The sequence below is a fragment of the Cololabis saira genome, chromosome 8 (genome assembly GCF_033807715.1).
Source record: "Cololabis saira isolate AMF1-May2022 chromosome 8, fColSai1.1, whole genome shotgun sequence".
Classification (NCBI taxonomy): Eukaryota; Metazoa; Chordata; class Actinopteri; order Beloniformes; family Belonidae; genus Cololabis; species Cololabis saira.
Genome location: NC_084594.1, coordinates 34896794 through 35185151, shown reverse-complemented (window position 1 = coordinate 35185151; position 288358 = coordinate 34896794). Strand labels below are relative to the sequence as shown.

Below are 288358 nucleotides of genomic sequence, written 5' to 3'. Positions count from 1 at the left end.
AATATGATAAATAAAATCCTCGGGGCACCACCCTGTTCCTTAAGCAGGGAAATTATAACTTTTACAGCAGAATATCAGTCTCAGAAATTAAGGTTTTTGCCTAGTATACAGTAATTGAAGGCATGCAGTTCGAGCTCTGAGCTCTGTCAAACAAATCAATTGTGACCAAAATGCATGAAATAACAAAAACCACTCATTAAAAATCAATCAGAATTTATTTACATACGGGTATCAAAGAAGATGTAAATAAATACCCAAATAAATCCTGATGGCACACTACGTTATTATAAAACCATTAATTAACTAGAAAAACATCAATAGAAATGAAATGAAAGTTAAATGCACGGAATGAAAAATAAATCAAAGCAATAATAATAAAGATGATAAAGAACACAATAATGATAACGTACAGTAATACGCATACAGTAATCTCATTAAACATAAGTTCAGCTTTACACCGTTCTAACTGACTGATCGCCCAAACACGACCTCACGTCTCCTCTGGATTCTGGATCTGAACTGCGGGTTCTGTCGGGGGTTCCAGTCCGATGCAGCCTCGTTTCTCTCGGCTTTCAGTCCAAGCAGTCTCTCTCTCTTCTCCTTCGACTCTGAAATAAAAAAGACAGGGGTGCAGCGTGCAGCAGCCGGGCGATCCCGCCCTGGTCAACGGAGCCTATCACGGCGTCTCGGTGCGCGCGGGGTCCGGTCCACTCGTCGGACGAGCGGGCTCCCGTCCGGGCTGATGAGCGCGTGGGCCTCACGGACACAGGTGGCTGGGTGCTCCTCGCTGAGCTGGCCGGCTGACCGGAGGATCAGGCCCTCCTTGGGAGAGAACTTAGAGCGGAGAGAGAAATTAGAAAGGAGAGAAAGTCGGGAGTGCGCTCCGTGGTAACGGGTCTTACGCTCCGCCGGACACTCCAGGCTCGAAGCAGCTCCCCCCCCCCGTCTTGTTGCAGCGCTCAGGAATAAATGGGTAGATGCGGCCGCGGCTGCCTCGGTCGGCAGGCACGTCTTGTCCGGTCCGCTGGCTGAGGGAGAGAGACCGAGCGCTGGGCAGGAAGGGGAGTTTGAGTTCCGCGGGCTGCGTGACGTCACCAGCCCCTGGCCAGCGATTGGGTGCTCCCCGCTTTTGGGCTTGGGGGCGGTTTTACTGTGAGGGACAGTCCCCCCCTTCAGGACTCGCCGGACTGGTTTCCTGGGGGCTCCACTGCGTCTGAACCCCCCTGGTGTCGTAACCCCAGGGAGTCTGTTCTCTGGTCCCTTTGCGTTGGCTTTTCCTTTGTTCCCCCTCTCAAGTCTGGCAGGAACCCTGCTGGGTTTGTGGGGGCTATACTGCGTCTGACCCCCCTCCCAGGTGTCGTAAACCCCAGGGAGTCTGTTATCTGGTCTGGAGTCATGCTGCATAAACTTTGGCTTGGCTTCGGCCCTTTGCTGGCCCAAGACAAATGTTCACCCACTCACATATGTCATGAATTCATAATCATATGGACGGTAGTCCAACAGGAGCATGGTAGGAACCCTGCCACACTAAAAAACTACAAATCTTTACGGCTTTGACTACTTTACGGCATACGTCACGTCCCCCTCCTTCCAGATTCGCAGTCGAGACGAAAATGGGCAGGGCGTGGAGCGCAGCTCCGCAGAAGCTGGTAACCCGTTGCTGCGTTGTAGCTGCAGCAGCTCCACACACAACAGACGTGGGGAAAAGATCGCTAATGGTTTAACTTTTCACCGGTTTCCTGCTCGGAGGCAGAACCACGCAGGCCAAGTATCTGATATAACAGAGTAAAAGAGTGAAAGAGTCGTCGGCTCGCTTGGATCGCGGCTGTAATGACCAAACCTTCCACACAGTAAAGCCTGAATTATGGTTCTGCGTTAAATCGGCGTAGGGTACGTGGCGACGCGCAACGTACGGTGCGTGTCGCCGCGTACCATACGCCGTAGGCTCTGTGTCGATTTAACGCAGAACCATAAATCAGCCTTAAACCACAGACACTCACACAGACCGGGTCGGATCAAAACACGGGTTTTATTCCCCACTTCGCCAGCTAAACGCAGTTGCTGGCCAGCTATCTGCGGTGCAATTAACCCCAATCTTCAGATGAAACTAGTTTGTTGAGGAAAAAATATTAACTCTTATTTGTAGCTGCAGAGGAAAAAAATAATCTCACGAGGAAAACAAAAATATTGCTCACGCCTCGGAGCCTCTTCAACATAATATAGCAGTCAAAAAAAAGAAAAGAGAAGTAAGAGGGATACAAAACATGTACTGTATGTTGTACTATTATACAAATTTATTGAAACACATGGCGAGTCAAACATTTACCAAATCAGCTGCCAAACACTCCTAAACAAGGTAGCCGGAGACCGTGGTTCTGCAGAACTGCGGCAGTAAATCCTTTCTAAAGAGTGCAGCTCCGACGAGGTGCTCCATTCTTCAGTAGGGATTTCATATGGATCCAGACCGTTAATAATCATTATTTTCTCCATATACCGCTCCCTGGCTGGTATCCCGGTAAATTCCAGTTCCTTTCCAGCAGTTTAACATCTTTTTTTTTGCGTTCCGTCTGTTCACTTGGTGAAACAGAAAAGCGTCCCGTCTTCTCTCAAAACAAATGCACGCGACGGGACAGGAGTTTTCCGGCAGTACGCGCTGGTGCTCATGGGAAACGTAGTGTTCTTTCTGGTAAAGCACTACTGCTTTTGTCCAAAAGATGCCGCCAAACTCAGAAAAGCTGAAAGTTACGTTGTGCTGTTTTAAATTCATTACATTATTGTGGCAGATCAAAAGATTGATATATAGCCTACAAACAAAAAAAGTGTTATAAAGTCATTTATTTATTGTTTTAACAGATGCAGTCCTAGCCATTTACATCCACTTGGCAAGATCATTCACTAGCCTCTCGGTCACAGATGTGCGCATGCGCTGGCTGCTCTCCTCGAGTCTAGTTTGTGGAAAACCGTTGCTGTGGTCTGATACATTGCTAACATCGTTGCTGTTAACGTTAGCTGTGGCTGCACTTGCAAGCAGGTGCTTTGCCTTTATGTGGTAGGCTTAACTTGAGCTGCTTCGGTGGTGAGCAAATGCTTTTCCATAAAGACATATGACTCTACCTTTATCAATGGTGCATGGGCTTGTTTTAGAAATGTAAATTCCCCATTCACTGGACCGACAACTTTCACATGCTCCTCCATTTTCACTTCACTGCTACTCACCATTCCTCCCCATGCCTGTCCAGCTACAATAGGAGCCTACCCAAAACAGTGACAGCCAATCAATGTCCACAGAAAAAGTAAAGTTAGAGATTAAACAATAGATTAAGCGATTAAAAAACATAAACTAAATATGCCTGTAATTAATTAATCGCAATTAACGCGCTAATTTGAACAAATGATGTAACGCAGGTTAGTTGAATCCCCAGGTTGTTACTGTCCTTTTAATTCTGGTGGCAGTATTTATGTGTTGTTTCAGTGAGATAAAAACTGATGCGAGTGACCATCTCCACTTTTACATACCACTCTTTGTATGTCCTCCACTGACACAGCGCGGTGTGTGCAGATGCGCAAAGAAAAAATAAGAAATTTGGTTGATAAATGAAAGAGACACCGTAAAAAAAAAACAACCTTAAAGGAGCATGAGGCAGGATTTATGAAAAAAAATCGTATACGTTTTAAGTTTTCTAGTAATAATGTCAGATGAAGCGTTCCAAACCAAAAAGAATGAGCCCTTTAGCGTATCTCTCCGTTGCCTTGAACAGGCTGTGTGCAAAATGTGCTGCAATTCCGGACCGGAATTTCCTGCGCTGTCCTGCGGATGTGGCATCAAATGACGCTGCATGCGCGTTCTCGACGGTGCACGAGTAAACATTGGATACGCGTTTGAGTCATGGAGGCAGCTTCAACTTGAATTGGGACTGAAAACAGATGCTGACATGGCTCATTTCCTACTGACCAGGTAAGATAACATTGTAAGTCATATTTAGAGCTTGATTTGAAAATCACATGAGATTACAGACGCGCTCCCGCCGGCTTCGCTGTGGGCTGCAGTAACCCCGACGGTCGTCGTGGAGCTAATGAGTCTCATTTCTTAATCTTGCCTCATGCTCCTTTAAATAGAGTTGAACACAAGTAGTTGAAGGGACTAAGGCCCAAGCTTCAAGCTCCGTGGAAGGGACCCTTGATTGTCTCAGGATGCCGAGGTCCTGTCCTCTATGAGATTCAGGGGTTGAAACGCAGCAAGCTAATGCATCATTATCAGCTTAAACCATTCGATGGAGAGGTGGTTCCTGCCTGGGTTAAGCGTAGAAGAAACCAAGTCATGCAACGCTACCAAGACCCAGCCTTACAGCTGGGAGATGATGTAACATTGGTGCCAGAGCTGCCACTACCAGGAGAAAAGAACCAAGTTCCAACTGAGGAAGGGGTTTCTCGAGAGCCATGGAGCCCAGAGGAAACACCTCGACCCACCACTCAACAGGACAACAGAGGAGCCGTCAAGGACATGCCAGAAAAGACTGTTAAAACCTCCAGTGGAGGCATTGTTAATAAGCCAGAGAGATTCTAGTTAGGATCTAGTTAGGCTATGGATGGAGGGAAACTGTTTAGTTAAACTCTAGATTTGTTTATTCATTTCGTTTTAAGAGTTACTGTATGTTAAAGTATTTTTCGACTTAAGAGAAGTTAGTCCCTAGACATGGTTAGTTGTATACTGAAGGGATTCAGTACTCCTGGAGGGGGGTAGTGTAAGACAGTCGCAATAGAGAAGTTTGTTCCTCCTCTATCCCCTTACATGAGAGGTTACTTGTTGTCGAATGCAGGTTTTGATTGGTTCAGGAACCGGACATGAGCGCGCAAGGAAAACGAGACTTGATGAGAGTGTTAGTTTTTGGTTTGGACTAGGTTGAATGGTGCTCACGGCTCATGGCATGGACAGTGCAAACTGCTGTTCTGTGCCCGAGCTTTTCTCTTCTGTACATGTTTGCAGGCCAGAACTTCAGGAGCTGCGTGCTGACCTGCAGTTCCACCCTCTGATCATCCCATTGCTTGCTCCCACCTGTCTGTATGGATGTCTGGTAGATGCCTGCTGACATCCTGATCTGCAGCCCCACCCTCGGGCAGGAGGGTCCCCCCTTATGAGCCAGGTACTGCTCAAGGGTTCTTCCCTCCTAAATGGGAGTTTTTCCTTGCCACTGTTGGGCTTAAGGTTTCTCTCCCACTAGGGGAGTTATTTTACCTGCCATTGTTTATGTTATGTTTATGTAATAATTGCTCGAGGGTCATGTTTTGGGTCAGAGACAACTTATAAATATATAATATATACGCTATATAAATAAAATTGAATTGAATTGAAATTGAATTATGCAAACTCCTGTTCCTGCTTTATTGTAGTAGTTTTCTTGCTTGAAGATTCATTATATTTACTTTAAATTAACACCATTTTGAGCATGAACAAACCAAGAAAAGTGGGTGGCTTCTTCCAGACAAGAGACATGTGTTTATTTGGCATCAGTGGGTGGGTTACATCATCTAGCTGTCCGCCTTATGGCCATGCTCTCCTTTATGCTGACACAAAGGCAACTTGCTTAGACCATCATCAGTGGAAATTAGCTCAGTAGTGATGAAAGCACTCGCTTCTCACAATAGCCAGTGGCCATGCTAAATCATTAGCCTGTCACTTTGTTGGGGTTGAGTCCAATTATTCTCTCAATCCGCCTCCAAACCAAATTGCATTATTACAATTATATCCATTGCATGACATATTGTCACACTGAGGGTTTATAAGATGGGTAAATAGTCGAAGGGATGAAAGAAATCAAAGGAAATGAAAGTGGGGGGAGTTATTTGGTGGCAGTATCAAGGTTTAATGAATGTCTCAATGTTTTCTACCTGGTTTCTTTCTTTTCTCTGGAAAACTGATTATGTTTTTGTATTTCATTGAATGTTTGTGTTTTCCACACAGCATCTTCTCCAAACACCCTGTCCCTCATTGATTAAGCGGTTTCCATATGGACTTCATTATGAAAACTGTCCTTTTCACCTGTTACACTTTTCCAACCTCTGCTTCCCTCTCACTGAATGTCTTCACACCTTGCCCCTGTCTTCTCTTTCACACATGTCTCCACAACTCTTTTGCTGTCACAGCACTCATCAGGCTGTTCGTGCTAATCAGGGCATGCTGTTTCTTATCATTGTGCATCAGAAAATTACCAAGAAGTGCCTGGTGAAGTCTGAGGTGTATTTTGGTGCAGTCCTGTCACACCCTCCACCAGTAGTGTTGGCATCACCTGCCTGAACTGTTGATCATCAGTGCAGGTATGAACACATTGCGTAAGCCCATCTGTTCCCTCATAGTCCTGTTGTAATCATGTGACATATATTTATTTACATTTATTTCAAAACTAAAGTTAGGAATATGATTAAAATATATTATTTTAGAAAAAGTGTGAAAAGGTATACTATAAAGACTGTTTGAATATTTACACTTTCAAAGTAGTGTTAAGGTCCTTTACTGTCTCTGTCCCAGTTTCATGCACTGGACTCTTTGTGTATGTGTTTGTTAGTTTGCCCTTGTAATGTGAGTGCCTATGCCTGATGCAGTGAGACCTCCAACTCAGATGTAATTAGACTTGGTAATGACATGGCATTTTACAGCTTAAGTCCTCTGCGAATAATAAAATACATTTGACATACATAGTCCACACTGCACTTAAAATAAACAGTATGGGACAGGCTCCTCTTTGGTTCTCCAGCCATCAGTGGTAGATTATTATTTTTTGTCATACAATCCATGCACATGAGACTCGTATCCTTGGGAATAATTGGACTGAACCAAGTTAGGACAGTCTAAAAAAATGCTATTATTTGCTTGATTGTCTCCAGAGCATCTTTTGCACAGTCTGCAGTTGGGGTCTTGAATGGTGTGATAGATTTTAGCTTCTATCACTCCTCTGCTCAAGGCCTGATATTCTGCTGCTATCATTAAAGCCTTCATCATGTCTTTTAAACCAGCCTTTTCCAGCCACTGGTAGGACTTATCATTGTACAACCTCTCTTCAATCCATTGATGGTACATGTCATGCTTTGGCTTTTATTTTCATTATGGCTCCTCTCTTGTCTCGTCCTCACTGGATTTCTGTTGCTCGATTCACTTTGTTGTTCATCATTACTGGACATCTTTTGGATGGCTTTGATGCTCACTGATACTACCCTCACTCCTTTCACTTTGTGTAGGGTATTGTGAGTACTGAACTGGGGAAGAAATCCTCCATGCATTGAGGACTTTCCCTATCTTACAAAGTGTCATCCATGTCTTCCAATGGCCATGCTACTTTATCAGTGGAAGTAACCTGATCACTGGTAGGGCATATGTGTTGATGGTCTGGACTTTTTTCTTCCTCCGGTTTTAGTCCTGTAAATTCTGTTGAGTTAGAGTCCCTCAGGTTTGAGTACTGTAAATTATATTGTTTTTTTATTGCTTTCTTATTGCTTTCTTCATTAAATCATGACAAATCATATCTCCTTGATATATGTCACACTTGATGATGACTTGTGCAATTGGGTTTGAGTGTGCCTTTGAGATATATAACTTGAATTTTATTTTAAAGTAATGGATGCAAAAATGTCAGTTTAAATTCCAAACAATATTAAGTTGGTGTAATAAGCAACATTAGTATGTCAACACAACTCATGAAAATAATCTTTGCAACCTAAAAGCTTTACCTAAATCAATAAACTACATTATTTATCTTGCAATCGTGGATTTAATTAAGTCGTGGTAAAAGGTCCCCTGAATTACTTTTTTTGTGTATGATGGTGACTAATTGTTGTTGGAATATTGCTGTGGCCAGCTGGGGCATTGGTGTTATGAATTGCATCTTTCTCCCATGGTTTTCTAGTATTGTTCAGTCTCAGCCTTGGGTGGATCGATTCTATTACCCTGTGAGAGCACACTTTGGATAGTAGTGGAAAACATACTGTTGATTCCTCTAACGTCCGCTTCTGTTGTGTATCTTCTCAGTCGGTAGCCAAGGCTGAGAGTTGTTAGGTAGATTTCCGTGCCTCAGGTTGTCACGATTCGGACAATATGTGATGGTTCCTCCTTTCTGCCATAACTTTTGAATTGTTTGACATAGAGAGTCGTGGGTGGTGTCATCCGCTAAATGTCCAGGCCTGAAGACATCTACCGTATTTTCACCACCATTCGGCGCACCGTGTGAAAAGGCGCACCCTCAGTTTTGTGTGTAATTTTATGGTTTTAAAACACACATACGGCGCACCGACCCAAAAGGCGCAGTCTACACAGACGGAGCTGCACACACGTGCGCCGCAAAACACACACGCGCTGCAGAACACACACAAGTGTGCTTATTTAAAAATAGAGGGGGAGCAAAACTTCGTTTGATATTTTATTTCACTTTTCACATCCATCAAACCCTTCAAAGTCTTCATCTTCTGTGTCCGCATTAAAGAATTAAAAAAAAACACCGGGTCGCCGCACATAAACCTGCCTCAGCCACTCGATCATCTCTTCATCCATCCAGAGCTTTTCATTTGCCTTTATAATGACTCTGGCTGGAAAAGTCTCTTTAGGCAACGTTTTTCTTTTAAAAATCACAATCGGCGGCAGTTTCTGTCCATCAGCGTGGCAGGCAAGCACAACAGTAAATAAACTTCTCATACCCCGTTCTGCGGCTCCCCCGCGCTGGACCCGGTCCGCTCCCCGTCCGCTCCCTCGCGCTGGACCCGGTCGGCTCCCCGTCCGCTCCCCCGCGCTGGACCCGGTCGGCTCCCCGTCCGCTCCCCCGCGCTGGACCCGGTCGGCTCTCCCGCGCTGGACCCGGCGCACCGTTTCATATGGCGCGCGGCACATTTTAGAAAAAAAAAATGTATGTGCGCCTTATGGTCACGAAAATACGGTACATGCAAGTCATACAAGCGCTTCCACTGCAGCACGCCTGAGCGTGCACAAGGGTGTGAGGGCCCATTCATCGCTGCTTGCAGCTTTAATTTTGCGTTGTTTTCTTTACCTGCCTCCCACCTGATTTCAGTGCTTTTGATTTCACAAGTGCTCTGTTCTGACTACACACCAATATGTTATTTGTCATCAGCCCTGGTTCTCTTTAAACTTAGCCAGCAGATTGTACCATTAAGCTATACGCAGGTTGGTGAGTTGCATTGAGTCTAAAACCAGATGTTCCACTGTCATGAAGGTAGCTTTCTTTTAACCTACTTAGATAATTGTGGTAACAAACACTGAACTCACAATTTGCTGTGCAGAAGGTAATGTTCAGGGTTTCATATTAAATGTTCTTGAAATCCTTCACACATCCTTTTCGCCATCATGTCTCAGACCAAATTATTTTGAAATAGCAGATATAAGATATAATCAGACATAACCAAACCGAAAGTGCTTTATCAATGATTAAATAATATTGCATTATCAAATGACAGACAGAAATTGAATAATTCAGCCGTCATCTTAAAAGTCAGACAGTAAATTTAACATGCTGATTTGATTTGCCAAATTTAATCAGAATACAATGTTGATTTAGTCTTTTCAGCACTGACTCTATTAGCCTAGATATTTGGCCATGCATGTATTTGAACCCAAACCAAAAACAAGCCATTTGCATCAGAAATCAATGTGAACAACTCTTAATATATAAATTGATGAACAAAAGATAACTTACAGGTAAAGTTACATATAATTAATACAGGTAATAGCTATATATTGTGTTACAGTGGCAACAATTAAGATAGAATAGGACACACTTTTATACTTTATCTCAGTCTGCAGACAAGTATGTTCTAAACTGAGAATATTCAATGAATAAATCATATCATACAGATTAGGAAGCAAGTTAGTATATCGAGAACATTCATTCATTCTTTCATTTTTCATACCTGCTTTAATCCCATTTGGGGCCATCGGAGTGCTGGAGCCTATTAGCATCTACCCAGGTAAGAGGCAGGGCACATCCTGTACAGTTCTCCAGTCCCTTACATTATCAGTCAATATTTGACGAAATTCAAATGATCAATTATTTTAGGAGGCAATTTCGGAATGTATTTTAAAAATTCATTTTTAAGACCTCTGAACCACCCCCATAATCAAAAAGAAAATTTATACAATCTATAAACTTATACAAAATGTAAAACTATATACAAAATACATAAATGTACCTAATGTATTCATAGGAAAAAATTGTTTAAAAATTGTTAAATACAAAACTGCAAGTGTTTTTCATTTCAATTATCAACACTTCACATAATGTGCTCCCTGTGCCTGGCAGGGAGTTATTTTTATGCTCCTGCAACACATACATTAAAGCACTTTCATTTCATTATTTTACACTCAATAGACTGTAGAAACATTCTACTTTGCACAACTAATGTTTTTATGTTTTATTTTTCTTCTACTGTTTGAATTACAGCATATTTTCATATATTCTTTACAGCATACGCTATATCATATTTTCTGTTATTATATGCCTAGTTTACACTTTCCTGTCCACACACCCTGGTTTTCTAATGAGATCTATGAATTTTGTGTGGAAGAAACAGCACAAAGAAATGTGGGCCTTAGTAATTCAGTTGATTATCACCACTGTATTCTCAATGATCTCTTATTGCACCTTTTGTATTAGCTCACCCAAAGATAGACTGGTTGCTCGGTTTGTGGAATGTCCACCACATCTAAAATTTAATTCCTGGGTCTCAGTTTAGTGTTTCACTTGCCGGTATTGGTTTTGGATTTTTGTATGGACTCTTGTTGTCCAGCACATCTTTATATTTGTTTTTGTCAGTTTCTGTCTGGTTGGCCCAGCCAGGTAGCCTACTCTGGGGCCAGCCCAAGTACCTGGCCCGGGTTTGAAGGTGTGTGTCGGCCCACACTGGGCCCTTGTTCTGGGAGGTTCCTGGTGTTGGGAGTATGGCTAGTGGCCTGGCTCCTGTGGCTACTGTGGGCTTGCTATACAGAAATGCTCGCTAACCCTGACTCACCTTTTAAAGCACCCAAGACACACATAAACGTACTTAAAATGAACATGCGGGGGCATAAAAAGATTAAGCAAAATGGAAAGAAGGAAAGGGAGAAAAAAAAACTGGGTTGGTGGGGGGTAAGCAGGGTGGGTCGTGGGACACTTCTCCTGGAGGGGGTTGGTGTGGTGACTAGTCGCTAACTAGGCGTGGCCATGATGTGTTGGTGGGTTTCGTGTGCCTGGCCCTGTGACGCCTCCGGGAGTTGGCTTACCCTTCCCCTGTGCCGCTCCTGGGTGGGTCCTTCTGGGGTTGGCCGCGTCGCTCCGGTTTCTCCATCCTCCTTCTCTCCTTCTTGGACCACCTTCTCCTCTTTCTGCCCGATTAACGGTGGATCAGCGACGGGAGTTCAGTGTTGTTGTTGCTCAAAAATCTGTCATAATGTTTTTGTGTGTCTTTGGTAAGCGATGAAGCCACTCTGCTTGATTGATTGTTGGACCATTCCCAGCTGACACAGGGACACTGTATTGAAGTCGGTCCATGGTTGGATATGGGTTGCAACGTCAGAAAATGTTAAATAATTAATTATGTTGTGCTGGCAAGAAACCATCATCCAACATCTAGTCAATGTTACCTTAATATAGTTAAACATCAAGCCAATCTTAGGTTTTTTGAGTAAAACCAATTTTCAAATCTATTTTATAATCCAATTATAATCCAACCCCACACTAACTTCAGGTGTCTGCTATCGCTGGTAACAATGAACCAATCAGAGAAAAGGACGTAGAAGAGGTCTATTTCTTTCTTTTTTAAAGATTTTTTTGGGCTCTAGTGGCCTTTTATTCAAGGAAGGGGGTAGAGAGAGAGAATGGGGATGACCTGCAGGAAAGGTGCGCAGGCCCTGGATTTGAACTTGCGACCACTGCAGGAGGACTGCAACCTCAGTAAATGAGCCGCTTGCTTTATTCATGTTAATTATAATTGTCAAGTTTATTTCACGCACAAGCAAAAATATTGGTGTCATTGTGATGAATATAACGCACATTTTTATCATAAAATGCTTAGTCAATATACTTCACATTTACCTGTGGCAGAAAGCCTGAGGCTTTACGTTATGAAAGAGAGATACTGTGCTTTCTAGACCTCTACCACCTGCTCACTTTTGTCACTTGCCATACCGCTAAAGGGTCACAGTGGAGACACTCAGCATATCTCCATTTTAACTTCACAGAATTTTACTAAAATAGATGACCCCACCTTATTAATCTACTCAGCATGTGTGTGGCTGGCATTATGTCCATCTATACATGTGTAGTCATACGTGTGTCCTTGCACGTGTGTAATTACACTTTTTCTGCCCCCCCAGAGAGTGAAATGGTGGGATGATTGGAGCTATGTGTGGGACGATTGGACAGCATGGGGGCAGGGCAGAGCCAGTCACTGCAGCTCCATCTGTGGCCCTTCTGCTGCTTCACTACCTGACCTTTGACTGTCTTTAGGTGTTACATGACAAGGATATTTTACCCATGGCCCTTTAGGGCTGCTGTTGCTGCTTACTTAGTATACATAGCAGTTAGCTAAACAGAAACACACATTAAATAACTCCAGGAAAAACTCACACCTCCAATCAAAGGTCAAATGAGTATTGACTGAAAATGTGTGTGCATGTTCCAGAAGAAGGCTGCAGTTCACACTTGTAATTGTACTAAAGAGAGAGAAACCAACACTTCACGGTAGAAATTGGTGGTAGTCAATCCACTGAGGAGAGTAGAGAAAGAAAATTAAGCATCTGCTTCATATCCCTGATTACCCACAGCCAGACACATTATGAAGAATTACAGTATTCTCTTTCAGGGAAGTGCCCTGAAACCAGAGTCTTCATAGAAACATGCAAACTGCCAGTTAGAGAAAGCAGAGTGTGTAGAAGACTATGAAGTCTGTTAAACAGCTCACCTCCATTTTGTCACAGAATCTAAATGAGAATCTTTCAGGAAAGTCCAGATTAGTGACACCAAAGACCAACACAGAGGAAACTTTCAAATATATAATATATATATATATATCAGATGGACTGCTGCTCCGGACACTGCTGCTTTGTGTTTCCAATGAATATGAACATCCCTCATCAACCTCCAAGGTTTTTATTGTGTGCTCCAAGCTTGTTTTAAACAAGACTGCCAATCATGCTTTTGCTGCCTTGCAAGATTTCTGGGTCACTGAATGTGAGAGCTGAGCTCACAACAAAATGGAACCTACTGTCACAGAACAGATGGGGTGCAGAGACTGTTTGTGGCGCTGGGAATTGAATAATTTCCAGCTAAAAAGGTTACTGAGAGTCAGAAGAATCAATTAGGTTTGAATGGGACAAAGTTCTTAAAATTCATTATTGATATTCAAATTGCAGAGGAACAATAGACTGATAATTACATATGCAATACTTAATACAATTACTGTAACAAAAGGAGTGTTGAGAACAAAATCATCAGCAAATAGCGTATCACTGAGTTGATACAATCAGCAATTTTGTAATGACAAACGACAGAGCCGGGAAAAGCTGAATGGACAGAAACAATAGTCTTTTGTTGCAGTATTACATGTATTTCAAGAGTGTGACAGAGCCTGAGACACATAGCTCTCTGAAGCAATGCCATTTAATTAATTAACTCTTCATACATATGACCTAATCTAAAATTTAAACCTATTTAAATGCTTGTTGTATGCTTGACATTTTGTAAACAGAATTTTGTTTACCAGTGGGAGCATAACTGCTCATTTGAAAGTAATATGGACACCCAATCATGTCCTGAGAAAGAAAATCCAAAACATCACCTCATTACTGGTTTTTCACACCGTAGCTTTTGTGAAATGGTGCTGTCCAGAGAACTATAGATGCAGGGAAAGCCCAAGAGATTAGACTGTCTACTCTGCTCCGAGGTGTCTTGACAGATGTCCACATGCAAACAGTTGTCCTTGTGTAAACCTCCAGTGAGTTGTGTAATTTGTCTCAGTGTATGATGTAAGCTGTAGGAAAGATAAAGTCCTTGAGAGAGTGTGCAGCTTCATTTGAAAAATATGGTGTGTTTCCATGTCATCACTAATTCTAGAGAGGTTTTGAGGAGGAAAATATATAAGTAGAGTGTTTTTATAGTCACAACACATGTTTTTTTAAATATTCTTTTATCTTGCACATATTGAATAGGTTATAGTATTACCTGCAATATTGCAGAAATGGGTAATAGTTTGGATGAATAAATCGGGTCTTGTAAATCCATGCAGGTTGACCATAGGCTAAGGGACAGTTTTTGCCATAGTTCTGGCCAATATCATCTATGTCGCAGGGGAACATCTTGTATGGGAATTATTTTGGACAACTGGTAGTTATCTGCCTTGGTCAGATGGTTGATGGTTAGCCCTCATTTCTGATGCTGGAGGAGAAAGCCAAGTTTTTCAAGGAAATACATTTAGATTCTTACTAGCACTTATATGTAGGTAGAGGGGGAAAAGGGAATAACAATAGGGATTTTAGTGTGAGGAGGAGTTAAATTGCACAGTACGTATTTTGGAACTACAGCTTTGGTCTGACAACCACATGTATCTCTTAAGTAATTATGTATTGTGGATTTCTCAGTTCTTAAAAATATAGACTTGTATGCTTACAAGTACAGTACACCATATTCAAATGTATATTTAAAATAAAGCATTGTTATTTTTGTTTGTTTTTTGCAATGGAAAAATCATTGACATGTATTAATTTCTGCTTGCTTACTATGTTATTTACTGCTGGTCAGGTAATCAACTTTTGATTTCATGTCTTTTTCTTTTTTCTTTTCAAATTAAATACAAAACCAGACAATACTTTTCATACAGAAAGTGTGACACTGCTATATAAGTAAATGAGTGTTACCAACCCGGCGTCGGATAGACACAGCTACGATCTGCAACTTTTAACACTGAAGACAATATCCAACAATTCTTCCATGTCACCCTTCAGGTTGATCAGAACAACTCCAAGGATTTTTTCAGGAGGAAAACAAGATTTGAGTCCATGTTGAATTGATCGTTTAGCAGATGTTCAGTTTGAAAAGCTTTTTGTTCTTAAAGCTTTCTGGTGTCCTGATTCCTTCAATATAGTTCAATTTAATATAAATTCACTTTATGAATCCCTGAGGTGAAAGTAATCAAAATTACTGATATTCTTGGAATTTTGTTTCCTTTTTTTGAATAAAATTACTTTTTTTTTTTTTTTTTTTTTACAATGTCTCACACGCACAACCTTTCCTCCACACGAAGTAGAGGCACTCACTGTCAGCTTACAGTTTTTCTTGATTGCCTAAGCATGATTTTCAAAACAGGGCCCGTGGTTTCAAAACACTACACACAATTAGCACAACAACACACCAAATTAGCAAAACACTACAGATCCTTTGCAAAATTAAACACGCTTGTAAAAACTATGCACTTCTTTTTAAAAACCACACTTTGTTACCATATGAAACAAACACGTTTCACATTACTATACTCTGTTTGCACAAGTTACACTCTGCTGTGATAAACCTAAAACACTTTTAGCACTTCTACGTCCCTATGATAAGAGTAGGCTACTATCAACAAAGTACAAATATACAGTTTTTCTTGATCGTTTTGGCCCATTTTTCCATTCACAGTTTACTTTTTCAAAACAGCTCACACAAAGCCCTTAACAGAAGCTGAAATAACCAAAACACTTTATGATGTTTGCAGAATGACACGTCTTTCTCAAAACTTGTCACACATCCATCAAAACCAAACTCTTCCATCAAAACCTAGAATTTTTTCTCAATTGAACATGTGTCATTTCTCATTTATTTACTGTAACGATGGATAACAAAATTGAAACCACAGCTATCAATATCAACTTTTGTTCAACACCCTCATAGTATTGACTATTTTACAACTGACAACATACTACAATTTGGGTTTTGTATTGAGCACTCTAACTTAGTTATATAACTTAGAAATATACTGTCACAGAGTATTTACAGTAATATCAGAAAATGTGTATACAGTAAAATATTGTATCTGTTTTTGTATTGCTGAAGTTCCTGTCAACACCATTGATTTACATTTGTTCTACTGTGTACAAAATGTCAAGATTCTGACAGAAAAATATTTATTGCAGTACTTGTCATATGCACATACTGTAAGCAATCAAAATGACAGGGTTCAATATGCAGTACAATAAAGGTCAATTCTCAAAGAAAGTACTGTAAATTAAACACAATGAGTTATGTTTTGTGTCTCTTTGTGAGAAGTGTGTTAACTGTTTTGAAAAGTGTATTACAGTAAAAGTCAAAGAAAATTGTGTGAAAGCAATGAGAAATAGTTAACCGATTCGCCAGAGAGGACTCTTGCTGTGCAAAGAAGGTGTGAGCATTAGATAAAGTTGACCCATGATGTGCAAAATGTGTCAAAGCAATCGAGAAAGACTGTAGTCTTTCTCTGACTCTTGTGCTTGGAGACCAATGAGCTCACCTGCTGCTTTCTATAGTGTAGATACACCTGATTGGTGTGTCTACATTTAAGCAAACAAGTGTTTGCACACCTGATGACTGTGTTGAACCAACTGGTTGGACGGTGTGCTAATTTGACAATCAGTGCTTTGGTATTGCAAAGAAGTGACTTTATGATAGATTTTTGTGTCTAATGTACGTTTAGTGTGTTTAGTGTTTTGAAAATCACTGTGTGTAGAGTTTTGCAACAAGTGTGAGGTTGACAATGTGCTTATAGTTGTGCAAATATGGGCTGATGTTTTGCTTCTTGAGTGTAAGGTTTTGCTAATAGTGTACTACTTTTAATTTTAGTGTGTAAGCAATCGAAAAAAACTGTAAGAGCAATCTCAGCATAAGACGCACAGGCTCTGTCAGATTCAGCCCACATAAAGCTGAGAATCAATAAAGAATCAATAAAGCTGATTCTGATTCTGATAACACTGATACCAACACATTGCAATGTATGCAAAAGTTTTACACTCAGGCTACCATTTGGAGGGAAATTATATTACAGTTTTTCTCTATTGCCAAAACACAAAACCCAGTACTCTAAACCAAATGACCAGTTGCCTAAACACATTTAGTAAAACTACCCCCCTTTTGCCACAACCACAAACACAATTCACCTGTAGACACTTTTCACAAAACCCATCCCCTTTTTCTCAAAACTCTAAACACATTTTGCCGTGCTAAAACACATTTTGCATATAACTCTGCTCCAATATCCATTGTGAAGCTCATGTGATGCAAAATGCTACCCACAATCAGCAAAACTTGAACACAATGAACATACCTGGTGTCAATCAGTAAACACAACTACTCATAATTGAAAACACCTATTGCAAATGATGTGACCACACCTATATAAGTCAGTGCAGTTTGCTGAAGCCTCAAAAACAAAAATAGATGATCAAGACAGGAGAAGAGGAGTTCGTGTCAGATGTGTTTGGCATTTGAGAAGGAAATACCATTTAGTGAAGAGTTAACACTGTTTTGAGGGTAGAGTGTGCTTTTGCAAGAGAAGTGTAGGATTTTGCATTTTGTGTGTGAGTTTTGTAATTTGTGTTTAGAGTTTTGAGAAAGTGAGGTAGTCTATCAGGAAATGTGTTTAAACAATTGTGAAAAACTGTAACATCAATCAGCAATTCATTAGTGTATGTCTGCCACCCTACTCTCCGTTCCTAAACCCAATAGAGGAGTTCTTCTCATCATGGCGGTGGAAGGTCTATGACCGCCAACCTTACACCAGAGAGAACCTTCTCAGGGCTATGGACCTGGCCTGTGATGATGTGGCTGTGGAGGCGTTCCAAGGCTGGGTGTGGCATGCCAGGGCATTCTTCCCACGTTGTTTGGCTATGGACAATATTGCCTGTGACGTTGATGAGGTCCTGTGGCCCGACCCAGCCCGACGTGATGACGCCCCATGATTTCGGTGTCAACATACAACATACTGTGTCAATTTTCAAACGTACTGTAATAAAAGAAATACCACCCTGAACATTGTGTTCTCAATTGTTACTGTACTGTATCTATTGTGTGTAATGGATCCTCTATGGAGTTTACGGTACTAATTTTTGCATTGAGTTGTGATATTACTGCATTTTCTGCATTATGTAACTATTCCCATGAAATGCACAAATCTATAGTAAATGCCCAAAACATATTTGAGAATAAATAAGGGTTGCTCAAATGCATCCTGGCAGTTGTGAAACTGTAAAAAGAACAGTCTCACACTGTGAACATTGTGTTTTACATTTTTTTGGTAATGTGGTTAATGATGCTCAGTAGTGTTTACATTTTCACAGGCCTTGAGTGGTATTTTGGTGTCAGAGTTTGCTTTTGAGCATATGAGCAACTGTTTTGGTGTGATGGGTTGGTTTTTGTGCATATGAGCAACTGTTTTGGTGTGATGGGTTGGTTTTTGAGCATATGAGCATCTGTTTTGGTGTGATGGGTTGGTTTTGAAAAGAAACTGTGAGGTTTAGTGTACGTAGCTTTAGAAAAGTGTTTTGTGTTTAGAGTTTTGTGAAAAGTGAGGGCAGTATCGTGAAATGTGTTTAAGCAATAGTGAAAAACTGTATTTTATCCACACAACACACAATCCATTTTTTTTTATCACGTTCACAAAGTCAAAGAACCATCCAAAGGTGCTTCAGTAATTTTAACATGCCCCATCTCTTCCTCTGCAAATCACAAACACTGTGCTAATCAAACAACTCTGGAACTACCCCAGCCAACTGCTGGGTCGCAGCAGGAAGGAAGCTCAAACAAGTGTTAAAATAATGCACAAACAAAATTTTCAACACAAAATGAAATGAAAAGACCCACAATATTCAACACAAAGATTGCACAAAAATGCTTAGCTCTTTCCACAGCTATTTGTAACAGCAACAACGTAAGCACTAAATTCTCAAATCTCAATTTAAAGAGCTCCATAGCCTCCTCACTGGACTCTTTATACAGTCAAATCAGTCAAAATAACATGAACAGTAGGCCTTTATCAGACATTAATTCTACTCAACCTTCTGTCCATCCTCTCAATCATGAAACAATTTAAACTTAAATAAATGAAACTGTCTCACCCAGAAATGACCAGCTTCTTCAGGACATTGGCAGTGCATCCCTACGCCCAGAGCGGAACATCAGGTCCACATCCCTGAAAGCCTACGGGGTTGACAGATAGTCTGCCAAGGATTTCCGCTCCGTGCTGGTCTGGTCGCACAGATGATTGTTTCTTCATGGTCGCCAAAATGTTGTGGAAAAACCTATTTAATGCTCTTTAACATGTTCTTTCCAACTAGGTGAATATCCGGAGTGAAACTGAGTGTATCTTATTTACCAAAAATAAGACTTGAGAGATGAGCCAGATTTTAGTAGATTTAATTAAGCAGTTGCATGCGAAAGGGTCAGAACATACTGTACATCAGATGACCCGATGCAGAATGAAAATGACACAAAGGAAGCATCATGATTTTAAAGCATAAATGATGATTCATTCATATGATTCAGATAAACAGAGCTAATTTTTGACGGACAAAGTATCGGTGTGCAAACTCTGTACAAGGCTAAATTTGCTCCTCACAGTAGTTTTGGTTTAATTCAAGTGGCCATGGCTAAATTTTCCAATCACGATTTAGGAGTAAACATTACAAAATGCTTGTCTAAAGGCAAAAACAAAGACTATTAACGCAGCACTAAAACTCATAAAATACAAGTGGCTATTCATAACTTATGTAAACACATGTACTGTAAAACTATATCCCTACAACCCCAAACATTCCTGACAGCTATACTAAATAATGTTGGCACTGCATGTGGGAATGGTAAAAAATCCAGTAATTTTAGAAAGATTTATCCTACATGATTTCACACGTGACTAATATGGTGGTTCCACTTGAAGCGAAGCTCTGTATATTAGGTATTTACCCTGATCACTTTGCACCTGGCTGCAAAAATGTGCCCATTGGATCCTGGAAAGCTCAGTGGGTTGAACGGGTGCCATTTACAGAAGCTATTGCCCTTGTGCAGGAAGCGCAGGTTCGATTCTTACCTGCGTGTCTTCCCTCTCTCTCTCTCTGTACCCATTTCCTGTCCACCTACTTTAAATAAAGGCCGCTAGTGCCAAAGGAATCTTTAAAAATGAACCCATGGGAGGCACGGTGGCGCAGCTGGTAGTGCAGCTGTCTCACAGCAAGAAGGTCCTGGGTTCAATTCCTGCCTGGGACGCTGTGGGTGTGTTAAGTTCCCTCATGACTTCTGCGCCCACACCCTGGGTGGGGTTGGCGAAAGGGCCTTTCTGTGTGGAGTTTGCATGTTCTCACCGTGTTCCCTTGGGTAGCTAATTTGAGCTTTCCTCAGAAAAACATGCAGCAGTCCTGGGCTGTACATGCCCCCTGGCCAGCCGGGGCAGGTGGTGCTTGTGAAAGCTGGCATGTTTCTTATAAAATAAAGAGGAAAACTATTGATTTGGTTTTTATTTATTTTAATTTCCATTCTCTGTGTTTATTTATACATTTATTCCTTGAATGTTTATGCTGTTGAGGGTGGATGGGATGAGGATGTTCATACTGTAACTCTCTGTGAGTGTATATTTTCTATGTGCAAAACAGAAAATATATTGTTTAAAAAAAAACCCAAGAATATACTGTATACCATTTTAGCTGTTTTAAGTGACATTATGTCTCCTTGTCCTTGTCCGTCTTTATAATGGTATCAGTGTGTAGCTGAACCTATCTAAAGAACATCACAATGGGCCTTAGCTCACACTTGTGGATGATTTGTGAACTTTTGAAACATAGTGCAGGCTCTGCATGTGTCTGGGGGTCGTTATTCCCAACCGCCATTTTTCATAAGTGCCCTGCCTTCATCTTTTACTCGTTTACTGCTTAAATCTCTTACATTCATATCCCCAGCTTTAAAAAAAACAAACACATTATCTCTGTAATGTAGTTTCATTTTAGCTCACCTCTTCCTCCGTAAAATAACTCTGGTCATAGTCGTTTTCATTAGCATTAAAGTTAAACTATTTAGAGATAACGATAACAAAACATCAGAGGGACTTAGTGACAAAGCCATCTATCCAAAGTTGTTTTAAATTGTATTGCTTCATGTGGATCACGAGTAGATATACAGTATGTTACTCTCTAAGCTCCCGCAGTTCACGCTGTCGACTCGGGGCTCTCCTTACCAAGTCTTACTAAGTCTTTCCTTTCCTTGTCACAAATCAGATTAGCCCAGGGTGTGATTAATTATTAGGGAGAGTACCCAGTGAAAGGGTGCTGATGCCTTATTAATTTCCTTAATTACATCTTGCATGAGGTTTCAGAATTGTCCCGTCTAATTATGCTCTCTTTGACTCCCAAGTCTACACAAATAATTTTTGTGGCCAAGGATATTTAAACAGATTTAATTTAATATGGACATGTGCTTAATGCAACATAGTTAATAGCTTTGGTTCAAATAGTAGTTTTTCTGTTCTTTCATTTGCTACGCAGCACTCATGTGGGCTTTCCAGCTGGGTCACACGTCATTGTGAAATTTCTGGTTAAATTTAATAACTCACCTTAGTTTTTATTTTAACTTACTTTTCCTGCACAGCAGGATACCTCTCTGGACATGGAAAACATTGCTATGTCATGTCATCCCATTTCTAGTCAGATTATTTTACGTTAGGTTAAGTTAGGTTATTTTGTGCTAACTGTAAGCAAACATGATTTTAAAAGGCCTGACATGTATGAAACATAATTTGGGAAATGCCATCATATAATTTTTTATAATGCAGTAAATAGAATCTCTAACTGCTGCAGAACTGTGGTTTTGGGTAGTGAATATTAGGAATTTGCTAAATAATCAACACATTTCATTTAGACTCACATATTTACTCATACAGCTTTGCTGTTACAGTCATTACTTGTGTTTAAAAAGCAATTTTGGCGGTGTTGAAATGAAAAATTATGGAATCCACACAACTTGGCCGAATCAAAGGACTATTCTGTTTAATTAATGGCATTTACTAGGTTGTCTCAAATGTGGAATGAGTTAAAATGCTTATACCCTGAGAACTCCAGGAATATCTAGTTATACATGAAATAAGAGCAGTGAAAGGGACATTCCTGCAGCATACTGAGACAGTAGTTGACAGTTTAAACTTGACTATGAAGAAAAAGACTTCATGTAAAGAACATTTACATTAGCTTTATGTATATCGAGTCAGCAAGGCATATGTATATATATACAGTATATATATATATATATATATATATATATATATATATATATATATATATATATATATATATATATATATATATATATATATATATGTACTGTATACACACAACATGTGTGTATGTGTATATTCTGCCCTTACTAGGATGTAGACATGATTCCTAGCTAACAGGTTCTTTAATAATCATCCAGGAGACAGCAGGTAAGTTCAGGATGTTTACTGTCAGAAGCACTGTGAAACTGCAATACAGAAAAGTAAGAAAAATTAAAGCTGCAAGCAGCGATGAACGGGCCCTCACACCCTTGTGCACGTTCAGGCGTGCTGCAGTGGAAGCACTTTACATTTAGGGGATGACCCACGACTATCTATATCAAACCATTCAAAAGTTATGGCAGAAAATAGGGACTCTCAAATGTCGACCAATCAGAAGAAGGGGCGGGGGTAATTTGCACCAATTATGTTCAAGGACTCAAAACCGAGTCCGATGACACCACCCACAAGTCTTTATGTCAAACCATTCAAAAGTTATGGCAGATATATATATATATATATGTATATATATTAAATATAGTAATAATGCACATATATATACTTTTGGTTTCTACCGTCATGGTATCAATCATTAATATGTGTGCAGACAAGGGAAAAAAAAAAAAAAAAAAAAGTTATGGCAGAAAATAGGAACTATCAAATATGGACCAATTAGATGAAGGGGGGGCGTCGCCACGGTAACGCTTTTGACTGAGAAAAAGTAATTTGCGTGGTCGAGGATGGAGACGCACATTTTGATGTATAACACACCTGGATGCACGTTATGGTTCGGGCCGTATTAACTGCCGAAGGAATGGCATAAATTGCGGCAAAATTACATGATTAATTCAAAATGGCCAACTTCCTGTTTGGTTTCGGCCATGGCGCCAAGAGACTTTTCTTTAAGTTGTGACATGATACAGGTGTGTAGCGATTTTCGTGCATGTACGTCAAACCGTATTGTGGGGCTTGAGGCACAAAGTTTTCTAGGTGGCGCTGTTGAGCCATTTTGCCATGCCCATTAATGCAAACCATTAAAGGAGCTTGAGGCCGGATTGTGGCAAGATTTATGAAAAAAATCCGTATACATTTTACGTTTTCTAGTAATAATGTCAGATGAAGCGTTCCAAACCCAAAAGAATGAGCCCTCGAGTCTAGCGTATCTCTCCGTTGCCTTGAACAGGCTGTGCGCTGCAAAATGTGCTGCAATTCGGTCCCGAATTTCCCGCGCTAGGCTGCGGATGTGACGTCACATGACGCTGCATGCACGTTCTCCCCGTTCTCCCGTGCCGGCTTCACTGTTGGCTGCAGTACCCCCAACGGCCGTCGTGGTGAAGGGTGTCTGTGCGCGCGTCCCAGACACAGCTCCGTGTACAGCTGGAGTTCGCTACTGTTAGTTTACTGATAGTTATTTGAAACATGTCTGAATATTTGTCAAATTCTGAGGTTGTGGACGACGACTTTGAATATGATGGACGTCCTTACCGTTTTGAGCCGGAGTATACGGCTGAAGAGCTCATGGAACGGAGGACAGAGTGCGCGCACTCGCGATGACGTCATGAGTTCAGAGGTCTTGTTTACAAACGGATTTATTTATTTTATTTATTACACAGACAGCGCCACAATGTTACAACAGGTCCTGGAAGCACATCTAGTGATTCATAAAAGAAATGAAGAGTTTCGCGGCAATCATGTGTTATTTAGACGCTGCATGTCTGTGTCCCTCTGTGCCCCAGGCGCTACCGTTATAAGGAGAAGCGGCTCGCAAAAAACTCCTAATATCTTCCGAAGGACTCCAAATGACACCAAACACCTCTGGGTGAGTATACAACCATAAAAAATGCCAGAAATAAGGTCCAGGTTGTAAAAAACCGAACTTTCCCTTTAAGCCAGTACATGTCCAGGCCCATCTGAAGTTTGCTAAAGAGCATTTGGATGACGCAGAAGAGGATTGAGAGAATGTTACATGGTCAAATGAAACCAAAATAAAACTTTTTGGTAGAAACACAACTTCATGTCGTGTTTGGAGGAGAAAAAAAGCTGAGTTGCATCCAGAACACCATACCTACTATGAAGCATGGGGGTGGAAACATCATGCTTTGGGGATGGTTTTCTGGGACCAGAATGACTGATCTGTGTAAGGGAGAGAATGAATGGGGCCATTTATCATGAGATTTTGAGTGAAAACCTTTCCATCAGCAAGGGCTGGGTCTTTCAGAACGACAATGATCCCAAACAAATCGCCCGGGCAACAAAGGAGTGGCTTCGTAAGAAACATTTCAAGGTCCTGGAGTGGCCTAGCCAGTCTCCAGATCTCAACCCCATAAAAAATCTTTGGAAGGAGGTGAAAGTCCGTGTTGCCCAGCGACAGCCCCAAAACATCACTGCTCTACAGGAGATCTGCATGGAGGAATGGGCCAGAATACCAGCAACAATGTGTGAAAACCTTGTGAAGACTTACAAAAAATGCTTGACCTAAGTCATTGCCAACAAAGGGTATATAACAAACTATTGAGATTTACTTTTGTTATTGACCAAATACTTATTTTCCACTATAATTTTCGAATACATTCTTTAAAAATCAGACAATGTGATTTCATTTTTTCTCTGAGTTGAGAAATACCTGTGATGAAAATTACAGGCCTCTCTTACCTATTTAAGTGGGAGAACTTGCGCAACTGGTGTCTAACTACAGTAAATACTTTTTTGCCCCACTGTATGTATATATATATATATATATATATATATATATATATATATATATATATATATATGTATATATATTATTATGGCAAACGAAATCTTGTCGCGGCTCTTGTAAACCGTGAAGACGTCATTAACCCCCAAGCGGATGCATGTAGGCTACGGGCCAGAATAATACTGGCATTCGTACTCAATCGTTGCAATCGTTCAATTAGCTTTTTCGCCGCGGAAGACCAAGCCGTCACCCACCCGTTATATACAGTGTATGGCTATCATTTGTACTTTTCCGGTGAACGCCGTTGAACACGTTTCAAAAACTACTTCCGGTTTTCAAAATGGAATCTCTTAAGATTTAAGCCCTAGGGATTAAATCAGAACAGGCCTATCCAAATTAAATCAACAATATCTCCACAATTATAAGGACAATATGCATAATCTTGGTCTCAATGGGTAGCTAAAACCTCACAGCATACATTGCCAGTGTCCGAAAAATTGTGAATGTTTACATGCCTGAGCAAATTGTGATAAACCAAAGAAGAAAAATTCATTTTTATTCTCGTCTAAATTTTTTTGTTTGCACAGTGGGAAACACCATGATAGCAATGCATATGATTATAAAGACACCACTGCCTGGATTCAGCAACTCATTGACTACAACTGTACCAAGTTACATGATAATAGCTTAAAGCACATGGATTTTATAAAGGTTTTAGTGTGGTTATTACCAGGCGGACTCTCTATTCGGGCACTTGGATACCTATACTGTACCAAAATGTGCCAAACCTGTTTTTTATCTCTTTGAAGGGAATAAGGCTATAAAATACTTTAATGATTTGATGATACATGATTTTGGTAAATGTAAAATCTCAATCCAAAAATCACTGCGCTGTGTTCGGGTCTCTCAGTGGGTGTCGCTCTGTGCGCTGTGCAGCTGTGCGTCACTGATCCAAGACGGCTGCCGCACTCCAGCGTTTACACTCAACGGTAAAGGCGTGATGGATGAAGTCTCGTTCAAATGTAATATCTCGTTTGAAAGCTCACGACATTTAAAATGTCAATAAAGTTAACAAAAGCCACGAGGAGTCAACAAAATGGCCGTGACCGGCAGGATATGAAATGATGGCGGATGAAGCAGTTTCTATGAAGGATTAAGCCATGAATGTTGGTCAAAGAATGGTGTGGATAGACTGAAAATGACAATGAAATGGTAAGGAAATAAAATATACTGCTTTTGGTGGTAATATCTTTGGGATTTGCTGACGTAGTGTCAGAGCCGCCTTAACCTAATAATAGGCCCTGGGGCTAAGAGGTTTTGTAGGCCCCCCAGCCCCTCGACTTACATAGTCTTATTATAAAAAAAATCATATTTTGATTAACGTATCACTTGAGTATAAACACAAAATACACTTTTTATAACAACCACACACAGCAAACCAAGATGTGTGAAAGTTTACATATAATATAATTAACACACAGTAAAGCTGTATTTTTGGGATCACTTCCACTTTTTATCAGAACTGTAAAATACAGACTGCTGCTGAACTGACAGCTGGACTGGACACAGAAATAATGTTGAACTAAACCTGCATTGTAAGGTCTGTGATGCAAATAAAGTTCCATGTTCAAGTTTAACCATAGACTGTAAAGAAACATATAACATATATATATATAACAACATATATATTAACATATAACAGCCCCGCCCCCCCTCTCTGGCCTCGGCGGGCCTTGTGAACCAATCACATGCACCTGCACATACACACGCACATTCCGTTCAGCACCATGGATAGCAGCATGGCTTAATGCCAGCCAGGTATCTAAGCAAATACGGTATGCATTTCACTGCACAACCACAACAATTTAAAACCTGCACCAGCTAGCAATTAATACAGCACTTTCCTACCTTTTTAGAAGTGCTTCCGCCTGGTTGAAGAAAAGGCCTTGATAATGTCCTTAAAATACAAATCACGCAGGATGTCATGCTCAATCAGTGTGAGATGACTGACTTGAGTCTATTTTTCACCAAGCCCAGTTTGGAGAAGTTACTGAGTTTGCGTTTGAAATGAGAAAAATCTTCTCTGCTGCTTATATTGGCGTTCCGATGCTGATTTGTCCGCATCTTTATTTTGACAGGACTGCAGTCCCATTTTCACCCAGTAGGCGCGCACATTCACGTTAACGCTGTTTCCCCAGCGGCCCGGGTCGCTGTTATAAGGGTCATCTTACTCGGGCCGTGGCTGGTCAGCAGCCTGATCCTCTCTGGGGTTCGTGTGACCCGGGACCCCCCTCCTCCTCCTCCTCCCCTCCACTGCGGGCGGGAGACCGCTCCTCTCCCGCTACATCCATCGGTGCGGCCGGCGCCTTCTCCGCTTCCTCCGGTGCGGGTTGAGTTTCCCCCGCTTTGTCCATCACCAGCAACAGGTTTAAAAAAATCCTGTTAGCTTCGGAATGCTTTTAAGCAACTCTTTTTCACGAATCTCTTTTTCTACAGTCTTTTTTATTATCTGGGCTCCGCTTTTACACTTCTTCCCCGACAATTTGCAACTGTCAATCAATCATAGCGGGAAGCACCCCAACACACTCTGATTGGTCACCCATGGCCTAAGGCCCGCCCACAGGCTGCAGGGCCCACGTGGGTCACTCGTAATTTGGATCAATCAGCAGCCCGTAACGTGCGTATAGAGTGATTGACAGGAAACCTGACAAGTTACAAAACAATATGACTTTTTCAGCTCATCATGACTCCAAAATGATAGGCCCCTGAAGTTGGCGGGCCCCTGGGCTTCAGCCCAGGTAAGCCCGTGCATTAAGGCGGCCTTGCGTAGTGTGCGATGAACACCCAATCTGATGTGCTGGCTGTGAAATGTGAGTTTTGGCTATCAGTTTGTTTTGAGATTGGCATGAAGTGGTTGGCCCAGAAAAGATTATGTTCGGTATCATCTGAAAGTGTAGCTTTTTTAGTTTCATATGATACCCAATACGTTGGGGTGGAGAAAATGGATCTTGCATTCTGTTGCGTTTTGTTGCGGGTGTTGCTCGTGTTGAGGGCACCATCTTTGTTCCATATGTATTTTGAAGTTGTCTTAAATCAAATACTTTGTTGACAAAACGTACTTGGAGTTTGAGGGGAAAGGGTTTATAAACTTTACCTTTGTCTTATTATTAGGGCCCGAGCACCTTCAGTGCGAAGGCCCTATTGTATCTGTAGGAATTTTTTTTCTTTCTTTCTTTTTCTGACGAAAGGAGGGCCTTTTTGCCCCCCTAAACGTGCCCAAAAAGTCACCAAATTTTGCATGCAAGTCAGGCCTGGCGAAAAATTGATATTTAATGGTTTGCATTAATGGGCGTGGCAAAATGGCTCAACAGCGCCCCCTTGAAAACTTTGTGCCTCAAGCCCCAGAATGCGGTATGTCGTACACGCACGAAAATCGGTACACACCTGTATCATGGCGCAACTGAAAGAAAAGTCTCTTGGCGTCATGCCCGAAACCGAACAGGAAGTCGGCCATTTTGAATTAGTTGTGTCATTTTGGCGAAATTTATGCCATTCCTTCGAAAGTTAATTCAGCCCGAACCGTAACGTGCACCCAAGTGTGTTATACATCAAAATGTGCATCTCCATCCTGCGACTACACGCATTACTTTTCTCTTTCAAAAGCGTTACCGTGGCGACGCTAGACGCCAAAAAGCGCGGCCACCCTTCATGTGATTGGTCCATATTTGATAGTTCTCCAAAAGTCACCAAATTTTGCATGCAAGCCAGACTTGGCGATAAATTTGATATTTCATGGTTTGCATTAATGGGCGTGGCCTAACGGCTCAACAGCGCCCCCTAGAATACTTTTATCTGCCATAACTTTTGAATGGTTTGACATAGGAAGTCGTGGGTGGTGTCATGGGACTCTGTAATGAGTCCTTAAGCTTCGTTGGCCTTAATTAGCCACGCCCCTTCTTCTGATTGGTTGTCCCGATTTCCTGCTATAACATTGGAATGGTTTGACATAGAGAGTCGTGGGTGGTGTCATCAGATTCTTTATGGAGTCCTTGACCTTCATTGGCCAGAATTAGCCCCGCCTCTTCTTCTGATTGGTTGTCCCTTTTTTCTGCTATAACTTTTTAATGGTTTGACATAGGAAGTCGTGGGTGGTGTCATGGGACTTTGTACTGAGTTCTTAAGCTTCGTTGGCCTTAATTAGCCCCGCCCCTTCTTCTGATTGGTTGTCCCGATTTTCTGCTATAACTTTGGAATGGTTTAACATAGAGTCGTGGGTGGTGTCATGGGATTCTGTAATGAGTCCTTAAGCTTAGTTGGCTTTAATTAGCCCCGCCCCTTCTTCTGATTGGTTGTCCCGATTTTCTGCTATAACTTTGGAATGGTTTGACATAGGGAGTCGTGGGTGGTGTCATCAGATTCTGTATGGAGTCCTTGACCTTCATTGGCCTGAATTAGCCCCGCCCCTTCTTCTGATTGGTTGTCCCTTTTTTCTGCTATAACTTTTGAATGGTTTGACATAGGAAGTCGTGGGTGGTGTCATGGGACTCTGTAATGAGTCTTAAGCTTCGTTGGCCTTAATTAGCCCCGCCCCTTCTTCTGATTGGTTGTCCCGATTTTCTGCTATAACTTTGGAATGGTTTGACATAGAGAGTCGTGGGTGGTGTCATCAGATTCTGTATGGAGTCCTTGACCTTCATTGGCCTGAATTAGCCCCGCCCCTTCTTCTGATGGGTTGTCCCTTTTTTCTGCTATAACTTTTGAATGGTTTGACATAGGAAGTTGTGGGTGGTGTCTTTTCTGATATGCTTATGGGGGGCGGTGGCCGTGAGTGCGAGGGCCCGTTCATCGCTGCTTGCAGCTTTAATTTTGTCTTAAAATCTTATTTTTAAAATCGGAAGTTCTATTTGAACAGTGCAGGCTTGGACTGGCCATAGGGAGAACCGGGAGTATTTCCGATGCGCCGGTGTAGGATTGACCTGCTGGCCTGCCGCCTTCGTCTCTCTCTCTCTTTCTTTCTTTCTCTCTCTCTTTTTTTTTACAGGCTGCTGGTGCGCCAGCTATCTGACTTTTTCAGAGTAAACTTTAAGTTAGAGAGTCAGGCCAGGCCAAACAGAGGCCACTCAGGCCAGTAGCATGTGAGGAGGGCAAGATGATTGGTTTGTTTCGATTAACACCCGTCCCAACAGTCCGTATTAACCAAACAGACAGCGTGTGGAGGAAGGTGTGTGTGTGTGTGTGTGTGTGTGTGTGTGTGTGTGTGTGTGTGTGTGTGTGTGTGTGTGTGTGTGCGTGCGTGTGTGTGTGTGTGTGCGTGCGTGTGTGCGTGTGTGTGTTTGTGTGTGGCGAGGGGACCGGGAGAGGAAACGAGTCCAGACGAGACACATAATGGACACCCAACCGGGTAAAAAAAAGAGAAAATGTGGCGCCGAGAGGAAGAGAGAGAAAAAAAAAGGCGCTGGAGGATGACGCGGCCAAATGCCAAAAATTGATTGATTTATTCAGCCCCCCCCCAGCAAAGATGCGTCTGCAAGTAAGTTGCCGTACACTTTCAGGCTACACAGTGTAAATATGTAGCCTATAAGCCATGCCTTGAAATTAAAATAAGGATTGAGATTTTAAAATTACTGATTTACAAGACACTTTATTATAATCATTATTTACTGATTTTGAAATTATTTATTTGTGCAACAAATGGGATATAATATTGCCATAATTATGTATATGAATACAAGGCCAAATCAAGTGAGACATAGGCTACACTACTTCCTGTATGAACTAATAGTGTATGAAAAGACACAAAGGTGGTGATGGTGATGACACCAGTCCTGCTGCTGCTTCAGGAGAAGTCAGTGCAGAGCAATTGGCAGAAGGTACAGAAGCATTTTTACAGTAGAGCAAAAGTTGCAGACATATGAACATCACCAGACACGGCCTTTTGACATAAATGGCTATCATTTGTAATAATTACAGCATTACAGCATTATTCTATTAAAGGGGACATATTATGGCATTTAATGTATATTTTAAACAGGCCTTGAATGTCTTAAAAACAATCTAAAGCTTGTTTTTTCTACATAAATCAGAAATCCAGCCTGTGGGCCCTGTCACTAGTTTTACCGCTTCTAACCCCTTTTTCTGTGCTTCATTTTAGGGGAGGGGAGGCTATGATAATGAGGCTCTAAGCTGATTGGCTGCTTGAATGACGTGTAGCAGGGGAGGAGACAAAGCGTCGCTCCGGGCAGAAGAGCAGCGGCTGCGTAGCAAAGCGTGTCCACGGTTCTGCGTTAAATCGACACGTACCATACGCCGTAGGCTCTGCGTTGGTGTAACGCGGAACCATAAATCAGCCTTTAGTCACCTCGTCTTCACACAGGAAGAATTCTCATCATTTCTTATGTTACAGGACAGATGAATCATGTTAACTGTAAATAAATCACAACACTGAATTTTCACAAATGGCAACTTTATTGTTAAAAAAATAAAATATGAGTTGTATATAAATAACATTTATGCACTATTTCAGCCGGATCTGCCCGGCGGATGCTGCGCGCTGGCCCCCCAACCCCACGGCGGGCGCCCGGCGCATGGCTCCGGGGCGCATCGCCCGTTACCGGTGATCAAACCGACAGATTTCACTGAAAATCTCGGAGGGTGAAGCTGATCCAGCCTGGGACGTACCCCAGAAATCCCTGCTCCCAAAGCGGCCGGGAACCTGGAGAATTTAGTCGGACGGACCCCGCTTTGGGAACCAGGAAGTCGGGAGGAGCAGCGCGCATCACCGCGGCTTCAACCGGGGAATCTGACCGTTTCCGACCGGCCGGGACCGGAGGAACCCACCTGGACTGGTAGCAGGGGCTCCCGGGGACCGACCAGCCGGATTTCAGCCGGATTTGGCTGAAAATCTCGGAGGGTGAAGCTGATCCGACCTGGGACGGACCCCCGAGGACCCAGCTCCCAAACCACCCGGGAACCTGGATGATTTAACCCGGATCCGCTCCGCCACGGCGCCGCGTCCGACTGGCTCAAGGAAGGACCGGTCCAGCTGGCGGAGAGAGCTGGTTGTGGGCGTGGTTTCAGCAGCGGAGGCCGAACCTCTGCGCCTCGGGTGACGTCACCCTAGGCACAGATTTTAATCGGCTCAAAAAAAATCACGTGACACTGGGGGATTCTGTAAGGCGGGGGTCACAGACCTTGCAGAAATTAATGGGATTGTGTCTCCCCTCTGCTGGCAGGGTGAGGGGAGACCACTTTATATATGTTAAAACAAGAAAAAACGTGTTTTTCATAATATGTCCCCTTTAAACGATTGTGTTGTTGAATTTTCTGTGTTGCTGACTTGCTGTTATGTATCCCAGCACAAACATGAAACCTTGGATTTACTGTAGGTTGGGGTTCATTAGTATGTGGATGTGCCACTGAGGTAGTTGATATTCTACATGACATGGCTATTTATGTATAGCTTTAACCTTGACACTACTTATTATATAAAACCTTTATTCTCTTCTATTAAAGTAGTACCATCACAAATACAGCAGTAAAGTTACTCTATATTCCAACCTTAGAAATCACAGTAGGTCTCATATGTGGACTTCTATTTGGAATGCAGTACGCGTGTGTGTGTGTGTGTGTGTATGTGTGTGTGTGTGTGTGTGTGTGTGTGTGTGTGTGTGTGTGTGTGTGTGTGTGTGTGTGTGTGTGTGTCCGCGCGCCCACCCATATGTGCTACTTTGCATGTGTTGTGTGCATATGTGCCACTGCCATGTGTAATAAGGCTGTCCCTCTGTAGATTAATTGGTAGGTTTGGCCCTAGTTGGTTTTGCTAGTTGAAGAGTAATTTGTTATGCTTTCTTCCATGAACATTCTTGTAAACTTTGCGACTGGTCATTGCAAAGGTCCAAATCTTTTTAATCTGTACATGCTGCCCCTTGGGGACGTCATCAAGAGACACGGCATCAGCTTCCATAGTTACGCTGACGATACGCAACTGTACATCGCCGTGTCTCCTGATGACACTGGGCCAATTGATGCCCTTTTTAACTGTATTTTAGACATCAAGTCATGGATGGTAGCGAATTTCCTACAGCTCAACCAGGGCAAAACGGAGGTCTTACTCATCGGTCATGAAGGCCAGAGAGAAAAACTTTTACCAAAGTTACAGGATTTCAAACCCTCAAAATCAGTTAAAAATCTGGGCATGATTTTTGACTCTGAGCTCACTTTTATTCCACATATTAAAAACATAACAAAGATAGGTTTTTACCATCTTAAGAACATAGCCAGAGTCCGCCCATTTCTCTCTCAGGCTAGTACGGTGGTGCTAATGCATGCTTTTATCTCATGTCGTTTAGATTATTGTAACGCCCTGCTCTCTGGTCTTGCCAAAAAGAACATGTATAACCTCCAACTATTACAGAACTCAGCCGCACGCGTGCTGACGAGGACCAGAGGGCGGGAGCACATTACACCTGTTTTAAAATCGCTGCATTGGCTCCCTGTGCGCTTCAGGATCGATTTTAATGTTCTTTTACTAGTTTTTAAGTGTCTTAATGGTCTTGGGCCTTCTTATTTGTCTGCACTACTTTTACCCTATCGACCCTCGCGGACCCTGAGGTCCTCCGGTGCTGGCCTTTTAACCATACCAAGAGTCAGAACCAGGACACATGGGGGAGGCGGCATTCAGTTTTTATGGTCCCCGATTGTGGAACAGCCTCCCGGAGAACCTCAGGGCTGCAGAGACTGTTGATGTTTTAAAAAAGAGGCTCAAGACCCATCTCTTTAATCAGGCTTTTAACTGACTCATTTAACTCTTTTAAATGTTTTATGCCCTATTTTTATTGGTTTATAATCTCTGTTTTATATTAATCTTTAGTTTATCCTGTTTTATCATATTTTATTTTCACTGTTTTATCTCAATGTTAAAACAGTGTCTTAATGTTTTAGTCGTTATTCATGGTCTATTTTATACATTCTATTGTCTCATTTTTTTATTTTTAATGTCTTGCTTTCTAGAAACACTTTTAGGATTTTGTGTTAGGTTATGTTATACTTTTTAAACTCTTTTAGTTTATCTTATCCTGCTTTCTTGTAGTTTTTAGCTCCAGTGTTTCCTCATGGGGAGCCTCCATGCTGGGAGTGGACTCTGGCCTGCAGGGGGTCGTCCTTGAGGTCGTCCTGGGGTCGTCCTGGGGGTCGTTCTGGCCTGGATGGTTGTGGAGCTCTGCACCACGGCTTTACCGCTGTGGTGTGGACTCCTCTATCCGTCCGTGCCGGGATGGTCTCTGTGGGGGCCCCCCATGTAGCTGCGGGCTATGAGACCTCCTGGCGTGGACGGCTCCCCGTTACCATTTCCTCACCTGGATCCTCTGTGCTCAGCCATGTCTACACCATATATCTGTGTGTGTAACTTGGTCGAATTATGTTGTGCTTGCGTCTGTCTGTGTGCGTGCGGGGAGGGGGGCAGGGCATTAATACGTTTTATGTTTATTTGTTTTATGTAAAGCACTTTGTGTTGCATTTTATGTATGAAAGGTGCTTTATAAATAAAGTTTGATTTGATTTGAAAATAAATATTAAAATAAAAAAGCCTCAGCTCGCCCTCACTCTGGAGATTTTACCACCCACAACAAAATCCCAAGAGAACCATTCACAAAGTTTTACACACTAAGGATGGGGTACATAGACAATGGCTAACTTACTGTGAGGCTTCTCATTCACTGTATTGTTCATTGTGTCTTATGTTTGCTAGGCCTTCTGATAACCCTTTTGTGAAAGGAGGCATGCATGGAAGCATTGAGGAATATGAAAAAAGCAAGTTGCACAGAGAGAGTGCCGAGGTGTATTTCCTGAGGGCTAACAAGGCTGATATCTGTAGCCTAGCGAGTGAGAAGCGGATGTCAGTACACCGCGAGCAAGTGAGGAAAAAAAAGCAAGTCATGGAACAGGTGGTCAATATAGTTAAAGTGCTTGGGAAGCGTGACCTCAGCTACAGAGGGGATAAACATGAAGCTGCTTACAGCCTGGAAAACATGGCCTTGGACCATGGGAATTCCTTAGAGATGATATTGCTGCTGAGCAGATATGATGTTTGCTTATAAGAGCATGTGAATGACTGCATTAAGCAGAGCAAGACGGTTGCCGGTGGCCTGGGTTCCGGGCTCTTCCGTGTCGGCCTCTGGTCTCGCGGGTGGCGGGGTTGCTCCCCCCCCTCCCCCACTATAGATACACTTCAGGTAGAGCTTTGTTTGGTTTATTACACACACACACACACACACACACACACACACACACACACACACACACACACACACACACACACACACACACACACACACACACACACACACACATACACATTGGCTCGTTCACCTGCATGCTGGCTCTCTAGTTTTTGGGGTTAGGTAGCGGTAGCGGTAGCTTAGCTCAGACTGCGATCAGATCTCAAGATTTAGGTCGATTGCTGTTGTTGTTTTGGTTGGCTCCGTGCCGGTTTCGTGTTTTGTTTGTGTTTTTTTGTTGCAGATTTCCAGTGCTTGACGTGTGTTTCCGTGTGTTCCTGCTTCCTGGATTGGCAGTGGATGTCGTCACCCCCCCCCCCAAAAAAAAAAAAAATCACTGGGTTCGTATGTGTATATTTATGTATGTGTACGCATATGTATGCGTATATATATGTATATATATTAAATATAGTAATAATGCACATATATACTATACTATATACTATATATACTTTTGGTTTCTACCGTCATGGTATCAATCATTAATATGTGTGCAGACAAGGGAAAAAAAAAAAAAAAAAAAAAAGCAGAGCAAGACGGCATGTGAGACTGGAGGGGGTAAAGGAAGGGTGTCCCTTGAAACTCTGCTCTCAAAGCAAACAGTTAACAAAGTCATTGATACTGTCAGTCATCCAATCCAGCACACTGTTGCTGATGAGGTAAGGGAGGCAAAGATGTTTTCAGTCCAACTGGATACAACCCAAGACCTTACCTCCAAAGACCAGTGTGCTATAGTCGTGAGATACGTCACTGATGTTATCCATGAGAGGCTACTAGTCATTGATTGTGAGGCATCAACTGGGGCATACTTTGCAGAGATAGTGAGAAAAACCCTCGATAAAGTAGGCATTGACATAAAAAACTGTGTTGGTAACTCAACTGATGGAGCTGCTAACATGCAAGGGCAGTACAGGGGTTTTTCTGCATTGCTTACTGGAGAGTCTCCCAAGCAAGTCCACATATGGTGTTATGCACACGTGTTTAACCTTGTGTTGACAGACACTACAGGAGTTGTTGTGGAAAGTGCATCACTGTTCTCATTGTTAAATGATGTAGCAGTTTTCATCTACAAACGAATGCACCTGTGGGAGAGAGTCAGTGAAGACAGGAGAAACAGACGGCTTGCTCCAATAGGTGAAACTCGGTGGTTGGCGAAAGATCAAGCCTCTAGCAAAGTTTTTGGCTCATTTGGAAAGCCTGAACATGCACTTTTCATTGACCTGGTGATCACAATGAAAAGGATTGAAGAAGACGACACGATGAAGCCTACTGTACGGGTCAAGGCCAGAGGATATGTGGAGTCACTTGTGAGATATGAAACCACGCTCACAGCACAGATATTCCTCGGGATATTTGAAGTGACATCCCCTGTCTCCAAATATCTTCAGACCAGTGGCATGGATATACTTACTACCCAGCACTTAATAACGGGAACAGAAGACAGCTTGAGAAAGTGTTCCAGGGACTTTGATGGTATCAAAGAAGCAGCAGATGTGTTTGTGCATTGGGCAAACAGCACTCTCCAGGAGCAAGATGACTTTGATGTTGAAGTCCAAACTACCCTCCCAGACAAACGCACACGGAAAAAGAAAACCATGCCAGGTGAACAGGCACTAGATGAACCTGTTTTGGATGTTGAGAGGAAGTACAGCATCAAAGTGCATAATGTAATCCTCAACACCATCACAGACAGCATCCACTGCTGTTATGCAGCTAGTGCAGTGCTCGGCTCGGACTTTGCCTGCATGGACCCAAGAAACTTTCCTGAAATCAGGAATAAAGGTCTCCCCAAAACAACTCTGGGAGAGCTAAGCAAATGCCTGGCCAAATTTGATGAGCGTGCCACAATTCCAACCTTGCAGGCAGAACTGGCTAGCCTTGCTAATCGGTGGCAGAAACTGAAGATGGCATCTTTATCTGGCTATAAATTCAGGACAGTCACTGAACTATCAGAAGAGGGTGTGCACACTGAGGATCATGAGGAGGGCCTGGAGTTGGAGAACAGTCACTGCTCCTCTTGTAAGAACTGTCCCATATGCTGCTACCACATCCTGTCTCATTTCAACTTGCTCACAGATGCCTACCATGTCATTGGTCTAGGATACAAGTTCTTGCTGACCTTATCTATAACACAGGTGGCCTGTGAAAGGACCTTCTCCATACTGAAATTTGTGAAGAACAGACTTCGGACCTCCATGAGCCAGGACCGCCTAGAGGCATTTCTGTTGATGTCAGCAGAGAAGGAAATACTGATGGAACTTGACGATGGCATTATTGATAAGGTGGCAGAATCCAGTGCTTTGATGTGCTGCATGCTGACCTTCTAAGGCAGAATTTACAAACTGTGGGGTCCAGACCTATAAGTGGGTCACAGCAGGGGGCTAGGTCATATATTTACAGCACTTTATTTTGACTATTATAATTTGCATGTAGAAAGAAGTTGAAGTTGTGTGTAAAGATGTTTCAATCTCACTAAATATATATTATTTATTATTTTATATTTTATATATATTATTTTATTTTATCTTCAGCATGTTTGAAAACTGAAAACAAAAATATACTGTATTGACCTGTGTTTCGGTTAATAATAAACCTGTTTTTTTACATTGTAATGACAGTCTATTTCATATTTTGATTTAAAATATTTGGTGGGTCAACACCTCCACAGTTGAGTCCTGGCCTGAAAATGTCCATGTGACATTAGGGTGAGTGTTTTAGTGGCTATTATTCTTATATTGGAGTGCATTTTGTTTTAAATCAGCCAAAAACATACTATTGTGTGCGCGCGTGTGGCCAAGGCGGCCTGGTTACTTGACTGACTCCTGGCCTGAAAAAGTTTCCCAGTCCAGCCCTGGAACAGTGTTAAACAAGTACGAATAACAGCCATAGGCTGCATATAACGGATGGGTGATGGCTAGGTATACTGCAGTCGACTGCCAGTATTATTCTGGCTTGTACATGCATCCGACAGGTTGTTAATGAAGCCAGGGTCTTAATGATGCCAGGGTGTTAATGACGTCTTCACTGTTTAGGAGTGCTACAACAAGGTTTCGTGCTGACTCTCTCATATGTATTTCTTGCATGAAAGTTTGATTATATGGAATGAAAGTTTGAATAAACGGAATGAAAGTCTGAGTATATTGCACCGTGGAAGACCAAGTGCGCTCAACCTTGCCCACATATAGCAAGGCTTATCAGAGACTACCTCCAGAATTTGGGAGTGGAAAGGATGGAATGGTCTCCCAGCAATCCCGACCTCAACCCCATAGAACACCTGTGGGATCAGTTATGGCGTGCTGTTTGTTCCAGAGTGACTAACACAGACACGTTGGCTGACTTGTGACAAATGTTGGTTGAAGAATGGGATGCCATGCTGCATAAGGAGGGGGTGCCAGGCTGTTGTACCTGTGTATGATTCCTCCACACGCTACTGAGGCTCCTGTTTGTTAAATGGATAATTTGTTAAATTGCCAATATGTGTTGTTCCTTCAAACTTCAATCATCCAATCCATCAAACACCAAACAAGAGTCAATGGCAAAATAAGTGTTTGGCATTAGCAGAGAAGATTTTCTCAAATTTTTCATGGGCACAACCCACATACTGTGACCCACAGTTCTGATTCTCATGCCACAAATGGAGGTTCCTTGCAAATGTGTTACCATTTAAACAAGAAATAAACAGGCTTTCCAACTGTATAAGATCTATTGTCAAGAAGCATTGTTAAAAGAAAGAAATAATCTGCCAAACAAAAATTGTTTACTATTTGTGCTGAGTATATATATATTCCCTGCTCATCTGAGTATAATTTATGGCCAAAGGACTACCAACAGACTTTCACAGACATCTTGGTAACAAAAACAAGAAGGGCACATTTCATAAGTCCCCCTATATGTTCATATTTATTTATTTATTTATTTACACAGGGGAAGTTTGGACATTTGAAAATACAGAATATGTACCGGTATGCCTCTAAATATTTTATATTAGACAGAGAGCTAAAACTACTATTGCTCAAGTTAATTATTTCTGATTAGTTTTTATCATACCAGCTAATATAAACTTAAATTTTACACCTAATGAAATATTTTAAATTAAGTAACATTTGGGGCCAAATCCACAAAGAATAGATTGCGCCGCATTTGCGCCCGCAATTTGCCCCACTTTAAGGTCCTATTCACAAAAGATTTTGCTCTAATGATATGCCGGCGCAAACACGCCCATAAAGTTTTGCGGCTGAGTGCAATTTTCCCTTGTCTGAGTAAGTGAGCGGAGCTGTTTCCAGCAGGCCCGGTTCTACGAGGGTTCATAAGCATGCATTGCACCCTCAGTTTATGTGTTTGCATGCTCAGTTGAAAAGACGAAAAGAAAACTGACAAATGCGCGCTTGTTAAGCCTGATTTCTGGTTCCACGTTAAATTGATGGCGTAGTCTACGGCGTAGGGTACGCGCAACGCGCACCGTACGTTCGCGTCCCCGCGTATCCTACGCCGTAAGCTCTGCGTTGGTGCAACGCGGAACCATAAATCAGCCAGTGTCCGTCACTCATGCTTCCAGCAGTTTCCTGCACCAGCAAGACGCTGCTCTCTGCTGCTCCGTTAACACAAAGTAACGATGGATATTCCGAAGTGGTTCAAGCACAACCACGCCAGCAAGTTTACAGGACTGTCTCAGAAAATTAGAATATTGTGATAAAGTCCTTTATTTTCTGTAATGCAATTAAAAAAAAAAAAAAAAAAATGTCATACATTCTGGATTCATTACAAATCAACTGAAATATTGCAAGCCTTTTAATATTTTAATATTGCTGATTATGGCTTACAGTTTAAGATTAAGATTCCCAGAATATTCTAATTTTTTGAGATAGGATATTTGAGTTTTCTTAAGCTACGAATTGTTTGTAATAAAGCAGCCCCTTACTGTATGGATGAATCCTGAGCTCCGTCCTGTTATTTTTATTTTTAAATCCGAGATAAGTCCACAACCCCACTTGATCTGACTGTCTACACAGTCATGTCTGACTGTAGATTTCACCCTTAATATCATTCAGTATCACACAGGCTTGAATGATATTGAAGAGAGAGAGAAACAGAGACAGAGGGGGAGTTAGGAGTGAGTTTGCGCGCAGTTAATATACGCTTCGAAAAGACGGTATTTGCTCCACTATTTTTGCGTGTGGCAAATATCGCTGGCCTTTGTGAATTAGACGGTTTTTGCAATGAGGCTTATTTGCATAGAAAGGGGGCAATTTTGCTCCAAATTTATGAATATTACCTAATTTACATGCATGAAAATGCCACAGGCGCACCATGACACTATTTGCTTGGCAGCGCAGTTTGTGGTGCAATTCGCCCTTTGCGGGTGCTTTGTGAATTAGACGCTCTCTTTTTGTCTCATTTGCACCGGTTTAGCAGGCGCAAAAGCCGCGCAATCCTTTTGTGGATTTGGCCCTTGGTGTACTAGCTGCTGGACTATATGTTACAGCGCAATGTTTTGTACAGTCTGTGTGGTGTCATTTTTCAATGGGGCTTGACAAATAAAATACATTGTGCTGATAGCTCTGGCTCTAGTATCTCACTTCCAATGGGGATCGATGGTCATCGCCTTGAGACACAGACACCATTCTATTTGGCTTGATAGCTTAGGGGAAAAACAAAGTGGTGAAGGTAAAACCAAATAGAAAATACTTTGGACTGTCGTACCCAGGGACTGTTGTGTGGAAATAACATCTAAATTGATTCCTGCACCATGCTCATGTTAACATTCCAAGCTAGCAACAAGGTTTGCTATGCATTCTGTCCTTATGTTTGATTGTGAGTTTATGGTTGTTGGGGAGGTTATGGTGATTTGTGTATTTTGTGAAATATACTGTTGTCAGTTATTTACTTTTAGGGGTTTGACAACACTTTAACATAATTCACATACAATTCTGTTTTTATTTCATTAACAATAACTGTAAAGTAACTGTAGGTCACATACAATTGTCCCTCCAGGGATTTCATTCTTGTGTTTTTGACACTGTGTAGACTACCAGCATGGCACCTACATGTGCCTGAGAGAAATTATTGTGTTGAATCTAAATTAGGCATGCTTGTCCCTCCAGGGTGCTTTTGTCTCTTCCTAGTCTAAAGACCATGTCCTTTTGTTTGCCCTTGTGCCCATCATTTGCATACGAGTGAAAGAAGTCGCCCATTGGCTAAAAGGGGGATTCTGAAAACCAGGTAAACCTTGTACTCTTTAGACAAGCATCTTTAGAGTTTAGCCAGAATTAAGTTAATTAAAGGTTTTCTCTTCACCCATGCAAACTATATTTGACAAGGGAGGTAAAAACAAAACAAAACAAAAAACATTACATACGTTTAAATTTGCATTGCTGAATTTCACTGCTGAGTGCTGTTTTGACCATGCAAAATTGGACAAACAAAATAAAGCTTCCTGACGTCTGTTCAAGAAACCAATATATCAAGCCCCATGTTATTAGAATGAATGTTTTTTTGTTACACCTTACCTCTTCACTTGAAAATTTGCATGTATACCAATATTTTTGATAAGTAAGGTTTAGTAAGCTGATATTTTATATTTATTCTGAAAAAAATATCTGACTCATAGATAGATGCTGATGAAAAAATGTTTATGGAAATAAATGATGATGGAATCAACATTGGAATTGGATTTTGTTATACGAAATGTTATTGTATTCAGTTTATATATGCCCCATAAGTACCCCTTTTACTTTTTCAATATGACAACTCCAGACTATTTGCAAGAACTGACAAAAACATGTACAGTATGTGCATACCATGTGTCTCCACAAAAATTGCCCATTTTCTATAGATCTCTTTAATCTACATCTGTGTACAATTTTAGATGAAAATACACAGGATTCATACTCTCCAGCTTGTATGAGTGCAATATATCCTTTCTTCTATCTTACTTGACACTAAATTCTTTTCTCTTATATTCAACCTTAAGTCATTTACTCTGAAGTTGTAATATAAATGTATAAATAAGAAACTTTGACTCCACAGTCATACTAGTTTTGGAGATTGCTTTGAAAAGTGCCCTCTGTTTAAGTGAAAAAGTGTGAAACTAAGAAATCTTCTAGGGAGGCTGCTCTGTGACAACATCAGAGCCCCTGCTGGGACACGACATGTCATGCCCAACACTTGGTCATTCATGTAGAACATGATGGATTTCCATATGCGTTGTTTGAGGTTGAAGGGGTTGGGGGTGGGGGTGGGGGGTGAAGAACTGTAAAGCAGCAGACATAAATTATCAGTATGGCAGCTGCTGACAATCATACACTGGCAACTAATTTGGCTGACAAGTGTATTGGTGGTTGGCGGCTATGGCATACTGTCATGGGACTAGGACAGTGATTTATTACATGCACATCAGAGAATGAGCTCATTTGTTACAGACAATGGCTGTGGAGTTGGATACTTTTGTGTTTCAATTCATGTTGTGTTCACAGTTTTGACTTCTACAAACCACAAGTATAGCACAACTGTAATTGCAGGGCACATTGTGACAACTTGAGGTTTTCTCATTATAACGTTTTGTGAATTATTACCTTTTCCTTATTAATGTGTTAGTTATGACTTTTCTGGGGGGGGTTCTGTGCCTGTGCCTTGTGGCAGATGACCACATCCAGAGAGAGTTCGATGGGGCAACGCATTTCGGGTCACTTTGCCATGAAGGCAAGGATGGAAAACGACTGAGAACGAGCTGAGGCGAGTTGACTCAACAACTGTATAATGGAAAAGGGGCTGAGGTTTAGTCCAACTAGGGTGGATGTTCTTTGTAAAGCTGATATTCATGGTGACTTGTGACCATAGTAAATACACTCACTGGCCGCTTTATTAGGTACACCTTTCTAGTACCGGTTGGACCGCCTTTTGCCTTCAGAACTCTCTTAATCCATTGTGGCATAGATACAACAAGGTACTGGAAACATTCCTCAGGGAGTTTGGTCCATATTGACATTATAGCATCACGCAGTTGCTATAGATTTGTCGGCTGCACATCCATGATGAGAATATCCCGTTTCACCACATCCCCAAGGTGCTCTATTGGATTGAGATCTGGTGACTGTGGAGGCCATTTGAGTAGTGAAGTCATTGTCATGTTCAAGAAACCATACTGAGATGATTCGGGCTTTTTGACATGGCATGTTATCCTGCTGGAAGTAGCCATCAGAAGAGGGGTACACTGTGGTCATAAAGGGATGGACATGGTCAGCAACAATACTCGGTTGGTACTAATGGGCTCAAAGTGTGCCAGGAAAATATCCCCCACACTATTACACCACCACCACCAGCCATGCCTTCATGTTGTTGACGCCAAATTCTGACCCTACCATCTGAATGTCGCAGCAGAAATCAAGACTCATCAGACCAGGAAACGTTTTTACAATCTTCTGTTGTCCAAAAATCCCAGTAGATCAATAGTTTCTGAAATACTAAGAGCAGCCCATCTGGCACCAACAACCATGCCACTTTCAAAGTAACTTAAATCATCTTTCTTTCCAATTCTAATGCTCGGTTTAAACTGGAGCAGATCGTCTTTACCATGTCTACATGACTAAATGCATTGAGTTGCTGCCATGTAATTGGCTGTTTCGAAATTTGCGTTAATGAGCGATTGGATCTAATAAGGTGGCAGGTGAGTGTATAATGTAATAGTGTGCAATGCCCACTATATGGAGTATGCCATTTTCACAAATTATAGGGTTCTATTCAAAATTATGAAAGTATATAAAAGTAATATCAAAAAGCATTGTAGGCTTTAAGCTCCATATACTCAGAACAAAACTTTGGGGTTTACCTGAGAAATCCTTGGAAATTTTAAATGCTAAAAGTTTTATACACAACACGCTCCAGATTTTTGGTACAAGAATTGACTATATGAAAAGGCTTGTCCTAGTTGTCGTTTGGTGATTTGCCATCCATCGAGATGTGGATATGCTGTCTACCTGTGTCTGTAGTAGGTTGGCTGGACTTGATGGATGTCTCACTTTTCAGGTTGCATAGTGCTGCACAGAGAGAAGTGCTGGTCCTCGTTATCTATTCATGCTGTGTTCTTTTTTGCACAAAAATAGAGCAGAACCTCCCTCCTCTGCATGAGTTGATCAGTTCATGACAAAGCTAAGAAGTTCATAAAAGAGAATAAGAAAACACACCTTTTCCATTTCTGATACCAGAGTGCCTTTGAAGCAAAAAAACCAAAAACAAAACTCTAACAACGTGTATAACTAAGGAGGGGGAGATTACTTAATTTCCCACAGAAACACTGATTTGGAGGATAATTGATGCTGTATAACTTGGGTGGATGTGTTTGGGTACCATCAAATGCATGATTAATTGATGAATTCAAACATGCACACACAAATTAATTCATAGCAAGAAAAGACAGACACAGTTATGCACACCCCAGCTAATTCACTGATTAATTTTCTTTGGCACAAACTCAATACATGGACAGGAAACCCTAATTGATATGAAAAAAACAATGAAGGAAACAGCCCACTGGGTGGGAGAAAATACTGTCCCTCTCTCTCTCTCTTTCTCTCTCTCTCTCTCTCTGCATATTCCTTTACATTTCTGGTAAGAGCACTGGGAGATCGATGTCTTGTGTTTTTCATACCTTCAGTGACTACTCAGAGGGGCACCAGGCTCCATGAAACTAGCTGTATTCTTAAATGATGAATGTGTACAACTGTGTCCATTGGGACAAGGGACAAATTTAATATCAGCTGGGAGAGGTGCTTGATATTGAAAATCATCTGGAATTTTGCCTGCCCTGATATTGGAAAACGTTATACTAATTGCATGAATGAATTGAATGTTCTGTTTTGATAAATCCTCTCTGCCACCAAGGGAATGGTATGAATGAAGCATACCATTCCCTTGTTTGTGTGCCCCTAAGTCATTTTTATAGTCTTGTGTTGTTCTTGACTTTACTTCAGTAAAAACCTTGTTCACACCTTTAACATATAAAATAAATTATATTATGACATATCACATACTCATAAGAGTCAAAATATCAGTCACACTAAGGAGGAACGGGAGACATTATATCAGTATATAAAACCATTTATTATTTCTCATAAGGCTGTCCTGTAATGTAATCATATCTACTTGGGGATAACTATATTTCTCCATTGTGACTAATACTTCCTCAGTGTCATTTTGAATAAGTCACCTCTCTCTGGTGTGTGAGAAAAATAATCTACATGACAAACTTTAGCGGATGATCTCTTCCCATGGTCATGGTTACACTTCTTCTACAGTCACTGTAAATCTCTACAGTGTCTGAGTAGAAAGGTCAAGGATTGTTGTTGGAGCTGCCTTCATACATGAGGTCCTTCTATACATTGTTTTTTTTAATCTTTACAGAAATTCCGAATATGTCATTCAACCTACAAAATTGCAGAATAAAAAGCAAGCAGAACTTGTTTTAGTTATTCACTTGTAGCTTTCTTGTATGCAAGCATCCCCTGTAGATCAGTCCTCTACACACTAGGCTCTGATATTCCACCATGATCTCATAATACAGTATATTTTTTCAGCCCCTTGGATCTGTCATTTAGCAGTGTATGTAATGCATTTATATATGCGTTTATATATACATAAGTGATCTTACATAAAAAGAAAAGTAGTGCTCATGAATTTACATTGGGCATGCCCACTATAAAACTCAAGGTGTACCTTGTGGAGGATAAGGGTGAGGCCATGAGCCTTCCACAAAGTCTTTATCATCTTATTATGGGCTGCGAGTAGTCACAGTTATTGAAAGTTCTGTGTTTTTCAGCTAAATGTCCTCCCTGTTTTCACTGCAAACAATCCATCACCAGTTGCAAGTAACAAACAAGTCCTTCTGGGATTTGAGAGTAACTTCACTCTGCTGTGCCCCTTGATGTTTTTTCAATCCCACGTCCAGTTCAATGTAAGCTCCTCACACAGTTCACATATGGCCACACTGAGGAGATTGTCTTCAAATCTTTAAACAGCTTTTAAATAACCACAGTCTTTTTTCTTCTGTTTTTGAATAGAAGACAGAGCAAGGGAAACAAAGAGCATGGTCAGAAGCTGGCCCCAGCTGTGTTGAAGAGGAGAGCCACCAGCATGTAACAGGGAGATTAGTTTATTCAAATCCTTGGTGCCACATGAGCAAAGCTGTTTTATCTTGGTGGATATCCTCTGCGTGGTCCCAGGTAAGCCAGCCAGTAGTTGTAAAAGTAATAGAATTAGTCATTTCAATGAGAAGAGAGAGGGTTCATAAGGGAAGACCCTGGCGCTCAGCCTTGCAATTGGAGCTCTCTGTTAGGTCCTGGGATGAATCTGCAACACAAAAGAGAAAAAGGAGAGGAGAAAAACACATATACGCTTAGACAGAACAAAGGCATACAAGTGTGCAAGAATTATACCCTGAGGACTTGTTTCATTGTGTTTTTAAAAAAAAGGCAACTCATTTGAACTGTGGAGGCTTTGTACAACCCCATCTCACCTCCTTATTCACAGGAACATCAAGATATATCGACAACAGTCTTTCTGTAAAAATATCCTAGTGTGTTTTCATTCTGTGTATATTTGTTTCATAAACTGATATTTTATCATATTTTGGTCTTTATCTTGCCTTGTGAAGCAACTCCTGACTTGCCCTGCAACCACTTTCATTTGGATTTTCATGTTTAATACCCAATCAAGACTATAAATTGTTCCAACCTGAAAAAATTACTTTGGTTTTGTAAAATCAGGTCCACACACCATGGAGTCTGAGTTTTCTCTCCATGACTCTCTTTCAATGACTTTTAATTCAGCTCCAGCTATAGACATCAGATTTCAATTGTACTTTTTTTTAGCCTTGAGACTGGTTTTGAATGTCCTGCTTTTCAGCATCTTGTTCAGTATGAAACTTAATAAAATGTCTGAACTATGTCTGTAACTGCTTAAATTCTGAAGCACATCTTTTTAAACTACTTTTGAAATAGACTGAGGTATATAAATGTTTGAAAAGCTTTATATTAAGGCTTTACAGTGAAGAAGTCTGAATAAAAAACAAATTAGAAGTCCTACATTCCTGTTCAAGGAAGCAATGCAGTCATGATATTTCCAGCAGGCTTGGCAGGTGGTAGCCAGGTGTGCACATTTGATTGTAGAAAGCCATGCATGGTGCCCAAGTATGTCTAACAAGGTCCTATAAATCTAAATTATTCTATTCACTATGTTTTCTGTGAGTGACTTGTTGTGCATCTATATTCCCGTCGTGTGTTATTTTATTTTATTGCTTCAGAGACTGATGTGAGATGCAAAAACTATTGACATTGTGGTAATATAGTGTTGCAGTAACAATGAGTATATCTGACAATGATTACAAATGTGGTTTTATCATAAAATGTGAGTGCTGATGCCCTGCCGATCTCAAAATTTGAGTGAATATTTATAAAACATTTAACTACTTCCTTGCAATACCCTGGGTTAAGACTCACTGGTTGGGGCCGAGCACAGAGGGTGCGAGGACTCTATTGAAATTGCGCTGTTTATTATTAATATTATTAGGGCCCGAGCACTTACAGTGCGAAGGCCCTATTGTATTGTATCTGTAGGAAATGTTGTTTTTGTTTTTCTCGTTTTTCTTCCGACGAAATGAGGGCCTTTTTGCCCCCCTAAATGTGCCCCAAAAGTCACCAAATTTTGCACACAAGCGAGGCCTGGCGAAATATTTTATATTTAATGGTTTGCATTAATGGGCGTGGCCTAATGGCTCAACAGCGCCCCCTAGAAAACTTTGTGCCTCAAGCCCCACAATACGGTTTGACGTACATGCACGGAAATCGGTACACACCTGTATCATGTCGCAACTTAAAGAAAAGTATCTTGGCGCCATGGCTGAAACCGAACAGGAATTCTGCCATTTTCAATTAATCGTGTAATTTTAGCACAATTTATGCCATTTCTTTGGCCATTTCTTCGCCCGAACTGTAACGTGCACCCAGGTGTATTATCCATCAAAATGTGCATCTCGATCCTGCGACGATGCGCATTACTTTTCTCAGTCAAAAGCGTTACCGTGGCGACGATAGTCGCCAAAAAGTGCGCCCTCCCTTTATCTGATTGGTCCATATTTGATAGTTCCTATTTTCTGCTATAACTTTTGAATGGTTTGACATAAAGAGTCGTGGGTGGTGTCATTGGACTCAGTTGTGAGTCCTTGAACATAATTGGTGCAAATAAGCCCCACCCCTTCTTCTGATTGGTCGATATCTGATATATCCTATTTTCTGCCATAACTTTTGAATGGTATGATATACAGAGTTGTGGGTGGTGTCATCAGACTCGGTTTTGACTCCTTCACCTTAATTGGTGCAAATTAGCCCGGCCCCTTATTTTGATTGGTCGATATGTGATAGTTCCTATTTTTTGCAATAACTTTTGAATGGTTTGACAAAGAGTCATGGGTGGTGTCATCGGAATTAGTTTTGAGTCCTTGACCTTTATTGGTGAAAATTCCACTCGCGAGGGCCGTTCATCGCTGCTTGCAGCTTTAATTATTATTATTATCCTTGTTATTATCATTTTATTTTATTTTTCCACAATGACACTGCCGTTTTTGGGGAGCTTTGCCATACTCCAAAACTCATCACATTTTGTATACCAATGAAGTCTGGTGAAAAATGGCCTATTTCTAGGGTGCCTCAAAATGGGCATGCAAAAATGGCTCAATAAAAATGAAGCCCTTGCATGAGTTTTGTTCACATGCACAAAAAATTGGTAGGTTAATGTAGTTTGGCGACCTGCACAGAAAAGTCTCAAAAACATAAATGTACAGGAAGTGAATTGAATTGAATTTGTGATTTTGGGCTGTTTTTGTAATTTTAAGGCCTCATCTGAATGAACTGGGGTGTGTTTCATCTAAGGCCTTTGAGTACGGTAAGGTGAAATATAGAACTTAATTCAAAATTGTACCCAAGACTCCAGAATGTTAATGCATCGATGAGCTCTACCTCTTGACCAATGATCACAGACATGAAACCTTTAAAGAAAATACAAAAAAGTTTGATGTGTCACAAAAATAATGAGCAGACACCGAGGGGTGTGGCTGTGACGGCATGGCTAATTGACAACAAGAATGGATTTCCTGCGCCAACATATTTTCTTCTCTTGTCGGGGCTATAAAGAAGATGTAATGATTTACTCCTTGATGACGTATGTGGTGGCACTATTGCAGTATTTTTATGATTTGCCATGGCAATTCTGAACAAGACTGAATGATTGTGTGTCTGACCAGGTGGTCAGCAGCAAAGGACCACCACAGGTAACTGTACTCCCACCATTTCTCTTCACGCTGTACACCTTAGACTTCTAGGATAAGTAGGAGTCCCGTCATTTGGAGAAATATTTAGATGCCTCTGCAGTCATGGGCTGTACCAGTAACGGTTGCTTGGTTGTACTTTTACACTCAGAAGGATTAGAGGAATGTCAGATATTGTAGGAACTTATTTAAAGGGGACCTATTATGAAAAACACGTTTTTTCTTGTTTTAACATATATAAAGTGGTCTCCCCTCACCCTGCCAGCACAGAGAAGGAAGAAAGCAACCGAATTCTGCAGGGTCTGTTCACCCCGCCCTCAGGATCCTTCCAGTGTCATGTGACTTTCACGAGCCGTTCAGAATCTGCGCCTATCGTGACTTCACGATAGGCGCAGAGGTTTGGCCTACGCTGCTGAAACCACACCCACAACTAACTCCGCCGGCCGGAGCGTCCGCCATTGTTTGGAAGCGGTGGCTGTTTGAACAACAAGGGACAGTAAAAATTAGGTTTTGCATCGACACTTACCCTCATAAAAGGATCAGTGCTGACAGAACGGACCCGGCAACTGCACACGAGTCAGCGGTAAGTGACGTTAATTTTTTATGTTATTTATATTTGTTTACAAGTATGATCTTTGCATGGGCTAAGTATTTAGCTCCGGAGCACCGGAGCCATTCACCGGACCGGACCGGACCGGTGAGCAGCTCCGGTGCTCCGGTGTTCCCTAACGGAGTGTTAGGTAACACCGGAGCTCTATTAGTAATACATTTTTCTTCTGTTTATGGTTTCAGATCTTCCAAGCACCTGAAGCTGTTCAACGACACCTTCAGAAGACGCACGGTCCTTCCTTGAGCCAGCAATAGTGCATACATGTTATTTATATACAACTTATGTTTTATTTTTTTAACAATAAAGTTGCCATTTGTGAACATTCAGTGTTGTGATTTCTTTACAGATAACATGATTCATTTATCTTGTAACATAAGAAATGAAATGATGAGAAATCGGAGTAAATAACTGTGGTGTACCTGTTTAGAATTCAATTAAATCTTCCTGTGTGAATTAGTGTGAAGACGAGGTGACCCGGTTCCCTCTTCAGGTGACTAAAGGCTGATTTATGGTTCCGTGTTACACCAACGCAGAGCCTACAGCGTAGGGTACGCGTCGATTTAATGCAGAGCCGTAATTCAGGCTTAAGATCCAATTACACCGTGTCATAACTGCATGCGACCGTCCGACTATCACGTCGAGCTGCGTGACATCGGACGCTCTCTGTCCACACTGAAACCGTTAAACTCGCGGACAGTTAGGACAGTCTAATACAAAAAAAATAAAGCAATGGAATTGATTTTTTTTGCCGAAACTCGATCGCATGGGACACGCTTTGTGTACGCAGCCGCTGCTCTTCTGCCCGGAGCGAGGCTTTGTGCCCTCCCCTGCTACGCTTCATTCAGGCAGCCAATCAGCACAGAGCCTCATTATCATAGCCTCCCCGCCCCACAGGATCCCTCATAGAGAAGGAGGTTAGAAGCGGTAAAAATAGAGACATGACCCAGAGGCTGAATTTCTGATTTATGTAGAAAAAACAAGCTTTTGATTGTTTTTAAGACATTCAAGGCCTGTTTAAAATATACATTAAATGCCATAATAGGTCTCCTTTAAGTGTTGATGTTATCTCACAAAAAGTATACGTTGAAGGCCATGTTTGTGGCAGTTTAGAAACTACATAATGCAATACAGGTGGATGTGACTTTACGGAATACTGTAGTAAGGTGGTTGCACCTGGGGGCGGTGGCCATAGGTGGGAGGGCCCGATCAACCCTGCTTTACCTTTTTACATGTATTCACATCATTTTATGGTAGTGAAGTGGATATGTTGTCTAAAAATAAAAAGATAAATAAAATGTAAGGATTCTAAAAATGTTTGGTTTGTTAACAAATAAGTCAAAGTTCGAAGACCATAGAAGAGTTTGGATGTGTATATCTTGATCCAGAGGGAGACCCAGAAAATGAACATCACTATCTTCAGAAATCTGGCATGTGTCCTCCCTGACCCCCTTTAACTTGGTATTATTATGCATTCTGTATTTGCATAACTTATCCGGATGAAGGGGGTACATGTTAATGAGTTGTATAATTTAAATGCAAATGATTATGTAGTGTTTCTGTGAGAATGTACGATTCCATTCTGAAACCAGGTGAAAGGAGAGACCCAAAAATCAGATGCTAGTATCCAGATTCAGCCTGCACATTAATGTCACAAGTGAATTAAGTGTGAATTGTTATTGTAATTTATTTGCATTTTAATACATATTTTTTCCCCCAAAAACAAAACACCTTATTATATACAGGAAATGCCCAGCTTTTGAAACATTATATGACTCTTTAACTGGTATTATTTTGAAGACCTAGTTTTATAAACAGAAGTATCAGACATAGATGCAATGACTAATGAACACCCTCCACCCCCCCAAGACCAAATTATATGTTAACACAATTGTCATAAGAGTTGCACTACAGCTGCCTTGAATGGGTGCTCAGATTTCAAATATTTCCTACAGGTTTTGTCATAGTATCTTGTTTTGAAAACGATCTTCTGCTTTCTTCAAAGTTCCTTTAGTAGTAATCTGTCCAGCAGATGTATCTGTCTAGCATTTGCATCTGTATCATCTGTACTGTCTGCCAACATGTCAAAAATACCTCTGCCACCAATAGGTTACACACAGAGGATCACTCTCTATCTCAGACACTGTCCCTCCGAGGTTTGTTAGCAAGAGAATAGGGATTGTATAGAAATTTTAACTCACATGCATGTGCAAGCATGAATCAAAGTGTCCTCTAGTCTTTTTAGTCCACTTCAAATCAGTAGTGTAGCATGTAGCAGTACAATGCTCCAGGATTTCTCGTCTGCTCCATCTTTGCAGGCAAATAAGTCTGCATTATAATTTGTTGACTGCATTACACTACAATTTACTCAGACTTCCGCTAATAAGGTCCAAGGACAATTCCCTTACTAAAAAAAGTGTAGTGCAAACGTAATCTCCCCTCAGCCCTTCTCTTGTGTAGTACTCATCAAATCAATCGTGCCAGCTGAGTGTCCTGGTTAAATTACAGTATTAAAGAGTAGCTTCTTTTTGTTTCTTTCTTGAAGAATACCCTCCTAAAGCAGAAGACTTCAGACAACAAAATACATCAAGATTCCTTTGATGTGACATTGACAATGGGAGGAAAAATGAAAAGAAAATGGACATAAATTAATCAGTACAGCTGAGAATGAACTCCTTCATCCCAAACCTGTGTACAACTTTAAAAACGATTAGGAGGATCTGACTTTTAAGAAAGCGCATTAAATGTTTTTTTCATACACATACAATGTGTTTACCATAGTGAATAATTGTCTTTTTGGTGTCACGATGACATTATACAGGTCTGAGAAGAAGGAGAACGATAATCAAGCTTAGAGGTGGAAGTTAATTTTAAGCAATGTGGCTGTTTGGAGTTCATTTTGAGCATCTACAGAGTGTGGTGTCCCCATTGAAAAAATGTAGATGTGTGTGTTGGCAGGCCCATTTGCTCTAGCACTGTCTTCACAGATGGGCTAGACCCTGTCACCATGCTTTGTTTTATTTGAAAAAGGCCCTTCTGTTCGTTTTAATAAAAATAAACACAGCTTTATTAACAGGTAGTAAATCATGTCAGGCTGACTGGGGAATAAGAGATGGTGATGAGAAAGCATTAGTTCATTTCATTTTGATGCATTGTACTTAAAAACCTCTCAAATAGCTGGAATGAAATTTCTCCATCTCAATACACTTCAAACAACTACCTTCTTGGAGAGTGAATTTACTTATAAAATGGTACAATAATTCATGGTTTGCCTGGCGAGGGTTGTATTACATTCCATCTTTGATTCTGACAAAATTGTCATATTCACTCTTCACAGTAACTGAGGCTATATAAATAAATATTGTGTTTACTACTGTAAAAAGTGGGGAGAAGAAAATCTGTAGTGTTTTATAATTTGGAGGGAGTTGAAATGAACCGATTGGTTTAACCACTGGAGCTGGAAATTCAGATCCATGGTGGGTGACTGTTTTGGAGGATGCTCCCCAGCCTTGCTTTCACTGTGACTCCCATAAGCAAAAAGGCCTGCCTTGTCTGCTGATACAGAGCAAGTAATGAAGGGATCCCTCTATGAAAGACATAATGGAAGAAAAGGAGAAACATGGATGTCAGCCTCTGCCTTTGCTTGGCTTCTTACTTTACCAGCCAAGTTTCACTAAAGATTGAAATTAAATACGTATATGGCTTTATGCATACCTGCTGCCTTGTGTTTCAGTGACAGTTTTGGAGTGGAATAAAAACCTGTTCATGAAACAAAATTGCTGAAAATTTAAATAATAATAATAATAATAATAATAATAATAATAATGATGATACTGATAAGGATAATACTGTATTGTGGGTTTTTTAGGTTCTCCAAATGCATACAAATGTGGCGATTTGGCTTGACAGGCATGTGAATGATGAATGTTCATTAAAAAGCGAGCCGAGTGCAGGATAAAAGGCCTTTCATGCAGCGTGTGGGCAATGCTGTGTGCTGATAGCTGCTTCAACATGACCCTCAGAGGGGGATAAGGAAATCAAGCAGCTGATTAGACACCACACAGCAGAAAGAGAAGGGACCTGCCTGGCAATCCCTCGTATGTACGAACAGACACGTATCATATACATAAAACACATACATGCATACAAGTCTAGGAGCTCGTACACACAAAGAATAGACGAGTGGCTGGTCACAGATTAGCTCCTAATGGAATTGGCAGGCCAATGCAAAACACTATAATCAAATTTACACAGTGGCCGATTGCAAATGCAGGACATGCAACAAAGGAAGCAATGAAAAGAAGAGGGGCTGATACCGCCATTACACACTGATCACAGAAATGTGATTCTGCATTAGGCATGAGGTTTGAACGTCTGTTTCCACAGTATTCCACAAATCTGAAACTACAATATCCTATATGTTTACCGATCTTGGCAATGCATATTTAGTTATATGTGTGCTAAAATTTCAGTGAAAAAGCAGAAACTGACAAATTATTTATCTGTGCACTGCCTGTGCAGATCATAAATATTTACAATGGGTGAAGGTTTAATAAGTATTTGTGTCATGCCTGCCTAATCATGCACAGCATGTAAACACACACTTGGTAATTCACACTATTTGTGTTAATGGAATGTCATTAAAAAATGAGTTACGTCCATTCCTATCACTTGGCATTCAAGCATGTACAGTGATGTGAGAGAGACAAGAAGAAAAAATAAAGAAAGAAAAGCTTAAGAAAAAGACTAACCTTTACAGAAGCAAGAATGCAGCTCAATTTCTGTTGATGCATCCTCTGCATTTTGCTTCCGGAAGCTAAAAAGGAGAGTATGGCTGGGTGTTCTGCAAAGAAAGGGTCAAGAAAAAAGGACATGTGTGTATTGGGTGGAAAAGCAGCCTCAGGTCTGACTTTCTGGCCGTCTTTCTCATATAATTTTAGACCAAAGTCTTCACGCTACGTTGTCTTTTATCAATTTTTGGAAGAGATTCAAATTCCTGAATGATAAACTGTATTTAAACAAGACTCATAAAACTATTTGAAAATAGACACTGTACGACAAATATTATTTCAAATGTCAAAAAAATTATCTGAACATTAGAGATGGATTCTTTAGAGTGCACTAAGTGCTGCAGCTTACCTTGACAGGCTGGCAAGACCCTGTTCAATCAACTTTTCTGAAATATTTAAGCCAGTAGTGACTGTAAGGAGCTTCAATGAAAGCTTTACCTCTATCTGCTGAGATATTAATCTAAAGAACAACCTTGGGCCCCATGCCATCTAACCTTTACAGGCTGTTCCTTGTTTCCCTACCATCCCATTAGTCCCTGCTTTTATTCAAAGTCATTGTGTCCAAGCAGGAGAAAGGAGGGGGGGGGGGGGGTGGGGGGCAGTTATGTGAATACAAATAAGGTGATCAACCTGTCCTATAGTTTTGGACCACTGACCTTTAGGACTTTACTCCTTTTGTTATGTTTGCATGCTTTATTTTTGCTTTATCAGAGTCCGTTCAGAGAGCAATAAAGCAATGAAGAACACCTACCATTACCTTTTTTCTCTGGTAGGGCTTTTCAACCAATTCAAAATTGGTTCTGGTGCTCGGGCGGTGCAAGAGCTAGTTCCAAATAGGTTCTACAAAGAGCTGGATTTCTTTTCCACTGGCTGGAGACCACCCCAGAGCCAGGACCCTACGTCATTTGTTACGTTGCCGATGCGCAAGAAGGAAATCCGTAAAAGGACAGTGAAACCTTCATATCTCAAAGAAAAACTTATAATAGAAACAAATAAAAAGAGCCAAATATCGCAAACACCTGTTCATGCTTTTATGAGGTGGTTTTACATGGTTTGACATGTTGATAATCCAATTTAATGCAAGTGGAGGCAAAACATTTTTTCCCCATTAATACGTCTCTGGCAGTGCTGGATGTGACGTAGCCGGTCAATCCAAAGTCATCTAAATTTAGTTTCTAGGTGTTTTTAGCTTCATTTATACAATGTAGGGTTATGCTATAACACTGTTTAGTCATTATGTCATACTGCAATACAAAAGGGCTTTTCCCTGAATAATCATTTGAATTATGATCTCCTTTTGTCTTTTGTTAACTATTTTCGCAACAATCGCAATAATATGTCAAGATAGACTAAAGATGTTTCCGTACATCTTCAAAGTTGAGTTTTATTTTCGTTGTTTTGAAGATAAGTCCCACAGGATGAGATACAGCGAGTTAGAGAGATATGTAGAGAGAACTAGAAGAGTTACGCTCATAAAGAGAAACAAAAAAGAAACACCATTCAATGGAAACACCTCCACCCGCAGCGGTTTCTTTATGTTGCCTTTCTTTTGCTGAAAAGTGAAATGAAAACACGACTAATGGACACTGATCCTGGCACTAAAAATTTTGTTTTGAGTCCAGTGTTACACCAAATACTGTGATCCTTTGGATTTTGTGACCCCAGGCAGGGCTGTTGCCTCAGTTCAGTTCAAGACACTGTAGAAGAAGATATGCTACATATATAGATATTGTAAACTCTCTGTGAGTAAGGGGCAGAGTCATATGTAGCCAGTGGGAGCTGGGCCACCGTTCGCATGGTTTTTAATCATGATGTCCACATAAAGGCGTCCAATTTTCTGTTCATCCTTCATATCACCCCAATTCTTATTGTGTTAAACTTAATGCGCTAGATTATTTTGTATTTACTGCTACCAAGTCACGCATGGCGTGTGATCGACGTTAAGATGTAAACCAGGTGTGATGCAGTTGTGATGCGACTGTTGGGCATCCATATTGTAAATATTATATATATATATATATATATATATATATATATATATATATATATATATATATATATATATATACATACACATGACAAATGTAAGACTTCTTAACATTAACCTCAACTGTGCATGTTTTGTTCTTCATTTTGAAGTTATTGTTATCAATTTCTAAGTTAATTATTTAAGTTATAAGTAATTATTTCTTTAAGTTATAATATACAGTACAGGTGTTAATGAGTTAAACATAGCTGAAAGTGTGTGAAACTTTTGTTACTCGTTCATAGTTATGCCTTTTCTGTATTTTTCTTTATAACATTGAAACTGTATAGCAGTAATTAAATAATTTGAGTTAAATCTACTCTATTTTTTTATACTGTATACTAAAAGAGCAGGCAATTTACATGAAATTCATTGTTTGGAGTTTTTTTCACTCTCCCTCATGAGTTCTGATAGCTGTCAGCTGGCCATCGGGGAATGTGAGCATTTGTCTTTCAGCCCAGATGGTGACAGATGGTTAACAGAGGTGACACTTTGGAAAATATGCAATTAATCCATTTTCTTCATAGTTTAGTTTTATTCAGGGAGAATACCTATTGACATCTTTGAAACCAGACAAGGGACATTGGCATGACAAAAATTAAAGGATTTCTCTTTCGGCATATCTAAAGATTTAAAGAGAGAATCTGTCCTTCCAGTCCCAGTCTTGCGTTTATCCTGCTGAACAGTTGTGTTTTTCATTCATTTAAGAACTTCAGCAGAGATGTGGTGTTTAAAGGGGACCTATTATGGCATCTAATACCTATTTTAAACAAGCCTTGAATGTCTTAAAAACAAGCTTTTGATTTTTTTTGCTAAATAAATTAGACATTCAGCCTCTGAGCCATGTCTTTAGCATCCCAGTCTCTAGCCTCATTATCTATGCGGGATTCTGAGTGGGCGGGAGGCTATGATAATGAGGCTCTGTGCTGATTGGCTGCCTGAATGATGCGATACACCGCTATGAAAAAATGCGGAAGCTCCGGCCGGCGGAGTTAGTTGTGGGCGTGGTTTCACGCATCGCTCCCGTTGTTACGTAGCGACGGGAGCAGAATCTGAACGACTCGTAGAAGCCACATCAGCCTGGATGGATCATCCGGGCGGCTGTACAGACACTGCAGAATTTGGTTGCTTTCCTCCTTCTCTGAGTTGGCAGGCTGAGGGGAGACAACTTTATATATGTTAAAGCAAGAGAAAATGTGTTTTTCATAATAGGTCCCCTTTAAGTGAAAAGTCAAAGATATGCTTCGCCTTGAGTCTTTAGGTTAACTTTAAAGATATTTGGACAGTTCTCCAGAAATGCAAGTGTTAAATGAATATGAATAAATATATATATGCAATTCTTTCTTTGAACTATTTTCAAGGTTCTTTTTTTCTTAAGAAAATTAAACCAATATTTGTCTTTAGAGTCTTTCTCTGTAGTCCAAGAGAAGTACAATCTTGCGCCATTTACGTAGCATACTCTTCTTTGAGGGCCACTGAGGATTACAGAATCCGATGGGCCACAGAATTTGGTGTAACACCGGAATTGACTTCATATGTTTTCTGTTAACTAGACGTGTTTTTGATTGCACGATTAAATCAGTTAGAATGCATCCAGCCCCTCGGAAGAGCAGAATGCATCCATTTCCCAGTATGATATATGTTTTAAACTCACAGAGGTTGTTTTAAATATGGCAGTTGAATAGATTTGGTTGGTTACAATCATCACGGCTCCTGAAATGACATAGCAGTTTTTGCAACTAGCCAAGTAAGATTTTGGAGCCAGCGTAGCGCCAGTTTTCCTGGCACAGAATTGATGCTTTCCACATAGCCAGCAGTCAAAAAACAATGGACAGGTGCTAAGTCTGGCACTCGCACCAAACTAGCACTGGAACTGTTTTGGTCGAAAAGCCCTATGAGAGGAGTGTGCTGAAGCATAGACTGTTTGTTTTCCCCCTTTATTCATGGTCCAATGAACAAGTTGCTCACACTAAGGAGAATGAGCGTTACTGTACAGAGACATCCCTTCTTATCAATCTGTATGCAACTTTGTGTACAACTTTGTATATATCAGTAACACCAGAAGCAGATACTTGTTAGAATAATTGGTTTAGGTGTTAAGCATGCACATAAACAAATACTTGGTATTTCTTGCAATCTCCTTATTGCAGGTCCAAAAAGAAGGTTAGAATTTAAAAGGAATTCTGAATCAGTGTGTACAGCATGACAATGTGGAAGTAGGGATATTTGTGTAAGAATCTGTTTGTCAGGATTAAAACGTATGCAACCGGTACAAGACAAGCAGATGTATAACGTACAAGTGAATCTGTGCAAAATCATGATCGACACATGCGTGCAAGACAAACACATGTGCCCTCAGGTGTGTGTCAGCTCTCACCCTTGTGGTCTTGATCTTGTTCCCAGAGGAGCACATCCATCCAGAGTTGTCAGGCAGAGTCTTGCACTCTTCTCCCTCCAGACACGGTTCCATCTCACACCACCATTTCCCAATTACAATTGATGCTGCAAAAGGCAAGTAAAGATAAAAAAAACGCAGGTTGGTTATTGCACATGCAAAGATATTTTGTGTTAATATTAGGCTACTCCCACAAGGATCCACTCTACTTTATGAGAATCTCCAAAGCAACTGCCAGCTGCATCTCTAAATGAGTGCTTTTCCTGCTCTTTAGCCTCAGAGCAGTTGTACCCTTTCTGCATGAGTACTTCTGCTGTTGACAATAATGTTTTAAACCAACAGAAATTAATCATTATTTTGTTTTGATATAGCTACACTGCATGTAAGGGAGCAATCTAATTTTTAATCAAAACTAATTGCTTCTCATTAACATTGACTGAATTCTTCCTCCAGCTATTTGACAAAAACAAATATGTTCTCATCTTCTCTTCACGAGTTTGGTTTTTCCCTCTCCTCATTATTTGTGTGCCTGGCTGTCTCTTTAGGCATATGTATGTGTTATTCAAAATGGAAAAATAAATAAAATGAATGCTGCAAGCCCCACAGGAATCACCACAGTCCTTGGTCAATATCACTATAAAGTGCCTCTGGTGTCCCCATCAAAGTCACCCACTTATCATGAACATATGACAAAAATCAAAAGGTTCTGAGGTTCTGGTATAAATGACCAAACATTTACACACATATGAGTCATTTGACATGAATTTCCACCATTTGAAACCATTTTTCTTTGATTGGGTGTACGCAATGTTGACATGTCCTTCATAATGCTCTGCCAACTTCAGTGAATGCATAAAGTGGTTAAAGGATACAACATTAATATATTTTTTATATTTCCTAATTGTTCTTCAAAAGTTATTTAATACAATTATTAACTTTCATGATTTATATTACATTTTTGTAATAATTTTAAACACCTTGTACTTTCTGTCACTGTCCCTGAAACTGTTGTCCACCCTGTCATTATATGGTTATTGAGCATTTAAAAGAACAACTGATGTTATTAGTTACATCATCAACACAATTTCATCTTTTCTTCATTGGAAGTTGGCTGAACTGATCAAAATACATCAAATTCCTGCCCAATAATTAATTTCCATTAATTTTCACAATGTATCTTTTAATATTCTGATGTGTTCAAGCTTAAGGTGTCCACACTGTCATAGTGATGTATTAATAATGTAAAAAACCTCAGTAATTCAAAATATATCTAATAAACAGTGCATAATCATCTTCAATACTGACTCACTTTGCTAGCTTTTCCCATTAAATGTAGACTCACCATTAATTCTGTGAGGCATGATCAATATTTTAATTAATTTCTCAAAGTTTTATGTCTGATCATCAAGTAGGGCACATTAAATAATTACGGTAGATTATTTTTCACAACAAGGTGGCGCTATGAGTATGATCAAATGTGAGCATATGGATCGCTTCAGGTAGGGGGGGACAACTCTGATCACACAAAAAATCTGAGATCTCTCGGACAATGTAAAACGTAATACAAAGCATGTTTCTTGCTGCCAACAGGTGAATCATTCCCTGAATTTTATACTGCAAATGTGTTTAGAGTTGGACTGCAAACATATGCAAGCAAATTTGGGCCACATTAAACAATGTATGGCTGAGTTACAACTATTAAACAAGCCCCAGAAATATTAAATCTGGCCCTCCTTCTCTGCTGATTGTAAACAGCAAATCCTTGTATTTTGGTTTGACAAAAATCATCAAAATTCAATAGTTCTGGGAAAAATCCTGAAAATATTAAGGAGTCATTCTGATATATAGAGCTATATTTTCCCAAACTTTGGTGACACTCACTCAAAAATTAGATGTCATCAAAAATATATGTAGTGTCCATAATTTAAAAATGTCACTGTATGTGTACCATTTGACCAATCTGAATGAAACTCGGGATTTATTGAAGGTCGACAGTGTTTGTGGTGAATAGAAAGTTGATTGAACAAATTATGGCAGAGATATGATCATCGGTTATGATTTCATATTTTCAAAAGTATAGAGTGATGAAGTTCTTAATAGAGCCTATGTTGCAGTGAATGAAACTTTGACCTTAGTTAATGGGAACTGATCCTTGAATCTCTAAACATGTGGCAAAACCATCCACTTCCTGTTTCACGACGGATGACAAACGTGCCATTAGACCTAAATCCATGAAACTTTATGGTGCCTGAGGACAGTTTTGGGTACATTCAGTACAAATCTCAGGCGGATCTGATGAAGCACGGTGTAATTACAGGACATAATGTAGCAAAAACCATTTTACTTTCATCAGAAGGTGAAGCTATGGAGGTGAGTCATATCCTCTTGTTCAGCATGGAAGCCTCATCAAACCTATGAATGTTGGTTCAGATATGATGTGGACAACGCACAGGCAAGTTAGAACAAGTTTTCTTCTCATGGCGAAGCATCGGAATTCGCTGCATCAGCATGGGACGGTCCTCTGATGAAAACTCAATTTTATCTCATGAATAGCTACATCCACTTCTTAAGCATGAATATGACCAGGTTTGACATCTTTTTGACCATCATGTCAGATCAGCCACATCGAAACGTTGAGTGAGTCACTTCCTGTTACCACTAGTGGGTATTATGAGTATGACTAAATATGACCATATGAACCTGTTCAGAGCTGGACCCTGATCATACACAGAACATCTGTGGCCTTTGAAAAAAATGTCACGGACAAGTCCCTGGGTGAAAATTCAAACATTTTGTGATTTACCTTCAGCAAAGCCGTTAGGTGAAACACACCAAAAATGAAGTTGATGCGATTAAATCTCTGGGAGAAGTTCGTTCAGATACAAAGTCTAGAAATCACAAAAATCACAAATTCTACTCAAAATGGCTAAGAATATTAGCCACGGAGACGGGTCACCAATCCTCCCAATGTTTGTGCATATAGGCTAAACTCAACTAATTTTCAATGTGCTGCTATTGAGCCATTTTTTCATGGCCATTTGAGGCACCCTTAAAATATAATTTTTTTCACTAGACCTGATAGGTGTAAAAAATTTGATGAATCTTGGAGTATTGCAAAGCTCAGAAAAGGCCAGTTTCGTTTTGGGAAAATAAGAATAATAAATTAAAGCTGCAAGCAGCGATGAACGGGCCATCGCGAGTGCAATTTTCACTAATAAAAGTCAAGGACTCAAAACTAAGTCCGATGACACCTCCCATGAGTCTTTATGTCAAACTATTCAAATGTTATTGCAGAAAATAGGAACTATCACATATCAACCAATCAGAAGAAGGGGCTGGGCAAATTTGCACCAATTAAGGTGAAAGAGTCAAAACCGAGTCCGATAACACCACCCACGACTCTATGCCAAACCATTCAAAAGTTATGCCAGAAAATAGGGACTATCAAATATCAACCAATCAGAAGAAGGGGCGGGGCTAATTTGCACCAATTATGTCCAAGGACTCAAGACCGAGTCCGATGACACCACCCATGACTCTTTGTCAAACCATTCAAAGGTTATGGCAGAAAGTAGGAACTATCAAATATGGACCAATCGGATGAAGGGGGGGGGGGGGGGGGGGGGCGCGCTTTTTGGTGTCTATCGTCGCCTCGTAACGCTTTTGACTTAGAAAAGTAATGCGCATTGTCGCAGGATGGAGACGCACATTTTGATGTATAACACACCTGGGTGCACTTTATGGTTCGGGCAAAGAAACGGCCGAAGAAATGGCATAAATTGCACCAAAGTTACACGATTAATTCAAAATGGCGGACTTCCTGTTCGGTTTCGGCCATGGCGAGACTTTTCTTTAAGGTGCGACACGATACAGAGGTGTGTACCGATTTTCGTGCATGTACGTCAAACCGTATTGTGGGGCTTGAGGCACAAAGTTTTCTAGGCGGCGCTGTTGAGCCATTAGGCCACGCCCATTAATGCAAACCATTAAATATCAAATATTTTGCCAGGCCTGGCTTGCGTGCAAAATTTGGTGACAATTGGGGCACGTTTAGGGGGGCAAAAAGGCCCTCATTCCGTCGGAAGAAGGAAAAAAAAAAATTCCTACAGATACAATAGGGCCTTCGCACTGTCAGTGCTCGGGCCCTAATTATACAATACAACTTGATGACCTTATGTCTATGAACCTGAACACCAACTCTGTCAGGTTGGATTTCCACTCCATTAAATGTCAAATTCATTTCCAGTGAGAGTTGGAGTCCATAAGGGCTGCCCTTTGCCACTGATTCTTTTCATAACTTTTATGGACAGAACTTTCTAGGTGTAGCCAAGGAGTGGTGGGCTCTGGTTTGGTGACCTCAGGGACACGTTTCTGCTTTCTTGCAGACAATGTGGTCCTAATGGCTTCATCAGCTCATGATCTTCACCTCTTACTGGAGCACAGCCAAGTGTGAAGCAGCAGGGCTGAGAATCGGCACCTCCAAATCCAAGACCATGGTTCTCAGTCAGAAAGGATGGAATGCCTTCTTCCTGGGTCTGGATCAAGTGGAGGGGTCTGAAAACTCATAAAATATAGCGACAACATGGTCAACGATGTCGATGTTAGTTTTCTGATTCATCAGGCTAAAGAACGACTCCACCGCATTTTAAGTCATTCAATCATTCATTAATTATCAGACCCCTCTGGCTCTTTTTTGTCTGCTTGTCTGTTACTTTCCAAAATGCGATTAGTAGCTAATCTAGCGACATTTTTTGGGGTGTTATTGAAGACTTTAGGAGACTCAAACATGAAAGCCTGTATCATTCTTTATAGCGAGCAGCAGCGGGTCCTGCCGTGGCGCCCTGCCCATCTCAGGGCATTTTCAGGCCGCCAGTCTTCATACAGCAGCCGCTCCCAGCTCCAGCCAGAGCAGGAGATCTTCACCACCGCTCTGCATTTAGACTAGAAATGAATCACGCATCCGCAAAGCTGCTGGTTGATCCCGCACTGGCCCAGCGCCACTGACTAATAATATTCAATAATTAATTTAATCATTATAAAGTGGATTCAATGGTGCTGCTGTGGCCTGCAGTCAGGATAAACAGAGTTGGTAACGGTGGTCGTGGAAAAGGGTTTCTGAGCCTTGTGAGGCTGACGTCAGTGCGTGCCACGCTGCCATTTCCTCGAGGCAGTTGGTAGCCTCTCTCAATACGCCAGAGATGCTTTTAGTTTCAGATATTTTACAGTATTGTGATCTGAAACATCTACTGAAAGTACAAGTCCGCCCTGAATTTTGCTGCGTTTTGTTCTTCCTCTGTGTTGTTTTTATTGGTTTTCTGTTTTCTTCCAGCTTTCCTGTCCCTGTTACAGCAGTTCCGTACCTGCCTCACTCACCTGCCAGCTCCACCTCCTCATGTCACTATGGTTTCTCCATCCTTCCACACCTGCTCCGCATCTGCAATCAGCCCTGAGTTTCTACTTAAGCCCTCCACTCCCAGCCAGTCACTGCCAGATTGTTCTCGTGTCATGCCTGACATGGCAGCGGTTTTTCTCTGAATGATCACCTGTTGCCGACCCCGCCTGTCCCCGACCTGGTCGCCTGTCTCTGTCCTGGTGGTCACCTCAGCCTTCTGTCCCCGACCACTAGTTCTGCCTGAGCGTCTCTGGTTTCTGCTTGCCTGCTCCCTGGGTTGCCTGGTGTTTCCTCTGACTGACCAGCGTTTCAGTTCCTGTGTTCCAGCTTCCAGATCTACTCAGCGTTCACACCAGCTGTTTTCTGGTATTCGCACTCCTGCCACTCTGAGCGTTACCATGATCCTGAGGACTGAAATCTGCTCAATTACCTGCTGTGAGGTTGACTTTAATAAAGACTTTTACTAAACACTCTGTGCCGTTGTGCTGCATGTGGGTCCACCCAGAGCCGTCTGGGAGATTTGCGAGGCCCTGTGCGAAATGGCCAGGGGGGGGTTTTTCGGGTCAGATCGGGTGTCTATATGCGCAATTTTAACTCTCCAATTAGCAAAATACTGGATACCTTCCCCTGCCTCATCATCATTTGGGCTTACCTCGACGCGGGGCCACGTGGCTGCTTGAGACCCGGTTGGATCGGTGATTTTTGTAACAAATTTATCAAACGAGCCTTTCAGAGAGGCATTAAACTCTTCCATTTTCTTTAGTTTTTTTCTTTTTTCATCCCCTGATGGAAATTTCCTGAATCTGTCTCGTTCTCTCGACATTGTGTGACAGTTTGTTACACACTCCACCCGTCTGGATCAGAGCAGCTTGTGTCTGCGCTTGGTCTGGCGCAGTTGTATTGAACAACATGAACAACAGACATCAATCAGCAAGCACATCATTGCACATATATTTATTGATATGCACAGACTAGTACACATTTATGTCTGTAATGGAACGTGACTGTTGATATTTATAAGGGAAAAAATGAAAAAAAAAATGAAAAAAAAATCAATAAAAACGGCCCATAGTGCGAGGCCCCTTGGGGCGCGAGGCCCCGTGCGGTCGCACGGTTCGCACACCCCTTGCGGCAGCCCTGGGTCCACCACATTCCCTTGTCAGTCCCTCATGAAGATCCGCTGAAGATCACGACTGGCCGATTCCACACATAAAACCACGACCCTTCCTTTGAATATAAGAAAATGAAATACAAATAGCCCTGAACTTTAAGTGGCAATGTAAAATAAGTGTCATGAAATACGTAAAAGTGGCATTAGAAAATAAGTTTCACCAATAAGAAATACACTATTATGAAATAAATGTCATGTAACAAATATATATACCAATATGACAATTCATCATGAAATTAAGTTTAAATAAGATTTTATTAATTTTGTATTTGCCATTTATATTCATATTCATTTATTTAATTGAATATTTATATTATATATATTTAATTTTGAACCAAACAGCATTCCACAGAAACTGAATTCCAGAGGTTTTAAAGGACCTGGCATACACTTAATTATGTGGAAATGTGCTTCCAAACAGTGTATTTTTCTTTACTTATCTTCCTTTCTTTTGACTCCAAATATATTGCATCGGGAACCTCTTTTTGAAATAAACCACAGGGCTGATTCAAAAGTCAGCTTCTGATTTATTTATTAACCGCGATGTTTGAAAAAGTTTTGTTTATTTTTCACCCTCATGCATTTGTGCTTTCTGACAGCAAATTTGAGAAGTTCAAAGCAGTTCTACAGATTATAATTCATTTTCTTCCCCAATAGAATTTGTTTCACCACATTGTTTGTTCCACTAAATTTAAAATGAGCAACTTTTCTTTCATGTTTTTTTGAAATGAAGAGGATTTGAAGGTCAAATTATTGTGAATGCAATGCATTAAAACACAAGAGTATCATTTTTCAAACTCTTGTTTGAATCACTTGGAATGACAATAACAAAAAAAAACAACTTCACGGCTCCAGCATATGTTCCCAAGGTTGCAGACCAACAAACTAAACTGCATCACTAAATTTTAAAAACATGTCCAACATGAAGGAAGAAGGCTGTGAAAATACAGGCCTTGAGAGCACAAATGAACACACTGAACTGCAAAGACATTGCAGTATGAATGGACCGCCATCACACTTCTCTGTTGTTCAGTTTTGTCACTTTGCTCTTTCCTCCTTGATCCCCATAGACACTGAAAGCCACAATTAGAGCATCTACTAAACAGCTGTGAATCCTTATGGCAGTTTACCCTACCCACAGATTACACGTTACTCAAATCATCTAGTGTGCTCTTCTCATTGTCCTTTTTGTCCCTGTGTCCTCATACTTGGCCTAAATAGGAATTTTACTATTTTTAATCATGTCTACATTGAGCTGTGTCTTTCAGGTGACACCATAACCCATAATTAATTGGCAAATTATGACTGCTTGAGAAGTTGTTTAATCAGTTCTGCTGAGTGATGATGTGTTGCATTGGTGCCTCTTGTTTTCCTTCCATAGATTGAGGAGAGAAGCGAGAAGTTATTTTTGCTTCCTAAATTTCTACATACAGGTAGATCTACCTAGTTTGGCCTATTTATAAAAAAACTAACACTACATTCTGTTTATGGGTACAATACAAATTCAAGTTAACAAGTAATTCTTGGTAGCTCATGTTAGATTCATATGCTTTTTTTATCATTTAAAGTGATTCATTTAAATTGGTTAACATCTCCCTTTGTTTAAATGCTTCTGATATAATTGAATGTGTTTTCATTTTTCCTTGGCTTTAGCCTAGCTACATCAAATCTTCTCTGGCTTCCCTCTGCCAGGTTCCCTCTTTTGTTTATCTTGTATATCTTGTATTACTTGTTGATAACAAGTTGAAGACAGTTAAGAAAAAGTTTGTCACCTTGCTTTTAGTGACTTCTTCTCTGGACTAGACAAGAATTAAATTAGTGTTACTTTTTAATGTCGATAAATTATGGTATGCAGGTTCTTTGAGCTGAAGTCATATAAATCAACTTCTATGACAGTAAAATAGTTATACATAATAGTGGAAATTCCCTTGTACAGGCAAATTCTAAACACGCAGGAAAAGAGTCCTCTTCACTTGTGGTATTTTTTTGAGGACACTGCATTTGAGATCAAGCTAATCCTGAACTGGGTTAAGGAGGTCACCTAACTCTCTTAAATCAAGCAGTATTTTCATAGAGGGGTTAAACTCTTAAACTTTGTTACACTGGTGATAGTGCAGCTCCCGTCCGGGTCGTGATGGCAATGTCTATTGGGAGCCTGGCAGGTCCTGCAGGAGTGCCTGCAACCATCTTGCTAAAATTGCCTTTTCACAAAAAAACAGTTTATCCTTCTAAATAAATATAACAAAACACATGGATCAACTGACATGATACAAAGGCATAGAAAGACATTTGTTGTCAGTTAAGTGCTTGTATTACTCCTGGTATCAGTGTGCTATTCAAGTCAGTCTAAATGTGAATGAGGCCTCCTGTGCTGATTTAATATAAACTTAAAAAGTATGTGCTAAACATACTTAGTGCTAAACAATGGTTGAGCGACTGCACCAACAAATTGGATAATTTTCCGAGGGAAAGTGAGATCAAAGTGACAGCATCAAGGTCTCATCGACATGATGGCAGTCCTCCTGCTTGTCCGCTTTAAATGGACCAGTTTGTTTGCTCTGAAAGTCTGGTTCTTTGGGGAGTTGTGAATGCGCAATCTTTTAAAAAAATATATTTTTATCCCCCATTTTTTTAATCACCCAGTGCTCCTACCTAAGTCAGTCCTGGAAATTTCTCACCCTCTACCAACCCCGGGAGGCCCTACACCTAAATCTCCTCCTTACTTGAGGAGTGAGCAGGCCGCTTCTTTTCACCAGACAGGGTGGGGATTCTCCGGCCGGACGTAGCACGTGGAAGGATCACGTTACTCCGGCCAGATCCTCCCCACCCCATCTGGCGCCCCGGCTGACCAGAGGGGGCAGTATAGCCCAGGACTGTTGCATGTTTTTGTGAGGGTAGGTCACATTAGCTACCCTCTAGCTGTGAGATGGCTGGACTACCAGCTGCACCACCCTGACCCTGTTAATGCGCAATCTAACTCTGATGCAAAGTGGACTGAGGCCTCATGTACAGAGAGTGCGGCGCACATTGTTATACTTATGAGAGAGGTGATCGCGGACATCCACAATGTGTAGGACTCAATACACTTGTAAATTGGGCTAAATCCGTATCCCTAAAAGTATATAATATGCGTGACAATAAAACGGAACGAGGAGCCCTTATTCATCCCACCAACTTAAGTTATGGTGTTGGTTCTTAAAATACAAACAAGGAGAAAAAGATTGTCATGATGCACCAATGCTAAATATTGACATTCACAAACCCTTACAAACATAATAAACCCACAACTCTTCACGGAACGCAGCACAAAGCTAAGAACAATGTTACCCATAATGCAAAGCGGTCAACACAACTACAGCACGTTACTCACACGCTTTCCAGGCCTCAACTTCTGACAGGAGTGTCTCCAGCTCATGGCTGATGTTTTTTTTTAAATTTGTTTTACTTGTTTTTGCAAGTTCCTTGTTAGGATAAGCGTTTTTTATTGGATAAAAAAAAAATGAGACAGTGTTGTGTGTTGTGCTCCTGCATGTGCGCACAATTCGACGTTGATTGTGATGATCAAAGAAACGTACGTGGATTTGGGCGTACGCACAATTTTGAACATCCGATTTTTCTTTTTCTGTGTAGGCAAGAATTCCACGCACGGATTCACGTTCCCCTGGTCTGCTCAAAGACGTAGGTCTCAATCTGTTTCAAGCAGACCAACTGTAGGAAATGGACTACAATGAGAGGCATTGTGGGTAAAAACAACCTAAAGAAAGGCACACAGCGTGATTGCTGGGAGAAATGTCTTGCAGTCAGACGTGGAGTAAGAATGAGGTAAAAGCTCTGTTAGAAGTATGGTAAGTGCTCACAAGGACAATGAAGTTTATAAACTAACTAATGGGGAAGTTGGGCCACATTACCAATAGATTAATAAGATTTCTCCTTCACCAACCCTTGATGCAGCGCCACACTGGAAAGATCATAGATAGCTTACCAGGGTAATCACAAAATAATTTTCTAAGCCAAAAAATATCAGCATCCAGATACTGTAAACTAGAGCAGAGCTGCAGGGCAGTATTAAAAATATATTGCTTTGCCCAGACCAGCTGCATATTCTAATATCTGTGAAAGACACTTTATAACATATCTGATTCATATCATGACAGCTACCAATCCTGTGCTGAAAGTAAAAGTTTAATGAGCTGTGAGTGATACATCTTATCATATTCAAGTTCCTATCTGAACCTTGCCTCAAAATACATTTTTTACACTGCGTAGAGGGCATCAGGTCTATATATGAAAACATGACTACGGACTGTGTTTTCTGACAGCAAGGAGGAAAAAGGACAGTCTAAGACAATGGGAACACAAATACTTTTTGTCCAGTCTGCACTCAGGCCAGGACACCTGGCTTTCACCTTGACAAAGAAAAATGTCTGGGCTTGGATCCATGCATCACTCTCTGGTGACCACTGTCCTCCAACTGTCATTTTACTTAACCCCTCCCCACATGTACATGAAGGGTATGAACTTTGCTTCAACCTCAGAAAACTTTACTTCTCCTTTGTGACAGAGGTCTTATTCTGGAATGATCCTGAATCTCTCTGTAGACTGGTTATTCATTTGAAGATCCTTACAAGACGAAGGTCTTCAATGTGATCCAAGCCTGGTTTACGACACCTCAACTCACAGATGTATTATCCCCGAATCCAGTGAGAGTTAAAATGCACATTATCTTTTTTCAATAGGTCACACCTGGGGAAGAATGTCCGTCTGACACCCCATATAGATACAAATCTTATCCATAAACAAACCAAAGAAGAATTTGGGTTTTTTAGAATCTCTAAAAGCAGGACGAGTAGAATCCACATCACCCTCTCCATGAATAAGTTACACCTTGGGAGTAACCACCTGTCAAAAGCAGCAGGCAAAGACTTCAGGGGAGACCCAGCATGGCCTGCCACGACCAGGAACAAAGGACTCTATAGTCGTAAAAATCATCATTCTGAGAACAAACAGAACCATTCACATCCTCTCAGGCCTTTCACAGCTCTGAGAGAAAACGTTAAGACTGGAATGTGTGAATTAACTTAACAAACCTTCAATGTGATTTCCCATTCTTTAAAATTAAAGTGTACTGTATGTCTCCAGTTCACCACCATGGGTGAACTATTCTGTTGTTGTTCGTATTAGGACTTTTTAAATGATATCAGGTCCCTTATTAAGTCACAGGACCAATTTGAACAGATGCCTAATGTGTATTCGTTAAGATATAGTATATATGACAACCTTAATAATACTAATATGTGTGTATATATATATATATATATATATATATATATATATATATATATATATAGTAGGGGTGTAACGGTACACAAAAATCTCGGTTCGGTACGTACCTCGGTTTGGAGGTCACGGTTCGGTTCATTTTCGGTACAGTAAAAAAACAAAATGCAAAATATAAACGTGCTAGTTGTTTATTACACACACACAAAATAACATTGGCTCTACGTGTGCCGGCGCTAGGACCCTGCGGACGCCTGGTGTGTCGTTGGGCGGTTTTTTCCTTCATGCTTCCCTGCAGCGTCACATGCAAACACAAACACACGTACCTGGCAGAAACATTTCTTTATATAATGTTGTCTGTCGCCCGCGATATTTTTTCTTCTTTTGGCCGGCGCCATAGTTGGCTGGCTACAAACTCTATCATAAACTCTACATCCCATAATGTATAATAATATGCCCGCGCTCTCAGCAGCGGTACTCGCATCGTTAAGGCTGATTTATGGTGCCGCGTTACACCAACGCAGAGCCTACGGCGTAGGGTACGCGGCGAGCGGCCGTACGGTGCACGTCGCTGCGTACCCTACGCCGTAGGCTCTATGTCGATTTAACGCCGAACCATAATTCAGGCTTTACTAGGCAACGAAGCAGGTTGACTCATGTTGCAGAACAGCGCTGCAGAGGCGCTCATAAACGTAAATGATCATTGTTTTTTTTTTTTAGGCCTGGCGGCCCCGCCAGGCCTAAGCAATGGTAGGGGAAACACTGGACTTGTCACAATTATGTGCTTAGCTCTTTAGTTCTTCATTAGTTAGTGCTTTTTTCTTTAATCTTAATACTTTATCGGTGTGAGCGCAACTGCCTATGCAGTGCAGCTGCAGCAGCGCTCTGCTCCACAACGTGCGGTCCTCTACTTAATATGTCCGTGTGGAAACCGAACACGCTATACCGAACGGTTCAATACAAATACATGTACCGTTACACCCCTAATATATAGTGGGGCAAAAAAGTATTTAGTCAGCCACCAATTGTGCTCCCACTTAAAAAGATTAGAGAGGCCTGTAATACATATATATGTAATGCAATATATGTAATAGATATAATGCATCCAAGTCTAGAACTCAATCTACAGTATCATGTGTATAAACTGAAAACTATGAGGTTCTTTTCCTCGCTTTTATTTTATTTTATCTGAACCAAGATAAGGTAAGGAGGAGACTTTTGATGGGAGGCGTTAAATCCAGTACCTTAGCTGCTCATGATTGGGTGAAGAGAATACTTGACACCCCCAAACCCCCCCCCCCCCCCCCCCCCCATTTGACTCTGACGGCCCCTGGGGACAAAACTAGGGTGCTCAAACAGAGCAGAAAAAGAGTAGAGGAGAGTAGAATGGAGATGATTTTAAAATTGAGACTGTTAATATTCCTTTGGCTCCATGTTATGTTATATGTTAGCCATATAACTGGCCAGGCTCCTTAGTTTTGATAGCAAAACAGCCAAGAGTAGAACTGAAATAGCCCTGAAAAAATATGAAGCAATCTGTCAGATCCCTAGTAAACTCGCTCAGTGATGGATTGGGCAGTCTTACCAAGTAGCAGGAGGTTTGAACACCCTAACGAATGAGGAAGAGAAATTATCTTTCTCTCTCTGTCAAAATGTGAATACCTGTCTATGAGTTCAATAAATAGTAAATGTTTTGTAATTTTGAGAGGCTACACTGTACTGGGTGAAAGCTAATTTTATCACATCAAAACAATACCCTTCCACTGGTGCCATATGTTGTTTGTGCCTTCTGATGAGTCAGTTTTATCATCTATGGTCAAGATCAGATATATAAACAACAAAGTTTTAATTTCGTTCATTTCTCTTTTTGGTTAACTTTACCATTTAAGATTAATGCAATGCATGAGGGTATTGTAAACAACTAGCTGTAATTCTTTTCTTTCACTATAGAGACATTTTTCTTTTTGGGTGGCTTTATATATATATATATATATATATATATATATATATATATATATATATATATATATATGTTCAAAAAGTTCGAAAAAGACCATTTCTATTGTAATGAGAGAGAAGGAAGATGGTGCAATTGGAATAAAGAAGTGGAAATGTCATGGAAGTGTGGAGAAAATTAAGAAAGCATATCATTACAGGAGAATTGAGACTTGTATCCCCTGAACTCCAGGTCAGATTTGAAGAGTCATTATTCTGCATTAATTTTTGCTTGAGTCAGACAAGCGAGTCAGAAAAGGCTTTATTAGTTACTCAGAAAACGTTGTTTGCCTTCTGAATCAGTGTAATTAAGACATCTGAATCACACAGCTTATTTGAATTTCTGAATTTGTAATGGCTTTCCCAGCAACTGCAGACTTGGAAAACAGCTCTTGTGTGTGTGTGTGTGTGTTTCTTTTCAGTGTGGCTTTTGAAGTCAAATTAAATCATATAAATGTTACAAAACATTCACTCATTTGAAGCTACAATGCAATTGTCATTTGTGTTCATTGGGGTTCAAGCATATATTCTTTCAATTACATGACCAATTTCTGGGTCAGATCTTCTTTAAGCATATGGGAAACCAGAACAGTATCTCCATCCATCCATCCATCCATCCATCCATCCATCCATCCATCCATCCATCCATCCATCCATCCATTTTCCGCCGCTTATCCGGAACCGGGTCGCGGGGGCAGCAGTCTCAGCAGAGATGCCCAGACTTCCTTCACCCCAGACACTATCTCCAGCTCTTCCGAGGGGAGTCCGAGGCGTTCCCAGGCCAGCCGAGAGACATAGTCTCTCCAGCGTGTCCTGTGTGTTCCCCAGGGTCTCCTCCCGGTGGGACATGCCTGGAACACCTCCTTAGGGAGGCGTCCAGGATGATCCAGTACAGATGCCCAAGCCACCTCAGCTGACTCCTCTCAATGTGAAGGAGCAGCGGCTCGACTCCGAGCTCCTCCCGGGTGACCAAACTCCTCAACCTATCTCTAAGGGAGCGTCCAGCCACCCTGCGAAGGAAACTCATCTCGGTCGCTTGTATCCGCGATCTTGTCCTTTCGGTCACTACCCAAAGTTCATGACCATAGGTGAGGGTAGGTGCGTAGATTGACCGGTAAATCGAGAGCTTCGCCTTTCGACTAAGCTCCTTCTTCACAACGACGGTCCGGTACACCGACCGCATAACTCCAGACGCTGCACCGATCCGTCTGTCAATCTCACGCTCCATCGTTCCCTCACTCGTGAACAAGATCCCGACATACTTGAACTCCTCCACCTGAGGCAGGACTTCTCCACCCACCCGGAGAAGGCATGCCACCCTTTCCCGGTGGAGAACCATGGCCTCGGTCTTGGAGGTGCTGATTCTCATCCCTGCCGTGTCGCACACCGCCTCAAACTGCCCCAGCACATGCTGAAGGTCCCAGTCCGATGAAGCGAACAGGAGAACATCATCCGCAAAAAGCAGAGATGAAATCCTGAGGTCCCCAAACCGGATCCCCTCCGGCCCCTGGCTACGCCTAGAAATCCTGTCCATAAAAATTATGAACAGGACTGGTGACAAAGGGCAGCCCTGCCGGAGTCCAACACGCACCGGGAACAAGTCTGACTTACTGCCGGCAATGCGAACCAGACTCCTGCTCCGTACTCCCATACTCACTGAGCACCCCCCAGAGAATGGCACGAGGGACACGGTCAAATGCCTTCTCCAGATCCACAAAGCACATGTAGACTGGTTGGGCAAATTCCCATGAACCCTCGAGCACCCTGCGGAGGGTATAGAGCTGGTCCAGTGTTCCATGACCGGGACGAAAACCTCATTGTTCCTCCTGAATCCGAGGTTCAACTATCGGCCATATTCTCCTCTCCAGTACCCTGGTGTAGACTTTCCCGGGGAGGCTGAGAAGTGTGATCCCCCTATAGTTGGAACACAATCTCTGGTCCCCCTTTTTAAAAAGAGGGACCACCACCCCGGTTTGCCACCCCAGCGGTACTGTCCCCTTCCTCCATGCAATGTTGCAGAGGTGTGTCAACCAAGACAGCCCTACTCCTGAGACTTGAGGTACTCAGGGCGAACCTCATCCACCCCCGGTGCCCTGCCACTGAGGAGCTTACGAACTACCTCAGTGACCTCGGCTTGGGTGATGGATGAGCACGTCCCCGAGTCCACACTCTCTGCTTCCTCAATGGAAGGCATGTCAGTCGGATTGAGGAGATCCTCGAAGTATTCCTTCCACCGTCCGACGATGTCCCCAGTCGAGATCAACAGATCCCCACCCGCACTGTAAATGGTGCTGGCAGATTACTGCTTCCCCCCTCTGAGGCGCCGAACGCTCCGCCAGAATTTCCTCGAGGCCGACCGAAAGTCTTCTTCGATGGCCTGACCGAACTCCTCTCAGACCCTCTCCTCTCAGAGTTTTTGCCTCCAGGACTGCCCGAGCTACGGCTTGCTTGGCCTGCCGGTACCCATCTACTGCGTCAGGAGTCCCACAGGCCAACATAGCCCGATAGGACTCCTTCTTCAGTCTGACGGCATCCTTTACTTCCGGTGTCCACTACCGGGTTCTAGGATTGCCGCCACGACAGGCACCGGAGACCTTGCGTCCACAACTTCGAGCCACCGCGTCGACAATGGAAGCAGAGAACATGGTCCACTCGGACTCAATGTCCCCCGCCTCCCCCGGGATCCGAGAGAAGTTCTGTCGGAGGTGAGAGTTGAAGGCGTCCCTGACAGAGGGCTCAGCCGGACGTTCCCAACAGACCCTCACAATCCGTTTGGGTTTGCCCGGTCTGTCCAACTTCCTCCTCCGCCAGCGCATCCAACTCACCACCAGGTAGTGATCAGTTGACAGCTCAGCCCCTCTCTTCACCCGAGTGTCCAAGACATACGGCCGAAGGTCAAATGAAACGACAACAAAGTCGATCATTGACCTCCGGCCTAGGGTGTCCTGGTGCCACGTGCACTGATGGACACCCTTATGCTTGAACAAGGTGTTCGTTATGGACAAACCGTGGCTAGCACAGAAGTCCAACAACAAAGCACCGTTCAGGTTCAGATCACTGTCATTGCCCACGTGAGCGTTGAAGTAAGAACAGTATCTATTTTCTATTTTTTTTTTTTTTTTTATTTGACCATGCATTTATATTTATTCATGCATCAGCAGGTCAAAGTGCTGGATGTGAGTTGGTATTTATGTATGTGTATGAATGCCTTTTATAACAAGCAGTGTCTTTTTTTGTTGTGTACATACATATGTCAGATTCCTCATAGCTGACATAGAAATACAATTTTTCTAATGTCACAAAACGGAACTATAAGCTACCATTCAGCTTCATCTTAGGGTCAGATGATCTTATATCAGACTAAAGGTCAGAGGCTAAAGGTCAGAGTGTAATCGAATAACACTACAGTGTGAGCTCAGTGGGATATGACAAAGATGAAGGATCTGTGTCACAAAACACATAGAATGATGGATGTGCTGTTTATGACGTTGGCCTTGCATGGTAAGAGGCATTCTTTCTTTTCCCACTCCCTAAGAACAAAAGGTGGTAAAAGAAATGCTGCACTTCTTGAGGCAGAAATGATAAGTCCCAAACGCCATCCACCCCACCCCACCCCACCCCCACCACCACACACACACACACACACACACACAACCTCCCCAAGCTATATCTCTAATGTACCATCAAGACCTGTCATACTTTGCTTCGTGGGCCTGCAGTCAAACAGAAGGGTTCATCCCCCTCAGTAATCAGCACTAAATAGAAATATTTGTCTCATGTTGAAAGAGTGTACTGATAGAGCCGCTGCATGATGACATAAAGCGGCTGTGAGCATGTACTTAAGGGGGAACTAGCATATATGTGCCAGGTTTAAGATTGGACTTCAGCTGAGGGTCTGTTAGTTACCAAATGAGAACCATAGAGCTCAGGCCATGGCTGCAGGCTATGTATAAGTTCAAAGCACAGAGGCTAAGAAATGAGCTAGGTATGTGAAGGTTACTCAAATTAAGACCATTACACTACAGTCATTTGTCAATAAAATTAGATAGGGTTTGAAATGTTTAACATGTAAACCAGATGAAGTTTGAAAACAAGGACATGTCAAGGGCAAAACTGCATATCGCATAGTAAACATGGTGAGTCAAGAAAGGCGGGTATGAGGGAATGTAATAAAGATTGTGATTACACCAGTACAAGCCACTTCCCGACAAGCCTAAAAAAGAAAAAGAAAATGGACGGAACACGGTTAGGATAAGCAGGTGTATTTTAATAGTGTCAAGTAAGGGTAAGAGAGCCAAAAAACATAAAGTTTGGGCAGGAGCTTGGCAAACTACCAGCTGGGCTATATAAGATGCTGTTTGTTCTCAGTCAAGTTAGCCTTCTGGGACAACTCATAAAACTAAAACAAACAGACTCAAAAACAGTTTCTTCCACAAAGCCATCACCTTCCTAAACAAACACTCACATCCGACTACCATCACACAGAAATATTTTGTAAAAAACTCTGAAAATAACTACCTCTACAACTTCTTACCTTCTACAGCATCAAGCATGTCGAGTCATGTGCAATAACTGTATTGGAAAAATGTGTGTAGCCTACTATTGTTTCCTGTAGCATCTTTTTTTTAAATGTTTTTTATTCTTACATATTTATATTTATATTTTACTTATCTTACTTTTATTTTCTTTGCACATCTATACAAGGACCAGCACCTTCGATGAAGCACCTGTAATTTTGTTGTGCCTACAGCTAGTGTGTACAATGACAATAAAGAATTTTGAATCGCATCTGTTCGTCTTTAAATTAATTATTGGACAAATAAATGCACGCTGCCTGAACTTTGCTGTCTCCTGCACACCATTGGGCCCCACAAATAAACCATTAAGGTAAGGAAAATGTGCTTTATTTAAGAGTAGAGTTGTGTTAGAAAGAAAGGTCATTGGGGTCTACTTGAGAGAATGACTTCAGTAACCACGTAGCCGCTGTGCCTGTCTGGAGCAGAAAGATTATTGAGGAAAAGGCCAGAAAAAAGTGCAAAAGAGCTCTAAAAGAATATTGCAGTGATATTAGTTGAAGAAAATAATATCAGGGACCAAATAAAGGGAAGTGGGGATAAAAAAGGAGAGAAAACCATAAAATAAAATAACAGAATATATGATAAAATATTTTAACACAGATTACAAAAAGGTGATAAGGACAAAGCAGGGGTTTAGGACAAAGCAGGGGTTTAGTAGTGGAGGTTTAAAAAAAAAAAAAGCACATTAACACAAATATAAATATTAAAGGGAGTGTGAGAAAATATCAAACAAACCTGGAAAGGCAGTAAGTAAGAGAGGGGAAATATAATAATAAAATTCAGATAAAAAATGAAAACAAAGATAAAACAGTGAAGTAATGTTAAAGGAAATTAAAGCTGCAAGCATCGATGAACGGGCCCTCACACCCTTGTGCACGTTCAGGCTGCAGTGGAAGCGCTTGTATGACTTGCATGTAGATTCTTCAGGCCTGGACATTTAGCGGATGACCCCAGCCACGACTGTCTATATCAAGCCATTCAAAAGTTATGGCAGAAAGTAGGAACTATCATAAATCGACCAATCAGATGAAGGGGCGGGGCTAATTTGCAGCAATTATGTTCAAGGACTCAAAACTGAGTCCGATGACACCACCCACGAGTCTTTATGTCAAACCATTAAAAAGTTATTGCAGAAAATTGGAACTATCACATATCGACCAATCAGAAGAAGGGGCGGGGCTAATTTGCACCAATTAAGGTGAAGGACTCAAAACCAAGTCCGATGACACCACCTACGAGTCTTTGTCAAACCATTCAAAAGTTATGGCAGAAAATAGGGACTATCGACCAATCAGAAGAAGGGTTAATTCATGTCAATGAAGGTCAAGTACTCAAAACCGAGTCAGATGACACCACCCATGACTCAAACCATTCAAAGGTTATGGCAAAAAGTAGGAACTATGCAATATGGACCAACCAGATGAAGTGGGGGCGTGCTTTTTGGCATCTATCGTCGTTCTTTTGACTGAGAAAAGTAATGCGCGTCATCGCAGGATGGAGACGCACATTTTGATGTATAACACACCTGGGTGCACGTTACGATTCGGGCCGCATTAACGGCCGAAGACATGGCATAAATTGCGGCAAAATTACATGATTAATTCAAAATGGCCAACTTCCTGTTCGGTTTCGGCCACGGGGCCAAGAGACTTTTCTTTAAGCTGCGACATGATACAGGTGTGTACCGATTTTCGTGCATGTACGTCAAACCGTAAAAGGCACAACATTTTCTAGGGGGCGCTGTTGAGCCATTAGGCCACGCTCATTAATGCAAACCATGAAATATCACATTTTTCGCCAGGCCTGGCTTGCGTGCGAAATTTGGTGACTTTTGGGGCACGTTTAGGGGGACAAAAAGGCCCTCATTTCGTTGGAAAAATAAAAAAAAGAAAGAAGAAAGAAAAATTCCTACAGATACAATAAGGCCTTCGCACTGTAAGTGCGAAGGCCCTAATAATATAAAAATAGGAAGATATCACAAGACTGACAAGAAGTCTTGGGCAATCCAAAAATCCATAAACAAATGGCATAGGTACATAGGAGGTCGAGCTCGGTGGCATCCTCAAGGTTCAATTGACGTAACTCTCTGTGATTGTGAGTCTGAATTAAAATACAAAGATACAAGAGATGAAGAGTCATAAGAAGAAACTGGAGAAGGCTGACCAGAGGGACTATTTTAGAATGGAAGGAATAAAAAAGCAAGTATGCAACAGGAAAAAGATGTAGAACAGGAAAAGGATCCAGGAGAAAAACCTGAACCGCTACCGATACCTACACGACTTCCACCCAGTTGCGGCTGGAAAATAGAGTTCTGAAGTTTTGAAAGTCTGAAGAAACATTTTGAATCTCTGCAAGCATCATTTTGTACTATTTAAGTAAGTGCATCGTGCATATTACGAGTTTCAGCCACACCGTTTCAGAGATTCAAACCTCTTGTTGCACACTTTCCGTTTTTCAGAGTTTCAAATATGGCACTGCTACGTCACTGCCATCTGTCATAAGGTGCGGCAGAGTGAGTTCGAGTTTGAGTGGGAATTGGAGACGAACAACAGAGGAAGAAGAAAAATTGAGAAAAATAAATAAAATTTGGTGAAGTCACTTAAAAAAAAACACAATGAGAGGAGGATGTTTCAGGAGAAGCTCGACTTGAAACTGCTTGGACCTGATCAGCCAGCAATCGCTATCAATTGACCATCGACTCAGTCTATGTCCAGGGAGTCATGCAGCAGTTCACAGACAACATACAAAATATCAAGTGAATTAATGTGTGTTGTGTTGTTTAATATTTCTGATATTGCCTTATTTCCTGCGATGCTTGAACTTACCTGTTCTTGTTGTTTTACCTGGAAAGTAAAGCTTAACCTTTCTCTTCTGGTCCTGTTCAGAGATTCCCTCTCTACTTTCTCTGGAGAACACAGTGGCAGTGTATCTCAGCTGGCAAAGAAATGCAGCACACTGGGAGCAGCTGATCTTCAGAGGGTAGCTACAACAGTGAAATAGAAGCTAAATGTCTGGTGTTCGTCATTTACAATGTTTTTAATCGTAAAAAAGTGGGGAACACACCTTAGAATAGACCATGTTTAATATATTAGTCTGCTTTTATAGAGGTGCTATGTTAATTTGCATTTTCTCTTAAATTAAATGAACACATAATACATAAAATAATTTGATTTTATATATGTGATCATATGTATTAAATTGATGCATTAATTCTTTAGGTTTGTGACACCAACTTATGCTATCGCAAAAGACAAGTTCTCCGACACCAAGCGTCTGATCAGTGCTACACTACTAGAAGACAGATTCCAGCAGTACAACAGCCTACAACAACCTAAAGCAGCGCTGAACACCACAATAAAGGTTTATCCTCTGCTGAACAATAACAAGTTTAAAACTGAACTGGCCCTCATCTACAGTAATCACGTGTTCAAGAGCTGCAGTGGTGATGTGGCTCTGTACCAGCTCTTCATGGGGAATAATCTCAGAACAGAGACTGTGGCTCTGCTTAAGATCATCATCACAACTCCTATGACTACAGCTGGATATGAGAGGTGCTTCTTAACAATGAAAACAATCAAGATCTTCCTCAGGAACACAATTGCACAGCATCATCTTAATGCTTTGGCCATCCTCTCTATGGAAAAGAAACTTGTCAAAAACATCCCCGACTTTAACCTGAGTCATTGATACATTTGCTTCTCTCAAGGACAAAAGGGCAGATGTATGTACAAAAAATAAAACACTGCATGTCCTTATACTGTTAATATTATTAATGTCATTCATTCAAATAAACTGATGTGAGAGGTACATCATTTGATTGCTTTCTGGTATATGTCTATTTTCGAGTTTGGTATACCCCCCTAGAGAAGACTACACCAGCCGCCACTGATTCCACCATATGATCCAAATAAGGACAGCTCAAATCAGGTAGGACAGTATCCTCTGAGAGAAAGCAATAGGGAATAAAAACAGGATCACCGCTAGAAGAGATGGCACCGGCTGAAGGAGAGGAAGAAATTAGATAAAGATCAGGAATAAGGGGAGATGAGGAAAAAGTTGTCAGAAGAGGAGGAGCTACTGCAACCCCATACCAGGGCAGGAAGAATTACTGCCCAAAGAAGCTAGTTGCCCCTTATTGCCATTGAGCTAACAAGTGGATGACCACATTTGAGGAAAACACAGCCGGAACACTGGCAATCAGAGACATGAAAGCTTTGTCAATCCAAATTGTGTGGAAGTACATTACCATAGACATATTTGAAAGTGCCCAAGCCACAGGGGTCATGAGGACCCATACATTAGCCCATACCAAAATCATATATGGGCCGGTCTCTGAAGACAATACCCCTCAAATCGGGATTCCACCAAAGAGAAGTAAACCATGAATGATGAAGAAATCCCTGTTTCTTCACACATTTCAATGAAAATGGAAGAAGGAAACAGAAAATGAATGGCACATCAATGACACAACCAAGACTCTCTTCAAACTTATGGAAAAGAAGGCCCTGCCGGAAGAAGTCCAGAAGAAATTGAGTAATGTAGCGGGTCTGATGAAGATGGAGTGGCCAGTTTTCTCAGAGGATATTGTGCTTTATGTTGAAAATTATCTAACATAGATGCAACAGTGAGGAACAGAACAAGATGTAAGCAGGAAAGCTTACCCAGCTTTAAATAGTGGAACTGACCTGGCAGAAGAAGGAAAAGGACAAAATAAAAGAACAAGCGCCGATGATGGCAGCAGTCCAGGAGCCATCAGCAGGAACAATAACTCCTCAAGCTCCAGTGGACACAACCAGGCCTTTCTCTATGCAGCCACAAGATGAACTATATCAGTAACAATCAGTGATCGCCATTTCAATTTATGGTGGACACTGGAGCTACATATTCCTGGATTGGAAAAGAAGGATCTGGACTCAGATGTGTCACATTTGCCAATTAAAATCACCATAAAGGGCCATGCTCTACAGTTCCCCAATGTTCTACATGAAAGTGGAGTTAAATTAATTTGTATTTCATGTAATATTGTGCTCGAACACAAATGGAAGTCAACAGTTGACAAACATTTTCCACTACAAAACACCAACAGAGAGTCTCAGAAATGCGGGAACAGACGAGACGAATCGCAGTGAATCATTAACGTCCAAATCTGTTTGAAATGCTAAAAGAATCAAGGTGAGTTCGGTTTAAAAATGATTTGAGACATAGTTTCAAGTTGTGCTCGACTAAAAATTACAGAAAAGAAAGAAAACCTGCTTTTCTGTGTGAACAACTATCTATGATACGTGTCAAACTCAAGGCCTGCGGGTCAAATCCGGCCCGCCATAACTATTTATTTGGTCCTTTAGAGATTAAAAGTCATAATTGTCTAATCACAGCAGCCGCTCTCCATCAGGCAACAACCTTAAATACTGCCACACCCGACCCTTTGAGTTCATTTGTGATCTTAATGTGGCCCGAAATCTAAAGAGTTTGGCGCGAGCTTGGCACCTCCCTTTTCTTGCTTTACCCGGATGGCTTCGGCATGTTCCCCCCTTATGAGCCAGGTCTTGAAGTGTTCTTCCCTCTTTAAGGGGAGTTTTTCCTTGCAACTGTTTGGCTTAAGGTTTTTCTCCCAACAGGGGAGTTTTTTCCAGCCATTGTGTATGTACTTATTGTTCTGGTTATCTGGAAAGCACCTACAGACAATGTGTATTATAATAGACACTATATACATAAAATTGAATTGAATTGATACTACCAGGACTTGCTGAAGGTTTTATTCCATTTATGGGCCACATGCTTAATGTGCAATACATAGCACGAAATAGCAGATGGGGCAATGGCTTGGGGTACATCCAACAGAAATGTATAAATTACACAACTGGAGCGTTTGGAACTGTAAAAGAGTAACTACCTGCTACGTCAAAGATGACTCGTCAGAATAGACACGCCATAGAAACCTTATTGGCAAGCGATCAAAGTATCTGTGAGCTGATAGGTGATGAACGCTGTACAATTCCTCTTCCTACAGCAGGGGTAGGCAATTCCGGTCCTCGAGGGCCGGTGTCCTGCATGTTTTAGATGTTTCCCTGCTTTAACACACCTGATTCTAATTAATCATCGTCATCAGCTTGTCATCCAGGGCTGCACAATTCTGTTAATGACACAGGTACTTTTATCACGGTGTGCTGAAGCAGGGTAACATCTAAGACATGCAGGACACCGGCCCTCGAGGACCGGAATTGCCTACCCCTGTCCTACAGGCTCAGAAGCAAACCTGACATTTATCTAAGATAAAATAAGAAAAGTATAACAAGGAACATGTTTGGAATTCTCAATTCTCATTGGAACACACAAATAAAAGGATTATGGGATTGGTTGAATGGTTAGTTGTGGAAACAAATACGATAAGATAGGAATGATGGAGTATTTATGTTCTTGGTGTTAGTAATCTGCTGTATTTTGCCAGCCATATGGTGTCTGATTGCGCCTATAATTAAGACTATACCTGGCCAATTCTCCCTTCAAGTGTAGTGATCCAGGCCTGGTTTACGACACCTCCAGTCACAAACACACTCTCCTGAAACCAAGGAGAGTGAAATACACATGACCTATTTCAGTACTGTAGGTCACACCTGGGGAGGAACGGCCCTCAGACACCCTACAAAGATACACATCTTATCCATAAACAAACCAAAGAAGAATTCAAGGGAGACCCATCAGAGCCTGGCACAACCAGGAACGAAGGATTCTATTGTCGTATAATGATCACTTCAGATCATCAGACAATAGCCAAACCAGCCGAGACGAACCAGAGCACAGCCGACCTGCTGGGAGGCCAACTTCAGCATCCCAGAGGATCGTCCATTGGGCCCCGCATCATCCCATCAGGACCCGCTGTTCGTCAACTTGGCAGAATTCCAGTTCGGTTCAATCAGTCTACGGCTCGGTATGGCAGATCATCAGGCGTGCGTTGGTGTCTCTTACAACCGAAGGAAGTCAACCTTAATTTTTCTTTAAAGTTAAACATCACATTTTTGGTCAATTACCATCTTTAGTTACTCATTTTATATACATATATACATACATATATACATATATACATACATATATACATATATATATATATATATATATACATTATATATATATATATATATATATATATATATATATATATATATATATATATATATATATATATATATATATATATTATATATATATATATATATGTATATATACATATTTGTGTTTATTTGAACTTGTAATAAATTCTCATTTAATTAATCCATTGTTCGTTTATTCGATGTACTCAGACCAATCCAGAATAGAACTTACTTTCAGATGATAGATTGATAAATACGTATTAATTAGGGCCCGAGCACTGACAGTGCGAAGGCCCTATTGTATCTGTAGAAATGTATTTATTTTTTTTCCAGTTTTTCTTCCGATGAAATGAGGGCCGTTTTGCCGCCCTAAACATGCCCCAAAAGTCACCAAATTTTGCACGCAAGCCAGGCCTGGCAAAAATTTTTATATTTAATGGGCGTGGCCTAATGGCTCAACAGCAACCCCTAGAAAACTTTGTGCCTCAAGCCCCACAGTACGGTTTGACGTACATGCACAAAAATCGGTACTCAACAGCTCCACGCCAGGCAGGCAGCCTCAGGCTCGCGAACCAGCTGAAAGGTTTTTACTGCAGGTTCGACGATCACCCCAGGGACGTATGCGAGAATCCTGTTCATGGACTTCAGCTTGGCGTTCAACACCATCGCTCCTGAAATCCTCCACCAGGAGCTCACCCAGCTCACAGTGCCTGCCTCCCACCAGCTTCCTGAGTGACAGAAGGCAGCAGGTGAGGCTGGGTAGCATCACATCCAGCACCCGGACCATCAGCACTGGCGCCCCCCAGGGGTGCGTCCTCTCGTCACTGCTCTTCTCCCTCTACACGAACGACTGCACCGACACGTATCGTGACGTGTTTGTATCGTGAAATTTCGTGGCACGATATATTGTTACACCCCTACTGTCGTCACATGCCCACAACAACCAACACGGTTATTTGAAAGGGAAAAAAAATGTGGTCTTTCTCCAAAAGTCAGTAAACACTTGACAATGATCAGGGTGCTTTGAAGTTGGAGTTTGATGCTAATGACCAATAATAGAGCACATCAGGGAGAGCGTTGGTCTGTTTCTGTAAATTTTCCTGAAGATTAAGGAGTTTTCATTCCTCAAGGCTTAATGTGTCCAAACCAAATGACCTCTGAAGATTTTCTTTGATTTGTTACATTAGTATGATATTGTGTCAGCAGGTGTCCCCCAGGAGTTGGTGAGATGAGCTGGACTGCAGCGTCATTCCTCATCTGGACGGAACGATTAATAACTCAGGGACCTGGGGAGGAAGCTCCATCTGGGCCAAGCTGGTGCACCGCTGAGGGGACAGACCACTGACTCCAAAAGTCTATAATCCCTCATGTTGTGCAGAACTAGCCTGTGGGGTTCAGTTGACAAACACACACATTTCAGGTGATGCTTTTGTAGACGAAGTGCCCCCTGCTTCCTCTCCTTTTCTCCAATGTACATATAATTTCCACTTCTGTTAGAGTAAAATAGGACATTCCAACATCATAGGAATTGGGGTTTCTTTTTATTCTGACTTGTACATTTACCTTGGGTAGAAATAACTGTAAAATCTAATGCAACAATCTTATAAACAGATGCCTATAAGGAGCTTTATTTTGTCGAAGCGCCACTACCTGGGCACAGTGATTGCTGCTGGACAATTATTGCTACTCAAGGTAAACTTTCAAGTCATAAAATGTAAATACGAACATTTTAGAGTTTTTAGGAAGTTTATTTTGTCACTTAGGTTAGGTGTATCATCAAATTCTAGCTTATGTGCTAAGTATGGCCAGCGAGGGCTTTGTTAATTGGACACATAGAGAAGAGGAAAGCGTATACCCTCTTACCAGGGGTAAGAGGGTATACCTGGAGTTGATGGCAAATCAGAATATTCCCAAAATGCTGGAGTATCTGTTTAATTAACAGATTTTTATTAGAAATAGAAGCCTCCCTCATTTCCTGTCCTTTAAGTGCATCCTCTTGTGGAGTGTAGCAATAGCTGACAATTATACCCAAGTTATCATGTAATGATTTTGCTTCGTCTCCTGGTTGGTAGTGGTAAAGAAATTAAAAAAAAAAAGACCATGATTCATTTTTAAGCACAAACAAATTATCCAAGTTGGGACATCAATATTGCAAATAAAGGAAGTTAAAGTATTAAGGGGCCAAATCAATATGAATTAAAAGGGTCAGTAATGCTCTGCAATGTAGATGTACTCTTCAGTGATTTGTCATTTCTATTTATATCATCTCTCCATTTATACAAGCTTCTTAATCAATACGCTAACAACATGGATTCTCTCACTATGTGAGCTTGAAGCAGAGAAGTGATAAATGTTTACAGCAGCACTTGTTTTGCTACCTTCGAACCTCCATTTGTCATTGTTTGTTTTGCATGTCTTTGTCCCACTTCATTAGATTTTATCTCAAGACCAAAATAATTTTTAAAGAAGTACAAAAGAGATTAAACCTTTTTTGCAGTGTTCTTCCAGATTCAATTACATTATACATCAAATGCAGCGTTATCATTTTAATTTATAGGCAAGAAAACATCTGAGTCTGATATTTAGGTGAAGAATAATATTTATTGTCATTGTACATGTTATAACGAAAGATGCAAGGCATAAAAAACAATAAATAACAAGTTATAAGGTGATCATAATAACAATAAAAATACTAAATGACAAAATAAGTACCAAAGCACCCACATGTAGAACAGGCATATTTAGTTCAGTTTCAAGTTTTTTGCCAGGTTTAATGCACAGATAGATCCATGAAAGCTATTTTTCAGTCTGTCTGCATTTTTATCCGTGTGAAGCATCTGCCTGAGGTCAGCACTTCAAAGAATCTGTGACCAGGATGGGATGATGGATATATTGTGCCTTTCTGAGGCATTGAAGACTATGAAGATCTTCCATGGAGGGAGGAGGGCAGCTGATGATCTTCTGGGCTTTGTTGGTGACCCTCTGTGGCACTTTCCTATTTGCAGCAATCCAGCTAGAGAACTACACATGCAATATGTTAGGATACTTTCTATGGTCCTAGGATAGAAGGACACTGAAAGTTTCTGTCTGATTTGGTTATTCCTGAGTACTCTTAGAAAAAGAAATCTCTGCTGTGCCCTCTTAATGATGGCAGTGGAGGATCTTGTCCATGTCAAGTCATCCTGGAGGTGAACGCCCAGGAAGTTAATGTCTAACTCTCTCCACACAGTCTCCACCAATGAACTGGGGTGGATCATCAGTTTTTCTCCTCCGAAAATCAATGATCGGGTCCCTCATCTTGATGTTGTATGCTGTAGGCCGTTTTGGCCTCCTTGATACCTCTCTTTAGGTTGGCTCTGGTGTACAGTGCCCCATCACCAGACCTGAGGGCAGTGTTCTGCTACTTGAGTAGGCCCTGCACATTATTTGTCATCCAGGGCTTTCAGTTGGGATAAACCTGGATGCATTTGTTCACTGTGACAGAGTCCATGCAGAATTTGATGTCGCTCAGCTTTTGTGAACTACTCCAGGTCATGATGTTTTAAAGCATCCCAGTCCGTAGAATAGAATAGAATAAAATAGAATAGAATATCTATTATTGTCAGTGTAACAAGTACAACGAGATTAAAAGTGACACCCAATCTCTTTATAAATCCAGAAACATACAATAAAAGCATCTAAAAGCAGGTACTGTATAAAACAAGCATATATTTTGTTATTGTACTGATCCCTTTAAAAACATATTGCACATTAGATGTGTTTTACAGTATTGTGTGTACTGATAGCGGTTGGATAGAAACTGTTTTTGTCTTTATCAGACATCAGAATTAATTGATAATTAGGGCCCGAGCACTTACAATGAGAAGGCCCTATTGTATCTGTAGGAAATGTTCTCCTTTTTATTTTCCTCGTTTTTCTTCCTGACGAAATGAGGGTCTTTTTGCCCCTCTAAACGTGCCCCAAAAGTCAACAAATTTTGCACGCAAGCCAGGCCTGGCGAAAAATTTTATATTTAATGGTTTGCTGGGCGTGGCCTAATGGCTCAACAACGCCCGCTAGAAAACTTCGGGCCTCAAGCCGCACAGTACGGTTTGACGTACATGCATGAAAATTGGTACACACATGTATCATGTCACAACTTAAAGAAAAGTCTCTTGGCGCCATGGCCGAAACCCAACAGGAAGTCACCCATTTTGAATTAATTGTGTAATTTTACCGCAATTTTTGCCATTTCTTCGGCCGTTTCTTCGCCCGAACTGTAACGTGCACCCAGGTGTGTTATACATCAAAATGTGCGTCACGATCCTGCGGCGATTATTACTTTTCTTAGTCAAAAGCAGTACTGTGGCGACGATAGACGCCAAAAAGCGTATTTTCTGCAAAGACGCAATATTTTCTGCCATAACTTTTGAATGGTTTGACATAGAGAGTCATAGGTGGTGTCATCTGACTCGGTTTTGAGTACTTGACCTTCATTGGCATGAATTAGCCCCGCCCCTTCTTCTGATTAGTCGATATCTGATAGTTCCTACTTTCTGCCATAACTTTTGAATGGTTTGATATAGAGAGTCGTGGGTGGTTTCATCCGCTAAATGTCCAGGCCTGAAGACATCTACATGCAAGTCATACAAGCGCTTCCACTGCAGCACACCTGAACGTGCACAAGGGTGTGAGGGCCCGTTCATAGCTGCTTGCCGCTTTAATTATAATTGTATCATTAGATGCAGAAAAAGCATTCGATAAAGTTAAATGCTCGTTTCTACTCAACACCCTCCACAAGTTTGGTTTTGGAGAGTCGTTCATCCACTGGATCAAAACTCTTTACACCTCATATGGCCACAATAACCACAAATGGTATCACATCACGGGGATTCACACTTCACGGAGGAACCAGACAAGGATGCCCACTCTCACCATCTTTGTTTGCTATCTTCTTTGAACCCGCTCGCCACAGCAATACGAAAAAGCAAAAAATTCAGGGAATCCAAAATAGCCATTCACAACATAAAATCAGTCTTTTTCAAAATAACAATTTTATAAGTTTTAACACACTAAGCCAGAGGTACGGGGTTGGGGGAAATCAGCTCTTCCAATATCATTTCGATTATCAAATCTAAGATTAACATAACCAACAACCCTTCAGACTAGTTGACAAAATAAAGAAATTCACGGACTCAAAAAAAAATCTCAAAACTGATGAATCCATAATACTCCCAACCTCAAAATGGAAAAATGATTTGGCTATTTCTCCCAACTCAGACTTCTGGATACAAATCTGTACAAATAACCTTTCTATGACAAATCTCCACAAGCCCATAGCCTCTGTTGTTTGGAGTTACGACCATGGCTCTCTTTTTGGCATAAAGGAGTCTATAGAGTCCCTTTTTAGTGACAGAAGGGACAGTACAGTCAAACCTTTCCTCCACCTATTATTTGCACCTATTATTTGCTGACTCACCTGAGGTCAGGCAAAACTTCAATTTCCTGTTTCTTACAGAGACATGGCAGAGAGAAGGGGAGTTCATTTAAATGTACTCTGTCCTGATGGCCACTCCATTTTCGGGTTACCGCGCCTCTCTCGCCGCGGATGAGGACTTGTAAAATGAAGAGCACTCAAACTTTCCCCTCATTTGAATCACACATGTTCAAGATTGGTTCTTCAGACTCTTTTTATTGTGTTTTGGTTTATCGCCCACCTTGCCATGCTGCTGCATTTTTACCCATCAAAAATACTTAACCCTTTTTTTTAAGATTTTGTGGCTATAGTAGCCTTTGTTTGAGCCGTAGACAGGAAGGGGGTAGAGAGAGAATGGGCATGACATGCCGCAAAGGGCAGCAGGCCGGGACTTGAACCTACAACCGCTGCAGGAGAACTGTAGCCTTAGTACATGGGCTGCTTGCTTTAACCACTGGGTCACCCAGCTGCCCAAAAAAAGACCACACTCTTTACATAGTTTTTTCTCGTGGCATCAATTTTACCAACTTTTGTGTAGAATATGCCCACATTAGTGATCATTGCTGTGTTTTATTTGACCTGTTGTTTTCTCCCAAACCCTGAGTGACTAAGAAAACCCCATATCCATGGATTCATGTCTCTATTCAGGACATGAAGCGACTGTCAGAAAACAGAGCGTCTATGGAAGTCTAACAAACTTGAGGTACATAAATTGCATCTTAGGGAACTGATGTTTTCCTTAAATTAAGGGGACCTATTATGAAAAACGTAAAAAAGTTTTTTCTTGCTATAACATATATAAAGTGGTATCCCCTCAGCCTGTCAACTCAGAGAAGGAGGAAAGCAACAAAATTCTGCAGTGTCTGTACAGCCGCCTGGATGATCCATCCAGTGTCATGTGACTTCTACAAGCCGTTAGGATTCTGCGCATTTCCGTTACGTAACCAAAATGCAAATCACGCCCACAACTATAAAACCGTGTAACTACATGCGAGCGTCCGACTATTGCATCGCACTGCGTGACATCGGACACTCTCTGTCCATCTCCCTCCAGCCAGCTGCCACTTTATTGAGGTTTTTGTAGTGAAATGAGGTGGTATCATAGAGATAACTTCTCATTTCAACTAACTGGATCAGCCGTTCCTCATCCATGACTGTTTCCTACAGCGCTTTCAACCGGCTTTCAACGCGAGCGACAGGAAGAAAATAGAAGCAGGGCGTCCGACAAATGTTCAGCTCAAAACGGCGCGCTGCGCAGCAGCTGCGCTGCGTCGCTCACGGCCACTTAGGACAGTCCAATAGAAAATAAAGCAAATGGATGGATGGAATTGATTTTGTCGCTGACGCTCACTCGCATCGCATGCAGTTAGGACACGGTGTAACTCCGCCGGCCAGAGCTTCCGCCATTTTTTCGTAGCGGTGTATCGCGTCATTCAGGCAGCCAATCAGCACAGTGCCTCATTATCATAGCCTCCCCGCCCACTCAGAATCCCTCATAGAGAAGGCGGTTAGAGAATGGGAAGATAAAGACATGGCTCAGAGGCTGAATTTCTAATTTATTTAGCAAAAACAATCAAAAGCTTGTTTTTTGATTGTCCAAGGCCTGTTTAAAATAGGTATTAGATGCCATAATAGGTCCCCTTTAAATTAAATGATTAAAAATGCCAGATCTGACTTCTTTTGTCAGCTGATAGTTTTAAATAAGAAGATACTCCAAATTGCGTTTGACACCATTAGTTCTATTGTGTGTCTATTGTATTTGTTGCTCATTCTACAACTGTTTCTTGCAAATCTGAAAGCAATGCATTTTTTAAGTATTTTATCAGCAAAATTAGGGATATTAAGGCCAAACTTCCACTGCCTTTCATCTTGTAATCCTGTTATTGTTGTTGAGCCTGCACCCCATAATTGGTCTTCTTTTAATCCGTCAACCCAAGCTGATATCTCAGCTTTGCTAGTCAGAATTAAGCCATTTTTTTGTCCATCTGATGCTTTTCCTTCTAAACTCTTTTTAAAAGTGATGCCATTGGCTCCTGGGTTACTAAGCTGGTAAATACCTCATGTCTTTTGGTGTTTTCCCCAGCTCCCTTCAACATGCCTTTGTGGAACTAATTCGCAAAAAATCTAGTCTGGATCCCACCGGTCCAAGTAGTTTTAGGCCCCATATCAAAGCTCCCATTCCTGTCTAAAGTCTTAGAAAAAGTGGTCTCTGAACAATGAACATCCTTTTTGGAGAAATGGAACATATTTTACCGTTTTCGGTCTGGTTTCTGTAAGCATCACTCTACAGAAACTGCCTTGCTCAAGGTATCAAATGACATAATGATGTCTGCAGACTCTGGGAAATGTACTGTTCCGATCCTGTTGGATCTTTCCTCACCATGTGACACCATCAATCAAGAAATCTTGTTAACAAGACTGCAGGATTCTGTTGGAATGTCAGGAACTGTTCGATCGTGGTTCCTTTCCTATTTGTCAGGTAAGAGCTTTAGTCAGTACGTTCACATGCAGCGATTCAACCTGGTTGCAGATCTTATCACATAATGACATGCAGAAGATTGGATCACTTGTCTGATTATACATGCTGTTCTGAGATCAGACTGAATCAGATTGAATAAGCCACTGTAACCAGAGCATGGCTGACTCCGTGGCGCTAGGTGGCGCTGTACCCAAGGTAACCATTTCAACAAAGAGCCACTTCCGGTTGACCTCCGCTTACCAACAACAAGAAAGAAAGATGGCGTCTCCTCGTCGGACCAAAAATTAGTTCTTCCTGTAGACATGTTTTGAAGAATTAAAGAATGGGTAAACACGCGCCGCCTCCTTTTCAACTACTGAGCACGTGTCGTCTCCTTTCACTTCCGGGTGAATCCCCTCCCCCGAGGGAAAACCCCACCCGGGGGAAATTCTCGAGCATGCGCAGACTGCAATATCTATGTCCCCGTATACATGGCGTTAACAACCTGGTTGCGACTGGCTTATCTAGGTGCTCCAAACTGGTTGATGAATCCGGCTTGACCAGGTTGACTTGACCTGGTTGAGGTGTTTACATGCAGTTTAAAAGTCGGAACGATGTCTGCAACCCATCTGCAACCAGGTTGAATCGCTGCATGTGAACGTACTGAATTCTGCTGTCTCTATGTTCACTTGACTACATCGATACTTTTAAGAGCAAAATTAAAACCCACTTCTTTCTTCATGTTTTTAAACATCAGTAGTGATGGTGTCTTTTAAGATGTAGCTTTCTTGTATAAAGGGACTGTTGTGTTGGGCAGGAAGGGAACAAAAAATAAAAAATAAAAAAAATGTAGCACTGGCATGGCAGCACCTGTGTCCAACTGGACTCACAGCAGTCTGACCAGAACTTATGCTGTACCATCCAATGTCATTTCTTGCTTGTGTTGTTCTCTCAAACGCTTTGGATAAAAGCGTCTGCTAAATGACAGTGGTAGTGATAGGGTTGTTTAATGTTCATCATGTTGAGTTTATGTACTTTTACTGTAGGAGCTTTTTATCTGTATCGTCTTGTTTTTAATTGTATTTTTACATTTATTGTATTGTGTCTATTCTTTGTGAAGCACCTTGTGACATTCCATTATCTGTTGTCCTTAATTATGTGTGCCTTTTTGAAGCATCTGGAACCGTGAAGTTATTTTGGAGTTTAGAGAGCACAGCCAACAATCTTCTGAGTTATTTTGATGACCCTGTGGAGCTCTTTCCTCTGAGCTACTGTGCAGCTGCTGTACCACACGCAAATATGTTCAAATGTATATTAATGTAACACCAATAGAAATACACCAGCTGTCTCTGTGAGATGTTGTTCTTTCTCAGTACTCTCAGGAACTGCAGTCTCTACTGGGCCTTTTTCAGCAGGTCAGAGGTGTCCATTCTCAAGGTCAGGTCCTCGATGTAGACTCCCAAGAAAAGGAAGTCTGCCACCCTCTCAACACATTTCCTGCCGATGGTCAGTGGCAATAAGACCTCTCTTTTCCTCCTTGAGTCAATAGTGACCTCCTTGATTTTGGAGGTGTTGAGCAGCAGATTGTCGTCCCTGCCCCACACAGTCATTCCAGCTCATCCGTACAGGTTGCTGATTTTACGGTGGTTCAGCTGTCAGTGCTCCCTTTTTCTCTCTCCCTCTCTGTCTCTCGGAGACAGATGATGCTGCAGCTGGGCTGTCCCCCTTTCCTGGTCATCGTAGCCTGGGCACTTCGTCTCCTTGCGCACGGCCCCCGTTCCACTTCTCGAAGCGTCAGAACGTTTGCGGGTCACTCCATTGTAATGCGGGTGGGTGAGTGGGCTTTCACAAGCGCAGCTGGCGGGATGGCTCCTTGGCTGATGGTGGTCACGCTGATTGGAGGTGAAGCGTACTCTTTACAAAATGTAAGGACAGTACACATTTCCCTTGCAATGAAAAAAGTCGGAGAGAGATTTGGGAAGCAGACTAGCGTTCCTTGGTGAACAGCTGGATGGTAACGCTCCACATGGTGTCCTGGTAAAGAGCGTCTCTTTTCCTCGCTCTCCTTGTCTCCAATGTTGACGAGCATGTAGGATTTGTAGCTCACGGAGAGCTTGGAAGCCTGGAAGAAAAGAGGACAAGTTTCGGGGAGCCACTGCTATTTAACCACCACCGGGACGTGTTTCGCGTCAGCAGAGCCAGCGAACCAATTCACTGTCCTTACTGTCGGTGCGTGACCTCCATCCTGCCCCCTTTTGACACCTATAAGGGCAATAAACTGCAAAGCCCGCTGGGCTTTTGGAATCATTCCTTGATTTCCTTTATTTCTAACCATGCGGTCAGCTGTAAGAAATCTAGGCTGGTCTCAGAGTGAGCCCTCAGACATGGGCCATAAAGTTGAAATTAAGGCTTCCCATGTTCACATAGGACTGTGGCCCAACACCATCCTCGGATTGATGGTCCGCAGCATAAGTCTCACCTTCACTGTTAAGGTGGCGCTACTGTGGGCCTCAGGGTGGTGTGTAGCTGCTTCTGATGGCTCCACCTCAAAGTGGGCAAAGAAGAGGTTCAGCTCCTCTGCAAGGGATGCGTCACCTTCAGCAGCACTGAGGATAGTCCTATAGTTAGTGAGTTGCTGGACTCCCTGCCACACTTGCCTGCTGTTGCTGCTGTCCTCCTGATGCCTCTCTTCATGTTGGCTTGGGTTGTGCTGTAGAGAGCCCTAAAGACCTAAAGGTGGTGTTCATGTCCTTCAGAAGCTGCTTGACCTCCAGATTCATACAGGGCTTCCAGTTGGAGAAGACCCAGACACGTCTGTACACAATCACAGTGTCCATGCAATAATTGGTGTAGCATAAAACACTGTCAGTGAAAGCATTGAGATCTGGCTTTTCAAATATGTCCCAGTTAGTCCTACTAAAACAGTTCTGTAGCTACTGAGAGGTCCCATCAAACCAAGTTTTCACCGTTTTTGTGATTGTAAGGGGATATTTCCTGAGGGGACATATGGAGGGATTAAAAACAGTGACAAATGGCCACACTGGCCCAGATGTGGTTGTGGTAGACCCCAATAACCCATCTTGATGTTGGAGTAGACCTTGTCCAATATATGAGCTCCATTTGTTGGACAATTAACATGCTGGTGGAATTTAGAGAGCAGTGGCTCTAAATAAGCTTGGTTAACTTCCCCCCGACGGACCCGGTATCGGGTCCAGCAGCTGTATGCACCAGTTCATGTGTGGAAAAAGTTACTCAAGTGCTGTCAGGGTATTTTCTTTCAACTGTTTCTCAAACAAGAAGCCTTGAAGCCAATATGTCAAAACTCCAAATACGTTTTGTCAACAAAGTAATTGGTTTATAACAACTTAAAAATACATATATTTGCAACAATGATGGCACCCCCAACACGAGCAACACCCACAACAAAACGCAACAGAACGCAAGATCAATTTTCTACAACCCAACATAGTAGGTATCATATGAAATTAGAAAAGCTACACTTTCAGATGATACTGAACATAATATTTTCCGGGCCGACCACTTCATGCCAATCTCAAAACAAACCAAAAGCCAAAATTCACATTTCACAGCCCGCACATCAGATTGTGTGTTCATCACACACTACGTCAGCAAATCCCAAAGATATTCCCACCAAAAGCAGGATAAAGAGACCCGCACAGAGCGCAGTGATTTTTGGATTGATATTTTACATTTACGAAATAATATATCATCAAATCATCAAAGTATTGTATAGCCATATTCCCTTCAAAAAGGGTAAAAAAACACACTTGGCACATTTTGGCACAGTATAGGTATCCAAGTGCCCAAACGGAGAGTCGGCCTGGTACCATCCACACTAAAACCTTTATAAAATCTATGTGCTTTAAGCTACTGTCATGTAACTTGGTACAGTTGTAGTCAAGGAGTTGCTGAGTCCAGGCAGTGGTCTCTTTGTAATTGTATCCATTGCTATCATGGTGTTTACCACTGTGCAAACTATAAAAAAAATAGAAGAGAATTAAAATTTCTGCTTTAGTTTATCACAATTTGCTCAGGAATGTGAACATTCACAATTTTTTTGACACTGGAAATGTATGCTGTGACGTCTTAGCTATCCATTGAGACCAAGATTATGCACGGTGTCCTTATAATTGTGGAGATATTGTTGATTTAATTTGGATAGGCTAGTTCAGGCAAAATTCACCTCCAAAATCCCTAGGGGTGAACAGGTTAAAGACCCCAGCTATGATGTAAACAGCGTCAGGATGGACGCTCTGATGTATTCTTACCACAAATGCCAATGCTTGCTCATTGCTTGGACATTTATGGAGACTATCAGCATTCAACAGTGACTGACGGACGGACAGACGGACGGACGGACGGACTTTATTGATCCTGGAGGAAATTTAGGAAACAACTGTAAACTCCTGAGGAAGGTAAAATGTGTTTGAATTTGACAGTCACAAACTCCAGGTCTGGGGAGCAGTGACAGCTTTTAATCAGATACACATAAACCCCCCTTTTCTGCTGTTACCGGAGTCTCTAATACTCTCATGACAGAGTACTGTGAGGCCTTCTAACTTAATAGCTGAGTCTGGGATGTGTGAATGAAGCCAGGTCTCTGTGAAGAGTACAACGCAACTGTCCTGCACAATCTTATTAGTTGCAACCTGTATTTTCAGTTCATCCATCTTGCAAGCGAGGAATCTGACATTGCTGAGAAAAACACTGGGAAGCAGAATCACATGTGGCTGATGTGGCCACCTCTGTAACCTCTCCAGTGTGATGGCCCTATAGCTTTGCATCTGCTTGCTTTTCCTATGCCACCTTTGTGGATGATAAGCTACAAAGAGCAGGGCACCTGACAGTGCTAATCCTACCTCTAGGAGATTGTGCCAGCTGTAGATGTTGTTTGCCCAACACATTATTAAACTGTGTACCAATAAACACACAAACAGCACTTAAAGGGAAAACTTTGAACCTCTGCAATTATGTATGCAGTCAGTTTGAACTTTTTTTTTACACTTCCATTGTAAATGTTTAAGGGATTGTATCAGTTTATCTAGTGTAGGTAAGTAAACAGTGAAAAATCAAACCACATTCATTCCCTCCCAAAAATACTGACAATGTGCCAAATACTTTGGCATCCGTGGGACATGCACAAGGTACCATTTGATGTTGATGCAGTGGCGGTCTTTACTGGACAACAGTATAAATACTGAAAAGGCAAGCGTCATATTAAGCAGCTGGAGGGGAGGAGGAAAGCCAAAGGAGCCACTTTTGGGAATCTGGCTCAGGGACAAATAAAGCTCTGATCTACAGAGAATGGTCCGAAAAAGAGAAAATATTCAGTGAGCAGCAGTTCTATGGGCGCAAATGCCTTGTTGATGCCAGAGGTCAGAGGAGAGTAGCCAAACTGGTTTGAGCTGATAGAAATACAACAGTAACTCAAATAACCACTCGTTGCAACCGAGGTATGCAGAAGATCATCTCTGAACGCACAACTCGTCGAACCTTGAGGCGAATGGGCTACAGCAGCAAAAGACCACACCAGGTGCCTCTCCTGTCAGCTACGTACAGGAAACTGAGGCTAACATTCGCACACTCGCACCCAAATTGGACAAAAGAAGATGGAATAACATTGCCTGGTCTGATAAGTCTCGATTTTTGCTGTGACATTCAGATGGTATGGTCAGAATTTGGTAACCACAAACGTTCATATAATCATAAAATTTGTAGGTTATAATAACGATAAAATGTGCATTGTGCGGTCAGTGTAGGTTAATTCTTACTTTACAACTGTCCTGAACGCATCAGGGCTGTGAGCCAACGCTGATTGGCTGGAACTTAACTTGTTTCGTTTTTTTACATTTCAACTAACTTGTCTTGTTGTATGTGCTACTGCGGCATTTTGGAGGGAACTTTGAAAGAGGAAAAATGGAGAAGAAAAAGCACCAGTCTGGATCGTTAAAAAGAAAGGTAAAAGGAGAGGCTAGTTGCTTCCTGTCCGCCGCTCACCTCATATTTTGCAACGGCGCCGGTGGCTGATGAGGAGGCTAATGTTAGCTGTAGCGGCAGTGCAGAAAGAAGTTTCCGCCGCCTGAAGCTCATAAAAACCTGTTTACGTTCGTGCATGGATGAGGCCAGGCTGTCAAACCTCACTTTGCTGAGTGTTGAGCGGGATATTAACATTGATAAGGAGAAAGTGGTTGGCAAGTTCGCCGCCATGAAGGAGTGGAGGGTAAAACTTTAAGAAGACCACACAGCATGTACTTAGTTCTGAACCGTTGCATTGTTTTCCACGTTACTTGGAATATATTGTTCGAGCCGAGGATGATGTTCTGGAGTTCGGAGTCTGTGAATTGGTGCAGCGGCAACAAGCGCAGAGACAGCAATCGGTGAGTGCATAAATAATGATCAGAATGTTGTTATTGCCTTGACCACCTTAATGTACCTTGTGTTGTTGTCAACTGTAATAGACCGCCGAGTCTATTTTCTATTTGAATGCATATTGTGTGCAGTTGATACATTTTTAATAGGCTATGCGTTTTGTTGTGTTTAGACCGCCGTGTCTATTTTCTATTTATAGATCTCATTAATGGCCTTATAGACAATTGTGTCTATATTCTATCTGAATAGATTGTGTAATTGTAGTTTACATTTTATGTTTTAAGTTATATTAAAGATGGTTTGGCTCAGACCCTGTGAGTCACTGTCACACCAGCACCAAGGACAGCGATGCTCTCAGATTGACGGCTGTCAGGCTGCGTGGCGTGTGTGTGTGTGTGAACTGGTTTGTGGCTTTCTGAGGCACCTAGGCTTGCTTGGCTCAGTAAACGTGAGCATTTGTGTTGTTTGCTGGGTATGATGAGGTGTCCGTTATCTTTAAGTTGTTGAATAGTAAAATAATTATCATAAGGGCCCATTGAGAATGCTCCGCCCCCCCCTGTGCTGAAACCCACGCTCCGCCACTGAAGACCGCACAGATGTCTTTCAATATGGGGACAATATCGCGTCAATACGCATCATCTAATGCAATGCCTATTATTTATCATGAAACCTCAATTCGGAAGTAATGGGCCTAGCTCGTACCCAGCACTTTTCAAACCTTACTCAGGTTTATGGTAAATGTCCCCAGCACTTCTGAAATCAAACTGACGCCCATGCACACGGGCCTACTGGTGCGGGTGAAGCTCTTTATGTCGCTGACTCCAGGTTCAAGACATCAGATTCCTGCATCGGCTTTTCCAACTGACTGCAGCCGTTTTGTGTCCTGGTGCTCCCTAGAACTCTGTACACCTGGCTGAGGCCCATCGGCATTCCTCCAGAGGACGTTAACATCCAACATGCTAGATCACCTCACCTCTGCAGAGGCGGGGTAAACACGCATAATCTTCGGCCAGTAAGTCAGGCACCCGGCAGGAGAGTGAACCAGCTTCTATCAGGATTGCTCTTCTCAATGCTTGTTTGCTTGGGAATAAGAGATTTATCCTGAATGAATTTTTCAAAACGCAGAACTTGGATCTGTTGTACCTTAATGAAACATGGCTAAGTGTTGGTGAGTTGAGCCCTTTTACAGAACTTTTACTGTCTTATTGCGCTTATTTAAACTCACAGAGGACAACTGGGGCATAGCGTCTGTTTTATGTGCAAGCTGTTGTTGGAGGCCCAATACTCCAGCTTTGAACTGAATGTGTTTGAAATGGATTGCCCGCAATCCGTCTTATGTGCTGTGATATATCATCCCCGGAAATATAATGAATTCACGACTTTTCTCACTTTCTGTCTGGGATCATGGCTAAATATGGGTGCACTTTTTAAAACACTGCACCCTAAAACAAAAAAAGAGCCATGGCTAACTGACACTTATCACTCAATCAGGCGAGAGTGTAGGAGGGCTGAACACGGTTGGAAAAAAGATAAGTTACATGTATCTTTTGACATTTTAAAGGAAACATGGCTCAGATATAAAAAAACAGTTGAATCTGAAAAAACAAAATATTTTTCTTATATCGTTGCACGCAATTGTAATAAACCGCATGTTCTTTTTAATAAGCACTCAATAACCACCAGCCTGTTGAGTTGGAAACCTCCTCAGTTTGTGGCGAAAAATCCGGCAGTACTTTATTTTCCAAAATTTCCAGCAATTACAGCTCTTATAACCCCTCCTTCTATTGGCCCCTGTATCTCTATCACTTGCCCTGTGACTTTTAGTCAGTTGAGCCAATATCTCTCTCCGCTTTAAGCAAATCGGTTGACCAAATGAAAATGTCCTCGGGTCAAGCAGATAGTGCTCCTTCACTTCTCATTAAACAGACAAATGAGACTACAAGTCCCAGTATTTAAGCAATGTGAACTGTAGCCTTGCCTCCGGTGTCTTGCTTAGGACATTTAAGCATGCTGTTGTTCAGCCATTGATTAAAAAAAAATATTTAGACACTTCAGTACTTTGCAACTACAGACCTATTTTGACCTATTTTGGCTGATGTTCGCGCCGCAACAACAACAGCCTTCTTTAGATACACATGGTATCCTGGAACTTCTCCAATCTGGTTTGAAAACCCCCAATAGCACTGAATCAGCGCTACTTAAGATTTTTAAAGATTTGTTGTCAATCATAGACTCTGGAGATTCTGCCATCCTGATCGTTCTTGATCTTACAGCTGCATTTGACACCGTAGATCATGACATATTAATCCCCTGTCTGGAACACTGTGTTGACATCAGAGGCACTGCTCTGAAATGCTTAAGATCCTAACTAACAGACAGAAGTTTTTCTGTCTGCCTGGAGGGATTGGTAGCCCCCTCCGCTCCTCTCCCTTTTGGTGTTCCTCAAGGGTAAATTCTGGGGCCTATACTATGTTCCCTTTACATGCTCCCCCTGGGATCTATTCGTAGAAAATATAACATCTATATTCAATGCTATGCTGATGACATGCAAATTTCCATGCAATTAAAACACAACAACCCCCACTCTTTTAAATGTTTACTAGACTGTCTGGAGGACATCAAAGCCAGGATGGCTTTAAACTTTAATGAAAATAAAACTGAGGTCCTAGTTTTTCACCACAGGGCTGCCTGTGACTCACATTTAGATATAGGCCCCCTTGGACCACATGTCGAAGATACTGCCAAAACTGTGGTGTAATTTTGGACTCAAAACAAATGGACGCAGTTATTAAATCTAGTATTTTCTTTCTCTGGTCTTGGAGGGCCACTTTCGTGGGGGACGGGTGCGCCTGCCCGCGTCGGCGGCCGGGGCGGCTCTGTCTCTCCGGGCGGGCTGGCCCCCTGCCGGGTGGGGGTCGCTGGCCTGAAGGGTGAGGGCCTCCTGGCCGCGTGTCCGGCCCGGACCGGGTGGCCGGGGATTGCCTAGGTCGCGGTCCGCCGCCGCGGGATCCCTGGCTGCTTCTTTCCGCGCCGTGGGGGCCCCGCCCGCGGGCCCCCTCGGCCGCCGCCGGGTGGGGGGGGGGGCCTCGCAGGCGGTGGGTTGCCTCCCTCCTACTTCTCCCCTCTGTGGGGTTGCCGGTGGCCTGGGTTCCGGGCTCTTCCTTGTCGGCCTCTGGTCTCACGGGTGGCGGGGTTGCTCCCCCCCCTCCCCCACTATAGATACACTTCAGGTGGAGCTTTGTTTGGTTTATTACACACACACACACACACACACACACACACACACACACACACACACACACACACACACACACACACATATAGTAATTTAGTCACACGCATACACACACACACACACACACACACACACACACACACACACACACATGCATGATCATATACATACACACACACACACATAGACATACACACTGGCTTGTTCACCTGCATGCTGGCTCTCTAGTTTTTGGGTTTAGGTAGCGGTAGCGATAGCTTAGCTCAGACTGCGATCAGATCTCAAGATTTAGGTCGATTGCTGTTCGTGTTTTGGATGGCTCCGTGCCGGTTTCGTGCTTTGTTTGTGGTTTTTTTGTTGCAGATTTCCAGTGCTTGACGTGTGTCTCCGTGTGTTCCTGCTTCCTGGATTGGCAGTGGATGTCGTCACCACCCCCCCCCCCCCCTCCCCCCCCCAAAAAAAAAAAAAAAAAAAAAAAAAAAAAAAAACAACACTGGGTTTGTATGTGTATATTTATGTATGTGTACGCATATGTGTGCGTATATATATGTATATATTACATATAGTAATAATGCACATATATACACTTTTGGTTTCTACCGTCATGGTATCAATCAATAATATGTGTGCAGACAAGGTGAAAAAAAAAAAAAAAAAAAAAAAAATCTAGTATTTTCCAGTTTTGGCTTTTATCCAAGGTTAAACCCTTTTTATCTTTCAAAAACTTTGAGAAAGTTATACACGCCTTTTTCATTGGCTCCCTGTCCGTTATAGGATACATTTAAAAATGATTCTATTTGTTTTTAAATCTTTACATGGTCTTGCACCTTCTCACATGTCAGGTCTTTTAAATGTTCATACACTTTCTAGGGCTCTTAGGTCAGCTGACCAACTCCACACAATAGTTCCTCCCTCCAGGGTGAAGAGCAGGGGTGACCGGGCCTTTGCAGTTACTGCTCCCAAGCTCTGGAACAAGCTGCCACTGCACATACGCCTGGCTCCTTCTATGGCTGGTTTTAAATCTCATCTTGAAACTCATTTTTATTCACTAGTATTTAATGTACCATTGTTGTTTTATTTTATTTTTGTCTTTTATGTTTTACATTATCCTGTTGTGTTTTTGTTTTTCCTTTCGCTTGTCCAGCACTTTGGTCAGCTGTTGTTGTTTTTAAAGTGCTTTATAAATATAAATTAACTTTACTGGCAATACTATTATTGTTATAAGTATGTATTCATAGGTAGGTGTACCTCTCTCTCTCTCTGTGTTAATACATGGCAGGTATTAATGGATTTAAAGGATATTGTTGAGTTGTTTGTTGCTCCTGTGCATGCTGATTAATCCATCTTATACCTTAAGAGTAAAATAGTTGAGCACAGGCATCAGTACCAAGATCTCTTTCCTGGCACCAGGCTTTTGCCTAAGCACCACTTTCTTGAACACTACCCTCAGATGATACGGTGCTTTGGGACTCTAGTCTTTCTCTGGACTCTGCGATTTGAAGCCAAGCATAGGTATTTTAAGCAGGTAGTGAAGCATACAAGTTGCTTTAAGAATATACCTCTCACTTTAGCTTCAAAACATCAGCTGATGATTGCATTTCACATAAATTCACCATCCTATGGTAATTCTGACCTTGTTGTAGCTAATGTTTTCCCAGTTCCAGTTGATGTATTAAAAGGGAAGTGGCTCAAACACACTAACACATCTCAGGTGCATCTTACAAAGAGCGCATCAAGTAGTGGTATAACCTACAGTAACGGCATGATAGTTGCCTATGGATCAGGAAGTGGATTACCAGAATTTGATGAAACCATTCAGATGTGTGTTTATAAATGGAGAGTTGTTCCTCATTATCAAAGTGTTGTTTGAATGGTACAATAACCCCTACAGAGCCTTCGAACTAAGCATGTCACCATTAAAAGAAAAAAAAACTAGTGGCACTCAAAGAATTCACTGACGAGTATCCATTGGCTGGTTACATGTTTGGATCAACCCATATGGTGACCCTAAAAAGGCATATCATCATAAAAGGCCAGTTAATTACGAAAAGTGGTGAAAAAGTCAGTCATTCCATGCATCACCTGTTGTTACACACACACGTATGTTTGTATGTATGTATGTATGTATGTATGTATGTATGTATGTATGTATGTATGTATGTATGTATGTATGTATGTATGTATGTATGTATGTATGTATGTATGTATGTATGTATGTATGTATGTATGTATGAATGTTAGTGGATGTTTGCATTTTATATTTGGATGTATGTTAATACATATATGTATGTAACATAATAGTATGTTTTTCAGATGAATAGTGGTGCTTGACAGTCAGTAGGTAACGAAAGGAAAACATGTTAGATGTTCTCACCATCAACACACGAAGGTTTGTTGCGTGTTGTCCCAGCCACTTTTCCAGGTAGACAGGAGCACTTGACAGTCTGAGAACGCTCCTCAATACGATTCTTGTTACAGCATCGGTGGGCAGCAATCACCTCACATGTTCCACCCTCTGTAGAAAGATAAGAAGACAGAGATCTGAATGGTTAATGCAGAATAATGTGAAACATGTGGTGAAACCATTGCAGGGTTTTTTTTTCTTAAGTCAAGTTCTTAGCAAGGTCTAATGGCAATGAAATATGGGCTTAGTGAAACTCAACGGTTGTTCATTATATCATGTGAGAAAGGCACCAGCACAATCTCTGGGCACTTACACTGTAAATGTGTGTAACAAATTGGCCCTCAAGGAATCTCAATTATGTCAGCAAATTGCCTCTCACATGGGGACGGCTGTCCTCACTCCATACCAATGAGCTTGTGATGATTATCATGAAGAACAACATTATATACTCAGTATGTAGCAATGCCACTGTTTGCGTGTTTTTCTGTCTTCCATGCGTTATCATTATAACCAAGAAGGTACAAACTATTTTAATGAAAAATGTGCAGTCATGAGGACTTTGATTACTAAAATATATGACTATATGACTATGAGTGATTGTGCCAAGACAGTGTTATGTTAAACAACACTAAAGCACTGAGTCTAAATTGACTCAACATCAGCCAGAGCAAACAGAATACCACATGGTCCAGTTTGACAAAGGATATAAAAAAAAAAATCCACCACAATAAAAAAAGGCAATACAACAATAGTGGGTCAAAATAACAATAGGGAGGGCTGCCCAGGGGACGGTGTTGGGGTAATGGAGCTAGGGGCACCCTGAAATGAGTGAGACAGGCAGGCTGAGAGAGGTAAAGGACAAGGTGTGTCTGGCTGCCAGGGACTGGCCATTCCAGTGAGTAATTAGGTAGCCACTAGAAGTGCCCCTTTCTCACAATTATAAAGTGTGAGACTCGTGCAGCCAGTGGAGCAGCAGGAGAGAGGCCCTCCATCACCACTCTTCCTCTTCCATAGGCCTCGGGTAAAACTCTTTATCTTACCGTGACAGCCACAGCAACACCAGCATCCAACAATTAAACTGGAGCTCATCCGAGGACAGGAGAGGATAGGAAAGAGTTTCACTTATTCTTCCAAATATCCAGTCGAGAAAGGCGAAAGGGACAATCAAATGCCACACTGCATACGATTTATGCATTATTCTTGAAGGTTATACCATGTTTAAAAGAAGACTTCCTGTTGTGGATGGAAGATTTATTTGTTGTCACTGGCCTGACAAGAATCTGTAGGTTTTTCTCTGGCTTAGTTGTTGTGCAAATGTTTGAAAAAGCTTGGGCCATGAAATACGGAACAAAGCACCCAGCAGTCCACACAGATTTGGCACCAGTTTTCTTCTTCCATTCCCATCAATGTCTGTCTTGGCGAGAACAAAGTCAGGCGAGTTCTGGATTAAATGGCAAACATTTGCAGTCCTCCTGGACCTGGCTGTCGTATGGGATTATTGTCACTCTCTCAGCACTGAGGAGGCACAATATGGACCATAAAAGTGGGGAGGGGAAATCATTGGAGTGTGAAGAAATCTCTAAATCCACAATATATTGAATATTTTAATGTCACACTCCTGACCTGAAGCCTTTCTTTCAAATCACAACAGATAGAAACAGAAACAACTAAATAAGTGGAAACATGATGTTGTGTTGTTAAACTGCAATGAAACTCCCATATCAAGAAAACGTTGACTGTATTTATTTAATTTATCAGCTAAAAAAACCCACAATCAAAAAAAACAAAACAAAGTAGAAATAAAAAAACATAGTTACATAGTACAGGGAGCTCTCAAAAGCCTTAAGCAGCAACAATGTGGCTGGATGTTGATGCATTGTTGTTTTTAACAAAGCGGTACAGAACAAAGAGCATTGCAAGTTACCAGGACTACCCCTTTACTGTATATATCTTTGGCTGGCATGTCATACAATGTAATCCAATGAAAGCTAATGTCTTTAAAGAATGTAGAGCACTTCCTTCTACTTCCTAACTAGTTCCTTTTTTAAGATGCCCAATCAAAAATTACAAATAATTTACAATGTCTTCAACGTGTATTTGGATATATTTAGGGCCCGAGCACCTTCAGTGCGAAGGCCCTATTGTATCTGTAGGAATTTTTCTTTCTTTCTTTCTTCTGACGAAAGGAGGGCCTTTTTGCCCCCCTAAACGTGCCCAAAAAGTCACCAAATTTTGCATGCAAGTCAGGCCTGGCGAAAAATTTGATATATAATGGTTTACATTAATGGGCGTGGCAAAATGGCTCAATAGCGCCCCCCGGAAAACTTTGTGCCTCAAGCCCCACAATACGGTTTGACGTACATGCACGAAAATCAGTACACACCTGTATCAGTACACAACCTAAAGAAAAGTCTCTTGGCGACATGGCCGAAACCGAACAGGATGTCGGCCATTTTGAATTAATCGTGTCACTTTGGCGCAATTTATGCCATTCCTTCGGCAGTTAATACGGCCCGAATCGTAACGTGCACCCAGGTGTGTTATACATCAAAATGTGCGTCTCCATCCTGCGACTACGCGCATTACTTTTCTCTTTCAAAAGCGTTACCGTGGCGACGCTAGACGCCAAAAAGCACGCCCACCCTTCATCTGGTTGGTTCAGACAGAAAAAACTTTGCGCCTCAAGCCCCATAATACGGTTTGACGTACATGAACGAAAATCGGTACACACCTGTATCATGTTGCAACTAAAAGAAAAGTCTCTTGGCGCCATGGCCGAAACCGAACAGGAAGTCGGCCATTTTGAACATTCTGAATTAATCGCGTAATTTTGGAGCAATATGAGCCATTCCTTCGAGAATTAATACGGCCCGAACCGTAACGTGCACCCAGGTGTGTTATACATCAAAATGTGCGTCTCTATCCTGCGACTACACGCATTACTTTTCTCTTTCAAAAGTGTTACCGTGGCGACGCTAGACGCCAACAAGCGCACCCCCCCTTCATCTGATTGGTCCATATTTGATAGTTCCCCAAAAGGCACCAAATTTGGCATGCAAGCCAGGCCTGGCGATAAATTTGATATTTCATGGTTTGCATTAATGGGCGTGGCAAAATGGCTCAACAGCGCCCCCCGGAAAACTTTGTGCCTCAAGCCCCACAATACGGTTTGATGTACATGCACGAAAATCGCTACACACCTGTATCATGTTGCAACTAAAAGAAAAGTCTCTTGGAGCCATGGCCGAAACCGAACAGGATGTCGGCCATTTTGAATAAATTGTGTCATTTTGGCGAAATTTATGCCATTCCTTCGGCAGTTAATTCAGCCCGAACCGTAACGTGCACCCAGGTGTGTTATACATCAAAATGTGCGTCTACATCCTGCGACACCACGCATTACTTTTCTCTTTCAAAAGTGTTACCGTGGCGACGCTAGACGCCAAAAGGCGCGCCCCCCCTTCATGTGATTGGTCCATATTTGATAGTTCTCCAAAAGTCACCAAATTTTGCATGCAAGCCAGACTTGGCGATAAATTTGATATTTCATGGTTTGCATTAATGGGCGTGGCTAACGGTTCAACAGCGCCCCCTAGAATACTTTTCTCTGCCATAACTTTTGAATGGTTTGACATAGAGAGTTGTGGGTGGTGTCATGGGACTCTGTAATGAGTCCTTAAGCTTCGTTGGCCTTAATTAGCCCCGCCCCTTCTTCTGATTGGTTGTCCCGATTTTCTGCTATAACTTTGGAATGGTTTGACATAGAGAGTCGTGGGTGGTGTCATCAAATTCTTTATGGAGTCCTTGACCTTCATTGGCCTGAATTAGCCCCGCCCCTTCTTCTGATTGGTTGTCCCTTTTTTCTGCTATAACTTTTGAATGGTTTGACATAGGAAGTCATGGGTGGTATCATGGGACTCTGTAATGAGTTCTTAAGCTTCGTTGGCCTTAATTAGCCCCGCCCCTTCTTCTGATTGGTTGTCCCGATTTTCTGCTATAACTTTGGAATGGTTTGACATAGAGAGTCGTGGGTGGTGTCATAAGATTCTGTATGGAGTCCTTGACCTTCATTGGCCTGAATTAGCCCCGCCCCTTCTTCTGATTGGTTGTCCCTATTTCCTACTATAACTTTTGAATGTTTTGACATAGAGAGTAGTGGGTGGTGTCATCAGATTCTGTATGGAGTCCTTGACCTTCATTGGGCTGAATTAGCCCCACCCCTTCTTCTGATTGGTTGTCCCTATTTTCTGCTATAACTTTTTAAGGGTTTGACATAGAGAGTCGTGGGTGCTGTCATTTCTGATATGCTTATTGGGGGCGGTGGACGTGAGTGCGAGGGCCCGTTCATCGCTGCTTGCAGCTTTAATTGGTATTAATGTTGTCATATGTTAACTTAATCTTAAGTATACATATTATTAACACAGAGTAAATAAATATGGAGCACAGGATATAAATGAAAACAAATTTCCCAAATTTACTGCCAAAATATTACACCTTTTATAGTGCATAATACATGCACCTAAATGTATTAATTTCTATCAAATGTACGGTACGTGTTCTGGGGTGTTTTCGTCAGCTGGACTCTTCAGTTTGCGCTTTGTGACATGGAGCATGGGTGTTTACAATATCTCAATATCTCAGCCACTGCTTAAAAGATTTCAGCTACTTACATGTGTGGACTGGCAGTTCACAAATCTATATGACTTCAGGAATTATCTAATCAGAACAAAGAAAAGATTGTATGTTTGCTCGAGACAAATTGCCATACTCCAGCTTTTGTTTATGTTTTATTGTTTTATATATGAAACTTATGTGTGCTGTCTTGGTCAGGACTCCCTGGAAGAAGAGATCTTGCTTCTCAATGTGACATTTCCTGGATAAGTAAAGGCTAAATAAATTGTACGGCCTTACTGGTAGCAGAAATGATTCCACAGCTGAAACAATTCAAAACGGCAAAAGAGATTTTGATTTGTCATAAAGACTTGGTATTCTGCCCTGGTTGAAAGATAGCAAACAAATTTGAAAGACCCAGTAGATTTGACTCAAGTTTCTTTACTGAATCTTCTCAGTCATTTTTTTTTTAAACTGCAACACAATGAAATAAAGACAATGTTACAAATGAGATTAAATGTATGCAACAACACTGGTTATACTTATTCTTCCTTTCCAGGTTATAAATAAGGTAAATACAAGAGGGGTTGGCCGCTGCGTTGCATTCTGAGACGCAGCGGCCATGTTGGCAGCTTTGTGAGTGTAAACAAACAGCAGTGTAGTAGCAGTGTGGTAGCACCAAGTGAATAGACGGAACGTGAAAAAAAGATGTTAAAATGCCGGAAAGGAACTGGAATTTACCGAAATACCTTAAACAAGGAAGCCAGGGACCGAAGGTACTGAAGGTTAATGTTTGGTTTCCTGCGTAGAATGATACATAATGAAGTGTTGTCTTTCTCTGTCGTTTTTGATGTAAAGTTAACAATGTTTAAGATGTCTTTGTTGTGAAAGTTTTGAAGACTATTACTGCTGCTTTTTATAGTTTTATGACAAATGAACTAATGTGTAATGTATGTTCATTTATGTCTCCTCTCAGGTCTTGCACTCTCTACGCATCAATGAGACTCCTCTGAAGCCATGAACCTATTTATTTTGATAGATTTTATAAGAAATTTATAAGAAACATGTATATTCATTATTATTACATAAGAAATTGCACTACCTCCATTTTTTAAATTGTAACCATTTCTTGAAGCATTCAAACTGCACTACGTTCTGTGTTCTCAGGTTGCAATACTCGCAAATAAACACTTCTTGTTTTTGCACATCAAATTGTTATTGCTCCTTGTTTATAAGACACATTTAAGTATGTTTATATGTTAAGTATGTTTATAAACACAGCAACGGGTTACCATGGTTTACAGAATAACGGAAAATAACGATTACAAGTAAGACACAACGAAGAAGGAGCACGTCTGGACACATTGCGCAGTAGTCCGAAGAGCAGCTAAGGTAGCCTCCAACATGGCGGTCCCGCCAAGTGATGACGTCAAGACGCCCAAGCCCTATACTCTATTAAATAAAGTCAATATCATTTTTTACATTATGCTTTTACAGATAAGTAACATAGCAGAGCATAAGGACAATAAACTACAATAACATACAAATGAGGCTACAGAATGAACTGAATTAGCCACAGCAGCCAAACTAGTTTCATGCTAGCGGTTAGCATCATTATTAGCATTAGCATCGTTAGCACGTTTTTTTGTAACTCAAAACAAACATCTCAAACACAAACACAAACAACCAACACAAACACAAACAACCAACTCTCTGTGGTGGAGCACTGTGTAGTCTGTGCATGCACTTTGAAGGTGCCTGATAATTAAACTGCAGTAACTCAAAATCACCACCAGGGGAAAACATAACTTCAGTCACTGATAGGAGTCAGAACACTTGGGATTACATAAATGGACCGGAAGGTAAGACTGAATTCAGGATAAACGATGTTTAAAAAGTTGTTATTTTTAATGAGCTTTTCTTCAAATGCAGGTTCAGCGTGGACATAGTGTGTGGAAGGATCACATTATTCCAGCCAGATCCTCTCCGCCCCCTCGGGCACCCCAGCTGGCCAGAGGAGGTAGTGTAGGCTATAGCCCAGGATTGCTGCATGTTTTTGTGAGGGTAGCTCACATTAGCCACCCAAGGAAACATGGGGAGAACATGGGAGAAATGAAACCAGGACCTTCTACCAGTGAGGCAGCTGAACCAGCTGCGCCACCATGGCATCATATTTGTATACTTTTTAAGATAGCACAGCACTTTTGTTGTTATTCAGAGTCCTTATCATTGACAATATCAGACCGGCCGGCGTTACAATGCACGAAGCATTGTAATGCTGTTGTTCACAGTAGGGAACAGCTGATCATGCTGTGTAGCGCTGTAGTCCCCCAGAGATACTTCGTAAGACCCGTCATGGATGCCACGCAGGAAAATAATGTCGCAAAAAGAAGAGACGCTTCAGACCTGTTCTTCCCTACGGTGGGTAATGTGAGATCTCTACCCAACAAGACAGACAGGCTAACTCGATACCAACGGGAGTACAGAGAGAGCAGCGCCCTTTTTTCACAGAGACCTAGCTCACACCGAGCATCCTAGATGCCACAGTCATGCTGGGCATCTTTCACCTTCTACGGGCAGAGGGAACAGCTGGCAGCGATGCGGCTGGATTTAACTGCAGGGCTTTCTTTGGTTCAGTCTGAGTGGATCTGGATCCCCTCTGCGGCACACGGCCTGTTTCCTGGATACTGTAACTGTGATCCTCTGACGACTCGCTTCCTGCTCCCCTACTGTCCTGCAACACTGTCTCCAGGAAGGCAAACCATTCATCCCGTACCTCAAAGGCTTCCTATCACACGCAGAACACAAGCCCATGCTCATCTGAAGGTTTGCTGGACCTTCTGACTGAACCTTAATCTGTTTCTTTCTGTATGTTGTTGCAAACTGCAATTTCCCCATTGTGGGACAAATAATGGTTTTCTTATCTATTCTTATCTTAATAGTTACCCAATAATTCTGCACACACAAATGTTATCTTAAGAAAGTCCAAACTGTTAGGTTTTGGGTTAATATCTGTTCCTGTTTTACTTTGAAAGCCAGTGTCCTTGTGTTTTAGTTCTGTCTTGACTTACCTTGATTCCATCAGCCTTGGTTGTTTACACACATGACTCTCAAGTCCTGGGTGTATATCATGTCATGTCTTTCCATTCCTCCCATGGTCCATACTGTTTTCTCATGACTGTTTTCCCTGTACAGTTTTTTGTCATGGTTAATTTTTGGTTTTGTCAGGTTTGGGTTCTTGTTTTTGTTTTAGATCCATCTCAGCAGTGTTTTTAGTTAATAATTACTTGTGTTTTGGAACTCCTGCCACCTCAGTCTCTGGCATCTGGGTTGTACACCCCCAAGTCATAACACAAACCTCACTTTTACTTTTCTTAATATTCATGTTTAAGGTTTTTCAACATTTTGGATCAATTGAGAAGACTGCAGTTATTCAATGATAAAAGATGGAATGGGTGACTGTCCACTCTAGCCTTTGGTGAGGGTAGGTGAAGGGCATCGATGAGACCATTGACAGGTAATTTTTCTCTCGGCAGTCTACAGTGACACCAGCCATTAAATGATTGGATGCAGTGAATATCTTTTAGCAAATCGATGCTTCATCATTCTCAGCTTAACCCAATGGCCTATTAGGAGATGTTAATGAGGAAAGTTATAAAATAAGGAGACAGGAGAACAAGTATGGGGAACTTGAGAAAACAAGCCATACTTAATTTTGAAGATTTCTGCAAAACCAAAGTTTAGATTTGGGGAAATTTGGGAAAAATTGCAAATAAAAAAAAAACATAAATGCATAGACCCCCCCCCCCAAAAAAAATAAAAAATAAAAAATAAAAATCTTTCCAAACTAATATACATATACCATGTTGTTACAGTTCATTGTTTTTATTTCAGGCTCTGTGTGACTTTATCAATACAGCATTATGACAACTTGTAATAAAGTTCACATATGATATGCCCGATATGCCCAAATATGCCCGTTGTATTGTTTTTGGTGTTTTGGTGTTGTTTTGGCACCTTTCAGTGAAAAGCTACTATAGGAATCTTTCAAAAACAGATCAAGCAGCATTTATGTATTACTTTATGTATGACATAAATGTATGCATTTCTTATTACCATATAAACAGGTACATAAAGGGATAGATTTATTTGTCCTATGAATGATTTATTGGGAAATTTGCAGAGCACATTTTTAATCAATAAACAACAGTCCAAAATAACTGTAGTCTGTATGTTTAATAATGTTGACTATTTAAGTGGTTAAAACACCAGCAGACAGTGAACTGAGTTGAAGTGAAAGATCACAGAGTTGACAAGAACTACACATATTACTGTAGGTCCAATAAAACCATTGAGAGAAACAAGTAATATTTTATGACAGTGTGTGCTCAACAAGCCCACCATGAATTGGGACAAGGTGTCAGGGTTTGACACTTCCCCCCCAGTTTGTGACTTTCAGTTTCTGTCTTGCCCCGCCTGTGTCCCATCTGCCCTGATTGTGTCTGCACCTGTGTCTCGTCATGTCTCGTTATCCCCTCAGTATATCTTGTCTTGTCATTCCTTGGTTCCCTGTCGGTCGGTACTGGTTCTTCCTCCATGTCTCCTCGTCGTTTTTCCTCATCCTTTGTTTTTTGCTCTGCAGCGCTTTGTTTTTGCCTTTTTGTGAATAAACCCTTTTTTGTTGTGAACTCCTGGCTCCTGCTGTCCTGCACTTGGGTCCTCAGCAATTCGAACCTCAACAGAATGGACTGACCAAATGGACCCAGCAGGAGAGCGCCTCACCCTAAGGGAGTTTTTGCGCCGGGCCGAGGAGGGGGAGTATGGGGACCCCCTTCTGGGAACATGCCAGGCTCGCGGTGGGCCCAGGAGCCTGCAGGCTCAGGGGAGGCGACGACGAGGGCGTCAGCGCCAGCGCCAGCACCAGCTTGTTCCGGCTCCAGCTCCTGCACCTGTCCCTGTTCCAGTGGTGGTCCCGGACGCACCTGTCCCTGTTCCAGTGGTGGTCCCGGACGCACCTGTCCCTGTTCCAGTGGTGGTCCCGGACGCACCTGTCCCTGTTCCAGTGGTGGTCCCGGACGCACCTCACCATGTTCCAGTGGTGGTCCCGGACGCACCTGTCCCTGTTCCAGTGGTGGTCCCGGACGCACCTCCCCATGTTCCAGTGGTGGTCCCGGACGCACCTCCCCATGTTCCTGTGGTGGTCCCGGACGCATCAGCCCCTGCTCCGGTGATGGTCCCTGATCCCCCCAGCCAGCTCCGAGGACCCGTGCCCCCCCCCCCCCAGCCCGCCCTGGATGTGGACTGTGGGGACATCTGGGATCTGTCCCTTGAGGGGGGGCCAGCGCCTCGGGCCCGGGTACCCCCGCAGCCGGCGCCTCGGACCCGGGTACCCCTGCAGCCGGCGCCCCGGACCCGGGTACCCCCGCAGCCGGTGCCCCGGACCCAGGTACCTCCGCAGCCACGTCAAGCCCCCGAGCCACGTCAAGCCCCCGAGCCACGTCAAGCCCCCGAGCCACGTCAAGCCCCCGAGCCACGTCAAGCCCCCGAGCCGCGTCAAGCCCCAGAGCCGCGTCAAGCCCCAGAGCCGCGTCAAGCCCCAGAGCCACGTCAAGTCCCAGAGCCACGTCAAGTCCCAGAGCCACGTCAAGTCCCCGAGCCCAGCCAAGAATCCCCATCACGCCCCCCGCCAAGACCCACGCCAAGACCCAGGCCTAGGCCTCGGGGACGCCCCCCCGAGCTCTCTCACCGGCCTGCCCGGCCTCGAGGACGGCCCCCGGAACGCTCTCGCTGGTCTGCTCGGTCCCGAGGGCGGCCCCCGGAGCTTTGGCCGTGTGGCCTGGGCCCTCCTCCAGGCCCCCTCCGCCCACCCTGGGTTGGGACTGTTGGGACTTCTGGGATCTGTCCCTTGAGGGGGGGGGGGGTACTGTCAGGGTTTGACACTTTCCCCCCAGTTTGTGACTTTCAGTTTCTGTCTTGCCCCGCCTGTGTCCCATCTGCCCTGATTGTGTCTGCACCTGTGTCTCGCCATGTCTCGTTATCCCCTCAGTATATCTTGTCTTGTCATTCCTTGGTTCCCTGTCGGTCCGTACTGGTTCTTCCTCCATGTCCCCTCGTCGTTTTTCCTCATCCTGGTTTTTTGTTGATCCTGCTCTGCAGCGCTTTGTTTTTGCCTTTTTGTGAATAAACTCTTTTTTGATGTGAACTCCTGGCTCCTGCTCTCCTGCACTTGGGTCCTCAGCAAACCGAACCTCAACACAAGGGAAATTCAAATGACCTGTTTACTGCTTGGATTCGGCTGCAACACCTGATGGATCTTAGATGGACCATTTGGTTGCAGATGCTATGGGTGACTGGAATTACTCAGGTTTGACCTGTAATGACTGCATTTTTCAGATACTTTTTATGTGCCTTTTTGTAATTTTTTTTTTGTTTTATTTAACCATAAAACCTCATTGAGATTACAAATCTCTTTTTCAAGATTGCCCTAGCCACAACAGCAGCAATAGGACATTTTGTGCCTTTATTATATAATCAAGGCACATATTCTATAAATATGATCACGTCGTTTATACATATTTGTTTGTAAATTATGTGTGGAATAAAATGAGTGATGATAAATAAATTAATAAACAACATCCAAGCTTAAGCAAATAAAATAGTAATATTTTGAGCTGCTGACATACACTTCTGGTGTTGCCTTATCCTTCTGAGTTCAATACAAATTGCTACCACATCCACTAAAGAATCACAGCCAGCGTCTCATAATGCCTTGTCCAAGCCACAATAATTGAGTATCGTGTCAGGAGGAACATTCAACGTGAAACCTGTGGTAAATCAAATATGCAGAGCATGAAAGAGAGTTCGATACCAGATTGGTCCGAGTCCAAGTTAACCACAACCGCTATTAGCATTGTTAACCTCCAGGGTGTCAGCAATAGCTGTGGTGCACGTCAGTAGACAGCAAAAGATGAGTAAAGTCCGGAGTATCAGGTGAGTGTTGAAACTTTCAATGTTGGTCTAATGACAGGAAAGAGTAGAAATGTAGCTGAGATAATAACCAACTATTATCTATGGCTTGAACACAGTGGCAATGACCAAGAGGCAGGAAACAGAGCTGAAGGTGGCAGAGCTGAAGAGAGTAAGTTTTTCTTTGAGAGTGACAAGGATAGATCAAAATTGGGCACATTAGAAGACTAACTGGCGTGTGATCCTTGAAGATAAAGTAAGAGAAGCTAGACTGGGGTGGTTTGGACATGAAAAGAGGAAGGATAGTGAATACATTGGTTGAAGGATGCTAGAGATGGGAGAAAAGTGGGAAGGAGAAAAGGGGGAAGACCAAAGAGAACATTTCTGAATGTGGTGAAAGAAGATTATGCAGTTGTTTGGTGTGACAGAAAAAGATGCAGAAGACAAAGTATGATGGAAACAGTTGATCCGTTGTCGCAATCACTATTGAGAGAAGTCGAAATATGCAAATGATGCACTACCAACATGCAGTTGGTAGTATTCTCTTGCATTGTTGAGAATATGTTTGAATGAAGTAATGCATAACTTACTTTACTGACAATTACTGACAGTCAATCAGACTGATGTCTGATTGACAGAATGCTGTTGTGAAAAACTGCTGACGCTACTGATTTTTTAAATTTTTGTCTGTATATTTATATTAATGGTTAATACCATGTTGGTAAGAACCTAAGGCATATATATATATATATATATATATATATATATATATATATATATATATATATATATATATATATATATATATATATATATATATTTTTATTTTTTTTTTATTCTATGTGAAGGGGCCAAAATGGCCAACTTCCTTTTCGGTTTCTGCCATGGCGCCAAGAGACTTTTCTTTAAGTTGCGTCATGATACAGGTGTGTACCGATTTTCGTGCATGTACGTCAAACCGTATTGTGAGGCTTGAGGCACAAAGTTTTCTAGGGGGCGCTGTTGAGGCATTAGACAACGGCCATTAATGCAAACCATTAAATATCAATTTTTTTGCCAGGCCTGGCTTGCGTGCAAAATCTAGTGATTTTTGGGGCACATTTAGGGGGGCAAAAAGGCCCTCATTTCGTCGGAAGAAAAACGAAAATAAAAACGAGGATAAAAACAATCATGTGTGTGTGTGTGTGTGTGTGTGTGTGTGTGTGTGTGTGTGTGTGTGTGTGTGTGTGTGTGTGTGTGTGTGTGTAAAATAACTTTTTTTAAATAATTATATACATGTAATTGTTTAATTATAATCAATAATAATCTAATAATATAGTCTTGATCATAATAATGCACATATTGAAAAAAAGATAAATAAATAAATAAATAAATAAAACAAAAAATATCAAATACAGGAGGAAATAAAGAAGAAGAGTTTACTATGGGCTTGTGGAGATGTGCGTATGCTGTTTTAATATGGTAGTAAAGTAAGAAATGGATTCCAGGTTTCCTTAAAGGCTGACATATTGCTTTTGGTAGAGGCTGCCATTTTTTCCATTAATATTAATTCTGTGAGAAGGTTGGTCGAGTGGTTGATGTGTAACGATTGTTTTGATTTCCAATTTAGCAGAACTGTTTTCTTGGCGATAGTTAGAGAAATGAGCAGTGGGTTTCTGTATCTTGTTGGTAGATTGATTTGTGTGATATCTCCAAGCAAGCAGAGGGATGGAGATGGAGGGATTCTGCAACTCAATATAGAAGAGAGTTTTTTTGTGACTGCTACCCAAAAGGTGTTAACTGGTTGGTATGTCCAGGTTGCATGAAAGTAATCGTCGGTGCTGCCTAAAGTGCATTGTGAGCAGATGTCTTTGTCGTCAAGTCCTACTGTATACTGTATAAGTTGTAAGTTAAGTCGGAGTTTGGGAGAAATAGCCAAATCATTTACCCATTTGGAGGTTGGGAGTGTTATGGATTCATTTGAGTTGGATAAAAGCTTATATAGTTTTGAGATATTTTTTTTTGAGTCTGTGAGTTTCTTGATTTCATCATCTAGTCTGAAGGGTTGAAGGGAGTTGTTGGTTATGTTAATTTTCGATTTGATAATCAATTGAAGTTGTTGATATTGGAAGAGCTGATTTCTCCCAGCCCCGTACTTGTGGGTTAGTGTGTTAAAACTTAAAAAATGGTTATTTTCTTTTTAAAGATCTTTTTGGGCTCTAGTGGCCCTTTATCCAGGTTGCAGACAGGAAGGGGATATATAGAGAGAATGGGGATAACATGCGGCAAAGGTGCGCAGGCTGGGATTCGAACCTGCAACCGCTGCGGGAAGACTGTAGCGTCAATATATGAGCTGCTTGCTTAACCCACTGCACCACCAAGCGGCCCATCAAATGGTGATTTTCAAAAAGGTGATGAAGGTGAGTGATTCCTTTGTCTTGCCATATGGGAAAGTGAATGGGAGTGTTGCCAGAAAGGAAATCAGGGTTGTGCCAAATCAGGGTATACTTACAAGGGGATGTTGATGATCCAGTGATTCTAAAAGGCTTTCCACCAGGCTGTCAGAGTTCTAGAGATTACTATATTTTTGAAGAGGTTGAATTTTTTTATTGATTGGGGTTTTTTATTGAATGGAAGGTCTGTGAGTAAAGGCTGAAATATGGTTCTGCGTCAAAACTGTGCCGTGCCTACGGCGTGTGGTTTTCGTCCACGCAGACCACACGCCTTCACCTGCGCCGTCACTGACGCGTACCTCCCGAAAATTGTAACTACGCGTCGAGGCGACGCAGACCACACGCAGACGGAGAGGGCTGTGATTGGTTCGCTTGGTAGCAACGCATTTCCGGTTTCCGGTTTGAAGCAGTCGTGAACTTTCAGGGCTCTTTTCTTCGTTTGTGTGATTTTTTTTATTTTGGTTTTTTGCACAATAGTTGTCCTTATCTCTTTGATTCACTGTGACTGGAAAAAGTCAGATAAACCATTCAGAAAAAGATCGCTAACTAGCGAATGGAGAGACCGAGAAGTCCGAAGGGTTCAATACGGCGTGACGGCTGCGGCGTGTGCTCTGCGTTGGTGTGACGCAGAAGCTTAATTCAGCCTTAATATGTTTTTCCATTGGGATTGTTCTAAATCTTTCCATGAATTACTGTATTTGGGTTGTTGAGTCCATTTTGTTAGGTACTGTAGTTGGTTTGTTAGAAAGTATAGTGAGAAGTTTGGTGCTTCAAGGCCGCCTTGGGATTTTTTCTTTTGTAATGTAGTGAGACTTTTGGTTTTTTATTTTTCCAATAGAACTGAGTAATTGAAGTGTTGATTTGAACTATCTGTCTGTTGGGGTAGTAGGAAGCATAGAAAAGAGGTAGCTGATTTAAGGTAGTGTTTTCATTTTAACTGTTGCAATTGATCCTATTAGTGAGAGTGGAAGATTTGTCCATCGTTTGAGGTCATCCTGTATTTTTTTAAGTAGTGGAACATATGGGCCGCTCGGTGGCGCAGTGGGTTAAGCAGCGGCCCATATACTGAGGCTACAGTCCTCCTCCTGCAGCGGTCGTGGGTTCGAATCCAGCCTGCGCACCTTTGCTGCGTGTCTTCCCCGTTCTCTCTCTCTTTCCAGTCTGCATCTCAATAAAGGGCCACTAGAGCCCAAAAAAATCTTAAAAAAAAAAAAAAAGTAGTGGAACATAATTGAGGTTAAATAACTGACAGCCTGGAAGAAAATATTGATACCCAAATACTTAATATTTCCGATGTGAAAGGGAAGGATTGGGTCTGGAGTTGCATAATCCCAAGCGTTTTCAGACAGAGGGAGTATAATTGATTTATTCCAGTTAATTATGTAGTTAGAGATCACAGATAAATTGCTGATTAGACTGAAGGTTTATTTTAATGATTTCTAGGGGTCTTGTAAGAACAATAGTATATCATCTGCGTAAAGATTAATTTTATTTTGTGAATGGCTATTTTGGATTCCTTTAATTTTATTGCTTTTTCGTATTACTATGGCAAGAGGTTCAATGAAGATGGCAAACAAAGATGGTGAGAGTGGGCATCCTTGTCTGGTTCCTCCGTGAAGTGTTAATCCCTGTGATGTGATACCATTTGTGGTTATTGTGGCCATAGGTGAGGTGTAAAGAGTTTTGATCCAGTGAATGAGCGACTCTCCAAAACCAAATTTATGGAGGGTGTTGAGTAAAAATGACCAATTCACTTTACCTTTTTTTTTAAAGTAGAAAAATGCAGGTATTTGTGATGGTGGCACCATTTAACAAACTCTTTCAATTACACTTCGGAGTCAACAGACAAAATCTATATAGAGTGGCCATGAGTAGTAATTACTGCTTCATAGAGAGCAAGCATTTCTGTCACTTCCTTTCTCCCTTACTTCCATTGTCTCACATCCCTCTCTTGTCTCTCACTGCTAAAATTGTTAAGTGATCATATACTGTACGGAAGGAACACATCAGTTGAAAGAATATAAGCGTAATCATAAGTTACTCAATGCACAGTAAGTAGATGTATACAAGTTTAAAATTAAGAAATGTAGATGTGAAAATGTATATTTATTGCATGAAGCAGAAACACTGCTGCCATCCAAATTACTATTGAAAATGAAACACATTTGGCAGACATGTGAAAAATCCCAATTGTCAAAAGTGAAAAAGGAAACTTTTTACTGTGAGCCAGAGACATCATTTCAATTTTTTTTTATACAAAAACTTTTCTTTCAATGAAATACGCCATTATACCAAAAATTAAAACAATTTAAAAAAGAAAAAGCATTACTTCTGATCCAGAGTTTCAATGTGATACATTTCATGACATTGCTTAGATTTTGAAAAGCTTTTGGGTTTGTCCCAATTTGACCAATGTCTTTAAGAATCGAGGGAAGGGAAAAATAAGGGAATTCATCACTTGTTTCCAGAGGAAATGCCTTCAAAGTGGCTTAGGGGTTAACTGCACATATATGTTTAACAATTTATACTAGAATTTAGATTTTTATAGTTTAAACATGAAATTTGAACTTTATTAAAACCCCCCTTTGTTACTTCGAAAAAATGTTTCAACGCGCTACAAAGCACTGGGAAGTGGTTTTCAAAAAGAAGCCATAAAGCAGTGCCTGAGAACATAATTTCACGTTCTTCCTTTTGGCAGCAGAGAAAGTTTACATATTTTATCAGAAATCCCACAATCCTTATTTATTCCTCAACTTCCTCCACCTTTCCAGGATATTGGTTAAATTGAATAGTGTGCAGAAAAAGTCTGTTATAGATATCAAGTCTGTTAAACTGTTATATTTCCAGCATGGGTATATCCATTATTTGCCTAATGGTACTGTATATCACAATCAAACGATTATAAAATATACATGCTAAACAGTATTTAATAAATTAGAGAAGGTCGACAGCTTCACTTTTCTTGGTACTATCATTTCCGTGGACCTCTTGGGCAGTTAATATCACGGCCATTATTAAGAAAGCCCAACTGTGCCTGCACTTTTTGAGAGTCCTGAGGAGGAACAACATCTGTAAGAAGCTGCTGGTATCTTTCCATCACCCCACCATTGAGAGTGTCCTCTCATACGGCATCACAGTGTCATTCTCCCACAGCACTGAGGCAGACACTCAGAGGCTACAGGGGGTGGTGAAGGCAGCACAGGTCATCGGTTGCCCCCTTCCATCCTTGAAGGACATTTTTTCATCACGCTGCCTCAGCAGAACTAAAGCAATCAGAGACAGCACCTACCCTGCCTTTCACCTCTTCCACCTGCTACCCTCTAGCGAGCATTACAGGTCCATCATATCAAGAATTAAGACTCAGCAACAGTTTCTTCCCACAAGCAGTCACCACACTGAACACACATATGCAATAACATTCAGTCCTATACAATAACTAACTTACTTTATTTGCTTCTTGTATTTATTCTGCACTTTTACTGTGTTGCAGTTTGTTTTTGTGTTTATATTTGGTAATCCCATACCAGCTGCTTAATTCAATTGTACATTTTGTACAATGACGATAAAGTTGTGAATCTGAATCTAGGGGTATGCTTGTGATAAAGTGGATGATCTATTTTTAGCTGTACAGTTCTTTAATTTGTTATTGTTTGGAATTGCTTCACTAACTGTCCCAGTTTTGTTTGTGGTAGTATTAAACACAATATCAAATATCAAAGCATTAGGTATATATATATATATATATATATATATATATATATATATATATATATATATATATATATATACACACTGTATATGTGTGTATGTACAGTTTGTATGTAAAATTGTCATTTTGCTGTTTTGACTGATGCCATTAAAAGAGACATGAACGCCATTATACACACATCTGTTTCATTCTGTTAGATTGGAACTTATAGCATCCCTTGCTTGCAAGGCACTAAGGGATAGACAAGCCCTTTTAGGAATTGAGGCGACATTCATGCTGCAGCTCAATTCCATTTTTTACAAATATGTGACTTATATCAGATATTTTAATGACTGACTGGAGAAAATCTGATTTTTTCAAATCTGCCCTATGCCATGTTCATATGTGATCCTTGATACATATCTGCTCTGTTTTAAAGCTACCGCAGTCAGAATGTTCACGTCATATTTCAAACAACTTTGTCCCAGGAGATTAGTGTTTTGTCTTGAAAGCCTAGAAGAGAGGCACTGACAGATATATTAAAAAGTCTTCCTCGATGTCCTGAAATTATGGATGAATTATGGACTCGGTGTCAGTGAAGACCCTCACATTGCAATCCCGCCACTCCTGGTTCAAACTCTGCATCCACACATACCTCTGTACAGAGGTAGGACCCACTGCTGCACAAAAGACCATCATTAATATTTGTGCTCTCCTTTTTCTCAATTTCTTTCTTTACTTCATCAGTTGGTTTTAACTGTGCAAGTACATCCAGATTGCTAGACTAGCTAGACTAGATTGCTAAACACGTGAAGCATCCATACTTCTGTAAACACCACGTACTGCATGATGTCCTATTTTTGTCTGCGCATGCATGTCACTTCAGGGCCGCATACCATTCACACTTAAATGTAATGAAGGTCGCATTAAAAAGATAATTTGAATGACTGCACACAAAAAAATTGATTTCTGTAAAAAATTGGATTTGAGCATTAAGACCTGCTGTGAACATATCCTCAGGGCCTTTGCTCTGGCTTGGATCATTCTGACTTGAGCTTTAGTGCCTCGCAGGGGTTAAGAAATGTTGTAAGTTCCAATCTACAGCATGAAACAGACGTGTGATGATGTAACTAATAATCAATTATTGCATTCGTTGGCAACTAATTTTGTGTTAAATTTTTGTCGATCGCTTTGATTATTTGTTGCAGCCCTTGCATTTATATTGTGTATTTTTACATGTTCCAGGTCACAGCTAAGCTACATCTGGCTATGACCTCTCAGGTGTAGAAATGAAGCCAGTCCTAAAGTGTCAAGAACTGCATTTTCCCAAATGGTTGCTCGAATGGATGCCTCCAGAAGTCAGTCAGACGAACAGTCCCATGTTAAAAACAAATCTCGAAAAACATTTTATAATGATGGACAGATAATACAGTCCCAGCCATCATGTGATGCGGGTCCCCATCTTAATTAAAGATGTGCTACCAGGGTACAGAGTGGTATTGTAGTTGAAATGGGCAAATGTCATGGGTTCTGTATGGCTTAGATATTATGGGCCCCAAATGTGAAACATATGGCAACCAAATAGGGTCCATAATACAGGACTGTCTCAGAAAATTAGAATATTGTGATAAAGTTCTTTATTTTCAGTAATGCAATTAAAAAAACAAGAATGTCATACATTCTGGATTCATTACAAATCAACTGAAATATTGCACGCCTTTTATTATTTTATTATTGCTGATTATGGCTTACAGTTTAAGATTAAGATTTCCAGAATATTCTAATTTTTTTAGATAGGATATTTGAGTTTTGTTAAGCTGTAAGCCATGATCAGCAATATTAAAATAATAAAAGGCTTGCAATATTTCAGTTGATTTATAATGAATCCAGAATGTATGACGTTTTTGTAATTGCATTACATAAAATCACAATATTCTAATTTTCTGAGACAGTCCTGTAAGTGGACTAAATAGACATGGGTTAACAAACAGGCCAATTGTATGGGTCCCATATAGTTTTAGTAGCATATGCCATACTTTAGAATAGTAACCTGTTGCTGACCAAAAACTAAATAGTGCCCACTCAGAGTCCTTATGGGCAACACCACCATGGAATCTGCAGATAAACTCACATGTGACCCATTTTGCAGCTTACTTTTAGCTCATATGGGCCCCACATATTAATGCTTGCTGAAAATAAACTTTGAGTGTAGACTAACAATTAACCATGAGGCCAAGAACTGTACTGAAACATCGCTAAGACTGTGCACTGTAGCTGAACGTTTTCACGTCCATTTGCCATGGCACAAAGAAAATTCAGATGCTGGACAGAAGCTAAACTTTTTGAAAGTAGGCACCAATTAGCAACCTTAATTTAAACAAATATATGTAAAATTATGAATTCCAAACAGTCCGCCAAAATGTGTATTTAATTTAGCTTCAAATGCTTTCCTTTGGCTAGCCACCAAGTAGAGTTGTCCCGATCCGATCACGTGATCGGAAATCGGGGCCGATCACGTGATTGCAGACTCGATCCGGACTCGGACGTTATGAGCCGATCAGGAATCGGATATATATATATCAGGGTTTCCGTTGTCCGGTAATTGCCGGACTTTGTCTGGTAAAATATGCTGAAGTCCGGTATTTTATAATCTCTCCGGTCAAAATGTCCGGTGAAAATACTCACTGGCACCGACATCCACGTGTGCGTTGATTTATGGTCCGCGTCGCACCGACGTAGAGTCTACAGCGTAGGGTTCGCGGCGACGCGCACCCTACGCCAGACCCTACGTTGAAGGCTCTGCGTTGGTGTGACGCGGGACCATAAATCAACGCACACGTGGAGTAGTGGGCTCGGAGCGGCAGCCATACACCGCATGCGCGGAGAGCACGCCTGTTTGTTTTGAAGCTGAAGCAGCCCTATGCTAAAAAAAAAAAAAAAAAAAAAAAGAAAAAGAAAAGACATTTTTTTTATACTGACTTAAGAATGTTCAAGCTGCCTACCTCCTATGTGCTCAGTTTACAGTACACATGTTAAAATATAATAAAAGGGTCATCCTGCATAATTTTCTTTTCTCTTCATTTTTTATTGTTTTATAAAAGTATCGGATCGGGACTCGGTATCGGCAAGTCCTCAAAATCAAAGGACTCGGACTCGGACTCAGGGGCAAAAAAACCTGATCGGGACATCCCTGCCACCAAGTATTATTTCCTATGGAAAACTGATAAAAAAAGAGTATAATTCACTTGTATTTAGCTGCATGATGCAGTGGAAAAAGTTTTTTTTCTTACTCAAAATCCTTTCCCTGAGCACAAATGAGACTCCTGCCAATGAATAATAATAAGTAGCCTTAAGGAGGAAGTCCACCAGATCAGTTTGTACTATTCACCGCTAAAAGACTAAAAGCAGTGGGAAGAATGCCAGGTTTAGGAGTTTTTTTATGACACTTAGTACTGCCAAGGATAACAAATGAATCTCAGGCATTATGAACCATTGTTTATCCAGTGACCCGTGTGACACTGAGGCATCAGAAGCTGGATAGGAGTCACCATTTATCAAGTATCCGTCAATGCCCCGTTGCAGTGATCCGTATGGTTCAGTATGACCCCAGCCAGCATGAGGGCTCCAGGCTGGTATCTCACTTACCCATCTGTGGCCTGGATATCACTTTCCTCCTAAGGCAGCATCACCCACAGTAATAGGAATAGACAAACTAGTGGACACATCAGCTGTAGTAATGCCTGGAGCTAGCATAAATTCAGTGGAGGGAGGGGAAGACGAGTTGGGGGAAAGACATTCAAGAGTTCAAGCTGACTGACAGGAACCACTGACCCAGCCATACTGGAGTAAGATGAATGAATGTTGTCCACTGCTCCCTCTGAATCTAGCGACACAGAATACTGAATATGGCTTCACTACAGGTTTACCTTAGTGAAAACTACCACAAATGGGGTGTGACAAATCAGGAAAGTTGAAGGAAAGATATTCCATGCATGGAGACTCAACAATAAGCTCCAGTTTACTGAATTGGAAAGCATGGTGCAGCAATTGCACCATTGGTTATAATACTCTTTACATCTTTAACAGGTAATTCCATCAGCTCAAATCAGAGATGCGAGGTGCATGTTGACCATGGCCTGTGGGGATTCTTAATCACCTATATGGGTTTCCTCTCATGGGCCTATATCACTCCAATACTTTCATCTTTATGGTTATTAAAGTTAACGATTGCTGCGTGCCTCATTTACCAAAACTCTATCAATACTAGTTCAGCAGCATGAAATTACCCCACTCCAGACGGAGCAGTGTGACAAACTGGATTAAGAAGGGCTCCGTAATACCCTAGCATGTATAACCCTCCATGTCATGCACCGCTGCAAGAAGACCCATTACCACACTCTAGCTCGGTGCAGGGACGCATAGTACAGGGACAGCTTCCAACCATTAGAGTTTAAATGTCAATTCAGGCTTTTATTTCTGTGATGGCTATTCAGAAAAGTGATGGATAGTGATGGAAAAAGAAATAAAAACATCTTTGAGAAAAGCATGTTGAAAGTTTTCAGAAGGTACCTTGTAGATTGATGAAAGAAGGTAGAGTGATTATGATAAATATATGCAGGATGTAACCTAGTTCTGTGGTCTTTTAGGTCTGAGCATAACTTTCCTGGATGCTGTGTGTGTGTATGTTTGTGTGTGTGTGTTTCATTTTTAATATATATATTAAAAAAAGATTTCACCAAAGGCAGTGATAGATTGCCCCTCTTCACTTGCATCCTGCTAATCTTGTTTTCATGATGGGTAGGTGAAGCCAGAAATAGTGTAGTACAGTGCCAGAAACAGCACAGAATTTACTGTACACCTTCACACTCCTTTAATGAGATGCATTAGATTAAGTCATCAAATTTCTATTTATTGCCTGTTGTTTGTAACTTTATTGCTCCTGTCTGTTGCCTGTGTTTCTGAACCGTTGCATTTGCAAGCCAATATGATCACTAAATCCAAGTGAGCAGGTGCAGATCTTCTGGTGCATCTTCTGGCACAGTTGAAGCAGCAGTATCTGACGTCTGTTCAGCATACATATGACACAGGTCACTTCTCTTCTAAATGACAGTCAGATGGTGAAACAAGCACCTAAATCAAATTCTTTTGATTTGAGTGACAGACCTTCTGCTATCAGGCACCATTACTATAGAACTAACTTCTCATTTGGGTTAAGGAGGCTGACACCACCTCCACCTTTAAAACCAAACTTAAAACGTTTCTGTTTAGTAAATCCTCTAGTTAGTGTAAACTCTAGTGTGTTAGGGCCAGTAATCATAGCTGCAGCTACAGGACAAAACTAAAACAGCTCGTCTTAAAGGGGACCTATTATGAAAAACACGTTTTTTCTTGCTTTAACATATATAAAGTGGTCTCCCCTCAGCCTGCCCGAGAAGGAGGAAAGCAACCAAATTCTGCAGTGTCTGTACAGGCGCCCGGATGAGCCGTCGAGTGGGATGTGGCTTCTATGAGCCGGTCAGATTCTGCTCCCATCGTTATGTAACGACGGGAGCAATGCATGAAACCATGCCCACAACTAACTCTGGCCGGAACAACAACAACAACTCCGCCAGCCGGAGCTTCCGCCATTTTTTCGTAGCGGCGTATCGCGTCATTCAGGCAGCCAATCAGCACAGAGCCTCATTATCATAGCTCCGCTAACTCAGAATTCTGCATAGAGAATGAGGTTAGAGAATGGGAAGATAAAGACATGACTCAGAGGCTGAATTTCTAATAAATAAATAAATAAATAAATAAATAAATAAATATATATATATATATATATATATATATATATATATATATATATATATATATATATATATATATATATATATATATATATATATATATATATATATATATATATATATATATATATATATATATATATATATATATATAATCTTCTCTGCCATTACCAAACACTTATTTTGCATTTGGCTCTTGTTTGGTGTATTGGATGATTGAAGTTTGAAGAAACAACACATATTGGCAATTTAACAATTGATCCATTTAACAAACAGGTGGTTCAGTAGTGTGTGGAAGAACCATACACAGTCACAACAGAAGTTTCGGACATGCCAGTGGAATTCCCATTCCTGCTTCACTCGGTGGCTTCGGGGACATTCTTTCCAGAGCAAGGATCCTCTTCTACTTGCTCAACATCCTCAAAATATGAACTGGGCAGCTGCATTTTATGCTCAAGTTGTCTCTCATAAACTCAAAATCCAAGTGGGAATATTTTTGGTTGGTTACAGTATGGTACATGTAACAAATCGCTAACTATTTTATCCATTACGTGTTTGATTTACCCCGGGTCACATTTACTACTACTACTACTATGCTTTTATCCAAAGCGACTTACATCTGAGAGAACACACACACCATTTCACCTGGGGAGCAATTATGGTTAAGGGCCTTGCTCAGGGACCCAAGGTGGTTCATCTTGGTTGCCATTCCAGTTGCTTGAACCTGGGTCCTCCAGACCCAAGCCCACCTCTGTACCAACTACCACTCCCTTCTCCCACATATTGTATTTCAATCAGATTAAAAGTCCATTATTTTCCCTTAGCTATCTGATTGAATTCTTTTTTTTGCATTGATTCATTACTGGAAAATATTAAAAATAGTTAAATACAGATGTGGCTGAAAATTTTAAATGCACTCTTCATGAAGAACAGCAACAATCGGCGGTAGAGGAGCTGTAGGGGTAAGAATCAGGCAGCAAAGGACACATGTATCCTTTCATCAAAGATTAACTGAATGTGTGGTTAGTCGGAGATCATTCAGAGTGTTATGCTGAGCTCTTACCCAGATAAAGCAGTGGCTAATAGGACCTTTAATCTTTTTAATGATAACAGATTACAGACAAATCCTAGAGTGCCGCTAGAAACAGGTGTCTTTGGATAGGTTCAGGGAGAATTAAGTGATTCTACTGAGTCCGAGCCTGGTCCTAGTGGTATCGAAGCAACAAGGGAGGGAAGCAAGGCCCCCTGAAAATAGATATTTTTATGGAAGGGTCTCTCCTTTGAAACAATGAACCCCCCCTCACTCCCCACCTCGCCCTCATAATTATAATTTTATTTAACATAATAATTGTATTTTATGCTTAATTATTACATTTCTGTTTAATATAAATCTTTATGTTATGTTTAAAGTGCAGGGGCCTCATGTACAAAGAGTGCGGCGCACAAAAAACGTGCGTACGCCAATTTCTACGCTCATGGTCGGATATACAAAGAATGACTTCAACATAGAAAGTTGCGGTTTTTCACGCACACACCAAGGCTAGCGTACGCACTTTTCTGAGGTTTTGTCCGTTGGCGAGACTCACTGGTGATGCAGTGAAGTGCAGAATATGAGGAAACGGGATGTCAACAATAAGTTCACGACCACGTGAATGACACGACAGTCACCAGGTCACCAGATAAGTTACACAAGAGTGGAACTGCAACAATCTCACAATCAACCACATGATCTGAACATACAACTAAAGGCAGGAGCTCAACGATGGAACCCGCAAATCCCGATGGCAGCTTTGGCTCCGTTAGAGGAACCTGCTGATGCATCAGATCACACCGATCTGTTGGTCCAGGACTAAGACTGGACCATCAGCTGGTTTAGGTACCAAGAAGATCCTTCTGGATCTCTGCCCTGAACTGGACCAGCTGCTCCGGTTCAGACCAACATAATGCTTCAGCTGGAGCTGCTGACAGGTCGGACATCTCTGTCACCATGACGACCATATGGGACGAGTACTGGAGATTAAAGCCAGATCCTAAAACATCCCATAACTGTGTCTTGAAAGAAAAACATTAAAATACATTTTGCAGCGAAAAACCGGTTCTGTAAAGTTGTCTTTTAAAATAAAACTAAGATGTCACAGGAAGGTTGGTTGGTACGAACTGATGTGATTCAGCAATGATGAATAAAGTTTTTATTGAATGTTTAGGCAACTTTCAGAGTCTGATATTGAGTCGGCTGCCGGTGCTGCAGGACTCCAGAAAGTGTTTCTCCGGTGATGAACCGGGATTTAGACCGGTCTCTCCTCCTGCAGATGCAACACTCCGAGTTAAAGCAATAAACTTTGCTCTTTATTTCTCACGTTTGCACCTCGATAATCCCGTCGGCACAAGTTGTCTTTATGTCTGCAGCGGAGGAATCAGATCGTGATGCTTCATGTTTTAAATATAAGTTTATATTGTTCATATTGTTATATTTATGAGAGAGATGATCGCGGACATCCACAATGTGTAGGACTCAATAAACGTGTACATTGGTCTTAATCCGTCAGTATATAATACGCGTGACAGTAAAGCGGAACGAGGAGCCGTTTTTCATCCACCAACTTAAGTTCTGGTGTCGGTTCTTAAAATACAAAGATCGTAATGATGCACTAACGCCACCCATAAACATTCACAAACCCGTACGATCATAATAAAACCACAACTCTTCACGGAACGCAAAACAAAGCAAATAACGGCATTACCCATAATGCAATGCGGCTTAAATCGGAGAAATGCCCCAAATAAATTATTTTTTCCAGGCCTCAACTTTTGACAGGACTATTTCCAGCTCACATCCAATGTTTTTTTTAATTAGTTTTTCCTGTTTTTTCAAATTTCTTGTTAAGATGAGCGGTTTTTAATGGATAATTATCTTCATTATCATATTCATATATATATTTATTTGAGGGAGTAGACGGGGCGGAGTGTTGTGCTCCCGCATGTGCGCTCAAATCCACGCTGATTGGTATGTACAGAGCAACCTGCGTGGATTTGGGTGTACGCACAGTTTTGTACATCTGAATTTTTTTTTGCTTACGCAAGAATTCCAGGCACAGATTCACGTTGAAATCCACGCACTCTTTGTACATGAGGCCCCAGGTCTTTTGTCAAGGCTTGGACCAATTATTGATGTTTATTTCTACTGTATTTGCATACTTTCAGGTTTTATTCCAAAGCCATTTCCCAAAGCCTTTTCCCAGCATTCCCCACAATAGTGACTTTACTGCGGCCACAGATTGTGTGAAAAATTATTTCATTAAGGTCATTGCTGATAACACTCACTATCCTTAGTGATGAAGCCTATCTACAGTATAAGCAAATTATCTTCTTCATAAAAGCTTTGCAGATACTGCAGAGACAGGTTCTCAGTCCTGTCACAGAGCAGGATGGAGCCTATTGAAAACACAGTAGCAAACACAATATACATCAGATTAACTGTGTACCAATGGGCATTGAACAATGATAATCTAATTTTCGGTCACAAAACACTAAAATGGATTTCCAATGTACCTGTGAGAAGGCATTGTAGCTATGAAAAATGACTATAAGCAAGACAAGAGGTGGAGGTTGGTTGGGGGTTAACAATTAGGGGAGACGGGGAGTGTAGTTATTCACAGACTCAATAACAATATGAGAACTGGAACACAATTTGGTATCAGATTACTCACGGTGGTATCCATCAAAACCTACATTTCAGTCACTTGATATCATTACTGTGTGCCTGATAAGCTTTTAAGCTGGTGATAACATCTTGATGTGGTGACTCAACTGGGAGCAGAGCCTCACAAATTACCTTTTTCTACTATTGGGGCATAAAAAGGGGACCTTGTACCAGAAAAATAAGTGAGATGATTTATTAAAAAAACAAAAAGTGTGAAAAAATTATGTTTATTTACTTTTAATAACTTGATATCTCTATTGCAAATAAAATAAAAAAAATCCTACTTTTGAAGTCTCTTTGAATCATTTCTTTATGATTATTTGTATAGGAATAATATGCTTTAGCACTGTAGAGATACATAATATTAAAATCTACTCCTTTTAGTTTCTTGGGCTCATTCTCAAACAACAGGGACTGAACTGACTTTCCGAATGATGAACCCCATTAAGTAAAAATGCTAAAATGATCTCTCCTTTTCAGTTTGGTGTATTATTTCATTTTTCAAGTAATCCTCTACAGGATGAACCAAACATGAACAGAAATTATTTCATTCAATGACATAAGTTAGACCCTATCTATGAGAATAAATCAGCAGTAATTAAGACATAGATTCAAGTTATTCGCATAAATCAGTATCATGACTTTGTTTCAATCTTGTGCCTGTATGTATTTGCTCTGAGACCTCTTTTTTCACAGGAAAATACCATCCAACCAAACTTGCTGATAATTGCGCAAATTCGCCGCAAATGGTTTCTGATCTTAAGGTGGCATATGTATCCCAACCAATGCCGGTTGATGCATATTTAACACCCTGACCCTAAATATATTTGGGCAGTAAGGCGTTATCTTCCGTTTATCCAGATTTCGGTTGCAGGGGCAGCAGCCTAAGCAGAGAGGCTCAGACCTTATTCTACCCAGCCACCTCCTCCAGCTCCTCTGGGAGGACCCCAAGGTGTTCCCAGCCCAGCTGAGAAATATAATCTCTCTAGCATGTCCTAGGTCTGTATCAAGGCTTTCTACCAATTGGACATACCAAGGTAACCAGGAAGCATCCCAACCAGATGCCAAAACCACCTCAATCGGCTCCTTATGCACAAAACCCTAAAATACTTAAACTTATCCACTTGAGGCAGAACCTCACCCATGACCCGGGACCTCATGTACAAAAAGCGCACAAAGACAATGCATACTTTCCACGCTCGGATGATCAAAAAGGGAAATTAAATGAAAAATTGCAGTCCCTCACGCACATATCAAGGTTAGTGTAATGACAATTTGAATATTTTCTTTTTGTTGGCGACACTCAGTGGCGATGCAGTGAAGTCCAAAATATGAGGAAACGTGACATCAACAAATATTTCACGACCACATGTAAAGGGCATGGCAGTCCCCAAATCACCACTTAAGTTACACATGAGTCGAATTGCAATAATTTCACAATTAACCACATGATCTGAACATATAGCTAAAGTTAGGTTCAAAACGATGTTACTAGATAATTACAATGGTAGCCTTGGCTCTGTTAGAAGAGATTGCTAATGGCAGGATCAGGAGGGAAAGATTCTTCAGTGACCACACTGACCTGTTGGTCCAGGATGAAGACTGGATCATCAGCCAATTTAGGTTACCAAGAGGAACTTTCTGGATCGCTGCCCTGAACTTGTCCCAGTGACGCTCCAATTCTGACCAACATACCCCTTTCAGCGGGAGCTGCTGACAGGTCATCTCTGAGTCGGTATGTCGACCGTATGGGACGACTTTTCGAGATAAAAGCCAGATCCTTTAAATATCCCATAACTGTGTCTGAACAGACAAACATTAAAATACAATTTGCAGTGAAGAATCTGTACCCTAATGTCTTCTTTTTAAAATAAAACTAACACGTCACTAAAAGTTTGGTTGGTACAAATTGATGTGACGTGCGTGGATTTGAAGGTACGCACAGTTTTGAACATTTGATTTTTTTTTTTTTTTGCGTTTGCAAGATTTCTGCGCAATAACTAGCCTGGGATGAGACAATTGTGCCTGAATGGTGTCTGCGCAATGAAATCCACACACTCTTTTTACATGATTCCACTCTTTTCTGACAGAGAACCCATGTCTTAGATTTGTAGTTGCTGGTTCTCATTCCCACTGCTTCACCTTCAGCTTCGAAACACATTGAGAGATTAAGGTGGCCACCTGATAACATTTACATGACCAAATCATTCACAAAAAGCAGAGATTAAATCCTGACACCACTGATGTGCTCTGCCTCTTGGCTCCGCTTAGAAATTCTGTACATAAAAGTTATGAACAGAATCGGTGACAGAATGTTTTAAATGTTATTTATTTTGCAACAACATGACCAAATTACAACAAAATAAAATACTTTTTTTTTACCTCAATACAAGATGTTTTCATACAGTATGTTGGATATTATATTATATTATACAGTCACAGACTTAAACAGTAATAAAATGAAATCCTGAATATCCTCATCGGTCTTACCTCTCAATACCTGTACATTTGATTTGTGCCACCAGGGTGGAGTCTGAAATGGTGTGGCTGCACACCAAATTGTGACTAAACTCAGCATTGCACACAAGTGTCAGAGCAATGAATGCACTAAGCTTTGTGATAACAAAGATCAAACAAAAGGGAAGAAGGAGGAATAAGAAGTGGGAGAGGAGTGAGGGAACAAGAAAGCCACCAAGGAAAATCTCTCTTCAAAGAAAAATAACTATATCGGAAAAGGAAATTGTGTTGACATTTAGTGAATATTTAATCTTTGGAGTAAAATAAAGTTAAATGTAATTATCAGGCACATAAAGGTCCACCTCAACTACTTTTCTACACTGTTGTTTACTTTTCATCACTACACTGCATAATTTATTAGAAGAGATAAAGCTCTGTTCAACTTCTGTATTCATTATAGGTGTTGCCTCATTTCCTTGGTCATTGCCTGTTTGGTGGTGCTCAAAATCGTGACCGTGGAATCAGAGCGAGGCGATAAGCGATTGCCTTCCACCACACAGATGCCACATTGACAGACAATAAAAAAATTGACCGTCTGCTTTGCACTTTAGTGGATGCTGTCCCTGTTTCCCGCTTCAGTGTCTCTCAGTCTAACCATCCACCCATCTGTCCATTCATCAGTCCATTGCTCTCCAAGGTAGGTCAAGAGAAAGATCCTGGTCGGCAGCTCATTCGTCACTCTGATAAAGCTGCTTGTTAGAGACTCATCAGCTCTTCTCTGTGTCCCTCAAAAATGTGAGTGCACACACACACACGCATGCACACGCACACACACATACACACACACACACACACACACACACACACACACACACACACACACACACACACACACGCAATCTTTCATTTTAATGCTGTTGCAGGAACGTTTCCATTTCATTTTTCCCACTGCATGCCCCTCTCTCAGAAGTTTCATAAAAGATCTGCCCAACAGTGATGTGTACAAATAGGTATAGCAAACATATGATTGAACTCAGCTGCAGCATATTCAAAGATTATTTCACATTGCTGATGACCTTAAAGTTTATTTGCCTCTCTTAGTGGAAGAGATTGCAGCTTAGATTTCATCTTTGAGATAACAATATGCATTAAGATCCCAGTAATTAAAAATATTTGAACCTATTGAAGTTAACTAGTTTTCTGTATCAGTTTGTGAAAAGCATAATGTGCCTAAACTCATAAAACTAGCAGTAGGTTAAAAAATAACAATATCCATCCATCCATCCATTTCCCACCGCTTATCCGGAACTGGGTCGCGGGGGCAACGATCTCAACAGAGATGCCCACAACAGTTTAAATTTAAAAAAAAAACAATAACAAAAAATACTGAACATTAATAAGACTCAAAATGGACCATTGACTCCTGGCAAAAATGTTAATAACCATTTCTTTTGTAAAATGACTTAATGTATATGCTAAATCAGTTATTAATGATTATAGTCAAAATTCCTCCTAAAAGTTTAGCAGGTCCAGTCCAGGACAATGGAAAGTGTTTAAAAAAGCATAGCTTTTAAGCTTTAAAAAAAGGAGCTTCAACAAACTAATTCACTTCAAGGGATCACTGTTTTTGCTTCAAGCACTGTTAATGTTTAATGGGAATGTTCAGGAAAGAAAAAAATATTATATGGTCATTATCTGCTTAAGTGCATTGTGTTTGTCTGTTGTAACTTAGATGAACATAAGATTATATTTTATGTCAAATTAAGGCAGAATACAAGTTATTTCCAAGGGGTTCACAGTGGGGATATAAATGTGCAAATGCACCTATATACATGTATACAAAAAAAGAAGATGAACATTTCAAAAGGACTCAAGCATATCGTCACTTTTGCAATGAGGGGGATTGTCAGCAATTAAAAGTAAATGCTCTCAAGTGGCAACTAATCGATTTATGCTGTAAGTCTTTAGCTTAACAATATTGCAAAATATATGTTGGATTAATTTTATTAGAGCAGTAATTTCCACAATAATTTTCACATTGTTGCTCTGATCAGTCAGTATCAACACACACTAAATGGAGGAAAATTCACTAACAATATTTGCCAGCTGTTTTTTTACAAACAAATGAAATTAGACTGTAGCTCTCAGAACTCAGCAACAGATGGTTAATCACAAAATGAGAGTAAATCCCCACTAGTTACCGTGCAATGACAATATGCTTATCTCCAAGGAACCATTTGGAGATCAGTTATTTATTAATTTTGTAGCAGTAAAGTGCTGTTTAGTTTTTGCAAACAGACATAGTTCCTCATATTCTCAACTGCATGCACTTGAGCCTGTTATATTATCTAAATATGCTGAAAATCTCTTATCTTATCTACCGAAGATAGTCACCTGCTCTATTTTAACATGTGCATAAATTATATCCAATTAGTGAAACAAACATAAAAGTCTTATACAGCCTCCATGCCTAAAAAATGAAGCTGCTGCAGAAGTGCATTTTCCTACATTCTTTTAAATGATTAGCAGGCATTGCTAACTTAAGAATTCAGACGAAGAAACTTAACTTCAAAAATCAGACAGCCATTTTCCTGAACTATTCCTGAACTGATGTTTGGCATTGCTGTGGCTTTATATATATATATATATATATATATATATATATATATATATATATATATACATACACACACTGTATAAAATATATGTAATCACTCAAAGTACAGCAGATTGGGTTGGACATTTTTTTCCTATTATGATCCAAAGTGTTGGGTGGAGTTGTGCTGATCATAAAAAGTCATTCAGATGACAATTCATCTTTCAAGAGACATGCAAAAGCAAAACTGTCAACCTAATTTTGGAAAGTTTGTGAAAAATGAACTGATTTACTGATCTGTCAAAAACAATCAATGAATGAATCGATAATGAAAAATAATCCCAAGTTGCAGCTCTGTAAGAGTGGTAGATAAAAAAACTGAGAAGAGACAGCAGAGCAGATTAAAAACAAAACAAAACAAAAAAAAGACCCCAGATGGAACATGTTGCCAGCCAACAAGCTCACCATACTATTATGTCTCCTCAAATAACTCATAATGAGATGCATCCTTTGTTTCACCCTCTTTCCATCATCAACAATCAGTTATACATCGTTTTGAGATCACTGCTGTTAAAACATTTGTGTGCACTGAAATTGTTCTCTCAAAGAAAACACAGGAATGATAAGACAGGCCCACATGAGGTACAGTGACCTTTGAAAGGTTCAGACCCTTAGAGATCAGTAAGTCAACCAGATCATAGACAGCAGTTCACTGAGATCATCAAAAAGGTCTGCACAGTATTTGAGGTGCCTGTACAGATTAATAAACAGGACTCTGGACAAGGCCTTCAGCTGTATAGCCACATATTCAAGACCAAAAACTTCTAGGAGATAACTGCTTGCATTGAAGTAATTAATTAAATAAGTGACCCCCCCTGCTCACTCTGCTCTGACTGACAAAACTGTAGTTAGGAGGGGTTGACTCAAGAACAGCTGCACAGTTAATTTGGTCTGAATTGCAAGCGGCATCCATAACTGAGCCAATCGCATCATCAATGGTGTGGTGGGTCTGCAAGACCAGCTTAACTTCATGTACTTTTCAGTATCTCAGAGCAGATAAGGATGCCTTTTTATACGATAATGGATTCACCATTAAACACTTGTGGCTGTGCGATAGGCTAAGAATGCAACACAAAAGACCCAGTTTGATGTTGCATGGTAGCCAAGACCCACATTGCAAACATGTTCTTTCAACATTTGCAGTGGCACACTGCAAGTACACCACACCATTCCCAGCAAAGCACTGTTCAGTCAGTGTTAATGAATCAGTCAATTTCTACAAGATAAATCATAGAGAATTCCTCACAACGGCCGACTGTCACCATGATGAATTCCTTCATTTCATGTAATAAGCTAGCTGGGAAGTGATTTATCCCTCTTGCGCAGCCAGTTATATACAACAGTGGACAGAGGCGAGAGATATAAAATGAAGTGTAATATGTCATTGAAGTATTTCGCATTGAGTCAGTGAATAAGTCTGAGCTGCATAAAAACACTCCTAAATGCAAAGTATATGGTGAGATTTTACTCCATGGTTGAATGGTCGACTGGTTAAGTTGAGCCAGTTGGGGTGTTTGGTTGAATGATTAGTCATGAGCTCAAATAAGCTTAGTGCCCTGAAGACTCCCTGAGCTATTGTGAACCAAGAAACAGTTCCCTACAAACATATAGTTTGCTGACATTTGGCTTATTATATGCATTGGGCTTCTTATAGCCCTGGTTCTCTTTCTTCCTTATATTTCAGAGTGAGACAGAGAGAAGTAGGTATAAGAACTAAACTGTAATGCTATTGATTTCTTTTGGTCTGCTTTTATTGAGGGCCAAGATTAAGAGCTGTTGTGATTTTCTTTTAAATGCAAACCGTCTAAGCTAAACTAAACACAGACACTTTTCACACACTAAATCATTGTTGATATATCAGCATTACACACACAATTCCTGCCCAGCTTGCTTCAAGATATAGAAGGGAAAGTTGTGGTTAGTACTGATCCCAGTTAAGTTATGCTATTCATTAACTTAATTCCATTAGCCATTTGAACCTGACAAACTTTAAATACTACATTAATAACAGTGCAGGTTGTATGAAATGGTATGTGTTATTTTCACACTACATATGTCTCGGTGCTCTCACTCTCACACAAGATTTGAAAAAGAACAATATAAAACAGAGCAATAGAAGGATTATGTCATGAATTGAAGTTAACAAAAGGATAATTCATCAAACTGATAAATACCCTTATGAATAAAAAAACTCCATTATCTAAAAAAAAAATATGACCATAATCATTAATCACATTTAGATTAACAATACTAAAAGATTTATTCAGACCAAACTCCACTGATGACTCAATACATTTTTTTTCACTTCACCACATATTAAAATACTCATTTTAATTCATGAGTTATTAGGACTCATTTAAAAGGAAAGTGAAAAGAGCATTTCACTTTTCTGAAAAGTGAATAATTGGAAATGACACAAGTAGCCTGCAAATTAAAATATTATTTGTATGGTGAACACGTTATAGTAATTTCTTTCAGTTCAGCTACTATGTGGGGATGTGGTGCACATTTGGAGTCTAGTGTGGAGTAGTAGGATTAGTCTGAAGTGTCCACTTACATATTTTCACAAACATTGAAACACTTCCTCCTACACTGTGCACACTGTGTTAGCCCCTTAAGAGCCATCTTTCCTTATCATTAATACCACCTTTATGATGCAATCTGATAATTAATAAAAAATAAATTAGATATTCTCTGAATTTGAAGGATCTAGAAGGTGAAAGGTAAGGTAGAAGGTTTTGCTTTAATGATTTTAATGAATTGTGATGATAATAATAATAATAATTATCATTGCCATGGTTATTAATATTATTATTATAATCTTGTCATCGTCTGTGTGGAGGAGTGAGTGTATGTGTCGGCTTGTGTGAGCATTGAGTTAATGGGCCCAAGTCCCTTAATCTCTTAATATGCATCTGAGGTCTCATCTGGGTTCACAGGTCAGTGAGGTTACCATTTAATTATACTGTGGCAAATACTTAATTTTCAGTGGCAATGGCACTAGGGAGCTCACCCTGAAACAGGACAACCCTTTTCAGAAATGTTTTATTTATTTGTTTCGTTTTGGAAGATTTTCATGAAGAAAATGTGGTATTATAATGATCTTGTGCGAGTGTGTCAGTTTTGTTTTGACTTTGAGGGTGGGTTGAAAAGATTATTTATACTGCAGTAAGTTATTATGGCACAAACACACAAAATATTGGAACACAGTGACCAAACAGTTATTGAAAATCAAAAACTGTGAAATAACATTTTTGACCATGTAAATTAGGCTCTGTCTCCGACTTTGGGATTCACAATTTTATGGCGCTTTTACACTAGTACCTACTCAGCGCGACTCTACTCGCCTCGTCACGGTTTTGCGCTTGTACACTAGGGGTGGAGGCGGGTGGAGGCGTGCCGAGTAGATACTTTTTCTGTATCTATTCCATGGATGTATTAATAAAAACTGGATGGGACTTTGAAAATGGCCGCCCATTCATTTCAATGCATTTTACTCACTCAGCGCATACGCTGAAAAAGTTCCTGACTTCCGGGTTTACTTCCGCATACAGCGGCCCATAGAGCATGCGCAGTTGAGTCACCTCCCATGATGCTCTGGGGCCTCCCATCATGCCCCGGGGCAATGCCGCGAATATTAATATAATATGTATTAATATAATATATTAATTAATGTATATTATTACATGTATAGTATTACATATATTATTAATGTATTAATATAATATAATTACATAATATATATTAATATAAACATCCGTGGAATGCACGGACACGGCTGTGACGTCAGCCGTGACGTCACGCCCAGAAAGAGACTTTTCTTTTACTTTTATGGCCGTTATAAAACATTTTTGACGGATATAAAGTCCATGACTTAAAAATATAGAATACAAAGATTAGTAATTGCCGGTGATTACAGCTGGAGGTGTTCTGTGAACAGTTTTAGAGGCTTCTCTTTTACTATTGCGGTCTATGGGAAAAAAGCTTTCTGGGCCGCATGGGATTTTTGGTTGCAGTACCGCGGCTGGCCACTGGAAAAAATCGGCGCGCCTTCTGACTGCCAGACCCGGGGGCTGATCTATTCTGCCAAGGTTCTAAGCGTGCTGAGTCGGCCCTGGATCTGACATCATCACAATACACGTCACCGATTGGTCGGGGGGTGGGCCGTCAGACGTTTGAATCAGGAGGCGGGAATCAGCGCAAGAGCAGCTAGCGGCTTCCTCATTCTATCCGACAGGCAATGGCAGCGCAAACATCTGTTTCGTGATCCAACTCTGAGGTGCAGATGTTCATAAACCTGGTGGCTGAGGAGAGAATTAACAAGGGATCTAGACGGGCGATAAGGAACGATCAGATCTACCAGGAGCTCTGTCACTCGCAGCTCCCAGCTGATTTCTCAGCAGCGCAGACACAAACAAAATTTAAAAAAAAGCGTTGCCGCTTGAAGCTTCTTTCACTCTCATTTTTTAACTTTATATCGAACACAAGTCACAGACCAAGCAGCACATATATCATCTCCTCCAGGTTTCTACATCTTTAGTGTTGTTGTCTTCTCTGTTTAGATACACATTTGTACGTCACAGCAGCTTTGCTCCAACCCGCCCACTTCTCATCTGGGTGTCTAGAAACAAACGAGCACGAGGCGTGACGAGTCGAGTCGCGCTGAGCAGGTAAGAGTTTAAAAGCGCCATTAGAAACAATGTCCAAAAGTGACCAGTTCCAGTTCTAACCTAAGTGAGTAAACAGTCAAAATGCTTAGAAATGTCACTAAAATGAGGTAAGCATTAAGCAAAATGTTTTTTTTAAATCTTATTAGAATATCAGCCAGTAGAGAGTACTCAGCAGGACACATTCCATGGAGCAGTTGGCACTGCAGAACTTGAGCAGTGGGACAGTCTCACAATACCGTGAACAATGAAACACTTCCCAAACCAAGCTCACTGCTCACTTTTCCTCTTCATGCCTGCCTGTTTCTCTCTCACTCTGTCGAGCTATCAAATGCTCCACTCAAAGAGAAAGGTTCTCTTGTTCTCAGCATGGAAGAGCGGATGCAGGTTGAAAGGATATTCTTTTATTTTTTTCATATCAGTGAGAAAATGAGCCTGTTTCTGGCATCAGTAGGGATGCGTCTTTTACAGCTGTCTTCTATGGAGACTCAGTGTAGCATGTGAGTTACAGCTTTAAACAGTTACATTTAGTCAGACATGAAGATGTCCTCAGAACAAACCTCTTGTCTCATTACCATTACTGGCACTTATCCTGCTTAAATTTTAGCTGGAAAGAAGACACTGTTTAAAACAAAGGAAAAAATAAGCTTTTTTGCTGCTGAAATCACTTTCCTTTGGTCTTTTTGTTAATTTACCTGGTTAAAGTACCTGCTAAACTGCAGAAAAAAGAAACATCAATTAAATGGCCAAAAAGTTACAAAAAGAGGGTGAAGGAAGAGGAAGGAAGGCAGGCAGCAACCATCACCCCTTGACTGCCCCAATAGAGTAACTCACTTTTGTTTGTTAAACTTGGCCCTGCCTTACTCACCTACACTTGTGCATGGCCATCTTAAGCTGATGTCTGTCTACATCATGAATGCAACATCCAGAGAAACAAAAAAATAGTAGTGGACGTTGATCCTGTGCAGCTATGGAGAACAACTTCAGATACTTTCAAGTCTTCAAACTAAAGAAAAGAAAAAAATTAGTGAAAAAATAAACCAATTGATAAATAAAATAAGACACCTTACCTCAATCTTTCACATAGGTGTTCTGCAACAAAAGGGGGTTCTTGTTTAGATATTAAAAGGGATCATTAATTTTATAATATTTAATAATAACATAAATACTAATTTATCAATATAAAAATGTCAAAACAGGCACCACCTGATTATCAGTCATTTACCCAAGGGAACACGGGGAGAACATGCAAACTCCACACAGAAAGGCCCTTTCACCAATCCCACCGTTCCCCCGAAAGAAATACTTTCTAACGTAAATAATGTATATCTAATACGAGATAAGAGTTTCGCTTCCTGAAATATTCAAATTGGTAATAATAATGGATTGGATTTATATTGCACTTGTTTCTAGGACGCTCAAAGAGCTCAAAATTCAATTCAATATTGACAATGGGTCCATTATTCAATCAATCCTCATTGATACTTTGTGCTGGCAAACTATGTGTGTAGCTGCCCTGGGGAAGACTGATGGAAACATGGGAGCCAATTCATGCCAACGGCCTCTCTGACCACCACCAGAACATTCATACAACATGCATAAACCAGTGATGCCATCACTGGAGGCAAAGAGGGTGAAGTGACTTGCCCAAGGACACAACAACAGATGATTGGGGAAGCAGGGTTCCAACTTTGCATCCTTTGCTCGTTGGATTACCTGCTCTACCACCTGAGCCACTACCTCCCATAGAGGACAAACGGGCAGGTGGAGTGGAGAGGATGAAGGCTGAGGAAGATGTGTGTGTGAGATGATGTGTAAGGTAACAAAAGGTATCAGAGGTATGGAGAAGCTAGATTATGGAAGGCTTTGAATGTGAGTAGCAGAATTTTGAAATCAATTTGAGAGTATACCGGGATCCATTATTATGAACTATGAATTATGAACTAGCTGTAACCTATGTAGGGACTTGTGTGGTAAACCAACAAGCAGATAATTAAAGTAATATATGCAAGATGTTATTATGGCATGTACAAGAACTGCAGTGCTGTCGAGTGGGAATGATGGACGGAGACGGCTGATGTTTCGTAGGTGGAAGTAAGCAGACTGTGTAACATTATTAATGTGAGCTGTGAAAGTGAAAGTCATCCTTGACAGAGTGTTGTCAAGGATGACACATAGGGCCTGATTTACTAAAGGTTTGCATGTGTAAAAACGTGTGCAAACTTGACAGCACCCGCAAACCAAAGTGCCAGCTGATCTACTAACAGCGTGCAAAGAGGACTGCGCCTCTCAAATGCGCAAAATAGCACACGCAATTCATTTAGTACTTTTGCCCTGATGAATAATCAATATGGGGCGTACCCGCCAGAAATCGCTAAATACTGGGAGGGGAAGATGCAAATTGGTCCATTTACCACGCGCAATGAGATTTACCAAGCCTGAAAGTAATTGCGGGGATTGTGATTGCGTCTGTATTTAATACGTTCGAAAGGAAGGTGCTAATCTCCACAAGCAAAAGGAGAAATATTTTATTTGAATGTTAAATCGAGTATTATTCAGCAAAAGGTTGCCACACGAGGCACATTCATTTTTTTATTTGTGATAATAAATAAATCACGTGTTTTCATGGAGAAAAAAGTGTTTCTTATTGTGCGCCTATACTTCTGCAGTTCTCATACCCCGGTGTTGTGCCGTATTCAGCACCCCTGCCGTGAAAAGCACCCCCTCGTCTGACAAAAATGATATTCTCATTCCGTGTCATGTTCTGTTTAGCGTCCAGTTTTGTGTTAATGATTCATGTTTAAATGCGCTCATGGATTCCACAATAGTCATACTTTCCCACAATCACATAACAAAAATCGGGTAAATGGTTATTGATGTCATTAATTAATAGCCTGCTTACTGTGTTGTCTTCCATAATATTTGTCAATATATATAATATAAACTCCTAAGTATGTGTTTGTGTGAGTGTGTATATATAAATATATTGAAGTGTCAGTGTGTTGTTTTTTTTCTTGGTCTACTTATCATTGAATATACGAGGGGGTGCTTTTCATGGCAGGGGTGCTGAATACGGCACAACAATTTGCCCCTTATATCTCTAACTCCAACTCGTCAAATTTCATTTTGCGCTTGCGACTTTATCCTGCTTTCCATCCAGACTCTCCATGGCGCAAAGTTTGCGCCGCAAACCGTAAGACGCGCAACACCTCATTTAAATACTGAGGTTTGCACCTGTTATCAATTGCGCACGCAATCTTAGTTGATCACCCGCAAAACACACAACAACAGAACGCGCAAACTTTTTCAGTGCACACGCAATTTAGTACTCTTTATTTAGGATCTTAGTAAATCGGGCCCATAGACTCTTAATATGAGGGGAGGAAAGGACGAAGAAGCTGTCAATAGTTGGTGAAAAAATATCAGTTTTAGAATCAGAATGAAGTTTATTGCCAAGTAGTTTAACACACACAAGGAATTCGTTGTGGTGATTGGTGCAATACAAAAGAGCAAGTAATATTGAAGGAAAAAATTTACAAGTTGGTTCTAAAGTGCCGGAGTAATGAGTCTGTAGAGAAAAGGAAAATGTACATGAGGTGAACTGGGATGTGCGTTAATGTGACGCATAAGGTCAGAAGTGGGGTCTTTGCGTTAATGTAACGTAGAGTGGGTGGGGGGACAGTCCGTGGTAGACAGGGGAGAGGGAAGTCCGGGGCCTTGTTGACGAGGCCAGCTGCAGTCGGGAAGACACTGTTTTTATGGCGCGAGGTTTTGGTCCTGATGGACCGCAGCCTCCTGCCAGAGGGAAGAGTCTGAAACTGTTTGTGTCCGGCGTGGGAGGGGTCTGCCGCAATCTTTCCTGCATGCTTCAGGGTCCTGGAGGTGTGCAGGTCCTGGAGAGATGGAAGATTGCAGCCAATCACCTTCTCTGCAGAGCAGATGATACACTGCAGCCTGCTCCTGTCCTTTACAGTGGCAGCAGCGTACCAAATGGTGATGGAGGAGGTGCGGATGGACTCAATGATGGCGGTGTAGAGCTGCACCATCATTTTCTTTGGCAGGTTGAACTTCTTCAGCTGCCACAGGAAGTACATCCTCTGTTGTGCTTTTTTGATGAGGGAGGTGATGTTCAGCTCCCACTTGGGGTCCTGGGTTATGATGGTCCCCAGGAAGCAGAAGGAGTCCACAGTGTCTGCTGGGGAGTTACACAGGGTGATGGGGGCAGGTGGGGCTGTATTCCTCCTGTAGTCCACAATCATCGACACTGTCTTTACAGCATTGAGCTTTAGATTGTTCTGACGGCACCAGGTCACCAGCTGGTCCACCCCCCACCTGTAGCCAGACTCATCACCATCAGAGATGAGTCCAATGAGGGTGGGGTCGTCCGCAAACTTCAGGAGTTTGACAGACTGATGACTGGAGGTGCAGCCATTTGTGTACAGGGAGAAGAGCAGAGGAGAGAGAACGCAGCCTTGAGGGGATCCAGTGCTGATGGTCCGAGGGTCAGAGACATGTTTTCCCAGCTTCACATGTTGCCTCCTGTCAGACAGTCTGTGATCCACCTGCAGGTGGAGTCAGACACGTTCGGCTGGGAGAGCTTGTCCTGGAGCAGAGATGGGATGATGGTGTTGAAAGCAGAGCTGAAGTCCACGAACAGGAGCCTGGCATAGATTCCTGTGGAGTCCAGGTGCTGGAGGATGAAGTGCAGGGCCATGTTTACAGCATCATCAACAGACCTGTTGGCTCTGTAGGCGAACTGCAGGGGATCCAGTAGTGGGTCTGTGATGTTCTTGAGGTGTGACAGCATAAGGTGCTCAAAAGACTTCATTACCACAGAGGTCAGGGCGACGGGTCTGTAGTCGTTGAGTCCTGTGGACCTTGGTTTTTGGGGGATAGGTATGATGATGGAGGTTTTGAAGCAGGGAGGCACATGGTATGTCTGCAGGGAGGTGTTAAAGATGTCTGTGAACACCAGAGAAAGCTGATCGGCACAGTGCTTCAGGGTGGATTGGGAGACAGAGTCTGGTCCTTCTGCTTTGCGGGGGTTCAGTCTTTTAAATATCTTGTTAACGTCCCTCTCCAGGATAGAGAGGGGCATCACAGTGGTGTGGGGGGATGAGTATGGGGTCTCTGGGGTGTGAAGATGTAGAGAAGCTCCAGCCCCTGATGAAGAGAGGGGGGTGCAGTTGGAGCGATGGAGCTGGTGGACATGAATGCATTGCCGGGGGATGGTATCAGGACTGTCCCTGAGTGAGTAGATTTGCTACCTATTAGAAGAATGTCTGTCTTATCACTGGGCAGTTTCAGACAGTTGAATGAAAACCATGTTCTCATTTATTGTATGCAGTTACAGAATGGCAGGTAAAAACTCCCTGAGTGGGAGAAAACCCTTAAACCAAACAGTGGCAAGGAAAAACTCCCCTATAGGAGGGAAGAAACCTGGAGCAAGACATAATCCTTTCCCAAGATGTTTGCGACCAAAAATAATAACCTCTGTTTTATTCAAATTTAGAGGCAAAAAATGAGTGGCAGGTTCTGTTTCATCTGACTTTATAGACAAATACAGCTGTCTATCATCAGCAAAGCAATGAAAATGTATGCCGTGAATCTGGATTATACTTCCCAAGGGCTGAATGCATAAACTGAACAAGGTTGGCCCTAGCACTGAATGCTGCGGAACACCATAACAGACCCTTGTCTGTTCTGAAGAAACTTAATGTGCATGGACAAACTGGAATCTGTAAAATAGATATGATGAAACCAATCTAGAGCTGCCCCTTTAATCCCAACAACATGCTCTAACCTGTGCAGTAAGATGCTGATCTACAGTATCCAGTAGAACCAATATGGACAGTAATCCATTATCTGAGGCCATATGAAAGTCATTTGTTGGTTTCATGGTTCGGTTTGACAGTACCTCTCCACATGTAAAACACAGAGGCTGCTGAGGGTCCGAATAAGTTGCTGTAAATCCCAACATGATATATTCTTCTTTTTAAGGTCCCTTTTTGCCGTCTGTTTTCTTCTTCTCTTCCAGTGACTCAGTCTGCTGCAAGCAGTCTTTTTTTTTTATATGAGCCATCATCGTTTACTTCTTTTTTCCTCTTTTTCTTTGTGTTACTGTGCTTATGTGTTTTTTTGTTTTTTATCATTATTGCAATTTTGAGCGCTAGCTTGAACCTTGCAAGTAAATGAGCATTCCCCCAACAGCTTGCTGCAAATATTTCACAATAAAAGCATTTTAAAGAAATGAAGGGTGTATGACCACTGAAAAGCTAGGGGGCTCATAATTTGAAAAGGATGCAGATCGTGTTAAGTTTGTATTAACAGTGTCATGCAGTAACTTCAACAATGCAAACAGGTGCAAGATTTCTTATTAAAATGCAAGGAATTACACTTGTAAAAAGTAAAAGAAGGTCATGTTACTCTCTGTGGTTTAGGTAGATAAAGGTTAGTCCAGTATTGGTGATTCCAATTACAGTCAAGAGAAACTGTGTCAAATCAAAGAGAATGAGAAGAGATAAAAGTCAAGTTTGCGGGCCAGCAGGAGGTCATTGGTGATTTTTACCAGAGCTGTATCTGTACTGTGAGGTGGTCAGAAACCAAAAAAATTTTATTCTAGAATCTTGGAAAGAAACGGTTGATTGGAAACTTGTTGAAAATCATTTACATTGCTGGATTTCTTAAGAATTGGACTTTTACTTGCAGTTTAAAGGGGTGGATGGAACAAAATCAGATGATAGTGAGGAATGTTTAATGGCAGTTATGATAGGTAACAGTGAAGACTGTGGCATGAGCCAGTTTATTGTGTGAGTTAGAGCTACACTCCCACCTGAGCAGCAGAGGGCGGACGATGTGTGTGAGTTCAGTTCATTGACAGCCTTCAATAAAATCAGTTGTAAAACTAGAAAGAGGACTCGCGTCTTTCTCGTCTGCTCAAACAGTTTAAACCAATATAAACACATCACAAAGACAGATATCCTTTTACTAACTTGATAAGTATGTGGTCAAGTGGGCAGGTGGACAACTTAGCTTGTTGAACAAGGCAGATGATTTCAGAAGGAGAAAGCAGTTCGAAAGCGGAGAGTTTAAAAGAAGGACTGCCTTTTAATGGTTTAATGGTAAACAGGATATTATTGTGATGCACGTCCTTATGAACTTATGAACTGATTTTTTTTATTATAGTAAGAGACCAGGGGCCTCATGTTCGAAACGTGCGTGGATTTCAACGTGAATCCGTGCGTGGAATTTTTTCAGATGTTCAAAACTGTGTGTACACCCAAATCCACGCAGGTTACTTTGAACATCACAATCAGCGTAGATTTGAGCGCACATGCAGGAGCACAAAACTCCGCCCTGTCTCTTCCCTCAAATACATATATTTGAATATGATCATGAGAATAATTAACAATTAAAAACCGCTCATCTTAACAAGAAACTTGCAAAAACAGTTAAAACAAATTTAAAAAAAACATCGGATGTGAGCTGGAGACAGTCCTGTCAGAAGTTGAGGCCTGGAAAAAATAATTTATTTGGGGACATTTCTTCCGATTTCAGCTGCATTGCATTATGGGTAGGGATGCTGCGAACCGATCTGCAGATCGAAAATATGCTGCAATCCAGCCAAAAAACATGGATCGGATCGGAGTGCGGCGGAAAACTGTGATACTAGCACTGCGATGCATACTAGCACTACATTCAAAAAGTTCAAACATACATTCAAAAGTCCGCTCCAGCTTTTCCATCCAACACTTGCTTCTCACAGGCGAGGAAGAAAGGAGAGGGGAGGGGGAGCTCAGTGATAACAACAACCGGGAGAGAGAAAGAGCATAAAATGTCAGCGGTGTGGCTGATATTGTTAAAGGATAAAAAAAACATGAAAGGCAGAGTGAAGCAAAAGTGTGAAGCACAAGTCTCAAGCTGCTTTCACATAGAGCGCGGTTTGCGCCGCGCACACCGACGCGTCACAGCGCGGCTCAGTGAAATTAAAACGGTTCAATTCTGCAAGGCAGATGCGGCGCAAACGCCGCGGCAGGGGCCGATGAGCTCAGCAGCAGAGCGGTCCGCAGAAAAGATTGCGCAGTTTATTGTGCTTGATGACCAGTCCCTGTAAGTAGTGAGTAATGTGGGATTCCAATGCTTAATTCTACACTTCGAGCCTTGCTACTTTATGCCTAGTCTCTCTTTTCACCACACAGCAGCACAGGTTGCCACTGGCAGTTGAATTTATCTGACTTTGGAAGTCATGACTTTTATTTATGGTAACAGATGTCAAACAAAGCCTACTTTTAGTAAATGTGTTTTTAAATTTGCTTGATTTTTTTATAGTGGCTTTTTCATGTTAAGATGTTATTTATTTTATTTAATGCTAATGCCGATTTTATGTAAAAAAAAAATTGAATATCTAATAAATGGCTCAAGTTTTGTCATAATAACCTACTGTTGTGGACTATTCATCTCAGGAAGTATGTTATTCTCATTTTGAGCAATGTCACTTTATCAAGCCTGTTCTATTATTCTACATTACAAAATAAGTAGGCCTACTAAAAAAAAGTGAACCTATTGGTCAGAAAAGAGAGATAGAAATATGCGCTGGTATCGGTATCGGCAGAGGCGGATCTAGGGGGTGGCTACTTGGGCTCAAGCCCCGAATGTTTTTCCAAAAGCCTCTGCATTCAGGGGCTCGGGAAGCATCTAAAATGATCTCCGTTTGCCTGATACTGCGCCCCAAAATATCTAAAATGATCTAAATATCTTAAAATATCTTGGATTTTGAGTATGTTTCTCGCTGTTAACCGCAGCATGGACTGAAGGGATGCAAAAAATGATGGGCGTGGCAATCAAACTTTGAAAATCAACTGTGCACAGAACCACAAAGTAGCAGATCTCGACGGGTAGCATGGATCAACAGAACACCGGCTTTCCCATTCATTGTGTATGTGCTATCGCGGTGCAAGAGCAGACTACTCTGCAGCTGAGCTTGGCGCGCGCGAGAGGGCACCGCAGCATTGCACCGCGCCTGCCTGCGCCCAAATTGAACATTTTTTTATTTCACCTTGCCGCGCTGTGATGACATCTCGGCGCGTCCAATAGGAGAGAAGGTGGTGGAGGGTGAAAAAAAACTTGCAGGTTGTAGATCAGAGCTGATCAAGATGGAAGAAAAAATAATTATGGCTATGAGTCTGTGTGAGGAGCTGTGGGCCTATCGTGACCTCAATAAAAGGGGACAAAAGTGGAGAGAAATCTCCCACAATTTGGACATACCAGGTGTGTTTAAAAGTGGTAGAAAACTTTTGGTAGTGGTAGAGAGCTTTTGCAAACCGAGCTGTAGGCTACTGTACGTCCAAACGAGTGGGAAAAGGGCGCCAGACCGGAAAAACTTTATTTTTTTAACTTTTTCTGACGAAAGAAACCAGTTCAAGCAGCTGCTCACTATTGTAACATTTCTATAGTAAAAGGGTCTGAATTTGAGTACGCCCCCCCCGGATCTCCTAACATCCTAGATCCGCCCCTGGGTATCAGTATCGAATTGGTACTGGGGCTGTGGTATCGATATCGGATCGCAAGTGAAAAAGTTGGATCGCAGCATCCCTAATTATGGGTATTGTTGTTCTTTGTTTTGTGTTGCGTTCCGTGAAGAGTTGTGGTTTTATTATGATCGTAAGGGTTTGTGAATGTTTATGGGCAGCGTTAGTGCATCATTACACTCTCCTTCTCTTGTTTGTATTTTAAGAACCGACACCAGAACTTAAGTTGGTGGGACGAAAAACAGCTCCTCGTTCAGATTTACTGTCACGCGTATTATATTATATTGATTAAGACCAATGTACACGTTTATTGGGTCCTACACATTGTGGATGTCCGCGATCACCTCTCATAAGTATAGCAATGTGAACAATATACATTTATATTTAAAACATGAAGCATCACAATCTGATTCCTCCGCTGCAAACATAAAGACAAGTTGTCCCAACGTGATTATCGAGGTGCAAACGTGAGAAATAAAGAGCAAAGTCGCTGTAACTCGAAGTGTTGCATCCGCAGGAGGACAGACCGGTCTCGGTCCCGGACTCCATCACCGGAGACACACTTTCTGGAGTCCTGCAGCACCTGCAGCCGACTCAATATCAGACTCTGAAAGTCGCCTAAACATCCAATAACAACTTTATTCATCATTGCTGAATCACATCAGTTCGTACCAACCAACCTTTCCGTGACATCTTAGTTTTATTTTAAAAGACAACTTTACAGAACTGGTTCTTCGCTGCAAAATGCATTTTAATGTTTTTCTGTCCAGACACAGTTATGGGATTTTTCAGGATCTGGCTTTTATGTCGAGTAGTCGTCCCATATGGTTGTCACGGCGACTGATAGATGTCGGACCTGTCAGCAGCTTCAGCTGAAAGCATCATGCTGGTCTGAACCGGAGCAGCTGGTCCAGTTCAGGGCAGAGATCCAGGAGGATCCTCTTGGTACCTAAACCAGCTGATGGTCCAGTCTTAGTCCTGGACCAGCAGATCGCTGTGATTTGACGCATCAGCAGGTTCCTCTAACGGAGCCAAGGCTGCCATTAGGATTTGCGGGTTCCATCGTTGAGCTCCTGCCTTTAGTTGTTTGTTCAGATCATGTGGTTGATTGTGAGATTGTTGCAGCTACACTCGTGTGTAACTTATCTGGTGATGTCAGGACTGTCGTGTCCTTCATGTGTGGTCGTGAACTTATTGCTGATGTCATGTTTTCTCATATTCTGCACTTCACTGCATCACCAGTGAGTGTCGCCAACGGACAAAACCTCAGAAAAGTGCATACGCCAAACATGATGTGTGCGTGAAAGGCCGCAACTTTCCACGTTCAAATCACTTTTCGAACATCCGACCATGAGCGTAGAAAGTGTCCGGGTGTGGGATCGCGGTACTGCCTGAGGGGGGGGGGGGGGGGGGGGGGGGGGTTACCTGGAGGTGCTGGACCCCCGGGGAGTGGGTGTGTCTATGTCTTTGTCGGTGAGTGTGGGTATGCAAGGGTCCTGCGATGGAAGATGCACAACATTTTGGGCCTCCATCAGCAGGATAAAAAAAATATATATATTATTATACTATTATTATTAATACATTATCTCTATTCTGGATTAGAAAATGGATGGATGGATGGATGGATGGATGGATGGATGGATGGATGGATGGATGGATGGATGGATGGATGGGTCTGTGGCCCTGCGCTGTCAGGCCTGCACGGGTGTCGCCTTGTTGGGGGGGTTCCCTCTTGGGGGGCATCGGCGGTCGGGCCCCGTCTCTCCGGGCAGGCTGGCTTCTCGCCGGGTGGGGGTCGTTGGCCTGGGGGGTGTGGGCCTCCTGGCCGCATGATCAGCACATGCCGGATGGCTGGTGCTCGGTTGGGTCCCGGTCCATCACCATGGGTTTCCTGGCTGCCTCCTCCCGTGGTCATGGGGGCACCGCCTGGGGCTTCCCTTTGTCGCCGCTGGGATGGGACGGGCCTTGCCCTCTTCTCGCCCTCTGGTGACCTAGGTTCGGGTTTCTTCCTCGTCGGCTTCTGGTCTCTCGGGTGGCGGGGTTGCGCCATCCTTCCTCCACCATAGTTGCAGTTCTGGCAGAGCATCGTTTTGACTTTACACCCACACAGTTACACAGACATACACATCTGCTCACTCACCTACATACTCACTCCGCAGTTTTGGGGGACAGATAATCGCAGTAGCCTAGTTTTGATTCAGTCTCAGGGACCTGAAATGGTTGCTACTTACGTCCCTGCCTGTTCTGGTGTCTGGTTTGTTTGTTTGTTTTTTCTCTTACAGATCTCAAAGGCTTGAGTGGCCGTTGTGCGTTTCCCTGTGTTTTTCTCATTTCAGACTAGCAACGGATGTCACCCCGACCCCCCCCCCCCCCCTAAAAAACAAACAAACTGGAATGCATGCTAAAATATGTGGCATTTCAAAACTCAACAGGAGGAGATCAACAGGAAGAGAGGAAATGCATTTGTCTTTTTCATGCATTCTTTCTGGAAGACAACAAAAGATAAAAACTGAATATATATATATATATATATATATATATATATATATATATATATATATATATATATATATATATATATATTCTCTCTCGGTTTTGATACATACTTTTCCCTACCCATGCGCGGAAAATGAAGAAGTGTAAAAAGGTAGGCAATATGAAAAGGCTTTTCAACCAAAACGTTTCCTGTGCTAGTTTGGTGCTAGTGCCAGACTTAGCACCAGTTCTTTGCTTTTCGACCGCTGCATGTGAGAAAAGCATTGACCCGGTCATGATGGGGATCTTGATGATTGTAACCAACTAAATCTATTCAAATGCCATATTTAAACAACCTCAGTGTGTTTAAAACACCTATCATACTGGGAAATTCTAGATACATTCTAACCAATTTAATCATGCAATCAAAATACATCTACTGTACAGCAAATACGTGACTAAAATAGTTCAGTTCCAGACTCCAAACAAGGAGTATTTATGGCCAGGATCAGCCTTCATTAAGTGTGTTTCCATTACTCTTTTTGCAAAAGAAAAGCTAAATAAAGGAACATTCATTGAATGGTGTTTCTTTTTACGAGCGCAACTCTCCTAGTTCTCTCTCCATGGCCGTGTCTCAATTCCCAAGAACGCAAGTCTGTATTTGTAAGGACAAGTATGGAGAATGTACTTTGAAGGACGCAAGAAAGCATCTCTCTCCTTCTGCAACTGGAACATCAGCGTAACTGTGTTTTTGATTACGTCAGACCTGAGCTAACAGGCTAACATGTATTGCACTAATGTCTACAGTTTTATTTGTAATAAAAAATGAACACCCTAAACCATAAAACAACTGAAAATGGGACGTATATTGCTCTCACTTTATAACCATTACTGTATATGATTTGTTTTTTTTATGGATTTTACTCTTTTCTATGCCAGACGCGTTATAAATAAAGCTTGGTAAAAACATCTTGAAACTTTCAAACAAAAATAAAATTATAACCTTTATATTTACTTATCTTGCCTCTTCTATTACCTTCCCTTGTTGGTGTGAAATGCTTTTTGGGATACTTTGCTATCTCAAGTCTACACAAGCCTCCATAGATGCATCCTCGATAAAATGGGCAGAGCGAGAACCCATTCGGACATTTCATCTGTTCTTGTTCAGATCCGCTTTTGCAATTGGAACAGTACTTCAGCTGCAAATGATGATGTTTCAAAAGAACACAAGTATACACAAGAACGCATATTGAGAAACCTCTCTTATCTCCATAACTCTCCATATCTCGTCCATTGAGACTTCTCTTCAAAATAATGAAAAAGAAGATCTTGACTTTGAAGAAAATGGACAAAAACCACTTTAGTGTTTGACAAATTATTGCGATTGCCACTACCGCTGTTACAAAAAGAGTCAAGAAAAGATAAAGGCAGGGCATGTTCATTCAAATTATTATTAAGAGGCAAAGCCCTTATGTACGGCAGTAATGCATAATGATTAATCAGTGTTATATCACAATATCATATAAATGAGGCCAAAAACAGCTCAAAACCAGATTCTGATGACTTTAGATTGACTGGCTACATCACACCCAGAGCAAATGTTAAAAAAAAATGTTTCCATTACACTTTTGCGGTAAAATGGATTATCAGCATGTCCGTTAAAACCACCTCATGAAAGCATGAAAAGGTGTTTGGCAGTTGTTTTTTTTTTTTCGCTTCCATTACAGGTTTTTCTTTTAAGATGTTTAGGTTTTGGTTGGTTTTAGGTTTCAGATTTCCTGCTTGGTGATGTAACACAAGGCTTAGAGTCCAGGCTCGCCTGGAAAAGCAAGCCAGTTCTTTGTAGAACATGTTTGGAACTGCCTCTAGCACCAGTCTATTACCAGCACTTGGACAAGCACTGATTCTGAGTTGGTGTAAAAGCCCTAAGAGAAGGTTTTGGTCAGGCTGCAAATGTAAATGCCATATTTAATACAATCAAAGCAAATAGCTAAGAGAAGCATAGTTGTTGACAAAGAAGAGTGCACATTTGGGGATTCTTGTTAGGTTCCTACAGAGTTTCATCACTTGGTGTTCAGAGCATCTCAGGATGCTTGTATTTTCTTCTGTTAGTAGAGTAATTAAAAATTCAAAAACTTTGAATTAGATGACAAAGAGAAAAAAAAGGCAAATGTGGTACGATATGCAGGGGGTAAGTGAGCTCTGTGCTTGTTGTTGAGGCATACATTGCAGGGCCTTGTTTGTGGTGGATTAATAAGCAATTGTCCTACAACCAACAGCCAGAGTATTTATTCTGCAGACATGTAGATAGCACTAATGATGATTAAAAATAACAACGATAACAACAGTTGAGCGTCTTGGGACAGCCTTTTCTGTGGGCATTTCTTCAGTAATTACATGAGGCATACTCATACTTCAGTTCTAATGTGTTTAGAATAATAGCACGGGCTCAGAGGTATAAAACTGAGGGAGGCTTGAGTCTCAGAATATACCAACCAGAGTAAACATAAGGTTGTATGTGAGTAAAACTTTCAGATAAAAACAGATGAATACATAAGAGTCACCGGAAAAAAAGGGAAATGAAATAATCACACTGTGATATGTCATGCATCAAAATCCAAATTATGTGGTTAATTCCATAGACCCGTCCGTTTACCTGTGTGTCCAAATTACTTTGACAGAAGCACTTTCTTATCTCATGCTGGATTCTATAAGCTTGTGATTGATGCAGGACTCACTGAAGCAACAGCACTCATTGTTTTAAGACTAATACCTGAGTTATGAATGTTTAATTCGGGAGACTAAACATGAACTGGCTGGGTGAGAGCCTCCCTAGGAGCACCAACTGGAAGACTCAAGTATGCTAATGATGGCCTTAGAGAATGTGGAATATGGAAAAAAGAGACTGTAAACATTTCAAATAATTCAGTTGCTTCAGTATTATCTTCAGCATGTTCCTAGTAAGTCATTCCCCCAGTTCTTGTTAGCTGGATTACCACTTCTATGATAAGCTTCCAAAATAAGAGAAATCACATGAAGTGCTTTCACTAAAACATTAGAATTCTATATTATAGAGTGGAGAATAGTTTTTGCTACAATGAAATGTTGTTCTAATTTATCAACATACACTGCAATAGCGGCTGACAGATTATGTTGTGCTTCTCTGTAAGATCTGCAAAGAAGGAGGGGCATGGCCTCTGTTCAAGTGTACAAAAATCACAATCACTAATCCACACTTATCCCCTCCTGAATTGTCTTTGAATTGTTTTGTACATTACATATGCTGTTCAAATAAAGTTGCCTTGCCTGAAATGTCATTCTGCAGGGACATAGTAACGGAACCATGTTTATTATGTAGACAGCCTATATGACATTTTCACTAATAGAACCTGTAATACTGGGAAAACAGTTGTGATTAGAGTAAAATGTGATGTCCAAATTATTGCAACGATTGTACCTATATCTCTTGAAGATCAGGGTAACTCACTGACCACAAATCCCAATCATCCTGAACATTTTTTATGCATTAGCAGATTCTGATTTGAGTGACGTGATGCACGCCAGCAACTTAATTGAGTTCGAATAGGAGAGGGAGTCTCATTCTCTGCTGTCAGTAAAAAATATATGCATACACGGAGAGACTGATTGGAAGACAAGGGACAAGAAAAGAGGAGAGGAAAGATGGAAAGGACAGGATTCACTGGGTTGTGTCAAATATTGCATGAATCACCTGCTTTAATTGGCTCTATTGAGTGTATGACCTTCTCCTATAGTGGCACCCAAATGCCTCCCATATCATATATCTGTGCGTGAGTGTTTCACATTCAACACTTAAAGTGATGGCGATCAAAGGATTGCCACTGTGCACAGGACTGAGTCACAAGGTGATACTGTCAGCTCTACTAAAGCTCAGAACCTTGTATAGAAATGCATGGCGGCACTCAAATCCCCAGTGCATGGATCTACAACGTTTTATTCCAACAGCAGAGAGGCTGCCATTAAACTGCTGTCAGGGAGTCAAAGGACCTTTTCTACCAAAGCAGGTTTACTGCTAGTTCAGGGCCAGTGCCTAACTGCCACGTGCAAAAACAAACACACTGGTTCAGAGGCAGGAAAACTGATGCTTCGCTGTTCCCAAAACTCTGTGAGCTAAAATCAGTTCCATCTGTGCTGACTTAGTACAGGAGAAAATAATAGATATGAATCAACAAAGAATTGACACCAAAGTCAAGCCCCATTTTTTCCATGGAAGAGACTGTCTCTCTGTGAAAAAAGAAAGAGCAAAGAAAAAAAAATGGTTGAGAATGGCTGAATGAGACACCAAGCAGTCTGATTGATTTAACAGAGAATTGGCTTGTGTGATTATATATATGTATGTATGTATGTATACACACACACACACACACACACACACACACACACACTACTACTCTTTTATCCAAAGCAATTTACATCTGAGAAAACAACACAAGCAAGAAATCCCATAGGAGGGTACAGCTGGATAAGTGCTGGTCAGACTGCTTTGAGTCCAGTTGGACACAGGTGCTGCCATGCTAATGCTAGTATTTTTTTTTGGTTCCCTTCCCACCCAACACAACAGTCCCTTTCTACAAGAAAGCTACATCTAAAAATACATCATCATGCGATCATCTTGTCATAAGTCCTGGAAAGAGCTGGACAAATCTAACTAATTCTGAGGAGCAGATAAGTTTACTAGATGCAGAAGTGCTCCTTAAAGAGCTGAGTCTTTAACTTGCTCTTAAAAGTAGGTACACACCCTGCAGATCGAACAGAGTTTGGTAGGTCATTCCCAACCCATTCTCACATCAAAATGTGAAATAGCAATGTTTGTCCATGGTACAAAACGTATTAGTTTCACAATAAGGCCTCTCAAATTGTGACATGTTCACGTTTGTTTTCCATATTATTTTCTCTTGGCCTGCCGGAAAGTCATGTGACTGCCCGCAGCTGCCTTGTAAAAATAAAAACATGGCAGCCATCCTTGTGTTTCTCAGTGGAAAATACATTATTTTAAGTTTTGACATATAAAAGTATTTTGATCATATTTCTAGCAAGAAATATACATTGAAATGTCATAGTATTCATTCAGTTGCTGTATATGATCTATGGTTTGTTAGTTATAACAATGATTTTTTCCAGGTCTCGGGATGAAATTGTTACAGTTTTACGTTTTATGTCGATATTCTGATATGCTGGTTGCTAAGTGGGCAGCTATGGACGAAACCAAGTGACGTGTATGCTATTTGAATTATTCTTTACATGATGTAGTTATATGAGCTCTTTTTTTTATTTTAAGTTTTTATCCCCGATTTTTTACCTATTTTATCACCCAGTGCTCCTATCTAAGTGACAGTCCCGGGCATTGCTCCCTCTACCAACCCTGGGAGGGCCCTGCACTGAGCTCAGGTCTCCTTACTTGATGATGAACCAGCCGCTTCTTTTCACCAGACAGGGTAAGGCTTCTCCGGCCGGACGTAGCGCGTGGAAGGATCATGTTATTCCGGCCGGGTCCTCCCCACCCTATCTGGCGCCTCGGCTGGCCAGAGGGGGCATGTACAGCCCAGGACTGTTACATTTTTTTGTGAGGGTAGCTCACATTAGCTACCCAAGGGAACACGGGGAGAACATGCAAACTCCACACAGAGAGACCAACCCCACCCACGGTGTGGGTGCTAAAGTCATGGGGGAACTTAACACGCATGCAGCACTCACAGCAGTTATGAGCTTTTAAGATAAGTGTTATTTTGTTTAAATTCTGATAGTACAATATAGAACAAAATAAAACAGATTTTAGTGCCCAGGGGATTACACATTCATTCTTCTTTGCATTCCGCCCCGTGTTTTTGTAAGACAACCCGGAAATTATTGCTCGCTCCAAAAAAGCATGCTTTTAAAAAAAATATAACTTTTGTTTGGAAAGACAAACAACAAATTAATTAATTTTATGGTGCTTGAAGCGTAAATGCAAGCTAGAAAGTACTATCCATACATATATGTTGTGTTGGACACTCACATTGTGTAATAAAGCTTTTAAAAGAAAAAAAAAAATCCAATGACGTAATGAATCTAGCCACTTGTTAGGGCCTCTTTATTAAGGAGTGGGTTTTTTACTGACATTTCTGTAGAGGAACAAAATGTCTATTAATCTGATGCCAACCAAAGACCTCATTCTAAAAAAAACAAAAAACATTCAGGTATGATTTGAGCAGAATTGAGCAGAGGCTAAATAATAATCTTGTCCGTGATAGTTGACTTTGTGGAACTTTCTCCCATCTCCCCTACTGCATCTCTGAAGCCTAGCCACAATGATCTTTGGGTTCTTTACCTCTCACCAAGGCTCTTCTCCCACGATTGCTCAGTTTGCCTGGACGGCCAGGTCTAGAAAGGATTATGGAGGCCACAGTGCGCTTAGGAACCTTGAGTGCTGCAGAAATTCTTTTGTAATCTTGGCCAGATCTGGGCCTTGCCACAATTCTGTCTCTGAGCTCCTTGGGCAGTTCCATCAACCTCATGGTTCTCATTTGCTCTGACATCCACTGTGAGTAAGGTCTTATATAGACAGGTGTGTGCATTTCCTAATCAAGTCCAATCAGTTTAATTAAATGCATCTGGACTCCAATGAAGGAGCGGGACCATCTCAAGGGGGATCAGAAGAAAATGGACAGCATGTGAGTTAAATATGAGCAAAGGGTCTTAATACTTGTGACCATGTGATATTTCAGTTTTTCTCTTTAAATAAAATTTCTCATAAAAAAAAAAACAATTTTAGCAAATGGCTACAATGAAACAAATGGGAAAAATTTAAAGGGGTCTGAATCTGTACCCACTATATATATATAGTTTTACAGTAAACCAGCAGTTTAAATACGCTGTGAAAAAAGACATTTACCATTTTATATATATATATATATATATATATATATATATATATATATATATATATATATATATATATATATATAGAGTCTACTATTAGCACAGAGGTGCATCTGGTGCTTTTCAGCGGTCTGAGTCTTAGTTCATCTTATACTATAGAAAAAACATTTCAAGCCAATAATAATTTATTAAACAGCACAACTATGACTTTGTATACACACCAGTGAAACAGAAATATGATCTTAAGGACGCTGCCAAAAAGAGGAATTGAAGAGAAAAATAAAGCGTGAGATTTATCTCTCCTGACTAATGGCTTTCAGTGGCTTACAACACTGTTACATCATTTTACCACATATTAAGTATTCATGGATTATTCAACATGGTTAAAGTAATCATAATAATCCTGCTGTTTATGCAACAATTGAAACCAACAGAAAAAAAAGAAATAATACTATGTATTAACTGCATCAAGACACCCCCCCCCCCCCCCCAAAAAAAAAAAAAAAAAAGGCCAAAGACAGCTAGAGTATGGGCTATAAGCTACAACCTCATGCAGGATATCCCTTTGAGCCATAAACCTCAACTCTTCTTCAGAGAATATAAAAACATACTACAGAGTTCTTTAATTGTGTCAGAGCAGAGTATTGGCTTGTAGTTTTGGTCAAAACCATATCATCCAAACTCACAAGAGCACCAGACTCTGACTCAGCCAAGAATGAAAATAGCTCTAAACACAGAATATTATACTTCATACTATTGATCTGCTTGAAAATCACCATATCCAGGACTGAAGTGATTCAGTAATTTTCATAAAATGCATATTCATGACCCATTTAAAAGATTTAGGTTTTCAGAAGTTGTGGATAGGCTTAGATATAAAACAACACAAATGCTGTGGAGCTGATAAAGTCCAATTAAGGGCTGATGTTCCATTATATTGCCTTTTTTATTTATTTATTTGTTGTTTTTCTATTGAAAATTTTTATTGTTTTTTTTATTTATTTAACTACTTCCAATATTATTTTTCTAAATGCATGTATACCTGCAGGCAGGAGCTGACAGTGCTGTGTATGTAGTCAGCACAGGGCGAGTGTTTGTTTTTGAAACAGCATAAGCCACAGCTTGTCCACTGGTGGCAAACCACACATCTGGAATGCTGTGTGATGGTCATGAACAGGGTCAGTGTGTGTGTGGGTGAATGATTGGGGGTCACCACATGGACATTGTAGACAGACTTACATGCAGCTAATGAACCAGACACAATCTGATAAGCGTGTGGGCTGTGTGTATACATAATAGAGCATAGGTGCATTCTTTCTTTTTACTAGTACATGCGGCAGAAACCGGATATATATGAGCTGGACTCAATAGAACAGTTTGTAAATTGAATTTTTTTATCTACAAGCCTTGGTGCCAGAGAGGACAAGACTAAAATGTCTTACATAACAAATAAATGTTTTTCAAAGGATAATGCAAATGCAAAAGAATTTTGAAAAACATGTTTGAGTGAACAAAATTGGAGAATATGCGAATATTATCTTCCCCAAGAGAATTTATTTACTTTTCAGGTCAAAATTTGTTTTTTATTCTTGGACAGATTACACGTAAAAGTGATGACTTTTAATAGAAAATGACTAAAGGTTTAAGGAACAGTCTTGTTCACTGGAGGCTACAGTATGTTTCAGTAGAGCATAGTTTACTCCTGTCTTTAGGATTCATTGCTCTTTTAATGATGTCTCACTTTTAGCAGTAAAAGTAGGATATGTGTGATGTGCTATCCATGGCAAAAAGCATCTACCACATGTTTTCTGCAAATCATAGCAAATGTTTGGTATTAAAAGAGAGGAAACCAACTCTAGGTTTAAATTTCTAAAGGAAGGACATTGAAGAAGAAAGTTCTGACTGCAAAGTTTACATTCCTGTTGTTTCAGATATGTGTTGCAATTAAGATTTTTTTTTTAATCAAGTGATATGGAAATCAGTCAAAATGAATTACCAACTGAGACCAACTAAGACAATCATGCGCGTCGCCACCATATATTTTGGGGGGGACGCGTCCCCCCCACTTTTGAAAAAAAGTCGTTCGGACCCCCCCACATTTGCTACTCCAGCGTGTTTTCATTGCTTCACAATCAAATCCGTTCCACTTTATGAGTAGGAGATTACCCATATCTACAGAAATCCACTCCGCGTTTTACTTCTGTTTTTAACACGGCAGCAGCAGCAACATCATTCAAAACATTCAGTCAGTCTGAGGCAAGCCGATGTGGAGATGCCGAGATGGACATAAGAAATTAAGTAAGTTACCAAGTTTTACCTTGAGTGGCCAAACAGCAAAATTGCGTTGTTCCATGGTCAAACACAGCCAGCATATATATATCGACGCAGAGCCTACGGCGTAGGGTACGGCGTAGGGTACGGCGTACGTCGCGCGTCGCCGCGTAGCCTACGCCGTAGGCTCTGCGTTGGTGTAACGCAGAACCATAAATCAGCTCCGGAGTCGGCAGGCAGACAGAAATCAGCCTTTATTCTGGCGAGGTTGCAAAAAACGTGCAAAAAAGTGATTATGTACATTCACTGAGTGAATATTATGAAAGTAAAATATATATTTCTCGCTGTATGACGACTAAAAGCATTCTGGGATTTTTTTTTGTCCCTAGAAAACTAGTTTTCTTTTTAAATCAGAGGGTGTTGTGTAAAATTCCCACTGTGACGTACTGGGAGCCTTCACAGGTGTTGAACACTGGCCTGCTTCTTGTTACACCTCACATCCTTGATAAATACTGTAGTAGGCCTGTATGGTTCATCTGGAAACAACAGGATTGAATTAAATGATGTTGTTAAGAAATCTTGTAAGCCATTCTTTTACTTTTTTTTTTTTATATAAGAAAATAGGGATAAGTAGTCAACTAATATAAAATAACATGACGCCGTGGGTTGGTTTTCCTCCCAACCTCCCCAATTTTTTCAGTCACCAGCCGCCACTGATATATAAAGTGTTAATAACTGGAAAGGTGGAGGATGTGGATGTGGTCAGTTCGTACCCAGAACTAAACCGCCATTCGTTGGAGGTTCAGCTGGCCATGTTCAAACTTCAGTATCCTGCAGCACAGTCAGTGAAGTGGTGGATACATTGAGAGCTATGCTGCCAGAGGTTCCAGGTCTGTTCACTCAAGTAGAAGTGTTGGTCAGGCTTCTTCTTGTTGTGCCATGCTCCTCAGCAGAGGCTGAGAGAAGTTTTAGTGCCTTGAGAAGGCTCAAGACCTGGCTGCGCTCTTCAATGACTCAAAAGCGCTTGAACAATGTGGCTGTTTGCCACATCCACCAAGAGCATCTTGACAAACTTGACTAGAGGAGATTTGCCAGTCATTTGTGTCTGCAAAGGACAAAAGAGGTCACACTTTTGGAGCCTTTGTATGATGGTTATGTTTTATTTGTAGAAATCCTGCTGTAAGCATGTACAGATAAAAGAGGAGATGGGTGAAGATATGGAACATTTAACAGGTTGTATTGAGTATTGAGTAATAGTTGTATTGAGTTATAGTTGTATGTTCTGCAGGTCACTGAATATTTTGTATATTATATTTCCTCATTACTTTTTTTTCAAGAGATTTTTTGTTTCATGACATTATTAATCCTCATTTAATTAAATGAAAAAAAACTAAAAAAACTAAAAAGTGCCAAAAAAGTTGTCAGTTTCAGTCCTCTATGAATTAAACCAAAACATAATAGTAGTCAGTAATTGCAGACCATGCCAGCTCCAAGGAAAAACAAAGAGAGAGGGAGATTATTTTGGGTGTAAAATGCACCAGAATGCGGGAAATTGAATCTACTATTTTCAAAATTTTCTGGGGGAGGACCCCCAGACCCCCCCCAAAAAAAGTGTCCCCCCCACATTACAAAAGCTGCTGACGCCCATGAAGACAATATTATAGTTCATATTGAAATTAAGTGACTCATCCAAACAGTTTGTTTAAAGACAGACCTGCTTTTGTTGCTGTTATACAAACTGAGAACACATCAAAGTTTACATCATATATCCATGCGAGAGAATATGCATTGATTGCGAGATTTATGAAATAAAAAGAGCTCTTGACTGATTGTTGACTAACGGAATAGGCAATCACTGAAAAAATTCAAACAGCCTGATATCATAGCAAAATACTGTATGGTTTAAAGCCACAATTGGAGAAAAAGATTGCACAGTTGCTCGTAAAAATAGTTTTTATTTTTACAAACATTGACAATTCATGGTCATTCTCAACACTTTGTCTTCTTCATCTGCTTGCTTGTACCTCTTGAGGGTTCTGAAAAAAAAACTACAAATTTTATGGTGTACACTGTACACTCTTTCTTAGCTCAAATTGCCAGGCCTTAACCCCACACAAAACCTGACATCCTCACTTGTAGATAAACAAAATCCTCTAGGCATTTACCTCTCTTCTCTCTATCCCAGACCCCTAATTCTCATCATAACTTTTAATGTTTATACCACATTTCAGGGTATAAACATTCTAGCTCCAGTAAACACTGCTAAACCACATGTGTACACAATAACCTGTTTTGTTACCATCAACCTCTAAAACTCCATTTAGTCTAACTTTGCTAACTCAACTTGGCTTCCCTCAAGCCATAAAGCAGGTAATGATCAGAGTGCAGTCATTAAAGGAATAACACATGGGGAACATCAATAAATGCTTAGAAGGCACTCGGTTTGGGTCAATCATTCTAGTCAGTTAACGGTCTCCAAACAACAGGGCAAATTCATCATAGGAGCTAATCACATTGGGCAAGTCCACACTTTGCCTCAGAACAATATCTGCTAACTACATTAACAAAGGGCGAGTAATATGATGTGATTTCCTGCTGTCACACAGAGGTACTGATCGATGGTAGGGAAGGGTGAAGCATAATTCAGGGAAACTCAGTGTTCACACACAAGTGTCTAGCTCCTATACAAAGAGATTTGTGCAGTTATATGTCACATTCCAAAATTGTACTAATATTAGAGATTGTATATTATTATTATTATTATTATTATTATTATTATAAATATATGTAATGATATTGGAAAAATATGAAACCTTAAAGTTTGAAGTCCTAAGAACACATGTACCTAAGTATGTGAACTTTTAAAGGTATTGTGACATCATTTTTAACATGCTTTTAACACTATTAAAAGTCTTGGCCAACATCCCTCAAATGTGTCTAAAAGAGTGTAACAAGAAAAACTTCACTCTAGTACTCTTTTCCTGGCTTTTTATTACAGTGTTTTTTTGCGCCGTGAAAAATGCTTCCTTTTCTCCCTTTCCTGTCAATCATTGCTCCGCTCCTCCTCCAAACCTCCTCCTCCTCCAGCCATACGCTCACAGCGGCGTCGGAGCCGGGAGCGACAGGCGAAGCATGCACGGAAAAGCAGCAGGGCGAACCACAGCAAACAATCATAAAAATAAAGGCATGCAAGCAGCAGTGTACCCTTATCTTAAGTCCAGTCAGTGGCCGCGGGTCTTCTTAGCAGTTTTCCTCCGGTGATTAGAACAAAAGAGGCTCTAAACAGCTCCTTGTTAAGCCTCATTTATGGTTCCGCGTTAAATCGACGCAGAGCTTACGCCGTAGGGTTCAGCGTACGGTGCGCGTCGCCGCGTAACCCTACGCCGTAGGCTCTGCGTCGGTGTAACGCGGAACCATAAATCAGCCTTTATGGCGCGCTGGAGAGGAGACAGGGAGCTGGGTGGAGGGGGCGGTGATTTAGCGGATCGTTACGTAACGATCCGCCACCAAACCACATGCGCCGTTTTTGCATAGTTATGCGGAAAATCCCAGAAAGCACACAATACACTGAATGTTAAAAGTTCCTTGTTTTTTGGGTGTAATTGATGTCAAGACACCCAACAAAACACAAAAAATCAAGAAAAATGTGTTTTTCATGTCACAATCCCTTTAAAGTGTAGGGGGCACGGTGGCGCAGCTGGTAGTGCGGCTGTCTCACAGCAAGAAGGTCCTGGGTTCAATTCCCACTGGGGTTGGTGAAAGGGCCTTTCTGTGTGGAGTTTGCATGTTTTCCCCATGTTCCCTTGGTAGAGAGGGGTTGAGGATTAATTCAAAATGGCCGACTTCCTGTTCGGTTTTGGCCATGGCGCCAAGAGACTTTTCTTTAAGTTGCAACATGATACAGGTGTGTACCGATTTTCGTGCATGTACGTCAAAGCGTATTGTGGGGCTTGAGGCACGAAATTTTCTAGGGGGCGCTGTTGCCGTTAGGCCACGCCCATTAATGCAAACCATTAAATATCAAATCTTTCGCCAGGCCTGGCTTGCGTGCAAAATTTGGTGCACGTTTAGGGGGGCAAAAAGGCCCTCATTTCGTCAGAAAAATAAAAACGAGAAAAAAATTCCTACAGGTACAATAGGGCCTTCGCATTGTCAGTGCTCGCACCCTAATTAAGGAATGACTCCAAAGCCCAGCGTGCTTTGCACTTTATTGCCCTAGAGGTGATAGAAAGGGGCAAGATGGAGGTCACGCGCTGACAGTAAGGACAGTGAATTGGTCAGCAGACCTGTTTTACAGCAGGCCCTACTGACGTCCCACTGGTGGTTAAATAACAGTGGCTTCCCGAACCTCGTCCTCTTTTCCTCCAAGCTTCCAAGCTCTTCCAATTAGCTGTCCGTGAGCTACAAATGGTACAAATGCCACATGCTCGTCAACACGGAGACAAGTAGAGCGAGGAAAAGAGACGCTCTTTACCAGGACCCCCTGTGGAGCGTAACCATCCAGCTAGTCACCGAGGAACGTTGGTCTGCTTCCCAAATCTCTCTCTCTCCGACTTTCTTCAAAGCAAGGGAAACGTCCACAATTCTTACATTTTGTAAGGACTACACCTCATCTCCAATCAGCGTGATGAGCATCAGCCGAGGAGCCATCCCGCCAGCTGCGCTCGTGAAAGCCCACTCGCCCACCCACGTTACAACGGAGTGACCTGCAAACGTTCCGACGCTTCGACGTGCGCGACGAGACCAAGTGCCCAGACTACAACGACCAGGAAAAGGGGACAGCGCGGCTGCCAGCGACGCCGCATTATCTGTCTCTGAGAGACAGACAGAGAGAGAGGAAAAGGGAGCCCCTCACAGCTGAATCATAAGTGAAAGAAATTCATCAACCTGTGGACCGGGACCAGAACCAGGAGTTCCACCAACCCCAGGACGCTGCCGACTACCTCCCAGCCATCTCAAAGTAAGAGGCTTGTGTCTGGGCAGAGTGAGTTTAAAGCGATTAGCGTTGTGTGTTTGCTGTTGTTTAGGTTTTCCTATTACTGTGTAACTCGCCGACGGTCTCTCAAGCAGGCCGACTGTCGTTACATTTGTGTTATTATATTGGCTACGTTTGGGTTATTATATTGTTACGGGCCCGTGCAAATGGACCCATATAACGTGTTCACTCACTACCAAATCGGTTCGTGCTCCTGTTTCCCGTCAAAAGCTTAGAGCGAGTTTCGTGGAATTAGCTCCAGACACTAGTTCCTAGGGCTGGGCGATATATCGAGATTTTACTATATATCGATATATTTTCAAACACGATATGGTACGAGACAATATCGTTTATATCGATTTAAAATTTTTTTTTTTTTTTTTTTTTTTACATTTTTTTTTTTATGATTTTGATATAGCTTATTTTGTGACAAATTGACTTGAATGTTTTATTTGAGATTTGCACAAATGTTTTGTTATTTGCACAACTGTCAACCTCAGTGGAAAAGTCTGCCTGTTACATTCTACATTGTATTAATTGCACAGTGTATTTTAATTTAATTGTTATGCAGGAAAGGGATATTTGTTTTATTTTATTCAAGAAGCATTTTTATTCTATATATGCAGGCAGTTTATTTTTATTTCATTTGTTTTATACATTTTGATATTGTGCAGACCTCTGTTAATAAAGGAACCTGTGTGACATTTGGCACGAGGCTTTGTATTAAAACTGACTGTTTTTTTAAGGGTATGCCTCAGAAAAAAATGAAGCTAACAGAGATGCTATGCTATAATCCTTTGGGGGAAACCCCAATTAAGGCACAGAAAAAATATCGAGATATATATCGAGTATCGCCATTTAGCTAGAAAATATCGAGATATGACTTTTGGTCCATATCGCCCAGCCCTACTAGTTCCTGAGTGGTGAGAGATCACGCCAGTTTTCCTCTCCCCCTTTACTAACCCACGCGGTAGTATCCTAGCCATCAGGCCTCCGATACTTTCAGTTACCACTGGGTGAAGAAACCTTCCCCGCGTTTCCGCTATCTCTCTTTGAGGTCTTACAAAACATGACGTTGTTCGCCATTTTGTTTATATAGTTATCCAAATGTATCCCCAAGTGTTGTTTCAGTATCTTTTAACACTTGTGTAAATACATACTGATTAATTTGAATGAGAGAAGTTGTTTGTGTTTATTTTATACATATTTGTCAAAGCTGCTGGTTGCAAAAGTCCTTTATTAATTATTTATAATTATCGTAAAACAATTATTAATAACTCTTTAACAACTGAACCAGCACCCCCTTTGTGGCACAACAATCAAAAACCCTGGTTCAAAACCCACATCAGAGAACTACTCCAGGCCAGTGACTCAGCACTGAGGTCAAGTGACAGGGCTAGAGTGGACCTGAACAGAGGCATCAAGGCTGCTAAAACAAAATACAAAGGCCGATTTCAGGGAAAACAACCCCCGCTCCATATGGAAAGGCATCCAGAATATCACGGACTACAGACAATGCCACTCCAGCAGAGGACACACAGCTGACACCTTCAGAGCAAGACCAGCCCCCCACCATCCAACTACACCAGGTACTGCGGGTCCTGCGAAGCATCGACACCAGCAAAGCAGCAGGACCGGATGGAGTACCAGGGAGGGTGCTGAAGTCATGTGCCTATCAGCTTGCTGCTGTATTCACCACCATCTTCAACCACTCACTACAGCAAGCCACAGTCCCCACCAGCCTGAAAACTGCCACCATAATTTCTGTGCCCAAATCCTCTGCCATCACAGGGTTGAATAATTACTGTCCTGTGGCCCTGACATTGGTAATCATGAAATGTATGGAGAGACTGGTGTTGCAGCATGTCAAGGCCCACATCCCACCTGGCTTTGACCAACATCAGTTCGCCTACAGGTCCAACAGCAGCTCCACAGATGACGCCATATCCATCACCCTCCACTCTGCTCTCAGCCACATTGGGAGCCCCAGGACATACGTCAGGATGCTGTTTGTTGACTTCAGCTCGGCATTCAATTCCATCAGCCCCAGCCGACTGGTCAACAAACTGCACACTGCAGCTTGGAACCTCCCTTTGTCTGTGGATCAAGGACTTCCTGACTAACAGACCCCAGCATATCAGGATGGGCACCTCCACATCCTCCACCATTATCCTCAACACTGGTGTTCCCCAGAGCTATGTCCTCAGTACAGTCCTTTACACACTATACACCCACGACTGCGTCGCTACCCACGGATCCAACACCCTCATCAAATTTGCTGACAACACAACCATTAATGGACTGATCAGCAATGATGATGAGGCACCATACAGGGAGGAGATCCAAGCACTGGCTGCCTGGTGCAGCGACAACCCCCTCAACCTCAACACCAAGAACACGAAGGAAATCATTGTCGGCTTCAGGAGAACAAGGACTACACAGCACTCAGGCCTGAGTATCAACGGGGAAGCAGTGGAGCAGGTCAGAAACTTCAAGTTTCTCAGCCTGTACATCTCAGAGGACCTAGGCTAGACTGTTAACACCATCCACATTATTAAAAAGGTCCAGCAGCGTCTCTTCTTTCTGAGAACGCTGAGGAGGAACAAACTCCCTCCACCTCTGCTCAAGAACTTCTACCGCTGCACAATAGAGAGTGTCCTGACCTACGAATGCACGGTGTGGTATGCCAGCTGCACTGCATCTGAGAAGAAACAACTGCAGCGGGTCATCAAGACTGTTCAGTGGATCATTGGCTCCCCGCTCCCACGCCTGGAAGAGATCCATTCCAACCGTCTCCTCCGAAGTGCCAAAAAGATCCGAGACGACCCCGCTCATCCAGGACACTCTACTCTCCAGCCTCCCCTCTGGTAGACTCAGAGTTCTGAGAGCCCGCACCGACCGGCTGAAGAACAGCTTCTTCCCCATGGCTGTGAAGAGACTGCTACAGGACTCATAACGCCAGTCCTTATGTAGATAATTTCTTTGCACTTTATTTTTTGCTGTTTGGGACTCCGAATGTGAATGTAGCTGCTGTCCCTGGAGAATGCTGCCGAACAAAATTTTGTTGTATACTGTACAATGATAATAAAGATTCTTATGCAAAGGTTATGCAAAGGGTTATCGACACAACTCATCATCCTCTGCCCTCATCCCTCATCTTAGGACAGCAGTGACATCTCTTTTTGCAACAATGATTTTAAAGAACTCTTCTCACAATGGTCACTATATGTTTGACCTTCCGCCCTCAGCCGTGAAACACACTATATACAATACAATAAAAACATGCAAACTGACTTCTGAACAGTTTCTTCCCAGAAACCATAAAACCTTTAAACAAACATCCGTTGACTAAATGTTGAATCTATGTTATATTTAACCTATGATTGGTGCAATGTCACAGTCTGGCACTTTAGGGATTTTGCACTTTTACTTGCCTTGTAAAATGTTGAGTATTGTGTAAACTGTATGTGTTTTCTTCAAAACATTACTGTGCTATGCAGTTGCAATTTTCCTGTATCATGAAAACATTGACAATAACTTGCAATTCAGCAAGAATGGTCATATCAGAGACTTGGCACTTAGCATTTTTTCCGCTTCAGCGCACATATTGAGTCAGTTATTTTTGCTTTGTCGCTGTTGATCGGCTACTGTGTTTGTCAGCTTTTTATTTACATAGCTGCAAAAACTGTGGCTTTGGGTTAGCAGTTTTTCAATAGAAAAAGCATGAGCAGCAAATTCCTGTATGGTTGCTAATAATAATGTTCTTATTAAGCAAACATAAAAAAAAGCTGCAAGCGCAAAAGATAAAAGATGAACAACATTTACATTTCTTTGTCTTCCTGTACAGAATTGTTTCTTTTTTCTTTTCTATGTCACTAGACTGTAATGGCAGTCAAAGACTTCAAAAAGGTGTATTTTTTACGCAATGTGCTAGAACACAATGGTAAATATTTCAGCAAAAAGTCAATGAAATGGATGTCACAGTTGGACTTGTGTGTTCATGGCTGTGGCCTGAAGGTACGACAGCGGAGTTCAACAGCAAACGGAATTCATTTTCTTGCTCTCTCCGCTCTGAAGTCCAGTCTCCACTATATAAAGCACCATGTCAGTGGAATTCGCTTGGACAGCTACACGTTTTTCTATTTTTTTTCCTAGGGCTGTATCATATCCTCAGATCATTTATAAATGAGTTGCCGGGATGTCTACATCACAAGAAGTGCCTGAGCTCTGTGACAGCACATCAGTAGACACAAGCTCACAAGCCGAGCATCAGTTTTTTCCAGTGACGTGTAATGCTGGGTGTAACTATGCAAAATATCAGTACTAGTTATTTAAATTTCTCTTCATGTTGGACTTCTGGCCCAATTGTCAGAGTGAAATGCAAAGACACACAGACATAATATTTCATCCAATTATATATACTTTGCACAACTGAAAGTAAACATCCAGAGTAAGAACCAACACAGCAGTTTATTACATGAACTTGGTTCAAACAAATTTGGAAGCTTTAACAAGTTTTTTTATTGTTTTGTATTGTCAAATGAAAGGGAAGAATCTAAACTTTCCAGGACGGAAAAACATTCCCACATTTCCTTAAAATTTAGGGTCACAAATGATAGTACTGAATAAATCATTTGAAGCTTAAATGATTTATTCAGTACTATCATTTGTGCATATTGTTCTAAAGATTTTGTACATCTGTGATGAACTACAAAGCCATGCCTGCTATCTCATTTTATATCTAAAATATATATAATTTAATATTGAGTAATATTTTTATTTATCTCTGTAAATGCTGACCGGAATGATTTTAATGTACAATCATCTAATAGAAGTATATGCAGACTCTGGCATGAATACAACACCAAAGGAATAATACAACATTTAAACAACAATAAAAGCATAACATTAAAATGAGAAAAATATTAAAGTCAAGTTGTTGCTTCCCATCAAAAGTACATTGAGCAAAATATCCAAGTTTTTATTTTAACATTTGACCATAGATGTAATAATATACATATCCATCCATCCATCCATCCATCCATTTTTTGTACCTGTTTTATCCTTTGCAGTAGTGCTGGGCGGTATGACCAAAAATTTATATCACAGTATTTTTCAAAATTATATCGGTTTCACGGTATATCACAGTATACAGTATTTTTTTTTTTCATGCACAACTGGGTGTTAACCACATTTTGGAATGATTTGGAAAGGAATTGCTGCAGTAAATTGGCTTAGAATGGCCTATTTTACTGTTATGAGGAGGAAATATTGTAGAAAAACATTAATGTCCACACTAGTATAAATACAGGTTTGCATGGCCTCACAAAATGATGTCGTTTACAATGAGGTGGCGGCACTTATGATTCTAATGAAGTGAGAGAATCAGTCAGACAACACTTAAAGACTTTAAGTGTTGTCTGACTGATCTTTTACAAAATTACAAGGTAGAAAATATTTATTGAACATAAAAAACTGAACATTTTTTAATTTCCCAGCATTATGTTGTTTTGGTTCCACCTCCTGGTGAATGTTAGGTAAAATTCTTATGTGGTTACTTTTTGGTTGGCCAACGATTTATGTTTGTGGTGCGCAACTGTTACGGGAGCGGCCAGTCTATTTCCTTATATTACAACGCCGTTATTAATTGTTCGGTTTTTTTCCCACTTATTCCACCGAACACCGAAAGTGTTTTTTTGCCATTTTCGGCCGAACAATTTCGGTTACCGAACAATTGGTGCATCACTACTGCTAAACAGTCCCCTCACAAACAGTGTCCAGCGCTGCGGAACGTAGCGCCGCGCGGCGTTCCCAACGTTGTGTACACTACTGTACATACTCACCGGTATTACGGTATATGAAAAATTCATATCATAAGAAAAATAAACACCGGTATTCGGTATGAACCGGTATACCGCCCAGCACTACTTTGCAGGGTCACGGAGGTTTGATGCAGTCTATCCCAGCTCATTACGTACGAGAGGTAGGGGTTCACCCTGGACAGGTCACCAGTCTATCACAGGGTCACATATACAGACAGACAACCACACACACTCCCACTCGCACCTATGGGCAATTTAGAATCATCAATTAACCTAGTATGCATGTTTCTTGACTGTGGGAGGAAGCCAGAGTACCCGGAGTATACATATCAAGTTTGTAAAATATAATCACTCTTCTAAATCAACTTTTTATGAAACTACCAGGTCTTATGAGTTCTTGAAAAGTTAAAATTGCAACACCCTGTCAATCTGTCCAGAGTGCACCCTACCTCTGAGATTGTGACAGATGCTTAGACAAGAGCAAACCCCCTTGACCCAGAATCGGATGAAGTGTGTATGGAAAATGACTGGAATAGATAAAGAGAAATTGCAAGACCAATGTCATGCCAACACAAAAAAGTACATGAGGAAAAACATCTTTGGCCAACTCCACTGTCAGTTAGCATGTGACTAATTTAGCCAATCTTATATATGATACTACCTAAACTGGAACATTTGAAATGTAACCTGCAGCTGCACTTAAAGATAAATGTGAATAAGATGAGACAAGACGAGATGATGAATGTGAATGAGATCAGAAACCTAAAGAAACCTGCACAGGAACCTGAAGATAGCTTCCAATAAATGTGTTTAAGGAGACAGCAACCTTCATCTCATTGCCATTTATTATGTTTATTTCACTGAATTTAAGGGACTGCTTTGAGTTTGCTTAAAAAAGATGGTTATCAGCAAATTTCTACATAGGAGGGATCACTTAATCTTGACATACTGATCTCAGGAAAGTCATCATGGGGGTATATGGTTGTCAAAGAAACAATAAGCACTTAAAATTGGAGCGACATGAACTTGAAGAATACAAATGCATTTTTCAATTTCTCATTTTTGACCTGGGAAAATAACTATAATTGAGCTGCCGGGGTAAATTAAAAATTGTGTGTATGTTTTATATGAGTAACCTTAAAATAACATTTTAGTCAAAATAGAAGAAAAAAACATTTTAACAGCTTTTTTTTTCCAGAGTTACATGTTGGTTCTCTAGTTCTATTTAAAAAAAATGTAGCAGAGGTGAAACAGTTGCATAACAATTGAACAGCCCCCTTCCTTGTAAATGGCTGAGCATTGCTGTCTTTCCAAATTTAACTGGAAGGTTGTACTAGAGTTGTGGGTGGATGTCAGCCCTTTGCTTTTCCCAGTCCTGAATGGGGCCTGTGGGCTGATCAGGGCCACTGGGGATCATTCGTAGCCTTTGTTCTCTTTCATCTACATTATTTATAGACAGAGCAGAGGAACAATCTCCCATGTGGCAGCTCATTGGGCTTATTTCATCCCTGTCCCACTGCAAAGAACCTTTATTTACACAGACATAACTGGTTAAGCACTTGCCTCACAGGGACTCTGTTATAAGCTTTCCTTTTTAGCCTCCTGTGTAATATACTACTATAATAGGGAAAGGGGACAGGGACTTAGGAGTCTGAGCTATTCACCATCACCAGGAAGAGAATTAATCAATACCGTAGAGACAGCTCTTTTTGGATTGCATCCTTAACAAGATGACATTTTGGAATGTTTTAGTGATTCCAAATCTATTCATGATTATTAATAATCCAACACAAAATAAACAAATTAAACATAGATATAAAGCACCAGCTATGCTTCAGGATGAGTTGAAATTAGCTATCCATCTATTACCTATACACTTCCTACTGAGGACCATGGAGCCAGCCCTATCTCTCTTTGGGCAAAAGGCAGAGCACTCCCTGGACAGGTTGCCAATTCATCACAGGGCTACACATAAAGAACCACACATGACTAGGGACTCCAGTTGCCAATTAAGAAGCACCATTTGGGATAAACACATTTTTGGATGCTTGGGAGGAAATCAGAGTATGATGAGAAAACCAACACAAGCAGAAATAGAGCATGTAAACTCACAGAAAGTCTTCAGCCCATATTTGAGCCAGGAACTATCCAGCTGTGAGGCAGTAATGCTTAGCACCAAGCCACTGCCCTGCCCTTGAATTTAGCCTTGCCATGATAAACTTTAAAACTGGATAAACTGTATACTCTAAACCAGTTAGATGGTGATCTGTGAGGAATGTAGAGAATCATTGAAGATTATTTTTCGACCTTGTCTCTTGGAAATATTTTGGACAGTGTTGACTTTAAAGCATAAAACTGAGGAAAAGCCAAAGAAGAGACAGAAATAAACAGACTGAGGGGAAAGAAAATGTCTGTTTTTGTGCCGTGCATTGTACTTTAGCTGGAAATATGTGGCAGTGTATTTGAAGATTTAGTCACAATAATTTTAATACAAAGCAGCTGGATGACTTTGTAGCACAGCAGGAAGACACTGTTGTACCCCCTAGGGTGACACATCCTCTTCCAGCCCATCAATCTCCAAACCTGGTGTATCTGGGCTGCTATTTGGGAATCCAGTGTGAATGCAAATGCTTATGAAACCTTATGCCGGGCAGTTTTACTTTTCCATTATGTATAATGAGGTGAAATCTCATGATTGTTTGATGTATTACTTGTCAACTTAATTCCATTTGATTGCACATGTGTCTGCATGAGTGGCTTAGTATGTGTACAAACTGTATGTGTCGGTGGCGCATGTTAAACCATGTATGAAAGTAATTACATCCCCAGAATGAACTAGTGTAAAAACTTGAGGATGCAATTACACTCCTACTGAATAACTCATCTTTCCTGGCAAGAGTTAATTGCATTAAAATGGATTGTGTGTTGACTTCTAGCATGGAGCATTAAGATTAACGCCAGGACAGTTAATAGTGTGTCATTTTCAACCCCCACCCTCTCACACACACACACACACACACACACACACACACACACACACACACACACACACACACACACACACACACACACACACACACACACACACACACACACACACACACACACACACACACACACACACACACACACACACACACACACACACACACACACACACACACACACACACACACACACACACACACACACACACACACACACACACACACCTATAATATAGGGAGTAAAAAAAGAACAGGAGGATAGAAAAAAAACATGTTCTGTCTCTGCATCTGCTCTCCCAGATGGGAAAAGACCCAAGCTATTCATCAGGATCCACACCGCTGTCTACATGTATTCAACTCACTCAAAGGTCACACTGTTAAAACACCAATCTAAAATTCTATGGCCTGTTTTTAAAGCTCTGTCCCTGCAAATAGACCTTAAGATGGAATAGATAGACTATATTGATAATAAATAGACCCTTAAGGGTAAACTTATTTACATTTAACACAGGGGGGGGTGAAGGGACATATAGGCATTTCTGCACTATTAATCAACCTCTGTTTTCCTCTGTGTTTTCTCACCTGGGATTCTCTTGAAAATGTTTATATAATTGTTTTGGATGATTCAATTTATTTATACTTGGTACTTATTAGTGCAATCAAACCATTATAATTTTCATGCCAATTCAATTAATGGCATGATTCTTTATTCATGGCACGTATTGCTTACTTGACAGTAAGAAAGCAGCAAAGCTTAACGCCAGGCTTCAGTGAATGCTGAACTACTAGATAACTTCCACTCTAAATTCAGACATCATTGGTCCCATTGCTCCCACTAAGGTGAAGGTTGTCTCTGGTAAGAAGAAATCTTAGTGGAGAAATGCCCCACTAGTAAGAAGTGAAAAATAGGGTAGTAGTAGGTAGTGTTGAAAAGCCAAACAGAGGCGGAGAAAAACTGGACTCCAGGTTCATTATATCTATTGAGAGATGTACCATACTGTATATAATTTCCAATCCTCTTTTTCTGAAATCATCAACCAAAACATCAATAATAGTTGTGCCTTGTTTGCTACTGTGGACAGGTTAACAAACCCTCCTGTGTCAGTAGCATCTGAGCCTACAATTCATTTGTCAACTTGTTTATTGAGAAAATCCAGAAGATTAGAAAAGCAGTGAGTACATCAATACAGGGGCGTCACTAGACTGTACTGAGGCACAGCTGGGACACAGATAATGCATGCGAAAGATATACTGTATATTAGGGGTGTAACGATACACTAATCTCACGATATGGTACGATACACGATATTGAGGTCACGATAACGATACGATACAATATAGCAGTATTTTTTTAACAACCTTGAATGAGGAAATTGTCTTTTATTTGAAAGACACAAAATACAAAATAATGCTGTGCGTTTGCCCTATTGTTACAGTTTGTAATGCTTTATAACTGTTTTAAAGAGAAAGTTTGGATTATGCATCTTCAGTTTCATACAAGTAAAAATATTTTGCCACAAACTGAATAGTTTCTCTCATGTATGATTTGACTTTTTTCTTTTCCAGAAATTTAACAACTAAAATTAAATAAATAAATACAAGTAAATAAATACATACAATTTTACATCATAAAAAAGATTGATTCATGCTCACCTTATAAGTGTAAAAGGAGATTTATTTTTGTTAAGAAGGTTATTTTGTTAATTCAGGGTTCATTATTTTATAAATATATTCTTTATATTCTGTAAATCAGGGACTATAATTACACTAGTGAGTTAATCTGTAGTGATTAGTATGTTTTAGATTGGGCGGAGTGATACAGCACTAGGTGCTGTGTTGATTTTCTAAAATCCTACGCTGTTGAGCGGACATTGAAGTACACTGGAATTTAGCAGAAGTTGTCTCAGTGTTTATCCTACTCACGACCCCAAAAAGGTTTAATTTAATAAGGTAAGGCTTAACTCTACACCAGACTTACATAAGTAAAGGTTCAGACCTCAAAGCGGGACTGCAAAACGGGACTAGTTTCTTCTGAGCGGAGGAAGATTTTGGTCCGCGCGGTCGCGGTCGGATGTGCATTACTAGTCAACACAATAGATTAATATTAATAACCCAATATCGCGATACACTTTGTCACCTCCACGACACGTATTGTGACATTTTTGTATCGCAAAATTTCGTGGCACGATATATTGTTACACCCCTACTGTATGTATATATATATATATATATATATATATATATATATATATATATATACACACACACACACACACACACACACAGTATCTCTCTCTCTATAGATAGATAGATAGATAGATAGATAGATAGATAGATAGATAGATAGATAGATAGATAGATAGATAGATAGATAGATAGATAGATAGATAGATAGATAGATAGATAGATAGATAGATAGATAGATAGATAGATAGATAGAAAAAACAAAAACATAAATAGTGCTTTAAACTATACAACCAGATTAGATTATGTTGTTGACCGGATCTTTCATTTATCACCTGACTGAACTCATGCATTCGGCCCACTTGTGAACTTTACTATAGACTTGTAAACCTCTTCTGGTAAAAGCAAAAAGGAAGAGCAATGAATCTTTATGAAATATTTATTGTGCTAACCACCACTGTTAACGCACTGTTTCACACTGATAGTCTCACTGAAATTCCCCTTGGGTGTGACTCTCATCACCACTTAGGGTTTTCCACCCTTATTACCTTAGCTACTTCAAACAAAAGTCACTATCTGTACTGTCAATTCGGTTGTCTTGATACGTAGCGTTAACATCATAAACACAGGTTGTTGTTGCCTTGCTAGGGGCTTACCTCTCTCATTTCTCCTTGCTGTTTAATCATTGCTCTAAGCAAATAACTTTCTGATGTCATTCTAAAGGAGTAATACTGTTTGAGTCAAATCAAAATAAAAATATTATATTATGTAAGTATTCAGCAAGTTGTTATGGTCTAAAGTTATATACCTTTAGTCACTCAGCTGCTAGGCAGCGCCTCTCTCTCTCTTTCTTTCGTGAATAAATTACCATATTAAGTACCCATGTGCGTATTTTGTAGCTTATGCTATGTAGACTTAAAGCTCCTGTTTTTTTTTTTTTCTTTTTTAACTGGTGAAATGTATACTGGGGCATTGCAGATCAATACTGGTGCATGTGCCCCAGTAAAATATGTCTGGCAACGCCGATGCATCAATGTCAAATTCAGTAACAGTGCTATGTCCAATCAAAACTAATTTGGACAAAATTATATAGTTTCACACAATCAACTATAAAAACAACAAATTTAGCTGAAAAAACTATACATTTAGCTGATTGTCCATTAACTTATTTATTTACAGCTGCTTTTGATTAATTATGTAAACCATTCTGGATGTAAATGTTAATTTCAGTACTAAACTGTAACTTTAGCTTAAGTCTAACTTATTTTTTAACATGCCACTGCACTGTAACTCATGATCTTTATTTTTCTTCTTTCTCTGTACGTTCTATGTTTTTTCATTATGTAAAGCACCTTTAATTGCCTTGTTGCTGAAATGTGCTGTACAAATAATCTTGGCTCGCCTTCACTTCTAGAAGTAGATTTTCTTAATTTGCAATACTGTCAGATAATGTGAACATTACTATATTTGTGCATGCTTTCTATTGATTATGCCTTTTTTTTAATATTCTATTAGCATTGTTGTTACCTTGAGAGAAATCATAGGATTAATGTAGTGCAGTGCAACTAAACTCAGTGCTTAAAAAAATAAATTGTACTTTATTCTTCCTTATTTCCATGGTAGCAGTGTTTTGAAAACTAATACTGTTATTTTATGTTGACAATGTGAGTTTTTCAATTGGTTTAATCATGGACCACCAGGATTACCCTTCTGCCTTTGCCAACTTTCAGTAGTAACACTGAACAGTTATGGTGTAGGATTATTATGGTTGGGTTTGAAATTTGTATACTTTTGTCATATTGGTTCTTTAGTTGTGGTGTTCTATTAGTATTTGGGTTTGGTTTAATGCTGGTTTTCTTGGGTCTTGTTTTCTTGCCTTCTTCATTTCTGTTTTCAAGATTCAAGATTCAAGATGCTTTATTTGTCCCGAGGGAAATTACTGTGGAACATTTGCAGTACAAGGTGGGAAAGTAATACAGGAAAAATAAGTAAATAAGTACACACTAAATACGTGATAATGAGATAAAGTAGAACAGTGATAAAGTGATAAAAGTGATAAGCAGCATAAATTAAAATAAATTAACAGTACAACTAAGTAAAATGACGAAGTGAAGATTGGTTACGTAACAGGGTGGCAGGCACAGTGTGTCTACTGTCCCTCTCACAGCGGGAGGTAGCTGAGTTATATAGTCTGGTGGCTACAGGAAGAAAATACTTTCTCTGGCATTCTGTGTTTACACAAGGGGAATGAGTCTGTTGCTGAAAGAGCTTCTGCTCGAGGTTAGCGCCTGGTGGAGAGGCTGAGCGTTGTTGTACAGGATACTTAGCAGTTTACGCAGCATCCTCTTCTCAGACACCACCACAAAAGGAGTCCAGCTGAGCCCCCATGACAGAGTCAGCCTTCCTGATGATCCTGCTGATCTTGTTGGTGTCTGCTTCCCTCAGCCGGCTGCCCCAGCACACAACAGCAAAGAAAATGGTACTGGCTACCACCGACTGGTAAACATTTTCAGCATGATGTTACAAACGTTGAATGCCTCCTCAGCAAATAGAGAAGACTCTGGCCCTTCTTGTACACAGTTTTAATGTTCTTTGCCCAGTGCAGTTTGTTATCCAGGTATACTGCAAGTTATGTGTAATCCTGGACAATATCCACGGTTACATCATTGATGGAGATGGGTGTCGGGACAGATTTCCTCCTGCAAAAGTCCGCCACCAGCTGCTTTGTCTGGGTTGAGTTTAGGTGCACATGGTTGGTTGCACACCACTCGAAGAAGCAGTCCACAACACCCCTGTACTCCTCATCCTTCCCCTCACTGACACAGCCAACGATTGCAGAGTCGTCTGCAAACTTCTGCAGGTGGCTGGACTGAGGTGTACATGTTTAGTTTAACCCTGATACAATTGAAATAGGTCAGGTCCACTTTAACGTTACAAGGGAGATTTAGAGAAGAAAAAGTCCCAGCTACCACAAACATTTGGGCTTAAACTAGGGTACTTTTCTACTTATGGCTCAGTTACAATGCTGACATGGGTTTTTGAATGTAATGCATTTGCCATGTGTTACTGGCAGATCATATATTAGCCAGATGTTGTATGAACCTGGAACCCTTTCTCCACGACGCTGCTGCAGCAAACTGGGATAGAATCAACACTTTCTCTTCTATGGATGGTGCCTGGTCCTACTTCAAATCCACCTTTGGCCAGATCATCAACAAACATGCTCTACTCATAAAGTTACGGATTAAGGACCATCTCAGCCCTTGGTTTTCACGTGATCTGGCTACTTTAATCCGCCGGAAAAATACCTTATACCGGAAAGTCAGGTCCTCCCAAGTTCCTTTCGATTGGCTGGCCTTCCAGCAATGTAGAAACAAATGCACTCAGGCAGTCAGAAAAGCCAAGAGTTTCTTATTTCTTGGATAAATCTGCATCCTGTAGCTCATACGCTAGAAAGTAATGGAAAGCAGTCAAGTCCATGGAAAACAAGTGCACTCTACCCCATTTCCCCAGCGTGTTGACCTTTGGTGAGACTGTGGTCACCGATAAGTCTCGCATGGCCTCGCTTCTCAACCAACACTTTGTCAGTGCAGCTCATGTCCTCTCTGTTTCGCCTTCCTCCACTACTGTTCCTTCTCCATCACCTGTGACTTCGACATCTGGCACCTTCTCATTCAGACTTTTCAACATGTCACTGAAGCTGTCTGCCTTTCCTTCTGATTGGAAGTCTGTACTTGTTTTCCCACTCTTCCCCGTTTATCACTCCTACAGTCCCAAAACCAGTCCCGCGCGGCGGCTGCTCCAGCGTCCTCATCCTCCTCCTCACAGCCACCTGCTGCTGCGGCCCCGCCCCCTCCCATGCGAGCGTCCGATCAGGTCAGAAACTCAGTGCACCCGTCCTCTCCCAGCTCGCCAACCACCAGACACAAACTCAACCCAAAACTTGCAGTTTACAAAGGAAACCCAGAGTCTGAGCATCCCGAAATTTTAGTGGTCGGAAACTCCATAATCCGTTTTTTAAGGCTTCCTGGTGCCATTACCTACTGTCTCTCTGGAGGAAAAACCACTGACTTTATTGAACTGATACCAGCCCTCCTGGACATGCACCCCTCTGTTCACACTGTGATCTCGCACTCAGGTGCTAATGACGTCATGGCTAGGAAATCCACACAGCTGCAATATAAACTCGAGTCACTTGTCATTACTGTTGAAAGTCTGGGGAGGAGATGTGTCCTCTCTGGTCCCACCCCTGTCATTACTAACAACTCTGAGCGTTTCAGTCGTCTTTTTAGCCTACACAACTGGGTAAAAAACTTCACCATAGCCACTGGTACTGGTTTCATCAGTAAGTTTGACTCTTTCTGGACCAGACGGGACTTATTTAGGTACGATGGGCTACATCTAAACAGAAATGGGTCTAGTATACTACAACGAAATTTTATTGACTTTATTGTGTTTAGCCAGGACTCATATTTTGCACAGCACGACCAGGCCCAGCATCCTGACTCTGTCTGTCTCAGCTTTACACCTGACAATGTGGGTGTAGCAAGCTCGTTGCCACTGGGGCCGACCGACAGGACAGAGGACACAGGGTTTTGTGCAGGAACCGGTTTATTCACTCCTTCACTGCAGACACACATACACCAGCACCTTCAGCAGAGACCCCTTGCTGCTGTGCAGCCACGCCTTATGAAGGCAGGCAGGGTGGAGAGGTTGATGGGGCCCAACTGTGCCCAGCCACAGTGGGCTCTGCTGTTGCTGGCTCTGTTTCACCTATACCGGTCTGGAGATCTATAAAGCAGTGTGAAATCTTAGCTCCCTCACACGCCACCTGCACAATTGGAACTTACAATCCAATTCCCACCCTACTAACCGTCAGACTTGCCAGACCTCGCAAATCCAGATGAGTTAACACCCAGAATCTTGAAGCCATTACACCATCTGACCTAATGTCTCCAGGACTGCCTTCTATCATCTCAGAAATATATCTAAAGTAAGATGCTTTCTGTCACAATCAGACTCTGAAAGGCTGGTTCATGCCTTTATCCAGTAGATTATTGCAATGCACTTTTTGCAGGGCTTAAGCTTGAGTTATGGTTCTGCGTCAAAACGACGCCGTCACTGACGCGTACCTCCCGAAAATTGTAACTACGCGTCGAGGCGACGCAGACCACACGCAGACCGAGAGAGCTGTGATTGGTTCACTTGGTAGCAACGCATTTCCGGTTTTCTGGTTTGAAGCAGTCGTGAGCTTTCGCTCTTTTCTTCGTGTATGTGTGATTTTTTTTGTTTATGTTTTTTGCACAATAGTTGTCCTTATCTCTTTGATTCACTGTGATCGGAAAAAGTCAGATAAACCATTCAGGAAAATATTGCGAATTAGCGGTCACGGGGCGTACTGCACCGCGACGAAATGTAGTGACGGAGAAGTCTGAAGGGTTCACGACGGCGTCACGGCGACTGCGTGTGCTCTGCGTTGGTTTGACACAGAACCATAATTCAGGCTTAACAAAGCAAGTGTTACATAAACTCCAGCTTATTCAAAATGCTGCAGCCAGAATTCTAACAAAAAGCTTCTTATACTGCAACAAGGCCTCTTTAACCCCGTTCAGCAAAACATACACTTATCAAATTGTCCATCCTGCCCATATTTGATTATGGTGACACTATCTACAGGATGGCATCTCAATCCACCCTTAAGAAACTGGATACTCTTCACCTCTCCGCCATCTGCTTTGCGACTTGCGCTTCCTTCACCACTCACCACTGTGACTTATATAATCTGGTAGACTGGAGATCCCTTCATACCAGACTGCTCCGTCACTGGCTCCTGCTTATCTACAAAACCATACTTGGCGTAACACCTCTCTACCTCTCTTCCCTTTTACACCTGTCCCACTCTTCCCTCAATCTGAGGTCCAGTAATTTTATTAAACTTTCCATCCCCAAAGCCCGTACAGTCTTTGTTCGCATCGTCTTCCGGTTTGCTGCAGCTAATGACTGGAACACACTACAAAACACTAAAACTCTCTGCCCTCATATTCTCTGTCTTCAAAAATCTGCAACAAATTACAGTTGACTCTTGAACTTGTTGATCAGGCTGACTTGCCACCTCCCATTGTCTTAATGTTTTTCAATGTTATTGTATTTATATTTATTGTACAAATTTATTGTACTGTTATTATGCAATTTCACATAACGTTTTTTATTTCTCCCTTATTACTCCCCTTCTCCTCTCCCCTCAAAGTGCTTATGCTCTTTGTGCAGGCTCCATTTGTAAATAAGAATTTGTTCTTAAATTGCTTGCCAGTATAAATAAATTATTTAAATAAATAAATGAGCTGCATAGTTACTGTCAAGTACGGTAACTACGTGGGCCAGATGGGACTCAATAGTTCATAAACTGTGTCAAACTTGGGTTTTTGCACAAGTTGTATTGAAGAAGGAGAGAGTCCAGAGGGCGTACAGTTTTGGTGGACAAAGGAGAGTAGAGCTTAAGAATTTCCAAAGACTGACCTGATTAAATCTGCATAATAGTTTGATTTTGCAGTGGAGAGAGAATCCATATAGAAGAGGAAATGCGTGTTGAACATGTTCATATGAATGGTAAGAACAGTTTTCTGCAGACGTTCTAGTTGACGACCTCTGGCTTTCAGTTGGCGACGCTCAGAAGTAAACCAAGGTGCAGAGTGGGTAAATGAAACGACAATAAGCCAATTCTGACATTAGACCAGGCATGGCCCAAAGGGCCAAAGAAAATTAAGAATTGTGCCACATCTGATGGTCGAGTTTAGGCAGCCACACTTACTCTGAGTCAATGCAAAATGTGGGCCTACTGCTGATTTGGGCCAAGTATGGGAAAAACATTGCTGTCTGGGGTGAATTAGTAAGGATTTGGCCACCATGGTCATCTCATGACACCCCCATTGGGCCTTGATCGATTCCCTCTCGATTTCAAAATATATTCTCGTATGTGGTGCTATTTTTTATCCTAGTGCTTAGGAGGTTGGTCTGTGATCTTTTTACTAGAATTGAATATAAAACCTTTCTCTATATAAATCCCTGAATTACCATGATTCATATCTTAAGACCTCACAATTCCACATTTTAATGGCAGTATACTCAGATAGCAGAATTTCAAAAAGGATTACAGGAAGAAAAGCTTTCAGCTAAAATGCTCTTCTCATGTGTGATCATCCTGTAAAAGGTGTAATAAAGAGGGAAGTAAGGTACCCCTAACATTTAAACTTAAATTAACCAGTCAATTTAGCCTACATGTTTTTGGACTCTGGGAGTATCCAGAGAGTATCCAGAATAAAACATTTACTGGAATCACATAAATGTAGTAATAATGAACTGGATTCAATTGGGCTGGACTGAATTTGGATGGCACTCTTTCACACAACACTTGGTTCTTAGATAACGTGTGTTCAAATGTAGCACTTCCAAATGGCTCAACACACTATGTCCCGATTCCGTCATATCCATAGCACTCCACTTGGCTGCTAATGCTTAGAACAGTGTTTCTCAATCCTGGTCCTCGAGTACCACTGTCCTGCATGTTTTAGATGCTACCCTGCTTCAACACACCGTGATAAAAGTATGTGTGTCATCAACAGAACTGTGCAGACCTTGGTGACAAGCTAATGAGGACCTTTAATTAGAATCAGGTGTGTTGGTGCAGGGAAACATCTAAAACATGCAGGACAGTGGTACTCGAGGACCAGGATTGAGAAGCACTGGCTTAGAAGAAATGGACTCCTAAGCACAATATTAATCCCTACAGCATTCTTGTCCGCACTTCCCTTCTTCCTTCATGTCACAGCAAATTTAATGTGACACACATTTACAAGAACAAGGGCCCTTGTAATTGTTCAGACTCAAGCCATGATAACAGTTAGCTGGCATGGTAGCAGCCTATTCCAAAACTTCTAGCAAGTAGCGAAAAATTCTCACAAATGGTGTTCAAATACAAACACAGTTTCTCAGTTAAATTATTGTATGTTTAAAACAGATCCTTTACAGCGGTTGTTCCAGTTTTTCTTTTCTTTATTTCTCTCGCTGTCCTGAGTGGGGGCATCTTAGAATTACTTGGTTATAGCCACATAGTATTCTCATACTCATAAATAAGTTATACTATATATCCTGTGTCGTATTAGGTGCTAAGGCTCTTTGTGATATTCGTAGCTCTAGTTGGAAAACCTACATTAAATTAAAACAAGGTTTTACAGTCTTACAGACTCAGAAACAGACATTAAAGTATGTAAACAATTGATGGTTATTGATTTGTTATTATTTTCCCATCTGTGAGAATGAGGTTTTTTGGACTATAGTTGCTACACTGTGCCTTTATTGAGTTGATGCCTTTTCTGTTCTGTCAACAAGAATCAATCAAAGTTATCATGAGATGATGCAGGACTACTTCTGCAGCCTTGCATAATGAATATGTTTATGATCTAACAAGAAACACCAATGTATTATTCAGCGGTTCCGTAACTACATTTAGAGTGACTGTTCTTGTTTGACTTTCAGTCTGACTGGGCTCAATGGTAATTCCAACTTCTTCCTTTTAAAGATGGTAAAATTGCTTAAAAAAATACAATTTTTTTAAGGGAGCTATCTGAACAGTCCTTCAGTCCACGTATAATGCAGACAGCATTGTGTTTTAAATATTAAGGTGTACCATATTAAAAGTACAATTGACAAATTCTATTCAGACAGAACAAAATATAATGAAAGCTGCAAGCAGCGATGAACGGGCCCTCGCGCATGCAATTTTCTCCCATAAAGATCAAGGACTTAAAACTAGGTCTGATGACTCCACCCATCCAATGACTCTTTATGTCAAACCATTCAAAAAATATGTCAGAAAACAGGAACTATCAAATATCGACCAATCAGAAGAAGGGACGGGGGCTAATTTGCACCAATTAAGGTGAAGGAGTCAAAACCGAGTCCGATGACACCACCCACGACTCTGTATGTCATACCATTCAACAGATATGGCAGAAAATAGGATCTATCAAATATTGACCAATCAGAAGAAGGGGTGGGGTTAATTTGCACCAATTATGTTCAAGGACTCAAAACCGAGTCCGATGACACCACCCAAAAGTTATGGCAGAAAGTAGGAATTAAATATGGACCAACCAGATTCAAAATTACACGATTAATTCGAAATGGCCAACTTCCTGTTCGGTTTCGGCCATGGCGCCATGGCGCTTTTCTTTAAGTTGTGACATGATACACGTGTGTACCGATTTTCGTGCATGTACATCAAACCGTATTGTGGGGCTTGAGGTACGAAGTTTTCTAGGGGGTGCTGTTGAGCCATTAGGCCACGCCCATTAATGCAAACCATTAAATAATCAAATTTTTCACCAGGCCTGGCTTGCGTGCAAAATTTGGTGACTTTTGGGGCAGGTTTAGGGGGGCAAAAAGACCCTCATTTTGTTGGAAGAAACTGTAAGTGCTTAGGCCCTAATTAATGAACAAACTGAAGAGCTTCAGGAAGAAGTTAATCGCAGTCAACCAACAACAGCAGGACTTTTCAGTGATGAATTTCTTTAACCATTATACAAAGATTTGCTTTAAAATCAGTAGAGAGAAGCAGACTGGGGCCCAGACTGTGTCAATGGCCATAACTCAGGCATACTTTGTTTAATCTTGCCCAAATTTGGTGCATATGTTTGCACCGTGGTCGACCTGAATGCCAGCTTCCTACCCCGTGCAGGGAAGACGACTCACAAGTGATACCCCTGCTGCACCCCTGCTTGAGACACATTGTCAAGAAAGTTCCAGCTTCCTACCCCCTGCAGGGAAGACGACTGGCTCCAGTCTCATACAATCCTTGAGACACATTGTCCCTGCTGAGACAGGCACCGTGGAAGTGGCTTTGACTTCCAGCCTCTGCAGAGACGAGGACTTGATCCAGGGAGGATACCATATCATGGACTTCCTGACTCCTCAGGGGGTAGTCCCAAACTGAACGGTCGCATCTGACTGTAAATAGCTTTTAATTGCTCCTTGTCTTTTACCTTTGGGTTGTTGATTCTTACCGTCTGTGCTTTGAACTTTTTGTATAAAAACCCTGTTGCAAAATCACTCTGTCAGCATATCAACCCAGACACGCGTCTGAGTAGGTCATGCTCACCGCCGGCTGAAATAAAAACTCACTACACCACAAGCGGACTTATGAACTGGTTTTGATAAATTCTTCAACAGGACCTATTATGAAAAGCAAGTTTTTTCTTGCTTTAACCTATAAAGTGGTCTCCCCTCACCCTGCCAACACAGAGAAGGAGTAAAGCAACCAAATTCTGCAGTGTCTGTACACCCCGCCCGGAGGATCCTTCCAATGTCATGTGACTTTTACGAGCCGTTCAGATTCTTCTATTTCCATAGGTCGGCACACTGGTCGATTTCCATAGGTCGGCCCCTGCTGTGTGAAACCACGCCCAAAACTAACTCCGCCGGCCAGAGTGTCCGCCATTGTTTCGAAGCGGTGTATCGTGTGGCTGTTTCAACAATGAGTGACAGTAAAAATTGCATCGCCACTTACCCTCATAAAAGGATCAGTACCAAGAGTATGGACCTGGCAACTGCACACGAGTCAGCGGTAAGTGACGTTCATTTTTTATGTTATTTTATATTTGTCTACAAGTATGATCTTTGCATGGGCTAAGTATTTAGCTTAGCTCCGGTGTTACCCGTTAGGTTAGACCGGAGCTCTATTAGTAATACATTTTTTTCTGTATGGTTTCAGATCTTCCAAGCAATGCACCTGAAGCTGTTCAACGACACCTTCAGAAGACATGCACAGTCCTTCCTTGAGCCAGTAATAGTGCATAAATGTTATTTATATACAACTTATGTTATTATTTTTTTTAACAATGAAGTTGCCATTTGTGAACATTCAGTGTTGTGATTTCTTTACAGTTAACATGATTAATTTGTCTTGTAACATAAAAAATGAAATGATGAGGAATCGGAGTAAAGAACTGGTGTACCTGTTTAGAATTCAATTAAATCTTCCTGTGTGAATTAGTGTGAAGACGAGGTGACCCGTTCCCCCCTTCAGGTAACTAAAGGCCGATTTATGGTTCCGCGTTACACCAACGCAGAGCCTACGGCGTAGGGTACGCGTTGATTTAATGCAGAACCGTAATTCAGGCTTTAAGATCCCAGGGAGTCGTTTACACTGTGTCTTACTGCATGCGAGCGTCCGACTATCGCGTAGCGCTGAGTGACATCGGACGCTCTATGTCCACACTGAAACCGTTAAACTCGCGGCCAGTTAGGACAGTCCAATAGAAAATAAAGCAATGGAATTGATTTTGTCGCTGAATCTCGCTTGCTCTCATCGCATCGGACATGCTTTAATAGTGTACGGAGCCGGCTGCTCTTCTCCCCGGAGCGAGGCTTTGTGCCCTCCCCTGCTACACGTCATTCAGGCAGCCAATCACCACAGAGCCTCATTATCATAGCCTCCTCGCCCCTCAGAATCCCTCATAGAGAAGGAGGTTAGAAGCGGTAAAAATAGAGACATGGCCCAGAGGCTGAATTTCTAATTTATGTATCAAGCTTTTGATTGTTTTTAAGACATTCATGGCCTGTTTAAAATATACATTAAATGCCATAATAGGTCTCCTTTAAAAAGTTAATCTCATATAAATAATTATGAGTGTGGGTTTAATGGGACAAACAACAATGTAAAGTATTTCAATGATGATGAAATTACCTGAAAATATTTGTTCTTCTTGAAAATATGACAGTTGCACCTCCTTTCTGGTTTAAAAGCTGACAGCAAATATGTGTAGTCAAACCCTCAACCAAAGCTACTTGGTCCTTATTTGATGATTTAAAAAAAAGAAAATCATATAAAAGATATTTCTAATTTATGACAATAATTTGTTTATTTAATAAAAATGTAGGATGACAGGGTGGACAGTTGGACAACAGGGCGAACAAAAAGAGAACAAATGATTCCGTTTAAAACAGAAAATTAATCTGTTAACACATAGCTTAAATCAATATGGCAATGCAACTAAACTCCATCTTCAGGAGACTGCCAAAAGACATCATATCACTTCCTTTTAAGGGGTAAATGTAAAAAAAAAAAATGGCAAAGCTTTGAAACAATATTCAAATTTAACTTACTGAACAGTTGAACATAAAGAAAACAAAAGGAACTAAACCTGTTTTTTAATTTCAGTTTTCAGTCCTTAAAACCTTTTTGAAGGATCTTTGGTATCGTCTGATGAATATATTACAGAGTCTTTGCTGTTGGTTTCTGCAGCCTTGGCCCATCTTTTTAGGGTGAACCTTTTTTTTATGTGTAGGGACAGGCATTATATTTACAAGTTTATAAGTTCTTCAATGATGGGAATTTTACCTGCAATGTGGTGGCACCTGGGGGGGTGGTGGCCATAAGTGCAAGGGCCTAATTTTCGCAGCTTGCGGCTATATTTTAAATTGTAGTTTACACGGATTAATTCATACTTATCATCCATGTTATATCCATGTTATCAGTATTTATTTTTAAAATACATTGCATACTACAAGATGAAATATTATTTGTTCAGCAATCAGAAGAACAGTGAGCACCTAGATGTTGATTTTAAATGACTGACAGTAATAACACCCAAAATACACCGTAGGAGACAACATGTGTAAGTTTTTGGTAAGCATACCAACTAATATAATGGTTTTAAGAGAAGACATTTACAGCCCACAGCGTACCATTTTCATGTTGCTGAGGCAGTGGTGCATGTGAATACACTGCCATGGGTGAGGAGCAAGCACAGTTTTATGTCATTAAGAAGATTCTGAAGCTTGGGCAGGGAGAGTACATGGTCTCAGTATTGATTTAGCCCTGTGCTTTCCTGCTGCTGTTGGTTATTGGCCCTTGACTTGGCTTTTGTGCTGAGGAGACACCTGCAGAGTCCTGACTGCCAGCTGACAGATTCCTGAAGTCATGCCTAGATGGCAGCCCACCCAATAAGACCCACAGGGGCACACACTCTGGATAAGTGTAAAACACACTGAACACTCCTCTATATTCCTATATTCTTGCACAAGGAACGGTTCCTTGTTACTGTGTGTCTTTGTGACCAGATACAATTCTCGGGTCTCCCAACCACCTTCAGGAATAGTATCCTTGTTTAATCTGTCTTTTTAAAGAGAATTGGGTAACAAGGGACCTATTAAGAAAGAAATACTTTGTCCAATTGTTCAGTTTGTGTAGACTTGTTTTTTGAATTCATATTGACCTACAAAGAGTGTTGAGAGTTATATCTAAGCAGAGTCGGGGGAAGAGTGGATTAGCCTGACACTTTATCGTCTGTTCAGTCTTTTCAATATGTATCTGTGCATATGAATATCTATTAAAAATATCCTCTGTGTCACCTGCATGCATAGACATAGAGAGTATGATATAGTCGTAGCTGTATGGCTGTAATTTCAGTGTTTCAGACCAGTTCAATGTTCCTCTAAATAAATAATGCAGTCAAAGAGAATGCATTAAAGCACCATGACGATTGAAAGTAAAAGATTTAACAGCAGGAGACTCCTGTCTTATGGCGTTAGAATGATGCGAAAACGCAGTAGTTCCTAACTTGGAGTCGTCGACCCCCCTAGAACAGAGAGGGTCCGTGAAGTTTTGACTGTACAGAGCATGTGCAGTTGTGGAAATTGAATTGAATATCAAATAAACTTATAAATTACTAACTTGATCATCAAAAAGCAGCCTTGTAAAATATTAGCCCCTTTTAGAGGTATGCAGGCCCAAAGTTGGCATTAGTTCTTTCATGGACCAAACATGAAAGTTGAAATGATCTTGTTGAGGTTTCTTCTTGTATACATATTGTTATTACATAGTGTACATCCCCATCAAAACATGTGTAACAAACTTCCCCTCTTTCAGTTAGTTGGTCTAAGGGAGCTCTCTTGGATAGAGCTGAGCTATATGTATATTTACTGATCAATCTCGTCTTACTTATAAGTCAACTCAAGTTCTTTTCTATAGCACATGTTAAACAACCTCAGTTGACCAAAGTGCTGTACACGCTAAAGAAAATAAAAAATCTCCACATCAACATTAAAATAAGCCAACATATCTACTAAAACAAAAATAAAAGCACAATATCTACAAAAATTGTAAGCACACAAATCCCAAAAACACACACACACACACACACACACACACACACATATATATGTATCATTAGTGCATTATTAGTGTTGTCCTGATCGGGCCCGATCACGTCATTTTCAGAACATCGGTATCGGCCAAAAAAAGTATCGGGACAAACTGTTAGGGCTTAGCCAGCTGGTCTTTCCTCCGCAACCGGGTCGCGCTGGGAGCACGGCGTCGGCGCAGCGTGGCCAGAAGAGCTTTGCGCGCGGTGGCGAGGACGAGCCGGCCGCGCTCTGAGCCACAGCTGCAGCTCAGAGCGGCTGGCAGTAGCTCGAGGGGAGTTCATCTTATTTGTTTGCTTGTTGCTCTTTGCCTTATGATTTTGGAGTTCCCTGTGAGTAGGCTAAGGAGTTTTTTGTACATCTCTCTGTGGATTCCCTGTGGAAGCTTGTTTGTGTTTTACAAATTAAACTACGCCGTGTTTTTGGTCAAAGTTTAACCGTCTGGTGTTGTGCGCTTGGGTTCAGAAAATAAATCCATAACACACACCTAGTTATTAATGTTTTTAATATATATATTAATTATTAAAGGGGGCTCTACAAAAATGGTCAGAGCAGGCTTTACTTCTCACTCAACATCGGCACGAAAGTCCTACAGCTGTTCTAACAGTCGGTGGTCACCTGCGTCTTCTTCTACGCTGTGGTGCTGGACAAGCTGATCAGGCATGGTCGGCATGAAGTTGAACTCTTTTTGGTAAGACTAGCAGATGAGAGCACTGAACAAACTGCTGGTCATTTTGAACAATGCCAGCCATCCTCTGCACACCATCACCAACAACCTGAGAAGCTTGTTCAGCAATAGGCTGCTCCAGAGGATTAACACCAAAAGACTGAATAACTCCTTTGAGCCATCAAACTGTAAAACTCCACAATGGGTGGGAGTGGGGATATGGCACTGATGACTATCACATAAAGCCTAGCAAACCATGCAAATCATATATATTATTTCTGATGACACATTATTTAATATTGTATTTATCATTCAACTCTCACAACTGTTACTACTTCATTTCAAACAATAGTTTGTAATGTATTCCAACAATGCATAGATACCATGTATGGATTTGTAGGATGTTTTTTTTATGATGTAGCAATTTTGAATCTGAATTTCCCTAAGGGAACCTTCCCAAGGGATCAATAATGAGTCTATGTGTCTATGCATCCATCCATCCATCCATCCATCCATCCATCCATCATTGCCTTAACAAAATGTTCAAGTTAAATGTCTGTTGGTTCCTGTGCTCATTGTAAAGTCTTCAGAGGGCAGCTCCAGCTCCTTCATTACTGGACCAGTAGGTTATCAGTCCAGAGAGATCTGAGTGGGGGTGAGCTCATTAAAAAAATGACCAATCATACAAAGGGCCTAGGCTCCCTCATCAAGTTCCAAAACTCTTGACCTGTGAGGAAACAGGGAAAGCGTCGAAGTGAGCAGAACTGAGCGTTGACAGCTTTTGCCTCCCAGTGCCAGTTTTTTGTGCTCGCAACAATTTTATTTTGCTCTTGACTGTTAAATTTGCACATAGGCAGCAGTTTTTTTTTGTTTTTGACTGGAATTGCACTGACACAGTTTGCATGAGTGCAATCAAAATCTGAGTGTGAAACTATATCATGGAGCTCACACACTATGACATCATTCGTAGACTACGGGAAAAGCCTTTTATTCACCTCAGAAAACAGACAAAAGTAAATTCCTTTTCTTCTTTTAAATGCAGCCTTTTAGAGAAGAAACCCATTAGGCCTTGGACAAATAGCTGATGGGACAGGTAGGACTTAATAATTCAACAGCCATTGTTTCCTCTGATGTCCACCATGCTCTCAATTGACCCTCTGTTCTTCTGTTGTTTCTCCTCTACTGGCTTGATGCATCTCCTCACTAGGAAACAACTTCAGGAAGACTTCAAAGACCGTAAGAATATAAATAAAAGTATGACTACAGACAGCAACTGCATTATGTAGTAGACAGAAAAATACACACAGATAGGAGCAAGACTTTCACATACATCAACTGTGTGCTTCCCAACATTGGGTGAGCTTTGCCCCACAGCCTAACCTTCGCTCACATATAATGTAATTACTTGAGCTGATAGTCTCCATCAGAGCTACATGGTTGTCTGCACCATATGACAAACTTGCATGTGACTTTGAACATACAGAAATCAAAAGTGCTGAAACCTCAGTTACAGAAATACAGCCATATTCAAACGGCACTCTATTTAATAAAGAGCTGGTGGGGTTTATTTGTGCTTTCAATCCCAGTGACTTAGTAAAGATGTCAGTATAGTGAGTATCTGTCAGTGTACTGCATCGGAATACTGGTGAGGTAACAATTGATATGCACAACAATCCAGCAATTCAACTGAAAAAATGCACTTATAAGAGACTGTGATAATCTGGCAGAGCACTTAGAAATGACTCACATTTTCACACTGTTATCTAGGAGCCGTAATTGCCTGCTGACAACTTTGACCAAATTAAGCTCTGGCATACAGGAATCAGCCCTAATAATGAAATGGATGATTTGTGATTGTAACATTTGGCCCAGGGTGGCAAAATGAAACATCAAGCTCAACAGTGAAATTATAAAACTTATGGATGCCTCCAAGGAGTGTTGTTTCATGTTGTAGAATTTCCTCCAAAGCTCAGATGTTTTGTGTGACTTAAGGTGACAATACAGCTCTGTTTTGCAGTTTTTGAGAAGTGATAGAGACATAAAACGTGATGACCTTTGAAGTTTGCATTTGTCCTTCATGTTGAATGTTAGTCACTTCAGCACTTTGACAATGCATGGGGCTGCTGTAATTATTGCTTTGAGTAATTATTTTTTTTATCCAGAAGGCATTGACTAATCCATCATATTGATAGTCCACATAGATTCCTATGGGGAGCAAACGTTGACTGAATATTTATAAGTGACAAGTTCCTGAATCACTCAATGAAAACGATGTGAGATGCTACTCCTTGAATCAGTTTGTGTACTTTTTCGCCTGTCTTTTTGGCTCTTTTGAACACACCTCTTTGGCAAGAGCCCCAACAAACATTAAATATATTTTCCTTATATTTTACATATTTGGCTCATTGATTGTTTTGTTGTATGTGGACTGAGGGTATCACAACAACAGATAATTAAATAAAATAGAAAAACATAAAATAAAAACTAAAGTTCCTTTATGTTTCCCTCTCTTTTTTGTGCTCGATGTATGTGCATGTGGTTAGTTCGCACTTTACACTTTCCATTACAGCGTATTCTCTCCATCTGAAATATGGCTCGTCCAGGCTAAACTCTCAACCAATCAGGAGGCACCTGAGTCACACTGCAGCTCGGTTCCGATTGTTAGCCCATATGTGACTCTCGTCCAATTTCCAAATTCCTCTACACAAAGAAGAAATATCACTACTTTTATCAATGGTGCTGTCGGGGCGTTTAGAAATGTAAATTCCCCTCACTGGGCCGACAACTTTCACATGCTCTTCCATTTTTATTTATCTTCTCCGCTACTCAGTGTTCCTCCCCATGCTTTTCCTGCTACAATGGGAGCCAACCAGAGTTTTGATAAACAAGCCCAAATGCAATGACAGCCAACGAATGTCCACTTCAAGGTGGGACTGACCATCGCACAGACACAGATTTCATAGTAAATGCAACTCGCAAACAGAAAAAGTAAAGTTAGAGATTAAAAAATTGATTAAGCGATTAAAAAACAATGCGCTAAATATGCCTGTAATTAATCGCAATTAATGCACTGATTTGACACCCCTAATTGTAACATCATATAGGTGAGGATAACAGCACACCTGCTCAGTCAGCCTCTCGTCAAAACCTTCTGCCATTTGTGACCTCCTTATATAAAATAAAATAAATAAACGCAGGATATGCGTGTCAGCAATTGCGTACACGTTGAGAACAGCAAGTATATTCTAGCCCTTAAGTATGATGAAAGTCACATTAAAATGATGATGTGACACATTTAAACCACGCCAAAAAAAAAAAAATTGGATTTCGGTAAAAACATGGGATTTGAGCATCAAGACCTGCAGCTTGAACGTAACCTTGGACTTGCTACTCGATCGGTGGTTGTTAATTACCCTCTTGTCAAGGCAGCTGTTGCGTGTTTGTGTGCGTACATTACAAGTAAGAGCTGTAATAGTCTCCGGTGTAGTTTCAAGTGTGTATCATAATTGTGGTAGAACTATATGTTTATTGTACAATTTCATCATAGTTAAGATATATTGATGACCAGTAGAGGGTGCCATTTCCCTATCAGTTAAATTACTTAAAAGATTTATTCTTTTCATTGTTTAAGCTTATTCAGACAAACACACGTGTATTAGTGTTGTGAGTTCAAATGAATACCATTAATATTACACATTTATAATTGTGTGAAGTAACTGTAATTAAACCTGTGGCAGCATTAATACAGTTTATACAGGCCTCCAGTAAGGTTCAACTTAGTCAATAAATACCTTTCATTTTGCCAGCATTTATAACACCAGGACTGGAGAGTAAATAAAAACGCACTTAAAGAGCATATTGCAGGTTAGAATTTTTTCAAAAATGATACCTGACCTTATGTGAAAATGACTATGTGAGAAGTTAATGTAGGATTTAATATGTTTTACAAGACATAAGGGCACGTATTCAGAGGAAAAAGTGGCTGATTTTAGCCAAGCTCGTACAAACGCTTTTTTTTTCGACCACCACGTCATACCAGGGAGCAGTCTCCACAGCTGCCCCATCTGACTGCCCAGACCCCGTACACACGTAGCCGGGTAACTGCTAAACCGAAGATATTTTCCTACGTTTGGACCTGTCATCCACATGAAAACGCAAATAAACGAATGTTTAAAAAAACTCCGGGCAAAGTGAAGATTTTTGAAAACTCCGTTTATGTACATGCGTGTAGACAGAGACAGAGAGCAGTTCTGCGTTTTCCAACGTCACATTATGCTCCAAAACAACAACAAATCTGCTCTGAGTCTGACGTCTAACGTGCGATCCAGAACTGCAGATGATCCACCATCTGTCCTCCAAGCTATTTATTAAATAAATGGTCTCTGCTCTTGACACCGTTACACCGACGCGGAGCCTACGCCGTAGGGTACGCGGCGACGCGCAGCAGGGCTGCAGCTGGGCTGCGTCGATTAACACGGCAGCTCCGCGGCGGACACCGGGGGGACTCCAGCTCGTTACCCGAGAATGAGGCGCAGCTCCCGGGGAGTTGCGCCGCAGAGGCGGCCCGGAGGCCGGATGACCAGATGATCTACAGGTTTGGAATGCTTATAAATGTGGTCGAAAACGCAGATCTTCGTTCATGTGTGGAAGGTTTTTTTTTTTTTTTTTTAACAACGATGTAATGTGGATACTCATTTTTTTATAAACGAAGGGCGGGAAATACGGGGAAATATTCGGTTTTAAAAATACCCGGCTATTTCGGATGCTTTTAATCAGAAAAAAGAGAAGATAATAAGCCTGTTTTCTGTTTAGAAAGTACAAACGTAGACAGATTACAAGTACTCACCCGTTTTTAAGGAGTTATTTTCGGAGTTTCTTTCAGGAGCACGGAGCAGGAGTGCTGCAGTGAATAAAGGCGGATTTATGGTTCCGCGTAAAATCGACGGCGTAGCCTACGGTGTAGGGTACGCGGCGCACGCAGCGTTCTGTGCGTCGCCGCGTAACCTACGCCATAGGGTCTGCGTTGGTGTAACGCGGATCCATAAATCAGCCTTTTAAAAAGCGAGTTTCAGCTGTCAATTAAAAGAACGTGGGGGGCCTAACGGGTTCGTAATTATAAGGCTGTGGCCTGTCATATTGGTGTGAATACACATTCACAACCTCTTCAGTGTCACAACTAACATTAAGATCCATTATTTTTCCTATTGTTGAATTCACCGCGCTCCCTGATGTCACGTCACTTCCGGTTCAACTTTTTCAGATGCGGAAGTAAAATACTCTCACAAAAACAACTCCGGAGGTCACTGTAGTATATATTTATGCGTATTTCAATGAAAATTCAGTTCCTACATTATTTTCCTACACATTGATTCACAGGGGTCTCCAACCTGCAATATGCTCTTTAAGCACTACTAGGCATTGCTTCACCTCAGTTGTGTACAAAATGGGCTATTATTCGGCGCATTTTAAAAATCAACAAACCTGCATCAGCAATTAAAACATATTATTCTAGTGTCAAAACTTAAAAATAAAAGGGTCTTTAAAATTATCTTTCCAAAAAGTTGTATTAAATGAGTCCACAAAGAAGATGCAAGCTTTAACAAGATAATGTACAATAAATTGAAAGAATTGCAGTGTAATATCAGAAAGACACTAACAAGACGGTCATACTTTGGCGACAGCGACAAAATAAACAAGTCTCTTTGTGAAAAAAACTTTTTCATGTCAAAAAGGGACGTAGCACGGCTTTCTGCGACCTGTTGCTTTGTTTACAACCACACAGCTGCTCCAATGCGCCACATTATTTACATACACTGCAGAAGGGCAAGATTTTTTTGTTCCATTTTCAGTATATTTGTCATTTTAGTTTTTATTATGGATTTGATATGAATGAAATGAATTATAAAAACATATTAAACGTGAAAAAATAAATAAAATGTTTGCACTCACCAAAACGGCCATGTCCCCAAAAACTCTTGAACTGCATCGCACTGCCGTGGTGGCTCAAACCAGTAGGTATCGATATCCAATCACAGGATGCGTAAATGTCACGTTCAACGTGAGGCCAAATAGAGGGCTTTACAGGCACAACTCGTGATCTGATTGGCTATCGCAACTGTCTATCAACTGTACTTGCCCGTTCACTACAGCGCACAGACGCCCTACCTACCTGCACTGTTGTTCTGAAGGCCCGGGCAGATTTCATACAGCCTGGCAACAAATGATAGCTGAATTCTGATTGGATAAAAACTCTAACCTAAAAACAACAGGACTGGAATGAGCATAATATGACATGAAGTGAATATTAATACTTTTAGATATTTAGGGAAAGTAAATAAAAAATGAAATTAACCTTTATCATAATTATGATCATGATTTCTGGTTATGTTAGGCCAGCAGAGAAGGCCTTGGTGGCCCTGACGGCCCACCACTGCACCATATGATCCTGACCGGTCCTCTGCTGTGGATTCTACCTCATCAGTCCAGCACACTGAAGTCAGGAAGCTAGCATTCCTCTCAGTGCATTAAGGAATACTTAAGGTTCTCAATAAACTAATTCTATCACTGGGGTGGATGAGAGAGAGCTCTCCTATACAAACTGAGTTAAAATCTCTGAACCTCACAGCCCAAAGCTCTGCAAGATAATACAGAAACATGTTTTTGCTCCTTTCTAGCCGTAGTCAATGGGATTAATTGAACCAATGATAAACTAGAAACATTTTTTTATGTGTAGCACCACCAGTGTTGGGCAGATTAAAAGCCCTATCCACCTTACAGCGTTGCATAAAGGCAACCAGGGCAGAAGTAAAGAAAATCCTTTTAGCAAGAGACTCGCTGCCTATTCTTTTAGTGACAAATAAGCCTCCATTTGACCACTTGGCTCACAATACATAATGTAAAACTAGCTGGCTATGCTATCACGGAAAAGGTGATGCATGATGGATGGAAGCCCTGCACTGCTCTCTCAAAGCCTGTACATTTTATGGAAAGGAAGTTACTCAGCTCTGCTCCATCTCACCACAGTCACTGTTAAAGACCTAGTCCTTCATTGCGGGGGGAACTATCAGCAAGATGGGATCAAACTCTATATCACTGTTTCCCTGACCCTTATACACACACATGAATAAAACCTATTACGACTGAATCACAAGAGAGTGAACATACTTCTCTAATGGCACAGTGCAAGCCAACTCCATATGCTTCATTACACAATATGAATGCCTGCTAAATATTCAGTTGTACAGTCAATAAAAAGCTATATTGTGCTCAAAGAATAATGATGACGTTCAGACCAAAACCTCATGGCTACAGAGAAAAATTAACATTTTTATAACCAACATATTCATCATTTTGTACAATGAAATATCACTCATTGAAAAGTCGGATGTAAAGATTTGCATCACTATTATATTAAACTGTCTTTGAATATTACACCAAGTATAACAGAGAAAGAAACACAAATATAGCTCCAGCCTCAAAGCTCAGACACACACCTACACCATCTTTCACCTACACACACCCAGGCAGTGTGGGTCTCCAATTACACTCTTTTGTTCCTATCTGCAGTTTTCTTCTGTACTGTAATTGGAAAAGCAGTGGAACCATTCTAGGAAACATGACCATGTAGTCAGGGCAAAGGATCCAGGCATAAGATATAAAAATGTGTTTAATCTTTTTTTCACTCTCTCTCTCTCCCTCGATATATATATATCCATCCATTTTCTATACCCGCTTTATTTTTTGCAGGGTGACGGGGATATATATATATATATATATATATATATATATATATATATATATATATATATATATATATATATATATATATATATATATAGCAATAAACTTTAGCATGCCCACTAAATATATATATATATATATATGTATATATATATGTATATATATATATATATATATATATATATATATATATATATATATATATATATATATATATATATATATATATATATATATATGTATATAGCCTATACAGTATATATAAAAATACAGTATTTTTTTTTTCATCTTTGTCAGTGGAGTGGATTACCACATACAAGAGTATTTCATTCACGCAAAGCCCTCCGGAATCTTCCTACGTCTGTCGCGGACAGTCGTCTTGTGGGCATGCTAAAGTTTAATGCTGATGAAAGCTGACTGACATCATGAGCAATTAATGTTACACATCAGCCAGTGCTCCTGCAACTCACGGTGGAGGAGTTTTGATCTTTATGTCTTACTTTCTTTTTCTTTTTTGGAATAAGGGGTGACGAATCCGTGTGTGTGTGGGAAGACTGTGTTGTGTTTTCCTTTGTTGTGGGATGGTAAACATCTATTTAATGCCTTGAAGTACTAGTACTTTTTAAAATGAAGTGTTTTCTTCTATAAAATCCATGTTATTGTTAGTAATATTGGCCAAATCCATGATTGTCACCTCTACGGAATATTTAGTGAGAAGACATTACCATATTCACATCCAGTCCTAATTCTGTTCTTATTATTTACCAAGTCTTTAATTATATAGGATATATAGGATTAATTATATAGAAGGTCAAATATTTTTATCTATCCATTCATGCAGTATCAGCAGCACAGAACACAAACAGTGAAAAGTATCAGCTAAAGATGTTTCTCAAACCTGAATGTGTGCTGATTGTGTCTTGCTTTTATTTTTTTTAAACAGAGTTCATTTCACAGAGGAATATTAAAAGTTATCTCTTTGCGCAAGTTATATGCTGGACTTAATTACTGCAGCTGCCAAACTACCCAACGTCAGCATTCAGTAGGAGAGATCTGAGGGTTGGCTTCTTTGTTCCTTTTGCTAATTAGTATGTATATATAATGGGAGTGGAAAAGAAGTGTTGTAAAAATCATTATCATGAGGGGCATAACTCTTGGACTGCATGATAATTTTACAGTCCTTAACGCTACGAAACCCTATTGTCTTAATTTCACTGACAGATGCAGGTTTCTCTGTGCATACATAAAAGTACTCATGTTACTTTGTCTTCAACAGTGAGTCTCTACAGTACTGTACGTCTGTTTGAATTCAGTTGTTAAAATCACATAAAAAATTGGTTGTAACACTGTTTTTGCTTTATTATTTCATGCCCTGGTGAGAAAAGAGGGTGGTAATTTGTCTCTGTGTAACTGCTTGTGTATTACTTTTATAATATGTTTTTTTTTTCATGCTGTCTACAGCAGGGTGGGGCAGCAGTGTTGGAGGTGGGTGGTGAGTCTGAGGAAAGCTTGTGAGACAATTTGTCATTCTGTTTCTCCCTTGTCAAGTCAAAACCCAAGACTGCTCTTCTCTATGCCAAAGCGCAGTGATAACAATAAGCAAACAGCAGAGCCATTTCTAACATCTGTATTTCAAACACCATCCCCCGCTGACTGGGGTTTGAGAATTCCCCTTCCATCGTTGACACAGTGAGCTGCCTTCCTCCTTACTTTGGCTGCACACAAACATGCAGAGACGCACTCAAGGAGCCTGCATATACCCCAGCAGAGGTGCAGATAAACAGTTGAATAGATAAGGAGCCAACAAGATGAAATGCAGAAACAATTTGACTTGACACTCCAAGTGCACACATACACTCCTACTCCTCCCTCTCTCCTCCATATCTATTATAAGAGCATCATTTTTGTTGTCATCTTTGTCAAGCTGTGGTGCTGTGAATAGATGCGTTTAGAAATCAGATAAGTGATAATGAGTAATTAAGAGTGAAGACAGGGAGAGAGAATAACTAAACTCTTTCGTTGTTATATAATTAGAAAGAGAAAATACCCTTTTTTTATTAGAAAATGTTTTACTCATTCACGTTTTTTTTTTTTTTTTGGTATTTTATAAGATACTCATCTCTCTGGGGACTAAACACAAGAAAACAACCAGGACCCACCACAGAAAGGAACTTGGTTTCAATTTAAGCATCACATTTTGTCACTTCTGCATTGCTTCCTCTGGGCATTATTTTTTGTCATTCATCTCACAGAATATGCCTGGAGACATTTTTCTCTCCCACTTGAGGACACAAGTTTCTTATAGCGCTGAAAATTCCATCACTAAATGTCTGGATGATTGCAGCAGCCTACTCGTATTGCAAGGAAAAAATAAACAACTATGCTCGGGGGTGTGGGGTGTGTTTCAACAAAGTTTGTGATACAATGTTGTTTTTTTTTTACTTTTGAATTGAAAACAAAATGTGTTCTGCTGCAGGAGAAAGCAAAGCAGCAAGTCATCTGTATCCGAGTAAAATCTTGTTAGGTTTAGGTTTAGTGTACTAAACTAGTACACTAAACTAAACCTACACCTGCTCCCTACTCTTTTGCAAGAAGTGTGATTGATGCCATTTTCACCAATATCTGGGATTAAGAGAAATATAATTTCTAGAAACAAAACCATTCTGAAAGTCTTAATAAAAAAAAAGAAAATGAAAAATGAAGATCACGCAGATTTTGATACCAGTTCTATTACATATAAGTGATGAAAAATACAAACACTTTTCTATTTTCCCTGTTCATTGCATCTTGCTGGCTCATCATTGCATTGAACACAGGCTTAACTATAATTAACTACAGACAGTAGATGGTCACATGTGATTACACTTTTTAACAATAAAGCTCTTATATAAAGCACAAACACAATATGACAACAAATGTCATGTGCAAGTCCTACATATACTTTGCCTTCACTTAATAACAATTTCAATATCTGTATTACATTTTAATTTTACAGTATTTTTTAGCATTACATCCCAATACTTCAAAATTAAATGCTGTACTTTTCTTATGTACTTACATTGGAAGTTATAGATTTACGGTATTAAAAGCTGTTTAAATGCTGATATCTGCATGTCAGGTAAATATTGTTGTTTTTTTCCTTCTTTTTTTTGTACATAACATACAAGCACATTTTGCACTATTTTATTACATGTCAGTATAACCACCCGGGGTAAGAAGTATGTACATGTTTTTGTGCACATGGCTGAACTGATATTCTGGTGACGTATGCGTAACCTTTCTGTTGCAGCATAGGTGCACCACAGTGATTTCCTGCGCAGTAAGCTTTCAACATAGGCTTTACCTTTGTAATGGCTATGAATATATAGAATTCTGTTTAATGCCTATCTAAAATAATGTGAAAAGTGAAAACTGGAGAGTAGCAGATAGGTGTATTTTTTGTGCAATGACTGGTTGTTCCCTCACACACCACACAGCCCAGACAACTATATCTTTTTCCTATATATTACTTTCATTCAACACATTAATAGTCACTCAATTTATACTTAGAGAGCTCAGTTCCTCAGACCTTAATGCGACAACAAAGCCAAAATCAAGTGGGACTTTCCTTCTAAAATAAACCCTATCTGGCAGATTTCTTGGCTATATTCCCTTTTTTAAGGTTTAAAGAGAAGTGATGGTGACAGCACTTAGTGGCACCAGATTTGTTCCATTAGGAAAGTAAGGACTGCTCTGCCTCTCATCTGTAGCATCTCTTCATTTTTATAGCCTTTTTCCCCTCTGTCACGCTGTTCCAATAGCAGAAAGAAACTTCTACTTTATACTCATCACCATCACAATCACATTTTTTAAGATATTGATAATTCTTCACATCAAACACAACCTTAGGGAGTTTGGGTAAAGGGTTCCTTTTTCTCCTCAAGAGAATTCATGATATGGTATAAATATCTATATTTTTTGTTGAAGTATGTAGTACAGTATGAATTATTTTCACATTCATGAGTTAAATAAGTATGCTCCATCCATGAAGAATAATAACTCTTCCAGTGGAATCATTTGCAGTTTTGATCATTTTCTCTTCACAAAGACAAATTTTATGCAGTAGGACACATTATTTCCATTTTAATTCAGACTGGAGTTGTATTCACTTCGACTCTTCACATGCCATTGCGCCATTAAACTCATAAATATTCATCATCAAATTAAAAAACACTTCCAGAGTTACTTCGATCTCATCTCACATTTTCCTACATTTCAGTTTCCCTACAGTGAATTGTTTTGAAGTCAAATAAACAAGCAGAAACCTCCACTTAGCTTTGTGAAGTTGTCCCGTCAAGCGAACAGGCTCTCTCTGCCAAACAGATGAACAACACAAATGGTACGAGATTCTGCCAATGATATGCTGGACAACAGCCCTGGTGTTGATAAAAAGAAATATGGAAAATGGTTTCTATATTTAGAGCCCCCCTGAGCATTCAGTTGGGGGCGGCTCTGGCTCAAACTTGTGTAGCTTTCTTTCTTTGAGCACTAGGATGAATCACTGGTAGTTGCTGTTTTTTTTAACACCATCACTTGTCAGGCATGGCAATTTGTATGTTCAAGAATGGATTCCTTGTCCTTAAGAGGCATTGAATCCAATAGCAGATCTATGTCAGGGTGTAAAATGAACAAAGGGGGTATATGAGGCGCACAACGCATCAATTTTCATGCACATAATGGATGTGGCAGAATGTAAAATATCTCCAGCACTGCAGTGCAAGGCCCAGGAGCTAACCTCACTGTCAGAGGGCCTTTACTTCCATCAGACAAGAGATTAGCGCTCAGGCCATCATCAGTGCATGTGGCTCAGGGTTCTCTTCCACTCACCACATGGAAAAGTCAAGCAGAGTGATTATAACCTGTGCCAGTCCAGGTGTTCCCTGTGTGTGCACAGATGCTACATGTGAGTGTTTAGACAGATTACAGTGTATACTCATACACTCATTCTGCTGTGGCCTCCACTTGTGATTAACTCAGCGGGGGTGAAGGCTGCCCAAGGACTGCAATGAGCAGAGCTCAGAGAGGGAAAAAAGTATGGGGAGGTAAGGCTGGTTGGGGGATTGTGTAGACAGTGTGATCAGTTTGTGTCCTCTATGTGTGTACCGATGTGTCAGATTTGGACCATCCTCTTTGTTTTAGTGTAAAACCATCTGTCTTTACAGAATGAGCCACTACAAGTAAGAAAACTGCAAGCAAAAAAGTACGTAGCTGAACACAAAAAAAAATCTTGCCTAATCTCCAGTATATTCCACAATGAAAATGTTCTGAGTTAGTGCTGGGCGGTATACCGGTTCATACGAATACCGGTGTTTATTTTTCTTATGATATGAATTTTTCATATACCGTAATAGCGGTGAGTATGTACAGTAGTGTACACAACGTTGGGAACGCGGCGCGGCACTACGTTCCGCCGCGGGGCGGAACATAAATCGTTGGCCAACCAAAAAGTAACCACATAAGAATTTTACCTAACATTCACCAGGAGGTGGAACCAAAACAACATAATGCTGGGAAATTTAAAAAATGTTCAGTTTTTTTATGTTCAATAAATATTTTCTACCTTGTAATTTTGTAAAAGATTTTTTTCTTTGAAAAGCATGCCTAAATCAAATTTATTTGATTTATGTATCCTCCTCATGACAGTAAAATAGGCCATTCTAAGCCAATTTACTGCAGCAAGTCCTTTCCAAATCATTAGAAAATGTGGTTAACACCCAGTTATGCATGAAAAAAAAAATACCGTGATATACCGTGAAACCGATATAATTTTGAAAAATACCGTGATATAAATTTTTGGTCATACCGCCCAGCACTATTCTGAGTGAGTAATCCGTTTTGAGTAAGAATTCGGTGGTTTTTACAGTATACAGTAGTGACTTTTTTTTTTTTTTCAAATCATATTTTTTTTCTATTACAGAGGCAAAGCAAAATAAATTGTTGGACGTTATACATTTCTCCAGCATTGTAAAACCATGATTTCAAAACATTACATTTTCTCTTTAAAGTTTGAAAACATTGCCACATGTTTCCCTAAAGCCCTTAAGTCCTCAGCCTTATGTTCATGATAGGAAAATCCAAGACAATAAGCTGAATATTATAGACAATTAGCTTTTCAATAAACCAAAATGACTTTGATTACCAGATCCCATTAATACTACTCTAATAAAGAAATAATTGCAAGCTATATAATCATGGCTGTGACCTTAAGTAATTAAAGTTTTAATGTTGCAATTTGCATTTCAAGATAGCCCTTGTAGCTTTGAGTATACATAACCCAACACATGAGCACACACAAAAGGCAAATTAAATACAGTGCATATAATCCTATTTTTGTTTACTTGGCGCTTAGTTCAGATTCACTTCACACATTGTACGTCGTCTCTGCAGAGTACTCACTGACATGGCCCTTCCAGCTTTCATTTGGTGAGGCTTCGTCGGGCGTGCCACTGCTTCTCAGAGTCCCTGACCTCTCCTTGGTCTCCGTCTCTCCCTGTTTCCTTGCATCAGCTCCATTTTTGTCTGGCAGTGTCTGTGAAAGCTCCAGTCACTTTCCTGCTGTGGCTTGAGCTGAGAAATCAATGAATGACCGGGCCTCTTACTGTAATCACTGACCCATTCCCCAGCCACCATTTGGTCCCCGACCTCTCCTCGGCTCTCAGCAGAGAATCTTTATTTCTGTAGATCCAGGTCCATGAGGTCAGACTTCATGTAACTCTAGAGCTCATGAGAGGTTATTCTCTTATTATTATTATCCACTCTGATTACAGAGTGTTGACATATTAAACCACATTAGCTGGTCGAATGTAAAGTTTTCATCTGCAGAATGGAACCTGTATTTCAATACCTTGACAACATAAGTGTCTCGTCTCATGTTTACTGATTCAATATTAGTGACAGATTTCCAATCTGTCACAAATGATAAATCACATATTGAATGACCTGGCACTTAGAGTAGACTTTCTGAGAGTCACAAGTATCTAGGCTATATACCTGAGGGTGATGGTGTTCTAATAAATCATAACTTAAGGCAGTGGCTTCCAAAGTGGGGTGTCAGGTGTGCATCCCCTGGCGGTTTGAATGAATGAAAAAATTCCTCCTTGGACTCTGCTAGCATAATCAGCGGCACTGCTTGCCAACTGGCATACTAGGCAAATACGTGGGGCCCCGAGCGGGACCGGAGCCCCGACGGCCATCCAACTTTGAATCCCAACAATTTGTGAAAGCTTTCAAACCAGAAAAAGTTTAGGAACCACTGACTTTGGCTGTCCAGATATCTGTTTCTATGGCAACCCTCAACCCTTGTGCATAGAATCTGCCACCAACTGCAAAGAGTATCATTATATGTTGCTGTGTATCTAAGGAAAGCAATTATGAAACATTTCCCTGCTTAATAAGTTGCCATTTTCACACATTAACACTCTCCTTGTGTGTCTCAAGAGCTTGCTCAGCATAGCTCTACTATGGCAACTGAGCAGGTTTGGTCTGGTGAAAAAAAGAACACAGTTGTTGCTGAAATCCAATGGGTCCAAAAGGTTTCACTTAATTAATCCAACAAAGCATGGCTGCAATGTACCCTTTACGGAACATGTAGACCTGGTCATAATTTACAAAATCAGCAATCTTCTTGAGATTTTACTCAATGTTTCACCTGTGATTCGTCCATGCAGAGTGAGTTCTCAGCGTCTGTGGATTCTCCTAAGTGACAGCTGATAGCAGCCTTGTTAAATCCTGCTGGCCTTACAAGGCTTACTTATGAGTGTATGTTAATGAGTCTCAATAGCATGTGCAGTGATTCATTAAATTACTGTGTGAATGGAGTTCCTCACAGATGTGAATCAAATCTCTTGGGCTTCCTCATCCTGCTTGAATGTAAGGGAATCAGCAATGGATGAGAATCGTGTGTGTGGTAGTTAAATTGTCCACACATTCATTTACTCCTCATTAAATATGATTTAATTCAGCTGAATCTTCAGAAATGCTGCAAGAGCATTGACTTTTGACTCAGTTAAATGGCTTCACTTGACTTCTTCCAAAGTCAAAATGCAAAGTTTCCTTCAAAGTATAAGACACGATTTGGTTGAATATTTTTCTGCTTCTTAGCACAGAGACGTTGATGATGATGATTGAGTTTAAGGCATGGCTGCTTATTTGTGATGTGCTGCTATCTGTTTTCAATATCTTTATCAAGAATAAAAGAAAATAAATGCATGAGTTTGGTTTTCATTGTGTTTACCACATTTGTGCAAAGAACCCCCACAGCCAATGTGTAGTTGTGTTATCAAACATTAGCATCAATCCATCAATCCTGAACTCAAAGGTGACTTTGATCCAAATTTATCATTGGTTTCTATAGTGCCAAAACCATTTGGTTTTTATTTTTAAATGCTTCTCATATGTATTTTTAGTTTCCCAAGAACCTCTCGCTCTCATTCTTAGAAATAGATAATTTTAAAGAAATAGACAATGTTCTATACTTCCCAGCAACTTGTGTTTTTACTTTTATCGTTGATGGTTAAAGAAGTGCGGCAAACAGCCAATACAATGTGAATAAAATGTGAAAACCAAATGCAGGAATGAAGCTAAAACCATTGTTCACTCTCTAAAGAGCCTATCTTAAAGGTTGGATTAGGTGCTTAAAAAATACTCTGTTTATCCTGGTGTATAGTCTGAAAAGAATTCATAATGAATTAAATTATGCCTTTTTTCAGGGGCCCTTTGCTTTCAAGCTTGGTGGGCTTTGAAAACTTTGGTATCAGAAGGGAGTTTTTCTAGGGAGCTGCCTAATTACACTTCTGAGGTCTGGCTGTCAAATAGGTTTTAGTTTTAAACTGTAACAAAAGCTTAAGTCTGCCCTTTGAGGCACGTATGTCCTTTTAAACACAAGAGGGATTAATAATATTTTTGTTTACTAAAGTATTATTTTTACCTGATCCCATGACAACACACCCAGAGCAAACTCAGTGGGCTTTTGTTCGCCTCTGTGAACAATAAAAGATGACAATCTGCTTCTTAACCCAGCATACAAATTAAATTTGAATGTTGATAATCTTATGATGTTGATTCTCAATGTGTGCAGGCTGATTAATGCTAAATCCAGATTCGGTGCTAATGCTTATATGATACAAGAAGATATTTAAACCAAATTTAGTATTAGTGATGTTGAGAGTTTATATACGATGTGCTCTTGAATCTTCCGTCTGTCATTTCTTTATTTCATAATTTTCTCTTAATATATCCAATAATTTTACATTTTTAGAATTAATTTCAGTTATTGAAATACCACTTTACCCACATGTTTCCTTGTCATCGATCAGAGGCAGCCTCCTGTACGCCCCCCCCATCCTCCTCATATATATGTTTAAAAAAAATAAATCTTCACACAATGATGAGGAAACTGGCTTATAGGCTTCTGGCCTGTTATTGCTGGACTATTTTGTACATTTTAAAGTGAAAAAGTGTTCAATGTGACCACTATACTGACCTATTTGTGAAATTTAAGCCTGTGGGTCTTCAAATTACATATAACAAGTAATCATCAGGCTGCTCCTGAGTGGAAAAAGTATATAATAAATATTATCATTTATCACTAATTACATGTAGCATCCTCTTAATATACTTGCCATCTAGAAGTAAGGAATTTGCAGTGATTATCTATGGAAACAAGGAGGATGGAGTTCAAAAACAATGGCTTTAATGTGATGATAATCTGGTAATTACATGTGGGTGACTCATTATTTGTGTTTGCTCATCTCCTTAGATAATGATCCCTGTGAAGCAGAAACAACTGGCACATTTAATGAGTTGGGAGGCAAAGACAGACATATTCACCAGCTGACTGAGCGCAAGCTTTTTGAAGTTGGGTGGAAAGATTTGCTGCACAGAAATTTACACTCACCAGCAATGTTAATGGGTACACTTGGTATTCCCATCACTTTATTAGCTATACCAGGTGTACTTAATAAAGTGGCCGGTGAGCATTTTTTCTAAGAATATATGCATCAGTTTGCAAAAATGTACAACTTTTACAGCACATTAATATGAATCTGTGCACAAGTGCACCAAAATTCAGGCACATGCACAGCCTCCTCATGAGGGAGAATTCAGCATGTTCACTAGCAGACAGAACGAACCAAAACATATCTCAGAACACATTGTGGTTAAGTGTTTGACTCCAACAGGAAAGGATACCTCACACCACCTCTGGTGACTGGAGCATCTCTAACCTGAGTTGAAGCGTTGGCATAAAAAAAAGAAAATTCAAACAACTTGCAGCTTGTTGGCATGTTGCCAGACATTCAATTAAAGCTAACAACGATTCTTGACTTTCTCTTGAGATTGGCCAGTTCTCTAATGTGTGGTATTTTGGGCACACCAAAGTTGGGGAGTTTAATGTCCAGCCGTCCAGACTGGCAGTGTAAACTTTCAGCCTAGCAATCTTCCTTTCTTCTTTCCTATCCCTGATTGACTGCTTCTAACATACTACTTGTTTTTCCTTCTTCCTTCTTAGTGGTAATTCTCCAGAAGTGACTCTGAGACAGGAGTCTTACTCTTAAAGCTATACATAGTGCAATGAAAACTTGTAAGCCTTAAACTTGTCTTTTTGACTCACCTCATGTTGTGGGAATTAGCATTAGGGCTGCCTTGTCCACTCTAAACATATTGGATAATATATATCTGAATCTGAACTATTTGCAGGCTTTGTGTCGAATGACTTGTTCTTTTGTGGCTAAAACTGCTTATCTTATTCCCACTGGTATCTCCTTCTCTCTTGCACATTATCCGACTATGATTCTTATTGCACTCCCCAATCTCTCGGGTCTCCCAACCACCTTCAGCAATACTCTCCTGTTTTAATCTGTCATTTAAGAGCATTGGGTAACGAGGGACCTATTAAGAAAAAAAAATACTTTGTCCAGTCTTCATTCTTGTGCGCGTGTGTGTTGGTGTGTTTTAGCCAGATAAAGAAAAGTGTGCTATAATCTCTCGGCTGTTTCCGGAGGTGTTGGGTTAAGAAGGTTAGCAATGATTTGGCATTTAAGAATGTAGAAACAGGAGACATTAAAAGCACTCATTGGTATACTATAATATACAGTAGAGTAAGACTGGATTCCTTTAGGGAATTGGGAAACAAGGAGCAGGGGAGGAAAATGTGGAGGAACTGTGGAGCTATGAAAGACAAGCTGTATAAGATTGTTGCTGATTATCAATTGTTTTGTTTAGATTGTTCATACGTAATGGTTTTGCAGCTTCCAAACTCAGTTGCTAGTAAAGCAAATGTGAGTGTATATGTAAATGTATTCTTGGATGCTTGTGTGCAGTCTGCATATTTGTGAGCTGACTGCATATAGATAATGTCCTTGCTTAAATCTCTGAGGGGCTTTAGTGTCTCATGTGTCTCCACTATGATGGACAGGGCTAAAATGGTTTTCACAGTGTACCCCCTGATCCTGTCACATCACTGTGAAATGTTGATAGGGTGGCAATCAGGAAGTCCAAGGCTGTTTGGTTGGGTGTTCCTTACAGGCAGTTCAGCTCATTGATTTGTGCCATGGTTTCTTGCGGGTTTAGATTTCCTAGCACTTCACCTGCGGGTATTTATCCCCCTTGGGATATAACAGTTTTATTGCTTTGTTGCTGTATTGTTCTTTCTATTTGGCCTATATCTGCCACAGTGATCCCCAAGCTGGTGGATTTTGTTTTTAATCCACCAGTGAAAATGTTCCGCATAGCTTTGTAAAGGTGGTAACTGAATACTGAAATCTATATTGTTCCAGTTCTAAATGAATAACACAAATACCCAAATACCTTTTTTATTTTTTAAGCTTTTTGAAATTTCCAAAGTCTTCAACGGTAGCTTGAATTTGTATAGCTTGAGCGTGTCTTGTTTTCATTAACGGTGGCTGCTGTGTCTTAATAATGACGAATATGTTGCCCAATTTGAAAGGGGAATTATGTATCAGGGAGACGGAAGACTGATTGACACAGCAGCAGGAGGTCTCTGATAACTGCATCTGACTCTGTCAACAAACACAAAGTTGAGTGGAAGGATAATAGTAGAGGACATCACAGCATTCATAGTAGCTCTGCAACTTTGTATGTGGGCTAGTGTTGTTATGGGAGTGCTGTATTGCTCACAGAAACAGTGCAATATTTTAGTGACGCTCTGATTATGGAGTGCCTGCATGGATTAGTGACTTTAAAGTAATTATAGTGGAGTACTTATAAAATATCAAACATAGAGTAATCATACTGCAACCAACAACAAATACACACCACAGTTTGGCTTGTATGACCTCCAAAACAAAACACCTTTTTCCCTCTGTGATAATGGCTGAGCAAAAAGGAGTCTGATACAAGTCTGTCTGGCTTCGTAATGGCTTGTTACCACAGGGACATGGGTTTGTTCATTGGGAATTTAAACAAGGACAAGGTCCTTTGGCCTGTCTTGATTTAGGAGTGGGGAGAGCTGGATTGGCTATTATCTCGCAGGGGCTGTTGCCACAAAGCTTTGGGAGGCCACAGCCAAACCTCAGGTGTGCTGTTGCACACTGAGGAAACTGAGCAAAGAGAAGATAAGTGAGATGGAGGGCTGTCTCTCTCCGTAGGGCCATGTACCACAGCTATCCCTCACTATTAGGTCATAGTTCTTCTTTGCTCCTCATCTCTTCTGCTCCACTTTCATCTCCTCTGCTATCAGTGTGTAAAGCATCAATCTGGGCTAAATGTTGGGTTTTGAGAGGCGTGTTGTGATACATAACCTTTATGAGTTTTCTCAATACACATTTCTGAAGATCATTGTCGCATGGCGTGTAAAAAGCTACTGGTTGTTGTTATGCAGCCCTTCCTTGAAATTTGACATACTGACATGGCTGGTGCGAGGCAATGATTGAGAAAATGCTAGGTTTGGCGCTAGAACAGAGAGCAGGGTGAATAAACAGACAATGTACAAGTTTATTCCAATTTACCCAGCAACATAAAAACAGCAAACCATGTTAGAATTGGCACATGAACATGCACCTGCTTTGCAAGGAGCGGCTTGTGGTGGTCATCACTGCTGTGCATTGACCCCCTGCAACAGAGTAGTCATGGCAGGCTCCAGATGCACAAGAACCCAGGGGCACACAGCACATGTCTCCATGCATTACAGTAGATTTTAGACAAAAATAGTTGTATGTGAGAAGGAACTTGCTTGTTACCTTTGTGTTAAATTTAGAAAATGAAAAAAAAGAATAGTACGGTAAGAATTCAGAGGGTTATCCTTAAAAAACGTAGTTACATTCTCTGTATTCATGCATAAGTAGATATGATAATAATGTCACCATGTTGCATCATGCTGGTGGGAGACCATCGCTTACTTTTGCCTCACTGTTAAAATGCTTTTACACTGCAGGCTGTCTTCTTTATTTCTTCACCAGGTTCCCTTTTAACCTCATTAGAAATAATTAAAATGAAATAAATTATTTAAAAAAAAAGAAGATGATACTGCCCTGGAGAAAATCTTCTCCAGTCCTTGATATATGTTTGTTTTAAATGTTCAAAAGAAGTAATTGTATGAACCCAACAGTTTTATCATATTGTGTTTCCATCCATTTTCCCAAGTTTCACCGATGCATGGGTGACACTGTTATGAAAATACTGGACAAGTGAGAGGATACCCAGTCTACACAGACTTGTCTTGCATAGTGACAGACTGGTGACATGCTAATTATAGTAACCATGTGTGGATCCAGAAGCCAGACTTTGTCAATGTAATCTCCAGAACTGGTGAATAAAACCCATATTTCCACTTTGCCCCCACCCTCTCCTCCTGGAAGTTGTTTCCCATAGAATACCGGGTCAATTATCATCAGTCATTGATCGGCAAGGTTTCAGTGTATACTGAAAAAAAAGCCTTCTGTCACTAGAAAAAATATCTAGATCCGGTCATTCCAATGGATTCTTAGAGGAAATGACCTTTGCTGCTGTCAGTAAGGCTTAGAGGGATGATTTAGGAGCTACATGGCCCTGTCTCATTGAGTGAGTCTTGCTAAATCTTTGGTCTGTGACTTAGGTTATTCCCTCCAAAGGCTTTGAAAAAAGGCAATTGGACTTTTTCTTTGGTTCTTGAAGACATTTCACCTTCCATCCAGTGAAATGTTGAACTGAGGATGATTTCTGTATAGAAGGTGAAACATCTTCAAGAACAAAAAAAAAGGAAGTCCACATGTTTCAGAGGTACCATGACCTGGATAGTCATCAGTGTATTAAATTCCTCTCTTTTGGCAAAAATTACACTCAGAGGGAAATGCATTTAATCACTTCAGCGGAAGTTCCAGTGTAATGTGTAAATGACTTAAGATCAGTAAATGTCTACATATTTTCAGTTCATGAGAACAATACAAGGGAGGTTGATAAATCTTGATGAATCCTTACACAAATGTGAGCATGAATACACACATACAATATCAGTACAGCATGTGTTGTGATTTGTGTTTTCTTGACTCCTTTCCTTTGGAATATCACCTGTCAAACAGATGCCAGCAGCTTATCCCTCATTACGTCTGTGCGTGTAATTAGGGGGATTATGATGAAGCTCATCTGAAGCACAAATGTATTCTCTCACAATGTGCGTTCATGTCACCAAGGTAAAGCCAATCAGCTTAATGAACTGAGGCAGGTAAATAAGTGGAGCTGAGTGGTTTATTACCTGACCTATTATTGTATGCCGACGTCCAACTGGTCCTGCAGATGAGCCAGTCATGCCACTGTGTGCACGTGTGCATGTATGAGAAAACTAAAGGCAACATTAGGTGGAGGGAACGAACATTTACTGCATTCAGTTTCTTCCCACTGTGATCTTCCCATTATGTTAATATTAATGTTGCCTCCTTTTAAAGTGCTATTGAATGAAAAGGAGGCAAAGTGAAGAGTGGGGGAATGAAAATGGCAGCCGATAGAGGCCAGAGTGAGAAGCTTGTGTTCTTGCAATTAATCCTAAGTGTTGATTTTGTGGCTCAAATGAATGCCAGGTGGTACATAAATATTAGCAATTTTAAAAGAAGAAGAAGAAGAAAAAAAACGTAAGGCGAGTCTGTTGAGTTTTTTTCAGATAAGCACACTGGAACTAAATAAAGAGAATGAACGGAAACCCTCTAGATGTTTTCTACTAATGGAAGATTAAGCCAAAGACACAATCTCTAGTTTCCTGTCTGTCACAGCTGATATTTTTCAAAGTGTCACTAGCCATCTGCAGTAGTTTTTTTTTTCTTTTTGAGGATGCACAACTATGTTCAGTGTTGGTGTGAATGCTAATAACACATTCCCTGGGAGAGCCTGTGTTTATGAATACTATTACTGACATTATGATCCCTCAGCTCTCACATGCAGTGATCTGAAATGTGTGACATTGGAGGAAAACTTGATTTTCATCTCCTGCTCCACATTCTACACTTGTCTTGTGCTCACTCCATTCTCCAGAACCACACCAAAAGGAGAAGCAGAGTGCAAGTATCAGAATGCAATTTATGAATCATTAAGGGACAGAAGACATTAATATTTCATAGTCCTTAGACCACCAACAAGTGCTGGTGTGGATTCAACAAACAGATGTGTAGCTGGTCACACACAACTGTGCTTGCAGCACAGAAAGGATACTTGCACAACCACACTGTGCACCACAATGTAAATACACATTTGCTTGTCCTCACTCATGTTCACACACATACACAGAAACACACTCCCACATGAAAACAGACCCTCTGGAGAAATTTTAATTGCTATCCGTTGGAGGTGACGCAGTGAGGAATCAAAAATCAACCCTACAGCAACGGCCTCCTCACACTGTTGCTGTCACTGGTGTCTACTCCAAAATGCTCACTTCCTCTTTCACCTCAGCCCTTGAGCATAATTACTTCTCTATCTACAGACAGAGTATTGGTTTCCTCTAACTAAAGAGCAGCAGGCTCCTGCTTCCTTCTATCACTCCAGACCTGAGCCCGGTCGCTTCTCCTAATCATCCTCTAAAAGCCTGGAACTATATCAAAGGGGATTTGTGTAAGTGTGGGTTCAAGTGTGTGTGCTTGCTTTTTGCATCTAGTGGCATAGCCATCCACACTAGCACAGTGGTGAGTGGAGCACTCATTTGTGTATGTGTGCACGTGTATGTGCACTTTTTCCCCTCACACACTGGGTATTGTGCTTTTAGATCAAAGCCATAAAGCCCTCTGGGCTTGACACACTCTAGCAAAGGCTTCTGCAGCGTTGAATCCTAGCTGTGGTAATTCTGCTGATACTGTATGCTCCTATTATTAAAAAAAAAAAAAAGAAGAGAGAAAACAAATTGGGTGGGGAGTAAGCTTTCTTTTCCACAATGGGGATCACAAAATTCCCTCATTGTTCTTTTGGTATGGTGTGTGCACCTCTGCATCTGTGTGTGTGCGTGTAAGGGGGGGGGGACAAGAAAGTGATATGTGTTCAGTCATTGATCTTACCTCTTACACCCCTCAACCGAAACATTTCCCCTGGGTGGCAGGGATTTCAAGATTTCTAGAGTGGCTGAATTGTGCTTCCACTTGAAAACTGCAGGAAAATAGCATATACTTATCCAAAAAGCTGCTACACAGTGCTGAACAGAATGTCCAGAAAGGATGCATATGTGATTTTTTTTCTCTTCTTTTTAATCACTCACATAAAAAGACTCTTGATGTGAGGATTTCAATGTGGTTGAGTTTACTCATTTTGACCAGTGGTCAGATATCTGTGAGGGTAAACTCTTTGGACATCAAGTTAGCATTGTAAGTATTATTTAGAGAGAAAAGATGACTTTTCTACTGTGTTTTGGTCCTCTATCCGGCAGTCGAGATCAAAGACAGAGCTGATTAAATAGGGGAAAGGGGTCTTCCATGTCGTGGGTGAGGCCACACAAGTGCACTCATTTCTTATTCCTCTGTTCCTTCACTCATTTACCTTCCATTCTTTGTTCCTTATCCACAGCAGAGCCTTTTCAATAGTAGGAGGAAGACTTTTGGCATGACACCTCTCTAAATCAATCGCTCAATCTTTTTCTCTCTTTTCTTTCTTAACACTGCCTGGCTTTAGCGCGGCAGCCTGTTGAATAATGGAGTGAAGCGTGATCTTTGCAGTGCAGGTTCAGGCCCGGCTTTTGATCCTTCTGATCTGATGACCACTTTTGATCCGACGGACACTGGAGCACCAAGAAGGCTGAGAAAAGCAAAAAGCCTCCAAAGGACAATACTGCATACCAGCTGCAACTCTGATCCTGGAAATCAAAGTATTTATTCTACAAGTAAATCCACAAGAAAAAAAGGGGGAGGAAAGAGAAATAAGTTTAAAACGTCAACAACAATTCTTTTTCTTACAAAATGTGTTTGTTCTCTATGCTTATATCATTGCAGAAGAACTAATAGGACAGTCTTGCACCTCTAAGTGAGGTGTCAGCAGCATGGTGTGAACACAAACAAAAATATCACACCTCTGTCTTTTTTTTAGCATCCCAAGCCATATGCCTTTGTTCACAGGCGTCAAAGTATTCTTCACACTGCATAGCAAATAAATTAATCCATTTACAATAGGAGTACAGCTGTAATTTGGTCATTTATTTGTCTTAGGAATTTACTCATCCTGATTAATTTTAACCAACTTGCCCTCACTTTCAATTTGCATCACATAACTGACCCCCCTTAATTGTTTTTACACGTCATACCTTCCTTTTCCACCTTTTGGAACTTTGGTAACTTGCCTTACCAAGTCAAGAGAATGGTGGTATTAAGTGAAAAGTGAAAAGAAAAGGGCACACTTGTGTAAGTAACTTCTGCTGGGCAGATATTATTCTGATTAAAACCTGATCGAGAGCCCAGAAAACACTGATCACACAAAAGGCTCTTAACCTCTACCACGGAGTCCCGAGAGGTGATGGATATTAAAAAATCATGAGAGCTCATTCCAGTTTGTTGACATTGAAGAATGTGAAGGTGTGAGGTAGGGAGAGAGATGGTCTCGATGGATGGACAGAAGACTGTGTTCCTGACAAGCAGAGCGTGAAGTAAGGTCAGGAGAGATGCATGCAAGAATACTAAGAAACAATGAGGTGAGAACTAGTCCAATTGAGCAGTTTTAGAGAAATCACTGGAAAAAGGAGTAATACACAATAATGAATTAGTTTAAAAAACTAAAGCTGGCTAATAATAATAAAGATGACAAATAATGAATAATAAATTAATAATTAACAATGAGAAAGATTACTTAAAATTAATGTACTCATGGGGATGACTCTCAATTCAGTTCAATTCAATGGGGCTATATTATCATACCATGATCTTGCTGAGCTTTCCAGGCATCTGAAAGCTTGACGTTAAAAGGGTGGAGTGTTGACGCGTCTTGTCTGATAAGAGATGACAATCAAGCATTTGCAAATGAGGAACTGCTTATTGTCTTACAGATTTGGGAAATTAATGAGGAGTGGTTTTAATGCAGAATCATTTCTTCTCTCCCACTCTCCATTCCATTTAAGATGCCCGCATGGCGGGAAAATAGGAAACCTGTGTAAAAAAAAAAAATCTGTTGCAGAGAAGGAATGGATTTCTGACAGTTGTATGCAAACCAAGCCCATGACAAATTAAATTAATGAATGAATAAAATGAATCAAAAAAGATATCTCGCTCTATCTATCTATCTATCTATCTATCTATCTATCTATCTATCTATCTATCTATCTATCTATCTATCTATCTATCTATCTATCTATCTATCTATCTATCTATCTATCTATCTATCTATCTATCTATCTATACACGTATATATATAAGCTCAAGAATTTTCCGTTGTTCTCAGTACTTCTGCTGAGCCATGTGAGCTTTGTTATCATGTCGAAATAAAGGGAAATGGTGACACAAATACTTTTTAGGAGAAAGGACAACTGCTAAACTTCAACTTACAGCTGAAGCTGGATGCCTTTGTAAATTGCTCTAAGAGAGGTGCTTATTGCTGTTGAAGCATGCCATCTGTAAGTCTAGTTGCAACTGAATGTACACTGGAATTGCTTGCCCTGACATTCTCCTGAATCACCACCACAACACACGCACGCACGCACGCACGCACGCACGCACGCACGCACGCACGCACGCACGCACGCACGCACGCACGCACGCACGCACGCACGCACGCACGCACGCACGCACGCACGCACGCACGCATATGAAGTATGAAGTTCCATACGAGTCATAATGCGTGCGCACCTGTCGACTGAGCGTGTCACTCGCGCGTGCTTTGACGCCTGTGCAGCAGTAGTCTGCGTACGTAACAATGCACGCACGCACGCACGCACGCACGTGTAACAAAATTCTCTATGTTATTCACGCGTGCACACACACGCTGCTGCGCGCGGCTCCTCTATTAAAGACGCTAATAGTACTTCATAGCACGCACGCACGCACGCACGCACGCACGCACGCATGGAATCGCATGGAATCAAATGAAGGACATAAAGAAGACCTGCTCTTCTTTCAGAAAGAGTAAATTCATTGCACAGCAGTCTTGGAGCCCAATGGATACCACTTGATTTAGCCATAAATTTTACAATTTAAAGCAAGGCAATATTTTGCCAGTAGAAGTAGCTGGGACTGGCTTCTTTCTGAGAGGACAAAAATCCAAAAGCTTAGTATTGTCATATGTTAATGATCAACTACAAAGTACTTCCCTTTTTATTCTCCGCAGCATATGTTCCGACTATATGCTTCTAACCAGTCCTTGAGTTAAGATCCTTGAGAGATATTTTCTTCACTCCATTAAGAGTTGATGAATTGGATCTAGATCATCCAGCTGGTGTGAATGGAGGGTTTAAGGACACAGGCTGACAACTTCCACCCTTGGCTTTATGTTTGCTCCTATTTCAAACATACAGCCAAAAGCTCAGCACTGATTTCAAAACACAAATACAATTGAGTTTTGGCTGTCTATTCAACGACATCTATGCTATGTTGTAAAAAGCGTTATACGGGGAGCATTCTTTTTGTTTAAGAGACAAAATACATTTTAATCTTGTCAATGTGTAAATGAATGAACAGTTGACAAAACTGGAGCTAATGCGATTTTGCACATCCAGCAAAACAGCTTTTATTGTTAAAAAAATAAAAAAAACAGGGATGAAGAAGAGCTTATGACTTGCAGTCCTTTGATTTGCCAGAGTTACATGCCGCTTTGAGTTTTAACATAGCAAGTGAATGCAACGATACAAAAACAATTTAAAGATAACTGAATGTTTAAACATTGGTGTCTAATTCTCCAAGGCTCACATGTCTACATATCATGCAAGTTTTTGAGCAAGTGTTAAACATCCAGAACTGCCTGATTCATGTAAGCAAAGCGAACAGCTATTTAATCCTGAGGGTGTGTTTGATACTACTGCCATTATCACAGCTGTAAAATAAGCCACCAGAAGAAAACTGCCAACAAGGTTCATGCTGTTTCTCACAGAGTTTGATAAACAAGTCTTAATAACAAGCAAATAGAAAAAAATATGTGTAAGTCTTCTTAAACATTTCTCCCTTGGTTCATTGTAAACATATCAAGAGAAACCTTCTTCAATTCATTACATCGTCAGCTGTGAATGTTGTTGATCATAAGACTATTAAAAGCAGGCCCTCGAGTGTTTGTTTGCTTGGGGAGTAATTCTGCAACCAGACATCTGCACACATTAAGCACAATGCCTTGTACTTTAACCAAAAATTACAGATATGAATATTGTATTGTACTGAGTATTGTATAAATAAAGTATATGCATTCATGTTTCATCATATCACAAGAAATGGGTCAGTTATTATGGAAATTCTGATTATAAACCAACTCCTTCTCATAATTAGAATTAATTATAAACAAAAATGAAACCAAATGTTTGTTCAGAATATAACCGATTTTTTCTGGGTAATCTGAGTAATTTCTACAAGCTCACTGTCGACATGTGAGGATGTGTAACGACATGTTTTTAAAAAACTCACCAATGAAAATCCAGACTCTAATGTAAACAAATTTTGTGTAACTGCCTTAATGAGGCTGGGTTTTCAGACACCAATAGAATATGACCAGGATTACTGAGAAAAAGAGGAAAGGGGCAAACGTATGTCGCTTTTACACTACTACCTACTCAGTGCGACTCGACTCGCCACGCTCCGGTTTTGCGCTTTTCCACTAGGGGTCGAGCCGTGCCGAGTAGATACTTTTTCTGTATCTATTCTGCCGAGGTTCTAAGCGTGCTGAGTCGGCTGCATCTGACGTCATCACACTACAGGCCACCGATTGGTCGGGGGGCCGTCAGACGTCTGAGTCAGGAGGCGGAAATCAGCGAAAGAGCGACTCGCGGCTTCTTCTTTTTATTCGACAGGCAATGGCAGCGCAAAAGTCGGTTTCGTGATCCAACTCTGAGGTGCAGATGTTCATAAACCTGGTGGATGAGGAGAGAATTGAAAAAGGGATCTAGACGGGCGATAAGGAACAACAAGATCTACCAGGCGCTCGGTCACTTCTCAGCTGCTCGCGGCTCCCAGCTGACTTTTCAGCAGCGCCGAGACAAACAAAATTTTTAAGAAAGCATCGCCGCTTGAAGCTTCTTTCACTCTCATTTGTTGCCTTGATATCAAACACAAGCCACAGACCCAGCAGCACATCTATCATCTCCTCCAGGTTCTACATCTTTAGTGTTGTCTTCTCCGTTTACATCACTCAATCAAATATGTCACAGCAGCTTCGCTCCAACCCGCCCACTTCTCATGTGGGCGTCTAAAAACAAACGAAGGCAAGGCGAGTGGAGGCGAGACGAGGCGTGGTGAGTCAAGTCGCGCTGAGCAGGTACTATAAAAGCGCCATTAGGTCCCAAACCCAAAACACTTCCACAAAAATTGTTCTTGTGATGCACAACAGTATTCAGTTATTCTGCAGGATAACTCAAGTTTTAATAAAAACTCTCTGGACTCAACTTTCAAGGACTCCTGTGTTTGACTAACTTTGTGCTATTTTTCAAAAGAAGTTTGAATACTGGTAATATTGGTGAAAGAAAAGGACTCTGAAAGACCTGACTTGGTCAGCCACTGGTCCAGTATTTGGTCCTCAGACCGGCCAGGAAAATCAACATTAAATTCACATATACGCATCCAGAAACACATTCATACATCCATACTCTCTTAGTCTACACAAATGTATTTTTTTCTTTTTACAGTATTTTATTCCCTCATGCACACAATCACACAGAGATGAACGCATCAGAGTGGGGTTCAGTGTCTTGCACAGGTACACATCAACATATAGACTATGAGGCCAGGAATCAAACCATTAACTTTCAGACAGTTATCCCTTTTAGCCATCTCTTTACACACAAAGCAGCCAGTTTATGGGGTTGAGTGAGCTTCGTCTGCAGCTGGGTCACAGCCCACTAGTTTAAATCCTTCTTTTAATAATAATGATAGTAATACATATAATTTATCAGGTGTCTTTCGAGATTCTCAAGGTCACCATACAAGCAGTAAAAAAATTAAACAACACAACAAATGCTATATACATAAATTATGGCAAACAAATTTGAAAACAGATTCATTAAAGAAGGTATGTCTATCTGAATAAATGAGTTTTGACCTGGGAATGAATACAGAGAGAGAATCTGAGTTTTTGATGTGCTGTGGGAGGGTGATCCATACACTGAGCAACTGAAGGCTCTCAATCCCATGGTAGTCAAACAAGCGGGTGGGTGTGTGCTTTGTTACAATCCTCACTTTGGCTCAGTGGACAGAAGAATCCAATTAGCAGAGGTGCCAGAGGTAAGCTACCACAGTCCAAACATTCACAAAACAATCTGATGGCATTCAAAATAGAATATCAAGCAGTATTTAGATTCGGTAACATAAGTCAGCGTTCTTTAGGAGCAACAGTAAAACAGTTGAAACTCAGACAGCTGTTCACTCAGACCAGCATGATATTGTTGCCAAAAAGGGTTAAAAAAATCTAATAAAACCTCTTTCAAAACTATCCATGTGCTTATACAGTATGTTTCCAGAGTGTTTGCATTCTGTAAACATACGGGGGGGGGCTGTTTTTTTTTGTATGTGTGTGCGTGTATGTGTGTGTGTGTATATACAGGAAAAGCATGCTACTGGCCATATATATATATATATATATATATATATATATTATTGGTACATCTCTGCACCCAGATGTTCTGTAAAATGTCCAAAACCCTGCAGAACTGTCACCTACGGTACAGGTATAGGGCCAGTATCTCACATCTGCTGAGGATTAGTCTCTGTCTGCTGCTTGAGGTGGAATGTGTAATCTCACATCTAAGTGGTGGGAGGGAGAGGAGGAGTAGGAAGGAGGGTATTCTCGCTATTAATGTCAAACCTTTGAAAAATGGATTTGCAAGTGTGACTAGATAAAGGGGCTCAATATGATCCTAAAACGTTCCCACCTCGTGACAAGTTACAATGAGAAAAAGACAAGAAGACAACACTGCGTATGATCAAGGTAAATCCTACAGGCAATTTAAAAATAAACCTGATATGAAGTGCAAACTGGCTTTATATATTTAGACCCAAGCCTAGCAGCAGTTCAGTCCCAGATTCTTCTAGATGTAACCAATATGTGAGGGTAATACAATGATAAACAAAAAACACTAGAATCACACATTAAACAATGATAAAGGTGTAACTCTTAAGTCATCACGTCAATTTAAGATGCAACTCTTACAATACATCAGCATGTTGGCAGGGGAAAGATAGTGTGTTTATAAGGTCTGCTCATGAAGACTCAACAATGTCTTCCATTCCTTGTGTGAAGTATGTATTCACTTGCCAATATTAAAATTACTACTAACACGACACACCTCTGAGTATACAGTGAGAAACAAACCTTTACTTTTCTGCACCAGTGGTGGATAACATCTGTTCGACGTGACTGATGTACTTTCATTTTTCCCAGCTCCAGAAAATCTCCTTACATAGGCTGTGTGCTATACTAAAATGCTATCATATGTGATACATTACTTTCTGAGACCTCTCTCCCACCCCCATGACCGAGGGGGAGGAGAGTAAAAAAAAAAAGGATTATACATAAGTGTTTTTGATTTCATTATATGATTTACACTTCAAATAAAATAAAAAAAATATGTCACTTTGTGTTATTTCATATGTCAGGCATTAAATATCAATAACGTAATAATAACATATTTAATTTGTAATACACTTTACATTTGAAACAAATCACAAGAGATTTAATTAATCTCATGAAGTCAAGCGTCACACACTTGAAAAACCTGAAATGCATTACTCCCTGAAAGATTTTTAAACAATGAATTGGTGTTCAAGCTGGATCATTTTTGAAATTATTCTTTTTTTTTATAAACAAAAACATAAAGTTCTATTTCTGGTATTCAAAGACCTGACTAGACCAAAGAATATTCCTAGTTGTTCCAGGTTTAACCTGACGTGGGTGCACGCCGTTTCAGTATTTAATGAGCCAAGTCCTCACGAGAGTTGAATTTGATAACAACACTGAAATTATAGCTACATCATATTTCTCCCCAACTCCATTTATCTTATTAATAAAGACAAGTCAGCAGAGACAAAACCCAATGTGGGAGACTGGACTTAACTTAACTTAATCACAGCATGGTAGGCTTTGGGCTTATATGTATGTTACTTTAGTTAAAGACAGCAAGGCAAAGGCAAAGCTTACAAAATATGCCACTAAGTAAGGTAATATGAGCAATTTCAGAGGTCAAAACCTTTCCAACAAATCTATGTAACCTTTAATATTTCAGATAAGTACAGAGCACTACTTTGAAAGAGAACTTCTAAACGAACAATATCCAAAGGGTGGTGTGTCTCTTGAGCACCTCATGGACTATTAAAGTTAAATGATTTATGATGTCATACTGATGTTTGGTCGTTCCTTTTGTCAAGGGTTTCAGGTGTACATTAATTAGTCCAATGTTATGTACATTTATTTTAATGGTTCTATGGCCAACAGCCTCATACTTGTCAAATATGTTTTTCAATATTTTTATTTCTTTATATTTTTCTGATTCAAATTAATTTAATAAATTCTAATTTAGAATTTTTAACATTAATCTTACTTATCTATATATTGGCTAAGATTAAAACAAAGATTCTACATAAAATCCTGTGATGTAGAGCCTACTGTTACGGCTCGCTCCTCTTCACCTTCACATCCACCCCTCCCCCCTCACTGATTGCTCCATGGCTCAGCCCAGCACACCTGTCTACACGTATGTTCTCTGCATTTCTACGCTGAGCTGCGGTCACCTGCGGAGCCCACACCCCACTCCAACTTCCTCATCACAGCTTTTGGCCTCTTAAATAAATACGCCCACGGGCTTCACCAAACTTACGTCTCCTCGTTGCTGTGCGCTTGGGTCACACTCACTAGCCATAACACCTACAAATATTCCCTCTCAAACCTGTGCCAAATGCTATATTCCCACATCCCTTTATCTGTTAGAGGAAATTCTGTAAACAGCCGTTAGCATCAAGATTGATTTGACATTGCAAAGTTTATTCTGTAAAGCAATGGATAAAAATTATGAGAGCACATTTGATTGTGTGCCATCATGTAATGTGAAATAACTGGGTAATATAAATTACATGCACAGAGAATTAAATGCTCTATATTGCACTGCCATTTTTCACGATGTTGTGTAACAAAAGGGAGGGCTTGTTGAGTTATTAAATGTTTATAATTGTCTGATGACAGTTATTAATAAACATTAAAACATTATCAAAATTAATGAATCAAAACAGGGCACCACCTGAATATCAGGAATTAATAACTAAACAGCACAATTAGTCTCAAAAGAGTTGTTCTATGCTTGCCATCCTGTCACTAGCGATGACCCTATAGAGTATCAGAGAAGGAATTAGCCCAGACACAAGCCTTTGCAACCAGCAAATGTTACAAACATGTGTAAAATAACCACAAACAACTTCTCTCATCAGAATATATTTACTCAAGTATCAAAAATGAAGTGAAATCTGAACACTTGGAATACGGTCTGATATCTAAACTACACATAAGCAAACGATTAACTAAGCAGGAAGCAGAAATATCAGTCTGAGTACATGAAATGTACATGAATGTGTTGTATGTTTATATATGCCTGTATGTGGTTTTGTTTCTATTATGATTGCTTGACAGTCAGCTCAGCAAATTGGCGAGCTGTTATCCTTTTCTCATCAGTAAATGATATACCATTGCACTCAGCAACCAGACGCTTTTGCGAACCTAAATGCGACGGTCAGTTTTGATTTCGCTGTCGATTCAACATGTTAAACATGTTTCCCCTGGAAACGTCTGACAGCAACTCTGCAGATATTTTGACTGAAGGAGCTGGGAGCAAAGCAAACTTTGATTGAAATGCAGTAGGCATGTTTCCATCGGCTTGCTGAGCAACATGGCTATGCTCCACGAAGCAAAACTGTTTTTTCAGACACCAATGGGTCACGTGACAGAACCTTTTATCCATTGTTATATTTAGTCTATGATTGCAGCCAGTGAGAACAAAGGAAATCAGAGGCCTCATTGCAAGATAAGCGTGTACATGTGAGTTAATAGGAAAAGATGAGAGAAAGAAGAGAGTAAAAATCAAAAAGATTTTTCTGGTGGTGAGAAGTTATTCTCACCACCAGAAAACTAAGCTGCTCTGTTTCCCACACAGTGACACACCAATGTAAACCAACTTCACATGTGAGCCCTGGTCATTCAACTGGAAAATGAGTCAAAGCTTTGTTGTCTGTTGTGACAGGACTGTCAATGAGATCGAGCAACATAGATGCAATAACATATAAAATACAGATAAAAAAACACACTTCAGCAACTGTAGCAAATAAACACAGTTGTGGTGGGATCAGTGGTCCAATTCATGTGTGCGACACAGTCCAACAAAACCAGGTAAATGCTTAACTAAGTTTCTCTGCCCAGACACAAAAAAGGTCTCTCTCCTGAATCGTTTTGCAAGCGATGGAAGTAATGGTTTTGTCCTCGGCAGACCAGTGTTCCTCTCAGTTTGGTAAACAGGTGGATGATTACACTCCGCTGGTGGTCCTGGCAAAGCGTGTCTCTCCTTCTCTCCCCGTCTCCGTGAGGATGACAGGATGGAGTACCGGTACCGCAGCTGGGTTTCATTCGTCTCTTGGTGCTTAGGTCCCTGGTTTGGCTCGTCTAGGGCTCGGAATGTCTGTGGGGAAAGTTCTAAAGTTCTACTCCGTTACAGTGCTGCAGTCAGACAGACTGTAGTTACCGTTTCCTGGCAACCAGGCGCTTCTTCGGAAACAGTGATGGAGGAGCCTGTGGCTGGTGGTTTGTTACACTACAATAAGGCTCAGGAGAGAAGAGGTCTGTGTTAGAGTCGTCCTTGAGGGAGAGTGAGTGAGAGAGGGAGAAAGGAGGGAGTCTCTATTTACAGCCAGACCTGGCCTGCTGTGCATCAGCAGGGATCCCTGCTGGGTTTTGGGGTCTATGCGCAATGAGTGGCCAATTCCTTATCACCTAGGTGTCATAAACGGAGCAAAGCTATCGATGTTAGGGCCGAGACACACCAACCCGACGGTTGACTGTCGACAGAAAACCAGTTGGACTGAAAGTCGGCTCCCGTCTCCTTGAGTTGATCAAAAAAATACTCCTGAACCCCAAGCCGACTGGAGTGTACGTTCTGCACGTGCACGAGGCGCAATACATCCCCATAACTGTAGGCGGCAGTGAAAAGAAAAGGAAAGAAGAACAACTGGAAATGATGGATCACTCTTGTGTAGAGTTCTAAACAGAGCCCGGTGTCATCAGTCAGTAGGCGTTTTTGGATTGGATCCGGCTAATATCGCTGGAGGATGAACACGTTTAACGCGCATTGGTAATGTAAACGCAAGGCGTGTTATTTGTCACCTTGAGCGTGTTGAGGGGAGGGAAGGCGGGAGGCCTTATCTGCAAAAGAATGACGTAGAATGAGTGTAGAATGACGTATTGTCCCTACATTAGAAGGATTTATATGTCGTCTTACAGGTGTCATTTTCAAAACGAGGATGAATGAACATCAGGAGGAGTGTTTTTTGCCTGGGTTTTGCTTCTTGCAAACCCCCGGTTTGTCATCTTTGTGGCCACTTGTTCAAATAATGGACCATCCTTTGCGGTTCTGGACATATGCTGGTCTGTCACGTCCTCGGCTTCAAGGTTGAGTAGCTTGCAGATCTCTTCGTCTCCCCAGTTACTCCTCTTGCAAATATAGGTCCTACCTGTGACTTCCTGCTGGTTTTGTTACTCTCATCAGCCATTTCCTTATTTTATGAATTAATAATAATAAATGAAAACAGAAAAAATGTCCTGGGTGGGTTGAAAACAGGTTACATAATCAACAAATCCCTCCCACGACCCACCACCCGTTAGATCTGTTTACATTAGACCTGACCCGTGTTTAAGACTACCCTCGGAGGAGAATAATTTGCAAATAACTCATTTTTGATAGAAGTCAAGAAGGATCAAAAATATGATGGCTAATACTGAAAATATAATACAATCAAACACAATCCAAATCCAAACCGATGCGATAACAGTGTAGTTTAGTGTCTGTGCCATCGCTGTGTATCTAGTATTTTTACCATCATTATTTCCGGTTAACTCTGATTCCCAAGTCAAGGGCTAGCACTCCACCAATCAGATTGGTCATAGAGGCAGAATCTACATGTCGAATCTGAAAAAATGAACGCCAACACAGACATCGACGGATAAGTGCACGGGACACACCAACCCGACTCGAGTCACCGACCTGGTCTGACTGCCCGACGGTCGATAATCGGTGGTGTGTCCCAAACTTTAAGCCTGTCTCTGTTTTAACACATGGCTGTGGCCCAACAATGATTATCCATCTTCTTTGACATTCTTACACTTATATTTCTCCACACCAACCAAATATTCTGTTGCAAAATACAGAGTGTTTATTTGTCTACTCATCCGTACAAACCACCACCTATGTTACAAGCAGTCATAGTCATATCTTGCACCCCTTAAAGCCCTAGTCCAGCTGCAGCTATGAGTAACTTTCCTGTCTGCCCTCTCATGTGAATCATCTGAGACTGTAATAGCATCACCCCAGTAAGATGCAGCTGCACAAAGTAGTCTGGCGTGACTACTGTGACAGCACACACATGTCCTCAACACCCAAACAAAATATGAGAAGCAGCATTTCCCGCTGAACCCATGTTTTCTGTTCCGGTGATACTTTGTCTCTGAGGATGAAATCTTGTTGCGGTACCATATGCAAGATAAAGGTACAGCAGTGTAACGTAAGTGACAAAAATAGTGAATGGATAAAACAGGGCTATGAATAGCATGAGTCCTGAGACACAGTCAGCTTACTCTTCCTGAAAAAAGGAGCTTTGTGTAAGATTTGCATTCAACAGAACAGGAGCAGAGGTAGAATGTACTTCTAAAAGCTAATGTACAGATATCTAAGTGAGCCGGAGGGTTTTGTGTCTTCAGCAAATCACCTGACCAAACTCTGCTTCCTCAAATCTCCTAAGAGGATAATTAGATCATAGATAATTAAATGTTTGTTTTAAGAGGAAAGCATTTGAGTAGTCAAGATATCAATTGGGATTAAGCTAGATAAAATGTTATATTAATATTGAGATCAGTACAGGTTAGAATATCGTTTTTCTTTTCTTTTTTTAAGCTGTGTGAATGGTGTATATCATGGAATAAATAAACACCTTATTTCAAATATACCATACTGTATATGATGTCACAGACCAACGGCACACCCCACAGAGCGCTAAAGTGGAGTGAAGATGAGATGCTCACTCCACCCGTACAGCCATCTGTTCAGAAATGAGCTGTAAATATATGATTTAAAAAAGGAACTTTGCTTGTACCAAAGTATGTTGCAAGCATTTTATTAAAGGTATTCTCCCTGATGTAGAAGAGCTAGCAAGAATTTTGAAAGAGGCACCTCTAAGCCCCGCCCATTCGGTCCGAATGATACGGATTGGTCCAGGTCCAGGAAGGGAAAGAACCAATCAGATGCCTTCATTTTAAACCACGCCCCCCCCGCCCTGTCCCATGTGCGCACTCGCTTCCAGGACGCACGTTTGGGTGGGCACAGCCCCCCCCTGCCCCCCCCTAAAACCGGCCTTGCTTACAGGTGAATGAGACATGGGGTAGTTTTGCTGTAAATGTGCTGTCCAAAATGTTTAATAATCGTATGCGCGTTCGTGTTTGTGGGGGCGAGGCTTTGGACGGAGCGCTCGTGGGTGGGGGCGGGAGGGGGCGGGGCTTAGAGGAAGCGCCACTTTCAAATCTTGCTAGCTCTCGGAAGTTGCATAGAATAACTTTAAGACATCAGTCTTTAAAGTTTCCCAAAAATTCACAATATCTGTCTTTTAAGCTCATAGGCCTTAATGTGGACTTCACAAGCAGACAGAGGAAAAAGCATTTTATGATAAAACTTGAGGTTGACCAAGCACTATAATTATACATCAATATATAGTCCAAGCAATCTTGGCCTTTCATCACACTGAAAGAACCAAAGTCCACATGGATGGGAAAAAGATGTTGTTACAGCTTCTGGAGAGGTGTTCAATTCAATTAGCTCAGTTCCAATAACACCCTCTTTTTACATCACCGGAATGAATTCTTCATAATTCTACTAATGCCTTCAGGAAAAAAGTCCTTGGAGAGGTCTCTAAACCTCATCTAAACTCAACCCACTAAACGTAGAGAAAACAGGTCAAAAAGGCTTTCTGTTGGAAAAGCTCTGTATCTCATAGCACTTAAACCTCTGGGATGTGAGATGAGGGAGAGAAAATCCCTGTTTGCCTGGCTGCTTGAGGAGCAAAATATCTCCTTTCAAATAAAGACTCCAAACTTAAGGCAACACACCACAAAGAAAAACTGGCAAATAGTTCAGTTTGTGAGAAGATGAGGAGGTTGGGGATGAGACCTGAAGCAGATGTGCTCTAGAAGTAATAGACAAACAAGATGTCCAGAGCACGACAAACACAAAGTGCATGCAGTGTATGAGCAGAAAGAGACAGTGCGCAAGAAATGAAGCTCCTGTGGGTCATTAGGCTGCAGACAGACACATGCAGGTGCCACCTCATCATTCATTCTCTCACTCTCCTGCCCAACAGGCAGCAGGCCATTGAGCCATGCTCAGTGAACCTGACATGTGCTGGAGATACTGTGGCAAATGAAGATGCACTGCAGGGCCTCTCGATACTGAATGTCCTCCAACATTTTTACCAGCCTGTCCCCATGCTCTGCATACAGTAAGTGACTGGCATACAACTGGAAAAATGAAAACTCCACAAGATGCCCGTTGGAACAGATTAAAATAAGATTTCCTGTCTGTTTATCCAGGCTGTGCCCATATCATGTGTCGTTTCCTGGATAGTTGTGCTTTGACAAACAGTTAGCTGTGACATCTCAACCTAACTTCCATTATTAGAGCGTCTGCTGTCAGATAAAGCTGTGATAAGACAATACACTGCTGCCTTGGCACAGCAGCTGTAGATTCATCCAGACACATCAGACAAGACAAATAGACCTCGGCTAATGCTGACAGAGCACCGCTGGTGGAAAATTTAGACAGACATTCAATCATTTACTTGACAAGTTGGGACATATTCAAGCAAGACGATTTATGTTTCCATAATTCCAAACTCCATAATCCATTTTTGTCCCCTGTCAGAGCTTGAATGAGTGATTCACTGGACTGAATTGAAAAAGCAAGTCACCTTGGCCAGTACACAATGTAAGTGTTTAAAATGTCATGTTATTTAGAATACAAAAACATCTTTTTAAGAAACTGCAAAGATCAAATAGTTTTCTGCATTCTGTGGGTGTTAAAGGAAATAATTACCACACGATGGGCTGCAGATTATATTATTCACCTAGCATCGCGTTTGTGTCCACTTAATTAATGTAAGTCCAAAATTATTTTGTTTTGTTTTGGTCCTCTTTGAGATCTAAATTTTGTTATTGGGCTGTGAAGTCCTACATTATGTTCACTGGCTGCTTACAAATGTATATTTCCCTGCCTTTTGGTTCTGAACAGGCAGTATACAGTAGAAAAGCTGTCTACTATTGCAGAAAAAAAAAAGTGAAACTATGAGAATTAATCAAAAAAGCAAACTTGCACACTAGACAATGAGACAAATCAGCTGAAAGACATCATAAAGCCCTGTTGAGCAGAAGGGGAACTACAGAATCAGTTAATAACCATATATTTTTAATGAATATTTAAGGCGTTAAACTGTCAATGAAAAAAATGTATTAATTTAGAGCAAAAGAAGATGCTGTGGTTTACAAGCCATAGTGTCAAGTGTTTTTGTTTTTCAGTAAATCAAGTAAAAAGACTAGCACAAGTTAGATATTTCCTTTCTGTGACACAGTCAGTAATCCATATTCAGGTGTGTAGCACAGATGATAATGACGTCATGAGAGGAAGTTTTTTTTTCTTTTTTTTTCATTTACTTCATCTTAATTCTTTTTTAACTGTATTTAAAAATTCCTGATCATGATATACACATCCTACTAAAGTTGATTAGAAAATGTAGGGTTAAGGTCCCAGTGGACAGTGAACTCAATAGCGAATGAATGCAATCAGGATGTACATTTGATCAGATTTTTGAAGCCATAAACAGACTAGGAAACTTTTGGTAGCACTGTTGCTGCTTTTATCTTTTCAATTTATTTTCATTTGAATAATCACAAGGCACATGCAGAAAACAAGTTATCTATAAATATCTTTTATGAACAAGGGTGACCATGATATAAAACAGTACACTCCTACTGATGTCAATATAGCGGATTTGCTGTATAACTCTAAATCAGAACATTGGGACACTATAGAAAACACAGTCATTCTTTTAATATTCTCCAAATTCTATTTCTTTGTAGACACAATTAACTTCAAGATCCTTCATATTTTTTCCACATAAACTTAATTTCATTAAATACTCACAATTCTAATCCATTTTTACATGTCAGGACTGTGAAACATTTTGAAAAGGTTTGGACAGTAAAGCTAATACCACTTGGTAATGTGATTCCTTCACAAAGCACTTGAAAGGGTATTTCGGATTAAGAATATTACATGATGGAGATTTTTGGACATCATTTTATTTTATTTTACCGCTATTTTATTTTACCGCTTCTTAAAATGTTCAGGGATGTTCAGGGTCATTTTGTTTTGCATTTTTGTTTCTAAGTTCTCCACACGTTTTCTCATGGGTTCAGGTAAGGACTGTAGGCAGTGCCATTCCACTTACACCCCTGCCCTTGTACTGTGTACAAAATACCAATTCTAATTTTCGTATTGAAAAAAAATCCCTTGAAATATTTGTTTGAGGAACATTATTTTTAAATACTTCAACGACGTTCTCATGAATCAGTTTTTTTTTTATTATAACATTGTGCCTATTACTGATTTGGGCTTGATGGTTAAATCTAAAAAAGATTCTCAACTAAATAATAAAGAACTCTCTAAGACAATTAACTGTCACCAGAGAAGAACAGGATCTAATTTAACACTCATCCCTCAAGGAAAGACAACTTGGTTACAACAATACAGCACGAAATAGAGATAGATTCTTATTCACATATTATGATAACTGGATGTGATTATAATTTTTCTGTTAAGAAAAATTATGAAAGAGTGACCATTAATTAACTTAGAGATGTCATGGTATTACAAGCACAGCTGGTAATAAATGTATCAAAAGGTAATGATTGGCAACAACAGTGCATTAGTCTCTATTATACCTCACAGAAAAGGGAAAGCTTGACAGGCATAGCAACTTTAATAGCCGCTCTTAGTAAGTGGTCAATCAGTTAGCACCTAATCTAATGAGTGGTGAATTAAGAACAGGTCTTATACACTTTCTAAGTTTAGAGACACAAATGGAGTTCACTTCTAAGTGAATATCTGATTACGCGTGAAGGGAAAAGTCATGAAATGGTACTCAGGCCATGGAAAGAGCCAATTCAACCTCCACCCCTTTTCTACTGTCTAGCCAGTCATAAAAGGCAGTGCAATAGGATTCCTAAGCTTTTCCAGTGACTGCTTCCACTATCACACAGACATTTAAGTGCACTAATCCATGACAAATTGTCTCATCTGTTCCATGACAAATCGTCTGAGGACCAATAGAGATGAAGGGTTGGAAAGGCGGGTGCAAGTGGATGAAGAGGCCTGGTGTGGGGAGGGTGGGTGGTCGGCACCTGAACAATCAGCCAGCTATTGCCTGCTTTATAAAAGGGTTGCTTTCATTACCTTGAAGGGCATGCTCTGTAATAAAGAGAGATCATACAGCATTGATGAGCTCTACCATAACCCACAATTTTCTAAGCAATTATAATCTCATGTGGAGGTGTATTATAGGATATGAGTTCCTTTGTTGGCAAACAGCAGGATTTTTAGACGTCACGTTCACAAAATGAAAGGGGTTACATCTGCAGAATACAATACTTATAATTTTCCTTGACCTGTATTTCAATTTACCTCTTGAAAGCTCTGACACATGTACATGTGAATATTTAGTTAAAAACAGCACGGACAGAAACCAGTTCAAAATCATAAAAGGTTAGTTCATATCTATTAATTTGTTGGCAGAACCCCTTTTTGTCCTTCTCCAATTAATTTCATTTTTTAATATGAATCAATTTTTGGATTTGAAGCCTGAAACAAATTAAAGAGAACAAAAGGTTTGTAAAGGGGCAATCTAGTGCTAGTTAGTTTATTTCAAACAGGAGATGTTAACATATAATCCCAACATTTTCTGATGTGGCTTTGTGTACATAATGTATCTGCGTGTCAAAACTTGCAGCATCTTTATTTCCTGAATTTCAGAGTGAAAATTCCTAAGCTAACACATTTTCTTTGCATCCACTTTCCAAAAATACTACAAATAGGCCATGTATTCAAGTGACTGTAATGTAATTGAATTTTCTTCTGCCATTAATTCCCAGACTAATTAGTCCAAGCAGTTTAATGAGGATGTAAATAAAGCTGACTGCATGCTAAACAAAAGCAGTCTTTCCACAGAGCCTATGTAAAAAGACCTGTATGTGGTCAGTATGGATGGACCTGCCATTCACTTGTTTTAAAAGCACTTTTACTTCCAAGAGGAATGATTATTACTATAAAGATGATTGTAAAGGAAAAAAAAAACATGTTCACCAAGAGAGTATTGTAATATTGCTGACAACTATGAAAATGAGCTCTGAACAGAAAGGTGAACGTGCATTAAGTTTGTGAAATTAAGTTCATTTATTTGCTTTCCCAAACAGGCAGTAAGGCTCGGGTCAATATGGCTGAGGCCAGAGCGAAGGCCCCTCAGTTCCTCAGAGGGCTTGCATATTCCTTAGCGCCTTGCAAGGGTTACAACTCTGAATCAGTTTGATTTTAATGTCCCCAGAAAACTTCAGTCCTTTCAACTTGCCTTGGTTTAATGGTGATATAAAGTTTAACATCTGCATGACAGTGTTTTGCCAAGAAATGTTTTTAAAACGAAGCATGGGTTTCTTAATTCACCAAACGCATCCATGCTCATAATCAAACTGTTGCTCTCATTTGACCATGTGATCCATCTCAGATAATCAGAGTAATTACATGCTTTCTTCCACCTCAAAGTGTTTTTAATGTTGAGGGAACATTATGGCACATTGAACAATGAGCTCATTAAGATGCATTCAAATCATCTGGGATTAGACTTTACAAGGCATATCAAATGAGTGGATGAAAACACCACAGCAGAGCCACTGCATTAGTTATGAGTAATTTCAGTTGTATCATAATCAATTTGTGTTGTAATGTTTTGTTGTTTGTTGTTTTTTTCTTGTCTTTTTTTTGGGGGGGGGAGGGGGGTAATCACATTTTTGCTGCCACTCACAATGGGACTGCATTTCATTCCAGTTTTTCATTTTTGCAAATGAATACCTGAGAACAGCAATTGCAAGTGTCGCTAGCGTTACTCTGCCCCCTCAGGCACTGAGATAATATAAACGGTATTCATTGAATGGAGGTAAATAAAAAACGGTACCTGCGAAGTGTAACTTAATAATATAAAACTCAGTAGAAAACGTAAAGTAGTAGAAGATGTCCAATCCGTATACATTTGTTCCAGTAGTGTTTCAACTATATATATATATATATATATATATATATATATATATATATATATATATATATATATATATATATATATATATATATATAACTTATGCAGTCAAAGTAGACCTGTTTTTTTCAGCAGTGGTCTTGGCAGGTCAAAAAAGTACATAGCCAAGCTTGTGTATGTCATAACATATTCAGGTCATTTGTCAGTGTAGTGGATCATATCTTGAGAAACCAAAACTGGTTGCCCAGATCCAGGACACCATCAATCTTACTGCTCCACAAGCCGGATGCAGGGGAGACTGAGTGATGCAGAGCCTCATGGGAAAGAGAGTGCTGCCTCTTCCTGAGCAGGTGACCAAGCAGTCATGTATTTACATTATTCAATAACTGCCTCAGCAGTAACTATGCTGATCTGTCATGAAAACATTTGAAAAAAAAAAAATACAATGTTGAAAGTACTTCTGCAGTGCAGTCATTTTTTTTCAGCATTCATTGGAATCTCAATGTGGCAAGAGGTGGTCATCCTGATTTCTCAAATACTGTTAGAAGTTTCAGTGGAGTGGATTTTAACACAATTCCCCTCCACCTGATGACCGGACAGCCCTTTATGTGTATCTTTGAGTCCGTGTTGGATGCATTTTAACCTTTGTAGCACTTGTCTCTCAGGAAGTCATTCAGGGTGCATTTCTGGTATCCACAAAAAGTGATTTCAAGGCATGACTTTACATGATACGAATTTCCACTTGAATGTTATACTGCCTAGAAAACAATGCTCTTGTACAGCATGATCCAAGACAGAGGAAAGCAGTTTAATCTCATATTACATTATCAATGGGTCTTATTATGTATTAAAAACATCAACAAATGGATAATATGAGTGAGTCTCAGTTATATATTATAAACATGTACAGAATGGAAAGTAGTGTACCTCACAAACACGCTACTTTATTATTTAAATCTAAAAATCATGTTGTTGTTGATTTTTTTCAATTTTTGCTCCATTGTATTTATCCACATCTATTTATATCAGAGGGCTCTGGCCTCAGAGAAACCAGAGAACCTCCCAAATTATAAAATCGATTCTAATTCAAATATTCATCATAGTATTTCAATTCTGTGAGAGACGTTCTGGTTAGGAAGAAGATCAGTTAAGGTCACTGCGCAACTAAGTAAGATTGATATCAGCTTAATCTTCTTAAAAAAGCATGATAAGCAGTCATTTGCGAAGTTGCTGAGCAGCAAACAGACAGAAATGTATTCCCTCTGAGTGACCCGTTGTGATAATCCATCACCCCGGGGAAGCCTTCTGATAGGATTGTAAAATATCATACATTCAGATTATAATTGTCAGGAGTAGTTCTGGTTGTCTTCAATCACTGTTTAAATTGTTTAAGTTGAACAGCTTTTGCAAACAAAACCTGTGGTAAAATACAGCTCATCCGTCTCAGTGAAAAGCCTGTTTTACTGCGTCTCTCTTTTGATTACCACTTCATGACGTTATTCATAATGAGTGTCTAAATTATCCCAGAGTAAATTATAATGTAAATGAAACCTGAGGTTTAAGATCAAGATGTTTAACAATCATCTGCAAAATGCAAACTTTTAAACTCAGACTTCATGTGTCCTCAATAAAGTTTCTGTATCCAGAGCACCCAATAAAAAGGCCACACCAAAATGGCTTCAGTAAGAAGATAGCGAGGAAATGAATGTGTTTGCATCGGAGCCTAGTGTGGAGAAAATGTGGTCGTTGATTTCGCCAACAAAAGACCTCTCTGAACCCTACCCTGCTGCCAGTTTTAAGCTGCATGACTTTTTTAGATTTACAATGAGAAGGGGCAGGAGTGGTGGGCCAACAACTACTTTTTTTTGTGTTCCCCTTTGGGTCCACTGCATTATTCAAAAAAGACACTCACTGAGCCCAGCACTTCCTTGTACATCTTTGGCACCAAACCCTGACTTGCCAACAAGTCAAGAAAAAAAAAGAGAAAAGAATAAAAGAAAGGAAAAAAATGGAAGCCATCCTTTAAAAATTTATTCAGAGCTCTCTGGTGCTCATCCTTTTTGCTACAATTAACGACGTGGGGATACTTTGAGAACTTTCTATCATAACTAGGATTTTCATGTGTCAGCTGTTCCAGAGCAAAAGTAAGCCAATTCTCTGACATGCTGCCTAAAGTCACCAAGCATAGCAAATTCAGTACTGTATTTTTCCCCTTGCTGTGCTTCAGTTACTGTGTTTTTACATGGCAATGCAACACACACAGAGAGAACCAAGTATAAAACAGCATCAATGTTTAACAGCCGCTTGGCATCAACAGAAAGCCACACTCTGCGTGAGGGTTTCAGCGTGGAAGTCACGCACATTGTTAAAAGCTTAAGGAAAGCATTTGCATCGCTCTAAAAAAACCTTTGCCTTCCTTGTAACACTCCCACATACACCATAAGCAATTCTAGTGAGCTTTTCCATAATGAGAGAATTAGATCCGCCTATGTGTCTATCCTCCCCTTTAGCCCTTACTGTGCAGAGGGTGTCTGGCTTAATTGCCAAGCATTTCTAGCGCAGAAGAGGGAATAATAATTGTCATTTCAGTCCAAGCCAGAGTGATCAAAGCTCCCCAAGCTACAAGCACAGTAATATGGATCTTTTTTTTTTCCATTTTCTATTTTTTTTTGCCCACAGTTCATCCTACTCCCTACTCATAATACCAGCAAGTTTCAGGCTAAAATAGTGGAGAATGCTTCACTACATACACAAATCTTCCCCAGCTTACAGGATGTCAGGGCTTGCTTGCTGAGATCAAAACAGAAGTATCTCAACTAAAGAACCAAAATTTGTTATCTGTTTTTTCAGCAAAAGTCATAATCCTGTAACACTGAAATAAAAACAGAATTAGAGGTTCTCCCGTTTGCATATCCACTATGACTTGCAAACACCTGTTGAGGCACATAACCATGAGAAGTCACGCTGACATACTGCAGCCATTCTTTGTTGTTACTTTAAAAAAAGCCAAAGCTGACAAATGCCACTCCACAGAGAGGACAGCAGCCTCGCTGGACTGTGAGGCTGACATCTGATAAAAGAGGCACACTTACGTACCTAGGGTGAGGATGTCAGTGCGTCCAGGCCGTGCCACATGGTGATGTTGGATAGTCTGGTAGAGGGTGGCCTGGCACAACAGCAGGAATCCGAGGCTAATCCACACGACCAACAACCAGGACATGGTAAGGCTAAGTCTGCAGGAAGAAATACAGCGGGTGGTCACACAACAGACGGACAACAGAGTTATTGTAAATGTACTCTCTGACTATATATATATATATATATATATATGTATATGTGTGTGTGTGTGTGTGTGTGTGTGTGTGTGTGTGTGTGTGTGTGTGTGTGTGTGTGTGTGTGTGTGTGTGTGTGTGTGTGTGTGCGTCAACATAAGTCACAAATATTTATACAAATGTGGTGCTTTATACAGTGGTGATGTATTCAGAGCTGTTTACATGGATATTTTCTCCTAATAACCAAGTGAATGCAAAGGCTTCAAGGGAAATCTATGCAGACAGAAAACGTTTGAAAAAGTTTGACCATTCTGGGAGTGCAGTAATTAGCAACAGCAGCAGCATTATTTCAAAGATTAACAAATGACTGCATTTCTTAGCACAGACAACTGTCTCGATTTGCTTGGGAATTGCTTGAATGTGCTGAGGGCTGCATAAGGAGACACACCTTTGCCCTTATTGAATAATGAGAATCTCTTCCTTTCCAGCTGTTATTTGTGCTTCTATTCATTCAGATCTGTAAAGTGGTACCTTTTCTAAAAAAAAACAACAAAAAAAAACTGCAGTCTACTGTGTTATAGGCTCTTACTTTTAAAATCTCACCATCTGATCAACTGGAATATGTCTGTTTATCAAGAAAAGAGCAAAACTTTGACTGGATCGCAGTTTTCAAAAGGGTCTTCTACAGATTACAACTAGAGTTTACATACTATAATGTAGTTGATCACCTGATTATAAAGCCTGATGGAACTTGTGTATTTGATATTTTCTGAAATTCTTAATGCAGAAATATAAAATTTGTTCACCCATGAAGGCTTGGAAAGTCTAAAAGCAATTATACCACGTATGTCTAATTCAGTAAATTATATACAGAAAACACAAAAGAATATATTTTTTGTGTTTTGATATGCATCCGAGAAAAAGGCCAACATGATGTTCTGCACCAGCGGATACATTGAGCCAAAAATTAAGTATATAATTATTAAAAGCACATTGTAAACCTCCCCCCTTGCGCCTAAACCACTTTAATCCGCGGTTTTGAGGATGCATGAGCAATCCCCAGAGGTTTGTTTTCTTGTTCTTAAACCACACATTATGAGTGAATTTACAGTGGGCTCAACAGAAACGTTGCACCCGCACAGCAATTGTTTATTCCACAGAGAATCGGAACTCTTCTGGGTGATCGGAAGATGCTCTCTGGGAAATAAAACGTGGCTATCTGCAGCTTGTCTCCAGATGGGAAAGACATGCTTCAAATATATCAAATAGGAACATTTTATTTATTCTTTTTTTAAATTTGTATTATTTTTAACAAGAACTTCAAACCAAACCAAAATGCAATTTTGAAACACTTAAAGTCTTATTGATTCAACTAAGTCTGAGCTTTTGGGGTATAAATGTTATGAGGCAAAACAGCTCACTCTCACTTTATAGCCTCGAACAAAAGGCGAGTGCTCAGATGCGCAGCACTGTTTCATCCAGCGTGAGAAAGTAAAAGCGCTCGCAGAAACATGAGCGCACCTGCAGGCGCGTACAGGCTGCCTGCAACACATGTTTACCAAAATGAGAGGGATTTTAGTTCCAACCCATTGCACGTCGTCTGCTGTGGAAACGTCACTGAATAAGCGTCTGTCCAGTTGCATTTATTTCAACCGGAGTGTTACTAAAAATGCTGCTATCAAAGCGCAAAAAATTCAACCATAACTGCCTGTGCATTTGCTGAATTGGTGGGGTTGTCGTGAATGGATAGTTTTAGTGCGGGCTGTTTTTTTTATTTTTTTTCTTCAGATGTCATTACTTTCTTGCACTACTAGCCCCCTGGTTCTATCTTTACTCAGTCCAGACAGTCTTTGTGGGAAATGCATTCAGTTATATAGCATCAAATCTGCATCTCACTCACCCCCCCATCCCCAGACACTTTCCTCGAGTCCCCACACCCTTACCTGGTCATGTTCTGGGTCTCTGGAAAGCGCCTAGAGACAACTTTTGTTGTATTAGACGCTATATAAATACAATTCTATTGAATTGAAATGAATTGAATTACCTGAGCAGTGTGTTCAACGGGAAAGGAGTTCAGTCAGAATCACTGCCAGCCCAGCATACTCACTCCTCTGCCTTAATTCCATCCATTCTGTTCAAGCCAGCGCTTTATGCTTGAAATTCCACCTCCAGGTGAGGCAAATTCTGCACAAAAAGGGGGGAGTTAGTTGGACGCTATTCTCTCCCGGCTTGCAATCTCTCTTCTGAGTCGTGCTTGTCGGGGTTTCTTTGGAAATCCTTGGCCAAACACAACCAGTCCAACAAACGCAGGACACCCCGGGGTCTGTGTCATAAAAAAAAAACTGGACGGGATTTAAGAGGATGGGAGTGCTGAGCAGCCTGTATCAACCAAATTGGTGTAAGATACTGTCCTTCCTTCAGTGGCTCAGTTGTGATGGCAGTGGGCTCATTTGCGCCTCCTTCCACGCACCCAGCGGAAGGCTCCGGTGGAATGAGCGCTCTGTCTGCTCTTGGCTGCGTCCCCTCATTGAGAATCTGATAGTGTGAGCCTCAGTCTCTCCCCGCAACGCTCTAAGTAGAGAGTCTGTGTCACACAGGCAGAGCGGGTGTGAGGGAACGTGCATCTGTGTGTGTGTTACAGTGTAGCCCAGCTGGAAAAAGGAAAGGGAGTGAGAGAGAGGTGAGAGGGAGTAAGATCGTATGTCTTAAAGCAAGACTAACCCTCTTCTGCGTCAATACTACATAAACAAACGAAGCATCCTTTATTAACTCGACCCCCGTTTACGTCTTAACCGTCCATTCTACACTATCAGAACTTATAAAGCATGCAGCGCGATGTGAATGTCCATGAGCGCAGGTATGTAGTTAGAGAAAGTGAGCATCTCTTCTCGCAGCTAGAAGTCTCATTACAGATCTACAATCACCTTATTATCCATTATACACTGAAAAAGATACATCTAAGCGCATGTTAATATAACATATTTAAATCTGTGATATTAACAATTAAAAATGAAGTGTGTTGCTTTACATGAATACATCTAGTTTTGAATTTAATCTGCATTTGTTCAAAAAACAAGACATTGTGCATTTGTTCCTCAACAAGCAGTATTTATGTAATCCCAGGCAATCTTTTCAAACAAGCAATGATCTTGTTGTATTTACCTTTCCTTTAACAATTTTCTATCTATTGGGTAGATTGATCAACGTTGATGAAACATGATTTATTTGTTTAAGTAGAACACCACAGTAAAAAAATATCTTGTTTGATCTACTTTAAAAACATTAAGGCAACTTTTTCGCATGAGATTTTTATGTAGATCAAGAAAGACTAGTCTTTGTATAAACTACTTAATTTTTAGTATGTACAAAATTCATTTGCAAGTAAAGTCAACTTAATTTTGATAAATAAAGTAAACTAACACAATTAAGTTAACTGTACTTGCAAAATGTATTATTTGCATACACAAAATTAAGTAGTTCATACAAAGAATAGTCTTTCTTGGTCTACATAATAATATCATGCAAAAAGTTGACTTATTTTTTTTAAGTAGATCAAGCACAATATGTGTATCAGTGTACAGTTAGAGAAAGTGAGCATCTCTTCTCGCAGCTAGAAGATCTGCAATCACCTTATTTTCAATTATAAGCAGTTTTTTCTTTCTTCCCTTTCTTGGTGGTAAAGAGGGACGTTTTCTTTTCAGCGCCAGCCCCAGTGGATGTTTCCCACCATTGAAACAATCTTAGACCTGCAGTGGTCGCCTCAAAGAGCCTGTGACCAGGCTGTCACTTTCTCAAGAAATGAATCTGCCAGCTCTGAAGGATGAACGTCCAATGTTGGCTGCATATGTGTGTGTGCGGGTGCGTGCGTGCGTGCGTGCGTGCGTGCGTGCGTGTGTGCGTGTGTGTGCGTGTGTGTGTGTGTGTGTGTGTGTGTGTGTGTGTGTGTGTGTGTGTGTGGAGTAGAGTATTTTTTTTCTCCTGTAAATATATTTAATTCAGTGTGGAGCAACTCCCCTTTGTACCCTTAACTATATATTTACAGTATGTGCCAACCCCACACACCTGATTCCCTCACCGTCTGACATTTCACAGAAAATGAGCCATATGCCACTCACAATACATAGACCAGAGCCTGAGCAAACCTGCAGGTAGTGAGATGTTGGCCCTGAAATGGAGTGAGTCCAGATTAACTCAAGGATGGAGATCAGATTAGAGTTTGCTAGAGTTTATGCTGTGATTCGTGTGAACAAGAGCTATGTTGTAAAACCACCATCTGCCCGATTGGCAGATGGTCATTTACACACTAACTTATCTAGTTGGGAACACTTCTGAGATCGTTAACAAGCCCCTTCAGCTGGTGGTCACTGTGACATAATAAAAGGCATCCTGAGATATTTTTGTTGTCAGTCAGAAACACACCGATCCAAGATTCAAGATTCAAGATTCAAAAAGCTTTATTTATCCTGAGGGAAATTACAGTGCAACAGTAAAACAGTAAAACTGTAAAAATTAAAATAATGATAGTAACCTAACATAAACGTAAAATGCAGATAAATAATAAAGGCTAACTCAACATAAATCCAACAATTGACTAAGTGTGACAAAATTCATCAAACATTGCAGCCTAATATAGGTATATACAATATACAACAAGCAGTGCAGTTTAGCGGCATAAATTGAAGTAAAATAAGTACAACTAAATAAGTGATAATGATTCATCGGATAATGTGGAACCGTGGTGAAATTGATAAGCAGCATAAATTAAAGTACAGCTAAGTAAAGTGAGGAAGTGAAAATTGGTTACAAAGTGATAAAGTGACATTTGCTCAGAGCATAGTGTGTCCACTGTCCCTCTCGGGGCCGGAGGTAGATGAATTATAGAGTCTGATGGCCACAAGAAGAAAACACTTCTGGCATTCTGTGTGACACCGGGGGGGAATGAGTCTGTTGCTGAAGGTGGTTGTGCTCAAGGTTAACACCCGGTGGAGAGGGTGAGCGTTGTCGTCCAGGATACTGTGCAGTTTACACGGCGTCCTCCTCTCAGACGCCACCATCAAAGAGTCCGGTTGGACCCCCAGGACAGAGCCAGCCTTCCTGATGATCCTGCTGATCTTGCTGATCACAGTTCCACAGAGCTACAGTCTGCAAGGTGGTTGAAAGTTTAATAAATGTTGTTGAAGGGCTGTTGTTCTTCCGTTTTTTGCTACATTCTCAAAATATTCATCGGATATGCTGAGTTGTCGACTAATTCCTCTAATTCCTGAAAATATGAATAGTCTTGAAGTTTTTTGTGGATATATTTTAGGCCATATGTTCATGTGTTTTACATTTAAACAATTGCCCTTGTATTTGTATCATTGTTTCGTTGTCTACAGTAGTGCAAAGCCAGTCCGGTCTGTGCTCTGTCTTGGATACAACGCACCATGTTAATAGAGACATTTTGAGAAATTATTGCAAATGGCTTGGTTACCAGCGAATTGGCCTATTTGTATGTCTGTGTATTAGTTATTATAAGTAGCATCAATTACAAGCATGCTTCAATTTAAGTCTGCCATTCATCTCTTTATGATCCATCTTACAATAAAGGTTTGAAACTAAACAGACCCACAAAGAAGCTCCAGGAGACAATATAAGATTGAAGCCATGAAATTACTAGGTGTTCATTTCTGTAATACACCAACAGTCTCCCATTTAAATCTCCTTTTCTTTTTTCATTTTGCTGATTTGTTCCAGTGTTCCATTTTTCATTCTGCATCATTCTGTGCCATGCTGGGAGAATGGACTGGGACAACAGAATTTCACAGTAATTCTGGATTGTTGTTGCACTCTCCCTTCTCAGGGGCTTCTATGATTTCCAAACAGCTGTCACTGCAGCCAGTGCCAAGACCTAACCGCAACCAAACAGTCACTGGCCGACTTTGTGTGTGGATCTGAGCAGCTCTGCTCACTCACTTTGGATCTTTTTTTTTCTCTCCACACTGTCATTTTGTCTTGTCTCTATATTCTACCCATAATTCTCCATTCCACCGCAGCCAACAAGCTTCAATATATGGTTATTAGCTGTACCAAAGCTGCTGTCATCGCCCAGCACATTTCTTCATTCCGTAACATTTCTAATTGGAGTAAAGCCAGGATTTATTCATCTGATGAGGCTTAATCTCCAGAGTTATTCTAGAGGGGAAAGAGAATGCAGAGAAAGAGGTAAAGAAAGAAAAAGCAAGAAAGAGTGAAAAAAATTATGTACGCTATGAACATTTTTCTGTAAGTAGGCTATAGGGGAGAAGCGAATGCAATTCAGTGGTCTCATCTGCTTTTAATATTTCTAGAAGAAGGTTTGTACATTTAGTTCCTCACCCATCAAACCTACATACAAATTTTACCTTTTCTCTGGTGTCAATTATCCTGTGAAAAAAAATAAACCCTCTTCCTCCCCAGTGTAAACTGTCATATTAGGTGTGATTCCTTTCCACAAGAGGCATTTTCTTTCTTATGTCCCTGAGGATAAACTACACTACCCTAATTACACTCTCGTTTTCATCAGGAGCTAAATTCAAGTGAGTTAATCACTGACACCTTTAACTCTGCAGTAATTGGTGCATTTTCCACAGCTATGGTGCTTGAATGTGTTCATTCATGAGGGCCAGAAATATTTTCTTTGGACCAGTGTTTTTGTAAATATTCAGCAACTAAGATAAATACAACAATGTGACTCATAAAGTAAACTTGAGATATAACGTATATCATACTTATACCATCTGCTGCCTTGCAGTCACCTCTGTCTGTAGAGTGCAGTGCACCCAATGCATATTTAGGCTGTAGTTCTTTTCCAAATTCTATGTTGTTCCGGCTTTTGTTGTGGATTGGCTGTGTCGATTGTTTCAACCTAATCACTTGGTGCAGCCCTTTTACTTTATTTGTCTTGTTCTGACAGATAGGTCCAGCTGTAAACCTTCTTCCCTAACAGAGGATTACTCTGTGTTAAGACTCCTCTTTGTCTCCAGCCATGTGATCACTTCTTATAACTCCATCCATCCATCCATCCATCCGCCGCTTATCCGTTCCCGGGTCGCGGGGGCAGCAGTCTCAACAGGGATGCCCAGACTTCCTTCACCCCAGACACTTCCTCCAGCTCCTCCGAGGGGAGTCCGAGGCGTTCCCAGGCCAGCCGAGAGACATAGTCTCTCCAGCGTGTCCTGGGTCTTCCCCGGGGTCTCCTCCCGGTGGGACATGCCTGGAACACCTCCCTAGGGAGGCGTCCAGGAGGATCCGGTACAGATGCCCAAGCCACCTCAGCTGACTCCTCTCAATGTGAAGGAGCAGCGGCTCGACTCCGAGCTCCTCCCAGGTGACCGAACTCCTCACCCTATCTCTAAGGGAGCGTCCAGCCACCCTGCGGAGGAAACTCATCTCGGCCGCTTGTATTCATGATCTTGTCCTTTCACTTGTCACTACCCAGAGTTCATGACCATAGGTGAGGGTAGGTGCGTAGATTGACCGGTAAATCGAGAGCTTCGCCTTTGACTCAGCTCCTTCTTCACCACGACGGTCCGGTACATCGACCGCATAACTGCGGACGCTGCACCGATCCGTCTGTCAATCTCACGCTCCATCGTTCCCTCACTCGTGAACACGATCCTGAGATACTTGAACTCCTCCACCTGAGGCAGGACCTTTCCACCCACCCGGAGAAGGCACGCCACCCTTTCCCGGTGGAGACCCATGGCCTCGGTTTTGGAGGTGCTGATTCTCATCCCTGCCACGTCGCACTCGGCCTCAAACTGCCCCAGCACATGCTGAAGGTCCCGGTCCGATGAAGCCAACAGGACAACCTCATCCGCAAAAAGCAGAGACGAAATCCTGTGGTTCCCAAACCAGATCCCCTCCGGCCCCTGGCTGCACCTAGAACCTTCTTATAACTCTATGCACTTTATTTAAAAAAAAAAAAACAGTTCTTGTCTTGTACTTCAGCAGCTGTTCAACAGTTATCCAGCAGTCTCCAAGAGTCAACTTTGTTGACAAGTTTCTCTGAGAAACAGCACACCATCACATATGCATTCAGGGTGGTTTTCAGTACCAGGTAGCGGATTAGAGAAAACAAACTGATTGCTCTTTTCATAGGCTCTCAGCTCATAACCCGCCACAACAATTATACCATTAATCAAATTATATGTGTACTTCTTAACTCTTAAACCACTGGACCCTGTCTATTATCTTTCCTGAAAATGTATTTCAGTTAAAGCTGCGTGATGAGTGGTCAGTGATTCTAACTAAAGCCTTTTCAGTCTCTGTTGTTTGGGTCTTACTGGAACATCAACAAGAATAACTAAAATTATTTCAATCTGAAAATTACTTCTTTGTTTTTAATTCATCCAACCGTTTTTTTCCATTCTTGACTGATGTCTCACTAGTTTGGTGTTAAAGTGGGAAAATGACTTATTTCACCTTATATTTAGTTTATTTCAAACTTACAAACCTCTCTCAATAGTAAACTGATGAGGTCAGACCAAAAATGATTTACATACTTTCAATGTGACACAAGCAAGATCAACTGCAGTCCATTTAATGGACAGATGCACTCAGCAGCAGTTGGTTAATTAAGCATATAAATACCTATGTACAGTAATATGACATATTATCATCCTCTTTGGTTTCAGCTGCACCATAGGTACTTATTGTATCATAATTATCGGTAAGCTTTTTGTGTATACAGTTTGTGTACATACATTGAGTTGGATTATGACTGGCATTTGCAATTCATTTAAATCTATTGCATTATTATTTTAATTTAATTTAATTCAGTTGAGTTTACTTGGTTCAGTGGTTACTGTTGCCTCACAGCAAGACCTCCCCGCAGGGAACCTTTCTGTGTGGCGATCTCTCACGGATTCCTCCCACGGTCCATAAACAAAGTCAGAATGATTGGAAATTATAAATCGTGGGTGTGCGGTTGTCCATATGCAGCGCTGCATTGAACTGGCGACCTTTCCAGGGAGGACCCCTGCCTTTTGCCTAAATAGGGCTGGGATTGGCTCTACTGTGACTTTAAATAGAAAATAAGTGGGTATAGGTGATGGTTGGATTAATATAATAAATGTATGATATTTTCCTTTAAATCCCAGCTTTGCATGAATTTAGAAACATTGTATGTTTATTTGAATATAACGGTAACTATAAACCATATTTATAATTTTCACTTCAATATACTTATTCTATTGCCTAATGGATCTTTGTAGGATAACCTGTTGAAATAGAACACTTTTTGATAATGTGTGGAGAAAAGCATGCCAACTAATTTTATATTAGTCCCTCACTTGTCTAAACACCAGGGGAATATTACCTTTCACACATATTTAATCATATAGGCAGCAGTAAAATACGATTTTTGTGTCTGAAGTTGGTCAGAAATCAAGTTGGTAAAGTGCTGTGACTGAGCAAGGTTTCAGCAGGGACATTTTCCAGTTGAGAATGAAGGAGAGATGGAACACAAGATGGCTCCACTTTGGGAGACTATGGCAGCCATGGAAATGTCCCCTCTTAGACCAAAAGAAAAGTATGCAATTCTTGCTGTAATTGGACATGGGGCAGTGGGGTTGGGCTACGGTCTGAGGAGACCACCTTTGGAAATGCTCTACTCAATACTCCTATTAGACAGATGAGGCAGGGAAGAGAGAAAGCAAGACAGCAGAGGAATGCTGATGCAAGCAAAGAAAAAAAAATCTGCACCCAGATTGAAATGATAATGCACAATTAATCAATACTTCCAGATCTGACAGCTGTCAGTCTTTCCCATCATGTTTTAACAGATGCTCAAATGAAGTTAAAGAGTTAAATAAATAGTAATCTGATTTATACTATATAGTTTGAGATTGTGGTGTAATGTGACTTATAACTTTACACATGAATGCCATTTCAAGCATTATAGTCAAACATTATAATAACAGTCTGATATTTTTTTTATTTCTTTTAATAATCTGTAATAATTTACAAAAAAAGAAAATACACCTTGTATTTTTAGCTAAGACACTGATCAGTCATGATAACATGACAGGTAATTTGAGTAAATACTGCTCATCTTGTTAGTGCATTGTCCAGCTGGGAAAACCTACATCCTGGAATTCATATGAATAATATTTTGGCCACCTACCTACATGTTTGCAGACCAATCATGCCCCCCAAAATGGCATCATCATTCACTTACTGTAGACATAAAGCCCAGCAGGTCAGCAGTGGGGCCCCTCAATATTTTTTTAGGAAATACTGAAACAACACGAGAATCTGACAAGTTAATTTGGTCTCCAGCAAACAACCTGATGGGACCTGATCCCATCTGTAGTAAACAATGTCAGTCCACTGAGACCCCACCCTACAATCCACAAGTCCATAACCTTTTAAGCTCTACACACATTTACAGGACATACGCCCAAAAATACATACCCAAAGTAAATGAAGAATTGCTCCACAATAATGAGGTTCACATGCATGTTGTTGGTATCTGTCTAGGGACTTCAGAGAATTTACTCCCAGTGTCAAAATTATTCTGTCTGTTACTATGCCTGCAAATTGGGCTAAACCAAAAGAGAAATGTGAAATGTCTATCCTCGCCTGATTTTTTTTTCCCTGTTTGACAGAGGCATGCTAACAATGACTTCATGCACACAGATGCCAGTAGCTTCTCCTCTCTCATAACACTACAAACATGGCCATGTTATGACTGGATTTATGATAGTTTAAACCTTTTTTTTTTACTCTTTTCCCACATTTTAAATGACATGTATGCTACATTAGAAATCTTTTCTAAACATTAATATTTGCTTTTGCTCTTGATTTATTAATATTAGTAAACAAACACCATTGTCCCAATGTCTTACTTCTGGAGTAGATCATTATGGTTTTGTTTGCCCACAGGCATGCTTTAAGGGTTAAGAATCTTGTGGTGGGTTTCAAGGCCACCACAGACCACTCATTTTCACTCTCTCACACACACACACACACACACACACACACACACACACACACACACACACACACACACACACACACACACATATATATATATGTATGTATATATGTATACGTGGGCGCCAGAAGCTTGAGGAAAATGTTGGCATCTACCTGGCTGATAACTACGAGAAAATCACCTTACCTCCAATCCATTGGTTTGGATGGAGGTAATTCATCTAATCAATTCATCTAATCTATATACACACACACACACACACACACACACACACACACACATATATATATATATATATATATATATATATATATATATATATATATATATATATATATATATATATATATATATATATATATATATATATATATATATATATATATATATTTATGTACATACACACACATCCTGCAAACCTTCCTCAGTCTATTGCTAAAATCCTGGTGCCAGACACCATCCACCTGCTGACTTCTTTTGGGAGCTAAAGGAGCACCTGTTCAGTATTAAGTGAGTGGTCGCAATGTTTTGTCTGAACAATATAAAACAATATATAAAGTTTTGCAAACTGGACTTGCATTCCAAGAAAATCCTCATGAAGTTGGTTTGAAATAATTAGTAATCAAAGTTACTTTTATTAATTCATCCATTGGTTTACTACTGAGTCAGAATTCAACCTATTGTGACCCCTTTTCTCTTCATTGTTATCATCGGTTGAATTCTTAATCACTGATAAATCTATTGTGATAATTTTCTCTTCATTGCTTCAAGAGTGAGTCAGCATTAAACCTATTGTGATCCTTTTTCTCTTCGTTATTATTATTGGTTGAATGCTGAGTCAGTGTTAAATCTATTGTGATCCTTTTTCTCTTTATTAGTTGAATGCAGAGTCAGCGTTCAACCTTTTGTGATCCGTTTTCTCTTTTGTGGTTGAGTCAGCATCTAACCTATGGTGAACCTGTTTTTCTTTATTGGTTGAATGCTGAGTCAGCTGATCTTTTTCTTTTCATCTGATCTTCCTCTCTTCAACATATTTTCTCTTAAACTGATACCCAAGTCTTGAGTCCATACTTCTTACCTTCAAGTTATCTTCCTGTCATTAGCTCATATTTCTCTCTCCAGCTAATCTTCTTCTCTTCAGCTGATTTTTGTCTGTTGGGGACGACTTTGCTTCAGCACATCTTCCTGTCTGCAACGGAGTTTCAACTGATGCAATCGTGACGGCTGGAAATATAAATAAATACAAAAATAGAAATAAATAGAAAAAATAGGACATACCAATATGACAACTTTGTAAAAGAATAATCCAAAATGATCGATTTTGACGCTTTCAAAATACCAAATGAAATTAACTGTGTACTAATATATAAGATCTTTAGATATTAGATACTCTACCACAACAAACCTGCAAGGTACAGTGGGGCAAAAAAGTATTTAGTCAGCCACCACTTGTGCAAGTTCTCCTACTTAAAAAGATGAGAGAGGCCTGTAATTTTCATCATAGGTAAACTTCAACTATGAGAGACAGAATGGGGGGAAAGAATCCAAGAAATCACATTGTAGGATATTTTAAGAATTAATTGGTAAATTCCTCGGTAAAATAAGTATTTGGTCACCTACAAACAAGCAAGATTCCTGGCTTTCACAGACCTGTAACTTCTTCTTTAAGAGGCTCCTTTGTCCTCCTCTCGTTACCTGTATTAATGGCACCTGTTTTAACTGGTTATCAGTATAAAAGACACCTGTCCACAACCTCAAACAGTCACACTCCAAACTCCACTATGGCCAAGACCAAAGAGCTGTCAAAGGACGTGAGAAACAAAATTGCAGACCTTCACCAGGCTGGGAAGACTGAATCTGCAATAGGTAAACAGCTTGGTGTGAAGCAATCAACTGTGGGAACAATTATTAGAAAATGGAAGACATGCAAGACCATGACAATCTCCCTCGATCTGCGGCTCCACGCAAGATCTCACCCCGTGGTGTAAAAATTATCACAAGAACGGTGAGTAAAGATCCCAGAACCACACGGGGGACCTAGTGAATGACCTGCAGAGAGCTGGGACCAAAGTAACAAAGGTACCATCAGTAACACACTACGCCACCAGGGACTCAAATCCTGCAGTGCCAGACGTGTCCCCCTGCTTAAGCCAGTACATGTTCAGGCTCATCTGAAGTTTGCTAGAGAGCATTTGGATGATGCAGAAGAGGATTGGGAGAATGTTATTTGGTCAGATGAAACCAAAATAGAACTTTTTGGTAGAAACACAACTTGTCGTGTTTGGAGGAGAAAGAAAATTAGTTGCATCCAAAGAACACCATAGCTACTGTGAAGCATGGGGGTGGAAACATCATGCTTTGGGGATGTTTTTCTGCAAAGGGACCAGGACGACTGATCCGTGTAAGGGAAAGAATGAATGGGGCCATGTATTGTGAGATTTTGAGTGAAACCCTCCTTCCATCAGCAGGACAGTGAAGTTGAAACGTGGCTGGGTCTTTCAGCATGACAATGATCCCAAACCCACTGACTGGGCAACGAAGGAGTGGCTTCATAAGAAACATTTCAAGGTCCTGGAGGGGCCTAGCCAGTCTCCAGATCTCAACTCCATAGAAAATCTTTGGAGGGAGTTGAAAGTCCATGTTGCCCAGCGACAGCTCCAAAACATCACTGATCTAGAGGAGATCTACATGGAGGAACGGACCAAAATACCAGCAACAGTGCGTGAAAACCTTGTGAAGACTTACAGAAAACATTTGACCTCTGTCATTGCCAACAAAGGATATACAACAAAGTGTTGACATGAACTTTTGTTATTGACCAAATACTTATTTTCCACTATAATTTGTAAATAAATTCTTTAAAAATCAGACAGTGATTTTCTGTTTTCTTTTCTTCATTTTGTCTGTCATAGTTGAAGTTTACCTATGATGAAAATTACAGGCCTCTCTCATCTTTTTAAGTGGGAGAACTTGAACAACTGGTGTCTGACTAAATACTTTTTTGCCCCACTGTATGTGTTAACTTAATATTTATGTGAGTTTTTATATCTCTTGAAAACAGCTGCCCGGTGCTACGCAAAAATGCTTTATTTATTATTAATTCAAAAATATTGATTAGTGTAGGTTTAAAGCATCAAAGAATGTATCAATTTTTATGTCTAGGCTCTGCATTTTTAAATGTAAGAGCACACCTAAAACTGATTTATATGGCAACTTGGAAAAATTTTAACTTCACTGGAAAGTTTTGTAAACAATTTTATTCTTTTGTTGCAATCATTTGGATAATGGTACAGCAGAAGACGTGGTGTTCACTTCCAGCTTGTACAAAAGAATGTGATCCTTTTCAGATGCACTCACTCAGATTATCTCAATTGCAAAGATCCCTGGCAGGAGATGATTTTATCTCATAGGGTTGGCCACTCTGCAGGAACACAGACTCAGATAAAGGATACAGCGAGAGAAAAACAAGAGACCTAGGATAGAAAGAAGCTTAAGGCAGAGTGAAAGAGGTGAGGCATTCAAACCCAAACCCCATTTAAACATTCATCCTGCTTCACTTCTCTGCTGCATTCATGCTGCACAGCCAATTCTGGAGCAATAAGCCTGCTGTGCTTCTCAAGGTAAGAGAGTGAATAGAGCAGTACAAGCTATGGGTGATGCTGAAAAGAGAGAGTCTGCATGCTGACCTTCCTTACGCCAGCTTTACTTCAGCAGAAGAGGAGTGTTTCATAAATGGATTATTCCACTCAATCACCTTTGACCTATCTGGTTGCCTTCCACTGCAGTTCAAGCAGACTGTCCATCTCTCAAAGACAGACAGAAAGAGGGAGAGACCAGAGAGGAGGTGGTTTCAACCAGTGGGAAGGGAATAAACCCTCTGTTGCTTTGGCAAGGAGAGATGGGAAGGAAAAGGTGGGGAACTGTCAACAGATTTGTTCTAAAGTGCAGCTCCCTGTGTGTGTATTCTGGTGACTTCCTAATTCAGGGAAATATGGAGGAACTTAAGTGACCTTTTGTTTTTATCAACCAAGTCACCGAAGTGTTCCGAAATTTGCTCTATGTCGACAATCATGATCTATCAAAAGTGGCAGAGACGACACTGAAAAGCCTCTGAATTACAAACCAGTAAAGCGCACATTGACAAAGGACAAGTACAAAATGTCAAATCGACTCACTGGATTTGGGAAGTAAATTTGAGGGCTGTTCTGCAAGATAAAACAGAAAGGTGCATTTGACAGCATCATTGGGCACATTGGGTCACTCACCAAATCAAAATCAGAACTGAAATTTAAAAGGAGATATTTTATGAGGGGAAAAAAACATACAAAAAAACAAACAAACATTTGGTTGTCTGGAGTAACTACACACAGAAAAGTTGCAGCTGGGATTCCATCCATCCATCCATCCATCCATCCATCCATCCGTCCGCCGCTTATCTGTTCCCGGGTCGCGGGAGCTCCTCCGAGGGGAGTCTGAGGCGTTCCCAGGCCAGCCGGGAGACATAGTCTCTCCAGCGTGTCCTGGGTCTTCCCCGGGGTCTCCTCCCAGAGGGACATGCCTGGAACACCTCCCTAGGGAGGCGTCCAGGAGGATCCGATACAGATGCCCAAGCCACCTCAGCTGACTCCTCTCAATGTGAACGAGCAGCGGCTCGACTCCTCACCCTATCTCTAAGGGAGCGTCCAGCTACCCTGCGGAGGAAACTCATCTCAGCCGCTTGTATCCGCGATCTTGTCCTTTCGGTCACTACCCAAAGTTCATGACCATAGGTGAGAGTAGGTGCGTAGATTGACCGGTAAATCGAGAGCTTCGCCTTTCGACTCAGCTCCTTGTTCACCACGACGGTCCAGTACATCGACCGCATAACTGCGGACGCTGCACCGATCCATTGGTCAATCTCACGCTCCATCGTTCCCTCACTCGTGAACAAGACCCCGAGATACTTGAAGTCCTCCACCTGAGGCAGGACTTCTCCACCCACCCGGAGAAGGCACGCCACCCTTTCCCGGTGGAGAACCATGGCCTCGGTCTTGGAGGTGCTGATTCTCATCCCTGCCGCGTCGCACTCGGCCTCAAACCGCCCCAGCACATGCTGAAGGTCCTGGTCTGATGAAGCCAACAGGACAACGTCATCTGCAAAAAGCAGAGACGAAATCCTGTGGTTCCCAAACCGGATTCCCTCCGGCCCCTGGCTGCACCTAGAAATCCTGTCCATAAAAATTATGAACAGGACCGGTGACAAAGGGCAGCCCTGCCGGAGTCCAACATGCACCGGGAACAAGTCTGATCTACTGGCGGCAATGCGAACCAAACTCCTGCTCCGATCATATAGAGACCAAGGTTCCACGAGGAATCCGAGGTTCAACTATCGGCCATAATCTCCTCTCCAGTACCCTGGCCAGCTGGGATTCAAGTCAGGAAAACTTTTCTTTGTGAAGTCACAGTATCTTCAACAAGTGTACACAGTTCTATGAAAATCAAAAGCAGAGTGTCAAAATTATGATGTTACATTTCACAAATGTGTGTACTGAAAGCAATACAAATATTTCTGTTGTCCCAAGCGTCTCAAACTTGTACAACTGACAGTTAAGGTTTTGAATGAAGGTGAGCTGGTGAGCTGTAACAACTCACTTCAGCAAAGCAAACTATTTTACCGGTCTCAAAGGAAAGCTGTGAGAGAATTATCCAATTCCACATTCCTTTCAGCTCTCATTTGCCAGGCAAAAAGGAAGCACAAGAAGGTAACAGGCAAGTATGAATGCATGAAGGAAAGGGAGATTTTCTTATCTTTACGCTATATTCTCTTCCTTTTTCCTCTGGCAATGTAGTGGTTATTTACTGCAACCTCTTCTCTCCCAGTGGAATGGGGGGGAAATAGCCTCTTAACGGGGGTTTACATACATACTCTGCTGACAATGATGATTGTAGTTTTGGAATGCAGACATCTGGTGTTTCTTTATACAATCAATTCTTTACATAGTACCTTAAGAGACTCGTAAATCATCTCGGCTAATTGCTGTCCATCACCTTTCTCACAAGGCACATTTTTTCAACTGATGAAGGGCACAAAGTTTATGTAGTTTCCCACAGTGTTAAAAAATAGAGAAAAATTCGACAGAAACCTTTTAAGCAAAAAAACAAAAAAAGAAAAAAAGGATTCAGTGGTTTTAGACTGATCACTGATGGAAGAATGCTTCATCCATCCATCCATCCATCCATTTTTTATATATTGGGGTAATCTAGAGCAGTGGTTCTCAACCTTTGTGGGGTCCCGGAGCCCCTGCAAATTTCTGATCAACTCTTACCTCGTACCTTTTTTTGTTCTTCTTCTTTGTGTTACTATGCTTATCGTGTTCTTCTTTCTTTTTTTTATTTATTTTTTAACATTATTGCAATGGGGAGCGCTAACTTGAACTACACAAGTTAATGAGTGTTCCCCCAACAGCTTCCTACAAATATTTCAAAATAAAAGCATTTAAAAAAAATTAAGGGCGTATATGCCCACTGAAACGCAAGGGGGCTCATAATTTGAAGAGGATGCAGATCGTGTTACGTTTGTATTAACCGTGTCATGCAGTAACTTCAACAAGGCAAACGGGTGCAAGATTTCTTTAAATTATAGAATTTTATTAAAATACAACGAATTACACTTGTAAAGAGTAAGAGAAGGTCATGTTACCCTCTTTAGTTAAGGCAGATAAAGGTCTCGATTTAAGTAAAATAATAATCTATTTCTATAAAAGTCAGAGGATCTTTTTAAAAATATATATTTCATTATCACGGACCCCTTGCAATTACACCATGTACCGCTAAGGGCCTGCGGACCCCCGGTTGAGTATCACTGATCTAGAGCCTATCCCAGCTCATTACAACCAATGGGTAGCGGCACATCCTGGACAGGCCACCAGTCCATCACAGGGCCACATACAGACACACATCACAGTAACTTGTATGGGCAATTCAGAAACATTAATCACCCTAACATCAGAATCATTTTTATTTGCCAGGTTTCGCACAAACAACCAAGGAATTTGATTGCAGCAAATTTTGCTCTCACGGCTCAGTAAAATATTAACTGAAATATATACATGTAATGAAATAAAAGCTAGAGTTTTCAAAAAACATGTACACTATATAAAAGGCAGAACCAATATTTGCAAATATGGAGAGATTGTACAAATATTCTTCTGACACTGTGACTGTTGCAAGTTCAGCCAAGCGACAGAAAGAAGAAATATACAAGCGTTTGGACTATAGGAAGAAGCCGTAGCACCTGGAGAAAACCCACACAAGCACAAGCAGATTATGCAAACCATAACAGTTCTTATCTGTGGCGGCTGGTCAGTAGAGGGCGCTGGGGCGCCGCCTCCATCAAATCAAGAGATTAAAAAAATAAATAAATAAAATAAAAAACACGCTGTAAGATGCAAATAATTATTAAAATAAGGTGTTATTTCAGTCGGTGGGTGACTGTCAATAGTAATTAAATGTTGTTTAAATATTTATTTGGTTCCAAAATATTTTTTATTATATTTTATTTACCTTCGGATGTAAGGGGCGCCAGTAAAACAGAATGCAGTGTCAGTACTCGAACATTTGAATAGCACGTGACCTGAAGATCTGTTTTAATTGGTTTGAATTAGATTCGTAAAGGGACGCAGTCGTGTGCATCATAGACATATATACATATATGTACATATGTCTATGGTGTGCATCCCAGAAACTCACAGTTATCAGCAACGAATCCGCGATCAGTATCGTGACGTACTCATGTGTCTTTTTTTTAATCTAATTTGATTGGACAATTAATTCCCCGTCTTTTTTAGAAAATAAAACTGAACTATACAAACCAGATTTTTATCTTTGTTGTTTAAAACAAAAACTTGCTTTTGAAATAATATTTGTTGATCAAATATCTGAAAGAAAGGAATATTATCTTTTCAAATAATATAAATTTCAGACAGAACAATGGAAATGTTCATGTTTTTCTTCTCCCTAATGTGTAAAATAAACTGAACCCAAACCAGGAACAAAAAAACTATACAAAATAACAGCGGACCTTTTGAAATGTTAAACCCCAACTCTATGTTGAGTATTCTTTTGACCAATACAACATTGTTGGATTTTCTACCTTTCTTTTATCCCCATTGAACCAAGCTTGTACCTAACCATGACTTCTGTGTACCGCTACACCCCTATGTATGCCAAGGTAAATTGCGCCCCCCCCAAATTTTTAGCACTAGCCGCCACTGGTTCTTATCATGAATCAAATTCATTGGAATGGACTGATGTAAATAAATCTTAACTGAAAACAGTGTCTTGTATTGTATTCAATTTTTGCTCACCAGTAACTAAGTATCTTAAGCTACCTTCATTCTTACAATACAGAAACTGCAGATATATATTATTAAGACGGGAAGAAGCTGTAAATTATTATTTAGATAATAAGGTGGGCAGGTGACATGGAGGTGTGGTTGGTAGCACCATCGTTTTCAGTTAGCTTGAACCTTGCCCAGGGACTTTCTGTAAAGAGGTTACATGTTCTTCAGATACTCTGGCCTCTTCCCCACAGTCCATAAACAAGCATATTTGGAGATTTTTAATTGGCAATGGTTGTTATTTTATTGTATATGCTATAACTAATTGATAAAGTTCCCCCTTTATTTTTGTACATGCACAACCTCGAACCCCCTTAGACCCTGAAAAGTATCAAAATTAATGAAACAAAGCCAGAATCTATTTTTGTGACATGGTATTCAATATAAGCCCCTTCACACAGTGATTACCCTATTTCTTTGCGCCAAACCTCTGCTGTTCTGTTTGGAAATTCATTCAGACCAAACAGAAGAAGCACAGCATTTCATCAGCACGTGATTACACACATAATGCAGCATGGTGGAATCATCTGAGTGATAGGAGGGCTGCTGATAAGAGTAGCATGTTACTCAACTCCAGGTCATGTTTACACAAGGAGAGTACATCTCATTTCGCCTCTGTTGCTACAGCCCGATGAGAAACAGAGGTAAGACAAGAAGGTTCTGTCATTCACCCTGGGGGCTGTATATATGGGGGTATATTACTGTCTTTAATCAAGAGCACACTTTTTGGGAAATTAATAATATATTGAAAGGTGCACAGTCAGCTATACGGACAATACCCGAACCCAAAACAGTCAGTAGACGCGTTGGTCCAAAATTTAGAACTTCAAAAATGATCCAACTAACAAGCAAATATGTTAGACAACCCCCTCACTCTTTAAGAACTCCATAAAGCACAGGAGAAAATGCCTACTAATAAAGAAACCTGATGGATTTCCACCAGAATTTTAAAAATGCTGTATCTGTTGTCAGAGCTGGCTCAGCTCTTCGACAAACAAACGCAGGAGGGAAGTAATGAGTAAACAATATTTATTTAACAAAGGTAAATCAACCAAGAGTAACAGAGGAAAAGCAACTAAGGTTAACAGCGACAACAGCCTATATCTGTAAGGTGGAACAAGCTGCAGGTGAGCTGCAGCATCAAGCCGGGAATGGGAAGCAGAGGCAGAGAGCAGACAGGTGGAAACCTCGGGTATTTAACGGACGTAGGCCCGCCCACTGAGCCGCACACACCAAAGCCCAATGAGGCAATCTAACCTGCAACAGAAAGGAGAGAGAGCGAACAAAATTCCATACACTGACACAAACAAACCCCCACACACTTGGGTTGTCACAACCTCCCCCTTAAGACGGGACCCCAAAGGGGAACCGTCACAACCTAGTTCTAAGAGCGGCTGGGCCACTTACAGCCCAACAACTCACAGTAACAACTATATGCCCACAGTATGCTAACAGGAACAATTTCCCTTTCCAAAACCACACCTTACCTCACCCCCTTGCTCCCAATACTCCACAACCTGGTACCAAGGAAGCCTATTTAAGAGAAAAGGAGAAGGGCAGGAGAGCAGAGGCAGGGATAAAGTTACTTATACATACGATGAACACTTGCCGCCCAATCTATACACTACGGCAGAAGCGCCCTGGACAAAGCGTTGTCCAAGACATATAGACAGACTAATATGTCGTATCTCCAAGTCATAACCTTGCCAAGCATATCCTCAATCTCAGCTTTCAAATGGGCAAGCTTTTCAGGACCCATGCGGTAAAACTGCTGTCTGATCGGCTGCGCCTCAACCACATCGATGTCATGCACAATCCAGGTGGTGCGGGATGGAACATCACCAAAAAGCTGCGGGAACTCCCTGATCAGCGCCAACAGCTCCACACGCTGCTCAACAAGAAGGTGCGACAACAGAAGAAGAAATCCAGGTTGTAAGCCATTTGTGTTACTCTATCAAATGTGTTTATCTTGTGTTTTTGGTCAGTCTTCCATCCACTAGGGGGAGTAGTGATACTATCAATTGGGTACGGTCTATTTAATCAAGGTGCAATCACACACAGGTGGCTGTGTTAGGCAAAAGTTTTTTGATCGTACAGAGAAGTGAGAAATAGCAGGTGGATATTTATATTTGTTTATTTGTTTGGTTTACAAGTGACAAAGTGGCAATACCTACATGAACACTGTAAGTAATAAAATACATTGGAAACATTGGAACATTGGAAAAGGCTTGTATTTGCACGCGTCATAAATTAACTCTAAGCAGTGTGTACATTGACACATTACAGTTAACAAATACTTACAACCCGACCTGGCACCCCACACAGTCTACAATGAGATACTCGAAAGGGTCACCCACCAAAGGAATAGGCTGCAACAGTGCCGGCTTTACGCATTGGTTGGGTTTCCCCATCAGCTGACACACATGACATGTTTTAATATACGCCACCACATCCTTCTTGACCAGCGGCCAGAAAAAGTGTTTGAGCACACACAGACACATCTTACGACACTCCAAAATGACCACCCTCATCATGGGCAGTTCTCAAAACCTGAGCCCTGAGCCCAACACAGATCACCTGTGTAACGCTGAGGGCGTAGCTGAATGTGTGGAGTTGAAGTGTGGTGCTGAATTATGGGACCCAGTAGTCTGCACAGGTAGCGGATGGCATCCCCAGACAAGTGATAGCGTTCATGAAAGTAGTAAACGGGAAAAGGCAACAGGGTTGGACCTGTCCCGAAACACTTCTCCTTGTCTGAAAGCCCTTCTAAATATAAGTGCTTCATCATCGACGTCATTCAAAAATGGGACTTTTTTTTTTTGGTTTATGATCCGTTGGACTGCTGACTGAACAGATAAGACATCAGGCTTAACTAAGCTGGTCTGGAGCAGGATAGCTGCACAGGATATATCGCCATGGCAATTTATGTACTACTGATATTGTGAAACCGAATTCCAGGCTTAATTCAGCCAGGATATCTGAAAAATCCCGGCTTAATACGTTATCCTGGTTTTGTGAAACAGCCCTCTGATCAGCTTAGTTCATTACATTTGCAACAGTGTGGTACTGCCACTGAGCTGTAAGGGACTCCAAAACCCCCAGCCTTGCTTAAAGTCAAAGAAAAAAGATGATTGATTATAAATAATTTTGGGTGGAAATAACAGAAGCCTTCTGTAGGGAGAGTAAAAAGATGTGGCAACTTCATTGGCCAGGATCAAATGTGTTTTTCTATTGGTTGGTAGATTTTTGTCAGTGTTATTTCACAGCAATCCAAGAGTGAAGAAAAAGATCTGCGAGGACAAGTTTCTCAAGCACCCAGAAAAAAACCTGCGAGCAGTGAGTAGGGCTGAGACTGCAGAGAGGGAGGTTTGTGTGAGCAACCGTGAATTTGAAAGTAGAATGGCAGTTCTGAGGACAAAAATAACCTTTCTGCATGCAAGCAGGGACATTTTGAGAGAGAACAGAACAGAATTTGAAAGTAAAAGCAAAAACAAATGCACTGCAAACCCGACTTAGTTCACATTACTCAAAACGTATGTGGCAACTGATTACCTAATAAAATTTAAGTTAACAAACTAATATTTTTTAAGTTAAGTATAAGTACCTTCAACAATGTGCTCAAAATGCTGAATGACACAATGTAAAAACATGACATTGAGAATATCTAACAAACATTCCTGTTTTGGTCAACATGTTTGTATGTCATAAAAGACTATTCGGTAACAAACTATTTTTGAGAACATGTAGAAAATGTTTCAGTGGTTTTCCATAAGCAAGCCTTAAAAGATTAGTAGTTAGTGTTCAAACTATTCGATAGTATAAATGTTGAAAATTGAGATACACTCTATATTTGTAGTTTGAGAAAAACAACCAAAATACATGTATTGAAATGTCTTAAATTAAAGTGTGACAAAATGCTCAAACTCCTGAATAATGTCCTGAATAATGTCAAAGAAATTATATGATTGTTAATGTATTTGTCCCATATTTGGATGACAACTTGGACTACTCTTAAGCAGCAATACTGTAAATCATTTTTGAGAGCATGCAAGCAAGGTTTCTTTGGTTTTCCATCATCTAGCCCTCTAGCCCCATCAACATTTTCTAGATCAAGGTAAATGGGGGGGGCAGGCAGAGGCCTTGAGGCTGCGTTGCTCCAGAACTATGTTTGCTGGGGTAGTCCGAATGCAAGACATACATACTGTAAAGCCGAACAATAATGCAAATGCATCAGCCAACATGGGAATGTCAGAGATAACTATGTCATCTTCAATAATGACAGCAAGACTTGAAGCACTGAAATTCACTGGACTGGACGGAGCTGTGATGTCAGAAACCACGGTGAGAAGGGCGACAGGAATGTCACTATCATCCGGCTCATCTGATTCACCCACCTGGATAAGACAAATTTACAATAATAAATACATTTGTAAAAGCAAACTTTAGGAGAAACAACAACCAAGACAAAACAGATGACAGGCAAGGGATAATAATATAATGGGCAAGTCATTTCAATATTTTTAATTTCTTGCAAATAATGCTTACATTCCAAGTTTAAAAAAATCCTGGGTCTTCCTCACGCAGAAAGATTGGAATGACACAAAGGGCTGTTCTGTGTTTGAAGTCGACATTGTGTTCTTCCTACAAGAAGAATGATGACAAGAGGTTACATTACTTGTTTACTTTAAGTTGAGTGGAAAATATTGGTGTATACTTGAAATGTAAGTGTTATTACAAATATAGTACAAATAACTTTGGTTGCATTATGTATAACTGGATGAGAGTTGATAACCAAGAACCGATGAGGAACCAAATTGATCAGCGATATCAATAATCGAACCAGAATTGCTAAATTCTTAACAATTCCCATCCCTAAATGTAGTGCTGTAAAGTTCTGTTTTTCTCATAAGATTGATATAAATGGTGCTAGGTGTTTGTATTTTATCCACCCTGAACAAACAAAATAGATCCCAAAGTCTAAGTTTATAATTGCAAGGTGAAGCGTATCATGTTCTCTGCTTTGAGATGAATGGCTGAAAGCTTGAAATGACTTGTATGAACACAAGGCGTTTCCTGTATGAAAAGAGTTGGACAGCAGCCTCACAGCAAGCAAGCATGTTGAAGGACCATTTTCTCAGAAGGGCTTACACCTGGGCCACTGTCTTTTTCTGTTGATACGATGTCATCACCAATATGTGAACTGTCTGCATGTGACCTACTTGTGTGCATTAAACGATGAGTACACATTTGTCTGGTACTTGCAGTGTTTATAGGGCACGGTACAGTCTCATGTCGTTTAAGTGTCCTCTTAGATGGCTTAACAATGCCATCTCCGAGAAGGGATGTTCACATTTACACAATGGACAGGTAAAGAATGCTTGTGGTCCTGAACTTACACAGGTTTTACATGGATCACTGTGAAATCGTGACAGGTGGGTCCGTAAAGCATTAAATTACTTTACTGTACAAATGCAAGACCCATAGAGACATGGCAAGGGATTAACTGTTGAATAAAGGCTCTGCTTCAAACGATAATTCCTAAACAACTGTGCTCGGGTGTCTGAACAGACACCTCACAACTTGCATTTCCAATCCATGGACGCATTGGAACCTTACAATTTCAAGATTCATACTAGTGATAAAATTGTTATTTAGGTTTAAAATGCATGCTCTTGCTAGCTTTACCCAAGTACTTAACTTTACTGCAGTTAAACGCTGCTAAAACGAGTTTAACCAGGATCATATATGTATAACAATATATTTACACGATTCGAAGGGCTGTAAATACTTATTTATAGAATAAAAAGTTGTCAACGGTTATTAACTTAGCTCTTAGATGAATCCCCAGTTTTGACAGACAAGTTTTCATCCAAAGCAGGTTAACATTTCTCAGTCCTGCCCGTTTCAACACGGTCAAATGGACGATACATTTTGAAAAATTAGTGCAAACAAAGTAGACCGACCAAAGTTTACACAGTATAGCCTAAACACCACAGCTCCAACATTTTCTTCGTGGCTTCTTTTTAATAAACTTAAAGATTTACTTCAAGCATAAAGTAATGTGAAGTTCTTGGTTTACTTACCAATCAGACGTGTAGTCTCCATGGATCTATAATATTAACTGGATGTTACGTCGAAAATGGCCGCCCATTCATTTCAATGCAATTTGCTCACCAGCGCCTACGCCGAAATGAGTTCCTGACTTCGGGGTTTACTTCTGCGTTATCGGGCCCATAGAGCATGCGCAGTTGAGTCACCTCCCATGATGCTCTGGGGCCTCCCATCATGCCCCGGGGCAACATCAATGGCACCGACACGGCCATGACGTCACGCCCAGAAAGAGACTTTTCTTTGACTTTTCTGGCCGTTATAAAACATTTTTGACGGATATAAAGTCCATGACTTAAAAATATAGAATACAAAGATTAGTAATTGCCGGTGATTACAGCTGGAGGTTCCTGTGAACAGTTTTAGAGGCTTCTCTTTTACTATTGTGGTCTATGGGAAAAAGCTTTCTGGGCCCCATGGGATTTTTTGTTGCAGTACCGCGGCTGGCCACTGGAAAAAATCGGCGTGCTTTCTGCGTGCGAGATTGGGGGGCTGGTAATCTCGCATAGCTAGAGATGGGCAGCCATTTTTAACAAATTTTCTGATTACATCGTTAAGGTTAGACCAGCAATGTTGTGACATACATAACGTTAGTATACGTTCTTTAGAAAACATAGTTTACTTAAAAAAAGTCATTATTGAAGCAGTATTTACGGTACTCACAAACTCCGAGTCACACATAATTATAACTACCGGTACATAAATCGTTCAAACAGTATGAAAGTTTAACGTTGATTCAACTTGACAACAGATTTTGACTGTAATATTCTCAATCTTTAGGAGTGGGATTAACTGTTCTGGTTTACAGTGCTCTCAAATGTAAAAAATATGCCGTTGATTAAAGACAATAATATACCCCATATGCACACACCTTCAAAGAGATGTGGGACCTACCTGCAGTCTGCAGGTCCCACCAGCATGTGTACTGTATCTCTTCATGTCTCATGAGATGTATTGTGCACACTGATGAGAAGTCCTTCAATTCTGCAGAGAAGCTTAGTGCATCTATAGCCCATGGAGTTGAATAGGTTATTTTCAAATGAAATATTGCTCATTGTGCTTAGTCCCCAAGTGAGAACTTTCGTAATCTGATTTCTTTTATAAGAAGCTAATGAAAAAGGATTGCATCATGAGCTAATCCAATAACTACATTAACCTTTTCAAAAACGTATTATGCCCCCCTAGCTGCTGTCATTTGGTTAAGAATTGCTGAGATTTAACCAAATCATAACAATACCATTAATAGAAAAGGGTGTTTTCCTTTCTTTGTTTACATAATGCCAAAATTGCTTATGTCCTCTGTAAATATTCAAAACCATATCAAAGAAAAGCAATAATTTGTTGATTACTTGCATTGCATTACTTGCATAAATGAACTGATGACCCCCATAACTTGCTCGGCACTGTTTCACTTAATTATAATTGATTACACTTGAAGAAGTACAGTTTGTTTGAGCATACTGAGACACAATTAACAAAATTAACATGGAAGTATGATGTGGGGCTAAAATATAAAAGGGTGTAAAAGTACCGAAAATGGGTGGGGTGATTACAGCAGGTGAGAAACAGCAAGATGATCATGAGGAACTAGAGACAGTGGGAAAGATGGGAAGAATGATGGGACAAGAGAGGGCTGATTGACAATTTGCATCCCCTTCAGAGGGTATCAGGGGATATGATTGAATCCAGTGAGGCTGAAATCATTAGGGATATGCTGCTGTTGGAGGCCAAGCAGAAAGGCTTTCACCTGCACCTGGTTATTGTCTTCACCAGTTTCCATCTATATCCGTACCAGGGTTGAGGCATTAAGGGAGATAAGTAAAACAGAGAGAATATAAAGGGGCTAAAACAGGCTTCATCCATTTTCACTCTATAAGTCATATGGTTCTTATTTGCTGCCAAGATTGGTTATTTTACCTGGGTACAAGTGAATACATTTGCATATCATTTTATGGTCCAGCATGTCGGTAAATTTGATTCAAATTTTAAACATATATAACATTTGAAACTACCTAAATGCTGTGGGAAAACCATTACCTCTAGGGGAAGAGATTTTCATATTTGAAGCAGTTCAATGTTGCCTCTGTTTAAAAATGCTGCAGTAACTTAAAGCAGCACAACGTAACTTTCAGCTTTTCTGAGTTTGGCGACTCCTTTGGACCAAAGCGGTAGTGCTTTACCAGAAAGAAGACTCCATTTCCCATGAGCACCAGCGCGTACTGCCGGAAAACTCCTGTCCCCGTCGTGTGCATTGTTTTGATGAGAGAAGACGGGACGGACTTTCAAAACCACGTTTCTGTTTTCAGCGGTCGTTTGCAGTATGGATAGCGAAGAGGTAATGCATCTATTTCTGGCTAAATAATATAATATGACGATGTTGAAAATCACTAAGTTCAACTTGGTTTTATTAAGTTGTTTCAGCGCTCTGCACCTCACCCCCGCCCCCCTGTCCTGTTTCAGCCAGATAATGCGCCCCAAATTACAAACGCTTTGGTTTTGTTCTACTGCACATTTTTCCTGTCACGTTTTTTAGAGGGACTTCGTCATAAATTAGTAGTCAAACATACTTACTGACAAAATAAAAAAATACTTTATAACCTGTGAATAACTGAATGCAGATGCTGAATGCAGATCAGCCCTGCACAATTTTACAGTTCTCAGGATAAAAGGAGGACTAGATGGCCTCAGTGATAATACAAGACACATTACAAACTCAAAAGAAGTGTATATAGATGATATAAATGCACTTACTAGTCCAACAATAACAGGGCTAACTCCCCATCGGTCGGACATCCTTCCTCGTCTTTCAGCTCCCGCCAGCGAGTGAACGCCGGGCCAATGTTGATTCTCGTCCGGGCATTTAGTTTGTTACTCTCCCGCTTTCTTTTTTTCGCCTCCTGCGATAAAACTTTTATTCTCTTCGGATTCTTCGCTGCTTCAGCCATGATAACAACTCTGCGTTTCGCTCACCACGAGTTCTCCTCAGCCTCTGTGCTCCACGCCCCGCCCATTTTCGTCTCGACTACGAATCGGGAAGGAGGGGGAAGTGACGTATGCCGTAAAGCAGTCAAAGCCGTAACAATTTGTAGTTTTTTAGTGTGGCAGGGTTCCTACCATGCTCCTCAAAGTTACATAGTGCCAGTGAAGGTGATACAGACCCCCCAGACCATGACAGAGGTGTCATTAAACCTGTTGGAAGTTGATGTACCATCACAATGACTCTGGAAAGTTACGTAGTGTCGCTTTAAACCTATCTTGTGAATTTTGGGAACCTGTCATTTTAATGAACATTTATTTTTTTATTTTTCAGCAGATCCCTGGTTGTGATAAGAGCAGCAGAGATATAACACACTTGAGAATGTGATAAATCACAGTGGTTGAGGGTTACTGGAAGTGGTTCCCAAAAGCCACCTACGACTCGTATCTCTGTTGACCCCAGCTTGCCAGCAGATCCAAGGCAGCCCAAAAGGTTGACTAGGTGTAAAAGGAGGTGAAGTTCTATGGAAGGTCTTCCATGTGTTTGCTATTTATCTCACAAACACAGCACAAGGTTTGTTACAGCTTGCTGTCAAAGATAAGACTATGAAACTGTGTTGACAAACTTCTTTTTCTACTCCAGAGTGACAATTCAGGAGTTAGTAGAGAGGGTTTCATTCTTGTTTTTTGACTTCTTGGGACAGATCTTTTGTTATGTTTAGAGAATTAAGCTGCAAAAAAGTGAATTGTGGCATTTGAAGACAACTGTATAGATATTTTTCAGTTTATAGCTCAGAAAGGCACTCAGGATGCCAAATTGCCTATTAGGGTGTTTTCACATAAACTATCATGGTGCCACTAATCCAGTTTTTGTAGATTTGCTCCTTGCTTTGATTTGATTATGAGAACACAAATCTCATCCAGACAATTTCAGTCTACTAGTACCAAAACTGAAGTCATAAAGTAAATTTAGTAAAAAGGTAATTTAAAAGATAGTGTTGCAGTTATACACCGGGGACTGCTATGGAAAGGGCTGGTTTGATACACATTATTCACTTTTTCTAGTCCTACATGTAAAACGGCACATCTGTTCCTAATATGACTTTCTTTCTTTCTGTTATCGCTTCCCTTTCTTCTCTCTTAGTTTGTCTCTTGCCTTTACATCGTCTGTCTCTTCATCCCTGTCCTTGGAGTTTAAAATAGGCAATAAGGGATCATGTTCAAGTTATGAATGTCCCAATTAGCAAGAGGTAGAGAAAGAGTAGGTCTTCAAAGTGATACTCAAGTGACTTGCTCAAAAACATTGCCAGGCCATAGTTTTTATTTAGGAAGGCTTAATGCTCGCTATTGACTTCTCAGTGTGGACCAGGATTAGGTCAAATATACTTCACTCACTAATGCATGCCTAATGGTTCTGCTATAGATTAGCCATAAAAGAGGATGATCATAAATACTGCTGGATTTTAAAACTTTAATGAGTGAAATTCAATACCATTCTTCCAAAATTGTGAGTCTCTTAGCTGGGGCAATGTCTGCCTCATGCTAAAAAGTAATGGAAAATATTTAGGCTCAGCATGATTATATCGATTCGAGTTTCACTCTGCAAGATATGACATGCATTTGCTTTGGTTGTCCTCTTTACTGCACTTCCCCCAACTGGACTATCCATGACATGATGAAAGAGCCATGGATAGCCAACAGTTTCTCTCAAGGCTTTTAGAGTTGACATGCTGCTATCCCACGTATTACTTATTATAGCTGTCATAAGTTGTGTTTATATTACACTCTTGCAGAAAAAAAAATTAATCTCTGAATTTGTGATAAAAGTAGCACTGCAGGGGGTCGATGTTTTCATTGAAGGGTGTTTTTCTAATGAGTGTGATCCTCATAACTCTGTATCTCATCCTGTGAGACTTATTTTCAAAACAACAAAAAATAAAATCTCAGCACTGAAGAAAACGGACAAAAATATACCTGTTGAAATATACCTTAAATCCCAGACAAATATTTCAGTTACACTGCTGTCTGATATAAAAACATAAAGCACATGAGTTAAACCCATGGCATTTAACATGTAATTATTGAACTCATCAAGACGTTCTTGCAAGTGACAGTTTGAAAAACAGTTTGAAAAATGTTGTTGTGAGTAAAACTAAGGGTCTAATTCTGCACTGTGGGCAGAAAAATATAATGAATACTCTACATTAATGTGTCAAGTTGTAACACCGTGACCAAGTGTTCAAATGCAATAGTTTGGAAGTGAGAACAAGCAGTGGTGTATTCGTCCCTGGAAATTTAGGTATACACTTAATTCATGCCTTTTTCTAAGGAGCCCATACAGCAAAGGATAAACGCCTGTTTTTATAAACAGTTACTGTCAGACCACTTAATTTAGTTTACCCAAAAATGGGATATTAGTATATGCACTAACCCCAGTTATCCATCTCATTTTATTTAGTTTTTACCCCCAGAAACAGTTAATTACACATGATATAGTATAGCCAATGCTGACCGAAAAATACAGTAAGGGCCTGATTTACTAAAGGTTTGCGTAAAAACGTGTGCAAACTTGACAGCACCCGCACACCAAAGTGCCAGCTGATCTACTAACAGCATGCAAAGAGCACTGCGCCTCTCAAATGCGCAAAATAGCACACGCAATCCATTTAGTACTTTTGCCCTGATGAATATTCAATATAGGGCGTACCTGCCAGAAATCGCTAAATACTGGGAGGGGAAGATGCAAATTGGTCCATTTACCACGCGCAATGAGATTTACCAAGCCTGAAAGTTTTTGCGTGGATTGTGATTGCGTCTGTATTTAATACGTTCGAAAGGAAGGTGCTAATCTCCACATGCAAAAGGAAAAATATTTTATTTGAATGTTAAATCGAGTATTATTCAGCAAAAGGTTGCCACAGGAGGCACATTCATTTTTTTATTTGTGATAATAAATAAATCACGTGTTTTCATGGAGAAAAAAGTGTTTCTTATTGTGCGCCTGTTCTGCAGTTGTCATACCCCGGTGTTGTGCCGTATTCAGCACCCCTGCCGTGAAAAGCACCCCCTCGTCTGACAAAAATCATATTCTCATTCCGTGTTCTGTTCATGTTCTGTTGTCCATGTTCTGTTTAGCGTCCAGTTTTGTGTTAATGATTCATGTTTAAATGCGCTCATGGATTCGGGTAAAAAAAAAAAAAAATCGGGTAAATGGTTATTGATGTCATTAATTAATAGCCTGCTTACTGTGTTGTCTTCCATAATATTTGTAAATATATATAATATAAACTCCTAAGTATGTGTTTGTGTGAGTGTGTATATATAAATATATTGAAGTGTTAGTGTGTTGTTTTTTTTCTGGGTCTACTTATCATTGAATATACGAGGGGGTGCTTTTCACGGCAGGGGTGCTGAATACGGCACAACAATTTGCCTCTTCCACTAATATCTCTAACCCAACTCGTCAAATTTAATTTTGCGCTTGCAACTATATCCTGCTTTCCATCCACTCTCCATGGCGCAAAGTTTGCGCCGCAAACCGTAAGACGGGCAACACCTCATTTAAATACTGCTGTTTGCACCTGTTATCAATTGCGCACGCAATCTTAGTTGATCACCCGCAAAACACACAACAACAGCACGCGCAAACTTTTTCAGTGCACACGCAATTTAGTACTCTTTATTTAGGATCTTAGTAAATCGGGCCCTAAGTGAGTACACCCTGTATACCTCTATATAACCTACACCCCTGAAAATGGGATGAATTATTTGCCTTCAATGTGAAACTTAATTCACTGTCTTAAAGTAAACTTTTCAAAAGCTTTTGATCTACTTTTATTATTTCACTAGTAGCAGCAGCTTTTCACTTGGCATATCTCTCTTCGATAATGAATGAACAGTCACTTTAAACTCAAAGGCAGTTCAAGCAAACCATATTGTATTTTTTTCTCTTCAACCCAAACAAGGTGTACATCCAATATAATTAAATTCAAAATACTTTAATCCTTAAAGGGAAATTAATTAATAATAATTAATTCATGAATCAGCAATCAACTTATTTTAAGAAAATATTCCAAGTATTCATCAGTACTCTTCCTCACTTTCTGATACTGCTGTGATCTTCCTTTTCGTACATCCCTCTGTAGCAAATAGAAATATTTCTCCATCCCTTATTTTCTCTGCTTTACCCACACATGCCAAAGACAAAAACAAACAGTTCACTTAAACAAGTGCTGCTCCTTTGTACCCTGTTGTGAGTGGGGTCAGAAAGAGCCTTCCAGCATGTGTGCTCAATGCATCGCTGCTCAGGACTCAATTAACAAAGGTCTGTGCAAATGAATAGAACAAGAGTGTAATCAGTTCCAATATCCCACTAAGTCTTGCTTCCTGACTCATCTATTAAAGTGTGCTTGTAGACTGACTGCTATGGACATAAGCGGAATGAATCTTAAGTGGCTGAAGTTGAAGACAGTTAAGAAACATGTTTGTTTTTTTTAGGAGGGAAGAGAGATGGGAAGAAAAGATGCACAATCCCTGACTATGACAGTTTAATGAGATGAACTTCTGGATATGGTCTGCTCAGATAACCTCCCACTTCACAGCAACACATCAGCATAAATATTATGAGACAGAGCACAGTGTGTTACAAGCATTTTTAATTAATTACCTTCCCATGGCCACAAACAAAGCTTCAGTCACTGAGCACCATCGCCCCCAAACACTAATCCAGGAAATCCATGCTGACAATCCTCTCGAGGCTGTCCTCTTCTTTTAGCATTCATTTCCCTGCACATTTTACATGTGGAAATCTGCTTGCAAAATTTTAGGTTTAAGATAATTAGCTTCCCCTCAACAAACATGTGAGGAAATGAAACCACTATAGTCTGATGTGAATTAAATGTGTGCATTGTAACATCAACAGGAATTAGTTTAACCTCAAACATAAACCTTTTTCTCTGTATAATTCAGTAAGAATTAACCTTCTGTGTGGTAAACCATACACAATACAACACAGTTCCCTTGAAGGAAACTGTGGACATCACTGCCCCCTTGAAATAATAAAGTAAATCATTCTATGCCAACAACCAGTTGGTAGTTGATACTCCAGGGGTCCGTTTCACAAAGCAGGTTTAGTGAAAACTCTGAGTCTGTTAACCCTGAAATGAGGGAAACTCTGAGTTTTCCGTTTCACAAAGGGAGGTAACTCAAACCAGAGAAAGAGGAGTAACTCTAGCCTGTTTCACAAAGAGAGGTAACTTAAGCTCTTGGTCAGTTACCGTAGTAACAGACTCTCTGAACCTAACCTGGTTGGGACCAGGTTTATTTCAATGAACCTGGAGTTTCTCTGCGTCTCCGCCTCTTTCAGAGCCGCACGCACATTTGATTTCCTCATTCATTCAGTCAGCAGGCGAGTTTTAGCGAAGTTCTGCCGTCTGTCACTAAAAACAGAGTCAGTATATATATTAGAAGTCCATTGTCACGAACATGGCATGTCCTTTTGATGAAGACACAATTGATGAAGGTGCAGAATTAATGCGCAGAGAATTAAATATTCGTCAGGAGATGGTTATCAGACCACGTAATACATGTACATTATACATAGTCTCATTACAGGCAAAGCAATATATGTTAATCCTTTATTTGTTATAATTTTGATGATTGAATTGTTTAATGATTTCATCATATATTCTAATTTTTTGAGATTTTTTATTTGGGGTTTTCATAAACTGTGAGCCATAGGCTAATCATCAAAATTATAACAAATAAAGGCTTGAAATATCTCACTTTGCATGTAGTGGGAAATAATATTTGTTTCACCTTAAGTTGAATTTACTACGAATTAAGTTTTGCAATAGGCTATATTCAAATTTTCCGTATGCGCGCATTAAAATTCCATTCGGGTGAAAAAGGACACGGCGTTTAGTATGTGGATCTTCAGATGCAAACTAATGTTTCCTCAAAGGGATTTTGTAAATTGAAATGATAAATAAAGTTTAAAAGAAAAAAAAGAAAAAGTATGTCGCTCTTTTGTTGTTGCCGGTTGCCATGGTGAATCCTTGTATCAGCGCTCTACTGATGATGGCTTTTTATTTCCCTCACGCACGCGCTTAACTCCAGGTGAAACTACTTAGAGTTGAGTAAATTACCTCAAATCCGCTGTTCTGGAACCGAAAACTCAGAGTTTCCGATCTCAGAGTAGATCAACTAAGAGTTCAGGATTAGACGCAGAGTTTGTTGAACCTGCTTTGTGAAACGGACTCCAGTAGGCCACAGTATGTACATATGCTTTACTGTTAGTATGAATTCTCTAATTTATGTTAATCGGGAGTTCCCTCATTTCCTGCGTAAAAAAAGTAAAAGATGGAGAGATGAAGAAAGACCATGCTGAAAATGTCGACAGCACTTATTTTAATTCAAATTTTCTCATGAGCACAAGTATCCTTCAAGAGTCTGACGACTCATTTTCTCTGTTAAAGGAAAACAAACGAAAAACAAAAACATTCAATTCCAAATGATTTAGTGATTGAGCTTAAAAATTAAAACAACAAACTTAAAATATGAACTTGTGATAATAGGCAGGAATAAAACTTTTGAATAAAAGTACGTCTCCCTTGCTCTTGTCCAATATTTCATTTCTGTGCTATTCTGCTCAGAGAGCAGTGCAATAAAAGTTGGAATCATTTTTAAAGGCCTGTAAATCGAATCTGTGTATTGGACACAATGGAGAAAAGGGGAAGAAAGGGCACAGTCATCGGCAGGCTGCAAGGTATTAGAGGTTCCTCTTGGGCTTGGGGCTTCGTCAATGTCAGCTGGCACAATGGAGCTGGAGCCTGGCTGGAGAAGTGATCATTTATTTCATTGTTATTTGGTTTAGCCTGTGTTCTTAGTCTTCTCTGGCCAATATCCCAAAGGAAATGAAAGGTGCGCCCTTGCTGTTGCTGTCTGACTTGTGGTGGCATTCTTAGAACTACAGTATGTGGACATATAGAACATGAGTAGAAAGTGACACACACACACACACACACACACACACACACACACACACACACACACACACACACACTTCATCAGGTATATCTTAACTATGAGAGACAAAATGTAGAAAAAAAAATCCTGAAAATCACTGTCTGATTTTTAGAGAATGTATTTACAAATGATAGTGAAAAATAAGTATTTGGCCAATAACAAAAGTTCACCTTAATACTTATACCTATATACCGTTTGCTGGCAAAGGTCAAACGTTTTCTGTAAGTCTTCACAAGGTTTTCACACACTGTTGCTGGTATTGCTGGTATTGTGTTGCTTGGCAGCACGGTGGCTTAGTGGTTCAATGTTGCCTCACAGCAAGAAGGTTACCGGTTCAACTCCCAGGCCCAGCAGGGTCTTTCTGTGTGGAGTTTGCATGTTCTCCCCGTGCTTGGGTGGGTTTCCTCCGGGTACTCCGGTTTCCTCCCACAGTCCAAAAACATGCATTCTAGGTTAATTGGTGATTCTAAATTGCCCCTAGGTGTGAGTGTGAGTGTGTCTGGTTGTCTGTTTATATGTTTTACGTCTATATTGTTTAAGTCTATATTGTTCCACAGGGTGGTTGGGGGATGGGGGAGGGGGTCATGTTATCTGTGGTAGTCTCTTCACAGCCATGGGAAAGAAGCTGTTTACACACACACACACACACATACAATTTTTTATATGTTTGGTGCATTTAACATATTTATATTAATATTTAATAACTGGCATTTTTGAACTTATATTTTATTCATATAGCAGCTTTCATACACAATTGCAACTCAAAGTTTAGATTAAAACACTTTTGAATTTGGAATTGTTTAGACTAAAACTAAAAATATATTTTAAATGCAAAAATAAATTAAATAAAAAAAAAAAAAAAACTATTTATATATTTACAACAATGACAACATGATTTTTACACTATGAATGTCAAAATACCAACACATTTTTTTTTCAACAGCTAATGATATTGGGATGTCTCGTGGTGAGCCCCAAAGAGTCCATCAGAGAGGGATGACTGACTGAACACAGCTGTCAGTGAGAAAAAAAGTCAGACTCTTCACTTAAAACCTACAGTATTTATTAACCCTAATGCTTTCTCAGGAAGATTCATGTGACTGCAAGATTGAGACTGCAATATCAAATCTCAGGCATGTGCAACCATAAAGACACTGATGAATTGTATGTTCTGATGGAAACTATATTTACACACATAAATAGACGTGGCTTAACCTTTCACAACCTTCTGCAAGTTAAGAGCTAAGAAACATGTTTAATTTTCTGTGGCAGAAACTGGATGCCCACAAAATAGCAAACTCTCAACTTGTAAAACTCTTGCTGTGCCTCCAGGGCATAAACAAGGATTGGTCAATAAAACGTAAACACTAATCAAGGGTAATGGGAAATGCACACTCAAAAGCACTGCATTCTCCTCTCTACTGCCCTACAATGTACTGTAGCTTAAGTCATGTAACCAGTCCAAAAAAGGTTTAATGTGCATTAATCAGCATCTACACTTAAGAAAGGGTTGTCAAATGATAACTAGAGCAACCCAACAAACACCCCAGCCCTGTTATACTAGTCTTTGTTAGACTGGTGTACATGAACCCCACAGCAGCCATCTCTCTGTTACCCCTGCTCCCAGATGAGCTGTGGCTCTCCGACCCAATAAAAAAACTCATGGAACTCAGTTGACAGCTCTGAGCTGCAGAGGCCTCTGATCAAAAAGAGCTACAGCCATTCTAATAGCCACATCTCATTGCATTATATTTCACACAGTAAATACGGCATCAACCTGCCAAGGACTGGTGAAATTTAGGACATAGTGCTGGCGGCCATTTTTCTTTTTTCTTTTCTTTCCCTTTTTTCAAAATCCAGAAGGGAGCTTTTACATTTAAGAATAGAGCAGATTGATGGATTCATTTTCACCGTGTAGCAAATATTTGACTGGCTGATGTCCCTTATTGTCCAGAAGTAACAGAAGATGTTATCGTTTGCGAATTGGGGCCTAGTAATTAGGCTATTATTATTTCAATAATTTTATTATTATCTATTTATTTTTTATTATTAGTATTATTATTATACTTAAAAGTTTATGGAGTGTTTTTCAGGACACTCAAAGAGTTAACAATACATGTAATCTATTTCTACAACTGCCTCATTGATTTTATTGAACAGTGCATATATTTGTTTTAATTTGTTTGTTTTTTTAAGATAAAAATATGTTTTTCTTGCATCATTAAGGAGTCCAATTGTGAAGGTATTTCAAGGGCATTTTCTTTATTAGCAGGATCAGCTAATAGTTTAATTTTTCTTTTTTTTATCCCAATTAAATTAAATTTATCCTAGTGCTCCTACCTAAGTCAGTCCTGGGCATTGCTCACCCTCTACCAACCCCGGGAGGGCCCTGCACTGAGCTCAGGTCTCCTTATCCTGAGGAGTGAGCAGGCCGCTTCTTTTCACCAGACAGGGTGGGGCTTCTCTGGCCGGACGTAGCGCGTGGGAGGATCACGTTATTCCTCCCCACCCCATCTGGCGCCCCGACTGGCCAGAGGGGGCATGTGTAGCCCAGGACTGTTGCATGTTTTTGTCAGGGTAGCTCACATTAGCTACCCAAGGGAACACGGGGAGAACATGTAAACTCCACACAGAAAGGCCCTTTCACCAACCCCACCCAGGGTGTGGGCGCTGAAGTCATGGGGGAACTTAACACCCACTCAGCCCTAGGGATGAGAATCGAGAACCGGTTCTTGTTGAGAACCAGTTCCCAGTGTTTCAATTCCTTGGAATCGTTTGCCTTTTTCGCAAACGATTCCCTTATCGATTCCAGTCGGCGCGAATGACGTCACCAAGCACGTTGCGCAACATGCGCATTCGCGCCCAGCAGGAAAACACGGGGACAAAGCGGCATAAACTCTTGAAGGTTTGGTTACATTTTACCAAAAAGGATGACAACAGGGCGACAATTCTTGCAATGTGGACATTTTACCAAAGGGCAAAACTGTTAGGACTCGGCCGGCTGATCCGCTGGGAGCGCGGAGTCAGCCGGCGTGTGGTAAGGCTGATTTATGGTTCCGCGTTACACCAACGCAGAGCTACGGCGTAGGGTACGCGGCGACACGCCTACGGCGTACCCTACGCCGTAGGCTCTGCGTCGATTTAACGCGGAACCATAAATCATGCTTTAGAAGAGCTGCGCCACGCGGACGAGCCGGCGCTCCGGCGGACAGCGGAGCTCCTGACACAGCTGCAGCTCGTCAGCTCAAGTTAAAGAGCATATACCACTAGCTTCTCCTTTCATCAAGGCAGGGAAGAGTATCAGGCCAGAATAGATGAATGTCACCAAGCAGGGACTAAGTTTGTAGTGTTGAACATGTTACAGAAGAATATTTATTTTATTTTATTATTATTTTATATTAAATACATATTTTACTGTATATTACAAATCATTTTGTGGGGACCCCCTGGCACCATCGAGGAGCCCAAGGCTGGGGGCATCTTAAGACCTCACTTATATTTTTTTGTTCAAAGATATAAAAGTTTTATATCTTTGAACAAAAAAGATCAGAGATACAAAGAAATTGAAACAAAGAAACAATTTTAGTATAAAAATCACAGTTCATCAAGAGCAGACTTAAAGTTCATCCAGATATTTCATTTAAAATTCATCCAAAATCCATTTAGATTAATCCCCATTGCATTTAAATTCATTGACAGAACAGATTCAATCTAAGCAATTCAACAAGCATAGGCCTTTTAAACACACCTGGTATGTCCAAATTGTGGGAGATTTCTCTCCACTTTTGTCCCCTTTTATTGAGGTCACGATAGGCCTGCAGTCTCGCATTCTCCACAGCTCCTCACACAGACTCACAGCCAAAATTATTTTTTCTTCCATCTTGATCGTCTCTGGTCTACAACTCGCAAGTTTTATTTCACCCTCCACCACCTTCTCTCTTATTGGACGCACCAAGATGTCGTCACAGCGCAGCATGGTGAAATAAAAAAATGCTCAATTCGGGCGCAGGCAGGCGCAGCGCAACCCCATGGCAGGCGCCCTCTCACGCGTCGCCGAGCTCGGCGGCAGAGCACTCCGCTCTCGTGCCCCGGTAGCACATACACAATGAATGGGAAAGCCGGTGTTCTGTCGATCCATGCTACCCGTTGAGATCTGCTACTTTGTGGTTCCTTTCAGTCAATTTTCAAAGTTTGATTGCCACGCCCATCATTTTTTGCATCCCTTCAGTCCATGCTGCGCTTAACGGCGAGAAACATCCTCAAAATCCCTAAGATATTTTAAGATATTTAGATAATTTTAGATATTTTGTGGCGCAGTATCAGGCCAGCCAAGCCACACACGGCCAAAGTTCTGGGGGCCGACCTCGGGACCGGGCAGACCAGCGAGACAGCTCGGGGGGGCATCCCCGAGGCCTAGGCCTGGGTCTTGGCGGGGGGCGTGACGGGGATTCTTGGCGGGGCTCGGGAACCTGACGGGGCTCGGGAACCTGACGGGGCTCGGGAACCTGACGGGGCTCGGGAACCTGACGGGGCTCTGGAACCTGACGGGGCTCTGGAACCTGACGGGGCTCTGGGACCGCCTCAGGAACCGAGGGCTGCAGGACCGCCTCAGGAACAGAGGGCTGCGGGACCGCCTCAGGAACAGAGGGCTGCGGGACCGCCTCAGGAACAGAGGGCTGCGGGACCGCCTCAGGAACAGAGGGCTGCGGGACTGCCTCAGGAACAGAGGGCTGCCGGACCGCCTCAGGAACAGAGGGCTGCGGGACCGCCTCAGGAACAAGAGTCGGTGCTGACAGGAGGCGGGGAGCCGGAACCGGGGCAGACAGGAGGCGGGGAGCCGGAACCGGGGCAGACAGGAGGCGGGGAGCCGGAACCGGGGCAGACAGGAGGCGGGGAGCCGGAACCGGGGCAGACAGGATGCGGGGAGCCGGAACCGGGGCAGACAGGATGCGGGGAGCCGGAACCGGGGCAGACAGGATGTGGGGAGCCGGAACCGGAGCAGACAGGATGCGGGGAGCCGGAACAGACAGGATGCGGGGAGCCGGAACAGGGGCAGACAGGATGCGGGGAGCCGGAACAGGAGCAGACAGGAGGCGGGGAGCCGGCGTCGGGGGGAAGAGGATCCCCGGAGCTGCCCGAGTGGGGACCCGGGTCCGTGGCGCTGGCTGCGGGGGTACCCGGGTCCGAGGTGCCGGCTGCGGGGGTACCCGGGTCCGAGGTGCCGGCTGCGGGGGTACCCGGGTCCGGGGCGCTGGCCCCCCCTTAAGGGACAGATCCCAGATGTCCCCACAGTCCACATCCAGGGCGGGCTGGGGGGGAACACGGGTCCTCGGAGCTGGCTGAGGGGGGGCACGGGCCCTCGGAGCTGGCTGAGAGGGAACACGGGTCCTCGGAGCTGGCTGAGGGGGGGCACGGATCCTCGGAGCTGGCTGAGGGGGGTCCGGAACCATCACCGGAGGAGGAACTCCAGCAGGAGCTGAGGCGTCCAGGACCACCGCTGGAGCCAGAACAGGGGGCAATGCGTCGAGGACCACTGCTGGAGCCGGAACAGGGGGCGATGCGTCGAGGACCACCGCTGGAGCAGGAACAGGCTGGGGCTGGCGCTGACGCCGTCGCTTCCCCTGGGGCTGAGAACCCCTGGGCCCGCCTCGAGCCAGGCGTGTTCCCCAGAAGGGGGAAACAGGCTGGGATGCGTCCAGGACCACCTCGGGAACAGGAAGATGTGCGTCCAGGGCCCCCACCGGAACAGGCTGGGGCTGGGGCTGACGCCGTCGCTTCCCCTGGGGCTGAGAACCCCTGGGCCCGCCTCGAGCCAGGTGTGTTCCCCAGAAGGGGGAAACAGGCTGGGATACGTCCAGGACCACCTCGGGAACAGGAAGAGGTGCATCCAGGGCCCCCACCGGAACAGGCTGGGGCTGCGGCTGGGGCTGGCGCTGACGCCGTCGTCGTAGCCTCTGCAGGCTCCTGGGTCCACCCAGAGCCAGGCGTGTTCCCCAAAAGGGGTCACAATAATCCTCCTCGGCCCAGCGCACGTTTTTAGCCGCTTCACGGCAGAGAAAGTCCAACATGGTGAGGTAGTCTCCCGCTGGGTCCACCTGGTCGGTCCGTTCTGTCAGGGTTAGGTTTTCCAGGACCCAAGTGCAGGAGACAGAGGGAGGCTGGAGGCAGGAGTTCTCAAAAACAAAAGGGATTTATTCCATAAAAAGGCAAAAACAAGGCGCTGCAGAGCAGGATCAAAAACCACAAGTAACAAAGAACAAAACTGGGAGCACATGGAGGAGGGAACAGTACGGACCGACAGGGAACCAAGGAATGACAAGACAAGATATACTGAGGGGATAACGAGACAAGACGAGACACAGGTGCGGACACAATCAGGGCAGATGGCACAGGCGGGGCAAGACAGAACTGAAACTGGGAGGAAGTGTCAAAGCCCTGACAGGTGTATGTGGCACTTAGCTCTCCTTTGTCCTCCGTCTTGTTGCTGCTTGATGACTTTGTACTGTGGCGCTTTTGCGCCAAAGAACAAACCTCTTAGTTGCTGAGTTTGTCATTGGGTCCTACTGGCTCATAGATAAGTAGCAAGAAGGCTACAAACGCTGAAATCCAGATGCATCTTGAGTGTGTTCATACATAGAACATAAGCTATCACAGCGTAGCAGGAATGGATAGGAGTAATAATTAACCGGCCAAATAAACTGACAGTGATGAATGAATGGGTGGCATGGCATGGCGTGGCATGGCGTGGCGTGGCATGGCATGGCGTGGCATGACGGTAAACCAAAAATACAGCAACCCAGACCAGACTCTCTTGAATCAGCGCAACAGGTGAGTGCACTTTTAACTGCTCACACCCACACCCACGTGACCCATCCCACCTCTGCAACACACACCAATGCCTCGTACACCCATTCCTAGCCACAATGTCTCCTACACGTTTCATTGAGCGATGTAGTTGGTTCAAAGATTAAACAGATGAATATAGATGTACAAGTAGATAAAAGGCTTAATATAATGATTTAATGAAACATTTCAAAAGAAAAGAAAAAATGTTTGGTCCCTGTACTTAGTATTGCTACTAACTAATTTCAAACTTTTGATTTTGTAATACTAGAGCCCAAGGCTCTGATAGGAGTTTGAGGGTTGTGACAAGCAACCTGATGATGAGGTGTTGTATTTGAAAAGGTCAAGAACCACTGTTCTGGCAGACAGAGGGTGATGTGCTTGGATCATAAACTCCAACTACTGTAATCACTAAGGAATTATCTAAAAAACTTTGCTAGACCATTTGTTTGACAGGAAGATATCCTGGGAAGTCCTGAAATGGCCAAACTCAGTCGAGCTTAGTGTACAGTATATATATTAAAAAAAAATACTGAGTTGGTGAGCAGAGGGCTTTTGCAAAGGTTAACATTCCAACATCGAATGCCAAACACTTAACAAAAACATTGATTGGATGTCTCAAATGTCAAAGGATATAGTTAATCAATGATGTTTTGGGACATTAATCATTTTGCTTTTGCTTTTTTAAAAAGAAATTTCAGTTTATCTGTAAATTCTGTGAGTACAGTCATTCTAGTCACATTACAAAGCAAAACCAAAAGTGATCTTTGAGTTTTGATGACCAATCAACCCACTTTTAGACAGACACTCTGACACATCTATACAGAACTTTTATAGAGGTCTGTGTGTATCATTTCTATTAAGTTTACGTAGTGTTTTTTCTTATATAGTTAGTGTTATGGGGTGAGGTTTTAGACCCAAATGCAGCACACGGAGCACACGGTGGTAGCTTGTCTGGTTTGCTTTATTACCCTCAACAGGGACGAAGAGCAGGCAGGAATGCAAGACAAGACAATCGGTGTCAAGTTTGGAAGACAAGGTCAGGCAACAGAGAGCAGGAGACAAGGCAGGGTCCAGAAACAGGCAGGGTCGGCTACGGGAAGTCAGGACAGGGAATGCTACAGACATAGAGTGACGATCTGGCAGTGAGCGTGCAGGAGAGAGGAGCTTTTATGCTGTCCTGATTGCTGAGGAGCTTCAGATTGTGAGACCAGGAATCAAACCACTGACATAACTGCTCTCCCTCCTGAGCCACAGCTGTGTTTCTTCTCCGTTTCCCCACTTTGAAACATCAACCATACGAATTTTAGCAACCTGGTAGGGAAAATGCAAAAACTCCTGCAGTAACAATAATATGTTCTAAATTGTGCAGAAATCAGACCATCTTTTCCTTTAATAGAATCTGTGAAGAAAAAGTTTATGTAATGAAGCAGGACAAAAGGACAAAACCTTGGTGAGAATATCATCTTGTTTGAAGACAGAACAAAAGAGAAGACCCATAAAGATGATCAAGCATACCATTTGAGGGAAATGGTAAAAACAGCTCATTAATTAGGAAATTATTATCCCCATCTAATCATGATGTTTACAATTGTAGCATTGGCTATTTGCTTTGGAACAACAATTCATTAAATTAAATTTCTTTTTTTTTGTTTTATTCACCGTCCCTGCAACACAAGAGATAAAGTGCATTTTTCCTTTTATGAATTTGTACTTTCGACTACATATAGGAGAAAGAGCTGAGCCTGGACTGATCAAAGCTAACTGTTTATATTACATACAGAAAATAAATTACAGTGCAGGGAAATGACACTCAGGGATCCCAGTGGTACCCAGTGTCCACATGTTATGCACACTTAATGGAGGCTGTGTTCTGGTTTCCATATCAGTGGAACTGAAATGTCATTGCAGTAATATGGACATCACCTTCTGACACTGTGGACTTAATTAAAGATTGTGGACACATCTGAAAGGGAACAAGAAAAGGTAGATAGGTTTTGCCTCTATGGTGTCATATCCTTCTCTTGCACGACTGTTGTAGACAAATACATGAATAATCAATTAATGTGGTATCAACTGCGTCACTAATGTCTGAGGGACACCAGAGCCCCAACTATTATTATTCCTCTTAATTTTAAGTGGTTCAATTGTCATATTTGATGTTGATGCCTTTTCATTACTACTGTACATGTTGTTGTGAGATTTAGACCACAGTCTCTAGAAAATAATTTCTAGACTCACCCACCTTCATCTGAACCAGTTACGTCCTGTATGTGTGCAAATACATTTCAAAGCTAAAGACTGGAGGCTATCAAACTGCAGCAAGAGCTTTAGGTAACTGGTGGATTTTAAAATTAATCCAAAGATAGAAGTGAACTGCTTTCAGATTTCAGTACATTGATAAACAATGTATTGTTTTTGGCTGTTTTTGTAACAATGTGTTTGAGCAAAGCACAGTATTAGAGGGCTTGAAGTCTATGTAACTGGGGGAAATTACTTGCCCTGGTGGGGAAAAAAAGAAATAAAATAGTAATAATAATCATAATTCACCTTTCAGCATAAAGGAAGGCACCAGGAATAGTTCTGACCTACTTGGAACTTCTGTACTTTTGCATCCAACTTCTATCTTCTTCCAAATTCTGAGTTCCCATGGTTACCAGAGGCAAATATCTTCAGTAACTCATCTCTTTTTTGTTTATGTCACATGTTTGTTTGTTTTTTCTTTATATTTAATCAGTTTTCTTTAAGATTCCATTAAGTTTTTCCAGTCAAAGGTTGGTATTTCAGAACAATACACATTTTTATTGCATTCTATATATGTTGTATATCATTTTAAAAAAAAAGAACAATCAAGTTTGTTAAGGATACTCAATCCACATTGCGACCATTGTTTTATTTTCCCAAACACAACAGATTACAATTTTCCCCGGGTTAGTACTGTATCACACATCACACTAGGTAGAAGCATCCTTCAAAATAAAAGTACTGCCAATAACACATCAGTAAAGGCGCTTTCTTTTACATTGCTTGTGGTTCATGAAGAGACTGAAGATAATTTATTTGTGTTTTAAATAAAGGTACACACAATTAATAAAATGATATATATTTGTTATACTCTAATCAAAAAACAACACAAAAAAGAAATAACAGTTCCAAACTTTTCCGGTAAAGAGGTTTGTACCACAACTTACCAAATCTTCCAGAAAGCTAAATGCCACAACTTTATCAAAACAATGAAAACAGGAAAGCATTTCAGAAAATAAATACAAAGACAAACAGTCGCGTTCTATATTTGATTGTCTTTTCTGCATGTATAAAGGAAATATTTTCTGAAATATATTGTGTTTTTTGTATGTTAAGTCTTGGGATATGTAATATTTTCTCACTTATTTTCTAGTCCTAGTCCTTGTGTGTGCCTTTTTTAATGTATGCTTTGTCCATTGTTGCGTACCTTAGGAACGCCACATAATTCATATTGTCAAATATGAAAGGATTTGAAAGACCTGTTTTACTCAGGCATTCTACAATACAACAGAAACAAATGCAGTAAAGACTGTTTTTCATTACTTCCCCATGTCGATCGAAATATCCCCATGAACTTCTGACTAATGATTAACAAGCCAGGAGTTCTGAGAGCTTTGACAAACAGAGGCAACTGGGAATAATCCATTGCAAAGTGCATTAATGGTGGTGTCTATTTATATAGATAAAGGTCAGTCAATCAATAGTTAGTATTAAAACAAGAAACACAAGGTGATGCTTTGTCAAATCAATGTGTGAGCAATCTATCACTGCAACTCCATAAAGTTTTGACCTTTTCAGGTGAAAACATAAATCTCCACAGATCACTTTTTTCCCTTTTTTGTGCCTATTTTGAGCTTTTAATAAGATCTCTGTATGCATCAATTTTAAAATTAGACTGAATGAATAAACAATTTGTGAGGTGCATATTTAACATACATAAACATGCGTTTTTTACTGAGGTGATAATATAATTCAGATAAACAAAGAGACTCCTTATTCATGAATCTTCCATGAGACTTAATGAATATACTATAAAGTGAAGCTCCTGTTAGATGGTCCTTTGTGTGTGTGTGTGTGTGTGTGTGTGTGTGTGTGTGTGTGTGTGTGTGTGTGTGTGTGTGTGTGTGTGTGTGTGTGTGTACAGAAATCAGTGAAAAGGCTTTTAAACAAAGTTTCAGCCTCATGAACTTTCCTCCAGTAACTACCAAATCATCTACATTTAATCCCTTCATTCATAACAGAGTACAGGCAGACTAAATAATTGCAAAAGCATGTTAAGGTGTTAAGTGCTTGTAAAGATGACGTTTTCAGAGGGACAAATACATACATGTATGTAAATATATCTTTAAAGACTGATGAAATATAACTCATCCCATAACTGGTATTTGCTTTAGGTTAGGGACTTGCAGATCACTAAGATGTATAACTGAGTTAGTTTGTACCTAATGTTGGGATCATCTTTAGCATAACAGAATTTGGGGTAAATCCACAAAGAACAGATTGCGCCCGCAAATAGCGCTGTGAATTGCGCTGCATTTGCGCCCGCAATTTGCCCTGCTTTAAGGTCCTATTCACAAAAGACTTTGCTCTAATGATATACCGGAGCAAACACGCCCATAAAGTTTTGCGGCTGAGTGCAATTTTCCCTTGTCTCAGTATGTGAGCGGAGCTGTTTCCAGTGTTCTCCATATTTCAGCACACAGATTGGTCCATAATGAAAACTGCAGAAATAAAAAATAAAGCGAGTGAAAATAAAACGCAGTGAGGCGCAAGGAGCAATTTCCACCGGGAACAGGGGGGGCATGTCCCCCCCCACTTTTCAAACTCATGCTTTTGGTCCCCCCCCCCAAGCTTTTTTACAGTTTAAGAACTAACGGTAGGCTCAGCCTGTATTTCAAATCATCAAGAAACTGCGAAGATGGGACGGGAGCCCGCTCCCCCTCCTCCCTCCTCCCTCCGTGCTGCTCAAGGATGATTTATGGTTCCGCGTTAAATCGACGCAGAGCATACGCCGTAGGGTACGCGTTATGCGGCTGAGAGTCCTGACTGACGCTGAGC

The 288358-nt window shown here is 40.8% G+C and overlaps 1 protein-coding gene across 2 annotated transcripts; it reads right to left on the bottom strand.

The window, feature by feature from the left end:
- Nucleotides 1-45328: 45328 nt before the first annotated feature.
- LOC133448902 (chemokine-like protein TAFA-1) lies at nt 45329-243582 on the bottom strand. 2 transcript variants are annotated; one of them, XR_009782985.1, is made up of 6 exons: nt 243033-243582; nt 240813-240949; nt 104777-104917; nt 59347-59471; nt 54905-54996; nt 45329-46575 (listed from the first exon to the last, which is right to left on the bottom strand). XR_009782985.1 is itself a non-coding variant. In XM_061727868.1 (5 exons), the coding sequence occupies exons 2-5, from the start codon at nt 240934-240936 to the stop codon at nt 46558-46560; spliced, it is 408 nt and encodes a 135-aa protein (XP_061583852.1). In that variant the 5' UTR covers nt 240937-240949; nt 243033-243582; the 3' UTR covers nt 45329-46557. The 2 variants fall into 2 exon arrangements, 1 of the variants encoding a protein (XP_061583852.1); XM_061727868.1 differs by lacking the exon at nt 54905-54996.
- Nucleotides 243583-288358: the final 44776 nt, after the last annotated feature.

Bases quoted from the DNA above. Each gene is read 5' to 3' on its own strand.
- LOC133448902 (XM_061727868.1), bottom strand. From the start codon at position 240,936: ATGTCCTGGTTGTTGGTCGTGTGGATTAGCCTCGGATTCCTGCTGTTG. The intron at 104,918-240,812 runs GTACGTAAGTGT...ATCTTTCTACAG, and splicing joins CACTGACATCCTCACCCTAG to AGGGTGGAACATGTGAGGTG. The intron at 59,472-104,776 runs GTGAGAACATCT...TGCCTTTTGCAG, and splicing joins CAAACCTTCGTGTGTTGATG to CATCAATTGTAATTGGGAAA.